We start from the raw sequence: 288358 nt of genomic DNA on the forward strand, positions 1-288358 counted from the left end.
TACACACAGTTCCATTTTTAAGTCTTTCTCCAAAGCAGAACTGAACCTGATAGAAAAGAACTACAGAAAAGGGAAGGGAAAGAGAAAGAGAAAAGGAGAGGGAAAGGGAAAGGGAGGAAGGAAGAGAAACATGTTGCTCAAAAAAGGAGAAAGATCGCATTTATATAGGCCGTGACATGGCTAGTGCTTATCAGTTGGGGCAGACAAGCTGCCAGGTTGCTCTATAGCTCCCGCTGCACCCCGAGGCCAGGGGGAGCTGGGAGATGCTGCAGGTTCTGACTTCTGGGAAGGGTCAAGAGCTTCTGCCTCCTGATGAGCCTTAAAATCAAGTGGAGAGAAGATGCTTCTGTGCTTGCTTGGGAGAGGAAAGCCCCAGCTCCAAAAAGACAGGAACTTGGCAGGGGACAGGGACCAGAAGCCCTCGCCATTTCTGTAGTGAGGATGTGGCTTCTGTGAACAGCAGGGTCTCCCCACTCCAAAGGGGCTCAGGAACGAGTGGAGAAATCATCAGCTGTGCTACCAGCACCCCGCCATTCCCAGGGTGACTGTCAGCTGAAGCCTAGAACAAAATTCAAAATATAAACTGGCAGCAGAACTTGGCGTGCTTGATCCGAGATGGTGTTTCACTCAACCACTTACAGACACACCTATGTACACATGTTCTCTTTCCAAAGACGCTGAGCATTCAGAGCTTGTAAATGGCATATATGGAGAATTTCTTAGAAAGAAGGATTATGGCTACCTTGAAACCAAACCAAGTGGTTGCCTCTTCCAATGGGAGGGATATTTAATCCAGTTATTTGCGATCACAGCTGTGAAAGCCTGACTCCCATAGCCAGTGTTATTCCAAAAGACTTTAAATCACTTTGGACCATATTATTTGGTATACTCTCACTTATTTACACTCATTTAATTATGCCAGTAGTGCAGTAGTGGCTTAACCTACCACCTGAGGATTTTTTCTGCATGAGGGAATCTGAGCGCTGAGATTTGCTTTGTGCCTTTGTTAAAGTTGGGAGGTTGTGCTGGCAGTTTGAGACATTAAATGAAACCTTTTTTGTGGATCTTTTTTGCTTTGATTTTTTGTTTTAATCAAGGTCAATGCAACTGAAATATTAAACTTTGCTTGATTTGAAGGGAGGCAGGAAGGAGAAATGTGATCTCATGAAATCACTTTATTTCTCCCTGAGAGCAACAGGCCTTTCCTTCCTGTGATTTAAAAGCTTGTCTGAGATTTACTGGAATCATTGGCAAATGCAGGATGTGCTTTGGTTTCATAATGAAATATACAACTCGGATCTTGCAAAGTTCAAAGCAGGCCCTCAGGAATGCCATTAAAGACGCTGCTATTGAGCACTCATGACTCTGCTGTCACTCTCTGTGCTTTCCCATGGAGTGTCCTAAATTTGAAATTAAACTGATTTTCTTTTATGTTGCCTATCTGTAGAAGTGAAAAACACCTCAGTGGTGGCAAAACCCCTGTTGAAGAATGTGGGAAAATAAAGACGTTGAATGGAAGGATAGTAGTGTGTCTTAGACATAAGGGTTGTTGGTTTGTTTTTTTTTTAAGATCTATTAAAGATCAGTTTCAGCTGCAAACTGATGGAGTTCATATGGTGTTAAACACTGCTGAACTCAGGTGAAACTCAGGTCTGAGTTTCTGTCTCTGAGTTTTAAATCTTGGGCCTTTTCAGAATAGCAGAGGAAAGTGGTATGATAAGGCACAGCATGATTCGCATGGACCTGGGGTCCAGAGAGGACATTTCCAGGAACCTGTGTTTGCCACTGGCTCTCTTGATATATTCCAGGTGTTGAGCTCCCCCAGCCTGTGGTCCTACCCTGATTGCCCTGTTCGCCTTTTTGAGAGAGATGCTGTTAACCACAAGAAGTGTCTTTTTCAAATTATTTATGAAGAGACTTTATTTATTAAGAGACTTGGAAAATCATGGGGCCAAACTAACCACCTTCCTCACTATAGCTAACTTAGGATTTATAACATCTTCAATGAATCAAGCACTTCTGATAGCCACTTATGCTAGGCACCCTACAAAAAAATTCAGCTTAGCCATGGTCCTTATCTGCAGGATGCACCTAGTGATAGAGTTCATCCGTGCCTTATCTCCCATTGTGGCTAAGGTTCCTTAATCCACTCTCAAAATAGGTGGATATGTTTGGGGAAGGGAGAAGAACCACTAGAGCAAAACCCTGAGGTCTCTGTCACCCTGCAGTATTTTTCCCTTAATGAACTGTGCTTGAGCAATGAATATCAGCAATTTCACCAGATGCAGTGTTTCAGCTAGAAACTCTGTTCTCAGGTAGCAGATGGGCACAAGGATTAATGTGGGAAAAAGTTATTTCATTTTATTAAATCACCGGCACTTGTAGACTCAGCCAACTTTCCTAGGCTCCCAGTATAGGCAGTGGAGATGAGGAGAGAGAGAGAAGACAGAGAGAGAAAATGATACAGATGGTGATTTCAAAGTGGAAATACTAGAAGCATTTTGAATAGCCTTGTAGACTATTATTTTTTTCTCACTGGCTATATATGGAGTTGAGGGTTGCTATGCAGCTGATTTAGTTAATCAGGTGTCTAAATTTGGAAGATGTGAATACCCGCGGATTCCTCAACACATGTATGAATAATTATATGCTTGATCTGCTCTGCTAGCCAATGTGAAAAGAAAAGTTCCTGTTAACTCTAGAGAGAATATCTATTGTAAGGCATCTGTTCTCCCTGCTGTAGATTGACATGGAAGCAGGAAAAAGAGGAAGTGGGGAGGAAGTAAAATACAAATTAAACTGGTTTACAGTCTTACTTGTGCACCCTTGACGAAACAGTTGCAGATTCAAAGTTTTGCATCTCCCTTCCACACCAAACACAGCCTCTAGTCTAGAAAGAGGGTAAGGCTGGCAGCGGGGCGGCAAACAATATTCCTTCAGTATTGCTGAAGCTGAGCACTGACTTGGAATGTGAAAGGTTCATTTGGAAGAAACAAGGAAAACCAAAGCATCCTATGACTGCAGCTTCCCAGAATCTTCTTTTTGAAATAGACAGGAAAGATGTAGTTTCAAAATCACCTCCACGATGGACTTCTCATCAGAAGGCCGAGTGCTGACAGGATGCTGGGGCCTCTAATGACACCCTTTGGTCACTGATTATTTGTAGGTTGGGGCTTAGTGGGTGGCATTGGAGCTCTCTGTGAACTTTTTCATCTTGTTGTTGCTTTTGGCTTCTTTTTTTTTTCCTGTTCCCTGGAGTGGCCGGGAAAGGGTGGTGGTGGGAGGACGCAGCATTCACAGCTAGCCTGAGACATCGGCCAGTTTATTTACTTAAACAACAAACATCCAGCATGCCATGAGTGCAGTGACAGAGGGCGGTTCCTGAATGGGATGAGACAGTATGTCTTCTAAAGCGCCCACCCACGTCGACTGAAAGGGTTTAGCAGTGCTGACTCCTTGTGAGGAAATGACAGCTTGTGTGTTCAGAAACGTCACAGGCTACCCAACAATGTGTGTGATGCGAGGATCTCACAAGCTGTTTGCAAATGGCCAGAGGCAAAACTCTGTTCATTTTCCCTTTATTTCCTTAGCCCCTCTGCTCCCCTGGCCCCCCTTTTGGGGGTCTGTCATTCTTCTCACCATCCTGCATACAGCTGGCACTAAGCAGCACAGCTCATTCTCTATCAGATGGAAGGAGAAGGAGGTTATACAAACAAACAGAACAACAAGAACATTTCTAGGAGCAACATCAAACCTGACCTTTTGTTTTATGGCAAAAAGTAACAAAGACATTCTTGGGAAAACAGCTTAACTGAGAGGGGAACAAACACGAACCCTTGAACTGTTGTGCCTGCGTGGAGCTGACCAAGCAGTGCTTTGCTTTCTTACCAGGGCTCTGAACTCTGCTGGACTATAAAAATGTACATTGTTGTTGTCATTCTGTAAAGGCTGGTAACCTCAGAACCCAGCTGAAATGAAGCAAAACAAACTTTTTAGTATCTGTTGTTTGTCTAGAAAGCCTTTACTTGGATTTCTGCTGACAGCTCCTCAGCATGGCAACGTGTGACACTAGTACTCTGTGATCTCTGCTGCTCGACTGCTGCTTTTCCAGATTGAAGAGAAGATGTTGGTTTTGACCTACACAGCTCTAAATAGCTTGGGACTTTCCTACTTGAAAGCTTTTCTCCTTCTGCTAGCTGTGACCAGCAGAGGTGCTCCAGATGCTAAGTTTAAAAGAAGAGGTGGTGGGAGCATTTTCTTGTTAAGGACCCCTAATGGGTGGCATAAGCTCCTCCAGATCCAGGCCAAAATATTCTTCCAACCCCTGAGCATGCTGTGAAAGAGCATGCCATTTTTTCTGGGTCCTATCATATGCCTGATGCAGAGATCAGGGAACCAAGGAGAAGTTTCAGGTAATTCCTGGTAACCTCCTGCAGAACGTTTTCTGTGAAACACAATCATAGGTTGACAGATAACACTGGGTCATGAGTCAGCCATTTCTCCAGTGAAAGCATCCCAAAGCATATGGGAACAGGTGGTAGAAAATCGATCCTTCTTGCCAGCAAGAGTTGACACAAGCCTTGGGTCCTCCTCCTTCCTGGGAGAAATTTTTGTGACTTGTCTAGACATCTGCAATAAGATAAGATGATCCATGCCCTAGAACTTCCTTTTTCTCTTCACTGACCAAAGAAAATGTCAGTCAATATTCAGATGCATCTGCAATGCAGTTATCTAAATAAATTTGAAAAGATGAATCTCAGTCAAGGGACCACATCAGAATGGTCTTTTTCACTTTTCCCTTTTAACTGAAATACCTTTTTCTGGTTCTTCTTCTGTCTCAAAATGTTTATGCTTGCTTGATAACACTGCTCTTTCCACCCTCAACTCTTAGGTTGAGATCAATAGCAATTGTTAGTTGGCTTATGTCCATGGGGCGGCTAGATAGCTCTGGGGATCTGAGCTCTACTACCTTACACACAGCCTGCCTAAGACACTCTTGCCTGGTTAGCCTTGGCATAATAGCAAACCATACGCAAAGATCCCCTTCTGTTCCTTATTCTTGTGAGAAGTAGAAAAACTATCATCTGTGCTACAGTTGACAACTGGTGCCTGGTTTTACCATCAACAAACTTTCCTATTCTGTAGTCTCCAGGCTGATCATATGCATAATCGAAGTGTCTGCCTGGAGAAATAACCCTGCATCCATCCCTGCAAATAGGGTTTAATGTTACGCACTGAGAGATGAAATCACTACTGATAGAGCATTTGGGGTATTGCACTGTTACTCCAATTTCTCTTTCTTCAGTTGCTATTTGCTGTGCTACAGATAAGAACTCACACTGCATCACAGAAGCACCAAGCTACTGCTAAATGCTCTCTCAAAAAAGGGCAAAGGGCATTTATAATCATTTCTGCCCATTTGGGCCCTGGAATACATTTGCTCTGAACATTACACCATTACACTTAAGTGGTCAGGTACTTGAACTACAGCAAATAAGCACTTCTAGGTTTCACTAATAAAATGTAGGTAATCATTCCCCAGCAAAATTTTAATCAGAGTATCAGATTACCCCTGAGGGATGGAGAAGGAGAAGCTAGTCCAGATTTTTAAAGACATTTCTACTGCGTTTCTACTGAGGAGACTGAGGGTCTCCTCAGGGAGAAGGCACTCATTATTTGACAGGTAATGACTGAATCTGAACAACTGCCGATTGACACATGTTTTAGTTGGTAAATTCTGGCCCATTTCAAAGTGATCATATGAAAAACAGCAGGAATCCTGTTGCTCACAAACCTCAAGTGAATAACAAACCTCAAAGTTAGCATAGCCAGTGGCACATATTTCACTTGTGCCTAGAGTCCTTTATCAACACCTCTCCTCAAGGAAGAAAGAGGTAGGCAACCAATGCTCAGAATTCATTTACATCCCAATAAACTATTGTCTTCTACCTACAACAAGCCCATATCGCTAGGAGTGACAGATCATAGAAAGGGTGATCTGGAGACAAGTGCTGGTCTCCAATGTATCACTGCACACTTCAGAGTGCAGATCCATCAGTGGACCTCTGTAGACAGTCTCCTGGTGTTTTGGCCACTGTGCTTCTCAGAAATGTCTTAGATAGCATGCTGGCCAAAGTATCTAACCCTGACAACTCATTCTGGAACTAGAGTGGAAAATCTGACTAAAAAACAGTAGAGCAGATACCGACAGAGATGATGAACAGCTCTCCCATGTAATAAGAAGATCCTTAATTCCCTAATCCTAAAATATTTAGAACAAAATGAAGCTACATCATGTTAATACACAAACTGCCACTCAAGCATGAGAATATGTGATTGTAAAAATGAGCTGTCAGCTCTCACTCTGAAGATTTTAACATGGTGGAGAGTCTGCTGAACTCTGTGTAGAATGCCGATAAATTCCAACTGTCCAAGTACCTCCAGGACAATCCAAGAGTCATAATTTCAAATAAAATTGAATTCCACGTGAGTTTTAAAACTGAAGGATGTGTCTGACATCTGGGTAATCTGAAATTTGGTTACATTAAATGTCAATCATCTGAGCTCACCAGTGTTATTCTACTGATGTCTCTATTATGGATTTACAGTATTAGCAAATGTGTACCATTTTTTCAGGCGCTTGCAGTCAGAGATACAGTTCACCCACCCTAGCTATCAGAAAGTAGCTTGTTGTTCACCAAGCCACGCACATCTATTTTGACATTCTAGATTTCAAATTTTTGGCAGAGACTGGTCATCATCAAATTCACCAAAATTCTCATAGCAATTCTATGTATATAAAAATTCTCCAGATAGGGAAACAGAGTATTGGAAGTGATGCAGGATTCCTTCCAGGGAATTATATGGCCTCAGATACATAGAAGGTCAAAATAAATGATAACAACAGTCCCCCTGGGCCTTAAAATCCATTAAACCTAAATAAATCTAGAAATAAATATAGTTAGAGAGGACAAACCACATTTTTAGTGAAGTTCTTTTTTGCTGATGTTTACTTTGTGACAAGTAAGCTGGAATTCATGATGTTTATCAAGCTGTTTTAGCCACACAGAGAAAAGCCAGAAGTCCCTTTATATGTTCTAAATTCCAGAACTTCATTTTGTCATTTTGAAGAGACATTCTATTTAGAAATTTACCCAGCTTTGATTTAATATATATATATATCTTTGCAATGAAAGATGTAAATCAAACTTTTTGGGGGGGATTAAACAAAATGCCTTGTCTTTCCTCCTCAACAACGCCTTTCCAGCTTCTCAGTTTGCCTGGGACTCAAAAACTCAATTGGTCCTACAGCTGGAATGCAGGAATATGCAGATTTTTCATGAAAGCTCTTGAAACGACAAGACCAAATCCTACCAGAACACATTAGTACTTTAGGAAAGAAAACTGCACACAGATGAATGTCCAGCTACACTCTTAGCAAGAGATACCAAGGATGTATGGTACTGAATGCACCATACATGTGCTTTCTATTCGAGAAAGCAAGGCTTGGACTGTATGAAGCGGGAATACATTTCATCTCCACTGTTTTTCTACTTCATTGAGCCTCTGATAAAGGAGAACAGGATTGAGACTGTGAGTCATTATATTCTTTTTCTTTTGTGTTGAAAGAAATTCAAGGACAGCACCTTCTGCAGAAAATCTTGGGCTACATTTTTGGAATTCATCATAGATATTCATTAGATAAATAAATAAAGCTGACCTAAATAGTCAAATGGGACTGCAAATCACTTGCTTGCTTCATGGAGCTCAGGTAGTCCTTTTTTAAATCACCACCCTACCGAAAGACCCTTTCCAGTCTTAGTAACTGGGGGTCCTGTTTATATCACAATGAAAAAGAGAGAGGTAGGTGATGCCCCCCTGCAAACTATTTTAAAAATTGATCTCTTCTGTGTCCCATCTAACAGCCACAATAACAAAAGTCTCTGAAAAACATGACAAAATTGCACACAGACAGACAGACCCACAACAGAGCACGCTGAACAGCTCCTAAACCTATAGAAGCCACAGTGTTTCCTGCACTGATTGTTTGAGGAGCTGAGCTTATTGAAGCCAGGGTGATTTGGAACAGCTTAGAAAGGAACTATTGACTGAAGAGCCCTTTTGTATGGAAAGCCATTGTTCAGTAAAATTTTATGACTTCACAGCTTTTTAACAAGAGGAATTTTAACAAGGAAAGTTTCCTTCGAGGTTTCTTTATGAAGTGGGTGAGCTGAGTTCCCCATTTCTCCCCAGATTAAGCTCTGTTCTAAGAAGCTTTCTCATCTTTCATCTACTGGAAAAACAAAAGGCATAGCCTGGGTTTAGCAGTGCAACCTCCTCATCACAAATCAATTCCCTCCCTCCCTCCCAAAAAAAAGGAAGAAGAATTTTTAGTTTAATTATTATTAATATCGTAATGGTTTTTAGAGGAGCTGCTGGTGATGACCAGGGTATCTCCTTTTCTGGCTAATAGTTACATTACCAGGAATCCCTTCTGTGATGGCCTGGACATCTGCCAGCAAGAAAGGCTTCAAGTTGCTCCTCACCCCTGTGCTGTTGCAATAGCAGTATCAACAGCAGTGGGGGACAGTAGGGACAATTAATGCTTTCACCAGCGTGTCACCTGGGGGCCTTATCCTGAAAGGCATTCAATGATCTGGAGGTAGGGGATCTCTCATCAGATGCAAAAAAGTGGGAAGACTTTGCTGACCAGAATACACTGTCAAATACACTCTGGGTATGTATGTTCCCTTTATCACTCATTCCCTTGCTGCGAGGAGACTATACTCTGTTTGGGGCAGGGCTGCCTTCAGTGGCTTTTAGCAGTGAGACATGAGTTCTGTGCTTGAGTTTAATTTTGGAATAGCAGCAAAAAAATTGTGCTTGAAGGAAGTTCTGTGATCACTACTGTGGGCTGTGAAAATACCCTTCCAGATGGACTGTCTGTAGCTAACTCATATTTAAAGGAAAGGACTAGGAAACCACTGTCTGTACGGTGCAAGCTGTTAATGACACTACAGAGTCTTTGTCAGAGAAAAGCAGTGCAAACCAGCAATCGTCTGTACCTTTGCTTTCATTTCTGTTCTTTTCCTAACCATTTTCAAAAAGAAATTCAATGTGGCAAAAGATGTCAGACAGCATCTGTGGAGACTGAGATCTCTATCTACCTGACAGAAACAGCACAAACAGAAAATCACCAATGTCTCCCCAAGGCAACAGTATCTTGTGCACTTCTGAATGAGCAACTGAAGTAGTGATTTCTCTGCCATGCATCCCTTAAAACATCTTTTCAATAGCTTGTCCTTAAGACGATGAGGGCCATCTGGTAAAACTGCATTTCTGTCCCCAAGGGACAATCTAGTAGTAACAACACTGGAGTAATGTATGCAAAGTCGCAGCCATTCAGCAATTCTTATGCTGCAGTGTGAGTCCTGGAACATGTGGAAGGAGGAGTAGATACCAAAATATACAGACATCAAAAGTACCCTCATTACATTCCAAAGTCTTATTAAAATCCACTGTAATCCTCCCTGCCAGGATCTTTTTGCCAGACCATCACTCACTGTCTTTATAAACCATGCTCGTAAATCTGCAGAATTATGTTTCATTTCACATTAGATTTTAAATGCCATTTCTAAAATGCTGATCTGTGTCAGGACCCGCAGGGGACACAGTCTAAGAAACAAAAGTGTAATGTTTTAATATACCTTTGAAATATATCTAAATAGAGACTAAAAGATTTTCCTGCTTCTACAAGCATAAAAATACTCTTAAGCTACCATGATCAAACAGGACATATTTTTCTTAATGCTGTCTGATTTCCTCTGGTACCAGAGACAGTATTTTCCTGATCATGTGTCCTTTATGCTTCACACTGTTGTTTTTTTTCCTCCTAAATAGAGGAAACTTCATGTTGATTAGCATAAGCCAAGGTCAAAGCAGAGGACATGAGTGAGCTTAACAAAGTGAAGACCCTTCTCAATATATCTTAATAACCGAAAGCTTCACGCTTTGTAAATTGCATCATTGTAGGATTTATTCTCTCCATTTTTTCCAGTGTTTGGACTTGATAGGAAAGGCTAATGGTCTCAAAAGAAAAAGAGCTGAGACTTGAAAGGCAACAATTGTTCCCCATGTGGTAGTGAACTCCCACAACTACAAATTGCTGTCACTGCACCACGCAGCCAGCTGTAGGGGGGAAGCAGTTAGAAACACACCTCAGGCAGAAATGGCATTTATCAGTAATTTTGTTGGTGAAGCACTGTGCAGAAAGCTATATTTACTGGGCAATGAAATAGCAGGTCTGCTGTTGTTCTCTTGTTTGCAAATCTCACACGTATTTGGAACTGCACCATGGAAAATATTTGCTGAAAACAACACGAGTTATTTCCCTTTCCCGGGCCAGCCAGCTAGCAGCATTTGAAGCTGTGCTTTACCAGCAGAGCTGAAACCTCAGACAAAACCACCTGTAATTCCCTGGCACTGTGCTGTGCGGGGAGGCTCCCTAATCTTGCTGCATGGGGAGCAGCGGCAGCTACAGCAGCTTCCCTGCACACTCGCACCAGAACTGCAGCTGCAGCCCCAGTCATTTTGAATTCTGGATTTGATAAGCGCTGCCGTGGTTACTGAGCTCTATGTGTGGTCTTAAAGGAAGAGGCTCCTCCTCGGGAGCCAGCAGCACAAGCGCCAGGCGCTTCAAACAAAACAACTCGGGGCTGCCACAGTGTCATGGTACTTTTGTGGAATCTACCTCATTTGGGTCACTTATGCCTTCATTTTTGCCAGAATTTTACTTTAAAACACTTTCTCCCTCCTAAATAGTCTGTGCTGTGACAGCCTTTCACAGCTTCTGTTGTCTCACTAGTAACGGGTATGGGTTTTACGACTTACGGAGTGCCAGGAATGTGAATGGTGCCACACAAACAGAGATATATGGTCCCTGCAGCTTATTATCAAATCAAAGGTATGATTACAGCAGCTACAGAAAAGAGCTGAGTTTCACAGATTAGCAGCCCAACTATTTCTGTAATATTGTTATCTCTGAGCTCAAGACATATTCGATAAGCATATATTTTATCTAGAAGTGTCTGTTCATTTTCTTCCATCAGAGGAAAAAAATTGTCACACTTGTGAAATCTTATGGATTGACATTGTACTTTTAAAGGAAATGACAGGAGGAAGGCAAATGGGAGGTATAAGAATTGCAGTCCATTTCGGCCAGGTGCATGAGAGTATTTATTACTTTATAACAGCTGAAAATAATTTGTGAATATGCAAGATGTATAGATGAATAATTTTGTGTCTGCTTAGTAATAAAAACCAAACAGCATTATAAATGACCTGACAGCCTCAGAGCATTCACATCATGCATGTGTGTGTGGGGGGAGATATGACATATGTTTCACACATACTTTACTCTTGTGAATGCTAAAAGGTCTAGTCCTCCAGCAACATGTGTGCCTATGTGTTTGTTCAGAAGAGGAAAAGGACTCACATGGCCCTGAAACTGCTCAGGGTTAGCCAGGTGTTACACTGACCTCCAAGCTGAGGCGCAGCTTTGGCCCTGCATCGATGCTGCATGTAGGGCTGCTGGACCCAATGACGGTGACGGTCACCGCGGGGTGAAAGCAAGTTACCCCTTGCATACCTGCCAGGGGGTGCAGAGTGTCTGGGGGGACTCAGCCTGCCTTCCAAATTATACCACCACAATCAGCAGAGAAAGTAGTTCCACTTTTACATACACAGACGGTCTCTCTCTGTCTCTCTGTCTCTGTCTCTGTCCCTCTCTCTCTCTCTCTCTCTCCCTCACCAGGCTCAGCCACCACAGTTCGCATAGTGCTGGAGCTCTTGTCCCCAGGGCACCCATCACCTTAACATGGAATTACACAGCTCAGTTTTACATAGCCCAGGGCCAGGGCCAGCAGCACAATTTCTGAGCACTGGGTCTTGAGAGCAGCTCTCACAAGAGAGGAGAGGAGCCCTGAGTGGATGCCGGCCCTGGGAGCAGCAGTGGGAATGCCAGGGTGCCCAGGCCCAGAGGGCAGCACCTCAAATCCTGCAAGGGGCCATACCTGCTCTCTGCATTGCTTCCCTGGAGAGGGAAGAGACATACTGTGACAGAAAGGAAGGTTGCAGAAGGATGGGGGGAGCAGGAAAAGAGAAAACGCAAAATCCACATGCAGGACCAGCTTTGGAGCAGGCATCAGTCTGCTTCAGTGTAGGCATGGATGCATCAGCTGGATGTCAAAAGTAATCAAAGGGTGTGAAAACACACTGACTAACAATTTATCCCTTGCTGCATTTGTGAACACCCCCATCCTATCAGAGAATGCTCGGCCTTTTGCCTTTCCCTGAGCAAAAAGGTAGTAAGTTACCTCATGTTTAACCTGGGTTAAGAATATGCCCACTGGAAGGACTCAGAGCACCCGGGAGAGCCAAAGGCTGTCTCTACAGAGGCCTTAAGAAGCAACTAAGAAAAGCAAACCTATTGCTGTGTTAATTAAGGTCTGCACTGCCACTGGAAAATATCCAGAAGCGTAGAAATAAAAAAAACTTAAAAATACATTGGTTTTAATTTTTACTGTAAAGCCGATAACATAGTGGGCGATCAAAATAATAAAAGTAAGAGATGGCTGAGGAAAACTTTTCATTGAGAATGTATCTTTAGAAAAACTGAAAGTAAAATCTGAGCTTTTCAACTAACAAATGGCTGTCTGTATCTCTTGGCTACAGGCATATGAATTCATTATACTAATGGTTGTGCTGATGTAGCTGTGATGATATAAGGATAAAAGCAGTCAAGGTCTGTCAGAAGAGGCAGTATGTCTTATTACATTAACACATGAAGAAGTGCATATGTGCCTGAAAGACTGCCTGTTTTTTTCCAAGTATAACAGTGAATCTAATAAAAGACTTCACCTCTCATGACAAACTTTGCTTCATTTTCATTACAGTACACAGTTTTCTTTCTTTCTGCTAGGCTCTCTTACACTAAAGAAACTACTGTTTGTGTACAACATCTATTTAAAATTGTTTTAATATTATCCTAAGGTGGGGGGAAAGGGAGGGGCTCCTCTACTATAACATCTTTCTCTCCCAGAAAACCATGACAAGTCATTTATTAGCAATGGATTTGTCTGGACCGAAACTGTGCTGGAAACAAATTAAAACAATAGATTCAGAGTACAACATGTTGTTCATGTGCTTGCCATACGCTCATGTTGCAAGAGCTGCCAGGTCTACACGCAGTTATTCAATATTAAAAGAATATTATTCAACTTTTACTGAAATCCTCTGTGATTTCATCAGCAAGATGGGTTTCTGTAATCCAGATGGGATCAGTGACATGGTTTAATAACAGAGGCAGCTCTGGAAATCAAGGTGATTATCAGTGTACAGGCCACTCACTCCGTGCCATTCATTCGGCTCTGCCAAACAGAAGAGGAAGAGAAACTGGCATCTACTGTGTACCAGCAGCAGAGATATTTTGTTACTTTATTTATTGACCTATTTATTGATTTATGATGGGGGGGGGGGCTTTAGGGGAAGAAAACTGTCTTTTAAAGCCTGGATCTATAAAATCAACATGTGAGGATAGTTAGACACTGTTCTGCGAACATTTGTCAGACAGCAAGAGCTTCTGCTGTTTCTTTGTCTGTAATACGTCTTTAAACATGGCCCTTTTCAAAACTGTCACTGCTCTGGAAATACAGCAGAATGTGCTTTGTTTACCCACTCTGAGCAACTCATATACTGTATTTGGGTGCAAGTGGTTAAGAGTGATATACATAAAATGTCTTCCGAATCAGAAGAGTCTGGAGAACTTTCTTACCAAGAAATTACAAGTTTTAATTAAAAACAAGGGCTGTGCTACATTGTCCTGGAGGAAAATAGCCCCAGAAAAGTGACAGAAAGAAATACATTTAGAAGCAAGGTGGGGTTAGCACAAACTATCAAAATTAGAAGACAGAATTAAACATGAAACTGCCCTAATGCTATCAGAGCTGTACATCCAAACAGCTCATTTCAATGGCTCAGATGAATAGACTTATTTTAAAAGGGAAAGGCTCTCAAAGCAGTAAGTATTTCTCAAAGTGCATCATCACAACAGTTGTCATGCCATGGAGGAACATGCTGAGTGGGACAAGCCACACAGCTTCTTGCAGAGAGCAACAGGGGCCACATGCTTCCAGTCCTTTTCCACCATGTGACTGAAGTCATGTTTGCGACATACACCAAAACTGCAGATAAAGAAGAAAGGGGACGGACCTGTGCTTTTGGCCACATGATGGACATACACTTCAAACCATGCAACAGGGAGGAGTTTCAGGACCCTAGGGAAAAAGAGAGCCCATGAGTGAGTTGCTATAAGAACTCAACCAGCCTGCAGCCTGCTCTGAACCATGGAGGCTTTGCAAAAGCATGACACTAAAAAATGCAGTAAGTGAACAAAACAAAGAGAGGCTACAGGACAGGCAGCAATAACTGAAATGTTTACAGATTTTGTTTGTTCTTAAAGCACAGGAGCCAGAAACAAATGTTCTTCCTTGCTGCTGCTTCTCCAATCTCTCCTCTAGGAGAAACTCCATCCCTTTGCCCTTGGGCATTAACATTGATGCAAATGAATGAAGCTATTTCCCATCTTTATGCCTATTTCTTTTCCTCTCTTTATCTCCTTGTTCTAGTCCCTCAGCTGTGATACATTCTCCATCCTTCTGTCCATAGCCCTCAACCTTAGGTTATCCCATCTTAGGCTGTGTCCACACCTCTCATCTTCCATGCATCTGTCCAAGCCTCTTTTGCACCCAGGTCCACTCCTTACCCTTCTCCTACTTTAAGTCTCTCATTCCTCTCCCCAACCACCTCTTGCCTCCAGATTCCCTCCCTCTCCATTGGACGCCTTCCTACCATGCACATCTTTCTTCAGCAGAAGGCCCCCTATCCAGACAACCAAGACACTTAGCTGTTGGAAAATACAGGAGAGAAGAGAGAAACTAACTAAACACGGGACCTCAATTAAAGGTAAGAAGTGTTGGGCTCTTGTTAGGAAAAGAAGATTTAATTTAACTTCCTCTCAAAGGGGCTTTCATTTTCCAAGATATTGGTCCCATCCAAGGAGCAAGACAAATTATGGAATTCAAGAAGCCATTTCCCAGAATGATCCACCTCAGTTCAAGGAAGCACAAGAGAAGAAGCAGGCATAGCCCCAGCTGCAGCAAACCTTCCCTGCCTCTAGGTCCATTGGGATGGGACCCTGTAGTTGGATAAGCTGACTTGGATGTTTTACACCAAAATACTAGGGAACCAGGTCCTACACATTTAAAACAGATATTACGTCTTCAAATGGCTTAAACCAACTCATGTTACAAGTTTTGCTTGTCTTGTAACTCTCACAGGGACTCAGAACTCCATTTACATTTTTAGAAAGTCAGCCCTGGGCTTTTCAGTTCAAGGTTATTTAGAATCAAGTGGTTTAAAACTGATGCTGAGAGGTTTGTTTGTGACTGTTCAGCTTTGCTGGTGAGGGCAGTGTGAAACCTTGCTCCAAGGCCTTTGTTGCCCTGCCTCTGCTTAGAAAAGCCTCCAGGCAACTTTGCAGTTTGCGGAGTACCTGGGGAACTCCACTCTCCCTCTGGCTGCTTCTGCAAAGTTCAATTCCTTTTTCAACCTATTTCTTGTCTCTGCTTCTCTTTCTCCCACTCGCACTTGGATTCCTTTGGTGCTGTCCCCCAGTGCAGGAGGATGAATGCCGTTCTGATAGCATCTAAGGGATTTCTATTCTGTTTCAAGTGAAATGTTTAATATGAAATCACCAGTGTTGCTCCACTGATATCCACAGGCTGGTGGGGAGGGAACGGAATGGATTAAAAAGGAGATGCAGGTGAAACCCCAGACTAGAATAAAAAAGGAGAGTAAACACTCAGTTACACTTTCACACTAAACGTTACTGGTCAAGGCAGAAGTTAAACCATAGCCAGAGAAAATAGGAAATCTGAGAGACAGATTAAAGCAGCCTTACATGCTGTAGGTATTAGATGAATACAATAACTCTGTATCTGTAACAAAAAGGGCAATATAACTACCTTTGATCAGCAAGATGGTATACAACATTCTTTCATGTTCTTCAAAGGCAAAAAGATATTTTATTTACCTAACATCACTTATACCATTGTTTGCTCTCCCAGAGCAAGATCTAGAAGCACTTCTGCTTGTGTGGAGCACAGTGAAAGATAAGAGCCCATAAAATAGTCAGATGATCTGTCTCCTAGCCATATGTTAGCCTGTAGATAGGAACAGAACAACAGAGGGGATTTAGACCAAAGTCTGCAAGCAGAGCAGACATAAACCAGAACCAGGTGTGCCCCTATGGGCTGATCTCCTGTAGTGTTGATCCTTCTTCAATACTGTGTTGACATCAGTGGGCTTTTTGTGTGAGCATGCCCAGTTGGCTCTTTTGGAAGTTATTAATGTGGACAGCACGCTGTTGAGAGGTGTATGAAAGACAGGACTTTCTGCTGGATTTTTGGACTTTTCAGCTCTGCATGGAGCTGAAATTTGCTGTGTTCTGTGTACAGCTGGATTCAGAACAAAGATCACAAACTCTGATGTCCTTACTTGGGCTTAACTCAGCTCTTGCCCATGCAAAACACTCAGGATTTGGTTTTGTGGGGTTTTTTTTAATAAAATGTATTTACTCTTGGAGAGATAAGTTAAATGAATGTATGAAGCTTACTATGACATACCAGGATGATAGCAAAAAAAAGGTAAAATAATAGGGAAATCTGTCAGGGATTTATTTTGAGAACATAGTGCCCCCCTGTGGTAGTGCGTGTGTTCAGATGTCTGCATGGCTCGCCATCACTTTTAAATGATTTTATTTATGCAGTAGTGCACATAAAACCTAAAGATCTAACTTGTCCTCCTAACCCTGACTTGTTCTGCTTTTTGTGGGATTAAGTCAGGTTTTCGGTGTACTCCTTAATAATTTTAGTTTCTGCAGATTTTAAAAACAATGCAATTTGTATTTTCTGTACACAAGCTGCAGTTATGTTGCCACATGTGTTTCAATTACATGCTCTTGTAGCACCCCTTAGTGGTGAAACCACCTCTTGATTTATGGCTGCACGAGATGGAATTTCAATCACCAGACAATGTTTCTATTTTTCAGTGTGACACAGCAAAAGGAACATGCCTTGAAACACCTGCACAACGACATCCCTGTAGCACTCATCAGCTTCACCTGCTCGATTCCCAGCAGAACACATCCCTGCCACGCTCAGGTCCGTCCCAAGGGGGAGGCCAATCTACACCTCGCTCTCATGGATCCCAAAAAGGATCAGCAGCTCTGGCCTACATTAGCATTTAAGATTTGATTTTGTTCTCTTAGTTTCAGTAACAGCAGTTCAATACACAGCAAGAAACATCAATTGGCCTGATTAAAGCTTTCATTCACTTCCCTACCAGAAATCTGTGCTATCTCAAATGCCCTATTAACACTGAGTAACTAAGTAACCTGCATTATCATGCTGTACTTATGGTTGAAATCCAACAAACAGATTTGGCAAAAGAGGTCTCTTTTTCTGCAAACAGTCATTCTGTTTCACTATGGATCCAGTCAAAGCCCACCGAAGTCAATGGGAATCTTTCCCCCATCTTGCTTTGCATGATGACAGTTCATTACTTTTTAGAACACACTAGCAGAAGTCAGATTAACTTCCTTAAGGAAACTGAAGCAGTTTTAATACTACTTTATGATGCATCTTTCTTTTTCAAGCAATTATATTAGCCTGTACATCCTTGAAGGCAAGAATTACATTTTCCAGCACTTGCAGTGTTACCATATTCTCAGTTACTCAGCAGTGATAATACTAACCAGCATTCTTTACACTTGTGTTAATAAGCCTTCCAAGAAAGAGGCTTCACATCTTACTATCTCTGATGTGGGGTGAATATTCTTATCTGTGCAGATGGACACAGATCCCCAGAGACCCACATGATCACCTCTGATCACATAATGAATCTGTGCAGCATCAGAACGCAGCCTAAATCACTTCACTCCTCATCGTCCAGCTCAGGCACAGTCACTCTCGCTCATCCTTAAGTAGTATTTTGTCTACCTCAGGCAATTCTGCCTTTGGACTTCTTCTTTTAACAAGCATTTTTGCATGAATATGCTTTCACCATTGTTTCTTTCCCCAGGCCACCTGTTTGTTTGAAGGTAGTGAACAGAGCACTGACATCTATTTATTTGGTTTTCATGTAGCTATTCACTAAGGACATTTCCCCAGCACAAGCTCATGCTGTGCTCACAATGTAGCAAGGTTTTGCATCAGGAAAATGGCTCCTTCTATGTCACAGCAGCATTTCAGCAAAGTCTCTGTTTGCACTGAAACAGGTCTGCCCTTATCATCTCTGACAATGGAAAGAGTCATTATTGGGCCCCACAGAACTTTGCCATCCTCAACATTGAGAAAGGCTCCCTGGGAAAGCCCAGCAGATCTTTAAGAAGTTCACAGGGAGTAACAACCCTGAAGGTCCCTTGGTACTTCAGGGAGGTACAAACTGCACTAGGTCTACCTCTGCTAGATTTTACACTCCCCTTGTGCTAGCAAGGCTATCCAGCTGGGACCTTGGTGTGTAAAGCCACATTTGACCTTGCCTCCCACGCCTTCTCTCTGTACCATTCACTTTCAAAGTGCACAGAGTGGCAGAGGGAAGAGAAGGAGCTAGAGGAATGTAATAGTCCTCCTGGGCCAGCTGCCTTTCCTGTGCTTTCCTTCACTGTGCGAGTAGGCAGTAACACTAGCCAAAAATGTTTTCATTCAGCATTCTTTCTTGGCAACCAAAAAATAACATTTTGGGGAAGTAGAACTATTTCACAGGTTGTTTCTTTTTTGGTCCATTTGCTATAGTTTTTCATGACAAATGTCCAAATTCCCTCAGATTTGAAACGTCAGAAGTTTAGACAGTTTTGGTTTGAAATACTATACATATATAAAAAATATATATGTTTATATATATACATTACAGTTACCCTTGTTTTTGTTAATTTCTGAAAGCTAAAGTGCACCCACATCAAAGCAGGAAATTTTGATTATTTGTTATCATTCTCCTTTCTCAAGTTGCTGAGTAAGCTGGCCAGTGATTTGACTGTAAATCACACATACTGCTCTAAAATGGGCACATAAGTGTGTAGGTGTGGATTTAGGTACTTAGCTTTAATATCCAAGACTGAAAATGGGGTTTAGAAAGCTCTCATTGTCTCACGGCTGTCCCAGGAGATGCAGGGGGATGTCAAGGGGCAGCTTATTCCAGATGTCTGCCATGCTTCTGCTGCAGCCACAGACAGTGACTGATGTCTGCCTCACTCTGGAAAAATCCTAGATGTAATACTGAACTCTGCCTTCACCCCCAGAAACCCAAATATATGAAGAAATATGCTATCATGGCTTAAGGACCATGCATAGGCTCTGCAAGAATGTTCATATCCAAGAAGGTTCCTTGCAAAAAACCAGCCAGTTGGCCCTTTGCACACAGATGATGATTCATCCATGATCCTTGAACTGGGAAGACACAAGGACACAGCAGAATATCCTGGGAGACCATCTGCAGTCTCGCTGCCCTTCTGCTGTGTTTTAGAGGACTGACATTTTCTGACGTGCGTACTGCAGTCTCTGTCAAGGCCAATCCCATCAGCTGCTCCCTCAGCAAAGCACTCCTCGCTCCTACAGCTCCTTCATGCTGTTACCACATACCAGCAATAAATTTTTCAGGCAAGCTGCCACATCAAATTCTTTCTCTTGTGGGTGGTCCTTGAGAACAGTAGGGCCCTGTCTGTATTACCAGTCTTGATAACAGACTGTTTACAACATTAGGATTCAATGGTTTAGATTTTTTTTCCATGCTGTAAATTGCTTGTCTAGACAGATTTGCAGCTCCAATCTTTTTAAAAGTAAGACTTTGACTCAATTACTGATGTAATCCACTGATGGAGTACATCATATTGTTAAAAGCAGCCTTGCACTGCATAGTTCCCATTTTCCTTAATCTAGTAGTCTTGCAAACAGACTAACTGCATTTTTTCCTAAAAGACTGTCTCCTTTGCCTGAACATGGGACTAGTTCAATAACTGAAATCTGTGTAAATCAAAAATGTGCTGTTTGCATTTCAAGACTGTAAATTGTTTTAGCTCAGAATCTGTTTATCCAATAAGCAGAAATATTAAAAAAAGTGAGGAGTCATAATAAAAAAATAACCCACAGCTGTGTCCTGGCCTACCTGTTCCAAAGCCCTTAGCAAGTGGTCATACTGACATACCTAAAAGAGGCCTGAAGAAATTTTCTGTAAGCTGGGGCCCTTTACTGAATCTCAAATTGTTCAGGCAGAATTTCCAGGCAGTCCAAATCACCTATCCCTTTAATTTAATGCCACATGTGAGTGACTGCACGCATGCAGAGTGGCAAAGCAAAAGAACAAAATGCAAGCGAGCGTGTGAAAAGAAGAAAATGAGACGGTTAAAATGCTTTGTGTACCATCCTGCGCTTACACCACTTGGAGCAGCCCACTCTGAGATCCCGCTTGCTTCTTGCCACCGACACGACCCCTGGTTAAGTGCTTTTCTTTCTGACGCCCGCTCCACACGCTGATCGCTCTGAAAAACAGGGGGCCGCTTGGTTCCCCGAAGCCTTGCAGGTGAAACCTCTCCCGAACGAGCCCTTCCTGAGGACAACTGCGGCACGAGGCGCGCCCCACCACCCGCCATGTCGCCGCTTCCTCTCGACGCCCCGGCGACGCGGCCGTTGGGCGGCGGCCCCGCACAAAATGGCCGCTGCTGGCCCTCCATGGCGGCCGGCCCCGCGGCGGCCTCGCTAGGGGGAGCGCTTCTGCCGGGAGAGGCCAGCGCGGGGCAGCGAAGTTTACCGGGGAGGACCTGCGCCGCGGGGACAGCTTTCTCTCCGTCTCTCCCGGTTGGAGCCGGGGCATGAACATAGAAACCCGACAGGATTGCTCTCTTGGTGCTTAGCAGTTATTCTGCTATTAATAAATTAATCGGGCGGTAGCACAGCCTCCCCGGCCTGGAGGCGCGCTGGTGGGTCAAGCGAGGGGCGGTGGGGGTTGCAGCACCCTGCGCGGTTTTGCCCTCAGCGAGCGGCTCAGGTCGGGCGCTTCACCTCAGCTTCCCCATCGGTGAAACAGGGCCAGCGCTGCATCCTTTTGCAAAGCCTTGGGAGCGTCCCCGTGCTGCGGGAAGAGCGGCATGTTTGCACTGCTGCCAGCAATGTTTCAGTGCTGTGAGGAAATGCATCCCGTCCCCATGCCGAACAAAATAACGAGCCCCAAGGTCAAAACATGGCTTCTCTAAGGGGGTGACCAGGCGAGAGCAGCGAGTAACAAGATCCTTCTGTGCTCCAAGGGAAGCAAATCTGCGCTGAGCCGATTGCTCAACTTCAGTAACAGCCTGCTTGGCTCACGCGGCATGCCCAAGCATAAACAAACGTGAGACAAGAAATATGGTAATGTCGCTTGTCGTAGATTATGAGACTTTTAAACCTTGGAAGGGGGGTCTCCTTTGCTCACTAACCTCTGCTCGTGCCAACACAGCGTCTGCGTGCCTGGGGTCCCTGCGTATCAGGTAAGCCGGTGTTCATCTCCAGTGGCAAACATTTAGATATTTTATCGTTGCAGGGAGGGTGAAAGGGTGCTCTTTAACCTGAGGTAGGTAACTCAGGTGAAAATCTAAGGGAAAGCAAGTAATGTGAGCCCGAGTTGCAGAGAGGAGAGGGCTCTGGGGGTGCTGCTGCTGCTTCGCCCAGCTGCAGCTACTCACATGTGTAAATCAAACATATAAAGAGCTGCTCACTGGCAAGGTCTCAGCACGTGTTTAGAGGGCAAAGGCAAGTGTGCTGCATTTCATGTCATAGCTGCAAAGGTACTGCTTGAAAATACACATCCACGGAGAAACGTGCAGTTACACCAATGGCCAAGGCAAACCCTGCCTTCCACACCTAGGCCTGGTATTGAATGAGTTTTTCCCCCATGGACTTCAGCTTTTGTAATATTTGTCATATATTATATCCCGAGTTATTTGTTGAACAGCTGCACAAATATCACATTTAAGAGAATATAATCACTCGAAAACACAGTCTTTACGAAATGATGAACGAACCATTCCTATTCCTTGTTTTCCAAATCAGCAGTGTTAAAATGTCCAGCAGAGATGTCTCATTTTCACTTGCAGATGTTTTCTACATTGGGTGGTAATAATCAGTAGTAGTTTTATTTTAAAGGTATTTTATATAAGGCTACGAAATACAAGCAATATGTAGAGGCCATTTAATTAAAAAGGCTATGAAATGCAATGAGCATATAGCACAACAGAGTTTTTCAGGTATTTTTACAAGCATGGAAAGAAATATTTTCCTGTTCCAAAGTGGACAATGCAATGGTTTTGTGACTAGACACAACCTAAGAGAAGTGAGTTAGACAACATTTTGAAAGGACTGAACTGATTTCATGCTCTAAGAGCCAATGAAACTTTTGCTCCTGAACCACAGAACTTTGCCCACTGCTTTTATTTCTAATGATGATTAAGAACACCCAAAAGAAACATCTTCCTTGGTTCTTCCTTAAAAGACGGCAGAATGATCTTGAAATACACATGCTTCCACATGCACAAAGTGGATGTTAAAAATTCCACTTACAGACAGTTAAAAATAAATTTCTTCTGGGTGCCAGAAGTGACATTTATTAAGCTTTATCTCCTGCAGATGTAATTGCAGGGGATAATCTCAGGGGAATTTTGGAGAAAGGTCCCGAACAGGGCTTGCCTCCCATGTGCTCGCTGCCAGTGCTGCACTACAGTGCTCCCACCTCTCAGTGCTTTTGCTACCACCCTTCAGGAGTCTGGCTCCGATATTATTTCTCTCCAAAGACAGTATTTCATTTTTTAGCAGTTAAAAGGCACAAATAAAATCCCATCTTGAGAGAGAAATGATAATGCTGCCAGTGACATAATTGTACCAAGATCCATATTTGTTTCTGTTTCCCTTAAAACACCAAATTCTAAAATCTTGTCATTATGTAAGAACTGGAGCTTATGCTGTTAAATATTTATAAAATAAATGCTAGATTTTTGTGCCTATAGAGAAAGCATTGAACATGCAAATTTCAAAGGTTCAGAAAACAAACAAAAAAGTACTTGCTATATATTAAAATCTCATGATTTTAGCAGTGAGGCAGGCCTTTTTAATGCTGGGGTTTAGCAATGCTTGCCTGCAAGTGACCTATTTCTCCCTTCCTCCCCAATTCTGACATGAATAAATATAAGTGTATGAGCAGCCTCACTGTATTTAATGGAAGGACTGGGTGGCCCATGTGATTAAGGTGATTGTCTGCAGACTTGGACCAAATCTGCTTGTATAATAGGAAAAGCAGATATTCTTTTACAATCATTTTCATGATTTTAGTTCGGAGATCTCAGCACAGTCCTTAATTGTTCCTTGTACGAATTACAATAACAAGTATAAGAGAGAGGTGGAGAAAGTTGGGACTTATGATCCTGTGTTATAAGTCTATGTGGTGTCACCTATATTTGTTACTAGATTCAGTACAGCACACAGGAATTTCTGGAGTCAGTAGACTATGTTTAGTGATTCACATCCATTACATGTAGCAAATATTACAGAGACTTTGCCAGGTCATATCTGGTCAACCAATATATACTTTTTTGAGTAAGGCCTTTGCTATCTTAATGCAGCTTTACAAAAAAGCTTTTTGGAATGCAGAAATAAAATAAGCCTGCAAAATGCTTACATTAAAATTAGATACATTAAACTTCCTAATTTGTAACAAACTGAAGTACAGCTGAATAGTTATCTACCGTTGTCTTCTGGTTTCATCCAGGAAAAGAGAATTACTGCCTACCTTTTGCTGATTCTCCTGCCTCCTCCAGCTCATATCAAATACTGTAGAGGAAGAAGGCAATCATAGGATCTTGACAGTAATGCATTTTTTATAGCTGCAGACTTCCAAAACCTCAGTGTGTACATTACCCTCCTCTTTGTCTCTTTGTCTTTTCAGAAGAAACCAAAGACAAAATACTTTCTGAAAACAAAAATACACTATGAACAAGTTTGGAAATAAAGCATATGGTTGTTTTATTTGTGAACATCAAATAAGTGCAGGTATCTGTAGCCTCCAAGCTTATGTTAGAATAGTAACAGCAGCAGCAGCAGCATTTCTTAAAACCTATCTAGAGCCCGTAGAAGTCACTGGAATATCTCTTGCAGATTTTATGGTCTTTGGAGAGGGATGCTAATAGATTCAGTAGATTCACTGGATCAAATTATCCTTGGTAAGTGATCTGGACAGAGTTATACCTCAAACTGATTTGGTTCCTTACACACACATGCACAGAGGCATTGCAAAATGCATTCCACTGGGGTTGTCAATTGCACGCCTTCCCAAAAAATGACTCTCTTAGGGGTTCCTCCACCTCTTCTTCAGATACCTGGTAAATGCATGCAGGACTGTTTCTTGAAGTCTGTCACTGTGGAATACCCATAAAGGGATGAGCTGCAGGATGCATGCCTTCAAAACAATCAAGCAAAAACAATACAAAGACAAAAGGTTACAGAAGCCTCTTGAAAGAAATTAACTCAGGGTCCACAAGGTCATAGAAAATAGTAAATGCAAAAGCTTCTACTTTATACTTTTAGTGTGAATGTTTCTCTTAGAAGAAAATGTTCATTTTTCTCAGTTTTCAGCAGATTTGTTCTCTTCCCAATACTTTTATTTAGTGCTCATCACAGCTGCCATATATAAATATTCTATTTTCTTAGCTTGGTTTCCTAAGAAAATGAAGTTCATGTGACAGCACAGTCCTTTTTTTACTTTGTGCTTTCTTTTCCCCACTAACTTTCCCTCACTAATAGCTTGAATCTGCTGGCCAATTTCTGTAAAGGAGTAGGGGTCTCAAATGTATTTCCTAACAGGGTCATGAAAACAGGCAGCTGGAGAAAGGAGAAAGACTAACCAGAGAACAGACTTGAGCTCAGCTCAAGATGCAAAAGCATAGTAAGCCACACTTCGCTGAGGGCCAGTGCATGTTACTTGCATCTTCATAGTTTCTTGGTGCCTTATTAGCCTTAACAATTTATTCAACATTTCTCATTTGAAGCCTAATCTTAAGGTCTTTGAAGTTAGTGAATAGACCCCTACTGCCAGTCAGCCTTGGTCCAGCCTTGGGGACCTATTTACAAACTATCAAATTCAATTACCAATATTTCATGGGCTAAGCATCCAAAAATCTCATCTCCAAAGGTGACATAATCCAGTGATTCACTAACAAACTCTTCTGCCGTCTTTGTGATAAGACTGGGTTTTTGGTACATTGTCATTGGAGTAGAAACACCATAAGGAGCCACTACCTAAAATAAGAAATCAAAAGAATAGTGTAATGGGATCAAACATTTTCATAAGGGCTTTCATTTCACTGTACAGAATACCCCAGCATCTGACAAATTATAATAGGCACTTGCAGTGAAATGGTACTGCAGTAGAATAAGAAAGAAAACCTATAGTTCCACACAGGGAGAAGAGAAAGCTTTGGCACGGGCACCCTTCACTAAGGGTGGCTACACACTACAGGTTTGAGCATCCCAGACCGTATTCAAGGATTCATTAAAATGAAAGCAAATATGGTAAGATATAGTATCACCTGTATGATAATTCCCTTTCTCTTATATTCTGCTTGTAGTGCTTTGGAAAAAGTGCATATAAAAGCCTAGAACAAAAAAAAAAAAAGGAATTTTGTTAGCACAGGAACCTGTAAGTACTTGTACATATAGTCACAAGTATGTGCATAGGTGGTCCTTACCAAAAATGACCAAGCATCAAAAAACCTAAGTCACAGTGCAGTGGTGAAAAATCTATAAATGATCTTTTCAAGACACATCTCTGCTGTTCTGCATTAGCAATGACAGGATTGACTCTATCTGCACTAGAAAAGACATAGCCCAACACTAGCTCAAGGCAGACTTGAAACAAGTACTATGCAGGTTGTACTGAAAACTTTGTCACATTTCATGAAAATCCAGAAATATAAATACCAGAGTCCTCTTTATACTAGATCTTGGCACTGTTGCATGTGGCTCTCTTCTTTGGCTGAAACATACCCTCCCAATCCAAGGTTTATGCTGCTGTTTTCTCTTGCAGTAAAAAGGAGCGAAACCCAACTCAAGCCTTAAGTGTATACCTATTAGCATAGCCTACAAATAAGATTTTTAAAGTAATGTATTTGAGGATTTTGGTACATTGTCATTGGAGTAGAAACACCATAAGGAGCTTGTTTGTTTTCTCCATCTTCAGCCTTTAAGGTTCATGTTTCCAAGTTTTTTCTCCATACCATGAAGAGCGACATATACTAATTCTTTTGTGTAAAAGTTGAGTTTCTGATATAATGAGTCATTTTAGAAGCTAGACCTTTGAGAAATATTCAGGAACTTGACAACCTTGAATCAAACCTCAGTAATCAGATGTACAAAAGCCATATTAAGGAGAAAACCTGATGGCATTTCATAGCCATCATTTGCGAGGTCTTACAATTTTAAACACCAATAGTCTCATGATATGACATGAAACAATAATATGCTGATAAGTTAAATAGCTTCCTTTCAGGGCATTGTAAAATGAAGTATGTTTTAAAAGTGCTCAGAAACAGATACCCAAGAAAAAGAAAAGTCAGAAGATGACAACCAATATAGCATATCATTTTGAAATTAAGAAACTAAAATTGCATGGTTTGAATGTAGTTTTGAGTACTATGAGAAACTTATTTTAAAAAGAGAAAAGGGAAATGGGAAACTAGGAATTTTATCTTTTTCTTTCCTTTTTTTTTTTTTTTTTTTTTTTAATTAACCAAGCTGAGTTCTAGCTATGTTCAAGCAAATATCATTCCTTAAGAGTTTTTCATTTGAAACAAATCTGAGCTGAGTGGAACATTCTAGGAGTTTCAGTGAAAGGCAGTAACTCCCTATTTTGATAAGCTCTCAGGTTTTAATTCAGAATAGTATCTCAAAATGAAATCTTAGGAGTCAGGCAACTCACCACCCACCAGACAGTGATTCTTCTCTTCATTCCATAACTAAAATCTATCAACAGTCTTGTGCATCTACAGTTTTGAGTAAGCCAGATAAGTCAGCCCAGTAAAAGTCATCATTGCCCTGAATCAAGACATATTATGAGCATTGGTATAATACTGTTAAATTACAGGCAAAAATCTTCTCATTATGAGCTATACCTTCAGCTGGATTTCAGTGGTATAGCTTCACTAATTCCTGGTCCTCAGCTAGTGCAAATTCACATTGCTCCATTATTTCAATGGAGCAACGTTGATTCATGCCATCTGAGAACCTGGCCATATGCTGCTGATATAAACATTTTAGTGAACATTTGACTGACATTTCTTTATAAAGCAATGTGAAAGCCTTACCTTAGAAGCTGAGTACATTGTGTATAATGGACAAGGGAAAGTACCCAGACCAGAGGACAGATTCAGAATAAGACCTTTCTGTCTGAAATTTAATTTAAATATGGTTACATTCAATTATACTTGATGGCATTGCAGTAAAAACCAATGCAAGTTGAAAACAACTTTTTCCCTCAGAAGACAGAGCTCTCTTATTATCTAGTAGACTACATTCTCAAAAAGCCTAATCTTTATAGTTTAGTTAAGTGCAATTAAGTCCAAAACAGCTTGGAGTAATGTCATAAGTGAAATTTAAATGCCTAGTGCAGCCAGAACCATGGGAACATTGTACATGCTATTGTACATCTAACAGAGCAAAATCTGCCATCAGAAGAAAGATTTTATGCTCCTATGTAATTGGTAGGTCTCCTTTGCTTTTTAACCAGCACATTCTTTTTCCTGCTTCTTGCATCTGTTGCTTCAGTTTCCCTATTCACAGCTCCCCGTACAAATCAGTAAAAACAATTCATTCAGCAACAACCAGGAAAAACAACCCAAACAAATAGTAAAAGCTTATTTTGTTGCCCAGACAAAAAGCACATACTGTCCTCTAACATGCAGTAGTAACAATGTTTTCTAGAAACTCCATACGAAGACCTTAACTTCTGGTTTAATAACCTCCATGTCTAAAATACACATTGTATTAAACAGAGAAAAGAAATCCACATTTACATAGCTGAACTAATCTCTCAGAGGAAGTACAGGTATCTCCAGTACTTGAATTTTATTACTCTGAGCATAGCTACCACAAAATATTACAATATTTTCAAATGCAATTACTTGCCTAACTAGGCCCATCCCATGCAATTTTATTTCTGCAACACACGCATGTTTTTCCTGGAAACAGGCTCCAGTATTTTATATTTTCTGTCTTGTTCTACAGTGACTGGTGGTTTGTAGCAGTTCCTATCATTCATTCACACAGCACTAACATCATCAGAAATAAATCTCACCAAGTAAGATAAAGTGGAGAAGTTAAACATGAAAAAGCATAGCTAGCACTGAACAAACTGAAGGTAGCAGCTAAAACCTATTGAAAGTTATAGGGGAAAAAAAATTGTTTTTAAAAGAGATTTTTACCGTGGTTCCATTTGTTTCAAAATTATTTGTGTCATCTGTAAGACAAGTAAGTTAAGAATTATATGTAATCTCACTGCTTCTGAATGTATTTTTTGACTCATCATGTTTTTCCACAAGATTTTCTATTTGCTCAAGCCCCAGCCATATGTATGCAATTCAAACAACTAAAATATGGCACCTTGAAACTTTTGGGAAAGACTTAGAAATATTCATGGCCTGCCAATTGGCTGAATTGTTGTCAAAAAATTCCAAAGGTTAATCTGCTAAGCAGTGAAAATCTAATGTTTATCCAAAAGCTTTTCAAGAGTATCTGAATTTCCTGAATCTTCAATATTTGATCAGAAACCTAATGAAAAAGTAGGTTTCACAGTGTTTTTGTGTTTTCACTTCTGGCTCTACCTGGATCAGAAACAGCAGAAAATCATGAAAAGACAACTTTTTTTTCTGCTAGCAAAATAGCTTTAGGATCATATTTATGCTAATTATTTAATCATCCATTCTTATTTTAACAATGGACTTAATCATGTTTATAATTTTTAGAGCATAATTAAATCCATTTTTAGGTATGAAGTCTGCTGCTGGTTGTTTTACTTGAGGGGTATTCTTGACATTAAGCCTAAGCCCTTTGGGAATTTATACTCAGACTATTGACTTGTTATAAACACACATAGTGTATAAATCTTCGCAGAATGAGAGTATGACCTAAATTGTAAAGGGCAGTAATGAAAAGCAGTGCAAATGAATGATGCTGCTTAATTCAACCCTTGTTAATTCCCTCTATTTTTTAGAAGTGCAATTGTGCACAAGGGATGAGTAGGAGCAGGGTTGGGTTCACAAGCTTCATTTTCAGAAAGGATGTTAAAAAAAGAGAGGATGGAGGTGGGTCATGCCAGCTTGGGTAGAGGGGAATTAACAAAATGGTGGAAAACATGGGAAAAGGTTCTATTCTGCCTCTGCTAACCAAAATGCTGTAAGTCCCACTGACTTGTGGGAGCCAAAAACACCTGGAGGTTGGGTATCTGAATGGAGCAGGGAGCAGTGGGCAGGATCCTTCCAGGAATCATGCCAGGAAGAGGAAGCCAACAGAAGATTTCAAGATAACTTGGAGCTAGCCATTAGAAATGCTGGCTAGGAGCATGATTTCATCTCAGTATTTTGGAGGAAAGTGAATATTGTAAAAGGCCAAAAATGAAGTGGTTGCAATAGCAAGGGAAAGGAAGCCCAGATCACAGTGAAGTGGAAGGGGCTGATTTTGTGGCATGTGTAAAGTATGAAATGACACAAAGGGAAAAACCCTTTTGTGTCCAGACTGTGTTGGTACAAAGTGTTTGTTACAGGCCTGTTTGTGTGGGATATGTATGTTTAGTACTTAAGTATTGCAGATGTTTCTGTTCTTTTGATATATAAATAGAATAAAACCTGGGATCAGAAAGTTCACCAAAAAACATTTTATAAAAAAAATGTGTTTTAATTGACAGATATTCCATGATTTATTATCTGAAGTCATTAAGCAGCAGTACAAATTTGGGAGGTAAAGTTTGCTAGACAAGGAAAGAGGAACATCTGCTGATAATTTTTATACCGTGTTTAGAAAGACATTAGCCAAGGTTATGATGAACTATAAAGTGTTCTGCTCTTGTTCATGTTAACATGCTGCTTGCAAACAGCACAGCAATACGAATCTTAATCAGAGGTGGAAAACATGAAACATTAACTGTTCTTGTAAGCAAGTAGTCAACCAACATGAACGCTGAGGGGTAACAATAGAGAATTGGGATTCAACTCCTTTAGCTTCTGGCCTGCATTGATGCAAAAACATTTTTGCAAAACAGAAACGTGTCAAAAAGTGTTCTTCCAGTACAAAACGCCAGACTGAGTATCTTCTATAGATTTTGATTCTGTAACAGATGTTCCTGTTTACTGAAATCAACATGTTTTCGAAAAATGTTTCAGCTGCAGTGTAACAATGTGTCTTGACAAAGCAACTGTGTCAAACAGTTTCCAGTCAGTGCTGATCGGAATGTTTCACAGGCGGTAGAACCAAACCTACTAAATAAGTACCTAAAATAATGCTGACGTCCCTGGCATAAATGACTATCTGGGAATAAATGAAATGAAAATACACAGGAAAGCTAACTGGTCACTCTTGCATGGAGATACATTTTTTTTCCAATAAAAATGTTATGGATTAGATGTGTGTGTGGCACATACCTTTGTAACAGAAATAATGTTGCAGTTGATGAGGTTCTGCGGGAAGAAAGAAAATAATAAGTACATAGTTAACTTAAGAGTGGGTAGCTTATCTAGATAATATACATAAAAATTCCAACTGAAAAACTGTATTTAGCAAAGCAGTTGCTTTTGCAGCTGCTAAGTTTGCCTTGGATTTTCACTAACTGTGCCTAAAATTTGAGTTACTCAAAGGTAGGTTAGCCCTGGATTCAATTTTCTATCCATGACATTCAACACCTCCCCCCAATTTTATATTCCTTTGACTCTGTGCACACAAGTTTGGCCCAGCCAAGTCTTTGCACGTGGCAAAACCTGGAAGCCTGGTGGCCAAGCAGTGCAGGCAGCAGAGAATGAAGCCAGATGGATACAGAGAACAAACTAAATGGTGCCTGGCAGACACTGGATGTCTCCCAGTGATGGACGCTGCAACATGTTTTATAGCCTGTCAATGCAGTATAAGCTGCTGTGTAGGGATACCCTCTTAAGACCAGCAAGTGAACCCAAGTCATAGCTTCCGCATAGCTGCCATCATATGGCACTGTATCCATGGCAATTAGTGTGAGGAGAGCCCCTCTCTCATATGATTATATTGCTTCTGGGGCTGCAGCTCTAAAGGAAGAAGCCTGCTTGAGGACCCCTAATTTGTACCAGATTAGGGTGTATAGATGGCATGAATCTGGTGGCAGGTGCCAGCAAGAAAGATGTTCAGAAAATTTGCTTTTTCCACAACTAATATTATATAGGTAAACAACAATAAGGCAAAGAGAATCTTGATCAGGTCCTTAATCCTCTAAAACTATTCTACATGTACAATCTACTTTCCAAAATAGTGAATTTCATTTAAACTGGTCTTATTTTTTCAGTTTTCGCATACTTAAGTAACAGTGTTTCAAATAAAGGAAGTTCTAATAATATTAATAAGAACACAACACTTCAGTTGTGGCTGTGACCAGGCTGGACCACAGTACATTATATATGATCAGTGAGCCAGAGAGGCTGCTGATCTCTGCTGCACCCTGGCCAACTGTGCTCTCTGATCTGTTGCTAAGTGTCTGCACCAATTTACCTGAAATCTACCATTCTTTTTCTTTTGCAAGCTCTTCTGAACATTAAAAATGAAACAAAACAAACTATGCTCCTTCAGGCCCAGTTCTTTTCCCACACAATTGAACAGTTAAACATGCACTGATTGTAGTAGAGGGCAGAATCTGTGCCTTGTTAAGTGGAATTACAGTTCCTAATTGTTATAGTGCAAGTAGAAAACTACAGAGTAATCCTACCTCATCTATGTCTGGTCCATTAAGGAAACGGCATGGAAGAGGATTATGAAGCATTCCAACATTGTTAACTAATCAAAGGAAACATAATGATAAGAACCACATCTAGACAAAGTACATAGTTCAGCTAGTTAAACAAACGGGTTCTCCGTAAGACTCAGAAGTTTTTAAGCTGTATGTGAAGAGAGATGCCATCTAGCATTGAGTCTTGTTCTTACTGAAGTCATCTGTACTGACTTCAGAGAATGGAAAAACAGTCTGTTTCTATAGTTTGGGTTTGGGGTTTTTGTTTGGCTGGGGTTTTTTGTTTGTTTCACTATTGAAAGGATGGTTTTCTTTACCAAAAACAAAAAAGTTTTCATTGTTCCTATGTGGTTCATACCAATTAGGGTTAGCCACAGGCTCATTTCAGACTGAATATAAAAATTGCACACAGCTGTAAAACAACCAATAGTAAAAATTAATTCCCTGAGGCTAGACAGGGGAAGAAGTCACCCCACAAGCTGGATGCTGCTTATAAAGTGGCAGAGAAGCTTTCATAGGAAAGAAGTCACTGTACAGGGCAGAGAAATGGGAAGCTCTTGGAGAATTTTAATTCACTTTTAGAATTTGTTCATAATAACTAATGCTCAAATGCACTAGGCATTCTTGGTTTTAGCAGTGTCTGCTAAGTATAACAAGTTGTTATGACATGCATCATTTTATACAGTTGTCCGTATAATACACTGCAGCCACAAAACACCCTTCAGTTAACAGGCTTTAATGACTCACCCAAAACACCAATTTCCAAGCCTTCAAGACTTTCTTCAATATTCTCATATACTGAATCTTTAGTGAAGTCAGCTTGTATAATCTTCACCTTTTGACCTGTGGCCTGCTCTGTAATTAAGAAAAAGGAGAAAATCCCTTTGCATCTACACAAAGGGAGGGAGAACTGCAACTGAGTAATGAGAGAAATAATCAGATGTCCCATGTAATAATGTCCACTGTAGAATAAGTAACTGTTTCAACTTTCTAGCTTTGAGAAGGATCACAACACAAGCAAAATATTCTCATTGTAACCAGTTGTTTTCAGGGAAATGGCCTGACAAATATAGGATCAATTTATGCCCTGAAATCAATGGAAATTCCCTCACGAAACCTGAACATTTGGTCCTCAAGTAAGAAAAAAACAGAAATAAACAGTACAGGATTTCTTCCCCCAGTTATCATAATATTTACAAAAGAGCACTGTCAGCATATGTTAGATAAGTGAATGTGTGTGCCAGATCTTCCGCCTAAGCTCAGTTTTGCAGAATTGTTTCAAAGTGTTTTCCTGTACAAGATGACCATTTTAATAAGCAGAGCTTATCTTTTCATGTAGGAGGAGAGGGAAACAGGCATTGTGATGCAGTATTTTCTGCCTCCTTTTCAAACTACTCCTCTGCCTTTGAGTCCTGCTTGGGAAACTGCCTGTGGTTGTTCAGAGCTTGATTTTATATCTAATTTCATACAGGCAGGAGAGCACATTGCACCAGGTGTGAATCAGACACACTGATTTCTACCCAGAAATCTTGCCTTGTATCTCCTGGTGTACATTCAGATTTAGGAAGAGGACAGTTATTCCTTGCGTCAGCTCCTGCATGATGGTGAGGCTGGCAGGAAGCCAACTGCAGTTTCAGGTCCAGTGGGCCAGTTTGCAGCAAAACAGGGCCCAAGAGTGGCAGATCTCCAAGCTGTTCCCTCCTTGTCTCACAATACACTGCAAGTCTCCACTGCCTCACGCTAGTCAAGTAACACAAGCAGCCTGAGGAACAGCAGACTCTCTGGCTCCAGGTCTGAAAAGTGGGCTGCATCTTATGTGCAATTTTAGAGGACATCTGTCTCCATGACAGGGGTGAGGGGGAAGAAGTGCCCTTTTTCTTGCCTCTTTCCAGGCTGTGGTTATGTGTATGAAAGGGACGAAACATACCCTTTGAACCTTCAACCTATAAAAGCAACTCTAGTGGCAAATGACCCCCTAGTGGTCCCAGACTGGGGGAATGGTATCACTACAAAGAATAAGGCCATTGTGAGCGTAAATGCAAGGAAGGAAAAGAACAGAGCAACAGCTGGAGCAGGCGCCTGTAATGACCTTCGGATTCGAAGAACTCTATAAACAAAATGAGATGGTCTTAAAAAGTGTAGTGATGTTGTGACCATCTTTCTTGCGGGCAATCAGAAGGGCAGCCAAAACTACAGTAACATAAAAATTAGGATCAAACAAACCATTTGGCCTTCCTCTGCATCCCCTCGTCTGCACAGAACTGTACTGCTGCAACCAGCTCTGCCAGCCAACAAACAAGTACTCCAGATGGCTTTACTCTGTCTCATTTAAGAATGAAACAATATATTAAAAAACAATAAAACTATCATGCTGATAAATGAATTATTCAGGGATAGCTCTTTAGAAAATGATAATAATTCCATAAAGGAGAGAGCCAAAAAAACCCTTTCCAATGTTTCCCTCTCTGTGACATAGATTTATGACAGTCTTTGAAGACACAAGCCATTCCAACCTTTTAAAAAAGTCCTAAGTGTGCCAGAAGCAAAGGGCCTAGGTTTTCAAACATGAGCACAGGTTATACACTTCTTTTTAATGAAGGAAAGATTAATCTAAAGAAAATTTAAAACTTGAATTGAGTTGTTTAATCTGATGTGTTATAAAATGCATCATTAAGAAGGATACATCTAACTCCTTCTGACCTCAGACCACTTGGGAATCCTGCTTGTCAGATAGGATAATATGCTGCCTTTTGAAATTTAACAAGAAGAGAGTAAATCAGGCTGAAGCATGAAGTTGGTTAGAACAGGCACTCTGCCAGAAACTCTTCCTTTAGGCTTAGAGAGTTACAAAGGTTATCCAAAAACTTGAGGTAGCAAAATATTGAAGGCTGGAGTGGCACGAGAACTGGTCTTTGTAGGAATAAGAGACCCTTCTGAAGTAACTATAGCAGAATTTGAATATGAAGAGAAGAGCATTCAGACTAAAATGGCATTCATATTCAGAGGAATTTCACAGAGAGCAGGGCAAAATAAGAAGCTGAGTAAGCTATTTTAACAACAGAAGGAGATAAAAACGAAATTTAAGACTGGGGATACATGTAAAAAGTTCTATAATATTATAAAGCACAAGTTCCAGCTCTAGCTTTTCAAGAAATATATCCTCTCAGAAATATAGAGTAAAAACACTTCAGAAATAACAGGAAAATAGGGAAGAACTAAAGAAAGATGGTAAAAACATAAAACAGAAGATGATAGAAAATACCAGATAACACAAACTCAGTGAGAAAAAAAAACATGGAAAATACTGTAACCACCAGAGCACTCGGAAACATTGGTCAAGGCCCTAAACCTCTTGGTTCTGTAGTTGTATTTATTGAAAAAACAACCCTGAGCAATAATGCCTCATCAATAGGCATCAGCAATAGGCAGTAGCTACAATTTAACAGTAGGTAACTTAACAACTTTGGAGGGAAAAGGAAGGATGTGTCAAGTGTTTTAAGTTATGCAGTCATCTCAGCTTGCTATCTGCTCAGCTCTGGGAGCTAGGTCTTCTGGGGGGATGAGGGATGGAAGAACAAGTAAAACAGATTGGAAACTGAACTTCTAGGAATAAGGGCAGCTAAATGAATTAGCACCTTTACAGGTCTTAGTGGAAATAAACCACATTTGGTTCTAGACCACTCTGTAGGGTGATTTTTGTAGGATGTAGGGTGATTCATTCTATCGTTTCATATTAATGGACATGATTTCAGCAGCAGAGGTTTATAAACTAGTTATTGTATTACCAAACCCAAATTCATGAGCCACACACTCAGCTGGTCTAAACCAAAGTATCTGCACTATTTCTACTACCTTCTGAGGATCAGACACCTTACCTTTCCTTAAATACAGATTTGTTTCTTCTTAGAAACAAAAAGCTTACTGTGAATAACTTCAGTGTCTTACAGAAGTGGCATTTTCTCATCTGTTTGGTGTAATAATGTAACAGCTAAACAGTACAGACCTTGATTACATCAACACATCCTAGCATGCAACTTTTCAATCAGGATCAACCCCCTCTGTATAGCTTGCTTAGGAGGTGTAGGCAGAAGAAATTAAGGGAGTGCAGTTAATAGCATAACTCCATTGCTAATCTCCTGTTTTTATGGCTTGATCAATGTTTCACCAGAATACAAAATGTGTTAAATGAGCAGTATACCAGATGCAACAGTTCTATTTGTCTGCTCGCCGCAGGACTTATTTTGTTACCTTTTGTCTCACATTCTGAAAAAGCCTTCCTGTCTGAATGGGTGGAAATCTTGCTTTCAATTCGAACACTTCTTTAGAGAAATGTTTTTCTTATTGTGGATTTCTGCCCACTCCAAATTCCAGTTCTGAAAGATGTTCTCTGGAACACCTATGATTCACAGGACTGTTTGAAAGCCAAATACTGAGATCTCTGGACTTATCCACAATTTAATCTCCTTTCATTTATATTCTTCAGTATCAAAATTGAATGTAACACTATGATTAGGCAAATAATATTGTCAGGTTGAAAAGAGAGGTGACTCTCTTAGTTATGATGTCCAACCCATTGAAAAAAGATACATGGTATAGCAGTTAAGGAAGAGGAAACGTGAATAACTGCCCAGTCCTACAACTTATTTATGTAGCCTAAAACAAACTTTTTGTCTAGATCTCCCTATGCCTTAATCTCCTTGCATGTCATTTAGGGATAATGATAACTGCTCAGGCTGAGACACTGCTTGTTTAAGCAGTTTAGAAAGAAAAAAATCAGTAAGAGTTAGAAAATTTAGAAAATAGTAAAATCATTCTGGTTAAATTTCTGCTTCAGCTTTGGTTTCCAGTGTATTTACTCACATAAAATCACAGTAAGTTTAACCTTTCTCCTTTTCTGATGACTGCTTAGCTTAACTACGATGAAGTTTGCAAGCTGAAATCAGGGGAACATTTCCAAAGCTTTAACATAAGCACACATTTAAAAGCCTGATCCAGAGCTCCCTGCTGATTTAATGGCCTCCAGATCATACACACTGTGCTTTTCTTCACTCTCTCTTCCTCTCCTTCCTTTTGTTTGTGCCATCTACTTGTTATGTACTCATTTCCAACCTGACACAATAAATAACACATGAGTCACTCTAGGCTTCAGCCAAAACCCGCGGAAGACAATGGAAAGATCTCGCTGGGATTTGCCACCAATTTCAGCAGACTTTGGGGAAAACTCTTTGCCCACAACCCAGCTGAATATAGTGCAGATACCTAATCAGCATAGACTGAGCTCCTAGGGTCAAACTGTCCGCCTCCCCACAACAGAGACTACATGAATAATGCTGCTGCAGTCAGCAAGGTTTCTTCACATGCAAAAAGTGATAGGCTGCTCTTGCAGGACATGCAGGAGTGTTTGCAGGACAGGCCATTTGAGCAATACCTTTCAGGACAGGACCAGGCTCCTGTTATGTGTTTCTACAGAACTCAGCACAGGAGGGCCTCAGTTAGGAAAGGGGCCACTGGATGGCCTTAAATAAATCATAGTACAGAGGAATTTACAGTATGTTATCTTTCCAGCCCTCCACCACTTCTTCTCTTTACTTAGCTATGTCAGTCTCATGAATCTTCTTGTTTTTATTCTTTGGTTCTGATTATAATTTACAACACAAAGAAACTATAAAAACTCCTTAGCCTTTTTTAAGGATTCTGTTATTTCAATTCTTTAATATTTAGCTGGAAAGAAATGCAACAATGACAGTGGAGCTGGCCTAATTCCCATGGAAGTTAATTTTTTATGACTGTTTACTTAAGAGGAGCTAATGTAGGCTATAGTCACATTGGCCTTATGGATATGGCTGCTTATAGAGACTGCTCACAGGGAGCTGGTGCTTTCCTCCACTGAAACTCCTTGCTTCTCAAGGGAAAACAGGTCTATCCCTAGCACTGAGGGAGGGAAATGGGCAGGAAATTTAGGAGCTCAGTCCTTGACTTCAGTAGCTTCAGGTTCAGAAGCTACAGATTTCTTTACCCACTTAAAGTCTGTCATATCCCTGAGAGATGCACTGCTCTCTCTGAAGATAAGTATCCTTGACCTGATACTCTGTTGGAGCCAGCTGCCAAGCCTATTTAAAGGCAAGTCTTTCTGACAGAGGTGTAATCTTGGAGTGACACACATTTAACACAGGAATCTGTAAATCAAACACTCTGTGTGGATAGAAGGAGAGACAGTGGGAAGAATAGCCTTGATTACAGCAATCTTTAAAGTCAGTGGAGGATATAAACTCCTTTGACTCCTATAGGAATCCCAACCTTGGATCTCAATGTATTTAAACAAGCCATTCCTTAAACTAATTTCCTTTGAAGAAAAGAAAGGCAACGTTAATTCTAAAGACACTCTATTTAACTGCTTTACCAAATGCTCAATATAACTTGTAAACCTTAGAGAGAAAAAGCTAGCAAATACATTCATTTGATTTTTACTCCTACTTTGCTGCATTCCATTTATGTTAATTTTCTTAGGTGAGTTACTTTTTTTAGATTAAAAGAACTAGCCTAAAGGTAACCTTTCTTTACCAGTCACAAACTGATTAGTAGATTCTTTAGACAAAGCTTGTATTACATCTCATTTGCCTATAGTTACAGTTTTTAAGGTCAGGTGAAGCCAGTAGAGAATCTGCATCCATTTTTGCATCTAACCCATTCCACTGTTTGAATTCCAACATGTATTTTCAAAGCTATCCATGACTCGTTTGGAAAGGTTCAAGTAAGGGAGTATTACCACAAATAATTTGTAGCATTGCAGTCATACCTGGGGCTATTTCTGTAGCTATATCTGGGGCCCCACTGTGCTAGATACTGTGCCAGATCCCTGTGAAGCCAGCCTGCTAACCTGAAGATAAGTTTGAGACAAACACTTACCAACTTCAGTGGCTACTCTCTGAAGTTTTTCAAGAGTTCTGCTTATCATAACTATATTTAGTCCGCGTTTTGCCAGCTGCAATAGAGGAACATAAAAGTTGTTAGAGAAGACAGTGAGGTGACAAAGATTCTTTATATGATAATGACAAACAAAGAATCTTTATAAATTTTCCCAGTTTTACAATAAAAACAATTATGGATTTTTTTGTAATTGCTTTCATTCACCCATCACCTGCCTATTGGGTAACCAACAAATATTAAAACCAGGCCAAACATTAATCAGAGTTCTTACAGTCTGCCTAAACATCTCCTTTACTACATAGTCTTGGACCTTTACAAGAAGAGTACACTGGACTGTTGTCCAAAACCCCCAAAATATGACCCAAAATAAATAATCTAAACACTTTTCAAATGAATGAATGTCTACAGGGAGTGAAGACAATCTGACATTTCCCAGAAAAAGGATTTTTGCTTGGAAAGGGAAAGCCAAATATGTTGATGACCTCCTAGTCATTTTACAAGACTGCTCTCCATCCTTACCTTTCTTCTTTTTTCTTTTTTTTCCTCTGAGGAGGAATCTCTGAGGAGATTAAATACATTGAACTGAAGTCTCAAAAGAGTTTGAAAGGATTTGGACTTTACTCATGTGTTTTATAGAAATAAAATCTCATGCAGATCAGATAGCTAAATTTCAAGTGCTTGTTTCATTAGATGCAAAGTGAAAAAATGAAGGAAAAAAGATGAAGAAGTCCATGCATAAAAATTCAAAATACAGTCACACAAAGATACATCCACAAAGATGTTGGCAAGAGTTGCAGTTTACAGCTGTGAACATTATTTAACACAGCACTCCATTTGTAGTCAGTTTCTTATTACCATGTGCAGAACAAATGCAGAACAAACAGAGAAGGGTATTCTCCCTTTTTCCTTGGGCCTTCCATTCCCATCAGTTTGAGTTTTAGGCAGGGCTTGAGAGAGAAATATGCCCCCAACTTGTGAAACTAGGTTATTAACAAGCAGCAGCCGAACTGAGTTGTGCACACAAAGAAAAGAAAGACAGAGCTGAAACTAGAAAAATGCCCATGGGAGCAAAGAGAAAGAGAGTTAAATTAGTTAGCACAAAGGATAAAGCCAACTTCATCTGAAAGTACCAAGTTTGCTTAGAACAAGAAACGAACTGGTGAAGCCCACACACTGAACACCCATTCATTGCTGTCGCTGACTCCCTGTAACGCTTTCTCCTTAAACCTATTTGAGGGAAACAGTTTGTCCTATTGAGCTCTTCTGAAACAATGAAAAGAATGTTAAGAAATAAGGACCTTTGTTTAAAAATTCGCTACATCGAGAGTATGAGGGGCAGACTGTCTATTAAATGTATTGGCCACAACCATTTGCATTTTCAGCACAAAGACCATACTCACAATTCTCGGCTTTTGGAGACCCTCTTACATAATTGTCCAGTGCTCCAAAGAGACATGCAAACACTTAGACACTCTGGAGTTTCAAAAGCTCATTTTAAGGGCTGCATTTGAAGTACTCAGGAAGAGAACTCTAATTGTCTACATACTGGCAAATTTCCCTTTGTCCACAATGAGCTTGACTCAAGCTGTTTCAAATCCATTTGGAAAGCAATGGAGACATGGTCTCTGTTTCCATGGTCACTTATTCCTACTTCTAACTTAGGGATGTTCAGATAGGGATTATTTTAATTTTTTAGCATGCAGACCCAAGACCAAATATCAGCCATGTTAAAAAACAAAACAAAAGCAGCAATCTATTTTTCCGGGCTTCTTAATATCATTTCAACTATATTTTTGTGTCATTTGGTAGAAAAATCACCTTCTAAAAAACTAAGTAAATTTCCTACTGCTAAGACCTAATGAGTTGTCTCTTAGTTAAAAGCAAATGTTTGTGGCAATTTTATAAAATTGTTAATTGTCAGGTGAGAGAAGCAGACTTTCCTTTGCTGCTGTATACCAGGCTAACCAGAACTATAAGGTTGTAGCAGCCATTTCTTAAGGCAAAAGAAGCTACACTTGTCTACTCTTTTGCTTGCTCACCCACATAGAAAACATGCATCCTTTTCAGAAACAGATTTCACAGGACATTTTAACTACCAGGAGATTCAAATGCATCTTCAAGGTAAGCAAAAAGCATTGTGATTTCCTGGCCATCCACACTAATGATTAAATCGGCTTTAACACTACTGCATTCCAGATAAAAGTAACTTTTAGTCTAGATGTCTTTAGCACAAAGCATTTTGCTACCAAACAAAAGCTTTGACATTAGGGGATGGAATTTCCCATCACAGATAAGAGTAAGCACTGCCTCCAAGCATTGTACAGTGTGAACCCGCATGTATTAGGAAATCCTGACTCCCAGCGGCAAAGGATTAAAATGCTTCTGAACTTCTGAGACTACTAAAATGTAAGATTATTACTGCCTCCAGTCATAACAAATAATAACTTAGCATTTAGAAGCTGGGTTAATAAAAAAAAGGTCAAGCAGGTCTACTTTCTAGAATCTTGCAAAGCCACTGTTTAAAAGCTTAAATCCACATTAAACTAATGAAAAAAAAAACACTGTGCAACTTCTAGTGCATTTTTGCAGCTCAGTCTGAGACAAATTTTCAAACAACAGAAGTTACACGCAAGACAAGACACACATTTTTGGATTAAAACCATGCATGTAACCACTGCAATTTCACTCACAAATTGGTGATACTCTACACAGACCATTAAGATTTAATAACTTAAAACCCCTAATAATGTTTTATGGAAGCTGTAGTTCTACATTTCTACCCATCGTGGGACTTTTCTGTCTTCTCCAGAATTGCGCTGATATCATCTCAGTGCTTCTTTCATTTTCTTTCCCTGAGGTTCAGACCTGCAGGGTCTCTGTGATTCAAACCTCTCACATCTTTCTGGTCCAGCAGACCAGGACTGGACCACAGAGCAGTAGGATTCTGCATACTTTGTGCTAGCCCTGCACCTGCGCAACAGTACTAGGATAGCAATATCTGCAGGAATAAATCCAGGATCAAGTGGATAAATTATAATATGGATGCAACTGGAGCAGGATAACCCAAATCACATTTAGCTTGCATTAGACTGCTGGTAATACTGTGTCTCATTTCCTGAAATTGTGCAAAGATTTGAGATTTGAGAAAATGTTGTATTAATAAATGAATGCAGTGCCTGTCTCAACAAGGTCTGCTGAAACATTGATTTTAACATAAGCAGTGGCTTGATTTGTAAGAAAGTTATGCACTATTACTAATAACAAAAATAGTGATCCAAATGTTCATTAAACCAGCCAGCTAGGTGAAGATGTGAGTGACCAATGTCCTGCTTGTGCCTCGACATCAAATGAGATGTCTGCAGGTGATAAACTGTAAATCTTGGAGTATGGTATGGCCTCTTCCATAAGACCACTAAGCTTGAGGTGCTAAGCCAGTGACAGTCAGTAAAGCAGATCTGTGGTTATTACCTCAGAAAAAAACAACTGTCGAGACTGCAGCAGTTCCGTGAAATGCTAACAGCTTAGTAGAGATGTCAAAGAGCTCTGAGATGTGACAGCCTAGCAGCACACTCACAGATGACATATTTTTGTGCCTTGTTAGAAGTCTGGAGAGTTTGAATCCCATCAGTCCAAGAACTAATGGACCAAATCTAACAGAAACCTGGCTTTTGAAATAGGTATAGCAAATCAGAGCCAACATCTCAGTACCCTGAGATCACAGCTGGTTTAAGGAAATGAGTCTATGTGCTCAAGAAGGCCAGACCTTTAAAATCACCCTGATGTGCTAGAAATACTGACACTGCCTTCATAGAAGCCTGGACTTTCATGTAGAAGAGAATAAGCTCAAGGTGTTTGTGTGCCTGCCTGTCAACAGAAGCTCAGGAAACTAAAGGGACAATAATTTGCTCTGAAAAATCTGTGTCCTGAAAGCAACAATGTAATGTGCATATATTGTCTGGAACACCTCACAGCTATCTGGCTCTTCATACAAGCTCAGACAGCTACTGAGCTCCATAAGCTTTGCAGAAAGCTTTATTAGCTATAAACCTTGGAAAGAAGGGTACTGAACCAGTAAATATTGTAATGTTCTTTGCCTGGACCTCTGCCAGCTGTACCTAATGAGCCACCAACTGGGATTTCCACATAAAACACTGAACAGAAAAAGCCACGTTGCACTGGCCTTCCAAAAGCCAAGAACTGTTCTCCTTAGTATGAAGTCCTATACACTACCAACAAGTGTGGAGCCCCTACATTAGTCTGTGAATTATCAGCCCTTTTCTGAGCTCAGGATATCACAGAAATCCATCGCTTAGTGTCAGAGCACAGACTCTAGAGGAACTGGCATTACCTGCAGCCTTATGGCCAACAAACAAAAGCTGTGGGGAAGACGCACATCACAAGGTCTGCCTTCACAGCAGCCCCTGACACCAGAGGGACCTACGCCAGAAGAACATCAGAGCATTTTGTGCCCTGACATCAGACCAGCAAGACAGCAGAGCTGAGCCAGAAACTCCAAAGGCATGCAGACATTAAAACAGCAGGGTCAGATTTATTTACCCATGAGCCACACACAAGTGTGTGCTTTGACCTCCACCAACAAGATGAAGGTGCCAAGCTATGATCTCATGTGATGTGGGCTTGGGATCTGCCCCCACAGTGCAGTAGCTGAGCAAAGCTTAAATCAAAGAGACCACCTGGGGAGGAAGGTGCGTCTCAGCATACATAAAGGATGGCTCTCCACCATCCCACAAAGCCAAAAATAATTAACAAATGTTCCACAAAAACTTGCCAGTTCCAGCCAAGTTTTTCAAGAAAACATAGTAGTTGTTTTATTCTTTCTCATGGTGTAAAGCAGCCATTCTGTAATAACTGGCTTTTAATGGGAGTTACTGTTGAACCACCCAAATAGCATGAAGGAAGCAGAACAATGACAGAGATTCTGATCCAGACATTCATAGGTGCCTGCAAACTTCACCTGGATGAAATATCACCAGGTGCTCACTTAAAAAGTTAGTTCAGCAGCCTGCATGTGCAGGTGGCTACACCCAGAGGTGTGGCTTTAAAGATACAATTAAGCACTTATACTAAATCCTCTCTCACCCATCCCATCTTTCCCCAACCTCTTCATTCCTCAAGTCCTTTCCATTTGCTGATCACTGGAGCAATTCAGTGAGAAAACAGAAGGCAATGTTTGTTTTCCCTTTTCTCCCACAGAAGAGCTTGTGATCTTTATCACAGCTATGACGAATGTTGAATGTTAAGCTATAATACTTGGCATTTGTCCTTGTGCTTTCTACATTCAACGCACTTCCACAAGTACTTATCATATTGCCACTCCCAGGAATCAAAATCATGAGGTAGGTGCTTAAAGTAAATAATGCATATGCTTAAAAAGATTGGCTTTAAAATTCCTGTCAATTAATTCAAAAGTAAACTCATTTTCCTTTCTTCTGAGATTTATTTTATATATAACTTATGATCAGAAGGGATCACATCTAATCTAAATGCTACCATATTAGAGGCTGCTAATTTTCACCTGGACATCTCAGCACTGAAGGCAATAACTCATGTTTCACTGATGTGCAGCTTCTAGAAAGAAAGCCACTTTTGAATGAAGACATCAAAGACAAAATCTACCACTCAGTTGCTATCACTACTAGCAAGGATGATCCAAGAGGGCACCCTGCCCTGGATGTTGATTAGGGGTATAGAAAGGGGCTGCCCTAGTGACTCTGCACAGCAGCAGCGACGGATCACCACAGAGCCAATGGCAGCTCTCAGCTTCACTGTTCCTCCCTTCACTTTCTTCCTGCTCTTAGAGATACTGATTCTTCCTTACGCTTTTAGCTTTTGTTATAATTTTCATAACTTGAAGTTGTTTTTCATTTACATAGATTTCTCTTTTATTTGTGGTTTCAGACACATCTATCGAGCTTTTCTCTGCAACTGTGAGGGCTACAAAATGACTCTACATTTTGTAGGCTTAATGCTAGACAACCGCACTGAAAGACACGCAGCAGAGCAGCAGCAAAACTAGGAAAAAAAGCCAACTCAGGAAACTTCCTGCTCTGGACAGACAACATAAAATCTTTTGGAGTACTCAGTGTTTCCATCTGATTTTCTTGGTCTGACGTGAGTGTTGGGGCCTGAATGATTTTCCTCTGAAAAGCAATACCGCGTTCCTTTCAGAAATTGATTACTGTTACTCTGCACATGCAGAGGAGAAGGATTAGTACCATGTTTTTCATATCTGCTCTTAATCCTAGAATAACCTTACTAACTTTCAGAGTTTGGTGGAGGGGCAGCAATTGCCATTTAGTTAAAATAAATCAAAGGGTAAGTAATCTATCTTACCTCAAAGGAATATGCTTTTCCAAGCCCATCTCCTGCTCCTGTGACCACTGGAGAAAGTAAAAAGGAAAAAAAAAAAGAGGGATTACATTTGTTGTTCTGCTTTAGCTCGTTTTTTCCTGGATTCGTTAATCGTCATCTTCTGAGTTTCTTGACCATTGCTACCTAAATGGTACTCCTAAAGCACAGAATCAACCTTTTCTTAAAATTTATTTCCTTGTGAATTTTTCATCTAACAATCTTTGTCATGTAATTTAGCATTTTCCTCTTCAAAGCATTTTACTAATATTAGCAAATTCCTCCCAACTGTAACCCAGCTAGTACAGCAGGTAATTATTTTTCTCATTTTCAGTAGGGAGAAACACAGCAACAAACCAATTGTCTACAGGGTGGTAGAAATTTCTTCCATATGCATATTTTTACAAGTTTTGCTTTGCAAGTTTTTTACTTATATTTTGGTGATAGAATGGCAGGAGATAAGGACTAATTGGTCCCTGAAGCAGATGTAACATCTTTCTTTCACAAGAAATCTGTCTGTAAGGAAACACCACAGCAAATTTACCACCATCTATGAAATGCTCTTCTTCCAGAGTTTTCCTACTCACAGTCTACTTCTGGATTTAGTATCACTGGGAAAGTAACCAAGTATTGGCATATGTAAAGCACCCCGAACTTTAGAAGTTATGCAAACAAATACCAAAGAGGAAATAGAGAAAGAAAGCATTATTTATCATGATAAGGAAGAAATACAGTAGGAAAACACTAAGACAATTCCAAGGTAAACCTGGTAAGTTTTCAGAGCAAAATGGATTATTAGTCAGTATCTGAAAAATGCTTCTGTGCTGCAGATGTTTTTTTTAATGTTCCTAGCAGACTAGCAGATACAAAGCAAATGTCTATTGGGAAACAAGTTTCCACCTGCCAACTTTAATTATCGTGAATCTCAGCATCTCATGTGCCATGTGATAGAGCAAATCATTCAAACCTATGAATTTCACTGCATCCAGAAGATGCTTTTTAAAAAGGGCAGAGCATAAAAGGTGAGTCCACTGAAAGAAGCAATAGTCTCTCAAACTTCAGTGGAAACAAGGTTTTTGTATAGAAACTTCTACTCAGTGACCCTCTCCTTATGCACAGATCTGAGGCCCATGCCTCACTTAAATCAAAATGGGGCCTACATGTTATTTCAGAAATACTTGATCATTAGGCACCTCTTCTGCAAAGGAGTGAATTTCACTCTTCATTATTCCACTGTGAAATGTGCTTATTAAATGCTTATTAAATCCAGTGAGTTCAATGCCCTAATGTGGAGGCAAGAAGGAAGTACAAGAGTATTGATAAAGGTCCCTTGTTAGCAAGATGCCACCATCGATGGTGGCAGAAAATGCAGTAACTTTTCATTCCTTCTTCATTCCAATAATCTAACAAGCCTAAGAAAAATATCGACATTCAGTAGGAAGAAGGTATTTTAATAAACATTTCTGTTATTTTTATGAGAACTTGTAATATCTCTAAAATAGAACTGCCAAGTGGCAGCCTTTGAAGTTTTTAGGCAAAAGTAGATTTGGTACATTAATGATACAATTAAGGATAGGCCACCAGTTCAGGAAAAACAGACAGGAGCAAAGTCAACAGGAACAAAGAAAAGCTGCTTTGAAGAGTGGAGGCCATATGCTAAACAAACTAGTCGCTTCACATATCAGGAAACTGAGGATATAGGCAATGTTATTAAAACTAAAGCATTTCCAGTAGAGAAAAAACATCAGAAGTAGGAATGGGGAAGGAATTCACATCTATTCACCAGGTGTGTGAGCTTTTATCAGTTTGGTTATTTTCCTTCTCTCTCTAAGTGTGCAGAACTTTCTGGTTCTTAAACCGAAGTTACTAGGAGAGACAAAAAAAGAAGAAAAAAAGAAAAAAAAAGAAAAAGAAATGAAGGAAACCACACTTACTGGAAGGTGTGTTTTGTTCTGAAAGGATGGGGTAAGAAAATGCAAGGAAAACCTCTCCCAATTAGTAACACAACAGTTCATCACTTGGTTACAAGAAGAAAAATGTGAGGAAATTTCCTTTACCTGCCCATTCTCCCAGCGACCGAAAGAAAGCCTGAGGCAAGGCATTCCAAGTATGTGGGAAAATATATTTCAGAAATCGGATGCATTTTACCAGAGTATAGAAACAGATCAGAGCCCCAAAAACAGTGAGTAGCTGATGCTGGAACTCCTCCATGGCGAAGGCAAAGCCAGGGAGCTGAGATGAAACAGTCCTTATCTCCCTGAGAAATGCCTCTTAGTGCACTGCTGGTCTCTGAGCGCTGGCCTAGAAGTGAGGCATCTAATCAAATCATGTGATTTTTTTTTTTCCCTTCTAGGAGTGTCCGGAATTTAGATTAGAATAACATCTGTACAATACACCCAAATTTGTAAACTACTGAAAAATCCAAACTAAACAATGATTTCTGGTGCTTGCTTTAGAGGCACGGTTTTGCTCCTTTTCTGGAAACTATCCAAGAAAAAAAAAGAAGAAAAATATTTTTATTGTAGTTGTTTAAGATTCATAGAGACTAGACAGGTCTAAACCAAAACCTCAGATAAGAATACTCCAAACCTTGGGGTTAATACACATCAGCGCTATGTCTTACAGTGCTGAGGACTTAAACTCCCTAGTCCGGATACTTCCAGGGCAATTTCACACTGAACTTGTGCTAAGGTCAAAAAAATGGATTTATCTTCAAATTTTAAGAGTAATGACAATACCTAATTCTTTCTATACAGAGAAAGCAATATCATATAACTTTTCAAAGAGCTTTTGGAAAAGAGATTAATACTATTATACCCATTTTACAAAGGGGGAAATTATGGCATGAGGAGGTACAGTAATATATTTAAGGAGGAATAGGACTTTCAACTCTTTTGAAAAAATCTGCTTGAACTAGTATCAAAGCCGAGGACAGGTACCAAAATCCTAAGCGGAAAAACCATTTACAAGAATGCCTACTGCAAGAAAAATAGTCTGAAATTAATGAAACTCAGAAAAAAAGTGAATTAAAAAGAAAAATCAAAAAAAGTTAACATATAGAAATTCTCAGGGAAGACACAGAAGCAACCTAAACTCTTCTTTGTAGTAATCTGAAAGAGTTTTCATTCTTCAAAGATCAGTTTAAACTGGAGCAAAAACATACTGATGCTTATATATGCACTTAATATAAAGCAAGATAAAAGTAGTGTGTATGCTTTAATGATATTCCTCTATCTTTAACACATGGGGCATCTTTAAAATTTAATCTCAACTTCTGACACCCAGTAACCTTCAACTGAGGAGAAGCAGCACATGTCACACGTCAGGCAGAAAACCACAATATGCAGATGCATTGCAGAGAAAATATCAGGACTGAGTCACAAGGAATGTAGCACTAAGTCTATCTGTAACAAGATATAAAAAACAATACTATTTAGCCTAACAAGAACTCAGTTTCTTCATACATAAGATTTCAGTATACTTATAAATTTCAACACCCTAGCAGCTCTTGTTTTACTCCATAAGTAAGGTCAGTCAGAAAATAAAAAAGGTCTGAGTATTAAATTTCCCAAAGTATTTACAAACAATCACAAATTCTCTAGAGAATCATTCACTATTCAAGGAATATTTTAAATTTGGATAAGATGCACTGTATTTTTCACATGCAACAAGGATGCTGAATACCTCCTTTAATTGAAAAAAATCCCTTCTGTTTGACTATGGAGCCACAACCCAAACTTCTGTAACTGTCAGCCTCCTCTGCTGCACTTCTAGCTCTGCCTGCGCTCCCAAGCCACCCTGGCCATCTTCTTTTCCAGAGACTTTGGTCTTTCAATACTTCCTGTGCCTAATATTCTTAAAACAGGCTGAGATACCAAGAGAAACAACCAATAAATTCTTATGAATGTGAAGTATTAGTTGTTGAGCCCAGTCCAAGTTTTCCCCTGAGGTATTGCTTCTCTAACTTTCACAGGAATCATTTCAAGAACTTTACACATTGCATGGCTAGAAAGCTGCTTGTGATAGTCTCTGTATTTTTTTTCACTTAATCCCCTCCCATTACTGCTAGTCAGCTGCTAAGCAATCCTTATAATATTACAGTTTGTACAGATTATTGTACAGATTAATATTCCTTTCCAAAACAATTACTGTTTAACTGGAACCCGTTTGCAGGTTTTTGTAAAGCTTCTTCTTATGTTCCCTTACATAAGATACCTGTTACCATCTGTAGGACTTTTCAAGTTTTAAAAACATTAGACTGACTTATGAAAATCAAGTTCTATGGCTAGCAACATGTATCTACATGACCTTTAAGTAAGGGAACATGATTTTCTGAAGTCAATCCAATATTTTTAGAAGTAGCCCACTTATTAATGCCTAAATATGCATTTTGAAGGCTAATGCTTCTTTGTAATGCTTTATTTTTTCCTCCATTCAAAAAGAAAAGAAAATAAGGCTTCACACAGCAACTAAGTCATGCAATTTTACAATTTAGCATATGATTAAGCTAACATGAAGTCTGTAGAAAACTAAAATCAGGACTATCTACAGATATTTCCTAAGACGAATCAGTTTTAAATTACTGTACTACTTTATTTGCTGAAAGACATAATTACTCTACAAGAGGTTCTGAATGGACATTTCAATCATTGCTTAAATTGTAACACAAGAATTATGTCTGAATGAGCCCGTATAATCAGAGTTTCAACCAGCTAATTCAGAAGAATGAATATTTTCTCTGTAGATAAGGAGGAAGAATACTAACAGATTGAAGTCGAGTTGCTCTTTGAAAGGATGGACAGGAAATTTTTTTTCTTCCTTGGCCCATTTTGACACTCAACATTAAGTTCACTTGAAAGCTCTTTTTATTAGTACCTATTTTGGGTTATTTCTAAATTATATTTTAAACCATTCTGAGTAATATTATCATAAAGACTATCATAATGAGGTCTGTATTTTAGCTAAGAAGTCCAGGCCAGAAGGACTTCAGAAACATGACATAAACAATGAATTCAATCAAATTACTTCCACTACAATACAGAATGAACAAAACTACTTCAACTATAGTAGAGAAGCTCATTGTACATAACACATTTATGCTATACAGGTGTGCTTGAAAGCATTTTTCCTTGTCCATACCCACAGAAATAAAAAGCAAGTTAAAAAAACATACTTTGCATCTATTTATTTATAAAAGGTACAGCAAAATAATAATCAATTAAAATGCATTTGGTAGCTGTTCCTTTGCAGGAACTACATCTTTTATTTAGTAGGTGCCATTAGGTTGTTCATAAGTATTGCAATCAAACCGCTCTGATAATCTTTTAGTAACTGATGAAAACTTTCCTATTGCCTTGTTCCACTACTGAGAGTTGAGGCTCAGTATTTAAGATTTTGGAGGTAGAGGTGACTGGGAGAAAGAGGAGTCTTACGAAAGAATACACTCAAAAATATTGGAGGCTTTTTGATTACAAAGGAAATAGTTTTAAACCAAAGATCTCTCCAAAATATTTACAGACCCTCACCCTCCCATCCCCCTAATAGTTAAAAAAAATGGAAGTCACATCTCTTATCCAGCTCTGGGCAGCTGGAAAATCCAGACTTTTGTTTCCATTTCTAGGATCTTCCACTTCCAATAATCTGCAGTCACTCCTCCTTTTGCCATTTAAATCCGTGGACAGCCCAGCAGTCCACCAGAACCCAGTCCTTTCTTTGAGGTTGGTCAGAGCTCTGACTTCTAGTGGCTGGAAGCAGAAGCAACCCCCAAATCTTCTTTTTTCTTAAGGAATGCAGCTTGTACAAATACTAAAGAGCCAGGATATGGTTACAGAGACATCAGGACATTGCTGTTACAGGGCCAGATCCATATCCATCAAAATCAGTGCAAGCATCCACTAACATTGACTAATGTCAATTCTACATAGAAACTGATGATCAGTGGCTTAAATGCACATCACAAGCAAGCAACCTGGTTTGAGGTTTTTAAAATTACGTTATATAATGTAGTGAGCAGATCTGAGCTTAAACAACACACCTAGTCTATAGAAGGGCTCTTGAAAGCCAAACCTGGATTGCAAACAGCTTCCACTGTTCTCCTGGGCTGAAACAGCCACATCATCTCCCAGAGTCTAAGATTTCAGCAGTCAGTTCCAAAAGAGGAATTGTTTCTAAAAGCATGAGACAAATGGGGTGTTTGAGCATCATAACGATGCAACTGTCCTATTTTTCCAAAGAGTTTTTAATGGTTTGTAGCAGGGAATAGATGGAAGCCACATACTGATTTCTGCATCAGGTCTTGGCAATACGAAGACATTCACCTCAGTAGATGTATGCCTATAAAATTATTCCAGTATAGCTAAGCTGTGAAGTATCCTGTTTAAAGAAGGTAGCTCCTAGTACTTTTCAAAACACAGTGGTTTCATTTTACAAGGTTTTACAAACTATGCAGATTTTAGAAAGGAGATGAATAGAAGGAGGCATGAAATAATGGTACACCTAAGTAGATCAGGAGCTTCTGTCCCTTCTCAGTAATAACAGAAGAAAGCAATACTGTAAGAATGTTAAAAAAAGAGAAGGAAATGCAGCATCACTACATGAAATCTTTTTGCATACATGACCATACTGTGAAATCATTACCACAGGAGGCCATGAAACCAAGAACTCAAGTCTGCTAGAAGCTGGTTATTCCACTGAAGCTTCTGGTATGAGCTACTCACATGCTTCTTAGATTTAATCCAGTCTGACCATTCACACGTTACACATAGAATAACACTTTTCAGGTTTTGCTGTATTTTAACCCAACTCAGACAAAACAAGTCATGACATACACCCAGTTCCATGTCAAAGTCTTCCAAAATCTCATTCTTCTTTTAATTTGATTATTTAGAAAAAATCTTGGCTCATGCCTGCCTGGAATTAAAAACTTCAGCAAGATGAATTACTCTGCTGTCCTCCAGCAATGCAATACTTCTAAGGTGCTTTCAAAGACTAATGCTTTATACTCAGGGATAATGTATCAATCAGCTGTACTTGCAGTGAAGGAAATAAAGATACAGTGCAGTGCCACTACTGTTGCCCAAAATAACCCAGCCCACCAGATCCCCATATCTTGTTTTTTAACCATGAGATTAGATTAGCCTTGCCCACTGTAGCAACCCCTTGGGCTTGTAATGACTCCTTGTTCTGAATTTAGCACATAAAATAGTACCAGATCAGCTTTCACTGCATATATTAAGACACAACAGGACACTGATCCTTTTTCCTCAACTAAACACAACAGTCAGTCTCCCACACATCAGTCACTTCCCCTCTTGTAATTTGTACATCATAGTGTCACTTCTGTGCAGTGTTAAGAAACTAATTATAGACAAAATGTCAGAGGAGGGGACTGATATCAAAAGGTGAATGTACCTGAACAGAAATAAATTTACCTTTGTTACCTCTCCTAACTACCCGTATGGTACTGGCTCAGGAAAAAAACAAAAAACAAAAACAAAAACTTTTTAAGCATTAAAATGCCTCTCTCAGTCTCTTTCTTCCTTTGATCCTGCAGCAAAGTTATAAGGATCCACTTATAACAACAGTGACAACTGCAGCAGAAGACCATGATGTTACTGAGGATAAGAAAAGGACTGAGAGAATGACTACCCAATGCATACAAAACACCCAAGGCCATATCCCGTGTTCTTCAGTCAAAACATACACAGGGAACGATCTCGGGGTACAGCTCCTCTTTGACCTGTGCATTCTACGGTCACTTATACACAGGCAAATGTGTATGTGAAATCCTTCTGAGTCACTAGTGTCTTTCATCTCTTCACTGATATCAAAGACCACATATGGTATAAGGCAGTGATAAACCAAGCTTCATGATCTTTATAGAGAGTTTTGCCTCAGAAACAGAACTATTTTGTTGAGTATAAATAGCTCCAAAGTCTAGAAGAATAAAGACATTCACAACTTGAGAATTGCTCATGGCATTTCTTCCTGTAAATTAGCTTGTGGTGTAAAAACAGCTAAAATGAAACTTGTTCACATGTGAAAAACCACAGTGTGCAAGAATATTTCTGAGCTGATGAGATGTGTTCACATCTATGGTAACTGAGGTAGATTTTTTTTTCTTGCTTCAAATATGTTCCAGCATACACTTGTTTAAGTTCTCAGCAGCGCTAAACAAACTTGCATCTTCAGTCTTTTTCAAGGCAGGCATTTTTGCTAACTCTTTGACTCAAGAAGTGCATTCTCTTCATCTCCAGGTTGCTTAGGCTTGCTGTTTCCTCTTAAGGTTAAAAATGAGTATCTCAGTCCTCCTGCCATACTAAAGAAAAAAGAATTAACACAGATGTCAGATACACCTGATATGGTATACCCGTCGTCATTTTATGGGTACATAACTTTCCTTCCAAAGGATCAAGGAATGCCAGCCGGCATAAATTAGAGCATCTTAGAGCTGTGTAGATGTAAGCCATCTGAGAAACTAGCCCTGAGTGCACAAGGGTCAATAATCAGTTGCTCCAATGGATTCATATGAGCAGGTGCAACAGTTCATCCAAACACAAAATATAACAGTTCAGAAAAAATAACTCATATAGAAGAGCATAATTCATTGAATCAGTGTTCTCACTTCCCACACCACTTGGCTTTTCCTTGGAAGCCTCTGAGTTCAGAACTAATCAGATCCAACACTGCTAATAAAAAAAAAAAAAAAGGATGAACTCACAACCCCCATTAGTAAATCCAAAGGCATATTTCCATAGTTAAGATCCTACCATGATAACACTCAATATACATAAACAGACATTACTAATGGTAATGAATTTTACATCCTGAGGCAGTACATAGTGTTTCCTCAGGCTAGTAGTTTCAAAACTGCATCAGCCAAATGGGCCAAATCAAACAAAAGATAAAACTATATCTCACTGAGAAATCTTCAGCTTTAACAAATAAAGGCCAAGTTCAAGTTGCACTCACCAAATATTAAGCCCTATAAAGTTTAACACGGAGAATATGTAATCTCCACCAACCAACATTCCAATGTAAGCAATGGATATATTCTGAAAAAGAAGTAAAAGTCATGCAGTTATTAAAGTCAGTTTTCATCTCCAAGAATATAAATGATACCAATTAATTCATTTTTCTAAGCAAATAGCTATACTCAGTTGTTGGCCTCTCTAAAATTAGTGTTTGAATTAGTTTCATGGCATGTCAACTTTATGGGTAACGCAACAGCAAAATAAAATCAACATGTTTTCTAAACATGAGCAATGCATTGAGAGTTACTTTTTGAAGAAACAAAGAAGAAAATTAGCTATTTGGCATTAGGCACAAATGGAACTAAGGCCACCTTCTGAAAATGCATTTCTTTTCAAGATTTTGGAAAACTCATTCCAAATCCCATTTCCTAAAAGCAGGCTTTGGTTTCTCCAAGCATAAAAGAGTATGTTGTAAAGTTACAATAAAAGCTCTTTATTATTGCTCTAAAAGGGTTACCTCCTTGTTTTGCCACCTAAAAGTGCAGTGAAAGCACTTGGCTCAAGTTCAATGCCGGCACAGTTTTGAGTCAAAAATTTTTTTTTTCCCCTGCCATCAAGTTTCAGAAAATGAAAATTGCTTCCTGTAGACAGACTGAAAGCTATAGAACTGCATGCTCATTCTACCAACACTTTGTTGACTTCATATGTTTTAGCAGCTAGCATGGTCAATGACATCATTTCTTTGGGGACTACTGAGTCATAAAGTGCTTCTCAACTTTAAAGTAATCCAAAACCTCTCAAAAGTAATTATTGTTCAGAAAAATAGAAATAGCATTGCTCTATCTTAATGGTTCAATGCAGACATACAAAATTTAAAAGAACACCTTCAGGGCCACAGAAGAAAGGCTACTACATCAATCTTGCCAGCTTGCAAAAAGACAACTGTGAAAAGAGAACTCCTATCTTACTTTTGCAGATTTTGCCATGTTGGAGGTACTGTTTTCCTGTCATCTATGCAAGGGAGCACCCTGAGGACTCTTACTTCTGTACCTGAACTAGTTTGGGTGACACAACTGTCAGCATCCACAGCAGCAAAAGATAAATCTTTTAGTAAAACGCCTCCAGCTTACAACTCTGTGCTCCTCCCCAGACTGGTCTACAAAAAAGTGCTTGTGCAGTCAGTGATCCTCCCAGCTTGGAAGCTCTGGCCTCATCAACACAAAGGAAGTTGCACTGGTTTTATTTTAAGTTGGGCTACAGAAAGAAAACAAACTGCAAGGGCAACAGCTTCAATTTTTAAGAGAGGCTTGTTTTAGTGATCATCAAATTGATCAGAATTCACATAAATGAAAATGAAATAGTCCATTCAGCTAGAATGCAAGTTCCCACACAGAGGCAGAAGCAAGTTACCACAAAGCAATAAACTTCCTACTACAGTTTAGCCATTATTTTGTATCGATGAATGCCCTCTTGATCAGCAGCAATGAAAATAAGTTTAGGCCACAGTGAAAGAGGGTTAATCTGCATCAGTTTGCCATGCATTTGCCTAGGCTAACTCAGCTAACTGGCAGTAACTTGTTAAAGAACAATAGCAGGTGACAGTACAATAGAGATAAATGTGGTTGAATGTACAAGTTTTATTTAAAACTGGTACAAGTGTCTCTTGTAGGAAAAAATCAAGTCCCATTTCTTTCTAGAGTACATCTGAGTTTCAATGAAAAGAAAACAAAATCCTTTTGTAGTGTAGATCTCCATAATGCAAAATGCAACTATGGCATGATCAGTGTCACAGGATCAGTCCTCATTTTGAGTTTCCAGCTCAAAACATAATCAGGATGCTTGCTGAGGCAATGCTTTTTCCTGCCCACTTCAGTGTTCCCTTCTCCTTCTTCTGCTCTGTAACTTACCTTGATGGCACCAACTACTGTTGTTGTAAGCGCAGAATTGTAATGACTGCATAGGACAGTAGAATACATCAGGAGAAACCTAAAGTAAAGCAACAAATTTTTGAAGTACCTCCCATAGGAACTAACAAGTTTATCAGCACTTTGAAATAAACAACATTTTTCAGGATCAATATTTTACTGGGATCTTCAATCCTACCTGTTCCAAACCCTAAAAAAGATATTGTGGACCGGAATTTAAGTCTATGATGTGCATGTACAGATTATTCAAAATTCAGCCTAAAAAGGAAGTCTTTCTGTATGTTGCTAGAGTTCTAGCAGAGAGTTATCTGTGTTCTCTGTGCTTCTTTAATCACTACTAGCAATAGAAACATCCATATTTGAAGTTAGTTTGACCCCTTGGTCGATGACGTGTGAAAGAGAATAGAATAGGAACCAACTCACTTTTCTATTCTTCTTTTGGCACTGCAGTGCCAACAGGAACAAAGCTTTGTTTCATTACTTATGTCCCCCATACTATTCCAGGTACTTCAAAGAACAAATACATTGAAACAGTTCCTACACTAACAGCCTTACACTCTTTGAACTGCAAAGAAAGTCAGATAATCAGAAGAGACAGCTAGCAGAGACAGACATACTGAGTACAGAAGGTGAAAAGCTAAATGTCATGTTGTTGACCACTGCACTTGTGAGGACAACAACACAGATAGTATTGGAAGAATTACTTATATTACTAGAAATCATTAAAAGATAAGACAGAAGCATGGGAGAGAAATTCTCACACAACTTGTCAGTAAGCCTTACATTTGAGATTTGAAATATGATCATCGAAACTTCTTACTTGAACATTCTGTGTCTTACCCCAAAAAACAGGAAAGAAGAAATTGAAAGATGAACAAAAAATTTGTCCAGTGCTGGAAATCTGTTGCCTATTAAAAAACAATAGAGAGAATTATATGCTATATAATCAACTGTAAACACAGCTAAAGTGAAAGCGTGCAAAATTACAAAAGAGACTAGAGTCCTATTAGAAAGGTTTATATTACTACTAGAAGCAGTTTGATGCATTTAGCTTCAGAAACAGCAGGATAACAACATCCATGATACCTAGACACATTTTTAAACTGTCTAAGGTATAGCAGGGTAGACATAAGACTGCACACTGCAAGCAATGAATACAAATATGTATTTTATACATGATTTGTACTTTTTATTTATTGATGGAGATATCAGCACTGCAATTAACATTATATTACAAATAGTCATGACATGAGAAGAGAGAAAAGCAAATAAAAAGACATTTGATATTAACCTGGTCCATTTAGGTCACCTATATCAACACAAAGCTCAGCAGAGGCTGAAAAATTACCTGAGAAACAGGGTAAGTGCTAAGGCTGCTGGTCCACACTGAGCGGCAGCTAGCTCAGCCTCCAGCACCTGAGCTATTAGATCTGAGGTACTCTGGGCACCTCTGACCTGCTCACCCTGCTGGAACCGCGCTGGTGTGCAGCAACAAACTGCAAAGTGTTACAGAGGGATATTGTGGGGTTCATTTCTGTTCCATTACCTCATGCTTTCCTGTCCTCCTAGCCAGCCAGCTGGCAAAGGACAAGTGAGTAACTGAGACGATCACAACCGCAGCCTTTACAAGACATAGTAGCTACTGCTCCAGAACTAGCTAAAGGAGCAGACACAATCTTCCCATCACATAGACAGGATACAAATATTTTTTGACAGGAACATGCTGTGCATTGTCTGTGATGGATTTAAGGCAAAAAGCTCTTCTAGGCTAGAAGCAAGCCAACTCCTATGGCCTGAAAATTTGCTAAATAGAGGTGTTATCTAAAATTATTTGTTTATTATTCAATAGCATTTTTCTGTTTTCTCCTTTTTTTTCTGTGATTGAATTGATATATGTCACATCGACACCAGTCATCCATATCATGTAATGGGACTTCCTAATATTAAGTGAGCAAGCCAATACATGTACGCAATAGGCACTACACATTTCTTTGATATTTATTTATTCTTTCTTTTCAGGTAATTGAGCATTAAATTCTTTGTGCCAAATCAACAGGTGGGCACAATGCAATCTTTATTTTTTCCCACAGAATAAACCTAGCAACAAAGTAAACTTCCTTGTCCAGTCTTCCCAAAATGCCTCCAATCCTGTTTGGTCGGAAAATAGTTGAAACCTTACAACCCTATAAATTTGGCCTATGCTGAGTCCCAACAAGGGCACCAGCTGCATTGTCCTGAGCTGGCACAAGGTCATACTGGACTGACGTCACAGGAAGGCATTTCCCATACATAAAAAACACATCATTTTTTCAGGGACTGACAGTTTTTCCATGTAAAATAGACTTTTAAGAACACAACAACAAAGCATCATGTGAATTAAGGACACAACAACATACAGTGAAGGACACTGGAATGATTTATGACACCTACCAGCTCTGCAGTGATTTTCAGCAGCAAATATCAAGTATTTCAAAGGAAGAATAAAAATCATTAGCCTCATTTTAGAGATAAGAAAAATGTGACTTAACAAGTCTGTGAGGGGGCAGCAAAAGAACACAAATCTCCTGGTCTGATACTTTATCTGCCAGAATATATTACTTACAGTATTATACTGTATTATGGTTACCTATGGAGGGTCATATGGTAGTTCTATGAGGACATGAAATGTAGGTTACTAAACTACTGAGACTAAATAGGAATCTCTTTTGTATATCAGAATGAGAGAAGGACTGCAAACTGCCTTTTTTTTGGTATTTGTAGCCTCACTTTGGAGCATGTGGCAAATCTCATGGTGCAGCTGGATTCTCAACCACTCTAGCTGAGAGTCCTCACTCATTTGTTAGTTCTACACAATGACTGATGTTATGGCTATCACATAGCTTCAGCTTCTCCTTAGAGAGAATAATTACAGGTTCTTTCCTTTGAAGGGAAAGTCCAAGTCACATAATTACAAATAGTAGCCTCTAACATGGAAGATTACCTCATAAAAAAAAAATCACAAAGAACAACAATAAAAAAAACCAAAACAACTCAACAAATACCACTACCAATCTGAGATACGGAATATTGCTTCTTACCTGTTGAAAGTCTCCAGTAGAAAAACTAATAATAACTGTTGGAACCACCATAAAACAAGCATTATAGAAAAGGACGCCGTATTTTCCCAACTCCTGTAAAAAATGGAAGAGTGTTTGGAAATATGAGCCATCTGAGAGCAACAAACTAAACACTGCTCTGGCAGTCCTTCTGACATCTTTGTCAATGAACAGGCAAAACATAATGCACTACAATTTAAAAGACAAGCTCGTGACAATTGGGTTCAGTGTTTAATACCGAGCTGAGCTTCTTTTTCAGTCACTGTCTGCATGCTCAGCAAATTATTACCGCTCTGCTATACTTTCAAAAATTTCTATAGAGCAGCAGCTAGTCAGAAAGTTCCCCAGACACAGGTCCAGAACTGCTTTGTGTTAGACTGCAGCAGAGCCTGGCCAAGGGATTACCTGTTCTAAATACCTCATATCCACCCCAAAAGCGTAGAGCAGGGGGGTGCTCCCTAGGGCCACTGTAGTAGGAAAATGAGTAAGGCCTGGCTCCTAAACAGAGCATCTGGAGTCATCAGTAACTGATGCCACTTTAAGCAGCTTGAAGGACCCTCTACACCCTGTTGGTTATCTTGCTTGATGCAAAGGCAGAGGGGGATTAGGAGAATGCAAAAGCAGCCTTTCCTTACTCCAGATTCAGCCGTGCTACTTAGCAAACCCCTGGGGCTTAGCTTTTCCTTTAAAATGAAAGCCTATACTTTCCAGAAACCTATGGAGCCATTAAGTATTGCTCATAAAGCAAAGTACAGAGTCTGGATTCAGTGTGATTCTGAGATTATTAGAAGATATATATTTTCACTGTACAGACTGACCCTCTAAAGTCAGTGACAAAACCTCAGTCAAAGACTGCTCTTTGCTACAGCTTGCTATGTTTTCTTGGCATTGTATTTGAAAAGCAGCCTGTTCAACATTTAAATTATAATGGATGAGGTATCATCTATTTCTTTGGCATATCAGTGTATAGTGTAGATTTGCTTTTAGATAGCCAACGAAGGTATCAGTTGTTGTGGCTGTGATGGTATTAATACTTGTTGACTCAAACTTGAGAGGTCACAATTCCTCACCTTAAGTTTATTTTACATAAACCTCACTTAAAGTGTATTTCTGGTCAAAAAGTTGCAATCTCAGTTATATATCATGCTTAGAGGCAAATAATTTGCTTTTGTTTGGGGGATATATATATATTTTTAAACAAAAGCAACAATTTAAAGCCACTATAATCCCTGCCTCAAAGACTTGGGAGAAAATAAAATACACTGTTAGCCAAGCCTAGCCTGAGATACTCATAAGAAGTTTTCCCCAGACTGTTCCATATTAATGATGCATATATCAAGTGAAATATGAAAGCAAATTAAACAATTCATTAGGTCACAGCAGTACATTCATAAAGTCATAAAATAAGTAACTGGTTACCATATTTTCATAATGCTAAATTCAACCCAATCACCCCACAGTTACCTTTGGATCAATTTTCTGCTTTGTGTAAACTCCATTTGCTGCTGTGAAGATATCATTTAGCAATACAAAGGTGTAGCCCTCCAGATTAAAAGCTAGATCAGACCTTGAAAATAAATAATATACTGTAAATAAACAAACAGTATACAGTACATTGCACTACCTTGTTTACCTACAAAAACAACATAGATGAGGAAAAGCAAATTCTAAGAACTCCAGCAAGTTACAGGCTTTGCCTGAAGTCTTTTTTGTATATCAAGATACTTCACATTTCTCCACTCACATCAAAATAACAAACAAGTCATCAGAGAGTTCCCAGAACGCAGTATGGTGAAAAGAAATGTTTGATTCTCATTTGGTGAAAATTTTCATGTCTCAATCCTGACAAGTTGTCCAATTATTACTGAATATATTTATCTATTTCTTTTAACACGAAAAGTAGGAAATAAAAATCTGACTACTTGTTTTTCATAGTCAGACCAGACATATTGTCATCTTTTCTGTTTTGACTTAGTTACCTCATGGACATAGGGTAATTTATTTAATAGGAAGTGGCTCTGTCCAAGTCACATCACATGGAAATTATTTACCTTCGTACATAGCAAAGCCAAAAATATAAAAATAACGTTACATTTTCATTTAAGTAAAGGAATTCTCAAATAGAAAAAGCAGAAGAAACAGATGAGTATTTTGTGAACTTATCTCATATTTGAACTTGTTCAAAGTGATAAAGAAGTAGACATTGCCTAACTCAAAACAGTATCTGACAACTAAAAGATCCCTCTTTCTACCCAGAACAAGAATATATTTTTCTAAGATCATTAAAATATACTGACACTGTAAAAGGAAAGCAGTAGTTCTCACATAGTTCTAACTTGCTTCATTTATATTTCTGCAAACATGGAATATCTAGGGAGAAAAAAAGAAGCTCCAAAATATTTCCAGCTGGTGTTTGATTTTTCCCTTTGTGTAACTGCATCTCCCAGTGATGTCAGTAGAGAGGTTTTCCAAATCAGCTTCACCCGGAGTAACTGAACTCAATTTAGGGCCACTTGGCCCTTAGCAAGCAAGAAAACCCTCCTGTCATTATACTTAGTATAAACAAATGAAAGCCTTACCCAGCTGCTATGAAGGCCCCGAGAATGATAGCTAATACGCTGACTATAATACTTAGTGGATATCTTTTCCTGTAGACGAAAATTGGACAGTTCACATTTTTGTTATTAAAAAAGGAGATTAAATGGTGGTCTGCTTGAAAAGTTTCAATGCAATCATTAATCACAGAACATTTAATGGAAGGACACAGCCTTGACAGCCTTACAGAAGCGACATTACTGACTAAGGGAAGTTCTGTCTCTTTTACACTGTCAGACTTTGGCCCTGAGAACAGAGACTGATAAAGCGCCACAAACATTCTGCTATGAAATAATTTTCAGAATAAAGATTAAGGTTTAAAATATGAGTGCTGGAACAAATTGCCATCTACCCTATATTAGTACTTATAACAGACATATTTCAGTGTCTTCCAGTAATTCACTAAAGGAAAATCACTACATATCTCTTGGGTGGTTTGTCATCTCATCCTTTCCTGGGGAAGATGCTACATAGCGCAGCATCTGGGGTATTTCTAAAATATATACTTATTTTGAAGTCAAATGGAAACCCTGCGCCTGGGGTGGAAAGCATTGACATTTATGATGCTCTTCAGTATGTCTACATTAGCCCTGCTGCAAAGTAGGGCAAAGCATATCTTTATACTGCTTCTTATACCTATGCTACTTTATTTAGAAATGTCATAAGCATTTTTATACCATACTGCAATGGTCCATACAGGCATTCTCCTAGTTCCTTAACAATAGCTCTGGTCTGGCCCGAGAGAAAAAAAATCCATCAAAAATGAGTGTTTACTGCTCTCGAAGAAATCCTGTGTGTCAAAGGAGGACAGCTGTGGACCACTGTCTCAACAACAAAGTTGTGGGCAACCTTCAGATATACCAGACTCTGATCATAATCAACCTTGAAGGTAACAACCCAAACCATGACTGCTTTTGAAATCCTGAGGTAAGCTGGTATAGACTCTCCAGTGTCCTCTTGTTTCCAGTCCTGAGAAAATACACTGTGGCATTTTGCACGAGCACAGCATCCTGCTCTTAAACCTCCCTTAGGTTAGGAATTTGCCTGCACTCATGCACCACACTGCTGCAGTCCACCTGAGAACTGAGGACAGCTTTGCTGAGAGACATTTTCCTCCCTTGCTAGGGCATCCTTGGGCCAAGAGGAGGAGATGGCAACTTCTGCTTTTCCTATGAAAACTTATACTCAGCAAAGAATCCAGGAGCATCCTGAAATAAGAATCAAATTGACCATTTGCTGCTTCAAGTGAAAGGAGATGGCAATCTAATGGGGGCTTTTCAGAAAGCTTTTCCTCTGACCATTGCTCTCATCTTGCTTGGGTTCAGCTTCAGCAAGCTGTTTTTCCCCTTGTGACCTGATTTTATCCAAGCACAAGCCACCTGGATAGAGCTATGCTGGTAACAGAAAGTGTTACATATTCATATATCTGTTCTTGCAAGCCATAGTACAACTGAAACTAATGATCCCAAGTTGCAATATTTTAAAAATCTTAATTTCTCATAAAAAATAAACTGATGTATTTATAATTAAAGATTTTTTGAAGGAACCTAAGCACACATTTTGTTTCATTAAACTGGCCTGTGTTAAGACCTTGACCCAGAAAGCTGCTCTGTATATGCAGACTGCCATACTATCATCATTGGTTTGAGATATAAGGATCTGGCTGCTTGAAGCAGTTTGCAGCACAGGGGCCTCCAAGACTAAAACCAGCAAACGGCAACCCCTAAAAGAAGACTATCTGAGTCACATTCTGCTTACCTTATTCCTGTGCAACAGTCAAGAGACTGATTTGTGTAAATGAGAGCAAGCAGAATTTTTTTCCTGTATTCACCAAAGTACATGCATCTGTGCCTTCAAAAAAAAGCTGTATAAAACCACTTTGCTTCTCTCTATCTGACAATAAAAGTCAGTCATCCAATAACCTGATGAGATGCCACAAGTACACAATTTGATATGATCTAAAATAAAGGTATTGTAAAAACGGAAAAAAAAAGATCACCCAAGTATGATGATTTCCAGCAGTAATGTAAGTGGAATGGTAAACTTCCTGAGCACTGTAAACATCGGCAAACTGTTAAAAAAAAAAAAAAAAAAAATCCAAGTGCAGGGTCAGGTTAATGGCATTCACACGTTCTAATTCTTATTTAATTTTACTAAGCAGAGGATGAAAATATTAGTCTAGCAATAAGCAATCAAAACAAATTCCCAGCCTCTTACCATACATAAAAATGTCAGTCTGACACTACAGGAAGATTAGTTAACCAAATCATTGAAAAGAATGAGATTTGCCAATTTTTAAAACAACCATAACTGGCTACCTCCTAAAAAGTCCCTTCATATCAGAAAAAGGGAACAAATGCTATTTTCTGCCTATCACAACCCAAGTGAAATAATTCTTTCTGCAGAAATCCTGGGCAAAGTAATGAAGATTTCTATTGTAAACTTAAAGGACAAGCAATAAACCTCTCTCTGAAAACATATACCAGAAATAAAATACAAAGCAAATACACTTAGCAAACAAGCTGTACTTTAGAAAACGTAAAATAAATCCACAAGAAGAAAATAAAGAATATACTAAATACATGAAAGGTGGGACCAACTGCAACTATGAAACAAATAGCTACATTTGTACAACATATTGTTGGTCTGCTCAAAGTTGGAAACCTTTTGGATCAATTTGAGAAAACGCTTGCATCTAATACTTTGGAAAACTGAAAGCATGGACAGCTGGAAAAATTAATCCTCCATTATAAGATAACTATTCGTAGTTGCATTAATATATGATACAAATCATAACATTGAGTTTAATTACAACAAATTGCCATTTTGAACTTACACAGAGATCATCTACACCTTGTAGATGCTTCAGACAAGGTGGAAAATTTCATAACGTAAACAATCATCATATAATGTAACAAAATGTTAATGATAGAAACACTGCAGCCATTCCTATTTTTTGTTATGAAAAATCAGTTATGAATAGTAAATCTAACAATTATATCAGCTGTAGAAGGAGGAGATTCAGCATTTATATTTAAAATAATCTAATATTGGCTAAAGTGCTATTTACAACAACACTGCTGAACACAAGCTTTTATCTGCTTAAAAAGTCATTTCAGTGCGGTGATTTGTGAATGTGTAAGTCAAAGATGTGCAGAACCAGGTGCCTCATGTCGCTAGTCAGAGAAAATTCATTTGTTAGATAAAAAGCAATGTATTTTCTCTTCCAGCCTCTCAAAGTTATGAAGTATTGAAAACCTACAAAATTCCCAATTTTGATTTAGTTTACTATCAAATCCTCAGGAGTCTGTAATAATGTACAAGAAATTGCCCCAACGGTCTCTGATACTGCTATAGTCATCATGCTTCTGCATTCCTCTTCCATGGAGAATTTGGTCATTTGATCAATTATAGCAGGTCCTCTACAAAATGCATACGTTTACAGCGCATTTACAGTGTGAGAGCAGCTTACAGGGAAGAGCCCACCAGCCCATCAGCAGTCTCTGCCCCTGGTAGGGCTACACCACTGCCACCACCCCACTGCACAGGACTTCTTCCATCACTCAGACTGTCCTCAATAACTTGTGCCAATATCACAGCATGAATCTTTTACATATTCTTCTTCCTTCAAAAAAAAGTCTTTCTTACAGCTTTAATCCCTCTGCTTAGGTCACCCAGGAAAAGCTGGGCACGCGGATAAGAGGGGAAAAGAAGTTGGAAAAAATGGAAAGCACTTCCATTGTAGCACAGTTTTGATTTTCTCTCGGTACAGGCCATGCTCAACCCCCCCAAGAGAAGCATGTAACTTGTAAACAGATCAAATGTCTAGGTAAGAGTTTCATAGTAGTATCAGGGGTTTGGACAGACATCATCCATTGAAATTATTATGTGTTTAAGTTCTTATGCAATGCTTCTTTTTAGTGTTTATTTTGTACTCCCCTTCCACCAAAAAAGGGTGAAAGCCAAAGAGTCTACTTATAACTTCTGTTTACTGTACCTGAGTCTGCCGGTACTTGATAATCCACTTATGTGGTTTCCAACATAAATCAGAGGCAGAGGAAATAACTGTGATAAAATTAAAAGCACAACTCAGATTAGATCTATGTTTTGAAGCACTGTTGAGAAGCTTTATTTGACAGAATTTGATATCTGTAATATTAGATATACTTTCAGCAAAAAGAGGGAGGTGTTAAAAGAAAAAAAACTGTGGTGCAAACTGATCTGCAGCCCTTGGTCATGGGCCATTTATGACCCTATCTTCACTGATTTCAGTGGAAAAACAGTGATTTACCTCTAATGAGACTTAGAGTCTATTTAGATTAAATTATATATTTTATTTTAATTACTTTAACCCTCAGATTAATACCCTAATGTTTGGATTTAGGTTTAAAAGTAATATTAATAACAGTAATAAAACAAGCAAGAGAACAGGAAGAGTAAAAGAATGAATAAGCTGCAAGTATGCTATGCTTCTCTGGATACTCCACATATGTTAGTATGCCTGGAAGAGATATCATTTTAAATCTATCTAATGAATTACGCTATCTGAGATAGTCAAAAGGACAGATAAGTATTTAGGGCTAGATAAAACTTTAGCATTCCCAGCTTCTAGCACAATGACACTGACTTTCACAGGAATATATGGGCCCTAACACAATACAGATAAACAATAATAGAACTTCACAGCCTTAAGAAAATGCCCAAGAAGACAGGGATCCCCCGCAAGAGTCAACTACAGTTCCGAGTCCATATTCTTCCACTACAGAAAAGCTACAGAAGATTAAAATCAACCAAGGTAAGTAACAGGGACAAAGGTGGCACGTGCATGTATTCCCATTCAATATCAGCCAGTGGAGCTGGCAGAAAGACAAAACACACCCTATACCCCAACGTGTGCAATAGCTGGGGTTGCTGTACCTGTATGTCCTCAGGAGACACCGTGCTTGTTAGAGGCTAGGTTCTTTCAAAGCTTTGTGTGCTGCAAAAGCATAATGAGGAGTGGGCTGCTTTTCACCTACCTGAAAAAATTATGCCACTCTTTCACAGCAAAGAGGAGAGAGGGGAGAAGGAACAGCAACAAATACGCAGCCTAAAAACATGAGCTTGCAACAATATAGTACACTGCCTCTTCCTTCTGCAGACTAAAATAGTGTTCATATATAGGATGAAAACAGAGCTGATACTATATTCTCTTTCCTTTAAAATTCATCTGTTGTGAAGGCAAAATTACAATCACCTGCCCTTCATCTAGCACAACCTCAGAGATCACTGAAATATTTACTTAAAATGGGTCAAAAACTCCAAAGCTTTTTCACTAAAATAAGCGTTTTAAAACTCTAGCTGAAAACATTGAGGCTGTAAAGCAGTCTGGGAATCAACAGGGATGATAACCCTAACGCCAGTGAAGGCAGGACATTGTGGTTATTTATTACAGTGAAAGAGTACTTTACAAAGTAAAGAAATCAAAGAGCAATGCAGCTGATTCATGTGACTAGCCAAATCCTGCACTACAAGCCATATGCAATTGCTGAATGCTGCAGTGCTGATTACTCCCAGTATAACCTGTAAAGTCTTTCAAAGGATAGATATTATTAGGAAAAAGAAAATGGGTGCCACATTTTTTAATGCCTTTGTATTTAGGTTAGGGTGAAGTCTCCAGTAGGAAGTGTAACAGGATTAGGGAGGATGTGGGGGCTTAGACAAGTTTTTTTTATGTGGAATTCAAAACTACCAACTGGGACAACCTCCTCATTCATATTAAGGAAAAAATAAGAATTGTCCATGTTTATAATTGACAATTAGATATTCCTACAAGACTACTACAAGCAGAGATCCCAGGAATTTCAACATGCATTAAAAAATACACAGCATTCACCAAATCAGGCACCTAGGTTGCAACTTGCTCATAGTAAAACTCACACTGATAGAAAAAAAAGATTCTGCAGTGAAGATTCTGGCCTGAAACGCTGGGAGACCTGAGCTCTGCAGCAGAGCTGGGAACTAACTGCCTCCATATCCTGGAGCAAAACACTGGCCAATATCCTGCAACAAGACATACACATGCAGGCTTATGCACCACAGCAAACCATCAGCAACGTTGCACATGGATGCAAAAATCTACTTACGTGCAGGGTCAGGGCTGCAGTGAATTCAGACCTGTCTCCAGTCTGAGATACAAAAAGACCCTCTCTTGTACTCTCTCAGTCCTGCCCAGTTACACTGTACATGCTTAGTGATGAGGGCTGTTTCTTCCTATATGCAATGTAAAGTATCTGACATACTAGAATCCTGATTTTGGTTTGGGTGTCCTTGCATACAGTAATATCCACATAGTATACATGTTTCTGTCTATAAAATTCAGCTAGCCCCTACCTAATGCCTTTCAGTAGGCATTATTTTAGCCCCTTCTATGGAGCTGAAATAGTACCTTTGGAGTGAAGTGCTGCTTGGGGTTTTAATCAATGATTTATTCTTTTTCTACTGGTTTTTCACAATGCCCATTCACATTTCCAAGCAGCACCTCTCTTCATCCTATGAATCTGACCAAAATTCTCTCTTAAACACAGATCTCACATCAACCCCACAGGGAGCTGTATAAATGCTGAAAAATACTTCAGCTATCTGAAAAAGTTCATCCTGCTATCTGAAAATACAGTGTCTAAAGCATCTTTTTCCATGTACTACATAACCAAGCAACACTAGATGTCTCTACAGACAGACAGCAAGAATATTACAGTGAAATTAAAATGATTCAATCCAATATGGAAATGAAACAAAGATACAGACAATAACATTGCTAAACAAATCAAAAGTTATATTCTGGTTTTCTTTTATATACTGTTTCCATTAGAAATTTTTTTTAAAAGCCCGCAGAAAGAACACCATCATAAGAGTTAACATTTTCTTATTAACATGAAGACCTAAGTAATCCTTACCTTCACAGGTATACTTTTGTCGAAATCAGGGAAATGAATAATTTTATTCAATTTTGACACATACAAGATAAGTATGGTGGCTGTCATCTAAACAAAAAGAAAAAGAACTCATGTAAGAGCAAAATCCTAATGTATATATGAAAAAACTGCTTCAGAGACAAAATCATTATATGTGTCTGACAAATGCTAGATATTACATGTTTCAAAGAATGATACAGCATGCAATGAATAAACTGGGATAATCTTTTTGTCTTACCAATTTTGCCTGTTATTTATTTAAAAGTGCAATATAAATATGATATTTTTTACTGCCTTGAGAAAATAAGTGGCACCTTGTGAAACAACACAGGCTCATTAAGTAGCTGAGAAAATGAAATGGGACTCAACCCCAGAATAATCTTGCTAGTTTCACGCGAAGTGTTATGTCATGTCTGTGGAATCACTCTTGCGGCTTTTTTGGTAATGTGAGAGGAGATCAGGCATGGATCAGTCTGTTGGCAAGTGGGCAAAAAACAATAAGCATACAATCAGAATGAAGGAGAGTATCTGAGCAAATATATGCCACCAGAGTTTAATGTTGGCCATGAGAAGGAAAAAATTATTACTTTTTCCTTATATAAAAATACAATAATTGTAAATCTGCAAGGAGTGGGTAAAACAGTGCTCTAGAGACTATATCTAGAGATTAAATCATCTCATATGTTCTTTTCAAAGTGTTTAGGGAAATCTGGGACAGGTCAGTGAAAAAGCATGGAAATGTCATTGAGTCTTAGGTTCTGCAAAGAAACAAGGCTGTATCATTGCCTGCAGTATGAATTATTATCATATTTTCCACTCTGCCTTCCACCGAAACATGAGCTCCCCAAAGATGTGTGGTTCCCTGAGTCATCCTAAAGTACACCCTGATATACCAACCCCTTTTTCTCTCCACCTTTCACAGCAAAGATATGACATTTTATTCCCTTCAACACCATACAGCAGAGATATCAGAATTGCAGTAGCCTGTTTTCTTCTCTTCCTCCCTGTTCATTATCATGTCACCTTGACAGAAAATAAATCCTTTCTTTTACATGTATTTGTCTAAACAATATTTGCTTCAAGGCTCCAGCTTTCCTAGCCATCCCTTTGCAGAGTTGCTCATTCTTTTTTTTTTATGGGCCATGTGCACAAATGTTTGAACCTTTGTTTTACAATGATATCTACCAACAAACATCTTACTTCTGTTGCAGCACTGTAAATTGCTTACAGGCAAATAAGGCAACAAAGAACCAAAACTGTGTGGCAGTCCTAACAGAAAACTGCAATGGAACGAAGAAGAAGATTTATTAGGAAATACATAGGCAGTTTGTCTACTGCCTCTACAGAGGCACCGCCTCTTCACATATTTCACAAATGCTCAAGGACTTTCCCAGGACCTGTGCACTTCCTGGGAAGCTTGATAGTTTTGAAGGCCAGATTTCTCAATTACTGAATTCTACAAGTGAAGATTAATAGCATTTCCAGTCCTTTATGTGACTTTTCCTAGGCAATAGTTTTGACTTGAAGTTTCCTCCATCTCATTAAAACAAATCACTCTTCCTTACAGTGTGACTAATTCAGAAGAGTAGCAGTGCATTATAACAGGGATCTATCCTTCTAAAATAGATCTCTATGCTAAAGGAATTTAATTTACAACATAATCAACAAACTTAGTATGCTTTATTTGGGAACATACCTGTCCAATTCCAAGAAATATTGGTGATGGGAAGCTGAAAAATATAAACAGACATTTAACACAGAGGGGAAAAAAAAAAAAAGACCAGTTCAAAATTAGCACTGAAGTGAGCAACCGGGCATATGGACGACTGGCCAGAATTTCAGAAAAGCTGAAGAACTGCAACACTTACTGGAGTCCTAGTATTTTACAGTTGCAGCAAGATACAAACCACATCAAAACAATACAGCATACACATTGTTGACCAATTTTAAAGAGTCAATTGTTTCTGGTATATTTATAAGTAAAGGTTTCATACTTGGAAAACTGTAAAAAAGCATAATTTTTGAGAGGCCTCACATACTCAAAACATCCTAAAACTGCACGATCAGTTAAATCTCTTGCACTTGTCTTCACTTGGAAGCTTATCTTCACAGCCGAACCAGGTTAACAGTATGTTTTCATAAAAGGAAAGCACCTATGGAAATGTTGTAGAAACACTTAATGGCTCCTAAAAAGGCTAAACACCTACCATACCCTTTCAGTTAGCTTTAGCTGTAAGCACAGATGCAGGAGCTTTAGCAGGATGCTGGAAGAATCTGAGAGCCTCCAGGATGGCTTTTTTTCCCTAAATCCACATCAAGTTAAAACAACGAGAATGCTGTGGCAGTAAGTGCTAATTCTCTGTGTGCCTACTGAGATACAAGCAAAGAAATTATTTAGTATGGATAACCAGTAGAGTTTAGAACCTCTCTGACCAAAAGCTTTAGGTGTCGAGGAGCTCCCTAAACATAACAGTTGCTACCTTCCAGGAATCAGGTAGCATTTTGCTGAACTGTGTTCTCATGGATGGTCACGCATGAACTTACAAGCAGGGAATCTGAAATAAAAAACTATTTTATTCTCCTCCCATGACTGTAAAAAGGAATACCTTAAGAAGTTCCTGCCTTCTTGACAAACTGTAATTTTCCATTACCACAAACTCCTTGAGGCTGTGGCTCTGTATTGCAGAGATCACCAAGAACTGCTGAAATGCTGCTTGGTGTGCTGAGAACTGTACTTGAAGAGTGACACTAGAATGGGAACATAGTATTAGCAAAAGAAAAAAACACTCCAAACCACGGCAGGAAGGTCATAAGGACACTGGAGCCATAACATAGACATGGGGTTAGGAAAGGCCAGCAGTAAAAAAGATCCCAGGAAATACAGATATTAGGAAAAAGAGGAGCAGAAGAAGCGGAGCTTCCATTTATTATCATGTTACACCTAACCTGTGTTTTAGCTTGTACTTATACTTACACAACATAAATATGGAGTTTTTATTCACCTATACTAGACAGTTGTTTCCACATTTTTTGATTTGCAGATCCCTAAAAATTCCCAACAGTGCTGCAGGCTCTTTATATAAAGTTTAGGCTTACTGATGGTCTGGCTTTCCTTGATTGTCTTTCATGGACATGGTAGAAGTATGACAGGGACTTATAGAGATCTGCAGACCATAAGATGAAAAACACTATAAAACAAAAACAAAACTTGCCTCATATATCATATTTAGGAGACAGGTGACAGAATACTTACTTGTTCAAATAGCATTGAATATTAGAAAAGAACAGCAAAGTTTGCTTTTGTTTGCATTCCCCCCCTCCTTTTGCTAAGTACTAGGAACTCATAATGAGCTAAAATGCAGCAAAACATAGGAAATCTTAACTCAAGAATATAGTTTAAAAAATCCTGAGATCACAGCTGCAGGGCTATGATTCCATACGGGACTCCACATCAAGTCAATGATGTAGCACCTTCAGTGTTTTTATGATTAGAGAGGTTTTCTCAATTTCACTTTTCAGCTACCTTGAACAGAAAGGTTCTTGCAAGAAGATATCAAGATTGTCAGCGTCAGCAGCAGGAGCTGATACAATCAGAAACTGCCAAGCTAAATGCAGGTCTACGCTCTTCAGTGGAGTATACAGTGAGCCTGAAGTTGCCATTGACTGACCTTGTGGAACTGGAAGCCACATACTGCGACTGGGCCCAGGTTAATTACTTTAGAGTGCAGCAGCATGCTTAAAATTTGAATTTACTCCTTGGAATTTTGCACATAGTTGTGACCCATGATTGAAGAAAATTCCTATTATGCAAGTGACTGCCCATCCAGCCTATCAGTAAGTAAACATTAACTAGCTTTTAACAAACATGTAGCTATTAGGAAAGAACTACTTTTACATCTGACTGAGCAGAGGTTTTGCCCGTGCGATCTGCAGGCTCTCTAAATCAAGGAGCTAATCCTTCCTTTCCATATATGAGGAAGAAGGTAACAGCTTCGATGATCTTCCTGTGTTATGACTGGCGACAAGATCACTGCACTAATAAATACACTAACTTCACAGCACTGCCGAGGTCGGGAGGCACCTCCGGAGGTTGCCCAGTCCAGCCACTCTGTTCAAAGCGGGGTCGGCTGCAGCAGGTCGCCTGGGGCCACACTCAGCCAAACTCACTCTGTATCAGATTATTTTACTCAAGTTAGACCTATTTACTTCCACATTTGACCTTGCTTTCCAAATAAATCGGTATGCCTGGGGTCCACGTTACTGAGCTTCTGCCTAGGAGTAGGAGCTCCAGCCTGGCCTGGAGTGATGGCACAGGGAGCCAGAGAGTCCTGCAGTCCAGGACATGGGCCAGAAGTTGGGGCATTAAGGGAGGTCGAGCTTCTCCACTGACAACAAATTCTCTCCTGAGACCTTAAGCACATTATTTCGTCAGGAATTGTTAGCGGTACCTTCGCTTCGCTAAAGGGATTTAAGCGTTTGGTCAGCAAAATATCGGTCTCAACATTCAAAATAATAAAAGAAGTTAAGAAAAGAGATTTACGTATTTCAAAAATATTGTGGCAAAGAACACTGCTATCAGCCTGTTTTTCAGAAGTAGTGTATATTAGACATAAACCAGATCTTAAATTGAAGAGCCTGACCCCACTCTCAACACATTTCTTTAAATTACCCATTTTAAGAAGTCTGTGCCAGTTTATCGGCTGATTACCCCACCACAGCTCTCTCCACAAGCGCTTTAGGCTGCTGACACCGCCAACGACAGCACTTCTCGGGCGCAGGGCACCCCGCTTTCCTTCGGGGACCCAGGAAACGCCCCGCGGCGCGGCAGCGCGGCTGCGCAGCGCCCTCGCCTCCGCGGGCCGGCGCCGCCGCTCCGGCGCCCGCAGCGCCGCGGCCCTCCCCGCCCGGCGGGGGGGGGAGGGGAGGGAAGGGAAGGGAAGGGGCGCGCGGCAGCGGCGGGCGCTCACCTGTAGGCGCTGAGCAGCGCCTTGTTGACGAGCACGATGAGGAAGGAGCACGTCCCGTAGAAGAGCGCGGAGAGCACCTTGGGCAGCGGCGGCGCCGCGGCCGCCGGCTCCCCCGCCGCCTGCCCGGCGCTCATGGCCACCGCCCGCGGGGCCACACCGCGGCCGGCACAAGTGCAGCCGGCGCGGCCCGGCCCCTCCTCCCCGGCGCGGCGCGGCGCGGCGCTGCCCGGGCGGCAGGAAGGCGCCCGCCCGCCCCCCCGCGGCGACGGCCCCTGGGCGCCCCCTGGCGGCACGGGGCGGCGCCGGTGGAACCTCGCGGGGTGCAAAAGCGGGTTCAAACGCTCTTACAGGCGGGGCGTTAGCCCGGCTGCCGCCCGCGGGACCGTGTGAAGCCTCGGAGCCACCGCGCCCCTTTCTCCGTCCCTCATCTCCCAGCTTCTAACTCGCTATTTTCGGGGCGCAGCCTCCCCTCCCGCCGCTGCTGCGCGGGGCTGGGCCCTGGTGCCGCTCTGCAGCCGCTCGGGGAAACGAGTGCCTCTAGGTGTGTATGCACACACACACATGCAAAACCTTCCTGAGTTTTATACATGGGATTATGGAAACGTGAGTGGTAGTGAACCCAAACTCAGTGGTTCACTTTTTTAACCACTTTCCCTTTTGTGGAGGCATAAAAGATTGCAAAATCTACAGTGAGAACTATTGAGATTTAATCCCTGCTGCCAAGCATTTCTCACAAACTCTGGCTCAGTTCTTTTGGGAAGGTTATGTGTGATAAAAATCTAGCATGACAAAATGCTGCCGATTCTGTAATTTTGAAGTGGGTAGTACATGATCTTATGGGGAAAATGAGTTAGCTGTCAAAATAGTGCCACACTTGTGTCCATTCTCAAACCAGTCTCACCAGAAAAAGCTCTCAATTATGAGTATGTGGGAGTTCCAGCATCTATAAGCACCTGCGTTCTTGAAAAGTAGAAAAAGAAAAAAAAAAACGACAGTTGGCAAAGTATTGCTGTCCATCTCTAGGTTAAAGGGCTTCAAGAACATCTAACCACTGCCTGCTTACCAGCTTCTGGTTGCTGCATCACATCAGGCCTGTTCTTTACTTCAAATGAATTTTCAAAATTTTGTCAAAGAACTCAAACAAATTTGCCTCTGAACATGCTTTAAAAGGTCAACTTGTAAATGTGTGAAATTTCAGCAAACAGGAAAAATGAATACCTTTCGTTCTGTTATGTGTCACATCAACAGGATTATAGAAATAAGGAAGAGAGAAGTATTAAGAATTACCAAATACCACACATACATGCTAAACTTGAAAATTAAACCAACCTTTTATTCAAAGCGCCTATTAAAATGACAGCATATTTACTCTTCTGTTGTTAAGTCATGCCAAACTACAGCTTAATCTTATGAAGCACAGAACACTTCAAGGTATGTTGTACATAATCACTTAAGCAGTCTTCCACACCTCAATTTTTTTACTTGGTATCTTACACTGTACATGTCACTTAGACAAAACTGCTTGAGCTGTCTGAATTTTGCCTACTGCTAGGTAGAATTCAGTGTACTTGTCATACTGGACGAATATTCTGCAATTTGTCCAAAGCATTACAGCTGATTAGGAAGATCAATTTATTGACATAAATTATGACTTCAACCTGCAACTGGCTAGTGATTACAGTCTCATGCCCTCTAAAATACTACTCAGAAGCAATTTTCAACATTCACAAGTACAAAAGATAACACTCAGGACTTATCTTAGGATCAGACTACTTGTATGCAGTCAACTGAATGGTCAAAAGGATTTGTTTTAAAAGTTCTAAACTGACACCCATCAATTGCCAGGCAGTTTTATGTAGGCTAAGAAGCCTAGAAGAATTACAAAGTGTTTTGTTTCCTTAAGCCCAAAAGACTTGAAAGAGAAACAAATAAGCCTGAGGTCAACTAAGTTTAGGAACTGAAAACAGAAATTAAACCGTATCATTGGTGCAAAAACTAATTACATTCAATGAAGGTGATTTTTTTTTTTTTAAATCTGATTATTTTCTAGTTAAGTGCATCAATACATGACTTTAAACAACGAGGTTAATAAAATTTTCTACCACAGCGGGTATCAATTATCAGAGAACATAATGCAACAGTTGCAGTTTCTGCTGTAAAATTACACTATATTTCTTAAACAGCTGTATGCATTTAGTCAGTCTATATCAAGTAATTGGGCAATTTTTTCCTCTTGATTAAGCAAGAGGGAAAGTGGCTTCCCTTCTCATCTGAATTTCCTGACCTTCAATGAGAGGGAGGAGTTAAGAACAAGCAGGTCAGTAAATATGAATTAACATCCCCAAAGCAGTACCTCAAATGAGAGAGAAAAAAGAGCGTGTCCAATTTGAAAACAAAATGCTGTTAGCATATTAGGAATCTCTGGTTGCCTGCCAAGCAAAATACACACACACACAAAAAATCATGTGAGACAATGGTATTTGAAAGTAGATAATATTCATAAGGTGACAAGATGTCCTGCTAAACATTTTCTATCTACATCTGAGAGTACTAGGCAGTGTTCTGCAACTTCATTTATTTGGGAAATATATGATATCACATAGTTAACACACCTGCAACTACCTTTGGAAGCCTATTTTCTAGTTGTATAGTGAATACTTTTCTGCAGTGTTTAATTGATAGCTGTGCTACAGTTAGTGAACACAAAATCGGCATGTTATCCTGAAGTAAAGCAATAAGGTGGCTTTATGCACAGGAAGTATGGAGGCTTCTATTTGCTAATAATCATATAAAAGCAATAGTTTAAAACTTAGTGTTTGCTACTAAGAGATCTAAAATAGTTTACTACAAATCAATACCACCCTGTAAATACCCCCTTTATTAACAAAAACAAGTGCCAAATCATTACAGGGTCCAAAAATATCTGAAAAAATATTACCAATTGTCTACCTCTCTCTAGACTTTGCAAGACTAATCATTTTCAGATAAACCCAACAATGTGCAAAGGTTCCTAACATCATATGTTAGGAATAACAAGTGCTACTCAAACCAAGAGATTCTGCTGAGATCAAATCAAAAAACAAAATAGCAAAGTCAATTCTCATACCTTGAGCAGTCACAGTGAAGATCCTGAACTATCTTACAATTTTCTGCATGAAGCAGTTTCTTCCCCTCTACAAGTTGAGATATCTAAGCTTTGCCTTCTGCCTTGGTGATACTAGGTAAAAATACACTAATATTAGAAAACATGGTTCCATTGCTGCTTACAGTATTTTCAGACCTACCACTTAATATAATTTTGCTTAAATAGTCAGATAAATACTTTTCCTTTTGTCAGCCTTCTTTGGCCACACGTACCATTCTGCTAGCCACAAACACTGTGTTCAGAAAGTGCTTCCTGTGAAAACTGCTTCAAATAAATGAGTTAACCTTGCAAAATCTAGCTTCCCACAAAATGTAATTTGTCCACCCTGCATTATGCAGTCCTGTATTTACAAAATACTTAAAAACTTTACATCTGTCTTTTACCTTACAAAAAGTGCAATTCTCTCACCCCACGTTATGAGGCAACAACATTCTTCATAAATTCTACAGAATAGCAGCCTATGATAAGCAAATAAGGTGCTTAGCTTATGCCCAGGATCTAACTGGTTAAGTACCACCAGGAAGTACATTTTGTATAGGCAAACTCTGTTCCTATACTACTGTCGCAGTGGTGCCACAGCTAGGTTTGCAAGCTCAATGAGAGCCAATGCGCCATGCATGCGTTCACGCTGTTCCTGGAGGCGGCGGCAAGCAGCTGAATGAGCGCTGTTTTTGTCTTCATCATCCTCTTCATCAGACTGGAGATATTCCATTGGGTCCTGCTGTTCCTGATCCGTTTTCTGGATTGCTTTACTTTTCAAAGTGGGAGCACGCTGTTCTCTAGTCTCCCAGTATCTAGAAATCAAAGGTGGAGAATGCTTTTAAATTATGTATAACTCATGCACCAACTACTATTCAAACCTGGCAAAAACCTCCCAAGTACTGAGACTGATCAATGTATTTGGTTTTTATCTTTCAACCCTTACATGGCGGCATTTAAGCTGTCAGAGGCCTCCTTTGCTCAGCATTTTTAACAGGTTCTCTTCAAACAAAGAGAAGTTAAGTGAAGAAGGAAAAACAGATGAGAAAAGGCCCCAGGAGAAACTTCATCTTAACCAGCAGTCAACACCTCTCAAAGAAAAGGCAAGACTGGGCCGAATCATGCTAAGGAATAGCCAGTTTTGGATTGTTAGGGTTTTTTGCCCCTAAGAATAAGCCACAGAGTGGCTTTCTCAGGCCACTCTGTTAGGACTTTAGAGAGATCACACCATAAAGGGAACTTACTTCGCTAGCCACTCAGCCACAGCTTTGTTATCAGCTGTCTGTTTTTTACTGAGTCTGTCTGTGAGTTCTTCCCTCTTCAGCCGGGCATAGGGATGCTTGGGGCAATGACGGTTTGCATGTGTGAATCTGCTTAAACAGCCTTAAAAAACAGAAGATACCAATGGACAACGTATTAAGGAAAGCAGTCAACCGACATGAAAGCCTAACATCTTTGGGATGAAGATGCTGCTGAATCTAACCTTCTGCACTCCACAAAAACCTGGATTCAGTTGAGAACAGCACGTTCAACTTGCATGCCCATACCACACCCAGTCATTTTTTACATCAGTATCAACTGATGCAATTACTGACAACCTGCTTATATAATATATGCAATTCCTACATATAAGTCTGCATGATTATGCACAGATTTTGCATGGCTCCTCCCTTCCTTAGACACTCCTCCAAAGTTAAGATCCAAAGGTTTTATACAGAGTGCTGCCACATGAGCGTGCATATATTCCCAGTACTAGACTGACCCTAGCTCTGAACACGCAAGTTACTCTCCGGTGGCTCACCATTCTCTGAGCAGACGAAAGGCTTTTCCCCTGTGTGAAGACGCTGGTGAGTTTTGAGTTGCCCACTCTGAACAAAGGCTTTCCCGCAATCTGGATAGTCACACAAATAAGGCCTTTCACCTTAAAAATAATGACAGAACAGATTTGTGACAGCTGAATATGAAAGAAGAGTCATCACAGTATTCCGTGGTGGTCCTTGGCTTGAGACTTACACGAACAAGCTCTCGTTTTACTCCCTCAGACACTCGCATCTACTCAAAAAGCCTTAGTATACCAGACACCAACTTTTACCCCAAACAGATATTTATGTCAAAGTGCATATTAAATGCTACTGCATTTTTCCAGTCACACTGAAAGTCAGCTTCAGGTGGGTTGAAGTGGAAGATAACCTCAGAAGGCATAAAAAGGATGGGCTGAGGGCAATGCAGACAATGGTAGGCCTCACTTTTTTCCCCTCTGAGAAGAGAATGGACTTTTTTCTATGTCACTGTCAAGATTTTTCTTTTTTTTGGACTGCAGTAGAAATTTGGGCGAGGCAGAAAAAGGACCATTGCACATCTCATTTGCAGTTGTTGCAGTGCTCTATCAAGGAGCCATCCTTACTTCTGTTCAATTTGAGTAGGTGCAGTGGCAAGTAATGCCGCTGTGCTCTACCTTTGAAAACTTCTAAGGAAGAAAACTTAATAGTGTACAGGTTTCCTGTAAGGCTGCAGAACTACAGTCATGGCAGCATCTCAGCCTTTTTGATATAAGGAATGGCAGTTTGAGAGAAGAGAAGAATTTGTTAATGTTTTCCCCCTCTGAGCATTGCAACCTACCCTTCAGAGTCTAAGCCCTCAGGCTTTCACGATAGTTAGGTTTGGGGGGGGGGGGGGGGGTTGTTTGTTTTAAGAACTTTTTTGACGCAAGTTTTTCCTAAAGCATTGGTAGAACTATAAATAATACAGTTATAAAACTTGTGTGGAATGAAACATACACAGTATATTGTAAACATAGCATCCTATAATAGAACAGGTTATAGGTAGAACAAAATTACAAGTAATGTAATTCAAGTTACAACCAGGTATATTTTATCATTAACAGAGGCTGAACTAGAGCAATAATGGAGGTCAATAATACAGGGATGTATAACATTGAAGAAGCATCTTCTTAGAGAATATTACTGGACTTTTTGAAAAAAGCTGTAATAGATAAACAGGGAGACAGCCTTATTCTAGACTTCAGCCAAGAAAGCTCTCTTAGGCCAACCATCAAGGAGGACTTCCATATGCCAACTGTAACAACAGGAATGGGAAGAACAGAGATAGCAGGTATCTCTTCCCTGTCTCTCAAGAAAGTATGATTGGGTACATGCTTGCAAAGGTGTCCCATGCCACTCTTCAGGAAGGACAACTAGAAGAGGGTGACGCAACCTTACTAAGTTAGCAGAGAAACATCGGGGTGAATTAGTCTCAATTAAGTAGTCCATGTTTAATTCCCAAGTTCAACACATAATTCAAGCACATGAAATAAAAACATCTTTTGATGAGAAAGCATGAAGAAACTAGCCTTTAATATTAGTATACACAGTCTTGTCTTCTTTCAGTCAGAAAAAAGACCACGGGAACCAAGGGCTTTTTGTTGTTGTTGTTTTTAAGTGTCTATGATAGTTCACACTTTGTTGCAAAATACAGAGTCTTGTTAGAATGTGAAGAAAAAAAATTATTTAGTGTAAAAAAAAAATAACATCTGCCTTTCAGTTCAAGCTCCAATGGGCACCCAGTGAGCTGATACTGTATTTTAACTGATCTGTAATTTACCTTCTAGAGATGTTTTATATTTACAGGTTAGTAAATTAAAGTGATCACCTCCAGCCCAGAAAAGAAATTCTAAATAAGGAGATGGTATGGGAAGACAACAGGACAGTGATTTTAAGCATCTGAAGTCTTTTCTCAAGATTTAAGCTATACAATTAAGGTATTACACTGTCCAAACTGCCAGTTTCTTTTTAAGATATGTTCTCCTCTAACAGATACTCTTCAATTACTATGTGAAAACTACACAAACATGAAGAAAACTGGCTCTCACTCACATGGAACAGGCAGTCAGAATGAAAAAATAGTCAAAAAATAGTCAAGTGCAGAACATCAAGCTTTGGAAAAATTTTTCCTCCTGCTAAATAAACCTCTGACAATAGCAGATAAAATATTTACGCTATTTGCCTTAGCCCAAATTTCTGCTACCATTACCCAGTTGACAAAAGAAGTTACACAAAGACTTATTTTTGCCCGATTGCACTAACATGCCTTGGGAGAAGAGTACAATTAATTTAACAGTTATGTTAAAATATTAACTGGTTGAAGGTTTTTTCCCCCCTTCCTAGGCTCTTTGTAAGTTGTTTATATCAGCTAGTCACATCTTCCTTTTAGTCTCTTCACCTACCAGTATGGGTTCGTTTGTGTGCCTGCAGTGATTTCTCTCGTGGAAACACCCTGTTGCAGATATTACAACGTATTCTGCTAGAGGAATGCTCTCCTTCATTTATTAGGTCACGAACTGTGTCTGCTCTTGGTCGGCCACGTCTTATCCCATCCTGTGTTAAAATAATTAAGAAATTGAAGTACCATGCTTTTCTACGTAAGCAATTTAGACACACACACACACACAAGCCATCCAAACCTCTTATAGGCAGCAATAACTTTCCCTGCAGGAACTTACAAGTAAGTTACCAATTCAACAGAAGAATGGTTTAAGACTCTTCCCTGTTTAGTTTTTAAACCAAGTTGACTGGAGACTCAAGCAATTACATACTTCTGAACTAGTCTACTACAGACAAGAAAAAGCAAAATTCAAAGTGGTACAACTTAAATGCAGTTTTTGAAAACATACAGCAATACGAGTACTCTTACACAATCTCAACGTAATTGAGGGACTTGCTAAAATAATACACGGGAGACCACAAGCTTTTTTCATGGAAGACCTCGCCACAGGAATAACACACTTAGCACTATCCCCAAAATACACTGCACAGCCGTAATGTAGACTTGCCCAAAGATCGGTAAAATAGCAGAGCTGCGCAAACTAAGCCTGGACTTCCTTAGCAATATAGCTTATGACTCAAAGGAGTCACCAGATGGCAGTATGCGTTTTTTTAAGTTCTCTCCCCCCAACGCGTGCCTTTGAAGGCAGCGCCGGCAGCGGTCACGCCGTTTGGCGTGCCTCCCAGAGCGACGACAGTAACTTCTAGAAGCAGCGCAAGAGCCCGGCGGTAGCCGGGCGGCGATGCGCGGCATGTCGGCACCGAGGACGAGCCCGCCCCGGCGCTGCCCACCTGCGTCTCCCGGACCGGCAAAAGCGGCACGACCCGGGCGGCAACAGGGCGGACGGTACCACCGCGAGGCTGCTTCTCGCCCTTCCCCCCCCTCCCCGCCCGGCCGTTGGCGGGTCACCCCCCCCCCCCCACGGCGCGCGCGGGCCGTTAGGGCCGTTCGCCCCCCTCCCCGCGCTGGCTCGCGGCACGGCCCCTCCCCCGCCGGCACGGCCCCGCCCCCGCACGTGACGCCAGCGGAGCGCGCGCCGCACCCGGAAGTGACTTCACTTTAAATCTCCGGGAGGAGCGGGGCGCGGAGGGGGGGGGAAGGGGGAGGGGTGGGCGCCGCGGGTCCCCCTTTAACTGCGCGGTTCCCCCCGCCGGCTGCCGCGCCCCGGCCCCCGCCGCGCTCACCTTCAGGTGACCGCCGCCGGCGCTGCCGCTGTCCGGGCTGGCCGCCTCCTCGTCCTCCCCGGCGGAGGCCCCAGCTGCGCCGCCCCGCGGCGGCGGGGCGGGCGAGGCGGCGAGGGCGGCGGCGGGGCCGCCGGGGCTGAGGGTCACGTTGTGCGCGTTCTCGCCCCAGCGCCAGGGGTACACCATGAAGTCGCTGAAGCCGGGGCTGGTGGGGATGGGCGGGGCGGGCGCCGGCTCCTCGCCGCCCGTCCCGGAGGACGGCTTGATCGGGGTGGTTTTGATAACGGACACCAGGACGCGCTTCGGGGAGTCCTGGCAAAAAATCACCGGGGGGCCCGGCGGCGGACGCTCCGCCATCGCCGCCCCTCGCAGGCACCGGCACGGGGAAGGGGGTGGGGAAGCTCCGCGGCGGCTCAGCCCCGCTCTCCGCGTCCCGGGGAGGCGAGGTGCGGCGCGGCGCGGGGATCCTGTCGCCGCCAGGCCGCTTCAGCCGCTCATCCCCAGGGACGGCGGCCCCGCGCGGGGTCTCGGTGCCTCCCGCCCTCCCCCGAGCCGATCCGCAGAGTCAGCGGCGGCCACCGGCCATAGCGACGGCCGGGGCGAAGCAGCCGCAGCCTCCCCGCACCTTTCCGAAGCGGCGCCGGCTCCCGCTCGCGGTCCCGGCGACGCCCGAGGAGCCGCCGCCGCCGCCGCGACCCCTCCGCACCCACAGCCCAGGCCGAGCCCCAGCTTTTCCCGCGTTACATTTCGCGCCTGGGCGGCACCAATCACCGAACCCGGCTCTGGCGTCACCGTGCGGCGGGTCCCGCCAGCCAACCGCGCGGGGAGAACGGAGAGGCCACGCCCTTTGGGGCGGGGCTCGCCCACCCTTCTACGGCCCTATTGGCCAGGCATCCGTACGATTGGCAGAATTCGAAAGTAACTGGGCTCGCGGGCTGCGGGCGGGCGCGCCTCCCGTCTCCCCCTCGCTTCCTCTTCGGAAGCGCTGCCTGGCCGCTGATTGGCCCGCCGCGGCGGGGGGTGGGGCCGGCCAGCCCGCTCGCGCTTGGCGCGCGCTGTTGTTGTTTCGCCTCCTGGGCCAATCGCGGCGGCCGCGGGCCCTGGCGCGCCCGGCTCGCGGCGCGGCGCGTCACGTGCGGAGTTTAAAGGGGCGGCGGCGGCGGGGAAGAGGCGATTCGTGCGGCGGCGCCCCGCCCGCGGCGCGGCTGGTGACGGGCAGGGCAGGGCAGGGCAGGGCAGGGCAGGGCAGGGCAGGGCAGGGCAGGGGGTTGAGCCTTCGCTGCCCGCGCGGGTCTGTGCTCTTCGCGAGGGGCAACCGTCCCTTGCCGCCGCTCCGTCCTCGGCGGGGGGAGGGCCGCGGCGGAGCGGCGCGCGGCACGGCCGTTATGGCCGTTGCGGCGCGCGGCGGCCGTTGCGAGGCGCAAGCGCCCGGCCGCGCCCTGCGAGGCCGCGCTGCGGCGCGGGAGGCGCGAGGCGCCGGCGGGTGCCGCCTCCTCGCCGAGCGGAGCCGGCGCGGGGGGAAACGCCCGTGTGGGGGTTAGGCCGCCACGCTGACCAGCTCAGCTGCTTCTTCCTCCTCCGTCGCCGTTAAAATAATTTGCACCAGCCCCGTCCAGTCGATGGGTCGTGCGCTGCTGGTGCAGTGAGTGATGCTGTTCCGTGGTGTTTGGTCGTGCACGGCTCATACGGGACTGTCACAAGCTTCCAGCTAGGCAGCCTGACCTATACCAACGTGTTACTGTTGACTGACTAAGGCACGATCCCCAAACACTTACGCAATCAGTAGGAGTTGGGTGCCAAATACCTGTGTGGATATAGCCCCGGATTTCCATCACTTCATATATTCTAATGAATCTTTGTGAATGAGGAAGTTTTTGAGATTTATCTAGTATGTTTAATCCAAAGTTTCTAAAAGTTATTAATTTTAGTATCATACTACTGTTTGTTTAATTTCAGTTTAATACAGCTGTCTAGTTATTTATACTGTAGTTACTAACATGGTATTTGTGAATTTAAATTTGTAGCTCACATCCTTTGAAACTAAGACCCAGTCAAACCCTCCCATCTGTTAGCACAAACTGCTACAGCCGGGACCAGAGATTGCAGTTCCATATGGATGCAAAGCTCCTACATGCACAGGATAATGAGCTCTATATCAGCTTTTACTTGATCCACGTGAGTAGAAGAAATGTGGCCAAAGAGTGAAAGATTTGGTGATAAGGAGGAATAATATGGTAATACAGTGGAATACATTGATTTAGCTTTATCTGGTAAAAATCTGAAAGACCGGTCATGTGTTTGGCTTTTAAATTTCAAGCTAGCTGTTGTGTCTCATTTACTAAATCTTTTTGCAAACTGATTACTTGAAATAAAAACATACACTGGCTTTATCAGATACAGCAGTACTTCATTTATTTTATGCAGTGTTTATGCATTTTGTTAAATGGTAGACCTCATTAATATAATGCAGGAGCACATTTCTTTTGGCATTTGGTTCAGGCCTTTTAACATAAGGATAACTAGTAATAGAAAACTAACATTCTACTTTTTGCCTCACCATCCTATCATCATAGTAAGTTGTACTGAGTAGTTACAAATTATGAAATAAGTAACTCATTGCTTACGTTGATAGCTAAATTCTGACTCTACTATCAAAGGCATAAGGAAGCCAAGTAAAACTAATGAAGGTTTCTTTCTCTGCTTGGATTTTTTTTCTCTGCAGTTTGTATGCTGTAGAATGTTGCCCTGTAAGAGTGTTAGCAACCACACTGTTGACAGGAACAAGAAAATGCAGGGGAAGCAAATTTACAGTGTGTGACTACTAACTAAACCTCCTCCAGATAAATAGGAAACCCCTATCAGATCTTCTTAAAATTTAGAGCATAGTACTGGGCTACAGTACTCAGTACCTATCCAGAGATAGGTAGCCTTTCATTATTAATGGTAGTTGTGTCAAACTGAACTGTCCTTTTCTTAAAAAAAAAACAAGCAACCCCCCCCCTCCAAAAAAACCCCTCCTAATTACTACTTAGATAAATTCTTGTTCATAGTAATGGTACCCCAGCTTCTGAAACTCAGTGTGGCTTGTCACAGTCCTACTACTACTATGATAATTAGCAGGTCAGAAAGAAAACAGGACAGCCTGTAACTTACATTACCAGAATGACTACACAGGTCTGCATACACTTGGCTCCGTCACACTTTAAGGCTTCAGGTCTAAAAATAACCTGTGGAAGAAACTTCCTGTAAGAAAATAATGTGGCAGTGGAGTGGTAGTACAGAAAGATATTTTAAAATGTGTTTGGGGGGAAAAAAGGCTGATTTATTAAAATAATTGCACCCCAAAAGCAAACCCAAACTGTGAAAGCCCATCATAATTTTCCAAAGCCATTGGTGCTTCAAGTAGCATGTGTTTGCTTAGAAATTCCTGTTACTGATGGAATTAACATTAGAGTTCAATATGTATAATAGTATACAGTGTCAATTGATATAAGGCAGTAAAGACAGTACTAATTAAATAGCTCCATAATTATTCTATGCTACCTCAATGTACATGTTAAATTTTGTAATGACATTCAAGGGCCAGGCTGCAGATTAACTTTTTTGCATGGATCTCCTTGTTTAAATATCTAATTAATGCCAAATAACAGATTTTTGTTAAAAGAATTAATAGTGACAACCAAAGAGAAGGAAGAGGTGATCTGATGCCACTTCTGATACTGTAACTACTCTGAGCAATGGTGTTTCATGGAACTGTAACAATTACCAAAGTGAGAGAAGTGGCTTCTTTGTCCATTCCTACTGCCAGTAATTAGGAAGTGGACAAAACAGAGAGAACATGCACACAAAATGTGCATGGCATAAAGAGCTTAAAATGCACTGCCTTTGAGTACATACAATCATTATATATTAAGCTTTAACAGATCATTTAACTTTATGTAAAAACAGTTTTCAAATAATTATCTGAGCTATGGTATTTAACATACTTAATATGTTTACTCTAGATGTTGTTTTGATGATATACTATTAGTTTAATGTATAAAAGCATTATTATTTTAGAGTTATAGTTAGTCTAGAAACAAGAAAGTTCTCTCTAAGTGGAGAAGCAAGGTAATGAAATATTATACAGACTGCCATCGGATCAAATCCTATTTAATGTTTCAACAAAGCATACCTTTTATTACCCATGAGGTAGTAGTCAGGGAAATAGTGAAAGGATAAGGAGCAAGAAGTCAAAAGAAAACAAGGAAAAGTATCTGTGTTCTATCAGGCTAATTAGACTCAAAAAGAGTATTATAATTCAGGACTTTAAGGACAATAAACTCTTTTAGAATAAAAATTAGGACAACAGGCTCTATCTTAGGTCATTAAAAGCTGTATTTATCAATTTAAGTGAAACAGAACAGATATATGTAATAAATGAAGAGAAAAGAAGGTACTTTGTCTCTCTTGGGCATGCTTCAAATATTTCTAGTGATATTTCTAAGTTCTAACCAGAAAGCTTTGAGATGGTGATGGCCTTTAGGTAGATAAAAACAAATACTTAACCATACTGCAAGTAACTTTAGTATATTTTGTAATATGAGTTATGCAATAATTTAGTAATAGTCATAATATCTATTTATGTGTTTATAACTACATTTTCCACATTCTGCTTTATATCAAATCAGCTATGCTTTTAAGACAATACAGTTGGTTATGTTATTAGTTCACTCAAGGCCAGCTACTAAATGCTCCAGAAGGGAGGAAACGGAATGAGATAAGCATGGGACCATAATGATGATGTATTGCCATCCCTTTTTGTGAAGGCAATGGAAGAACAGTAGTTACTGTAAGTAGGTCTGTCTTTAGTGGTGTCACTCTTTATTGCGTGGCCTAAAACTTCATGTGGTTAATTGAGTTCAGTATTAGTATATTGCTAGAAAAGTTATGAAATAGCTTGATGTCACTAAGTGACACAGTGTTACACTCTCTACCTGTTTAGGTGCCCAGCCCCAGAGTGGAACCTTGAGCCCTGAGGTAGATTTGGGAAGTTTCTTTGCAGGGCAGGGAACAGTTAGGCACTTGGGAATGAGACTCATGGGGTGGGGAGGAGAGTGGCCATAGGAAAGGTGAAGGACAGAATACCCCTCACTGGTGATTAAATGCTTTGCTGTAAAGGTCAGAACATCAGCCTCTATTTGGGATTCACTGCCTCCTGTAATTAGGCACCTTTGAACTTTTTAAAAAAAAAGCAGAAAGGGGTCCTTTGGTGAAAGCACCATATTCCAAATTTATACATACTTAAGAAGCTGGGTCTCCTCTACTTGTATGGGGCTGCTATTCTGTGCATGTGAAAAATCTACTTATGGAGAGAACCTGGATGGAGGAGGAATTTTGGCAGGCAGCCATGACTGAAATAAGATGAGTGATCTGCCATCAGAGAGGTTAGGCACCAGTGTAATCCCAGTAAATTTGTAATCATACCAAGCCTGTCACTGTTATTTATTCAAAGTGCAAATTCAGGCAAAATGTTCTATTTCATACCAAAAGTTAAATCCAGGTATTCTTTGTCCATCTCTTTTTACTGTTTTGTGAGTTGTTTCTGTAACTTAAGAAGCACACAGTGATGTTAAATATAGTGAAAAGGTGTAAATGGAAAGATTACAAGTTCACTTTAAGAATATCTGCCCATGCAAGACTTCTAATCAGTTTTGGGTTTGAAATCTATGTTGAAGTAGGGCCTGGAAAAGACTTGGCTGTTTTTTGTTAGTGTTGTGCTTTCTCCAGAATGGGACAGGACAAAGTAGCTTTCCAACTCCTTCTTTTCGCAAAAAAACTATTTTTTTACAACACAAGGCAGCTATTCAGAGGCAAGCACAGTTTATCTAGATAAATGTTTCCTGTACAGTATTTTAGTACTGCATCATATTTGTGGAAATATCTTTAGAAACCTCCATTTTATTGTTAATTACATTATAGCTAGCTATTTTTTACAACTTAAAAATTGTGCAGAACTAATGATGATATATTCTCTTTGCTGAGTTAGAAAAATTTCCTGCTCCAATTTGAAGTGTTTCTGAGTCTAAGAGCTCAGACTTGACTACCAGAATTCTAAAAAGCAGTTTGTGAGCAGATAATAGCCCTTACTTAGCTGCTGTCACTATTTCCATGGATGCAAAACTTCTTATGCTGTCTTGAATGAGGAAGAAGCTACAAAAGGCACACAGTATTTTAAGTTACTTAATTTTATTCTATAGCAAACAGTATAGGTAAGATGACGTGCCATGCATGAGTAGACCTGCATGAAAGCTAGGGGAGATGCAACAACTGCTTTGCAGGGCTTGGACTAATAAATGAATGCACCACAGACTGTTTCAGACTTTGTTTTACTGTGGTGTGCCCAGACCTACCTGCACTCTGAAAGAGAGGGAGGAAACGGTTATCTGCTCTGTTTCAGATCCTGTGTGTTGAAGAACTGGAGGAAGTCTAAGTTAGTTTCAAGGTCCTGCACCAAGAATAAGATTAGTTTCCAATCAAGGTGGGGTTGTAGAGTGAAGTTACCAACTAGTGTGCTTTCTAGTAATAGAGGAAGTGTCTTTGCCGCTAAGGATTACAATCAAAACATAATCCTGTGACAGGAATCACTACTCCAATTGGCACTTTTTTGGCAATTGAGTCTGAATGGCTGAGATTTTTACAGCATGTGTTTGAGTTATTACTGCTGATAAGACTGGGCAGGGATGTTTTGTCTGTGCAGTCATCCGTTCTCAGTGAATACGCAGTGTTGAGTCTCCAGGAATGTTTGCCTTGTTGACTGTATTTATAAAACTCAGAGATGAGATTGCTTGCATACGCACAGTTTCACATGACTGAATTTTAGTGACAATTGAGAAGCTTCATTCAGTATTTTTGCTGGACATAGCAGCTGTTAAAATTAAATTATAAAACATACATGTCTCACTATAGTGCTGCATTTTTAAGCTGTTCAGCTGTTTAAAGTATAATTATGCATGCTCTTTGAGATCCAGGGATTTTATTAACATTGCAGTTTTTGTAAGCAGAAAAGAGACAACCTACAAACTTTTTGGAAATGCCAGGCTAGCCTGTGCAAGTGTTTTAACTACCTGAAACTGAGCTGTTCTTAGAGTCCAAGATACTTGTATGCTTGTTCTTTCATTAAAGCCACTCATTAAGAGGTGGGTTGTATTCAAAGACTGCTGGTAAACAGTCATCTGATGATGACAAATTCTAAGCTCTGACTAAATAGCCTAGCTTGAATTGCATATATAAATATATAGACAATTTTGGGAAGCTAGAGCAGAAATGAAAAGAAGTTATTTGCCCACGTGCTTATTCTCAGAGCAAGCTCAGTCCCCATCAGCCAGGCCCTGGTGCTCTCGAGTGTCTGCATTGTGTCGTGTCTTCTGCAAACTGAAGCAAAAGGCACTGTGCCTCCACAGCCTTCTTTATAGAGATTTGACCCCTGGGAGGAGGTGGACAGAGTTCAAGAGGGGGCAGACTGAAAATTTAATTTTTATTCTTAGTCGCTGCGTGCACAACACTCCTGCCTACAAGAAGCCCTGCCTTTGCATGTTTCAACTCGGTCCACTTGAAATGGACTCTTTCCTGCAGCCTCCTGGTTCAGCACTGAACTTTCACTGCTGAGTTAAGGCTTCCAGATTTCCATTGATCAGATGCCTTTCTTAAATCTAAGGAATTTGAAGCACTCTCTTTTCCTCTGTGTCTTCCAACCATCCTTTAAACAAAAAAAATTTTTTTTTTTTGAGTAATGATAGCATGTCCTCATTCCCTGGCTCTGTACATTTGCCAGTCCTCAGGGATCGCTGTGTCAAGAAAAACTGATCAATTAATGCACTGCAGATGCTTGGGCTTTACCCCGCCACTGTATTCGCTGGCACCGTCGCCTTTAGCGAGTACAGCGGGGCGCGGGACCGCGGCGGCCAGCGATGCAGAGCGCCCGGAGCCCCGGGCCGAGGGCGGCGGGTGTGGCGGGCGTGGCGTGGCGGTGAATAATTCATACCTCATGAATAATTAATCATCGTGCCCTCAGGCGGCGCTAGCGGCAGCCCGCGTTGGTCGGCGGGTCATTATTGAATATGCAGAGTGCCGCGCGCTAATTGGCTACAGCCCCAGCTCAGGGGCGGGGCGGAGGCCAGCGCCGCGATTGGTTGTTTGCGCTTGCCATTGTTTAACATTGGCCGTCGTGTGTTGGTGGTGGGTGGGGCCGGTATCGTGGATAGGTGGCGGCTTCGGGCGGCTGGGAGCTGCCGCGCGCCCATTGGCTGCCGAGGGGAGCGGCGATGGCGCGGCGGCCTGGGCGGGGCTGAGGCGGGAGCGGCGCGGCGCGGCGCACCGCCCGTTCCCGTGCGCCCCCTCCCTTCCCCCCCACCCCCCGTCCTCTCCGCGGTGCGGGTTGGTTCAGCCCTGCGCAGTGGCAGCGCCGGGAGCCGCCGCAGCGCCGGGAGCCCGGGGGGCGGCCGCGGCGATGATGAAGGGGGTGGTGGGCAGCCCAGTGGCCGCCGTCATGCAGGAGAGCTTCGGCTGCGCCGTCGCCAACCGCTTCTACCAGCTGCTGGACGACGAGTCCGACCCCTTCGACATCCTCCGCGAGGCCGAGCGCCGCCAGCAGCAGCGCAAGAAGCGCGACGAGGCGGCGGCGGCGGCGGCGGCGGCGGCGGCGGCCGCCCGGAGAGCCGGCCCCAGCGGCAGGGCCGGCGCCCCCAAGAGGGAGTCCCAGAAGGAGCGCAAGCAGCCCGACAGCCCCCCCGCGCCGGGGGCGCCGCCGCAGCCCGGTACGGCGGCCCCGCGCCGGGGAGGGGACGGGCGGCGCCGGCCGGGCGGCCGTTGGGCGCCGCGAGACGGGGCTGGAGCCCGGGCGGCACCTCGGCGGGTGCTGGCCGCGGCTTTCGCTCCGCTGCGGGGTTTTTTTTTCCGAGGAGGGTATTTTTTAGAGGGGGGGGTGGGCTTTTTTGGGGGGCGGGGGGGTAGTGTCTCGTTCAGGCATTGACACAGCGGAGCGGGTGATGCCGCCGGTGATGGCCTCGGTGGTAAATTTAGCCTCTTGCTTTCGGGAATCAGATCGCCGTTTCTGTTACGGCGAAGGGCTGAGAGTGAGCCGGGGAAATGACTGAGCCCACTGAGCCGTAAGGAATGTGCTAAGTTTGCTCCTTTCTGAAAAAGGTAGCGCAGCTACAAATAATGCTTAGGAGCTACTTTTTATCCTCAAGTAAAAGCTCTTCCAGCTGCTTGGGAGCTGTGAATCCAGGGAGAGGTGTGTGGGTGTGCTCTCGTTATTTTCAGGTGAGCCTCTCGCTCTCCCTGTCCCCCCCCCCCCCCCGTTTTATTTTGTGGTGGAGCTCATTCTTCTAAGACCCTGATGCGATGAGGAACGAGAAATGTTCTTACAGTTTTCTGAAGACTGAAAGCCTTTATATTTGGACTTTTAAAGTACTGAAAAGCCCCAGGATTTTCTGTTGTAAATGCATACCTGAAAGTCCACTTGAGGAAACAAGTGATAATTAAATTGTTACTTTGGGTGACTGTACTTCAGCATGCTGTGCAGACTCACTCTTGTGGAGTTTTGATGGACCCAGAAGGCTTTAAAGGGAAAACAGGCCTTTGGATGTTGAAATTAAAAATTTAGAAATAATCATAAGAGATAAATGGAAAAAACACCTTGTTGCATTGGTACTAACTCTTCCACGGTGGCATCTTTGTTTAACTGCTATTTTAGCATCCCTTTTGGTACATTTCAACTTTTGGCACTTTGGCCATCTCACTTCAGTGGTTTGAACCTTCTAACATTGCCTTCTTGGTATCTTGGTGACTTTTATAGCACCTCAGGTTCTTCGAGGTTATAGTATGGACTGGGATTTCTGCTCAGTTTGTCTTAAGCTTGCATTGATATCTGAATTTTTTAATAAAAGCTCTTTCTTTCTTGGGTGAATTCTTTAGCATAATGTTCAGGAGTGGTCATATTTGCTTTTCAGCTGCTAGGTTTTGATGCTTGAAGCCAGTTTTGTTGTGGTAAGTCTGACCATTCTGCTTTTATATCAAAATGTCTAGAAGTGTCTTCTTTGCAGCTGAACGTTCTGCTGGGCTATATCTTGCATTTTTAGGGTTTGGATTCCACCCCCCCCTCCCTGGCTATTTCATTTCTTTTAAAAAACTAGTGTTGAGCTTCATGTTGCTGGATTTGAGACAAAATCTAAAGAAGTATATAAAAGCTGGCTGATGACTGCCTAATGCTGAGAAACTTTGCATAAAAGACTAGTTATCTCCCTCTTAAATACATGTAAATTCCCAGTCTCTTGCTACATAGAATTGCAATGAAACTAACAGCATTAGGTTTTCATTTCCTCCTATAGTATTAAGTATAGAATTGTTCAGTGCAGCAGCTCCTGTTAGGTTCACAGTAACAACTGAACCATGTTTTAATACTTTATACAAGTATCTGTACTTTATACATGACTACTCCATAGTCATATGCCCCTCGCTTCAGCATTATTGCTTCATTAAGGCATTTCCAGTGCTACCAAGTCAATTACTTAGACTTAAAATCTTGTACTAGCCAAAAACAATTATTTATCTTGTGGATCAGAGACTCCTCAATGCCAAATATGCAGTAATTAATGACAAACTTTGTAGAGAATGATCTTACAAGTAGTCATTTCCAAACAGTTGTCTAAAACTATCGTCTTCTGAGATTCCTATGTGACTTTAAGATCTCTGTCTAGAAGACCATTATTCACATTAGTAACTGGCTTATTTTAAGGATGCTTTCCTTTAGTTATCAACATAAGGCAAAGGAGCCTGTTCAGGGAACAGCAAATTTTAAGTTTTGATTTGAAAGCTCTAGAGCAAGTGGTGGCTGTTACTAGTAGCCTGCTGGACCATGGAAATAGATGAAGTACTACTTTTACCTCCTACTTGTCCATAGATGTCTTTAGCTTGTAGATTCTGGGCATAATTCTGTGTAAAACAGTCCACAGGGTTACGGAAGACACTGTCTTTGATTATTCTCTGTTACTTGATATCAAGAAACTCAGTTTCTCCATGCAGCAGCATCTAGTGTGTGCACCTTGTTCTCATTTCCTGCTAATTTAAGATGGGAAAAGGAATGCTGGCTTATAGGAGACTTTAGGAAAGTGAATGAACATCTAGTTTAAGAAGAGCTGACGTTTGCTCTGAAAAATACTGGACTTCCTTCTTCAAAGGCACTCTCCTGGATTTTGCATACTCCTGTGTACGTATCTTTGGCTTGTTGTGAAGTAAGGATTGTAACCGTACAGTGCTCAGGACGATAAACTAGGGTAGAGAGTTGAGACTGGTGCCTGCCTGTGTGCTCTTGCTCTTGATGTGCTCTCTCTGCAGGCCCAACTCCTCTTTTGGGACAGGCTTGCTGAGATAATGCCATCTGGCTTAGGGCATATTCAGTGATAGCATAGCTGACAAATATAAAGCAAGTGATGGGCAGAGGAGAAAAATCTAGGCTTTTGGAAGGGGGAAAATGGTATTTTATTTGGATCATACAGTGTTGAGAGACTTGGTATACAGGTTTCAATCTGAGAACTTTTGGATACAATAAAAGACTCAGGGAACTGTCAGGTTAATGGGTGAGAATGAGTAAATTCCTCTCACCAGTTGAACTTGGCCGTAAAGCTTCTAATGATGGCCATGTCACTGGAAGAGTGGCCCTTTATTTGAGGGATAAATAATATTCATTAAATCGACCAGACCTGAAAAACTAAATGGACTAAAAGATTTTTTGTTTCCTCTCTCATTAACTTTTTTTTTAAAGTTGTCAGATTTAGGGTGCAACTCCCTCTAATTTCATTTTGCTAATTAGGAATTAAATGCCATAAAGGAGCATCTTGACCCATCTGAACAGCTGAAGCAGATTCTGGTTTTATGATTGAGATGACAAAATTCAGTCTGCATTGTACTACTTTTATCCAGTTACTGGGATACGTTGCTTATCTGGGCTGCAAAAATGTTGGTAAAAGTTTATTTTACTTTTTTATTATTGTATTATTTCTTCAGCCTACTAAATCTGAACAAAATAGTCTTTACTTAAAGACTTGAAGCAAGCCTAGACCTTCTGTATGATTTCAAACTTCTAATAAATGTAAGGCTTTGAAGTACTGAGAGACCTTTTTTCTTTAGTGTTACATTTTGATGTTAAAATGGGAGATGTCCTTGCAAAACCTTGTAAGCCAATGTCTTATTTATTTGGTTCATGACTGTCATTTGCAGAAGAGTTTTTACTTAATTTCTGGAAATTGTTCCAATTTGAAAAAAGTCTCTGAAGTTGACTTTACCAGGTAATTCAGTACTTAAACCTTTAGAATCCAAACTGTTGTGAATTGATGCAATGGTAAGATTAGTTTAAAAAAAAAAAAAGTAAGATTTTTTTTAATCTTTCTTAAAAAAAAAAAAATTGTATTTCATAATCTACCAAACATATTAAACCTACTTTTTGACCATAATGATTTATATTTATTTCTTTCTTACTGACATTCTCATTTTGTCATTCTTAAACTGTGCATTGAGGATTAGGGTAAAGGCTGTTTGTAGGTATTACAGCTTTTTTAATTGCATCCCTTAATGTTAACTCAGTTCACTCTTAGCAAACTACACTTGCCAGCTCTTTATTCAAAAGACCCAGAGAATGCAGAACTTGCATTCTTTACCAGTCCAGGCAAATTAAATTTGTTGAGTATGCAGTAAAAAGCTCTGTTCAGTGGAAATCTCTAAACCTTTGTTGCTAATACCTCTAAAAGGTTTTCTTTCATGTATGTTTCAAATCATGTAACATTTACATGTATTTCCTGAATATTGACTGCATTTTTAGCTACTGTTTTAGGTCAATATGGCATGGAATGTTTCTGAGGAATTTTAAGTCATACTGACTGCAGTTCTCATGTTCTTTAAATAATTCGAGTATCATTGTTTCAGAAACAGTCATAAGGATTGTCCAGAAGAAAGCTGCTTAGGCAATTCTGTAACTGAGTACTGGCACACATAGAAACAAAATATCACGGAGTCTAGCTCCATTTAGCTGTCTTTGATGTGTAGCATGAACTAGATGAAGCCTGTTTTTTTGTATTTTGAGTGACAGTAGTATAATTTGCAAATCATTTAATTAGCCATGCCCATGTTATAGTTCACAAAATTAAGCACTTGAAGGTTAGAATTAAAATCAAGGAGGTTAGAATTAAAATCACATGGACTTACACATATACATAGGGGAAGAACTAAAGTTGTCCATGCAGTCTTAAATCTGTTATATTCTAATCCCCAAATAAAAAGTGCCTGCAGGTGAGAACCATTTTTTAATATTTACAAATATGCAATTTTTAAAGAAAGATATGTTAATCATATACATATTACTGTGTTACTGAGATGCTAGTGAAGTAGCATCCTTCCATGGAGCCTTAATTAATGACAGGGATCCTTGAATGATAGTGCCATTTCTCCACTTGCTATCATTCCAGACCAACCAGAGCAGTATTTCTGTTTCTGTTCTTACTTTCTCTTCAGAACTCCCATTAAATTCTTTCTTGAGGCACAGACTTCTTCATTAAAAATGAGCTGTTAAGCTTAAAGCTGAGGGATGACAGGTATGGGTCTCTTTGAATGAATGAAAAGAGAGATTTGATTTTAGGACCAATTAATGTGCTGCTGTTAGCTTTGTTTGGATATCCACAAGGCATTTGAAACTTGTATGGAAATGAAAAATTTTAAACCCAGTCTGAATTCTTTATTTTGTGTTTATATCTGTGGGAAATCTGCAAAAAGATCTGTAAAAGGGATAAATAATAAATGACCAGTGAGATTTGCTATTGCAAGATAATTTAGCTCAGTAAACTAAAATGGCCAAGAGCTGCAAAGTGATGTTGCAATATATGTTGTGAATGAGCTATAAAATGACAAATGAAATTTCGTAGCAGTAAATATAAAGTAATATGTGTGGGAGAATGTGTGTGGAGATGGGGGAGCAACACTGCTAGCTATATGTACCATGAAAGATTTTTCTAATCTCTCTTTCCTGGACTATGGTAGTTTGAATTAGAGTGCTTAGGACTGATAGTATTAGAAGAGCAGGTCTATTTCCAGTTGCAGTCTAAAAGTTAAACAGTGTTAGGAATTACTGAAACAGTAGCGAGGAAAACAGAAAAAGAATTCTTATGCCTTGGAGTGAATCTGGTGTTTCTGCATCTTGAAGAGTGTGTGCTCTTTTGTTTGCTTCAAAAAGATACTAAAACTAGAAAAGGTACATAAATGAGTGACAAGCGTGATCAAAGTTAAAGAATCATTTATCTATTGGTAGAAGTTAAATTGAGGCTTTTTTTCTGCAAAGAGTTTGTGTGAAGGTCCAATAGAAGTGTATCTAGAACTGCAGGTAGGACTTGGAGAAGACAGAATATTTATTTAATGTTTCTTATTATACAGAAATAAAGGGATATCAGTTCAGACAGATTTTGTAAATTAAGGAGAAGGAATACTTTTTCTATAGACAGTGTAACTAACCTGTGTCAGTTCTTGCTGTAGGACAATGATGATGACAAAAATATGTATCTGTTCGGAGAGAAATCCCAGTAAAGACGTGTCAGTCCTTCTGTGGATCTGTCCCTCCATAAACTAATGTTTACACCTTTGATTTAAAAAAAAAAAAAAAAAAAAAAAAAGTAAGTGTAGATTGCCAGAAGCTGGGAAGTGTTTTGCCATTGTTTTCTTTCCCTAATTTTATTTTGCTGTAAAAATATATATAAATCTTCAGTCTGGTCTGCTATGGTTGCTCTAATATTCTGCCTAAATGAGTCAAAACATGTGCCTTTGTTCTGTTCCAGTGTATGTTACTTAGGTCTAACATAAATAACTTAGTTTGGTACTACTTCATTTCTGGCTGCGTCTGTGGAAATGAAGTATTGATGCAATTTTCTAACTAGGTTTGAATATCAACTTTTTAGTGGGATGAGTTGGTCTCAGGCTTATGAGAATCCATAAAACACTCTGGTACAGCATTGTCAGCTGGATTTGGGGTCTGAATACAAGATTTTGGTGTTCTTTTCAGTAGTAATCTCCTTCAGCCCATGAGTTGCATGAAAACTGCCACCATCACCTGCATACTCCTTGGATAAGGGAATGGGGCAATTGGAACAAAGTTTCTGCTGTAGATTGTAGTGACTGATAGCAACTGCAAGTTGAGCTTTTTTGTGTTTGACTAATGGAAAACAGTGAACCTGCTACTGATTTACTCCCTTTTCCCTTAAGAAAAAAAAATTGGTGAGAGTGCTATGTCTCAGCAGGGAGCAGTGAGTAGCCCACAAAAACTAGAAAAATGTTTCTTCCCCGGGAAGAATTCTACTTTTTTGTCATGGATAGAGAAACTCTGGGTGAAAGCTAGATGAAAAGACTCAAAAGGCAGCTAGAATTTGCTGAGTTGTTTTAAATCCTTTTGTTAATACATAGATGTCTAGTGGCAAGGAACTAGACAGTGCAAGTTCTTAGAAATAGCATTTCTGCTTTCCCAGTTGAGTTTGGTGAAACAGACTTCTTAAACACTTTCTAGAAAGTCTTCCTACCTAAATGCTGCAATAAAAGCTAAAATAATACTGATAGTGAAGTATTACTGTGATGAAGTGAAAAATTTTGAAATGCTCTAGCTCTGTAGGATGTAGAGTTTTAGCAGTAGTTGGTAAAATGGGCTCTTTTTTTTTTTTGTCACTAACTGACAATGTCTGCTCCTAGTACCTGGTATTTTTACTATTTACGAGTGTGATTCTGTCTATGGCTCAGCTGTCTCTGCTGGAAAAAAGTTAAGTTTGTCGAAACAGTTTAAGCATGAGGATTTTTCTGATTCATCAGTTCAGAAAGTGAAGTGATGGGCAACTCAGCTGATAAACTAGACTGGTGCAGGAACTTCCCAGGAGAGTAGTGGTGAGGTGAGGAAGGGTGACCTCTTCAGCTTAATACTAATGCAACTGGAAGACATGTGAAAAACACCTTAAATAGGGGCTAAGCTTGGTAATTAGAGAAGAGCAACCTTCAAATTTCCAGCATGGTGTTAAGATGTCATGTAGGTGATCTGCAAAACTCTTGGGCTGCTTCAAAGTTTTGAAGGAAGCCTGTCTACTATTCTGTATATGTAAACAAATAGACAAAATTGGAGTACACTAAAAGTAATTAATGAAGGTTCAAGGCTTAGCCCAAATCTTTCGTTGTAAAAGAAAAACATCATGGCAGCACTATACAAGACTGCCTTTGTTTTTATCTTCCCCGCCCCCCCCCCCCCCCCACCGCTGCCAAGGATAGGTGGCCCTTCAGCTACTTAAAAATGGGTCATCGTTGTGACAGGCATATGGCAGAGGATTAAAAATGAATAGTTTATGCTGTCAGTACTGCCAAACCCTAGTTTGCTTTGCCCTTAAATGCTGAGCTGAAAATTGTGTTGTATTTGTACTGATTCACAAGAGGTCACAAGGTTCTGCCCTGCTGTTTGTTAGAGAGGTGTGCTTGCTACGATTGTACATTTTTAATCCACTGTTGCGCATCTGTCAAACCCATTTAAAAAATATTTTCATATGGGTTGTAAGTATCCCAGTTAATCTTTTTGGTATTTAAAATTCATCTTTGCTGTCTGCAACAATTAGTCATCTGTTAGAATCAAAGTGAAATAGCCTTACATTGAAATCAATAGAGCTGACTGCTTTGTCTAGCACAGTCAGTGCTAGTGAAATGTGCTACACTGGTGTGTATGGTAAGATGACTTTTTTTTTAAGCACTTCTAAGGGGTAGTTGCTAACAGAACCTGTGGTTGTCTTCTTTAAAATTACTTTTGCATCCTCATTATTTTGGCATTGCTTTACTACTACTAAGGAGTTCTCTGGATCTCTGGGTAAAATTGAGGTTAATGTTAAGTATGTAGGGAAGGTGATCTGTGACTACTGCATTCTTGTTAAGTTACTCTATTTGGAACAACTGATGTTTCTGATAGGCAGTGAGAGGTTCAAAAAATAAATAACAGTGCACCCTCGCATTGCGGTTCCCTGTTCAGATTCATAAGGTATCAAAAACGAGATCAAAAGGAATCTCTCTACTAGCTATACATAGCAAGATTCCTGATTTGGAAGTAACACTTGTATAATAGTTGGTACAGCTGGAATGTGCATACAGTGGACACGTTTTCCAAACAGCACTGAAGTATGTTTACATACGTTTGAATTACTTTGTTTTGTATTATTTATAATTTTGCTTTTGATTAAAGCATTCTAACTTGAAAAGCTTTATCTGAGGCTAATTTTAAAGTTGTTCTGTATTCAAATTTTACATCTTAATTTTTAGGAGGCAAATACAGTTGCTGTTGTGTAAGGAATGAGGAACTCAACCTCAAGAAAACAAAATTGCCAGAATATACTATATAAAGTGGTTTGCAATTTAAAGAACATCAAAATTAGGGTTGCTTGTGTAATACAAATTAAATTGTCTTGTACATACAAATATGGTTGTCCTTACTGCATAACAAAAAACTTACTTACCACCATTGAGTGGATAGTTCTCCAAAGCGTTCTTTTTAACAGTGAGGTCAGACCTTTATGCTTGCCACCTCTTTGAACAGAAGTCTTCCCCCCCCCACCCCCCTTACAGAGCTATGAATTCATTTGCATCTTAATATTGTCACACAGAGCAGGTTTTTTCCTTTCTATATACTAGAGACTGAGGCACAGTAGCCAGGACTGTCATGTACCCACTAACATGAATTCAGAAACTTCCTCAACATTGCACAGGTACTCCTTGTGGAAGGAAGAGCTCAGTTTCATTGAGCAGTTTCTCTTTCTGCAGTTCCTTTCCTGATTCACTTAAACCTAAAACTTCTGCAACGAGCAGTATAAGTATAGAGGGGTCTAGTAGATGAAAGGCTTGCTTCCTTCCAGAGAACTTTGTCCTAAAGAGAGCAGAGAATTTGCGAAAGTGGAGAAGTAAGCATATAATGAACTTTATTCTTATGCCAGATGTACATGGGTTGACCGGATAACATTAATTTATTCTGTTTTCTAACATGCAATTCCCCTTCCCCACACCCACAACCTCCTCTTCAACCACAACAATAGCCAAACAAAAGAAACAACAAAAATGATTAAATTTCATATTGGATTACTCTGATATTCTAGAATTAATTAGTAATGTTGGAGCCCTTGTACCTACTGTACGGGTTTCTGCTATTTAAACTCAGTGACTCATAGTGTTAGTAAATGGTTCCCTTCTCCATAGAGCAGTAAGAGGAGGAGGTGACCCCCATTTTGTTGTTGGATTTCATAAGCTGTGAGCTTAAAGTAGAGAAGTGTAGGCTCAGCTTCTAATTCAGTCCATCTAGCAGGAAGTGTGTTGTCTGATGATCAAGAACTAATGCCTGTCTGTAACTACCCTTATCTTTCCCTCTTCTCTTCATTGCTCCTGCAACAGTTTTGCAATTCATATCTTCCAGCCAAGTTTCTCTGTCTTGTTCTGTAGTATGCTAGCAAGCTCTTTGAGACACCATAGCAGAAACAGTTTTTGTTCTCCTTTTCTATGTCTGTGAGCAAAATGAGATTTTCCTCTAGCATGATTTTTTTTTGGAAGTGGCTGAACTGTGTCTATTCCAGCCAAATATCTGCCTGAGGCACACTTACCAATACAGAAGGGAAAGAAAGTAACTGTCTTTGAAACAGACAGTGTTTGTGGTAACATTAACTGTGTGCTTCTAATATTTTGGTGGACTCAGGATTGAAGAGGGTAAAGGAGAAGGCCATAAGGTATAGTCAACTCACTTCAGTCTGTAGTTCAACTGCAATTCAGTTGATTAATGTGGGTTATTTAAAACTGTTAGTAATTTGTGTGTGTGTGCAGGCCAGAAGCGAGCTCCTAAACGGGGAGAACAGCAAGGATGGAATGACAACAGGGGAGCAGAAATAAAACAGGACAAATCTGAATGGAGACCCTCTTTCAGGGAATACCGTTCCTATGAAACTGAAAGACAAGCGGAATTCACAGTAGAAAAGTATGTATCATCTAAGGAGGTCTGCACAGAGGTGGGAAGGGAAAGACTTTGAACTTCTTGAACACCTAGTAGCCAGAGGTGATTTGAAGGCATAGTTGCCTTATCAGTGTGTATATTTGGTGTGAGATTACTGAGGCAGTTCACATCTGTCAGAGCTGTAACTTCAGCTTCCCTGCAGATTGATTTGGAGCTGCTTTTAGTTTTGAGTTGTATTTTTCACACTTAGCGAAAGTGTTAACCTCTGGAAACTTAACCCTTAGTCTGCAGGACAAATATTCTATTTTTGAATTCTCATAACTCAAGTTCTGCAGAACATGTGCAAATTCAAATTAGAGCAGATTTTACGGTTCAGACTCAAAATATACATTTGTCATACGCCTACTATTGAATAATGAATGCATGTCCTTTTTGCTTTCTCTGTAGGTAACAGAATAATCCCATCTGAACTCTTAATACTTAAGAGCATGGCTGTTCTTACTTTCCATCACAATATTTGGTATTTTAAAATTCCAAAGACCTTGTTAGCAGCTGCATATAAGTATGGGTTTGAATAGTGGGCTTATTGCCTAATAAAGTCACATAAAGTCACCAAAGATATGACACTCTTTAAAGAGTGTCATATTTTTTTCCAATGTTTTCTGTTTTCAATAAACAGCTGAAGTTTCCTGTTATATATAATAATTTCATCTTTGTGTTCACTTTATGCCCATTTTTAATGACACAACTACAACAAAAATCTGACTAGCAAACTTCTTTTTAGACCAATTGAAAGATTTGACCGTGAAAGGCCAATAAGAGGACGCGGAGGAGGAAGAGGTGGAATGCGAGGCAGAGGAAGAGGTGGTGCAATAAATAGAAGTTTTGATGGCTTTGACCAAAGAGGAAAACGTGAATTTGAAAGACAAAGTGGGAATGATAAAACGTAAGTGTTCTCATGTGTTTGTTCTTATGTAGTGTACAAGTAAACAGTACGCTCAGCCCTTTGGGATCTCTAAGTGTTCTGTCTCTTTCTTCTATACCCAAGTCAGCTGTCAAAAAGTCAGTATTGGTTTTAGTTTGAGGCCCTAATGGAAGGAAAGCTCTTAAACTTAAAGAACGCTGTTTCTCTCTCTAGAGGAATGAGAGCAGACAACAAAAAGGGTGGAAGTGGAGCTCGCAACTGGGGAACAGTTAAAGATGAGATGAGGTACAATATAAACTTGTGCCCACCATAGATCATCATTTTCTGTGGAATGGGTATGGTTGTGGTTTCAAAGTTTCATGGGTATTTTAAGCTTTATTCCTCTTGCTTTTTATTAATTGTTGTGATGAGCACAGTTTTACAGTTTTCTGAACTCTTGTCCCTTCTTTGTGCTGGTGAGATGAAATGTAGCCAAAAGCATAGTGACATTCCTTGAATGAGGGCCAAAATCTGCTTGACTAGACCAAGAAATTTTTTAACTGGAATAAATTATGACTCTTTCCCCTCCCCCAAATATTTGTGTAAGTTGGACTCTGGTGTTTATTGACATTGCTCCAACGCCGATTAAGAACTGATACCTTGTCAGTGGGCATAAGATACAGTCCCATTTTCTCAAGTTTTATGTATTGTGTCTGAATTATAGATGGCAAAGCTGTAATGCAATTCAGTGTAGTTCTAGAGATAATATTTAACTGACCATGCTACTGAAATACATTATAAAGTATATGAAGATCAGTGACAGAATTTGGAACGCTATTAATAGTCAGCTAGACTTTTTTTTTTCATCTTTAAAAACCTCAATTCTGTATTTTTCTTACTGGCTTCTATCTGGGTTTGCAAAAACTCCCTAGAAATCACAGTTTTCTTCCATTCTTTGCACCTCAAAATATGCTTTCAAAAGTTACTTGAAAATTACTTGTTCCGATATGTGGCTAGACCAACTTTTCACAAGCCAGTTTTGATGAAGCTTCACTTTTTAAATGGAAGTTCTCTGTGGACAGAGAAAAGTCGGAGCTTCCAGCTTCCAGCAAAGATCTCTGTCCACATACACATTCATTCACAAAATCATGCTTAAAAATATGATTTCATGTTTATGACTTAGAAACATGACTTCAGGCAATCAAATATAGCAATATTTGTCAATGTATACTAGGTTTCTTAAGATTATCTGGCTAAAAGTTTTTTTTCTTCTTTCTTTTAAAAAAAAAACCTTCGTGGCTAATAGTTTCAGGTTTCGATGTTCCAAGTTCTTCTGAAAGGTTGCACCAACTTTGATCTCTTACTAAAAGATTGGTTAGGTACTTGTGCTTTTCAAAATGGGAATCAGCTATGCAAATACCATAACACAAAGTACCTGACCAAGAGTACAAAACTTGTGTAAGTATGCTTTTTAGGGTGTCATGGAAGATTGTGTAAACTTCATAAAGTTCAAGAAAGCTAAGATTACTTCTTTTGTCTCCCATCTAAAACTTTTAGTTCAGTAGCATCAGCTTCATGGCTTATGAGTATGAGACAGCAGTACCTTCTTGTGTAATGTGGTGAATCTAGTAGAAGTGACATTAATTGGGATTGTCTAAACAATTCTAAAAGCATCTCTGTTGTGCCTTAATTGTGCTTAATGATGCATTAAAGCTAGAAAATAATAACTTCATGAAGTGTATGCTTATCAGTGTAATGAAAATAAGTATGCCATTGCTCTTATTTGACAGTGAACTAATGTCAGTGTTAAAGGAAAATATATCAACTTCAGCATCAAGTATGAATTTTTCTGTTTTAATAGTTGAAAATAAAATACACAAAACCAAAACTCAGTGTATTGTAATCAAGCATTGCCATTAGTTTTCATCTTTGGAACAGACTGTCTTCATGCATGCTTTTCGCTTCTTTTGGTGGGGAATAAAAGTGCATAGAAATAGAGTTTTCCTAATACTTCTCATTTTTAGTCACTCATCTAGTTATTTAATAGATCAAATTCCTTCTTATAACCACGGAATTTTATTCACCTCCTCCCCTCTGCCAACCCCCCCAAGAAATGATGCCTGGAAAAAGTGATGTATTGATCTACAAGTTTTTTTTCCAACATGACCCATGAAGACTTCTTGTGTTTTTGTTTACTGTTTCAGTGAGATGGAACAGACTGCTCCAATGGAAGAGACTGCAGAAACAGCTGAGCAGCCAGGGGCACCTGAAGGAGAACCTCTGAACAAGTATAGTCTGACTAAGTATTTTCTTTATAAATGCAAAGAAAAAAAACCTGTTACTGATATTCTTGACCTGTATTGGAAGGTACACTTCTTGAAATCTGAACTGGGAAATTTTGCTAGTGCAAATATTTAAAAATAGAAAAGCTTTTTCTGAATTTCTGTATTACTCAACAAAATAAGTCCCTAATTCTAAAGCATTTAAATGCTGCCATAATAATATAGAAACTTTCAGAGTGTTGGACGTCTTTATGTACAGAAAGTCTAGCTTAATTTAAATAACTGCAAATTGCATTTGGTTGATCAGTGATGCTTATGCTCCTAAGGTTTAATGATGACTACTAGGGGGCCTGCATATTGTCAGTAACCTCTTTAATTTGGGTAACTTGTAAAAGCTGTCCTGTTTTTCTTAAGGTACCCTATAAGAAAAAGGTATTCAAGATACCTGTGCAACACATTTAAAATACACTAACATAAATTCTCAAGGCAGTAATTGATGAATTACTAATACCATACAAATATCTGTCATTCATGAAGGGCCTCTGTAGAGCTTAAAGATTTACTGGAAATGGTTTTGCAGTGAGCCTTAAAATTATGGAAAATGAGAGAGAAATCTGCCCTTCCTCTTCTGGCATTCATTGTTATCAGTGTTCAGATGAGATAATGTACTTCAGACCAAATAAACATTCTGCCTTCAGAAAAAGTAACTAGACAATTCTGTATAAGTAAGAGACTTTGAAGAACAAGTTAATTGCTTATAGTGAATGTCCCTGAAACAGTAAAAGGGGGTGAAATATGTGAGTTTTCTCTCTTGTTGTTCCAAAGACTTTTCCCCCAACCTGTAACGGTGCAGCTATATTTATTGGTTGCCTTGGTTCATTTTTTAACTCAACAGTTAACAGCACTGACTAGCACACACAACCTGTTTTATGTTCAAACTGTACAACTCCCTAAGTGATTAAGTTGATCTAACTTTGACTTTTTTTATTTAAGATTATTATTATTAACTTACAGCTAAAAGTTATTATACATGGGGGGAAAAAAATCTGTCTCTGGAATTGAATGAAGGCTATTGCATTTCCAGAAAACTGTTTCTAGTTTAGCTTAAATCATATGGGTAGTGTAGATAATCTGTCAAAATTGCACTGTACTGATTAACTTAGCTAAATAGTAAAATAGCTATTCAGCTTTTTTAAAAAATTTATGATATTGTTACTCATTTCAGAGGCTTGTATCAGTTTCCACTTCATGGTAGCTGAAATCATAGCCAGAAACTCAAGCTCTTTGTCAATGTGTCCTGACACCAGTTCCATGTGGAACATAGGCATGAAAAGTATACTTAGTAGCAAAAGCATCTAACAGAATCTGCCAGCTGGCTTTAATTCTTTTCACTTTCTCAAAGGTTACTAGGTGTTTGGTCAGACTGTGAGCTGTTCTGAATTGCTTTATTCCTTTTCCTGTTTTTTAAAGAAGCTTACTGTAGGAATAGTCCACTGAAATCTGTAGGATTCAAAAATGCAAGTAACCTACATGATACGAACTTCTGTGTAGTATTTCAGTGATGTAAATATCTTGAAGAATCTCAAATCTGTATACAAAATAAGTGCAAATTATATATACCTCATTGCAGTTACTCCTGAGGTTAATATCAGTTTGGTGACTCTGTATTTTAAAGAGAGAATACTGTGCTAAGTAGTGCCTATGTAATTAGGAATGGCTGTTATGGAATACTCCGTTAACAAGGTGGAACTATTTTTTTATTCTTAAAAGAAGATGTTGGAATACAGTTTTCAGGCATGATATGCTTAAAAATGAATTTTAAGGTCTTGTCCATTTAGGTTGCCCCTGCTCTCCAAAGTTGCAGTCTTCTGGCAGGTGGCGTACATGACCAAAAGTTTCTAGCTGGGCTACTTTCTGTTCCCTCTAGAGCCTCAAGATTTTGTGGGTTTTCCTTGTTTTGTTTTTAAGCTACTGCCAGGATTGTTCTCATTTCGAATCTTCTTAAATGCAGCAACTTCAAGGAATCTATTTCTCCTCTACTGCTTAGTTGCAGTTGTGTGCTTGTATTGAGATAAGAGGTGAAAAACTTGTGGGTTTTTTTGTTTTGTTGTTGTTGTTGTTTTCTTCTCCCTGGTATAACTGTTTCTGTTTCTAAAAAGGAAAGAAATACCTGGAAATTGGAAATAATCTCTCTGACTGTGTGGAGATACTGTACAACTTTCTGGTGTTGTACTGACTAGCTTCAGTGTAACTCTACAAAGACATCTACAAACTTACATAAACTACTGACTCTTGCCTTTAGTACTGTGTCCACCTTGCTGTTGTTCAGCTTCCATTTGTGAAGTGTTGCTGGACCACAGTTTCTTTTATACTTGCATAATATAAACAAAGTTATAATTTCTAAGATCTTCAGATTCTCTTGACTCTTTAGCAACATCTCTCTCTGCTATTCATAGCACCCCAAACTGCATGCCTTTTTTCTTTTTTCTGCAAATAATAAGTATAAAATAATACTAGTTCAGTTGTCCTCACAGCTGCTTGAGTTTCTGTTGGAATTGTCTTCACAGCCCAAACCATATAATAAATTTTTGTTGCCTGGTACTTCAAATTAATAGCTTCCCCCCCCCCCCACCCAGTATGACACAGTCTAATCAATTTCTTATCAAAGGTACTTGCTGAATTAGTATTTATTCTGTGGTGTTTTCTTTCTGTCTCTTGATGACACGGGAGCTTGCTTCTTTTTGGTGGATCTATGTATTCTTCAAATCATTTAATAGGAGGCTTTCAAAATCTGTCTTCAAGTTTGCAGGCCTATTTACCCATCTCTTGCCTTTTTAAAAGTGATATAAAGCTATCCTTAGATGGGACCAAATCTTTATAAGTTTTTGGCTCAGTGTTTTTCTTCTGTAGTTAACTCATACTGTTGTAGCTTGATCTTATCTTACCTGGTGTAACTTCAGAGTTTCTTAAACTGGTGATTGTAATGCAGTAAGAACCATGGCTTCTGTAAATGGTACTTACTGGGAATTCATGCAAATTCTTATGCAGTTTTCATCAAGAAAGCATTGTGCAGCTAAGTGGTGGAAACAAATGATCAGAAAGTCCCAGTATCAGTAATGTCATGAAAATTAGCTGAGCAGCTGAACTGAATGCCATTTTTTTAGTCCTCATTTCTGTGTGTGTGTATATGTGTGTGTACATATATATATATATGTATATATATACTGTGTTCATGTAGAGCAGTTCTTGGAAGAAAGATGTGCATAGTAAACAATGAATAGTTTAAGGATTATAGTCATCCATTAAAAACACTGAAGCAGTAGGAGCCATTACTAGAAGCTCCCTGTTTAGTATTTTGGTATATATTTGCATTGTGAATACAGTTTCCTCATGTTTAGAGGCCACGCTTAGGTATTTGGCACTATTTTGTAAACCTGATTGTTGGTGTACCAAATTTTATCAACTTGATTAATGAAAATGCACAACAAGCAGTTACTAAAAATGAATAAGGTTAGAGGATGGAAGGTAATGCACAGAGTGTACTTCTAGGCAGATTCTGTGCCCAAAATAACTAGGTACAATTGGGTCTCTGTCCAAAATATGATACATAGGTTCCCATTGCTGTCTCTCGCTAATGGTAGATGTTTCCACTTGGATTCTCGGTGTTTGAAAACAAATTTCTTCTGCTAATAACCTAGCAGTTGAAACCATCCTTTCAAGTAAAGATCAAATCATACTTTCAAGTTGAGAAACCAAAAGTTTGCTGTGTAGGCTCTTCAACACTTCCTTTGCAACAGGAATGGTTGTTTTTTGGTACGTGTATACTTGTTTAAACAGTACTTGTGATCTCTACAAGGCAGAATGTCCTCTGTTGTACTGTGATCATAGGCAATTAGGTCTGAAAGGGATCTTGCCAACCCAAGGCAGGACCAACTATAATTATACCACTCTTAATACCTGTCTGATTGCTCATTAAAGTCCTCTAGTGATGGTTTTCAGTATCCCTGCATGCTCTTTCAGTGTTTCTCTGTCCTTAGCATTAGAAGCTACTGTGGTGGTATTTTTTCGCCTCTCCCAAATATCTTGTCTTAATCACCATGGATATGCAAAAATATATATATTTTTGCTTTAATAAGTATTTGTTCCTCCTCAGCTCCTCTTCAAAGGCTTTCCTTATATGTCATGTATCTTCTTATTCTTGTCTGAACTCTCTAGCTGTTCCCACTTGGCACTGGCTGGAATATATTACTCAGCTGAGACATTGTGCCATAATCCTTCCACTCTACTAGACGATGATGTCTGTTCCAAACAAAACTCCTGTTGACATATGTCCTTATAATGTTATGCTGTTTCAAAAAGGGCAAATGCTATTGATTTTAAAGTTCAGCTTGACTAAGTTACTTGCAATAATGTTTTGGGGTGTGTGTAAGAGGGTTTCTTCAGGGCTTTTACCTTGCTTATGATTCTTCATTTTGTGTTTGGGCAGCTGATACTTTTGCCTGAGTATTTCTGCTTGTCCTTGGGACTTGCGTCCTGTTTTTATTATTTTTATTTATTTTAACAACTTATTTAGTCTCTTTAGGATCTCATAACACTCAGGCAGTGCCTCCCTGTTCTTCAACACATGCACTGTTGCCCTTTTCTTCCCTGAAGTTTGTGCCATAGAAAATATAGTGAACATTACTTTTTACACTGCAAATACTGAACAAAACTGGCCTTAAAGCTCCACTCAAATACACATTTTTGTTTCACAGTTTAAAAGATTGATAGCTACTTCCCACGTATGTGTTGCAGCCAGTTTTGTATCTTCCTACAGGTCTCATCAAGGTCTGAAACTGACTCTGTAACGTGTTGAGAATTTCATGGGAGGCAAGGTCAAGAGCCTTCCCTGAAGTTTGGATATCTGAATTACTGATTATTTCTTGTCAGAGTGGCTGTTGCTTTGTTTTTAGGAAGAAGTCAGCCTGATTTGATAAAACCCCTTTTTTTTGTTAGGGTGTGTGTTTTTTTATGGATGCTTGCAAATAGTTTTGTTTTTTCTAACACATATTCCCAGATTTGAAGCTTCAGATAGTTGGTCTAAAACTATCTGATTTCTTCCTCTTCAGGATGACAAATTGAAGTGTTTGGGGTGCAAGCAGTTCTTAATGCTTTTGCACATGGAACGGGATCTGTTGGTCTTTTTCTAGAAGTAGCTGCATCTTTCACCAGTATCCTTTTCATTTTTCTTGACAGTCCTTCTAATAATATAGGGTCAGATCTTCTTAGTCGGTTCAGAATTACAAAGTGTTTATCAGTCATCTTAGTTTTCAGTTTTTTACACCTGAAATTTTCTAAATAACAGGGTATGAAGGCATGCTAGAGGGTAGGCGTATAGTACAGGGCTTGCATATTTTGACTTGTGTCTTTTTTTTTGAAGTTTATTTAAAACTGTATTCTGAATTAAACCAAAACTAAAGCTCTCTTACTGTTCAGTTCAATTCTATGCTTCTACCTGTCATATGCTGGGTGCTTCAGGAAAATGACGTAATGTTGACTGGCAGGTAATAAGATAATTCTGTACAAGATCAAGTAGAGAATAAGTCTGCTCTTACAGAAGCTATTTCTAAATGTACAGAGCATTCCCAGCAAATGAATGTGTTCTGCTAGGGTACTTGTACAACTGCAAAGACAAAATGCACAGTTCACTGATTGTTACTTGTCTCTACATCTTTCCATGATGAAGACTAATTTCTAAACTTGCATCTAATCAGCTGTGTATTTACGCTGGAAAATTCTATTCTTAATCTTCAGAATTTGATAGAAGAAGACTTGAACTCTGATCCTGCCAGGGAAATAAAGTGGGGAAAAACAGTGTTAGTGAAATATTTAGTTGTCTTCAACTGTTGTTGCCATGCATAATAGTTTGGGGTGAGAGATGGAAGAAACTGTTTCTCAAGTATATGGGACTTATCACTGCAAGGCTTCCTCTAGTTCATGGTATCCGATTTTGTTCTGTAACAAGAAATAAATGTGTTGGTGAAATGAGTTGTGCTCTCTGTATCTGGCCCTGTTTGGTAGGGAATAGCTTTCTGCAAGTATCCTTAAAAGGTACACCTGCAGCTGCTGGTCCTGGGCGAGATAGTGATGGTCAGCATCAGAAAAATGGCAGGAACAAATAGACAGACGGTGGTGGGTGGAGGAGGAGAAAGATTTTTAGTCTCATCCCATGTATCTCTGAACACAGACATACAGCCTTGGACATGTAGCCTTTTTTTCTTTAGTTTAAAGATATACAAGGCAGACTCTGACATGCTCCTTATGTTTTCCTAGATCATGTCAGCATTATTGCACTGTGTGTGACGAATTTGAACTTGGACCAGGGTTAATCTGTCTATTTTTGGCAGGTGATAAATTCTGTCCCTTGCACTCTACTGCATTTGACCAAAGACGTGGAAAAAGTCTTGTGAAATTCACAAAGGACATACTAATAATGAACTAGAAGTTTCCAAATATGGTTGGCTCTTTTTAGAGGGCTGGAAGCTGTACTGAAACATGACTCCATCTCATGTTGTCATTCTGCAGTCAATAAAACCTTGCAATTGGAGTATTTTAACCTGCTTGGTATATATATGTATGTGTGGGTGTTTTTTATAACTATGGCTATATTTGCTAGGAGTAGATCCACTGATGAAATGGTAGGGTTGAGAATATGCCAGATCAAAAGACAGACTGTCTTTGTTAAGAATTCAGAGTGCTTGAACTTACAATATGATATCCTTTCTTTAGCGACTAGTGTTCTTGTTCATCTGGGCATGTTGCAAGCTAATGGTTTTTACTTTACAACTATAAACCTTTAGAGTTGCTGAAGGGGAGCCAATGGAAGAAGTAGTTCAAGAAATGACCTTAGATGAGTGGAAAAATCTTCAGCAACAGAGTCGACCAAAGCCTGAATTCAACATCCGGAAGCCAGAATCCACTGTTCCTTCCAAAGCAGTGGTGATTCACAAGTCAAAATATAGCGATGATGTAAGCATTGCCTCAGGACTTCTGTAAGCTCTGCTTTATGCCCAGGGTTAGGAAACTGTTTCCATTCTTTTTCTACTAGTTTTAGTATAATCTGAGCAGACTAGAAATTCATATTCAAGCTTTGTTACTGTAATCATATATGTGCCCTCAAACTTGCCTTAAACTTACTACCTATTCATTTTTCTTCTCTCAAATCATCGCCCCTATTTTATGTAATGCAAATATGTAACATATCAAATAATACTTATCTCAAATTTTTCTACCTTATAGTTCAGGTTTAGCAATACAAAATTTGTGTCCTTGCTGCCGCTACCTATGTAGATCTCTAGTAACATCACTAGAGAAACTTGGTTTACGAAGTACTTCTTGTATCCTAACTTTGAATCATGTTTAGAATACTTGCCAGTATACATTTGCATGTATATATTGAAAATTCTGTTTTTGGCATCTGTTAGTCTGGATGCTAAGTGTCCTATTTCTCATCTTTGTTGGATCCCAGCTTTCATTGTGCACTTGGAATATATGAAGAATTTTTTTTCAGTTTCAGGTCCTGCTTCTTAGAAGTAACTCTGGAGACCTTGTTCTGTAGTCATGTGCTTCCCCCCCCTCCGCCTTCCTTCCCAAACTCTTTTTCCACCATATTACTGGTACTGGCATTTCAGGGAGGAATTGTAGTTTATTGATATGATTGGGAGGTGTTGGGGAGAAGGGGGAGGATTCACTCGTAGATTATTGCTTACTTGGATTTTAAATTTTGGAGGTTGCAGAAGTATTTGCGTATAGTCATAGCCTAGCATGATGGAGTTTTGATCCGTGGTTAAAGTCTGTGTGCATGTGTGCAATATACATTTTATCCTTTGTGTAGTTCTAATATTAACATCCAAACTTACAGCTTTTTTTATAAGTCTTAATCACTTTTGATCACTGAGCACTTCTAGGGACAGACTCTAATACTGAAGTTGCCCATGTCCTTTTTAGCACAGTCACAATTACCATCATCCACACCTCCCTTTTCCCCCACCACGAAAAAAAAAATCATGACTAGCTTTCACAGGCTCTGAAGGGTGTATGCAAGTGTCTGAAGAATGCACGCAAGCTTATTCTTTTTGCTCCTAAACTTTCTTAACTGACAGTATCAAGGGACCTTACTGAAATGAGCTTAGAACAGGATGTACAGGAATTGCATAATATGGACAAGTCAGATCACTGTTTTAGACATTGTATAAAATAATAATAACTCATCATCAAATAATAACTTATCAATGCATGGGATGAGTTTACGTATATATTGGCATATTACCTCAATGCAATGATGAGAAATAGTCTTACATCCGCTGGCTCCTGTGGAGACACAGATTTAAAACAGCAATAATCTCATAGCTACAGACAAATAGAGTAATAGATAAATTAGTAGCTAAATGCAGCTGCTGTGCTTTAGTATGGCTTTCTAACCATTACTTCAAGACAGTTGTAGGAGTAAGAAGCTTAAGCCGGATTGTCTAGTCTCTTAGAAAACCTGTAGATTGTATTGCTGAAAACTTCTTCGTTATTATGGAGGTGGTATGGAAGATTTTGTCCTCAGGACTATTTGAGCCAACAAAGAAGTAGCCCAGGTATCTGGGAAACTGTGATTATCTTGCTTCTGTTCACACCCTGTGTAAGTTAAGGTCTGTCTCCTATTTGCGATGTCATCTTGACTAATCCGCTGCTTAGTTTGCAACACAAGTGTATGTGCGTTGGGGAGGAAGAAAGTTTGTATGTGTAAGTTCTAGGCTCTAACCAGATGTTCTTTTTAGTTGCAAAAAGAAGACTTTGAAGATGATTCTCACGTCTTTCGAAGAGCAGTGAATGATATAACATCTCAGCTGGATATTAATTTTGGGAATCTCCCTCGCCCTGGCCGTGGATCAAGAGGAGCACGAGGTGGTCGTGGTCGTGGCAGACGAGTTGAGGAGACGGGGCCTCGGCCAGAAGTAGTGGTAATGGAGGATTATTGTTTTTTTGCTGTTTTTACTTTGTACAAGATTTTAGATTTCATTAGTGACAGCAGAATTATTTCTAATTCCTACCTCACAGTATGTTAGCCTGGTTATTTTGAGTTCCTGACCCGTATTGAGTTACTTAAAATTAAATTCCAGTTCAGCTTAGATAACTAACACATAACTTTCAAAGGTCGGATTACTATTTGCTCTAGTGGTAACTAGAGGAAGGGATGCAATGAAGACTTGTTTCTGCAATGAGTTTTGGTATAAACGGGGAAGTAATTAAAATGACTAAAGGCTTGTATGTTGTACCAGAAATATCAGTTATACCCTGATGGTACTTTAACTGAGGGTGAAATCAGTAAATCTGGAACCCAATAGATGAAGACAGAGGAGGTTACAAGTGTTTACTAAGTAAGCCGACAACTGTATTAGACTGATTCCATGAAAATAGTTTAACTTAAAAAACAAACAAACAAACTTCCACTGGTTTTTTTCCTCTTAAAAAGAACAAGATCTGAATGTGTTTGGCCGTTTAAAAATGACGTCTGTATTCTTCACAATAATGTAAGGTTTCAGTTTACTTTTGTCTGAGTAAAATACTTGCTTTGATTAAAGTTTGGAACCTGAAGAATGGTATGGAAGTGATTTGATGCAGTTTGCTTCATCTGAATGAAAGAGGTTCTTTTAAGGTATCAGAGCACAGATTTTAAAGCTGCAGTCCAAATATGTGCAGCAGCCTTGGAATGTAAAAAGCTAATAATGCACACTACTAAAAAAACAGGGTTTTGGGTGAAATTGAAAGGCTGACTTGCTTTATTTTTTTTTCACTTCAGTGTTGCAGATCTTTTGGTCCTGCCCAGGCAGGATACCAGCATTATAAACATGTTCACACCATAACAATAATAGTAGTCATAACTTTGGAGATAAGTGTTTAGTATTTCTGTGAAAGTGAGTGATACAAATCTTTAGTCTGGATGACTAGAAGAATGGAACCTTTTCAGGGCCAAAAAAAAAAAGAAAAAATAGCTGCCAGATGCTTTTGAAATGCATGCAATTTTTAAAAACCTTCCTTTCTCACTTTATAGGTGCAGATTGTTGCTCCAAATCCTGATGACCCTGAGGATTTTCCTGCTTTAGCTTGAAGGAACTATCGTGAATGATGGTATTGCAAAGTAGCTTTGGTGTAGCTGTGAAGAGACCAATTTTATGTTGCTGTGGAAAAAGAAAGTCTGAGTCTACACGAAAAACTGATTTGTTTTTTCTTCTTTTTGGTGTGAAATGATTGCACCCCTTTGCTATTGGAAGGGGGTTCTGGAGATACCAGTGGACTGGGATTCTGTCACAGGTTCCTGTGTCTGCCTCTGCTTGTGGAAACTGTGTGAAGGCATATGGTACTTTACTACAAGGATTCAAGTGAACTTCAAGAGTACAGTGTTTAAAATGTGTATATAGCAATTATATCAAGTTTTCCAGGACAGCACAGTGAAATGTAAGCTATACAACATGGTCTGCAATTGGGACTCTAGCAAATCACTGTAGACATCTGAAAGCTCCTTTCCCTATTTCTTTGAGTGAAGTGTACCTTTGCATATCTTACGCAGTTACAAGCTGCAATTCTTTGGCGGCTGGCAAATAAAGGAAAGTGCTCATTGGTTTGGGTTTGAGGTGTTATTTTCACAAGTCAGAGTAACAGATTGAAGCTTTTGCTGTTTGACTGTAGTCCAAAAAACATAAACAGCAAATGTTACTCACCCAAAACAGTGATCATCTCTCTAGATAGGAGTGATCTTAGTTTTAAGACAGCACAGGCACTTTTAACTGATAGCTGACTATAACAAGCCTTGCTTCAGTAACAAGCTGTAATCTGCAACTGCTTTGAAGATGTTGAAGGTGAAGTAAAATAATAATTTTGATATAAAGACAGAACCGAACTGTTAAGGAAGCTTTCTATTTTTAGCAGGAGCAACTACATGCTAAAATGTCTCTTGCCTTATCAAGAAGTTTGTGTAACACTGAGGATGAAATGGGATGGTCCTTTCCTTGCAGCTTTAACATGATTTCTTAACCTGAGTCAGATACCCTAAGTCTTTCTCTGTCAAAAGGAGTATTCAGAGTCATTCTCAGGAATCTGAGAGAAACGAGCGAATTGTACCAGAAATGATGAGGGAAAGAAATGAGAGGAGAACTACACTGGACATACTGGAAATGGCTATCAGCCACAAAGGAGTCTTCAAATTCCTGCTCAACTTGGACTCTGTCAGTTTACTGGGAAAGCAGGATGAATATAGACTTTTCTCTTTTCCTCTTCTTTGCCTCACTTTGTTTTATACCATTTCTAAATAATCTCCTTTGAGAGCAAATGGCAGATGAGACTTGGGGTGGGGGGGAAACCTGTTACTTTGCTTTGGAGTAAGCTCTAATAAGAGTGACAAGTGTTTAGAAATTCAGAGTAACTCTTATCTCAGTGGTAAGGCTTCATGCATTTAGGATATAATCCTAGGAAAACCACTGTTTTTTCTTGTTTGTTTCTTTGTTTTTTTAATATGATCCATACAGTGTTTGCCCAGACTTTGTTTGCCCAAATGGCCCTTCTCGTATTGTTGAATTGCACTATATGACAGTTTGCTGTAACATGAGATTTTAAATTCCAAAAAGAGCTCATTCTAATGGCATAGTGATAATCTGAAAAACTACAGTAGAAAGAATGTGCAAAAGCAATTATGGGAACCAATGCTGCTGTTTCTTGAACTACTGAGCTGGATGAAATAATGTAAAGGACTGTTTTACCTTGTAGGAGCAAGTTACTACTTGAAATCATTGCAATTTACGATTTATCTGCTGTTGCTCTTCTAATAGGTGTCTGAGTGTTTCTTCCCAAAAGGGCAATTTTCATGATTATGAAATATAAGTGATCCTGCCTATGGAGCTCTTGGAATTTTTTGCTTGTTCTTCCCCTCCATGTCCCCCTATTCCCAAGAGATAGGGAAGAACAAGTCTGACTTTCTTCTTTTTTTTTTCTCCTTTTTTTCTTTTCCGTCCTCATTTGAGTGCCTGGAGAGCTTCTTTGGAGGACTCACTTTTACTTTCCATCAAGTTTTCAAGGTGTATCTTTTCTAGTTGCCTCTTATCTTACTAACTTTTCTTTTTGCCAAGGAAAGTAATGAAGTACTTAAAAGCAAACCCTCGTTTTTCTACTGAAAGTCTGAAGCTTGCAGTTGATCCAGTTCTGACCATTCTCTGCGAAGGTGTGAAAGGATCATCTGTATGTTCCAAATTTGTACCTGCTGCTGCAGAGTTGCTGTTTACTGCTCTAATGTTGATCTGTTTTTTAAAACAATGACAAGTGGGTTCTATGGGGAGTGCTTTAAAGCAGTTGTCAAAGTGTATTTGTAAAATAGGCAATTTAGTCAGCAGATTGTTTAAAAACTCCTGCTTAAGAAAAGAAAAAGTGGGCTGGTTTTAAGACTTTCTGTTTAATCTGGGGAGGTGAAAAAAAAAACTTGGTGGGAATGAGGTTTAGGATGGTTTGTTACTATTCATTAAATCAAGTGTGTCTTGGAACAGATAGGCATGACTTTTTTTTTCCCAGTCAGACTTGAGTATGCTTTGAGAGTTTCCCTAGTTGTTGTTATCTAAATATAGAGAAGAAATTAATTGTTAAGTGGTAGCAGTGAACTTATTACTTTGCCTAGCCCTGAGAAATGAAGACCTTATTAAACCTTGGATATGACAGAACATTGAGGTTTAGATACCAAAATAGCTGTATCTGTTCTGCACGTGTCTGCTACTGCCAGTGACTCCTCGTTTAGCTTTACCTTCCCTCATGTAAACCAAATGGTAGTGTGTGTAAATATATTTGCAAAAGCTAGTAAAATGTGGCATACCTCTTAAAGAATGAATAGTGCTGCAGATCTCAATCATGCTACTCTTTAAAGCACTACTGCAAGGTATTCTGCTGTTAGTTACTCTAGTCATCTTGGAAAAACTACTGCATTTCAGTTTCATGTTTTAGACTAATATAAGTTACTCTGAGCTTATACAGAAAGGATTGTTTCTTAGATATCATACCAACACTCTCAGCTATAAATGGCATTATGTGGTGTAGCTGAAACATACGTAGTATCATGGCATAGGACTTGGCAAGAGTAGATTCCTATGAGACTGCCTTTCAAGGAAAGTAGAGGAGGACTATCTGTGTTTAATGTATGAAGATAAAAAGACTCAGCAGCAAAATGCCCTGGGAGAAAAAATTAGGTGATAAATAGGGATATTAAGCTGTCAGAACCACTGAAGCAGCCCTTGGGAGGTGATCTTTCAGCTGTTACACTTTTATATGTGAATACGGTGCTAGGGGTTAGGCACAGCCTTTGGGCTTAAAAGAACAAAATCCTTAGCCCTCGAATGCTTATGTCATTAAGATGTAGTGCTGAAGCCATTCATACTTTTTTCCACTTGAATTTTCACAGGGACACGTGCACATATAGACACACTTGTATACATTTACACTCATATAAACTTTATATAGTGTTGAAAACAATATAACATTGACTCGCTGTCACTGGACCAACAATTGAATTTGAAACATAGTTATCTTTTTAGAAAAAGTACCTTTCAGTCACTGAATAACAAACATGAAATTAGAGCTTTTCTCTTTCAGTAATGTGTACTGGGCAAGTTACTGAATAAGCTAGTGGGGGGGTGGTTGTGTGTGGGGGGGGGGTTGTGTGTTTGGGGGAAAGTTTCAGTCTTCGGAAGAAGTAACAACTGCTATGTTTAGGCTCTATTATTTAAAATTTGATTTGAAATGTATTAAATCTTCAGCTGGGGTTTATTTGTCTGCAAGCAAATGCCTTTCTGAAGATGTGATGCAACAAATATTGCAGACGGTTGAGCCTTCAGAGCATCACACACTTGGCCGCACTATGTTTGAGGCAAACTAGCCCTGAATGGTTTAAATAATGTTTTTGCTCTCCCTGCTTGAGTAACCAGTGTAAATATCCATATTCTCCATTTTCTTGTCTCTGCAATGTTTTAGTTTTAGCTAGTAACAGGAAACAATAAGCTGCTGTCTGCTGTTGGCAAAGGTAGCTCCTCTGCCTAGATGTGTACAGTAGTTATCATCACTTAAATGAAAGATATTAAGAGTTTCAGAGCCTTGCTGAAAGATAAAAATAGCAGAAACAAGGTATAGATTTACTTTGGTCTCTTTTAGCAAGGAAAAAGGGATTTTTTTTTTAATGTAATCCAAGAGTTCTGAGCTTGTTAGTGCAAGTTTTTTTTTGTTTGTTTTTGTTTTTTTAATATTTATGGATTGAATGCTGTTTTCAGAGGTGTTGGTATTTCAGAGTATATGGCATTACTGTCAGGACCTTGGATTTTTCTTGGCTTTAGAGAAGGCTCGGGGACTTGGAAGCCCCAGCTATGGGAGGAAAGGTAAAAGCTAGCAGCCTTTTCAGTGAAGCTTCCCTTTGAGTGAAAAAGAGCTTTGGATGGAAAATGCCTCATCAGTGGGGGAGGGAATTCCTCTAATAAGGAAATAAAAAAAAAACAACCATTAAACAGTAATTTACTTACAAAAAAAAAAAAAGTTGGTGTGAAAGTGGAAGGGATGGGTAAAAAACTTGACTTTGAAGAAAAAGTGACTACTGATTTCCATTGCTATCTCAGTAACCCTTTCTTCACATGCAGCAAATGGAGGCTGGTGAAGAACTGTTACTAGTAACTGGTGTTACTGGTATTGAATGGGGTATGTGAAGGGTGTGTTCTGGCACTGGAAATGTTTCCAGCCATACAACACTGGGAAGCTTTCATTTTCTGCTCAGTTTGGGGGCACAAAAATGGGGCATGTTTGCTGCCACTTTGGTGTCACTTGATGGAGCAATTGTATCTGACAGAATAGGAGCTGGTGCAATTATGTGTGGACTGTGCGTTTCAAAAAAAAAAAGAAGTGTGGGGGTTGAGGAGCATGGCTGTTTGCTAGTAGTTAATGTAGACTCTTAACATACAAAATGCGAAAAATCCATTGTGGGGTTTTGGTGTTTCTTCAGGTGCGTGAGGCGCAGCCCTGCCAGAAGCAGCTCTGGCCACAGGCAGCGGTGGGAAGGAAGCGGCCAGCGCTGCCTGGCCGGTGCCTCTGTCCTGGCAGTGCTGTGCTTCTGCCCCCACCTGGAGTTTCTCGCTGGAACAGGCCTGCGCACAGCCAGCGGCCTGTGTTGAAAGCTGCTGCATGGGGACAGCAGAGCTGTTGGGATTTTCTGGCAGAGGGAACTGAGCAGGAGATTCTCCAGAAGTTTCTGGACCTGTGAAGGTAAAAGGAGAGAGTCCTCCTACCTGTGGTGGGTACTGAGTAAATATTTAGCCCTAGAAGCATGAAAGTTTGGGAAGAATAGTGAGAGATGAATCTGGTTATGGCAGAACCCAAACTTGGGCAGAAACTCAGGTGGGGCCAGTGGGAAGTTGCCTCTTTGTGGAGGGTGGGGTAAGGAGGAGGCTGAACTCTCCTACAGAGAAGGAAACCAGGGGGATGCCCACCCTCTTCTCGGAGGGTGGCATCCATGCACTGACAGAGGTAAGCGTAAGCCCACTGTGGTGAGAAGGGGTATGCTACAGCATCTGCCTAGTGGATATCTTCCTGCCATTGGCAATGTTCACTTTTAAAAGGCTACTTTGTGTTTTTTTTCCATGTTAATAATAGCCACTGCCAAGGGTAGTCTTCTAGCTGCAGGACCAGCTTCCTCTGTCCGGTTAGAGCACAAGGAGTCTGGGGCTGACCACAGGGCCTGCAGTAACTGGAAGAGCTGGGATGCAGAGGTGTTAACACAACATGTGTCTGTCTGTGTGTATATGGGCGCGTGTGTGTGTGTGTGTGTGTATGAAGATGGAGGGGTAGGGGGTGGGGATACCTGAACGACAAAAAGCTGGGACTATGTGGGCAGCACAGTTTTGACTCAGGTTTCAAGTGGTCTTAGGAGCCAGGAAGACCTCTGTCCTGCCAGTGTGGTCTGCACAGGTAATATGAGGGGGGTGGGGGGACTGAACCAGGCCACAAATTGTGTTTAAGGAAACAATTTCCTCTTTTTCCCCCTGCAAAAGCTGGAGGAAAAAAACAACTTCTCCATCAACAAACTCTCAATCACTTAGGCTTAAGAGAAACTACATTCTTTAAGCCCAGGTTTAAATGTTTCTAAAGGCATCACAACACTTCTGCTACAGTATTCTTTCTCTGCTCCTACATGGGCTATGTAGAAACTGTAACACTAAAGTGGCTAAATAAAGCCAAATAAAAGTTTAATCAATTCTGGAACTGACTGCAAACATTATCCTTGTAGTGCTATAATGTCAATGGTTTTGACCTGGGCCACTGTTCAGGTGTCTTCCTCAGTAGTGGTTTTTAGGTTGTGGGTTTATTTTGGTTTTTGTTCTGTGTTGGTTTTTTTTCTTCCTTGTTGCCAGTACTGCTGAAATCTCCGATCACAGTTTAACTGTGTTTTGTTCTAGATAGATGTGTGTGCTGATGTTTTCCCAGGCAAAGTCTTTCAGCAGGCAACTAGTTTGCCAGGAAAAGACAGTTTACACATTTGTGCAAGTCTAAAAAGGGTTATTGCATACCAGTGAAAGCATAAAGAGATTCTTCAAGCATAAATGAACATCTCTCACTTCCTGGAGCAAGTGCAGAGAAAGTTTACTTGTTTGTGAAACAGGCTCTGCTTGAGAGATGCACATTCTGCCTTTTTTAATGTGTGCAAGGTAAGGGTGACTATAAATGGTAAATATATTTTTCTGAAAGTATTAAAAAAAATTAATGGATTAAAATGGACCAACATCATTTCTTCTTATGCAAAAAGAGTGTTCCTAAAAGGAGATTCTCACTTCTGAGAATTTTTTTACTTTCATGGTAAGTATCAGTATGTAGCATTTAACAACTCACTAGTTTCCAAAAATGACTACTACACTATTGCAGAGGAAGAAGGCATTGTTCTAGCTGGACCTATGGTGTGCGAGTTTCTCTTGGTTTATTATTTTGTTTATTTTACTGGTTAATAGTATCCCCATAATTTTTGAAATTGGAAAAGGTGTATCTGTTAAGGATTTGTGCTTTAATTAAAGATTCTCAGGCAGGTGAGTTTTTTTTTTTTTTAAACAGAACGTATGTTATGAGTTGAAGTGTCAAAGAAGTTACTTATACAAATATTATGTCTTCTGTTCTGGGTTTTTTAGAATGCTGGAAATAAAAGTGAGAAAAAAAGTTTTTGATTATTATCTTTAATTTTACACAATTCATGTTTACAATTCTTACTATTCAATATTTGGTATAAAACCAGATACAATATGCAGTATTTTCAACTGAGACACAAATGCATATTGAACTACTTAATAATACAAGATAATACGAAGCTTTATCTTAAAAATACCTTCAGCAAAATAAACTCCCATTCTGTCACTCAATCCAAGTTAAAAAAATATGATTAGAAATATACAATTTAAAAATAATCAAGATGAACAGTACTGATCAGTCAAATTTTAGAACTTGATAGTCTGTACATGAGTTTATACAAGACAAACAGTCTGCAAACCATTAATATAAAAACTGCAGTGCAACAAACCACTGATATCACTCCTTTTTTTCCATTTAATGCATGAGTCTACAAATCTTAATTTTTGTTTTTAAAACAGCAGCACTTCCTCTATTATCTAACTGGGGCAAAAGGACAAGGTCTGGGCTTAACTTCTGTGCAAGTTACTGATGCTGTGATGGAATCCAGCAGTTATTTGACCCAAGATACTATACCATTTGAATATGTCACATACTTTAGAGTAAGAGAACAAGGGAGAATCTGTCTCTCCTACAAATTTGAACAGAGGAGGAGGAATTAAAAGGTTAACCAAAACTACTAACTGATGACAGCAGAAATAACTTACTTCCTTCAGCAACTCCATGCTATACCTCCAAAGCAGCTGCTAACACACATTCCCTTTGGCATACAGTATTTCACAACTCAAGACAGACCTAGAAGCAAAGGACTTCCTCACCCATGCCCACTCTTTATAATTGTACTAAGACAGCTTTGGTGCAGTGTAATAAAAATGCAAGGCAAAGTATTAACTCAAAAGTGCAAATTAGGCAATACCATTAGGTGGGACTATAAGGTAATGGGTTAGTTTTCCATATAAGGCTGTTTGGAGAATTCAAATGCAAAATGCCAGTTGATGTTCATGTGTTTCTGGTAAGACGGACAGTGGTGGAAATGGTAGCCTGGAACACATTCATGCAGTTTTGCAAACATGCAGTTTTGGTTTAGCTACAGTTGCTACTGTAGTTAGTGTTTCTTATGCATTTCTTAATGCAAATTTATTTCTGATGTTCTGATAAACCTGGAAGTGCTAATGGTTCTGCTGGTTACTTAAAATGTGCTGTTGGTTTTTCCTTTTTTCCTCCCAATGTTCACTTTTTGGATAGGTATGTGGAAGGGGTGTGGAATAACCTGATTATTTGCAGGTAAAAATACAGATACTCAGACTTAGTTTCAGAACAAGAAAAGCATACTTATTGGAGATACTATTTTTTAACTCATTTGATCCAAATATGATATTTGTTACTTCTGTATCCAATATTTGTAAGTATCACAGTATTATAAATCGCTTGCTCTCAGTTAGCAGAAATTCTACATATCAAAGCAGCAGCAGAGGAAGGGCAAGCCAAAGGCTATAAATCTTACTAAATCTTTCTTGTTTTGACTCTCATCCTCCCACCTTACTGGTTTTATCCTTTCCTTCTGCCTATTAAGACTTGTCAGCAAGTTCACTGACAATTTCCAAGATAAGAATTTTTAACAACAACTACATAGATTTACTTTTACACAACATACCTACTATTATGGTCACCTACAGATCAGCTTTTGGGACAAATGGCTCATTAAAAAAAAAAAAAAACACCAAGAAGCTTTAATCCAATAGCAGGGTGAATTCTGTCCCTTTCTTTTAGGTGCTTCTTGTAAATACTAAGAGGAAAACAGGAAGTATTTTGGTTCCAAGTCTCCCTGGTTCTTTATTTTTTCACATCATATAAGTAAGTCTTTTGTGTTTTCTTTGTATTCATATTTGCAAAATTAAAGAGAATCCAAATTCAAAGATCCTACCTGTAACCTTGCATGTATTCCACACCCTGTTCACCTTCCAACTCATGATGTTTTGCCTAATCAAAGAGGTGTATTAAAGCCAGTGTGTGGTTCTCATATTTTTTTAAGAAATTAAGATTCCTATTAGCAGGCTGGTGGTTTTTGAATGCCAATATATATGTATATTGGAACTAGTCACTGAACTTGCCTGCTTACATTCATAGAAAGAAAATCTCCCCCCTTGAAGAAGTTGTTTATATCTATCTTTAAAAACTAAGATAGTAGTCTATTGCTAAAACATTTCAGATCTCTCCATTTCTACTCCTCTCTAATATGACTATCACCAAATTATTACATAAGTGTATTCTACTTAAGGGTATGTGGTAACAGATCTAGTCTGAGGGATATGCAGATATAAACTTAAAGTTGGCAGACAAGGATTCATTGTTGAAGAGTAAGCCTGCAGCTTTCACAAGGTGAAAAAGGGTAGGGAAAAAATGCTGCCAGTGTTTGAAGGAGTCTCAGAGCAGGAGAAAATTTAAGTCTCAACAGATGATTGCTCTAAAAACTACATTGCTTTTTAACAGAGGTAAGCTGTAGTTTTTGAAGTGTTAATCAGATGTTAAAAACTTGTTTTGAAATAGTTAGTTCATTTTAACATGATGGACTATACCTGCCCCTGAGTTCCACTACCAGTTTCAGTGGTCCTGCAATCTTATTTTCCCTTTTTTGTGCATTGCACTCATTAGCGTCTCAAAGGAAGCTAACAGTGACATCCAATGTTATCAAATGTACCAATAAAACCTGGGAAAAATTCTTACCTTTTAGGTATAGTAAAGAGTTTCAGCAAAAACACTTGTAAATAGGAAAGGAAATAGTAATGACATTTCAATATGATAGCACTGCTTTAAACGGTAAACTGTCCCCCCCCCCTTTACAATCATACCAGATTTAAAGCAATTACAACTAGTTAAAACAGCCATTGGCTGTAAACAACTAAAACCCTATTACTACTAAAAACAAGTTAATTGCTTTTAGTTAAGTTTAAAAAAGAAAACAAACAACTCTTGAAAATAAAGCGCTCTTTGGTAGATGATAATTACTTTATATACTCAACATGACAGCTTCATAAAAAAGCTTCATACAAAATAAAATAGGACAGCCAATTAATACAGGAGAGTACCCACACTATAAGAATAAAAACTTTGCAGTTGAGTTTCACTCTCTATTGGAGACCTCCGTTCAAGCCCAATCTGAATGGACAACACAGATTTAAATATTTTAAAAGCTCCCACCTTCTTTTCACTTCTGGTGGTCAGCAACTAAGTGATTGCCATCACAATTTATAAACATGCATCATATGTATGAGCAAGCCCTCTTTATAATAGAGAGCTTAGGTACTTACACCTGAGTCTAAATTTACACAGTTAGATTTTGTTGGTTTTGTTTGAGGAAGTGTTTAGCACATTAGGAAGCTGTCTATTAAGCCTGTTGACAGTTCATTTTATTCTACAAATCAGACAAGATTTTCTGTTTAATCTTTGCTGAAAAATGGAGCATCTTCTTTTTTGAATTGCATTAAGTCCTTTCTAGTGATATCCCTTTCATTCCTGAATATTCTCTTCAACACTGGTTGCTTATTTGAAATTTAACGCAATACTGTTCTAGTCCTTGGGACGGATTGGCTGCTGAAATGATAAAACATATATTTGAGGAAAAAAGTTAAATATATTCTCAAAAGTCAGTATTTCAAGCAAACATTTCTGGCAATGTAAAATAAGCCAACAATACTTCAAAGAAAGAAACAGAATACAAACTTCACTGCATTCAAGAACAAAGCAGTTATCAGTTGTAAAGAAAGCACAGATTGGTCTGATTACAGACAATACGAGAAAAGGTTCAGTTTCATACAGAAAAGCAACAGAGGATTCAAAGTACCATAATTTCATTAAGCGCATTTGCTGTAAAGCATTCCTTTTCCTTCTCTCCCTCTGAGGTATCAGACTGTAGGAAAAGTAGAAAGAATAGTAAAGAAATATTAATTTTTTTAAAGCTGGATTTAGATTACACATAGACAAAGCTCTGAAATGCTGCAGGCACTTTTCAGTTAAACAAGGGAGCAGAAGGCTGCTTTACAATTCCCAGCAATGCAAAAGCATAGATTATCAAGGTGTATTCCTCTTTGTTAGTTTTTCTGATATACCTCTCTAGCTAAAAGAAGTAAAGGAAGCTACACAATACAGTTTTCATACATTTTTCCTCTTTCTCCCAGAGTAACAACCGATTCTTCTTTTTCTGTAAAAACCTAACCTCCATTCCACTGAGTACCACTACCTACCAAAATCCCATCACGGAAGTCCCATTTCTAATCAGTTACTTGTTACAGACACAATCCTAATTTTGTAGTGTGCAATAACAAAAGAAAGACTTTCATTTGTGTCGTATTGTGATTCAGTTGGTTTGGAGATTTGCTGGGTATCTATGGGAAAGGGAACACCCTGTTGTCTGGGACACACAGGTTTCCCTTTCCAGCACAGATGTGGGTTTGCTATGTCTCTCTCCTGATCCAGCTGTAGGAAGGAGGATGCTATACCAATCTTCCAAGTGTTTTGTGATTGAACTGGACAATGCTTGTTTATGCTAAGGGCGAAGATTTGGGGATTCTACTTCCATCCTATTCACTTTCCAGCTGAGATAACACATTGTTTTATCTACTACAAGTGGTTAAATAGCAAGAACATGAAGAGGAAAAAAAGGAGAGGAAGTAATACATTTGTTCTTAGAGTGATCTGGTACATGTATATTGTCAAATTACAAACTCTGACTTCTCAGTAAGTAGCGTATTTACAAGGCACACATCTTAACTGGAGAAACAAGATTTAGATAAAGGGCATCCACAGAAAAAGATTATGGAGAATGCTCTAGTAATGTGACTTTCTGCAGTTCAATGATAGTACTGTTTCAGTCGCAAGACATTATGTATTATGTTCACTGGTGCTATCCTTCTCAGATGGCAGCTGACATCTAGATATGTTCTGTAAAGGAAATGCAGTGAACATTATGAATGGGATTGAAACTCCCCAAGATCCCTTTGCAAAACCAGAAGAGTATTTTAGCTGTAAAAAGCTGTTTTGGCTGGAGATAAGATTCATTCTGGATACATTCTGTCTGGGGGATGAAATGGCAAATGAACTCTGGATTATATTGCACTAGGAAGGATCACAAATGTAATTTAGCTACAGTAAGACATGACTAAAAGGAGCTACAGCATCAACAAATGAGATGATTCATGTAAAAATACTGAAAGATGATTCCACTGGAACACATCAGACAAAAAGTAAAAGAATGAGGGTAGATGGTAATGTCAGAAGTTTGGAGAAGGCAATAGGGTCCTGAAGAGAGAGAGACATTGAGTTAGGGCAAGATCTCAACTTTCTAACAATAAATATAGGTATTCTCTTCTACCTTGCACTACATTTGAATGGGAATAAATCAGTTTGAACACTATAAGGTTACACAAAGTGAATACACATCAGGAAATTTGAATAAACCTCAGAGAAAAAGAGAGAGAAAAAGCTAGGCTTAAAAAAAAATGGAGTGAGGTTTTGTCAAATACCACAGGGAAAAAAAAAGAACACCAATAGGATAATAGGAAGGCACTGCATTATTAAGTCCATGAAACTGTACAGTCATGCTCAAACACTCTTAACAAGCACCTGCAACCAATTAGTCCTCTCAGATGAGAAGATATTAAAAACTCTAGGACTGTGACATAACTATTTAAGACAACCTTGCTGACAGGACCAAGCATAAATTGACTGAAATAATTGTTTTATCTCAAAAGTCGGAAAAAGAAACAGTATATGAAATGAAATTTGGGATAGAAGTTTTAGAAAATACATTAAAATATCACATACTTTATGAAGCTTGAGATCATTCAAAACACGATCCCTGGTCCTCAGTCATAAATGTGGCAATACACCTGAAGGATTTCTTTTAAAGTATTTGAAATCTTCCATGAAATTAATTACAGGGATGTTGTTTCCTCCTAAGAATAGGTATTCTCATCTTTCACAACACAAACATCCACTCCAAAATGCATTTTCCAGGAACTGACCATGTCTGTTCAATGACACATGTGCATGTATACAGCTACCAAGAGTTGCAAGGAGCTTAAAACTGGGAGAGGCATGAAGAAAAAGAAGAGCAGCCAGAATCACAGCAGTCAGTCTGGGCCAAAAATTGACATGGTAAAAACAATGCGAAAAGGAGACAGATCAAGAAAATGCTCATAAATACTCAAGGTTCTAGTAAAACATGTATTTCAGGAAAAAGAGGGGTTTTTTTACATATTGTTATATGAATCAAGAGGTAACTTATATAGCTGCTTTTGAAAATTCTTTGACTAGCATATCCCTACAGGCTGCTATTAAATACAGTGTTTCCACTGCCCAGTAGAGAGGACTTTTCCTAACTCCTGTTATCTTCAAAATAAGATAAGGACAGAGGAAAGAAAAGCTAGGGGGCGGGGGGGGGGGGGGGGAGCATATTTGCCACCTTTTAGCCTCCTCAGCAAAAAGAAGTTTCTCTTCAGCACCTGACAGACCTGTTTGAAATATTTTCACTATAAGCACAAGACAAATTCTTGTCATTTGTAACCACTGGAAATTGCTCAGAAATTGTTTTACACCATTTCATTTAAAGTAGGGCTTAAATCTGCTTAACTGGCATTTGCCAGTTTAGTATAGCTTTTCTGTAGCATACTGATGTCTGCACACATGAAAGCAAGACAACACCAGGAAGGAAATAATGGCGTTTTTATTCTTCTAATCTAGGACTGCAAACAAAGATTAAAGCTAGACCCTCAGGCTCTTCTTTGGTAATGCCTGGGAGATCTGACCTGCAGGGTAAGAGAGCTTTAGAGGCGCATGTGTGCGCACACACAGCCACCCACCAGCATCTGCAGAAGCAATACGCTTGCAGCATGGCTATATGCTTCCTGGCCAAAAAGCACTTTCAGTCATGCACAAATCCATCCAGTTTTAAATTTCCTTAAGCTTTACAACACAGGTTTAGTTTAGATTTCTAACTGCTCTTTCACTGCAAAATCTCATACCAATATATACATTCACATCTTATACACTTCACCTTTCCAATATCCACAGCCAGACTGTTCTATCTCCTGCATTTCAGTAGTCCATCTAATTCCTCTTGGTTTTGATTTAAAGTATTAATACTTTATTCAATACTGTGAGCCACTTTTCATCCTCTTATTCCAGGCAGGAATTTGGTAAAGTATAGCTTTGCATTATCTGAATTCCTCACCCTTCAGTAATTCTTACTAACATTAGAAATCACCATATAAAATTCTGAAAGTTGAAAGACTCAGCAACATAAAAAAATGACATGAGATTTAAAGCTCCAGATATTCCTAGTACATGACATAAAACAGATGAGTGTCACTTGCTTCTCCTTACTAGGAGAACGTGTTGAACTGGGGCAAAAGCCCCTTGCAGCAATGGATACACCCACTCAAAGTATTTATCTAGAGAATGGTGTCTGGATCTTTAAAGAGGGTAACTCTCACCTTTTTAAACTGTTTGTTCTTGCAGCAGACCTGGTAGTTCTTTTAGTAATGTCTGTACAGTCAGAAATGCTAGGTTCAGAGGTTTTAGTTTTCTGAACACTGGACTGTAGAATTACTCTGAAAAGAGTAGGAAAAAAGAAAGATTACAAAACCTGAAAACTTCTAGAAAACCAGTGAAAAGAGGATATCACAGTCGCAGCATAGCTAACAAGTATCATGTGGCTTTCCACTAATCATTCCAAAAAGCAAACTGTTCTGCCTGAAGCATGTAGCTTTCTCTTTATAATGCCCTTGTAAAAATTAAGTTAATGCAAGTTGTTTTATTATAATTTTTTTCCCCTTTCAAAAAACAGATTAAATAATAGTCTGGGATTTTCTTTTAGGTGTCTGGAAGACAAAAAAAACATATAAAACGCATATTTTAAGGATATTGTAACAAAAGGAAAAAAAGAGCAAATCTGAAGGATGCAACAAAAACAAATGTTATTTTCCAGACTGACCTAAAAAGGAATTTAAAAAACAAAATACAAAAAAAAAGTAATTCAGTTCCTGAGGACCAGGGTCTAAATGTCCCACTATCAACCATGAAAGATTCCCTTGAAATACAGTAAGCTGGGAAAAACATTGAATGCGCCAACATAGAGCATTTTGCTCTAACAGAGAATGATCACACCACACTTAAAACCCAGCTTCACACCCCGGCTGTGCTCAACAGCTTCTCTAGAGTGATGTATTGATTACTTCCTAAAAAGGTGGACAAACCGATCCTAGTGTCAGCATGACTAATGAAAGAACTAGAGATTGTGAAATGCAAATAAATCAATGTTTTTAGCCACTAGCCAACTGATTTGTATGGAGATAACATCTTTTGTATTCTTATATACTTGTAGTAAAATTATCAAACTAAGGAGATAAAAGTGATGACAGGTCAATGGTGTCCACAGATATCTATTTACTGCAACATCTTATAGGTCTATTCTCTAGTCATTCTATCAGTGTAAGCTTCCAACTATAAACATATTCATCATTTAAGACATTCATGTAATTTAGAAATTCATTCTTTTTCCTCATGCAGAGTTATTAGCACTCTAATTTTCAGCAGCTTCACTGAGTCCATCTGTGTCAGCAGATTGTATTAGATTGAAAATCAAAGCCTTCATTAAGTTATATGAACTTTAGTTTGGTTGCTTAATACTCTGAAAAAGACTGTTTTCAAAGAATTCTAGATATGAACATAATGTGGAATTTCAGAGCAAGGAGGTGGACTGGCATACAAGGAGGAAAAAAGAAAGTCAGTATTTTCAAAACAGATTCCCCTTTCAAAAGGCAATTACTGAAAGCAGAATCAAAAAAATCCCCCAAAACAAAAAACCCTAAGCTATCACTGTTTTATATGGGTCTGATACTAGAACTAGTGACAGAAAGAATCCTCAAATGTGTCTGATGTAACACAATTTCATTTAAAATCCATTCTGTACTGTATTCCTCCATTCTGCATCAGTAAAGCTGATCAGTAACCTTGCTTACCACCTACTTTTAGATTGTTCAGGAAACAGGTGACTACAGAACCACAAAGCTGAAGTATTTTAAACTTCTATTTGAACAAATCTCTTAATATTTCAGACTTGCAAAATCTTGCAACTTAATCTGTAAGAAGTCCAAACTAAACAATCTTCTCTTCCTCCAAGATCATATAAGACTGCTGTTGCAAGGACTACTATAAGGCAAGGTTAGTTTTACTGTAAACACAACACAGACAAAATTGGAGGAACATAAACGTATTTAACTTAGTCAGCTATTTGTGAAGCTGAAAACCAAATAACAGATACCTTCAAAATTGTAGAATGCTTCAATAGACAACATAGGTTCTTCTAACAAAAATCTATGGTAACCAGCAAAATAGTTGAAAACATTGAAGTTCACTTTATATCTTCTATTGCTGTTATGAAGCAATTCTAACAAGTTTTAATATTAACAATTCACTTTTCACTGGCATGATTGTCATACAACATGAACAGATTCCGGGCTCTTGCATTTTGAATTAAGCTTTGGAAATAATACCAACAGCGAAAGAGCCTGGTGTTGTATCTTTTATCTGTGCCACCAGCAACTTTGAGGACTGAATGTAAGGATACAAAGCCTGCTAACCCTGTCATATTTAGTCATTGAAATATGCATATAACCAAATCATGTCACATGCTGGTTTATTACTGCTTGTGGAAACAGAAATATGGAAGAAACATATTTTCTCCTTAAATTTAACACTAAATATGTGCTAAGAGGCACAAGCAATCTCTTTTCTTGTGACTCCCATTCCTCTAATACTGCTTCACTACAGAGAAAGCTGTAGAATTTTTGCAATATCTGACTCAATAAGGCAAGGTACAGGAAATTTGTCAAACTTTACAATCCTTCTATTTTACACTCACTACATGGAGAAATATACAGAAATTAAGCTACATATTTGTCCTGGAAATCAGCAGCATTTTCAAACATAGCAAACACCAGATCCAAATCAAAATAATTTGTCTTCATAAAGTCTTGATTCTTCTTGGCTTTTACACTTTCCAAGGTTACATGTTTTAAAAAATAAATAAAAATTTAGTGAATATTTATATATAAATTTAAATATATAAAATTGACTTCGAAAACTAAATGTATATATAAAATTATATACTAAATTTTATATATATATATATATATATATATATATATATATATAAAACAAAGCAAATATTATTGGAGCTTGATCTAATCGTTTCTCTTACAGGTGTGCATTCTTCCCATACACTAGAAGTGCAGAAAGGATGTCAAGTTCACAGGGCTTAATCCCCCATAGCCATCTAATATGAACTAAAATATTACAGAGTGTTTGATATCCTCTTGCAAAAACACTTGTTGACATAATACAGAGATTTAAATAAAGGTCCTTTTATTTTGTGTTCAGAGCAAATGAAGAAATTAAAAAAAGTTCTAAATGGGAAGGTGACTAATAAAAACAGTCACCATATACAATTCCACTGTTCCAGCCACAACATCCTCCTCTTAGCACTGCTGTATTAACCAAAGTGTAGGGAGAGAAGGAGCTGGTTTACAGGTCAGCTAAGAGTCAGCTTTGAGCACGGCAGAACCTTTAATGTCACTTGCTCTTTAGTTGTCCCGGCATTTTTACTTGTAAGTGATATAAAACACCACACAGCTACCCCAAGAGTAAAGACTAACTGAAATCCCTGTTAACAAAACATGACCACTTTGCTGAATGATCAAATAGGGACGTTTAAATCATACTAAAATTCCATCCTTGCAAGGCTTGTAGCACCTCAGGGAAGACAGACAAGTTCCCATTTATACCTGTGTCTGATGCAGCATCACAACTAAACACCCAGAGCTGCCCTCTGGCCTAACAATGTTAGCTTAGGAGCAGCTACAGTGCCACCAGAGCCTTTAAAGAATGTTATTCCACACATTTATAAGGTAAATTAAGCGAAGAAACAAGGCTTAATATATGGAATTTTCATCTAACACACAATTAGACTAGTAGCCTCACTTTATAGCAGTGGCTAGGTTCTGTGATGAACATAAGATGAGGCCACAGTAGAGGAAATTTTCCTAAAATCTTATCATTCTCCAAATCCCACATTATATTAGAGAAGGATGAGATCCTTAGGACACGTACCTTACTGCTTTGTAATTGTGCAAGTAAAATAACATGTCATGTTGTTCAACTGAACAACCAGAAATGCCAGTAGAAAGAAAACCTTTCTGCATATTGGATACCCTATCTTAATGAGATATGATTAAAACAAACAAAAAACAAACAAAAAAATGCAGAAAATCTCCTGAATGCATGCTACAAGATACCATAATATGTACACTACTAAAATAGGTAATCCAGTATCCCAAGAATTTTTCATTTCCAGTTAATCTGTAATAGAAGCATCACTTAGTAGTTCTGAACCTAACACATTCCCCAGACACCATACTGATTCATACACTCCTTTCTTATTCAATCCAATATACTGGTCTTCAAACACATCAAAACCTGCTTAACTGGAACAGTGTTCAGGTCAGAGGAACTACTAAACAGTTTCACAAGTTTGTTTCATCAATTAACTCGGGGAGGGGTGGGGGTGAATAAGAGGGACGTGACACAAAAATCCTAACACCACAACCCAAGACAAAACCCACAAACACTAAAAACCTGGAAAGCCAACAAGATAATATGCTCTGGAGGGAAATAAATGCATATAAAAAGTTTTTACACTGTATGATAATCAGTCCTGGATATAAGGCGGCAGCACCAGTATCTCAATTGCTTATATTACGATGAATTTAGCAACACCAAACAGTCTTTTTTTCTTTCCTTCTACCAAGGGAGTTTTTAGATAGAACACAGAAATGTTGAAAGGAAGGAAGACAGTTCAGTGAAATTCATCTTACAGTTCAGGAAAACAAACTGATTTTTAGAAAGGAAAGATTGTTTCATTTTTTGAACAGTGTTTTAAGTTTTGTTCTTTAGTCTGTGTTTAGAAATCTGATGTTTGAATTCTATAATATATTGAGACAAAAGCTACTGCTAAATTCAGTGTGAAACTTGGGAAACAAGCCTCTTGTCTAAATATGTTCTTTGTCAAAAAGCTAGGTACCTATGAGAAAAGAACCCAACCGATCTTTAAGTCTTTCTTTTTTCCTAAAAAAACACAAAACAAAAACAAACAAACAAACGAAGAAACCCCCAAAAGAACTAGATGATCTCAGCTAAAGTTAACAGGATAATTAAATTGCCCACAAGTTCCCCAATTCTCATTTTTGGTTATTACATCATTTACTTTAGAGGAATAGTTCTATACTTTTTAGAGGTGTGGACAATAAAAAGTTGCAAGGCCGAAGAGAAAGACAGGAATTCTTAGCTTTAAAGTTCTAGCAGGGAGAAGGCCTTTTCTTACTTATCACTCTGATGTAAAACACTTTCTGACCAATTTCTTTTTCCATCTGAGAGCACTGACATTTCAAGCATGCTCCCACAGTAATCATTTTGCTTGTTAGCAATCTAGAAGAAAGAGAAAACAAACAAACAAAAAACCCTAAAACACCACAGAGGTAGGGCAGCAAAGAGAAAGAGAAAGGAGAGTTTGGTTTGCCAGGCAGTTTTGTGTACTGCTGAAGTTTTATTTGGCCAAAAGATGAAAGTCACCATTTGATGAAAACATAACACTTCTTAAGTGGAGGCTAGGCACAGCAATCTGTGCAGCCACTGCCAAAAGCAAGGGGGAAGAAAAAGTGGAAATGGTACTCAAGGAACTAATACGTTTGTAATGATTTAATCAGCTCCTGAATCTAAGTAAAAGAAAGAAGGGATTAAACTAATCTCATAAACCCTATGAAAAACAATTAAGAACAAAAGAAGATGAAGCCAGATTGCCTAGGTGAAGAAGTATTATGTGTGCTTTGACCAACCTGCATTGTCTTCCATTACGATAGGGAAAAAAAAACCCAAACCAAAAAACACATTTGTCATGCTTTAATGCCTCTTATGGCATAATAATATAATATCTTAGCAAAAACCAAAGACCTACTGACATTTCTGAGAAGTTCTAATTCCTGGTTTATCACATGGGTAAAACCATCCTTTTGGAAACTAAGCACCTTTGCAAGTTAATGAATTTTGAAGTAAGACTGGATTTAACTTCTTCATTTGCAATATGCAAGGACAAGATCAATTTTAAAACACTATTCTTTCCTTTTTACAAATATAACTGATTATTTGCAAGAGCAAACAGAAAAGAAAGGCTTCAAAATTATGAAGTATCCTAATTATAAATGCTCTGCACCTTTTGTATTGCAAGCCAGCCATAAAAATCACTGTTATTCCAAATCATATATACAAAAAGCCAAAAGTGCGAGAGAGTGAAATTTACTCTTGCAACAAAGCCGGTCAGAAACATGATATGACAGCATGCATTTATGAGACATACTAGACAGAAAGCGTGAGCTATTGTAGAGAAATGGAATGGGACACTTACACAGTGGCTCTCTCTCAGGGGGTCCTGATGGTTACTATGTTCTTAAACCATCTAGACAGAATAGCAGGCTGGGAAGAAGGGAGCCACATACAATCCACCAGATGACAATGCTACACAGTGTAGACACCAGCATAGCTAGGAGCCATCTAAAAAAGGGGTTGGAGGGGGAGGAAAAGATGAACAAAAATTCAAAAGCAAAAGCTACTGGTGCATTTTAGCTTGTTTTAAGTTCTTTAAAAGCGTATTGCTCTATAATCTTTGCCAAGCATTTTCTCATTTCCTGTGGCTGTAACAGGTCCATGCAACCACAACTTGTCAAATATTCTATCTGTGTGTTACTGGAATCAACATAAAGCAACTTTTCTGACATCCTCACTGAAGTCTTCTAAAGTAAGTCTATACCGCTCCTTCGAAAATAAATGCACTCTAGAGCAGCGTATCTCTGACCACTTGTTGCCATCTCTTATTTAAGAATGCAGTTTGATCAGCCTGTGTTCACAGATTCTACTTCACTATCTTGTGTTTTAATACTAAAACATTAAATCAGAGCCAGATTGGTTTTTCTAAGAACAAACAAACAATTTATGCAAAACTTCCAGATGGCGAGGCTATATTACCTTCCTGTATTCAAAATAGCAAAAAATAATTCAGTAATCCCTTTGCCAAAGGTGCAGCATATTGCTAATTAGAACATATATATAGAAAGCATCCATTCATCAAGACAGAGAATTTATACAGCCAACTTCAGTAAACATTAACAAATGTTTAACACAAATCCCTTGTGACTTAAACAGAGTAATGCCTCTAGCTCTCACCAGCTTAGAAATCTGTTTCTGTTTTTCTGTTTCACTAGATAAAATTCATAATTTTCACAGCATGAGTCCTTTTTTTTTTTTTTTTTTTTTTTTTAAAGAGTCTGAACTAAAAGGAAAAGAGACTGACAGCTATTCAGGTAGGGAAGATTCCTAACTCAAGTAAGGCAGCTAATATATCTAGTGGTATTTTGTTTTAGGAATAATAACTCAAAGAGTGTGAAAAGTTATACATTTTTCACCAAATTATTTCAGTACAAGCTGCGAACTACACAAATATTTTGGGAGAAGAAGAGGAGGGCAGTTTAAACTCCCCGTGAAAATATAATCCAGAGAATTTTTCTTCTAGACACAATGCATACTCTGGAAGACTACTATAAGCTCTAGTTTATTTATTTTAATTCTACAGAAATACAAACTAGCTAGTTGCTTTAATTAAAGCAGTGATGCAGAATGTTTCATGAATTTTAACAGTTGATAGACTTTCTGCATATTAACACAATGGCTATGAATAGACCGTATCTTACAGTCAGTATTTTTCTGAGGAACATACAGTAAATTAAGTCGTTCACAAACTGCATTAAGTGACTTAAAGTACCATTTAGGAAAAAGAATTTTGAAGTAGAAACTAAGGCTATGTGCAAGTTGGCTGCTTTTCACTGTACTGTTGGAAGGAACTAAGGTGGTGTATTTTGTTTATTTCAGTTCAATATGGGCTTTGGTCCAAATATGTTCTTTGTCATACAACTGCCTGTGTAAATGATGAGAATGAACAAAAAAGACTTTTAAAAACAAACACAGAATTCATATGTCTTTAGAAACCTTCATACATTGCTCCATATCCCTGCACCCCATATCCCTGCACCTTCAGTGTATATGTACTACATACCTCTTGCTTTTCTAAAGGTCAGGCAATGCTGTATGTCTTCTGTAGAATCTGTCTTTTGTTGCTGGTGGTGGTGGGTTTTTTTTCCCCCTGTTGTAAGCATAGCTACTGCAATGTAATACTCAGTAAAAGAAAGGTTTGGTCTAAAAATAAAATAAAATAAAAAAGGCCAGCAGCTAGCTATGAGCTTTGGAGCCTCATCCACTATAGAAAGACAGCTTAATAAAACCCAGGTTGCCTTTGGTCTGTAATTCTGGAGTTGCGTTACTTGCTAAAATCTGACAGCGGGAGTCATTCATTACCCAGCAATCAAAAGAAATCCCAGATATATCTTGCAAGTCTTGTATTCTCTTGTAGCGTATGTAAGGCCAGCCAGAAAATTATTCTACCTGCAGTTGCTGCAAGCTACAACAGATGTGAAGGTGACTATGAACTTTCTTTTACAGGTGGTGTTGCATTACTTACCCAACAAAGAAAGAGACTGGCATACCAAGCTCCCTGATAGAACTGCACTCCTTTTGAATTTATTTAGTGAAATACTGCTATTCCCTGCCTTCCAGATCTACCAGTCATTCTCCTAAAGCCCACAGGATTTAGGGAAGATTCTTCTCCAAAGAAGAGGAAATCAAACAAAGCTAAAGATTTTCTTTCAATTCTTCTGAAGTAGCTGACCTTACTTCAAAAACAAGTACATAACTTATTCCAGCCAGTCAAACACTACCATACAGACTGATATTCTTCCATTTTTATACTACCATAGGAAGGACAAGGGAATGTTTGTAATTAAACTAAATCTACACCATTCAGAAATACTGTGGGAACTTGTACAGCACAGAGCAGTGGAATCAAAAAACAAAACAGAAAACTAGCAGTTGAGTAATACAGTTCTTTAACCAAACTCTCCTGCCTCCTAAACACTCATCAAGCCTTCAGAGAAGCAGTGAATCTCATGCTGATTTTAAATGAGTGAAAAATGCCTTGCCAACAAACTTGTAGGGATTAAAAGAAGTCCACAGGAAAAGGGTAAAAATATTTCTGGCATTTATACATGCAGAAACTGACTTACGTTAGCGGAGATGTGTTTGTAGCTTTTGCCTGCCTTCTACTTTTCAGAGCACGAAGTTTATCACCTTGTGTTACACAGTTTGTTTCATCTTCATCACTGTACTGGATAAAGTTAAAAAACAAACAATCACCCCACCCCAAACCCAACAATTAAAATATATACTTAAAGAGTTAACCTTATTTTAAATCTTAAAATCAGAATTATCTCAACAGGAGGAAAGTTTGCCATCATAAAATGAAAGCATTTCACCTGCATACATATAATTTCATTTCCCGTTAGCTGCTGCTTTTAAAGCTTAAACTATTAAGCGATGTCATGAATTACATGCATTGGAATATCATCTACCTTTAAAATAGTGGAAACACATCCCAAACCTTTGCTAGGTACAGCACAATCTTCACTCAACTACGGCATTTCTCTCCTCCTCCATTTGCTTTTTGAAAACAGCACTACCAGTGTTTTAAAAGCCAGCATAAAAAAGTATTACAGAACCTGCAATTACTTAGAAACTAAAAAGAGCGAAAAGCTCTTCATCCCTTCCCCAAAAGCACACATGGTAATGTAATAAAGAGAATCCAAAATTCAATCAAAGCATTTCTGACGGCAGGTCTTGAGTCCCTGCCTGTTCTAATATCAACTGAATTACAAGACTAAAGCACGACGAGGATGCTCTTACTTTATGTGTGTACTGCATTTCATCTTTCATACTTGCTGACCATACTTTTTTTGTCCCCAAATCTCTTGGTACAGAATGGGAACATACAAGAAGAATCCAGTAACATATTGTAACCACAGGTTTGTTCAGAAACTAAGAGATCCTCAACAGCAGTAACAACTCTTACAACAGCACTATGTTCAGACAGTTACCAGTTCAATGTCCTTTCGGCTGGCTCTCCTATTTTTTGCATCATTAATTGAAATATCATCTACTCCTGACAGGATTTTTGTTACAGCAATGTTATGGTTTTCCTTCAACTTTGCACGGAAAATATCTCCCTCGGTCCAAAGTTCTGCCTGTTTCCTATGATGATATGGAAAAAAAAAAGCAAACAAAGTAACAAATTAAAACCAAGGATGATAAAGAGTGCAATAAAAGACGAAAAAGACATTTAGATCTATTTTCAAAATTATTTATTCTAGACAATCTACTTACTCCATCAGGAAATGTTGCTGTAGTCCAATCACTGAACCAGGTCTATTTATTCTAATCCAGGCAATAGTTTCAGCAGCTGTCATCCGGTAATGCTTCATAATATAACAGGCTACAAGTGTGCCAGTTCGCCCAAGACCAGCTGTATAAGACAAAAGAATGGCTTCTTTTATATATCCATTTTTATCTGGAACCTACTGTAGCTACAGACATTGTTACTTGGACTTCCTAGCTTATTAAACCTGTTACTGGTCAAACTGGGTAAGCATAACTTACCTTTTGATTTTCCCCCCCGCCATTTACAGGGTTACTAACATATTGCTCACGTTTTTTGAGCGAGCATATATAAGCCAGCATATATAAATATATGTATATGTATACACACACAGATACATATATATGAGTCTTTTTTATGAGAATCTTTTTATGCATAGTATCAAACAGCTGTCTCTTCCCAATATTCTCAAAGCACTTTAATCGTAAATTACTCAAACTGTACTAACAACAGTTGCTCTTCCAATCCCTCCTCTAAACAATCTCTGTTTTTACTTCTCAGGGAAGAGCTAAATTTTGCAATAAAGAAGTCTGGGCACTAGCCAAGACAGGCAAAGAGTACTCCAAACTGTGAAGCCTTCTTTGAAAGAGCACCCGAAACAGTTCCATTTACACTGGCAAACATGAAAAAGAAAGGAAGATCACTCCAAGCTCAAGTGCTCCTCTCCTTGATCATTTGTTGTAAATGACAAGCTACACATCACCAGATCTCTCTTAAGAATTGACTGATAAACACCAGTGTTGAATCTTCAGTACGGTCCAATAACCAAGACAACTGCACAGCACCTTCCATGCATTGCCCAACTTAAAGAATAGGTGGCAGCATTCTCTGCTTTCTGAAGAGGTAGCATCAGGCAGAGGATCATAACGTAGTCTAGACATGTTAATCATGCTAAAGATCAGAGAACATGTTAACCTGAATGAAAACAAAGAACTTGCACCACTGCTACCCAACATTCAAGTGCTATCAATTAACCAATATGCCCAAATTTCACACCTCAGTGGAAAAAAAGAGTATTCACTTGCTTCCCAACAGTCAAGCAGTAGTTTTAATCAATTCTTTCACTTCATGCAAGTGGAATCTTGTTAAACATGCAGCCAGTGAGTGGCAGATTCAGGGACAAAAATTCAGTCTTCGCATGTCCCAGGCAAATGCTTTAGGAAAAGCTTTTCTCCTTCAATCACAGTGAAGGAAACTACTACATCAGGTACCCACCCTACTGAGGCAGAGCTCATGGAAAACAAATGGGGTGTGACAGACAGTTAAAGATGGTGTGGAATGGGACCTTTATTCACATTTCACAGGCAACTATTTCTAGTATTTTCCATTTTGAATGCTTGACATTTTAATGTTGTATTCTTTTAAAGATAGGTTTGTTTATATGGATTTACTCTTTTTTTAAAATAAAAACATGAAACATTTAAAAGGCAACAGCAGAGCTATTTTGGTCCCTCTATCGGACAAAAGGGCCTAAATGAGACATTTAGACGCATAAGCTCCTCTGCCACCTAAACTGAAAGGAGTAAAGAATACCTGTAGAAAGTTGTTCTAGAAGAGCAGATTACAAAGCTATTTGTAGAAGAGTGTTAAAATTATGGTTTGAATGACTTGTTCCTGGCTCTAAAATAATATGTGCAGATTACTGATCACAAACAGTACCACTAGGCTCACATCTAATATATTAATACTGAAATGCAATGAAGCCAAATGAAGGATACCCGAGTCTTGCAACAGCACAAACAATTCTATTGTTGACTCAATGAGAAACGATTTGAAGCAAACTCTGAAATAAAATAGGCAGAAATCATAAATTTCTGGCCTTGACTAGAAGTTTTAAAATGCTGCTCAGTAATGAGGTTTGTATAAACCCAAAAAGGGAAGTTTTATCTTGGCTTCCAATCCTGGTCAAGGAATGAGAGGAGGAAAACATCATTTCTGCTATGATGGAAACCCAGTCTGGCAGTCTAACTCTGAACTTTCCATATATGGAACAGATATTCAGAGCATGCCCAATGCAGCTAGTAAAAACGGTTTCTGAGGGCTAAAGATTTCTGCTGTTCTGGAGGAACACTCCAATACTTTATGAAGACTCTTCTCAAAAAGCTCCACTGGTATTTTCAAAAGTTTATAGTTTGGTATATTTGACTGTTTTTCTGAAAGACCTACTGCAAACCTTGCCACTACTTCAAGTCCCTGTTTGAACTATTAATGTTGGCAAGCTCATTTCCCACAACCTCATTCTTGGAAATTGCTGAAAAGATTTTGCTGGAACTTAAAGCAGTAAAAAAAAGAAATGCAGAACAAAAGCATGTAAAGAATTTGTTTGAAAAAGCTGCAGCTTGGCAGAGTTGTTAATAACTGGAAATAATGGAATTATAGTGCAAAACATCTCAGGAACTGTAACTATAAGGATCACCTGTAATATAAAGAGTTTGTACACTATACCTTTGCAATGAACGGCTATAACACCTTCAGCACTTTCACAAATATTTAGAAATGTTTTAACTATAGTATCAGTAGGTGTGCTTCCATCAGCAAAGAAGAGATCATAATGCTCAAATCCAGCATCCGTAAATCGTTTGGCATCATATAGTTTTTTGTTGAGGCGTATTATAGTGGTGACCTTATGTTTCTTGAAGTACGGGAAATAAGCCTCTGGAGCATGGTGGGGATAGCCTATTGGAAAAAGAAGAAAAATAGGATAAGCTTCAAACTGCAGAAATATGTGAAGACCCAAAATCAACAGATGAAAACACTTTCAAAATAAAACTCATGTTCAACATAAAGAAATTGACTAACCGAAAATGGAATTTTAACATAATCACCTAGTTCAGATACAATTAAACCAAGCATTAAAATTTTAATGTCAGGATTTTTATAAAAGAAAAAGAGCCAAGGAAAAAACACACTGTTTGAGGAACAATTTTTAAAGCTTGTTCTTACTGGTAAAAATCAACTAAAAGCAGTGGGCTTGTGTCCCCCACCTCCTTTTTTAAGCATACCATTTTCAATTTTACTTCTTGAATGAGGTCCACTGAAGGCAATGAATTTGTTTGGTATTATCCAGTTAAAATCTCCATTTTCTGCTCTCTGTCAAGAGAAAATGCTTGGTTTATCATTAACCCTGTATTTTCAGGCTTTTCCTTATTGTTTCACACTACATGCTAGATAGAAGTGATGTACAATTTTTGCCAAAGGAAGCATGTTAGTAGTCTGCTTTTTGTTTCATCAGGAGAATGTCAGATGCTCTCAGCCTCACTCTTCTTGCCTGTATTCTCCTCTTTCTAAATTATAGTCTTAAAGTAATGCAACTGATACCCTTCAGATTAAGGGCAACTTCAATTTTTTAAACTTTTTATAGGTTTATAAATTATTGCCTTGGCATTACCTCTGTCCACTAAGTAATTTTTTAGATTCTAAAAACACCTAATTTGCTTTTCATAGATAAATGACTGCTTTGCCTTTGTGAGAATATATATAGGGAAGTGCTGTAGCCCTTTACCTTCACATTAGTTTCCCATGCCCCAGAGTGAATTTTATAGACTCGGACTTTCCCAGCCCTGTTTTACTCTTTACCTCAAAGAGTATCAGACCTTTGTCAGCTGTTCATAGATATATACTTTAATTGCTTTCCAAAAGCCAATTTCACACAGACTTGTATGTCCTCAAGTTTCGTATCAAAATTGCTCAGGAATATGCATAACCGCTAAAAGGTGGCCAAGGAACAAATTCCCTTTTCCCCTCATTTTCCAGGGATTTAATAAAAACATGAAAAAATGTGATTTCCCTTTTAGTTTCTGCAACATACACCTTTTCCCCCCCACTTTTGAGCTTGACAGTGCTTAAATCTGAATTTTACTCTCCCTGACCACACATTTTATTTAACAATTGAAGCTTAAGGAGACAAAGCAGAACACAAATGGAACCTTACACTACAAAAGAAACAGCACAAATGATAAAACAGCCATTTTCACATTAATAACTGCAAACAAACCAGAAGATTGATACTGAACACTTACCTCATAATGCTCATATTCATTTACATCAAACACATTGAAATCCAGGAAACCATACCGCAAAGCCTAAAATTCAGAATACAGTTTTTAAACAAAGATAACGTTCTCTCAGTGAGGACAGTTCATCACCCCTTTTAGGTTACTGAAAACCCTAATACCTGTTCTACTGTTTCAGAGAGATTTTTCTATTTATCTGCAAAAATAAGAATCAACTCAGTCTTGGTTCAAAACAGATTTGTGAATTTTAATATAAGTGATGGTAAACAAGAAAGCCCACTCTTTTTCTGTTTTCACTTTATCATTAGAAAATTCTAGATTACATAAATATTCACTTTTTACTCCTGTTAGCAGTACGGAGTGCCAAAGAGAAAAATATTTGGCAAAAAAACCCTATTTAAATTAGGAGTATATTCTAAACTCTGCTTTCAAGGATTAAAAATATTTTTGGTGCATGAACACTATTCTCTGTCATTACAATTCTAATATCTTCATTGATTTTAAATTGGCTGCAGATGGAGTCTGTCTACGGTCCTAAGCAGACTTTAGCCCAGTCCCTAATGCTCAGTAATTATCCACAGGCATTATGTTTACATTTTTATACTGTATTAAATATTTGGGTAACTGGCTGTTTACCCATTTGTTAAGTTAGGAAGCACAAACACAAACAATCCCATATCCCCAGATATTTTAAATACCACATTCTAATCGCCTCTTTCACGGCACAACCTTCTGGGGTTTTCCTTGCTGCTCAGCGGCACTGACAAGAATAGCAATTCACCACTCCTGGCAGAAGAGCAGCCAGTGTTGGAACATCCAAAAAACCTGCAAATCACAAATCTGCAGGAGGCTGGCTTAATCAGTAGCAACACCAGTATTTGGCAGAGACACCATTAATAAAAAAGGCAGTAGCAGGATGGAGAGCTACAGAATTCCCTATTTTACTGCTTGTACAGACTAAAAAGCATGAAGAAGGTACAGAAAATTCCCCTGTCCTTAAATGCCACATTACTCACCACTGTGTTGCAATAAGACACCAGATGATGATGATTTGTAGTAAAAAAAAAAAAAAAAAAAAAAAAAAAAGCAAAAAAGCACCTGCCTACTACCATTTGTTCTATTTGTATCACTAAAGGAAAACTTGAAGTCATTAGCACATGCTGCAAATGCCTAAAAGACATCACTAAGCTATGCACAACTTCTTTCAAAGGGAATATTCAGCCTAAAAATGCAACACCAAAGGGCCATTTGATAAATCTGTCAGGCAACACCTAGTGTTTAGAAGTGCAAATGACTGTCTTGAAAAGATTACCTAAACAAAAATCAAAATTCCTTATTTAAAAACTTCTCTAGTTGATTATATATCAGCCAACTTCTACAAATGCCTTATCTGGTTTTGTTACAATGCATAATATATAAGCTAGGCAACAATCAGAAATCTGCTACTGAACTGCTTTAATTGGCTCCTAGCTTCCTAAGCCACCTTTTTTTGCAGGACCATATTTAGCTGACCTTTTACTGTAAGAAAAATATTGTTTTACTGACCTTGTTTATTGCATGAAAACAATCCAGCAATGTTAGATGAAAACTGCAAGTACCAAATGAAGCATCCCTGTAACACATGTGTTTTCATGACCAAAATTGTTCCCATTTGAATCCAAGTCAAAGCAATTAAAATTATTTCTCAAAAAACAACTTTAAAAGATGATTACTTCAAGATAATTACTATTACAGCAAAATAATTACATTGAGTGATTATTTCCCATCTTGCAGGTGATAATAACAAAACATAATATAGATTATGCTAACTGATGATCCAAAACTAAAATTACTCCAATTACACTTTTCAGTAAAACTAATATGTTCAACTTTTAATGTTAAAAAGGACAGGCATATTTGAAAAAAAAAATCACAAAAACTCCTCATGGCAAAAGCTAATGCCAAAATGAATATCATGTTCTGACATACACTCTTAAAACATTTTCCTTTGAAGCACACTCTCAAAATAAGTTTTCATCCTTCAAACTGTAATATACTGCAAGATTTTTCCTCAGACTCCATTTAAAATAAAAAAGTTGCTGTGCACATACATTTTAGATACATCTGTCAAGACGCACATTTGTGTAGCTACATTAAAAGACTTTCTTTGAGATGCATAAAATAGTAAATGTTTAAGCATGAGAAATTTTTTTTATTAAAGCTTTCAACTACTATTTTTTAAATCCTCTTGATTCTAGAATAGCATATTTGTAGTACCTGATCATTAGTGGATTCCATAAGCACTGTAGAATAAGCTTTCTACGGGAATACTATAGCCAAGTTAAAAAAAAAAAAAAAAAGAAACAAAATAAACTGTCACTCTACATCCAAGAATATTATGTTTTGGCTGAACACGTAGTTCTAAGACTAAACAGCTCTCATGTGCGAACACAGAGTCATTAATGTGATGTAAAGTAAAAAATAATTAAAAAAAAATTATACTATTATGTTCAAATTTAAACTAACACAAGGATGTACTTCTGAAGTACCTGAATGGCTACTTCTACACTTTCTTTGTATCCTTCTCCTCCCTAATGAATCAGAGTGAAGTGGAAAAAATCAGCAGCAGAAGGAAATAATAGAATCCCATTCAGGAAACTGATGAAAGAAATTCTTTGTATCCTGCTAATAAAAAATTTCCTGTTTATAATGACCAGAAGTAGCAACTACCCAATTAACCCTTTATTATTCTATGAGAAGGTATTGCTTTTAGCAGAGATGAATATGACCTGAAAGGAGCAGGGTCCAGAACAGCAACTCAGTTCACCATTCTTTTAATCAGATTTCCTCTTTTGCACAAAGGAATTTCTTCCTGTGTGCAAGATTTAAGTGCACTAGTAGATTCAAGAAAATGGTAAAGTTCCTAGACACTTGGGCAGGGATTTCATACTGTATTCTTTATCCTAGAGGCTGGACATATCTATGCTGTCTTCAAAAGTCAGCTCTCAGTAATTCCTATTATATAACATATCTTTGCATTTCTTTCAGTATGTCCCTGAAGTGATGATGGTCTGAGATTTCAGGCAGGGTTTACAAAGAGAGCTAAAAGCTACTACTTCCCCCTCCTATACAATCTTTGGAAACAAAATTTACAGGTCTCATTAAGGAGCATATATGTTCTTCTGTGAATATAAAAAATGGAATTAAAAAGAGAGAGAGAAAAATTGGATGATGAAAGTGTGCAAACAAAGAGAGATGCTTCTACACACTGGCACTGTGGGGGAGTGGGGGTAGAAGAAGGAAATTCAAAACACCAAAAGCTCAGCTCTTGGCAAGGCAGCTGGAAAACATAAACAAGCAAGGGCTGAATTAATCACCCCATAACAACATACATGGACGGGCAACTTGCCTTCTGAAAAGCTTTTTGGCCATTCCTTTCCTGCATATTGTGGCAGCCAATGAAATGCTAGTTTGGTCCAACTTTTAGAAACTCTTGTTAAAAAGCTGTTCCTCTGCAGGATGGATCAACCATATTTGCTACATAAAACAGCATAGTAGATACCATAATGAGAAGTCTGTGGTCTGCAACAGCTATGATTACATTCCCTCAGGGTCGAGCAACCATGAAGTAATGGTTGTACACTTTTCCTTGTTGGTAAAAAGAAATGCTTTAAAGTTGCACTAAATCATATGAGGTTAGCTAGCACTCTTTTTGCACAAAATAGTATTTTAGATTGCTTCATGCATTCAGCAAGTGGGGAAAAATGGAATATCAAAAGCGTTACAAGCCATTTGTGATGACTGGCAGATATTTTGATATATTTAACCATTACCTACTGGCACAAAAACAGGCTGCCAAGCAAGAAACAATGCAAATTAAAAAGCTCAACAAGAGCACATACTAAGCAGTGTAGCTTCTTCAGCTCCTCCGTGTCTGCCAGGACACTTCAGTACTAGCTGCCAACACCCCGTTCAGTGGTCTGTACTCAAAGCTCAGGCAGTGAATGTGTCATGTGTTAAAACTTTAGCAAAAAACCCCAAACTCAGGACTGTTAAATGCTACACTATTCCTCAAAAATCAAGCTACAGAAAGTTCTAATATCTTTATATTTACCTGAAGGGAAGATATGAAATGTTTCCAGCCAATAAAAGCCTGTACACATCTTCAGGGGATTCTCTCAGGTATATTATCTATTTTTGTGAGAAAAGACAAAGAAAACATTTTTATGGTTATATTAAGATTGATATGAATATTTTCAAGTCACTTGTTTACTACAGAAGGCATAACTAAATATCACAGACAGCTCAACAGAGTGGCATCAAACAAAAGAATACAAGTGTGCAACAATAAAACTAAAATAAAGCAAAACAATATAAAATACTGCTCAAGCTTTATGTGCATTTATTTTTATATTAAAATCTACAGATTTCCCCAGGCATTGTTCAGCTTTAGGCTACAGTGAAAAAGCTTCTGTCTGTCACTCTGGCCTCTTCTATATTTTTTCTGCAACCTGCCTGGACCAGTTTGTAGATTTTTTTAAATTAAGCTTTCAAGATGTAATTTAAAGTACAAAACCCCTCAAATATTCCAGCAAAGCTATGAATTAGCCTGCCTACAAAACAGCGTACGTACTCAGTAGACAAAGTTAAAACAGTAATTAGTATATGTTTTGATTTTCCTACAGCAAAAGAAGATTTGCCTTATTCCAAATCCTTTACTTCCTTCTTTGCACTGGTGAAGCAGTGTCCAGTAACTAAATCCAGATGCCATACAGGGAAAAAGAAATCTGTAACTTAAGAAGCAAAATCCTGAGAACATAATGAAGCAACCTACTGGAAACACTAAATACCAAGCTTTCTACTGTCAAAAACATTCAGGAAATAATGCCAGATTCACAACAGACCAACTCCCAACAAATATCTGTATGGTCTTCCCTCACCACATGCCTGATCCCTCTTTGATAGCCTCTAATCCTAAGCTCTCCTTAGGTACTCTCTTTATGCAGATCATGTCTTCCAAAATTTTCAGGTCCATACCATCAAACATTATCACCAGCATGGCCAGAAGAGAACAATTGTTAATAACAAGCCGTCAGCAATAGGTCAACATTCAGTAATTTAAAGTTTATCCTTTTTCCTTAAAATTGCATTAGCTAAACATTAAAACACTTCAGGAAGGTTTTTTTTTTTTTATTGAAGTTCTGTAAAAATTATTTACATTTCCTGTAACAATTACCTTTTTTCTCAGAGTTCACTTTTAAAGTAAGAATCCTAATGAGTATTCAATAAACACCCTCCAAAAATCTAAGTCTGACATATCTGGTTTTTTGTTGATTTTGCCTTTTTTTTAAAAAAAAAGCTGGCATTGCCTTCCAAATTTCTTTTAGGCTGCTGCAAAACTAGCCTTAACAAATGGTTTAACATACCTTTAACATTCTTTCTACACACACGCACATGCATTCTTGTGGGCTGAGAATGGGAGGTGGAACAGATGTTGCCAAAAAAAAAAAAAAAGCTTGAAACATATCCCAACAGAGGGCTAAACACCCATGGAAATGGGTGACTGTTTTTGTTTGTCCTCTAATTTGTTTACTGTGTTAAGTATTTTTTGAGTACTCTTCAAGTGCAATTAGCAAAACCAAAGAAAAATCCATCTGTTTTAAGTAGTTTAGTTAAGTAATGAAAACTGCATGCTTTTTGCATCTGTTTCCTTTCATCAGGGTGGGGTTGATGGATTTCGCATTTATAATCACAAGCATAAACCTAGAATAAAAAAAGAGACTAAAAAAGCCAAAATATCTTTCAAGAGTTACTGCCTCAGTTCACCTTCTAATTAGATTTTGCAGTCATACACTACACACAAGTCATTGCACGAGTTGGACATAAAGGTTATGTTCCAAGAAACTTCAGGTTGTGTGCTTTGATGCAGTGATACTTTGCAGCATGCAGCACAATGAACACAGATTGCCAACAACCGTATAAACACAGCACTGCTTGCCTATCAGAGTGCGGAGGAAGCCCTGCCCCAGAAAAATCTTACAAACCAGAGATGTAAAATGGCACTAGCAAATGGAAGAGACTGTAGTTAAACAGCAGAAATAGAGTTTGTATGCAGAAATGAGTCACACAGAAAAAAAGTTGGGATTCACTGCTGTAAGCTTGGGTACTACAGGCAGTACTACTTATACTAGAGGCAAACAGAAATGCAGCTAATAGTAGCTAACCCTGTATGCACATGGCTCAGAAAGGATAAGGACTCCTTCCACACCTCTGTTGAGCTCTCACCAGCTTCTTGAACAAAAGAAGCTCTAATAGCAAAAATGTTTGTCTCCGAGAATAACAGCAGCAAGAGCAGTTTTAGCCCTGAATGTTGTATTGAGATGTCTAAGCAACACTACACCATATTGAAACATGTTAGTTCTTAAGCATAGATCCAACTTAAGAAATGACGTAAGTAATGAAGTTGCTAGAAACACTGTTTGAACATACATGTGAATGAGCATAGATTTACTTAACACAGTTATATGAACACTCACCACAGATGAGGACACTTTAAGCTGACATGATTCCTGGCGCAAAGATCTCTAAGCACTGGAATGTTTAACATCATTTAGTCCGTACAGAAAACACTTCAGGGACATGGCATTTTTCAGTGTGGGCAAGCTTAAAGGAACCAGTATCAAGCAAAAATAGAAAGTACTTTCAGTACATCTGAAGCAACACACAGTACATTCACTGAAGAAGCAAGCTCTTCAATGGAGGTGGATTTCTCAGAACTTTTTGAAACAAGAGAGATCCCTTTGTACTTCAGCCATGTCACTATTACACACCTAAGATACGATGGGTGAACAGCTGCAGAGACAGGAGTAGATAAAACGGTCATATGGTGTTCTCAGTGAAAAGTGGCTAGCCAAAAACTGGCTAGTGTTGAGGTTATCTGGACAGCTGGGATGACGGTCTGCAATCCTTCAAAAGGGAAGAATGGCATTCAGTTTTTACACAAAATGGGAAAGACCATAAACTGATACTTAGTTCACAAAGAAAGTATCCTGGCAGTAACACAACACAGGAAATTGCAACAGTCCAGGTGAGGACATCAGCTCTGGCACTGTTTTAGACCACAAGAAAATGCCCAGTGGGAAATCATGGATGGGTGAGACCTGGGTGAGCAGGTCCAGTTGTCTCCAAACAGGTGACACTGAAGCAGTGACAGAAAGAGTAGCAAAGCCCAGGTGAGCAACAGAAGTGAAGGCAGCAGAGGCCACATCTACATTAGAAAATAGCATGCACCAACAGAAACAGATATGTAGACCAGGAGCTGGTACTGAAGATTTGACACCTTTCCATATGCTTTCAAGGATTTTAGCCACAGACCAGTTCTAGTCATTCCTGTGGAGTGCATGCCCGCTAGCTGCTGGAATGCTCCCAGACTGCTCAGTGAGGTGACCCAGTGTGCTGAGCAAGGCTAAGGAGAGATACACTTCAGAAAACATATTCCTGACCAAATTTAAACTATACTGTAGATGCACTGAGGAGTATCTCATAGCATGAGGTCAGAGTGGCAGCTAATGTTTCTGACCAGAAGGAGGTCACTAAAGCCTACAAGGAGAACAATTTCACTGGAGTGATGTGGGTGACCAAAGCAGGGGATTAAAGAAAGCCAATGAATGGGAGCTAGAAAGTAAAAAGGTTTAGAAAGACCCATAGTAGATGGAAGTGGAGGAAACAAGGACTTTCTAAGGGAGTAAGTAAAACTGAAGTTTCAGAACAGAACGGAAATATTGAGTCGATGAACAGCAAAACCAAGACATTTCATGATACACTTCTGAATTCATGAGATGCATGTGTGTGGGGGGGGCAAACCTTTAGAAATTAAAATATACAAGAGCTGAAATTACTTTGGTGAGATACATACACACATGCATGCGCATGGAGAGATCCTTTAAGATCCTCTTAAGATCCTTTACAAATCCTTTACTTAGGGACCTTCCAGAAAAATTGTTACAAGAGGGAACTGACATCTTTTAAGCAATATACTATATTGTTTTATCACCCTGTATAATCACTTGTGTACCAACTCTTTAGAAATTTGTTTTCTTTATGCACACAAAAAAAATCCTGCTGAGCTCAAAATACAGCCATAAATTTGCGATTAGCAGTTGAACCATTAACATTGCTCTAATCATCCTTTTCATTTAGGACATCTGTTTCTAATTAAGAGATTGCATGCAGCTCTGTGAATGGTCAAGAACCATCCAAGCATTGAGTACTGGGAAAGGTGCACTCAAGCACTGCTCCTGCCAACATAGCCATGTAGTCCAATAGCCATTATAACGTTCACTGAATTAAATAGAAGGGCTTGCAAGACTAGGCCACCCAGTCCTTATTTCTGAGCATTTAAAATCAATCATGGAATAAGAGTTCTTTCAGCAGGCTGCGCCACTGTCCAGTTCTTATTAGTGTTTTCAAACCAGCCTTGTTTTAAACGGAGGTTTCCTTGATTAGCATTAAAATCGTGAAAATAATATTCACAATGAGAGGAAAAAGTACTCCTGGCAGAAAAGGAAAGGAGGCTCCAGCTGAAAAAGGCACCTTAATCAATACATGGGATTACCAAGTGAAATAGCAGTACTGCAGGCAAGACAAAACACGTTTGATAATGTTCTTTGATAACTTGTTGCTTTTTCAGGAAAATTAAATCTGATATTTAAATATACTAAATTGTTAAAAACTATATCAATGCAAGCCTGTATATAACACTTTGAATTCACATCTATAAAGTGCTTGGTGTAATCAAGTTTTTTTCCTGCCCATCCTAACTGCAAAATCTAATTAAGGTTGCTAATGAAATCATACATTTTACCAACCATATTGACTTAAAATCAATACAAGCATATTTCATGCAATACAACTGTTTAAGAACATAACCCAAAATAATCTCAACAGCTGTAAACTGCAAATAAACACAAACCCATTCTGAACAAATACGGTAAGTCCTATATGGTAGTGACCAGGCTCAAACACAAGCTCACGCACATGCATAATTTTGCTGTAAGTTCACAGTATTAAATATTTTATTTCATTAAAGCCTCCATTGAATATACTAGTCAGCTAACAAATTGCAATTTCTAACAAAATTCCTTACAAGACAAGGTTAAAACCAGCAAAATTAAACTAGAAATACATTAAAATAAAAAAGCCTCCTGTATAAATTTGTGTGGTGACCTAACGAAACACACAAGTGGCCAAGGGTCCCTTTATTAACGGAAACAGTCATAAGTGGATAAAAGTGGCAGAGAGGGAACAACTGTCTCTGGCAACTCTCTTCATTCATCATAAGCAGAAGGAAGAAACCTCCAATTACTTTTCAAACAGCAGAGGGAAAGGAGGCATAAAAATCCCTATTAGCTGAGAACAGACCAGGCTGGGCACATTGGAAGTGCTTCATGACAGCTAAGAAAGGAAGCTAGTACTACAGCGAGGGAACCCCAGACAGCAATCTTTCTTTTACTCTGGAGGCAAGGAGTCTGGTAAGAACATGGTGATGAAGAACCTGGTAGAAACAGCAAGAAAAGCTGCCATCATGAAGTCTAATCACGATTTCCAAAACACAATTCAGAGGAGGTAGCTCTTTTAGAGAACATTAATACAGAGAAAGACAAAAGACTTGAAGCAACTTTTCTTAAATGAAAAGTGGTTACTTCTTTCTCCATCTCCTCTCTGCCACTCACTTTTCAAGCACTTTTTCAAGCCCTTTGCCAAAATGTAGCTGAGGGTAAACACAGTTTACCCACTTCTAATTTGAGCACTGTAGCATTTACCCATTTGCTGTTACTCTGCTTGGACCATGAAACAGGCAGGTTTACCTACTTTCCCACTGCTTAGCCAGAGAAAATTCTGCAAATGCCACTGTAAGAGCAGAGCAGTTCGATATTACACAGATTGGTACTAATTGCTTCTACAGCTTCCAACTTTCACCCAACAACAGGCCACACCTAGGAAGGACACTAACAAATTGAAAAGGCAAAAACAGTACTATGGATCAGAACAGATGAAGGAAACACTGCTTACCCTGAAGAAAGAAGATGAGAAAATAGACAAAGTACAGAGATGAGTCCTGGAGAAGGTGACCTGAATTACAGCAGTTCATGGGGCGGTACCCACGGAGGGTTGCCCTCCAAGTACATAATTAGTGCCAGGCCTGAGAAAACAAACACTGTTACTAAGTTAATGCAGTGAAGGGGAGAGGGGGAGCTTGGGAATTGGGTGGACAGGGCACAGAGGGTACATTTTCTTTCTTAATATAGGAGGAGCAACGGTGGAAGAAGCAGACTTTCCTCACCCACAGCCAAGTCCTGGCGAGAATCAAGAGAAGCCACTGTAGAGATCAACTCAGAAGATCACTGCTGCTTTGGTAGAGTGGCAAGGCCTGAACAGTGCAGATAGCTTCCAAGGAAAAGCAATTCTTCTTTAAAAGGTGAAGAACAAAAGTTTTCTTTCCCCTCCCTCCTTTCCCCGACACCTCCCAAATAAAGTGTAGACATTCACCCCCCACACTGAATTTTAGCTACCTTCTGTGTGGCTGAACATGCCAAATTTATCCTAATCTACACAGAAGAATATTATTCCCATTATGCATTATGTTGTTATCTGTAAAAATTAAACAAAATACAGTATTAAAATAGATGGAAGATGACCGATAAAGGGATTAATGTCTAAACTGTTAAGATTCACTCTAAAATTCATAATGTGTCATGAAACTACATATATAACAATGTACTTAAAACTTTGTTCTTCATCTTTAAGGCCATTTAATATTGAAGAACCCTGTAGCTTTAGTTAGGCTGTGCTGGCACAACAAAATACACCTGGAAAGAAGCAGTAGTTGCAGGAGAGGGAAGAAAGGAGTGTGTAGCCTGGATGGCTCCTTCAGAAACTATCTCCACTAAAGAGGAAGGAAAGACAAGTTAGATGAAGTGGTTGGGGGCAACATTAAAACACCAACTGTGAAAAAAAGACTGGGAACAGACTTTGCTTGTAAACCAGAACACTAACAGCTGCCTTTATACTTCACCACAGTTAATGAAGACTTTCATAATTGCTTTAGTAGTCAAAATTAGCATATCCCCACATGATATATATATGTATATATACATAATGTATATATACACACACATATAAACCAAAGGGGTCAAATGATAACTCTTGCCAACACATTCCAATTCAATTAAACAGAAGTTAAACAACATCTGTTTAAGACTGCACAGAACGCAACTTTAAGGTCAACCAGCCTTTAAAATGACAGACTTGCAAGTTGCTAGTATAACAACATTGAGTGCTTCTCTTAAGACACATGGGTTCCAGAGAAGAACTTGTTATATTCACTTCATTATAGATTAATGTAGCTATGTGTTAAAGTATGTTTGTGTTTAAAACAAAAAAACCAAGTGCGCGCATACTTATTGTGCTTGCGCCATTCCTGAAAGCTGGCAGTCTGTTATTTCTAACCAGCAACTTAACACATCTGCAGTGATGGTGTATCTTGCCTCCAAAATGAGGCTTAAATCATTGAAGGCCTTACAACACACACACAGACAAGCATTATATTATGAGTAACTCTGTGGACGCTACTTCCCATTTCTATTTTCTTGCTCTTCCCACCTGAGCTGTTCTTATCCAGCCTAATGCACTGTCACATGCTTCCTCAACCTAAGGTAACCTATAGAAGCGGGAACTCACTTAAAAAAAAAAAAATTCAACTCACAGAATACAAAATACATTGACAACCAACCGCTTAAACAGCAAGAGATCAGAAATTAGAAATTAAATCACGATCTTCAGTTCAAACAGCAAATAGTATTACCAACAGATCCATGGTGTGATAAACTAAAATTAAAGAAAAGCTTCCTAAAGTTTTGACCAATAGCTGAACAGATCATTCTTCATCAGAAAGCAAAGCTTTTATCATTGCTACTGAAGTAGTAACCGGATGTTTAAACCTACTTATATTTAAAACAGAAAAAGCCTCAGTACATTTCCTTTCAGTAAGAAAATATGACTGTTGACATACACTTATCATGCATCCTGAACAGATCTTAAGCCATTCCTCGCCACAGGAAGAACAACTAAAATCTCCCTACAAAAAGTGGAAACACTGGATGTATGTCTGAACACTTTAAAAGTGACTGCTGTAATTAAGCACAACTCTTCATGAAAGATCATCAAAGAGTGCAGGGAAAAAAAAGTATGCCTCAGGGGTAGAGTCTTTCTTCTGTGATCTTCCTTACCTCCCACATCAATCTGTGAAGAAATTATATCCTACTTTATAGGAAAAGCAATACCAAACCCAGAGTCTGTTGCACTGGAAACAAAAACAGGATCTAGTGAGAGCTACCCACCACCTGCAACTTGTGACTATGCAAGAGAATCTCTTTTCCCATTTCAGCCAGCTTCTGTGTTAGCATCCTCTCTGTACTCTGCATCACCTGTCTCCTTCAGAGCAGTTCTCTGAAGCAAAAACTGCTTATTACTCTGTTCAAAGGTCTCTATTTTTAATTACTCTCTTTTGCACCACCATAAGCCATATTAATCTAAGACCTTAGGTATTTATGCAAGTCCATTCAAGGATTCCCTCCATCTGCTTGTTGTTACTGCAGCATGGCAGGGCTACTGAATGATCACAAGTAAAGTTAGGGCTTTTGTTCATTTTTAGGAGAGTCAACCACAACATTTTCAAATCAGATTGTTTTGTCATTAGCTAGTAACTTCGGCATGTTGAATGCTGCTCCAAATGGCAGATGTTGTGCTACACAGCAATACTACCCATGTTCAGAATGAACGTTTGGGCAAGAACAAAAGTAACATCCCTCCAAATAATGATTGATAACTGAACTCAATCCACCCTTATTTTCTGGGTCTGTAATAAAATCAAGTCTCTTTGAAAATTCAGTTTTCCTAAAAGCTACAGCTGTTGAGTTAACCTAAAGCCTCAATTGCAAACAAGTTTAGTAACCAAGAACACAAGGGTCAACAGTAACATTCCTAAAGCTTTTGTGTGTTTCAAATACGAACAGTGACACATTTTAAGGTCAAGTTCTTTATTTATAAGTACTTTGGAAAATGGACAACAGAGAAAACTCTGTGGAGCAGGAAATGGAACTCCTGCCATAATGTAAACAAGCACCAAGGAGACTGCCAGCATCACAGTGAGTACATCATATAGCCTTGCAGCTAATAAAAAGGATTGACCTAAGGCTACACGGATTCTGACCCCTCAAATCTCCCACATGAGAAAAAGCACAGGTTCTGTCTTCACTTTCTCAGTGAGTGAACAAGAGAAAGATATGGTCACAATGAAGGTACAGTACAAGTCAAAGCAAAAAATGCATATTGGCCATCACATTTTTCCTTCTTAAGCACTAAGCGTTTTGTTCTGACATTCCCCTTTGGTGGCACCAAACACCAATTCTTTTAGAGGTGGTTATAATACAAAGCAAGTCATTTTTTCCCATCCATGATCAGGGCCCTGACCCAGTAAATTTTCAGCCACCTTGAACATTCCCAAGCTTTATACTGGCTCTATGCCTGCCACACATGATCTTGCTCCTCCTCCTAGGTTAACTGAAGAGATCACCTCGCATTGGAAAAGAAACTGGAGAAGAAAAGGTATATTTTAAAGTCCACACAACAGGAAATGATACACCATATTTTGTGCAAGATAACATTTCTCTATTTTGAAAAAGAAAAACAGAGAGTGTGTGCGGGGGGGGGGGGGGGGGGAGGGGAGGAAGGAAAAATATCAAGAAGCAGTCATTTTTTCTAAATGAAAACATTCAAAAAGATTTTTTTCCCCAGCAATACTCTTATTTCTCCAGAAGGATTTAAGTGGCTAAGGAGCACAGATTGCAAGGGAGGGAATAAAAACACAAACCAAAGCCCCATCTACACATATCTGCTAAACTTTAAAAATTGTCTTTGAATGTGGCACCTTATTAAAAAATATATTTGTAAGGAGATTAGTCAAGCAAAAAAATTGCTTCTATCTTGATATTATAAAATTGAATACCAAAGAATGAAAACATTTAGCACTCTGATGTAATGGTAAAAATTTAAATACTTACTGCGTAAGAGCCTATGAGGAATGCAGCATTTGCTTGTTTTTTCTGATCAAAGCCAGTATAATGAATTATTTTCTTCCTTATCAATGAAAATGACTGTATCGAGAAATGAACAACAATATTGTAATTTTGCAGTTTAGACTTTTTATGCCTTCTTTTATAAAACCAGAGAAAAGTTAGGCTGGGCACAATTCACCTACTCTCAACCACAGGTACACAGAGCACCAAATATATTGTAGGCTAATTCCTCAATAGCTTCAGAAGAGTCTGCTGGATCCCTCATTAAATTGTATCAGTATTTTTACTAGCATCCAGCCTGAATCATATTTGATGTAAATTACACTGATTTTGTTTTTCCTCTCTAGATGCAATCGACGTTTCTGACTTCTAGTCCTATGCAACAGATATGCATTTATGAGAAGTAAATACTACATGGCATTCTTAAAAACATCACAGATATGTTAAAGTCTTAACTAATTCTGAAAACAGAATTTAGACTTTTTTTTATTTCTAAAGAAATACTGACTCTCCATAAATTAGTTTTCTACTAACAGCTGTTTCTAAAATACTACTTGAGCAGAAACACTGGAAAATACAATATTAAACTAAACTACTTTGAAAATATTTCTAAACCTTCCAAGAAATAACTTTTAAAAATTTCACAACAGTGCTTGCCATACAGTTTCTCTAACTAACTTAGAAAGGGGGTGGAATGGCACTGTTGATAGAAAGAACAATGACATCTGCGATGGCAGCAAAACCTCTGCACTAACCTGCCCTTACAACAAATTTCAATGTGCTTGAAGCTGTACATTTCAAATGATCAACTGCAAATCTATCATAAAAGATCACTATTTGAATAACAATGTTGCTCGCTCAGTTATTCAAGGCACTCAAGACAAATAAACCCCAGATAACTAACAGTAGTAGGGTTTCATCAATCTTAACACACCTCCCTAATATCACAACCCAGCATATTCAAAAGGATTATAATATAGTTCTGTATTGCTGCAGAGTACCCTGTTAATAAAAATCAAATAATCTTTTCTCAGGCAAATCTGTTTGTAATGCCACAGGCACAAAATGAATGTGAATCATGCAAACTACAACCAGTAATATACACCAAGGAATGGAGAAGAAAAAAAAATTCCCTGTTAAGCTATAATGTTTTGCATACTTCCCAATTTTAACAGTTCAGCGGCAGTTTCAAGATCTAAGCACTTTGGAAGAGGCAAACTGTGATTCACATTAATGCTAATAAGCTTTTTATCTGCCTAACAGGTTTTGTACTCCAGCTTCTGTTAGGTCAACTAACTTGCAGTGGTTCATTTTAATTAATAGAGGAGCTCTCTGTTTTAAAGACACTATGCTCTACCAAGAGTCCAAATCTGAAGATTACTGAGCACCCCTCAGAGATAACAACCTTCAATTCCTGCAGTGGGAGTGTAACAGTCTGTTTCAGGACCATGCCATAAATTCTATCATTTGAAGATCAAATGTTGCTTCTTACAGATGTGATGTCAGGATCAGAAGAGAAACCCAAGTCAAACACAAGCCATCTCAAATAAAAATATGTTGCATTGTACCCTCAAGCTCACTCAATATTGGCAGATCGCCAAGGAGACTAAATTCCAGAGAAGAGAAGCTTTACATTGAAAGAAGTCTGTACCCACTTAGTAACTATCTTCCAGGAGTTTAATATCTGTTACCAACATGATGGTGCAACTTGCATCTTTAAAGTAAACAGTTTTTCTCTCCTGACCCTCTTCCTCCCTAAATGCATCTTGATAAAGTTTAACATGCACATTCAAAACTTAGCTTGATGAGGAACCCAGGGAAGCACTTGAACAAAAAACTTTGGGCCCATTTGCTTTTCTTCTTTGAAAAGGCAAGAATATTGAATAATAATAATAATAATAATAATAATAATAAAAGTGTTACCTTTAACTTCTTATTTAGCTTGCAGCAGTATCTGTAGACCATTGCCAGATTGAGTGGTCCAAAATCTGCATAGAAGCTTGTAGGAAAAAGGGGGAAAATTGTTTGTACATGAACTCTGTAAATGCCTTCTTTTTTTAAAGTGAATGGACTAAGCAAGAAGTAATAATATATACATGCAGGATTCTACACACAAGACTGCCTTCTTGCATTCATACTATTTTACTGGAGGAAACAGTTCTGTCATCTTTCAATAGAGACTAAAAGAGACACTTTTTTCTGTTTTCCACACAAAACTACTCAAAAACTAACAGAAAACTCAAGGCTTGAAAAGTTGTCAGTAAAATATCACTCTGCAGCACTGGTTTAGAAACTATCTTAAGAACCTGAAAGCCTGACTTTGGAAGCCAATTAACAGTACCTCACAAATAAGGAAATAAGTTTGTATACATACATACAGTGTTCCTGGTACACTCTGGTAAAACACCTCAATGAAATAAAGATACAATACCTAGTACTGCTACAGAAAAGTGAATATAGACAGCAAAGATTCATTCACAAATAAATTTCATTGTATTTCAACTCTGAAATGAATTTAAAAAACAGTATGTCCGCGGTCAAAAACGTTTCAAGTATTAGTAGCATTAAAGATTACATACAAAGGCATATGCTGCTCACTACAGGGGAAATATATCCATCCTTGGCTTATAAAGGCTTGTATTAAGTTTGCCATTTTTTTCTCTCATCCTAGAAAGTTTAGACACTCCACCTAACACTTGAACAGCTAAAGACATCCCCTTTAGCTCAATACCCCAACATGCCTTTCTGCATAGATATTGTTGCAACATGTCCCAGTATCTTCCAACAAGAATTGTTATAATGAGAGCTTCTGCTTTGAAAAGATTTTTAAGAAATTCTGATGGGAAGCCAAGAAAACATTCTAAGGGTTATAAAACATTATGGCAGATAAGTTTGAGAGGATAGAACTTGTATAATTAATTCTATAATGGGAAAGATGTGTTTCCCTCAGCTACATTCAAAAACAGAATGTCAAATAGAGTGGTTCCTCATTACTCTTGTTCTGACTAATAAAATGACTCTACTTACTTCTCATATACAAGTTCATCATCTATGCAGAAATAATGGGTATTTGCAGCTCCACTCTTTGGTTTTTGGCAGAGAATTGCAAAATGAAGGCGATCTGAAATGCAAGAGAATTTAAAGCTTTTATATACACCATATTTTTCTGCAGAAAGTCTGAAGTATTGCTCTCAATGGAACAACTTTATATGGTTTTAAATGAACCACATCTTCCTTTAAGTATTACTGAGCTAGACATTATTATTTCTTGGGTGCTAGGTAACGAGGCACACAAAGATTGAGACTTTTGTTTAGGAGTGGTTCCTGTAATCCATGGCTCTTTAGTATTCTTTGCCAAACAAAGAATTCCCAGGAAAGCTGCCTGTTTGAAGACTTTGAACCCAACTTGCATCCATGCACACAGGAGAGACCCACCTCCTCTTGGCAACAGCCTGCCACACAACAGACCCCAGCTGTTGCAATCCAAATACCAACCTCCCCCCCCTCCACCAAACACGAAATCCCCAAAACTTCCTAGCACCTACGTTAAACTAAACTGTAAGCAATATTCACAGTGAACTACAGACGCTTCCCATCTTCTGGTAAAGTGATGATTTTGACGATGGTGGTGTGAAATTAAAGTTCGCAGGGGACACACGCCTGAAGGATGAGGAGGGCGCGGAGGCGACTGCGCTGGTGCCTCTCGCCCCCGGCCGAGTTTCCCAGGCTTGGAGCAGGCTGCGCTTGGGCCCTGGCTGGCTATCACAAGCTGACCCCGGCAGCCTCTTCCAAGCACGCGTGCCAGCTGGCACCTTAGTTTTGCCCTGATTTGTTTTGTTAAGGTGAGAGAGAAAAAAAAAAAAGCAACTGGTACTCATAGATATAAATTATTTTTATGGCTGTGAGAGCTGTAGCCTCAGTGAACTTTAAACACTGACAGTACTGCTGCTGTAAATTGCAGTGCTTGTGGTAATTGGTCAATAAAAATTGAGGCCTTGCAGCGCATAGCAGTATTTTTTTTTCCTCATGCTGAAAAAAAAATAGCTTTATAAACTATATGGGGTTCAAACGTAAAAGGAAAGATTTTATTTTTTGCAGAATTAGTTGCCTGGAAGAGACATATTTACTTAAATACCAAAACAGATCACCTGCATATAAATGTAGAAGTACACTTTTTCATAAAGGAGGAGAATTGTAACTCCTTTCTCTAAGAGCAGAAAAAAAATATATCTCTTTACGTCTTAAACCAAAATCCTCCACAAGCTCACTAGCAGTTAGAAATTGTTCCTTCAAAATAGACTGTAAAATATAACACAAAAATATACACCAAAGCAGGCCCCAATTTCTATCTCAATGCTCACATGCTCAACGCTCACCTATGTAAAACAATGTTGGGGGGGGTACACAGCCGATGGCAACACCAGACAGCGTATATTCAGTAAACATACGTTTTTGCAGAACACCAGGGTGACACCAACAGTTAACTTCTGCATTTACAGGTCAGATGCAAACAGTGGGATGCACACTAACTCCTGAGCAAGTTAGGCACCTACTTCCCTCCCACTCTCGGTAGGAGCAAGGCACCAAACTTAGTTATTTAACTACTAAGAGTCCCATCATGCACGCACAGTAGCTGCAATATGTAGCTGCTTTACCTGCTGAGGAACTTATGTTATTTCCAGCATTTACCAGAGCATTTCCTGAAAATAAGCCAAAGGGTCAAGCTGACAGAGTAACCCTGTAACTTTCTAAGTGGCTAAACCGGTCCATGCAGGGCAGCAAGGGTGGAGGAGCAAGGGCAGCAACACCCCAAGTGGATGCAACGTGTGTTAAGGGGAGAACTACAGAGAGGCAGTCCCGGAAACATGTTTTGGCCAACACCGGGGGTGTGTGTGTGTGTGTGTGGGGAGGGGGACTCCAGTCTCCCACAGCTCCCCTGCATCTCTCCCTGCACTATTCCCTATGCTGTGCCAAGACACATTTGTGATTCGCCAGATCAGCATCTACAGCAGGTATCCTAGGACATTAAAAAAAATAAATAAATAAAATTAATCGCTGGTTGAATCCCCCCCATCCTGAGTATGAGCACTAACATGTGCGTGGGAGGGAGAACTGGGGGCAGAGGAGGAAGTAAAAATAAGAACTGAGAGGATACGATATCCAGGGATTGTATTTAAACTGGCATTGCCAGATTAAACACATTGCAGCCCTAAGCTGTAATTTCACACGACTTCTAAACTGATTTAATGGCTAGCTGCCACCAGGTTCCCAATATGGGAAAGTTGTCTTCTGGGTTAGCTCCCTGAACCAGCTCCATGTGGGTCAGCAGCGGGAATACACAGCTAGCAGCCCTCCCTCTGCGGCACCTGTCCTTCAGACCAGTCTCATCACTGCAGAAGACTGGGCTCTTGGCAAATACAATCAACATTCGTACCTACGAATGTGTCTGTGCACAACAGCTGTAGTAGTAATAAAATTCGCATGCTACCGTCCTGCATACTAACCTCTTCACACAAACCTTACATAACTGTTGAAAATATAAAAGCACTGTAGAAAGAGTAATCCAAAGCCTCAAATACAAGAGCAGGCGGGGAAAAAAATATAAAAAAAAACCACAAAGAAATATGTTTGCATATGTCAAAGGACTAAAAGATTTTAGTGCTTTGCTCCATAATGTAGTGTTGATTTTGGAGTAACAGAATCACTTGCTTATTTGGGGCTCCTCTGCAAAAATAAGAATTCATGTTTCGAGTGAATAGCACATCCACGGCCTTTTGAATTGCTGTTGGCATTATATTCTGCACTGGTATCTTTGAATCACATAAATTGTTGCTATTCTTAAGACACCTGAAAGAATTTAGCTTAGAAACTCAAGTTTAATGAATTTACACAGCTACCTCACAATAACAGCAGTGTGTGTCAAACGCCATTACCCTGACAAGCTGTCCATTTCAGTGCACTACTAACAATTGCTCCCTATTAAGTAAACAGCAAGCACCATCATTTTTAGGTGTTTCCTACCGGGAGATTTTAAAATGGACTACACAGAGAAGTCTTTTCCCCTAAATGTATTTACCTTTCTACTGACTTAGCAGTCTGATATCAGACAAAATGATAAATTACTTGCTATGTCTGTTTTCACCCAGTTTTTGCAAACACATTCCCAGTTCTGCTTACAGTAGCCAAGGATTAGTACGTTAATTTTTGAACAGGAGTAATATACACTGTGAAATGAGCGCTCCTGCCTTAAGTATCTGATTGCAGGATCAGGGCTTATTACCTATAATACACTGGAGCCCTGATGAATTGATTTCAACAGGACTCCACAAAGGTTTGGACTGAAGGAGCGAGCCTTCCATTTTAATATATTTTTGTTTCCTTGGTTTATTTTAGCTTTTTTGGTATTGCATTTACATTTAATGTACTTAAACACTTCCAAATTCTTTCAAATTTCTGATAAAAGGTCACCCTCACACTATCATAAACTAACAGGATTTTTCCAATCCTCTATCAGAAGAATGAGATCCAGTTTACAGGCTGCTTCTACACTGCAATTAGAAGATATGATTGCAGCAGGTTAGCTATACTTCAATTACACTTAATTTTGTTAGTCTCAAATAACAAAACAGTTAAAAATACAGAAACATGGACTTCACTGCAGGGTATTAACTTCAGTAAGCATTCCAGGTGCAAAATAAGCCTGTATAACCCTAACTGAAGACTATGCTACCACAGCTTCACTGCTGCTGGTATACGAACTGGTGAAATTAAAGCCAATACAAGCATGTCCACACAAGCTATAATCACGCATCTGACTGCAGCATGCATACAGAAAGAAAAGCATTTTGCTTGTTTTTCAGATCAACAGTGTTTTGTGGAAATATCTGTGTAGAATACTGAGAGCTACCACTTCATAATCAGGTTTATGTAATTTTAGAGATGACATAAAATAATCTCCTCTCCTTTGCTCTCAATAAGCCTGATATTTCTAGGGATCTGCTGTAAAGGCCTTTGAGAAAGAAATGTCAATGATTCAAGAAACAACTAAATACTGAGCAGGCACTTACTGCGGACAACAAGACTGTATTCAAACAGCAAAGATTATTTCATAAAAAGAGAAATTCGGTATTTGATTGTTAAACAGATGCCTCACATGAAAAGTGCAGAGGAGACTGACAGTAAAACTGAAAACAGCTTAATTCTGTTTTTAATTATCAGGAACGTAACCAGACAGGTTTTTTTTTTTTTTTGGTAGCAAAAATGCAGTGCATTTCTAAATTCAGAATTAGCACACAATATTTTGTTATAAGCTAGATTTAAGAGGCTCTAAAATATGAAGGAGACACAATAGAAAACATAAAAGACATAAATACTGTTGCAATGTCAAAATGTAAGTAAAAACGCAAGTTTTTTTTCTTTTTTAAGTCATTCTATCCTTGAAAGGGTTCAGTCACTCATCACTACAATATATTTCAAATTTAAGTAGCAATATTGTTGGTAATTATAGCAAGAGCCTGGCCTTCTGAAAAAGAAAATGAAGACACACTAAAAAGTTAAAGGAACTATTTATTTAAGAGACAACTGTGAAAAGTTATTTCAGGGTCATGTCATGACTGATCAACAACGTGTTATTTTACTTATCACATATATAGTCCTTGTGCTACTGCTCCTGTCAGATTTACAAGACTGCATCACACATGTCCATGCACCTTCAGTGCTGGATTAGATACCAAAATCCTTAAACTCACTTTTAAAATTTTCAGTTCAAGACTCACAAGTAAGTGAGATCATTTTGATAAACAAGTAAATACAACTTTTGCACTGATGCAGCTGTATAATGAAAACTAACTCAAAATATTGATAGTCAAAATCTTGAAAAGCTTAGTGACACTCAATAAAAGGGTTCTTATCATTCCCAGAAAACTTTGTTTTCTCCATAATGCACAAGCTTTATAGCAGCAAACTAGCAATACTGAAAGAAATTTTTTTTTCTGTCGAAACCAGTGAATTAGTCAATGAACATATTAAACCAAACGCTATTTCACAAAAACTCCAAATGGCTGTGCAAGTAAAATGACTCTCAATTAAAGAAAAATAAAAAGGCATATAAGATACAGGTTAGAGCACCTTTTAAGCTAGTTCCTCACTGTAAACAAAGTGGATATCCATTCAGCAGGAGGAAAAACAATCTTCAATAAATGCCCCACTGTGTTTTACCACTTAAAATAATTTAATTCCAGATATAGTTATTGCCAAATTCATTTTGGAATTAACTGCAGAAAAGAGGTGAGGCAGAAATACACACTTTTTGCCTGAAGTTTACGCGAAGTTTATCTTCTTTAAAATGCTACTTATACAATTAGAGCAAAGACAAACAGCCACAGAAAGAAATCAACAGCTTTCAAGCATCTCAAATAAAATAGCTAAGTTTTAAGTTATATAAATTACTGCTTTGAGAGATCACACTGATATGGGAATGTGCTTCTAATAAACTGCTTTCAGACCCAGCAAATTGAATTCATACCAGCAAGCCCATGAATTAGCTGACAAAGACAAAATGGTATGACTTTCCATGCAGCTTAGTAGACCATAACAAAGAATTTTTTAAAAAGAATAGTTTTCCTGAACTACTCTTAATAGCAAAGAAAAAATATTTAGAGTGCTTTTTAAAGATGATTCTGACACACAGCTGATAGACAAAACTCACTAGGAAATAAAGTAAAAAGTGAATAAATATTGTAGGTATTGAGTATTAAATTTATGCACATAATGGATTAGAAGATCTATTGTGTATGAATGTAACATCAGGCAAGAAAATATGTTACATCCAGGAGTCTTTACAGGTATTTGGGTTTGTTTACTATTGTTGTTAGCAAATACGAAAACGAGGGTAGCGTGCAGTGTTCATAATGAGTTTCGCACTGTTTCTGTAAGCAGACAAGCTAGTGCAGATCTTTTAGCCTATACAGAGTCTAGAATATTTACCAGTATGCCTATCTGCAAGAGTAGGGGCTTATGCCTTTATTTATCTCCAATACAGAACTATTAGTTCATTTCCAGAACTACATTACAAAAGGGCAGAACTGCCAGTTCAAGACTTGAAATAACTTTTAAAACAGCTGAATGAAAAGGTAAGCTAGTGGGCTTATTATTTTATGGTTTCTCTATTTAAAAATAAGTACGTCATATTGGTGAAATAAAGATTAGACTATAATTGGTCTGTTATTAGACATGCGTAAACAGCAGCCAATATATGTAGTTAAAAAAAAAATTAACAGAGAATCTTAGATTATTAAATCTAAGAATCTACTGCATTTTAATCAAGTTTGCTATACTATGTACTGCTGTGTATGATGACACCCCAGAGAAAAACACAAGTCAAATGCTAGATGCTCCACCGTATTATTTAAACAGGCAAACATTTCTTTGGAAGAGAAAATACAGTAACCTGAGGGCCCTATTTAGTGCCAGACTGTATGGTCAGACCCAAACAACTGCTGCCTAAGAATGGTTATGCAGACCTGTTTGCTGAAGAGCAGAGCTGGGTAAGGCTGCACAATACTAGTGTAACTACTAGCATTTTTTGATATCAAAAAGGTATCACCTGCCAAATTAGGGGTTTCTGCAGCAAACTTTAAAACAATACCATCATGATTTCCAGTAGAAATGACTGCAGTTAAAAAGGTATAGTAAGATACACACGTGGAGTTATACAGCGTTATGATTGTGCTTATATCATTAGTTCCCCCCTACGTAGATTAGGCCTAAAGTGCTGTTTTTTAGGCTGGAGAATTTGGGGGTTTTGTTCCCCGACAATATTAGCATTTTTCAAAACAGGAACCCGCAAGGGGTTTCACGTTCTCCCTGCACCCCCGTGTTCCATCCCCCAAACACGGCGGATCCCGGGGGTTTTCTGGAGACACCACCAGCCGCCCGAAGCGGCCGCGCCGCGCCGGCTGCAGGGGCAGGAGCGGCGCCCTCGCCCCTGTGCACGCTGCCGCCTCCTCGCCCCGCCGGCGCGCTTCCCCTTCGCGCCCGGCTTGCACAGAGAGCAGCGAAGCCAGGGTTGCTTCTGTTTTGTTTTTCCTTTTTTTTTTTTTTTAAGAGAGAGTAATTGTAAAGCGCATCACACTCAGAAGTTGTCAGAGTGGATTTAAAAGGAAAGGGAAAAAAAAAAGAAGGGCTTTTCGGCTTTGCGTATTCTCAAACAGGCTAAAACTCAGGCACGCCGGGCGGCGGCGGCGGCTCGCCCTCTGGCCCCGCGGATGCCCGGCGCTGCCCCCGCCAGGAGAGCAACTTTCCCCGGCGGCGGCGGCGCGGTCCCGCCTCCCGCCCCGCCCCGTCCCGTCCCGTCCCGTCCCGCCGGCCGGCACTGCGGCCCCCCCCCCGCGCCGCGTCCCGCCGGCAACAGCCAAGTTGCACGGGGACAACTCGCAGTCCCGGGGGGGGGGCCGCGCCGGCCTCGCCCCCAGCGCGCCCCGCCGCCGCCGCCCCCTCACCGGCGAGCTGCACACAGGTCTCTGGGGCGGCGGGGGGCGGCCGCCGCTGCTCCGCCTCGCCCCCCGCCGCCCTCGCCGCCGCGCTCCGAGTTCTCTTCAGAGCCGGCGGCGCCGGGGCCGCGCGGCGCCGCGCCTCGGCCCAGCTCTTCCGCTTCATGGCGGAGGCGGCCGCGCCGCTACGGTGGGTGCGAGGCGGCGCGGCTCATCCCCGCCGCGCCGCTCCCCGCGGGGCCCGGGCTGCCGGAGGGAGGGAGGGAGGGAGGGAGGGAGGAGGCACCGGCGGGGAGGGGAGGGGAGGGGAGGGACCCCGCGGCGGCGGCGGCGGCGGTGGCGGCGGCGGCAGCTGACGCGTCTCCGCGGACACCGCCCCCTCCCGCCGCCCCATGCACCTACCGCCCCCCGCCCCGAACCGGCGGCAGCGCGCCACCACCTCCCCGCGCCCCCCTCCCTCCCCCGCCGCCGCCACCACCGCTGCTGATTGGGTCAGGGCGGCGTGGCGTCACCAGCGCGGAGCGGCCGGGGCGGTGATGTCACAGTGGCCGGCCGTAACAGGTGGGACGGGGGGCGGGTGTGGAGACGGGGCGCGAGCGTGGCTGTTAGGGTCTGGCCGCTGCCCGCCGTGCTGAGGCGCCGCGCGCCCCCCCGCCGCCGCGGGGGGCTCCGCTCATGGCTGCCCCGCAGCAGCGCGTAGCCGGGGCTCCGCGGCGGCCCCCTGGCGCCTCCGCGGGGTCTCCGCGGGCGCGGTCAGCCAGGGCCTCGGAGAGGGCGCGAGTCTGCCAAGAGCAGACGCGTGACAGTTAATTAACGGTGGACTCCCACGCGCCCTTCGCCGGGCACCGTGCCGCCCTTTCCCCGTCGCTCGGAGTCGCGCCTGCTGCCCGTGTGGCATCTCGCGTGGGGACGGGGCTCGCAGAGGGCAACGCCGCGGGAATAGGGCTCCTTGGGGTGCGAAGGCACAAGCTGCGGGCACCTGTGAGGCAGTGTGAGGGGTTTGCTCCCGTGAAAGGGCCTGGAACGTGGGTTCTCACCTAAAACTCTGCCTTCTTGGGAAGGGCGTATTTTAAATCGCATTGGCGCGTATCAGTCTCTCGGATACCTATGGCAATATATACAAAGCAAGGATTACTGTGGGGAGGTTTTACCTTTCTTGTTAGACCAACTGATGTGGTTGGAAAGAAAACAATCCAGTACACACATCTTTCTTCTGCCCTGAAAATATAAATGATTTATTTGAAAGGTTACACTAGTTATTTTTGTATCTACTTCTCAAGCACCATGATACTTTAAAATACGCTAGTACTTTAAGTAGGTGTTCAAATAAACCAAGAGCATGGTTGAAACAACTTCTAAAAACTGCAGCCTCCCATCTCTGTCTAATTGGTCATGCCAAAAGCCCTCACTGAAAGTATTCTACCCTCAGCTGAGTATGAGGTCAGCGATTATGTCCCACTGTTTTCCGCCTTTCACTGCATCCCTTATTTTTAAAATTTTTTAAATAGCGGAAGAGACCTAAAATTGTGCTGATGTTTTGAAAATCTTTTCTCTTATGGAGAAACATGGCGATCATTCTTACAATTTATTATGCGTGAAGGGGGATTGCTGTCTCACAGAGCTCCAGTGAAGCTGTGGGCAGATGCAGTAGTCCATCTGCATGCAACAAATGTAGGGCTTATGCCTTAATTAGGATTGTTCTTCTACTGAATCCTCCTCTGTGTCTCCTTCTCTCTTTTTGTTTGTCTTTGCTTTCTGAAGAAGTGGTGATTTTGCTGGAATAACACAGAGGCCATGATATGGTTCCTGTCAGTATTGAAATGGGTGAGGACAGATGACTTCCATCTATAGAGCTGTCAAACTACAACCTAATGCCTTCCAATCCCTTTCAAAGGTATACATTTCTTTTAGGTATAGTTAATTTAATTTACTGTTATGTATGTAAAATTTATCAGTAAAAGTATTCCCATCATATTTTTTTTAATTCTACTGACAGCAAAACTAGCAGAAAAACAGACAGCCAAGCAATTCCTTTAAAATCAAAGCACTGCGGCACCAAGAACATGAAAATGAAATGGCTGCAAAACAAAAGTGGAGCTAAATTCAGTGACCTTGACAGTGGTGATCAGATAAATGAATTAGAGTGGAAACACTACAAAGATACTGGTTATTTATCATTCTTTCACTTTGAATATATTTTAAATTTTCTGCATTTCTAATAACACTTGTGTTTAACAAACACAGGAACAGTTTTCTAGCTTGCTTTTTGCTCTGGTGTCACTAACATACAGGCAGTTGGGATCCAGAGTTTCTGACTTACTCAGAAATGTTGTTAAAGTGCAAGAACCCTGGAAAGAGGGAAAGATAGTTTTTTATTTATGAATGTAGAGACAGTGGTTCATTAAAAGCAGACCTTACTCTTGTGAATCGTAGCTGCCAGAAGGGCTCTTGAGCTGGTCACAGTCTATTATGCTAAATACTGAGAAAGGCTCAGGCCAACTCTGACGTCATGAGAGTTCAAAGTCTGCACATGGTCACTTCCAGTCCTGTTTTGAGTGCTGTTTCGTCAAAGCAGGGAATTGAACACAATACTTTCACAGTAATAATATCCTTCTCTCAAATATCTGAATCATCAATAAAACATATGTATATAATTAATAAGTTGCTGTGGGATAGTACCTTCTGCTGGAATTACATTACTTAATATCTTTTTTTTTCAGCATGAGTTTTATTTTTGGTCAAAGAAACTGCATTTAATTTCACATGATCTTAATGGTATAGAGCTCTCAAGAGTTTACTCTGGGCCTGCCAGTGAGCTTAAAGGATGCAGGGACAAACCTCTTCATAGAAAACCATTTTACAATTGCATTATTGTTAAGGTTTAAAATAGGAGAGATTTGCAGTTGAGGTATGTATGAATAGTAGCAGTTTACAGTGAAGACCAAAAATCATGAGCTGCAGAGTAGGATGTGCTCCTCCATAAATCTTGGATAATCTCATTTTAAAATTGCTAAAATGCAGCTCATAGATTGCAGAGGGGAAGTTCTACTTTAATGAAAGCAATAGATTCTGAACATAAATATTGCCAGAAAAATAGGTAATGAGAAATCAGACAACCACAGACCAAAATGTTATTGTCCTCAGCTCTGCTGTCTATGACAGAAATAACTAAGGGTATTTTTTCAAAGACCTTTTGCTCTGAGAGAGCAAGGGAAACTTTACCTACAAGTGAAAAATTTTCTGTAAATATTCACAGGAAGACAGTTAACCAACTATGGCCTACTTTAAAACTGACAATCTGATCAGAAATACGTTGAAGACACACCTCTCCCTGTTTTATAAACCTACCTTTTGTGTGTACAGAAAAGAACTGCAGACAACAGATGATATATTTAAAATATTTATTTAAAATGATAAAAAGTATTTTATAGTGTCTCTGTCAGTGCCAGATACAAGAGTATGCATAAGCTTAAGTCTCAGTTGTGATTTTTCAAGGTAAATTTTAATATGTTTGTCACACAGTGCTGGAACCTTTAAAATATCACTGAAAAATATTTAATTGAAAAGGCAGTATGATCTGCTGAAAGACAAGAATCTCAAGTTCCTTCTGAGCAAAGCCAGGTTTAGAGGTTTTCCCACCATAGTTTAGTGCATCCTGAACAAAGATTTTTAAAATGTATTAACAAGATTGTTTGATTAGAAAATAATAAGCAAAAGGAATTTTTGCAATAAGAGTTATTTTTATATTATATACAATGGAAATAGCACTTTTGTGTCCATCTTCAATGCAAGGTAGTTTATTCAGATGTCCCATAAAGACACAACAGTACTCATGCTGGTGGGAATTCTCTGGAGTATTGTCCTTGTAGTTTACAAATAAAAAGTGATGTATTGTCTCAGTGTCATATGTCAATGATCTGGGATTTGTTTGTGAAATTTACTGTTTTAACTCCTGCCAGCTGCAAAACTGTGTTAATGGGAGCATGATCCAACCTGTGTTTATCAAGGTGCAAAAAATGAACTTCATTACCTGGAATGGAATGAGAAAAAAATGTAAATAGTCGAATAAAATATTCATTTATTTTAAGACATAAGTGAATCAAAGAGGCATTCTGATTTCGTACTAGTTCTTGTAAAACTGTGTATTAGCTCTGTAGATTTCACAATATATTGTATTTTAAACTATGGCATGGATTTTTTTAATTAAGATTTTTTAAGTTATAGAAAGAAGGGGCATTGAGGGATGTAACTGAATTAAATCTGCTGTAACAGGATGCTTCCCAATGATTCAAAGAGATGATTTTGTCACGCTATAGCTTCCCTTCATGCTTTATTCCTCTGCTAAAACACATTAAACGCCTAAGATCAAATGTAAAAACAGAGTGTAAGCAAACATGGAGTTGTCAAAAAAAAACCAAACAAAAAAACCCCTCCAAACTTCAAGCCAGTTGTTCCACTACACTGAAGGCAACACTCCTACTGATCAGGACGGTGATCAGCTTTGTGCCCTCTCTGTGGGAGGCGGAACAATGCAATGCCACTGCTGCAGGGTTCTTCTGGACAGCAGACTCACACAGCCAACACACGACTCCCCTTCCTCCTTAGGAAGCCTCAGGATAGCAGCCAAGATAGAAGCAGATAAGGCAAACAGCTGAAGGAGGGGACTGTAACTTCCAGACAGAACAAACAGGCTCACCTGGGCCTAAAATCAAAGTTCCTCCCTGCTGAGCTGGATCTCCTTGGAAATCAAAAGCTGGGCCAGTCATCGCTCTCCACATACTCCTAATACTTCCCAAGAGCATGTTTGATTTTACATGAGGGCTCTGCACTAAACAAAACAGCAAAATACTTGTTACCTAGAAATACAAAACTACATAAGGCAAAACCAAAATTAAGTTGTTTCTATGAATAGCCTACAATTTCCTGATTACTGAAGAAACACAAGTTTCTCAAAGTTTAGACAAAGTAAAGTACAGCCTACAAGAGATGGTCTGATGGGCAGCTCCCTTCCTATTTCTGTCATGATCATATTATTTTATCAGAGCATTCTTGTTTTATTCTGTGTAAGACAAATCAAGGTCAGAAAATTACTCTTACCTGATGTGCCTGGTGTGTTGTTACCTTCACCTCTTTTCATGCCAAGTGTTTTATAAATTTCCCTTTGTGGATCTACATATATTTCATGTGTATACCCAGTTAAACTGCAAAAGGGCTGCAAAATATGTGCATACAAAAAATATGTTTAAGGTTGAGATAGTAATTAATTAGGATCTACTGACAGTGGAAAAATACTCTGAAAAAATCCTGATATTAAAACCTCTGAATCCATCATGTTAAATGAAATTAAAGGCCAAAATTTTTAGCCCTGAAGCTTTTACTAAAACACAGCTTCCAGTGAAATCAAGCAAAGATTTTCCTGAACAATTCTGAAAAAACAAAATTTTTAGTTATTTGTTTTAGTCATGTACTACTATTAGGATTGTTTCATGGAAAATGAAAAGAGCTCATTTTTCTGTGGTTGTAAATGATCATCCTTTCCCTCAGAACAAAATCCTTCAGTGTAAATCGTTAAAACATAAAACAATAGAAAATACTCTTTACTTAATTACATTACTTAATGACTGCTTTACCTTGATGTGGTGATAAGATGACTGTCCAATAACTATAAGCCTCACATTTGCATCCTAGAACAGAACGTAGATATTGAAACTATAAAGAGGAACTCTGTTTCTGCATGGCTGCAAAACATTAGCAGAATCTAGTGTTCCAAGTTAGTCATCAGGGTATACTGAGTTAAAATTATTTGAAATTAAAGTCACTTACATACTTGGAGCACTTGCTTTTGTCTGTCCTCTACAGTAAGTGGATGTACTAATTTATTGAGGGATAAATTATTTTTTTAAAGGTATCTTTTAAGTTACAGGTATGTAAATTTTTATGTTCTCTTTAACATTAGTAGAGTCATATTTTCAACTGATTGCAAGCTGTTTATGATTTTGGAAATGTAAATTTTTACCTGCATCTAGAAAAGCAACATGCAAATGTTGGTGCATGTACAGGTACCTCTGTGATTTACATATACCAATGTCCATTAATATATATATATAACCTGCATCCACGTGTACTGATATCTTTTGCAGGTGCAACATTAGGGCTGAGCCTAAAATACAGGCCAAAACGTAAGTTAATTTAGATGCCAGTAATACAGTTAACGGAATTTAAGATTATTCAAATATTATGATACAATGCTTGCCCATCCCCAATAGAATCACTTTGACTTTGCTTTTTAGTGAAAGAAATCCTCCTAAAAATCAAATACTCATACTAAAAAAAGCAAGGACGAATTTGATTCTCTTTATATATTTATTTTAGTGGCCAAATTTAAAAAATGTCATACTGAGTAACGTTAACTGAACGGTTAAGAAAAATCTTGCCCTGAGAAGGGAAGCTGAAGCTTCTCTACTGAGAAGGGATCCTGAAGAAGTTGCTCCTCTACATCCCCAAGTTCCTATTACATCTAAGCCCTGCTGGGTCTCTGTCATCAGCTATGCTGCTGTTGGGAACAAAATGTGACAAAATTTAAATCAGCAGGCTAGAAGAGACAGATTGATCTTTCTAATTTAGCAGAGGATCATTGTCTTTCCCTGGTATCTCCTACTGCTCAACAAATACCAGTCCGTGGCAACCCCTGCCTACTCCATTTCTCCTTTCTGTCACTATGTCACTCCTGTTTGTGCAGCTGCCTGGTGAACAGGTTACAGAACTGATGCAGCTTACAAATAACCTACAGAAAAAGACTATTTTTAATCCAGATCAACTTTCTGATCTTGTTCCATGCACCACCATCAGTCAGCTGTACCAGCATAATAGAAACGGCAGTAGTTAGTGGTAGAGAATAGGCAGCTGCCCAGAGCAACACTAATTGAGAAAGAAATGCCTGTCAAATCTTGTCTAACTGTTCAGAACACAGTCAAAAAAACAGCATCAAGCTAATAGTGCAGGGAGAAATAATGCTGCTGCAAATGAGCATGTAGCGCAATAGATTCCTTCATGTGTCTCCTAGGCAGATACATTATGGTAATTGTAGCAAACAATGGAAGTATTAACTTTGTTTTGAGCTACTGTTTTATTCCTAGAAGGCTTAAACATCATGCAAACATGCAGCAGGAGGTAAGAGATCTGTGTGACTACAGCAACCCCCTGTACAAATACATATTAAGGACATTGTACTTACTTCTAAAAAACTCTTGGGGACTTTTGCCAGGTCTTCTACATACTCCTTGCAGGTGTAACATAAAAAATTCTGCAACATAGCCAGTTGGACATGTCAGAAAGACGTAATTGCATAGCAGTGAAGCATCGGAGTCTGACTTCAGGCACAAACCAGAAACTGGGAACAGGAGACACTAAACTTCATTGCAGCAGCCAAATTTGGATTAGGGTCTTGGTTTTATCCAAGGCTGAACAGGGACACTGGGTTTGAGGCCTTGCTATTATTTATCACCGGGAATGTGACAGCTGGCTTATTGGACAGGGAAATTGGGGAACATAATAGTTGTTTCCCTAAACACATGGTAGTAGATTTCTTTCCCTTCAGATAAAAGTTATATCTTTTACCAAAGAATGGGGGTTCGTGAAAACAACTGATCTGTTTTCTAATATTTTCTTTTCTCTCTGCTGCAGCCTAGCCTGTTTAAGGCCCTCTCCATTTATAGCCAAGCTAGAGCTCCCTGCATGTAACTTGTTTTCTAGTTTGCTTAAGTGCCTCTAAGCTCCAGACAGGCAAGCTAAATCTGCCTGGAAACTCCTTTCTTCTCACCCGCACAAACACCACAATCGCTTTCTGCTCCCCATACAGGGCCCTGAAGGGGACCTTTTTCCCGTCCGCATCTACCACCAGGCACTGGGCGGCCTCTTGCAGTTCCTCTGGCTCCGGGTGCTGCGAGACGTGCGTGCTGCAGATCTGCTGCGTGACGGGGGCTGCCGGAGGATAGGCCATGGCTGAGTGGCCTCACTCCAGCTCTCGCTGTCTTTGCCTGGCTTTCCTGGCCTGGAAGAACGGAGGAAAAGAAAGGCGGAGCCAGACAGAAAAGCTCAGGGGGGATGTGACCGTGATGAAGTATCGAGGCTTGGTGGGAGGGTATCATCTCTATTCCTGGAACGGATCCACCTCCAATAGCAGCAGGGTCAGCAGCTGAGTGCTCCACGTCTGCAGATGTTTCACTCACTTAAGGAGGAGTTGAAGAGTTTGGGGCCTTTGAGTAAATAAAGAGCGAAATCAGCTGCCAAAATCATTGCATATCAGGGGAGCCAGAATGCAGTTTGTTCCTGTAAAACATAACAAAACCATAACCAAACACACCAGAAATTATGTGTAATCAGAGCACTGATGTTACTGTAAGGTCTCAAGATCAGAGTTTGCTTTGCAGGATGCCGCAACAGTTCAGAGGATTGTGGGTGAACTGAAAACTTCTGTCTTCTAGGAAGTGTCAAGCTGCTGCATCAGAAAGGGCAGAGCCTATTTTCCTGTTTTGAAGTAAACATAAACTTTGGCAGGTGAACAGAGATATAGAGGATGCTGAGCAGTACAGATGTTCATATTGGTACAGAAACAACACATAGAAATGAATGAACTGAACAGAACTTCTTAAAATAAGAAAAACACCGGACAGATGAAAAATATTTCAATCTGTAAGGGTGTATTTTGTTAGCTGAAAGTTCATGAAGTGAGTTCAGCACCTTTTTCTTAACAGAGAGAGAAAAAGTAGTATGAGAGGGAATAGGACTGGATGGATCTCCAGAAGTTATTCTCCTTTCTGAGGCCCTCTGATGGTGTTAATTCTGGAGTGCCCCTTGGCAAACTGACCCTGTTTGGGGTCAAACACAAATCCCCTGTACTTTGGATTAAGCCCATTGCTTCTTACACTGTTGGAAGTGAGCACATGGAACAGGTTGATCCCTTTGCTGCATCAAGTTTTTGTCACTGAGCAGACTATTGCAAGGCTGCCCTCAATTTGTTTCCTAGACTAAACAGTCCCATTTTTTTCAATTCTTTCTTCTCATAGGTTGTGTTTTCTAGAACTCCTAGAACACATGGCTTGTATTTTCCTCTGGACTTTCCAGATGGTTTCCATTATTTGTGAAGTTCAGAGCTTAAAACCAGACACATTATTTTAGCTAAGTGGCAGGTTTACTTCACACATCTCGGGGGCTGTGCATCCATTTAAACACTGTGGTTATCTCTTTTGCAACAGCACATTATTGACTCGCATTCAGCCTGAGGTCCACTATAACCCCCAGCTGCTTTTCATCAGGCCTTCCCTGGCAGGGAGTGCATTACTACCGTTCCTCTGATAATGCTCAGTGAAAGAAATTCTCTCTAACTTCAGTATGTCTGAAAGGTCAAATTAGCTCTATATAAGACATTTACATGTGATGATACAATATAATTGAACACCACAGTTGAGGTAGTCCCTAACTTTTAAAATTCTTGCCAAAAAGGACATCAGGGCACTTATAATGCTTTATGCCAGATTAACAATGAAGAAAACTGAAGAAAACAGTTAGCACTGCAGTGTAAATCACAGTATGAGGGGAAGTGATCTCTGGCTGATATAGCCATGTACAAGTTTCTAGCACATATATACAGGCAAAACTATCCTGCCACTGGTTTAACCCTCTCGTTTCAGCCATGGACATTTATTTCATGGTATAGATCTAACCTGTGGCTTTACTAGGTTGATTGTGATCATAATAACACTTTTCTGATATAGTAAATCACACTTGGAATGATTGGAAAGCACTTTTTGTATATTTGCCTATGGCTGTGCACTTCAAGGACTAATCTTGTGGTCCAGTATGTCCTCACAGTGGTTTTTATTTAAAAGGCAATGACCTCAAATTGGTAAAGGATTTATGAATATTGTGAAAATTATGTTCTACTAGGTAAGAACTTGGGCAGTATTCCTTACGTGTTGTTGCTATCAGACTTCTTTGTTCGCTTAACAGTTACATACATTTTATCCTATCAAACAGATCTCAACTAGCAGCCCTGAGCCAAATCTGGTCTGTGCAGCAGCACTTTGTGGCCCCTCAACAATAATGGTGGGGAGCACCCTACATACCCTTTGCTACTGCACGATGTAGCAGAGCAAGGACAGCTGGTTGGACTTGATGTGCTTTGCGCTTCATCTTGAGGCTAAAGTGGGCAGGCCAGCCACATAACCTTGTTGTGTTATGGCTGCAGTGAAATCTCTGGGTAACACAGGCCTTGCTAGGCAGGAGCAGGTGGAGCAGCTCAGCACCGAGATGTCATTGCAGCCTGGAGCAGGGTCATTGTCTCTGCAGCTGGAAATTAGAGCCTGCGCAGGAGGTGATGCTGCTGCAGGGGATCTGCCATCATGGTCTCTGTGCGGGATTACAGAGAGGGATGAGTCTGCTCATGGAAAGACTCAGGCAGGGTGTCACATGATCACAGGACACAGTCCAGGCCTGGTATTGCAAGCAGTTGATCTTGTGCTTAGACTCCAGAAAGCTCATTCTCATTTGAATTGAAACAAAGTCTTTGAGGAGCCTAGTGTATCCACTGGAGCTGGTAAACATAAACCAATCAAGACTACCTCCAGACATCTCTCTTTTATGCTGTTTGACCATCTTAAACTAGTTTAAGAAGCCTATTCTTAACATCTGGTTTCAGCAATATGCTATTGATGACTAGCAGCTTTCTTCTAACGATGTTAAAGGGTTCTCCAAAGAAGAGAAAATAGCCCCTAAAACAATACAGTTGTAATTTTTGTTTGGGTTCTCAAGTATTACTAGAATACAAACATAAATTGCCATCATCCCCCATTTTACAGAGAAGGAAGAGAGACTAAGAAAGTTTAACAATGACATTTTCTCTGAAAGAGGAATCACTCTAAATTAGCCATCATTTTTGAAAGTTTAAGCTTAAAACTGTTCATTTAAGTATATACTTATTAAAAATACTGATATAAATTCCACTGGCTTAGATGGAAAGAAAGAACCCATATCTGCTGACTTCAGATATTCTGGACAGTACTGACTGTCTAAGAATATGGTCCACCAAAGCCATAAAGTCCTACACTGTGAGTTGTGATTAGGAAGACTTTCCCTTCTTTCCCCTTCTCATCTTTCCTTACAGATCTTTAAATACAGAAACATTTATATCATGAAAACATAGTACTCATCAGAGTGATGTCTTTTTTAATGTCTTAAGGAGAATCAGTTGGTACATTGTCATTGTTAATCATGATGTAGCATTCAAGATTCATGCCACTTTCTTCACAGCAATGTAATTTACAGTTTTAAAGAGAAACTTAGGTGAATACTTAACAGTTGAGTTGCTTTGTCTTGTGGATAAGAAATTCAGATTCCTACCATCTCAAGAGGAAGAAAAATAATTACACATAGATGTAGAATAATTTGTTCTGTATTGGCTAATGAAACAAAATACCAGCTGTAATTATGTAACCTGAATCCTTTTATTTGTAACAGCAGAACAAAATATCTGACAAGAGTAACTTGGCCTATATAAGTAGCATACCACCCTGTTTACGGTATGTAGTGTTTATTTATAAAGGAGCATATTATTATCAATTTACTACAAGATGTGCTATGTGTTTAGTGCTAGTATATTTACTGTTTTTTTTTGGCTAAGTATTATTTAGTTAGATATAACATGGTTATTAATTATCACTTAAAAGGCTTTTTATTCTAGAATTCTAAATACAAGTTTATTGTGCTATATGCTAGCTAAAATTAAATTGCTTTTAAACAGTAGTTTTAAAGAGAACTGCTTACAGCCTCAAAAAAGTCAATTTGCTGTTGTTGGTTTCATCTCTCTCTTTTTTTTTTTTTTTTTTTTCCTAGTAAGTTCTCTTAAACTCCTGATGTGGTTTCTTTTTGGTTTTCCTTTCTTCTTCTTACTAAGGGAGGAGAGTTTACAGTTTCAAAACTTGCTTAAGTATTTCCACGTGACCACTTTGATTTTCAGTCCCTTTTAGTTTTTCAAGGTTATTCACAAGACTAAGGGCTTTGTGAATCTGTTTGCAGTGTTGATGTATAGTGTATGCTGATTAACTGTTGCCTCATGACACAAAAATAGCTTAAAGATAATGAAAATATACTCTTACAGCTCAGTGATCATGCTTACACATGGAGAACACCCCTCCCAGCACACCCACGCAATATGTTGGACATATTTAGTTTAGTTATACAAACCTCACAGGGAGAGCAGTAACTACAAGTTTCACTACAAAATATAATGATATTAAGTGAAATGCGCACCACCTGGATATTGAAGTAGCCTCAAGGCATAAAAAGAGCCTTTAACACATTTAGTCAGAGCTCTCTGTATCTCGTCCATTTCTGTTTTGCAGCTACCTACCTTGTGTGCTGTAAATGAAAAACTAGGATGACCAGCTATGAGACATGGATAGTAAATTACATGTGGAGACACTGTTCTGTTGCTTTCTGTAAGTGCTGCTGATTTAAATCTTTCTTTGAAGAGCTAAGAGGAAGCAAGTTTCTCACCTGAAGAAATGACCTATTTAAATAGATAAAGCATAGGCAAAAAGCAAATAAAAGACATGCTATAATCCAAACTGGTCAAACAGTTTGCCATATATCTTGTAGATAGTAAGTCTCTTAGAAAGTAAGCTAATTATCTTTATCGTTTAAATTATAGTGTAAACGAGATCAGAGGATTATGAGATGAAGAAGGAGAATAGAAGTAGAGGTTTTCACAGACAGTCTTCTTGCCAGAGTAAGCCTTCTTACATAAGACTCTTCTAGTGTCTTAGTGGTAAACAAATACTTTTTTGAAAATCTTAGATACTATAGCTTTTCTTTACAGACACCATTTATTTCTAGCAGAACAATCCAAAGCTTTGTTTTCCAAAGTTTTCCATTTTTTGCCTATGCTGAAAAAACATACTGTAGGAAGATTTTTTCCAGCTGCTGTTTCTATTTTCTGTGTGCATAGAGAGCTGGTTGTGTACTTAACAGTGGATTCAGTTCAACTGGCTCTGTTACATATGGCAGCTTCGACATTTAGCTACAGTTAGGGATTCTCTTCTTGAGGCTAGTGAATGGTATAACATAGTTGCTAGAGGTTAATAACCTGAGCTACTTCTAGCAGAGATTTGGAAAAGATCTCATGTACTTCTTGGTGTATAGTCATGAGTAGCATCACTTTGACATCAGATACATCTCCTGCGCCTCTTTGCTAGAGGGTTCAGTTAGGAGGCAGGGCCAACTCCCATATACAAGTAGCTTGTATGTGTGCACATGCATGCAAGCATTTAAGCTTGATTGACTGCTTGTATCCTGAGGGCTGCAAGTCCATGGCCCATGCACAGTCTCCTTCCATTGAAAATGACTAAAATAGGTTGCCTCATTATCTCTGGTTGTTGCATGTCCGGTTGAGATGATGTATGTGCCAGACTTGGGCCAAGTAAGCCACAAGTTTCTTTTAAGTACTTCCTGAAGAAATGATTTAAAGAAAAGGAGTCTAAAGCTAAGATGTTTTCTAGTGGCTGTCATGTGAATTGGTCATCAGGAATGTTAAACTACAGGGTTCTTCAGTTGGGCCTTTTAAAATGTCTTTAGTGGAAACAATGTGTTTGTTTCCTTAATGATGAAACTTCCGCCATTGTCAGTAAGATTCATGCCACAGCTGGAACTGAAGGCCTGGTCCTTAAAGCTTTCTGAGCCTGGAATTTGCACTGATGTCAGTGTGAATTCTGTACTTGGTGCTTTGAGAACTGATCCTTGGCTTAAGGCTAAAGAAGCTGGCCCCTGCAGTATTTTAATAGTGTGCCAATGCTTAAACATGAAAGCTTTTTTTTTTTTTTTCTGGTGTTTGCATCATAATTGCATTATTTTCTTTAACAAAGATGTTAATCTGCTTCAGAAGATTTTCACTTCTTAATGAAGTTATTTATTGTCTTTCCCTATTTTTCAGTTACATTCATGTCTCTTTCCTCTTTACATGCACATTTCTGTTGCAGTTATTTGTTTATGTACAAAGCTAACAGAATAGGAAGGAATACAAATATGTCAAATATACTTTAGTTACAGGAAATCTTAAATTAAAATGTATTAACATATCAGCTAAAACATGCTCCTCCAACTGAATCATCTGTAAATGATCCAGTGTTATCTGCTTTTGCAGGTTGGTGAAAGGCCATTTAAATTAGTTTCAATTTATGTACTATTTTTCCCTTATATTGTTGCCTTTCATGTTATGAGTTAGCATGTGCAATAGCCTTCTGTCTGCATCCAAAGATTTCACACATAATAGCTGAAGAATAAAAACAAACAAAAAGAAAACAAGGGAAGAGAATAGCAAGGGAATGAAAAATGACTGGTTACATTCTGTTTCTCATCAGTTCCACCCCTCAATATCTTAACAGAATTTTGTTTGATTTTCCTTACTGTTCTCCTATAAAATGCCCACAACAACTTACGCTTAATTTTCTGGATGCTGATTATCGTGCATCAACAACTTGTAAAAAGCAGCTTCTGTCATTTTTGCACAGCAGTGCGTAATTCTGGGCTCAAATCACTTCTTCAGGCTGAATTGACTTACTCTCTTGGTTCAAAAACAATCAACAGCTGCTGTTCAAAAGTTTTCATTAGATACATTAACATTCAGGCTGTGGTCCTGCCACAGTCTCCTAGTTTTTGACACAGAACTCTAGTGACTTGTATTGATTTGACCATACAAATAAATTAGCCAGGTGTCATAACAGTCAAGCCACAAAACATATTTGTTTCTGTGCTGCTACTCTGAATTCTACAATGTGAAATTCTTTAAAGAACCAGTTTGCTGGGACGTATCAGATGATGAATGAAATCTGGATGACAGAGCAGATGGGATCAGCACAGGGTCTGAAACTGCCATACCCACAGGAGTCACTTCTTTAGTCACAGCTAATGTAACTTGTGCAGCCTTTCCTGAGTGGTTATAACCACTGTTGCTTTTGTAAAATGGAAAGTCCCCACAACTCAGGACTAAGTAAAGTAGAGTTGTCTTGATGATCTTTATGGATCCTGTTCTACCTCCCTCCTACTTCTTACTAGGCTGTTCATAGCCAAGGAGATGAGTTAGGGATGTCTTAAATTATATATTTTATTTTTAACAAGTGCATCAAATGGCTTTTGATCAGCTCAGTCTATGAAAGTATTTATCCTGCTCTAAAAATACCTTCTTCAGGAAGCACTTGGTCCACTTTGGAAATATATATATTTTAAACATAATCTATTTTCACATGAAGTATGTGTATAGATGACTGTTGTGGAATGCTTCTTCTTTGGCCTATACCTCTGTGTCTTTTGGCAATGACTTTTGAATTCCACACCTGTGGCTTTAATGAGATTCTTCTAAAATTCACATCTTTAATAATTTTTCTTTGTAATTCTGTGCAGCTCTGTCCTCACTAAATTATTATATTTTAACCTCTGTTTCCAACAAGGTAACAAAGAGCTTGTTAACACTCAAATGTTAATTCTGATTAAAGTAGATTTAAATTCAAGTTCTGTGGCTATTGCTGAGTAACTCCACTTGTGGGTGTGCTTATTTGAATTCTGCTTATCTGAAATAAATCTCAAATAATGAGGCTAAACTAGAACAAGGGATTATCACTCAGGAAAAGGCATGTCAAGACAAAGTTTTTCAGAATATCTATACCTCGTTGTGTAGACAAACTGTGAGAAGTCTTTTAGTGTTGTACTACTTTAGCTTTCTATAGGAATTTCACAGGACACATTTCTTTAAAGTGACATCAGATACAACAATGAGATAATAATAGCTTTTATTTTATTATAAATTGAACTGGACTGCTTTCTTTGAGGAAAATTGTCTGTAATCTTCCAGAGTAAGTTATTTACTGGATTCCAGTTCCGGAAGAAAAAACATAAAGAATAGGGAGTTAACAACTGGACTGCTGGGCTTGACAAGTTTGATAGATAAGTCTGTGCACAAAGAGGGTGATAGACTGTCTATCAGTCTGTCTGCAGTTTCCCCTACAAATCATAGTATTATAATAAAAAAAGAGGTCATGCCTTACTGAACCTCTAAAGAATTAGAGTCCCAGAAAGAATTTTCATACATTAAGGGGAAAAGCTGTAGCAGAAGTAAAAATTCTCTATTTTCCTGGGTGCAATATCTCCTGTGTATTAGTGCTTGCTGAGGCATTCATGACATCTAGGCAAGTGTTTGCTTTAAAGCATAGTTTTGCCACAAAATTTGGTCTTGCATTGTTACAGGGTACTAGAACTGCACAGAAAGGCTTCTAAAGGATGGAAGGAGTGGGAAAGTAGTTTGTCACGGGTGCAGAGGTCTCAATTCTCTTGACCGTTTGAGGGACAAGAGTCATTCTGAAATTCCAGGCTTTCACCAGAAAATTATTAGTTCTGTTTCCTTGATGAAGGAAAGCTTGAAAATGCAACCCATGTACCTAGAATTCAAATGCAGCTAGAAAGATCCCCAAATGTACCACCCTTAAAAGGTTCTAGGTCAAGAGTTTTTTGAACATTTGAAGTTGACAATACTGAAGTCACTGCTGGTCACCTTTTTCTGATGCTTCTTATTAATGCTGCAGTCTTTGGGATGTCTGCCTTCACATTAACAAAGTATAGCCTACACTTGAAGGGAGGAATGTAGTGATACCACTCTTAAGTCTTAGGACAAATAAAAGCAGTTTGAATTTTGAAGCTGCTACAAGACCTTGTGTTTTCCTCTCCAAGCACTTAGAAACATGTTGGCTTCTAGAAGTGTGCACAAGTACTTCACAACAGTTTAAGACAGGAGGCAAAGGAGTATGCAGTAGCTGAACAAAACTGCAGTGAAAATTTTGGCTGACAGAATGCAATTGCAAAAATGTAATTTAGTCAGAACTGCAGGGATAACCTTGTTTTACAGTGCCATAGAGATCTCTGATTGTAAATACTCCAGATCTAGACTTAATACTGTGTCTTAAAGACAGCGCTTCCAATAATTCAGCTCACCCTGACATCCTGCTGGGGTATTAGTGTAATACTAACTTAGGGGTAAGGATACTACAAACGGAGTCACCAGTGTTAATGCCCAATATCTGCCTAGAAACTGGTGCTGTGTGGCAACTATTTCTTACCTCAAAAGGAAGCAAGTATACAGCATGTGTTTTATATAACATACTTTTAATAGTCTTTGGAGGATAAGAGTGTAGAGTACAATTTCCTCAGAAGAAATAAGTCTGTGAAACTAAAGCAGGGACTGAAACAAGCCCAGCATCTCTGGGTGTGCCAGGAAAGCTGGTGGGGGATCCAATTCCTATTTACCCTGATGTGAACATGACTCAGCTGCACGTGCCGTACAGTGTCTTCCTTCACTGAACTTGCAGAAGCATCTTGACCCAGTCGGACTCCACTGGGGCCTGGCTGAGGTGGTGTCACGGACCAAATAGCCTCTTCTTGGGGAACTGGGTTGGGGTTGTGTGCATAATGGTTTCTTTCTGCCACTTCTTGCCTTCTACTTATTTTCCTGTGCTCCATCATGGCTTATCCATGTGCTGCAGTCCCTTTGGGGGTGTCCCTGCCCCAGGGTGGTCCTCCATGGGCCTCAGTACCTTCAGAGGTGTATCTCTTCTGGCGTGGAGCGTCTCCTTCTAAGAATGTGTCTCCAGCCATATCCTCAATGATGTCCTCTTCCATGTGTCTCCTGTTTCTCTTTACCCCCACAGTGGCTGCTGCTTTTTCTTAAATATGTCTGAACAGAAGTGCCACGTGCTCCTGCCACTGCTTAAAGTTTTAGTGCATGAGGGGGATGTTCACACTGGTTTCAAAGTCAGCTGGAAGTGACTGTGACTGACACAGGGTAGTTCATGGCTTTCTCCCACACAGGGCACCCCTGCAGGCCCCAGCTACCAAAACCCTGTCTTTTATGTCCTGTACAGGTGGATGCAGTCTCTTAAAACTGAAAAAAGAAATTAAGAGAATTGCACTTTGGATTTGGTAATAATGTCTCTCTTGAAACGGATTCATCCTCAAAGAAGTTAGTGTCCACTAGACATAACAGTTTGTAAAAAGTGTATCCAAAATGAACGTAGATGAGATTGAAAGTGAGGCTATTCAGAAACAAAATGTGTTAAGGATTGGTTGGAAAATGGATGCTCTTTTAAGGTATCTGTCTTCAGTTACCAAAGGCAAATCTTGTAAAGCCCTGAATAAGCATGAAGAGTGAGATGCTTTATTTCACAGCCAACTTGCTAGGCAAAAATTATTTTTCTTTACCATGAAAAGCTACTGATGACAATCCATCCCTGTGATTGTCACTTCAACATAAAACTACAGTAATGAATTGTATCTGAAGCTTGTGATAGGCACCAGCTTTACCTGGTGTGAATGTGGCAGTTAATTTCCCTAATGCTAACACCACCAGCAGGTTACTATAGTTCCCAGGATCCTCTACAGGCTCTTGTTTTACTTCTAGTATCCTTTCAAGAGCCCTTAATCTATTTTTCTTCACTTGTAGCTTGATGCCATAGCTGTGCTCTCAGAAACCACGTAGTTAAAAAGCTCAGGACAGATAAGGTTTTTGGTATGAGGTCACCTGACCATGGAGGGAGCTAATGGATGAATAAAACTGAATTTAAACTGTGTTTGCAATACCTACCTGCTAGGAAAATGTTTTCTGTGTTGCCTCGGATAGAATTATATTAACAATAAGGTCAGGAATGACAGGAATGAGCAAGTAAATGAAAATTTGAACATGTTTGGCTTAACTGTCCAACAGGAAGACAGAGAGCAAGTTTCAGTGTGAAGGGTTCATAGAATATTCTAATGACTTGAAAATGTATAGGAACTGTGGTGATGAACAGCCTTACAAGAAGCAGAAGTAAACATAATTGTACTCATTTTAACTGTTAACTAGACTATTGAAACTGTAAAGGAAAATGTGATTTTTTTTTTTTCTTTCTGAATGCTGATCGTAGTCAATAGGAGCAGATTTTTTACTGGTGAGAGGCTGAAGACATCTGGATACTAGGAATCATTATCTTTGAGGAACAATTGGTCTGAACAAAATGACAATCATTATGGTGCATTTGTTTTTTCCATTCTTCGTTCATGCGCTTTCTTTTCTGACTTGCTTCTGTACGGGAGGGAGATAAGTCAGCTTGGTGTCAGACTTCTTTTTAACTCCTGATGGGGCTCTTTTATTGTTTGTGAGTTTCTTTTGAAAAATATTGCATAGGTATTTACTAGTCTGTGTGGACTGTAGGTGTGATTTCTGTAAGATGGGATCTTTTTAATTGCTTGATCTGACTTCTGCATGCTATTTTGAATAAAAATAAATGAAAATTCCTTTGAAAGGTGAAAGGGATGGAGTGAAATATAAAAAATATAGTTGACATTATGTTGCATTCTTATGAAAGGCCATCTTTGGACCTGTAACATGAACGAGGGTGGGCTTAGGAGGAATGTCTATAAGCACCTTTAAGTACAATTTATTTTTAACATCCTCTAGAGTGTGGAGCATGTTCAAGGGATCAGTAGAATGCACCTTTACAAATTAACCACTTGGTGTCATGAAAACACAGCCCAGCGTTGCTCGGCTGTGGTGAGGTCAGTCTCATGCTGATTGTGGCTATCACTGCGCAGGTTTATTTTTAAGATGGGGCTTCAGCAAAAGGCTGGCTCTTCTCATTTTTTTTATTCTTATTTTTTCTTTCCTCCGTTCCACTCTTTCAGTGTTCATAATTAATTTTCATTTCCCCTCATCTTTATCTTGCTCATTTGCATATTTTGGCTTGCTAAAATGTTGGTAGAAATGCACCCTGTTGGAATGTATTTAGCAGGAGTTGTTTGAAAGAGACACAAGCCTTTCTGGAGATCTCTTCTATGCCCAGAATTTTTCCCCAGAGTTGCAGCTTGAAAGAATATACCTTTGAAAGGAGCTTTCAGACCTTAAAATGATTTATGCAGGGGAGTTTAGAAGTAAATTATGCATCTACTAAAAAATTAACATAACTCCCCCTGTTCTCATTAGGCAAAGGGATGCTATAAACTGAGTTAAGAACATCAAGGACAGCTAGATAACAACCTCATGTTCCTTTTAAGGATTTAAATGAGCTTATTTTTTTCCTGTGTTGGATTGTTTCTAACCTTTGCACAAGTGTTGTTTGCACAAGTGTTCACTGCTGAACAGTGGATCTCCATCCATCCTGCCTTGTGAACACTTTGCAAAGGCCACCACAGCAACAGTTGCTAGCTGTGTCCTGGGGAAAACATGGGAATACTTGTTTATGGTGCAGCCACAGTTTCCCTGCCACTGTACTGCTTTGACATGTACTGAGCATGAAGAAGAAGGTAAGGAACAGGCCTGATCGGCTGAGTGGAGAATAAAAGGTAGGTATGTAATACAGAAGTGTGGGGCAGTATACATATTTCTAGTCAAGAACTTGCTCTGGGGAGAAATAGTGTGCTACATATTCATATATTTCAAATTAAAGTGCAAAGCCATATTTGACACCATATTGTTAGGGCATTTTAGAGCATTCAAAATCAGTATCTATCTCCAAGTTCAATAGTTTGAGCCTATCTTTGAAACTATTACAGTGTCTTAGAGGTCTTGGCTTCTCTTTCTTACGGAGTAGAGCTTAATCTGACACCACGTAAGTTGATCTGGGTACCCAGTTGTTGTCTATATACTCAGTCACTTGTACTTCAGGTGCTGATATATATATATATATATATATATATATATATATATATATTTGTGCCCATATATATGTCAGAGAATCCATTGTTAATGTTTTGGTCCACTTCAGTTTGCATTTTGTACAAGTTCCCTCTGCAACAAAAATCAAATTTAAGTTGTGACTACCTATTCAAGGAAGTATTCCTCAGAAAATACATTTATATATTAATGGGTTACATTTAAGTTGGGACTTACTGAAGTGATTATTTGGGGAAGATACCCTTGAGAGGACATAGGCCCAGAAATGGAAGATAGAGTACATCATATTAATTTTAATTTACCGTAGCCTAAGATAGTTACTACCTGAATGCTAGTTCTTCCAAGCCATGGGTAGCCCTGTTAGATAAACAATTAAAAATGACAGTAACCCATTTTCAAGTTACTAAATGGAAGCTGTAGTGATCTCTAGAAAGTAAGGTCCTTTTATTATATTGCTGGCATGCATTAGCAGTGGTACTTTTCAGAAAATATAAGAAAAAGGTGAGATATACTAGTTAGGAAGTAACTTGTAGGATTGTATGTTGTTTTGTATACAGTGTTCCTAGTTATGTAAAAAATTAGCTTTTACGTCACCTGCTTGCTGTCCCCTGACTAAATATACTTTTAAGCTTCCTGCTACTTTAGTCCTGTAATTCTTTGAAGTCTAGTGTGAGTATACTTGCAACACAAGTATAAGGTTACAGAAGCCCTGTGGCTAACAGGGAAATTCCATATACCACGCTTTTTGTGAAGCTTCATATCCATTTCCTTTATGATTCAATTAGTCACCCCAGTCTTTAATCTGGTATTCTGGTACCTGGCAGCCTTTCCTTTTCCCTAAATCAAAATTGGCCTATGGGCATCTTAAGCATTTGGATGTGAAAATCACTTTTTCGTCCTCTGAGGCTATCAGAAATAGTCTAATTTGGATAAAATGCCTAGTCTGTTTGAAATAAAAGAAGAAAGAAAAGGAATACATAAAGCTGCAGAAGAATCTTTCACTTACTAAATACCATTTCCCTGTCGCTGCCCTGTCTCTTTACCTGTCTGCTCTGAATTAGTTTAAATAGTCATCAGCATTCGGAAGAGTGCTGCATGTAATAGGGATTGCGATGCTTATTCTAGGCAAGTGGCAACAGGAACTTTCAGGGGTTTGTTTAATATTCATTGTAGACATTTCAAAAAAGACAGAGCATGTTTTTCAAACTTCACTGCACATCTGTGCATCATTGCATGTGTATTGTAGGCCCTGGTGGCCAGTGAACAAGCTGGGCCAAATCTGCCCTCAGTTACACTGATGAAAATCTGGAGCAATTGCATCCTCTTACAAATGGCGGTACCTTGTTTACACCAGCGTGTAAAGGCAGAAGGCAGAAGGCAGATCAGGCCAGCTGTTTGTTTCTGGCTGCTGTGCTCGGCTGATGGTCTGTGCTTAATGATATTATAGGTCTGTAGGGGTATTTGTAGAACAGTCTCAATTCAATTTACTGATTTTAAATAACACACTGCACTAAGGCTCTGGTTAGGAAGAAATAAAGAAGGAGAAGGAAAGAGTGCCAGCCTTCTCTGATTTTAAAAGGGATATTTATGTGTAACCTTCTGCTCCTTAATCTTCACTATTTTTTTACACACCACCTTCCCTGAGAGCTTCTCTCCTTTTCTGAATCCATGTGCTACATCATCTTGGATCGTCTTGGCTCTAATGCTGAGGTTCTAGATAAAAGCATTGCGTGGTAGTTTATCTGTGTACTTAGAGTACTTCAGCTTAGAAAGAGAAAGATCTTTTCTTCCGGTTTATATTCTTCTAGATTTTCTTTCTGAGTGCTGGAATCAAGCCCAGTTCTCATGTTGCAGAACAAGATATTACTTACAGGGGAGATGTATGCCAGGTAGTTTGATAAATTAATTTTGATTTTTTTATTTATTTATCCTAAGTTATGTGATTGTTTACTCCTTTCAAATTTGCTCAGTTTTTCACATCCTATTAATGCAAGTCTTCCTGAAGCCAAAGAAGTTTCAAGGTTAACTTTATGTTGAGTTGTATTCTAAGGAAGCTGAGATGCACAAAAATGTTACATGGGAAGGTGATTTTTGTTTGTTTCTGTATGTCTGTTGCCAGAAGAAATGATGTTAATGAAGCATGTATGAGCCAAGGTTCTTTATTTCATAGTCCCTATTATTTAAAGAGACAGAACATTTCTAGATTGGCTGTAAATAAGGAGAAAACTTTTATGCCAGCTATCCTTGATGACTAGTTCACTGTATAAGTAAAATGTATGATGGTTATAAGAGGTGCTTTGTGAGTGTGGCAGAGATGTTTTATTTTTATATACAGCTTTTGGAGTTAGAGAAATATATCGAATATGCTTTATACAGTGCCTGGAAAAAATGATCTAAGATATTTTTCTAACCTCTGTCACCACAGTTTATAAGAATTGGCATGTATAACACTTCATTCAGAATCACTGACATTCTGTGATACTATATTTGTTCTTTCAGTGATGCTGGTAACAAATTTGTTCAGTTTATAATGTAAGTTTTTTTCTAGCTACCAACCTAGCCTGGGATCTGAAATCTGAGCATTTTTTCCTGACTTCATTGGCCACATCCTTCTTGGTAATGACACTAATCTTGTGGAAGGTACATGAGACAAGTTTATATAACCCCCGTCTTGGGGCAAAGAGTAAGAAAAAAGCAGCTCTGATAATTCAAATGAAAAATATTAAATTTATGAAAGTTTATGATTCAAGAAGTAACTGCTCAGTACAAAATTGCAATCAGTAGATGTAGTTTTGGCTATGAGTTTGGTGAAATTTAGGTACATTGATATATTTTCCATTTGTGGAGCTAGTTCTTCTTCCTTACAAGAAAGCAACCAAGCAAACACTCAGCAAACACTTATCTGACTGTCTCTGGTACTAAAAGCAACCCTCAAGCTCTTCTTCACAAGCACTGCAATTGCAGCTTCATGTCACCCTAAATCTGTGGTCCTGTTTCTGCTGACTGTACAGTGATACTGATGTCATTCCTACCCAGAGTACTGCTGTATGTACCTGTGACCCCATCTTGACTTCTCTGATGCTATTACCTTGCAGCAAAAATTCACTGTTTTTATTTTATTCACTGGTGGATGTGATCTTTTTTTTAGACTACCAAGAGGGGATCTGTTTGGTACTGCAGGTCAAGCAGTGCATAAATTCTGTGTTGCCTGATCAAAATGGATTAACTGTCTCTATCTCAAGTATAATGGCATCACTGAGTGACCCTGAAGCCATCTTTCAAGGTGCAACTGATCTGAGTTATCTTTGCTCCTTTCTCCTCATGCTGCAGCCATATTTATTTGCTCAGCCAAAAGACCATGCTATCTGCCTAGAAACCCATTTGCTTCATCTCTGTGTAGTGATGATTTTCACCCTGCCTCTCACATTTAGTCTTCTCAGCTACCCAGTGACTGCCCATCAACTTTATTCTCATTTGAGTTCAGCTTTAGCTGGCTTTCCAGCAAAGTCTTCATTTGGGTGAAGTGTTATGAAACTTGTGAAGATAGTGTTTTCCTTTTAAAGAACTTGCAAAAGAAGGTGTAATCTCTGGTATTGCTGCTGTCTGGTACTGCTCACCAGCTGTCCCAGCTGATCCATTTTGAGGGGTGATAATGCTAGACAGGGTACTGAACTTTGTTACTTCTTGGGGAAAAGGCTTTAGGGATAACACTAGCTGACTCAGTGGAAAAAAGGGCCAGGGGATTGAAGTCTGGAGGCTGGTTAATACTGTACCAGGAAGACAAATACCTCCATGATCTACGAATCAGCTCTATAGAAGAATATCATTACAGAAACTAAAATCGAAGTGCAATAGACTGAAATTAGTCTGAATGAAGAGAAAAAACAGAAAAAAAGCAAACAAAAAGCCATGAAAGGAGTAAGAACCAAGAATGCTGTATCTCTTGCTTCTTTGGTGTTATGGCGACATGACTCATCTTTGGCTTTCTTTATTCGGCATTCATTAATCACTCCCCAAATAACTCGCTGACTCATCTGAGCTTGGAGCTGAACAGCCCAGTTTTTAAAGTAAGTTTTATGTTTGGGAAAGTTGCCAAGCTGACAAAACTATAGGATGTCTGTGTCTAGTTTGCTAGATCTTAAGAGATTCAGATTTCTCCACATTGACCCAGCGTTCTTTGTTAAACCTGCCCTAAAGGCTACACCTCTGTGAGCAAGATAAAAGTTCAGTCTCCTTGTTCATTGAGTATCGTTCTTGTACGTGAAATGGAGCATTTCAGCTGCCAGATGTACTTCTCAGAGAATGGAACAGCATATTTGTTTTACTTATGATTCAGAATAGCCCTTTAAAGGTGAAAGGTTTTATAGCTTAGTTCCCAAGATATCCCGGCCAAGATTCAGCTAACTTAAATCATAGCATTTCTGTTGTGCAACCTGCATTTAAGGCACTCTTCTGCTTATGTATCCTGGAAAACTTATCAATACCAGCTCAGGCTGATCTGCTCCTGAATAAGTCTTGAGGTCTCTTCAACGGGCTCCTTAGGGAAGAGCTCCACTAGATGGCACTGTTTATCCAGATTCTATTTCTATCCGCTTTACTGGGCTGCCTTTAAAGTGCATCGGCAGATTTTGCTGGTGGAATAAAATATTAAAAAGTTCCATATGACAAAAACATTGTTTAATTAAACAATCTTGATTATTTTGTTTAAATTAAAACTATAATGTGCTGTTGTAATATTGCTAGATCACTGTGTATAAAGAATTGTTCTATAAAATTAATGTGCTTTTTCCCCTCCCCTACTCCTTATTAGAAAATACAGCTTTGTTCATACAGTATTATTTTATTGAGACAGATGAGTCTGCATTGCAAATACAAGTAATTATGCCCATTCATAATTCAAATAATACTCTTTTTTAGTGAAGGAAACATTGCAAGTCAATTGTCTGTCTTTGTATCAGTCTCTCTACTCTGCTCTAGCTTGGTTGAAGATTGCTTTTGAGAGCATCCTAACTCATACAAGCAAATTGTAAACTTCCAGTCAGTCCCCTAAAGATTAGGGAGGTCTTTGTGGGGCAGTGAGATGAGCAGGAGGGAAGTTCTCTTGTCAGAAGAGATAGGCAGGAAATATTTTCCCACTGATGAAAGGTAGGAATAACTCCCTTTCCAGTCAGCGTAGAAGATATTCCTCATTCCTTTATTACTGTTGGGCTTTGGTGCCTTCCTTCTTTACATGAAGTAATGGATAACTAGAGGCAGTGAGTCCAAGGGGTTGGATGAAGAAATACACAGGGAGCAGAAGGGCTCCATGCTCAAGAGACTACTTTTCACAGAAGCAAAGTGGAATAAGGATGTTGCTGAAGGCAACAATGTTGGCAAATTTTTAGTAGTCCATCACACAAAAAATGAAGCTCATTTGTGAGACAATGAAGAAAGGAGGACAGGGCTGTGGGAGAAAGGAAAAAAAAAAGTTGCTCCAGGAACCGCAGAACTAATAAAACCAGGTTCCCAGGGGTTGTCTGTGCCTTATGGGGTCCAATAAGGTATGAGCTTGAATCCAGTCTTTTCTGGAAATTGGAATATTCAGAGATTATTGAGAAACACCAAATTTCTCTTCCGTAGGTTATCTCAGGCGTCTGATAATGTAGAATGCGTGCCTTAGCCTCTCCATCTTTAGGGCACTAATGTGGTCTTTCTCCTTTCCCTGGCTGCCTATTTTCAAGCAAGTTCCTTTGAGACCCATGTGCTTATTTGGCCATAAGGCTCAAAAACTATTAAGGGGAAAGAGACTGGCAGAAATAGACTTAGGTATGGGCACACAGCAAGAGTACATAAAAGCAAGTTTTCATCCCCTGTGCTGGTGGCGGGGAGAGCAACAGAGTAAAAATTCAGTTTCTGTTCCTTAGCTTAAACTCTTGGGAGACACAAGGTCAGTACTGAGGAAATGAGGCTGAACTGTATCTCCTGCCACACATGAGACAACATGTATTTTAACAAAGATAAAAATATTTGGGGTGATTGATAGATATTCATTCGTATTGTACTTCTCAGGATGAATGGAAATGGACTTGATTTTATATTCAGGTGGGCTGCTTGTCTCTCCTTTTACCCTCCTTCAAGCCTCCTGAATTGACATGAGCTTGCTAATCTTCCCTGCCAGAGCATTTTAACAGTTCTTACCAGACACTGTCGGCAACTTTTCTGTAATAAAGACAGCTTTGAAAAAGTGCACACTAGTGAAGAAATTAGAAGTTTGCTTCCATATAGGTAAATCCTTGAGCTGTAAGCATGCATCTTTAAAGATTTCGTTTTGGTATGTTGTTGAGTTTATTCTAATCACTTCAGTGAAGTAAAACTATTCACATGATGCTGTTGCCCTGCCTAGTTGTATTTGGTGTTTAGACAAAAAGAACTTTTAAACGTATTGGAATATCTCAATTTTCAACTTGTTAACAGCAGTTAGGATTTTCATAAGACTGTTTCAAATATCTTTCTTTCAGTAACATAAATTTTTAAGGTAACGTGGTTGGGTTATCTGAGGCACCAGTGGAAAATGCCTGTTTATACATGCTTCTGTGTGACTGGTGCTGTATTGATATGAGACTGGCAGTATGATTCTCATTTTTTTGGCAATACCTAGCTGATCCAAGGCCAAAGTGACCCTCCTTGATCCTCACTGTATAAAAACAAGTGAAATTATGGCTTCAGTGAAGTTGCAACAAAATTCTCACCTCAGTGGTTCCAGTATTTCAGCCTTGTTACATGAGAAGTTCATTGCTCTAAAGGTCTTAAAATCAAGCAGACAAAAGGAGGCAGGAAAGAAAACTTTTTTTTTTTCAATCTGGAGATAGAAAACTGAGGTGTGAGGAAGCTATGGAGGTACTTTTTAATATTTAGCTGATGCAGAGGGGTACCTGAGAGGAATCAGAAATGCCTGTGTTTAATGCCAAGCCAAAATGAACAGGTCTCTCAGGAGCTCCTCTCTACTTCCTACATACCTCTAAATATGGTCCTGTGTGAATTGCCTGATGACATGTCGGTAAATGTAGGCATTGAACCCCTTCCAACGGCTGTGCCTTGACACAGCCCTGCTCTGTTACCATTGAGCTTTGTGCACTGAAGTATCTTATTCAAGTTAGATGCCTTATTCAGCATAAGGCTTTGCGGCCTTGGTTGTTGCATACTTGAAAAGTTCTGAGCAGCATCTCAGTTCTGCAAAGGTCCTGCAGGGAGGTAACTGCAACTGTTACAAAAAACAGTATGCAAATGAAAACCATGGCCTGAAATGACTTTGGGAGAAACAAAACCCAGCATAACCCAAGCAAACAAAAAAAAAATCCCCTTCAATCTGCCACCTGATGTTCTATGACTACTTCACCAGTTGAGTCACCAGTGCAAACCAGCCCCCATAAGCACATTGAACATTCCTGCCTTCCACAGTGCAAAACTACAAATGGGCACTTTGCCAAAATATCAACCAAAAACTGAAACACTTATTTAAAATTGGCGATGTGATAGACTACAGCATCAGCAACATATGTTGTGCAGCATATGAATAAATCAAGCCCCATCCATGGCTAATGAAAGGCTTTTTGATATGCTTAACACTAAATTACTTTTGATTAAAAAGCTTACTGAAGAGACAAATGTAAACTACAGCTAGGTGTGCTCACTTTAGACAGTTATGTGCTAAATCTAATTTGAAATGGATAAGAGCTAACACATTTCATTTCCTGCATACTCAGTGAGACAATGTCGCATTTTTTAAACAGTAATTTCAAGTGAGTCTTTCAAAGTGCTTGAGTCAGCAACACAGCAAGACTATTTAGAAAGATGATCATGCAAATGGAACTTCAAGTGATTTAATATGCTCACCATCGCAGGTAGGTAGCTTGATCTATGGCATACTTAGAATGATGGAACAAGCTGTGTACATCAGCGAAGTATTTCAAGCTGTTAATATTCTTAGCAAATAATGTTTAATATGGGTTTATCTTTAGCATGAAAAACTTACTGGGAAGCGTGATAAATAGCAGAATTATGGAAGCAACAAATACATCAGAGTGGATATCTGGATGTGATAGCAGAGATGATAGAGAAAACAAGTAGTATTATTACTATTATCAAGCTCTTTACACTAAATTGTGTAAGATCTGCAAATTCTTATGAGCATTACTGCAACTGGACTTTGGAATCCTAAAAGGAATAGCATTATTAGTACCAGTCATAACAGGAAAGAAAGTATATAACTATCTGGGAAAGAGTGCAACACTGACTTCAGAATCAAACAGGTGAAGCAAGTACCTGAGTAATATCTAATAAAAAGGTAATGAAGGTACTGGAAATTGGATAACTTTGTACTGTAAAAGGTATTTCCAAATAGAAGAAAGCCTTGTGTTGATAAAAGTTAAAAAAAAAAAAAGAAAAAAAAAAGGCAGCGATTTTCAAAAATATAGGCAATATTGTTTGTAATTGCTTTTACCCAAAGATATCATATTGCTTTCAAAACAAAGTAATAGGCACATAGTCCTGTCCTAGCATCATCCTTTTAAGAGAAAAGGATGATCTCTGAGAAAGAGATGAGTAAGCAGAGAAAGCAATGAGTATGTCTAGTCTTTCTCAGCAACACTCACAAGATAGTTATTACCCTATGCAGCAATCAGTATGAACAGTTTTTGACAAAAGAAAAAGGAGCCTTCTAGAAAAGAATGTAGTCTTTACAGCTTTGAAAGTATGAATAGGCAGACACTATTTTCTGTACTTTTAGTAGCACTTAAAATTGTTAGTAGCACTTAAAATTGTTTTGCAACATAATGATGTCACAATCTAAGTTTTAGAATGCAGAAATATCTTTTTGGGGCATAATTTATATTCTTATTTTTCTCTTCTGACCAAACTTTGGCCACAATTTCTATGATGGCAGCAGTCTGCCATCTGGTTGGATATCTGGCCCATAGAAGAAAAAGGAGCGACAAGGCCTCTGAACTACGGTGAGGGCAGAGCAGCAGCGGGTTGGGCACAGTTCTTTGCTGAACTGAGCTGGAATAATATCTGAACAGCTCCAAATCAATTTTTGTAAAATTTTTGCTTCAAAGTCATAAATATTTTTGTTAATATTTGTTTATTTGACCCGATTTGGCTACAACCAATTACAAAAAAAAAAAAAGAATTTCCAGCAGGATAGAAATTCACAGAATCACAGAAAAGTCTATATTGAAAGGGACCCTTGGACAGCATTTGTTCCAACATCCTGTTGAAATCAGGGCCTTAGATTAAATTATCCATTAGCTGAGTTTTCAATATTTCCAGCGAGGGAGTTCCAGGCTTTAGTTGTCCTTACCGTGAAGTATTTTTTTTCCCTATATCCAGATGGAATTTCGCTTGAATCAGCTTGTACCTGTTGCCTCTTGTCCAGTCACCATGCATCCTTGTGTAGAGAGTACCATCATCTCTTCTGTAACTACCGTTTAGGTATTGGGGGACTGTGATTAGATCTCCCCTGAGCCCTCTCTTCTCTAGGCTGAATGAACCCAATTCCTTCCACCTTTCTTCATGTGTCAAGTTCTTCAGCCCTCTAATCACCTTGGTGGCCCTCCGCTGGAACCTCTCCAGTTTTTCAATGTCTAGCTTGAACTGTGGGGACGAAAACAGGACACAGTACTCCAGGTGTGGCTAGAGAAGTGCCCAGAGGAATAATATCATCTCCAGGAATGATCTGATTCCTTGGGCTGCTGGCTGTCCTCTGGCTGACGCAGGCTGGGACACTGTTGGCTCCCTTTGCTGCCAGGGCTTGCTGCTGGCACCTGCTCAGCTTGCTGTCCACAAAGACCTTTCTAGCAGAGCTGCTCCCCAGGCCAGCCAGTTAGGTCTGTCTCTGGGATCATCCATTTGTCCAATCTGCTGACTCCTTTTACTAGAAATATCTTCCCTGTTTCCCCACCACCACCCCCTTTACTATCTGTGTGTATATTTATGATATGCTTTATTAGCCACTTCTCTCTGCAAAGTTCAGAGTTAGAATATATGTCTCCTTAATTTCCACTGTCTGAGTGGATATCATATGAGAAAATTCTGAAACATGACTTGAGCAGTTAAATTTTTCTAGTCCAAGGAAAGGGAAAATATAATGCCCTTGTTAAAGGTTCAAAAAAGGATAGGCATGTCATGTCATGATACAGTAAAGTTCCTGTCTAAGAAAAGATACTCCAAACCCAAATTGTGCTTGAGTCTGGCCATTAACGAGGAATCGGCTTGGATATTTAACCAGCCCATCTGTAAAGAAGGAATGACAGGCTGTTATTTTTCTGTTCAGTGATTTATTTAATTAGTGATGGATACGTACATTTTATCAACCACTTACCCAACTACTATGATTTTTTTTATATTTTTTTAAGTACAGAAGAGGGAAGTTAAGCATGTAAGAGGTACAATGGAGGGATATCTTTTCTGGCCAGCTCTCTAGCCAAGCATCAGTCCATGTATTGATTCGCTTTTACCTTATCCGATTCAAATATCCCAGCTCTCCATGCTGAAATCAATTACATGATATCTCTTCCTCAGCCAGACCAATTGTACTACTGAACAAAATACTACCAAACCATTATCTAGAACAATGTTTTCCACCAAATTTTAAAAACTGTTAACAATTTACCCGCATTAAGGATAGTACCCTTATGTTTTTAATTGGGCACTGTTTCTGATGTTCAGATAGACTACCCAGCCCAGTAAGACAATTGTCTTTTTCATGATTCATTACTGTTGGTAAATGGAAAAATGTATGTTCTTTTTTAAATAGTGCTAAACCTTACTTAGGTTAAACAATGTGATTTTTTTTTAAAACTCCAAATCAATCATGAACATATTGTTATTAATCTTCTAAAAAGTCTTAGGTTAATGCATATATGTACTCTTTAAACTGTCCTCTATGTTTTATGCAGCCCAAATGAAAACACCTTATTATCAGGACAAAGAAAACAGAAGGGGTAGACACCACTCATCTATAGTCCATGTTCAAAAAACTCTGTGAGTTTGAACTCCATGCCTAATAGAAATCCAAGGCAAAAATTAACATTTAAAAAAGAATAAAGAATTAAATAGATATTGTATGTCTGAACATATTTTAATAATCTAAACTATCTGAAAGCAAATATTCTAGAAGAAATGGCTTGAGTTTATAACAAATGCTAAGGTTTATCAGAGCAACCTCTGGTCTGTAGTCAGCTATAAACACTGAGATAGTTGGGAAGTGTTTAAGGAAGAAGTCAACATGATATGTCTCTGGGGACCTGGAGAAATAAGCAGTTGGATTTAGCTGAACGTTTTTCAGATAGGGCAATGTACTGCGGCTTTTGGGTATTACCCCATGTGGGTGCTTCCCTTTTCCACTCCTCAGAGCCTTGGTTTGAGCACATGAGCCCCCTCCATGGGATGCACCTCTCGCCAGTCATTTCTTCATCTTCTGCAGGTACTGCCTGCTCAGCTCATTGCTCGCATAGCAGCAGCCAGTGCTGTCCCTCGTATATGCCCTCATTTGAAATCTTCTCTCACAAAGTTATGCCGGGGTAGTACCCCCTCTTGGCATCTGTGCTACAGCTCCGTTTCTGAGGCTTAACAACCTAGGAGAGGTGCAAAAAAGAGGCTCTGGAAGACGGGGAGTGTGGAGCCTTGTACGTGAGCTGAGTCAAGTCTGACACAGGAGGAAGAGCTGAGATACAGATAATAGCCTAGTTACTATAGTGACACAGGGGAGTATAGATTGAATCTGACAGGATCCTTTTCAGCACTTGTTTGACATAATATGTATCTTTTCTAAAATAACGATATAATTTGCAATAGTATAAAAAGGGAAATGTGTAAATGGTGTATATTGCTTTTTGGTATATGCATATTTGGTACACAAAGCTGTGACAGGGAAAAACTCTGCAAAATATCAAGCCTAATAACACAAAAAACTCTGTGAAAATAGTATACATGGGTTGTTATATCAGTGAGAAAGTGATTCACTAACACTAATGCTTTCACATAAGCTCTTTGGTTACCTGGCAATATGTGGAATATAGTCTGATCAGGAAGAACAGTCCTGTTTTTAAAATCATCTCCCAGTTTCTGTTGTCTTTGTAAATACCTACTGTTAGCCTCCTCTGTGACGCAGCTCCCACAGACTGCATAAAGAACCGCATTATCAGTTAATTTGCTTACCTTCATTTCCCAACAGTACATCGGTGTCGCATTGCCTTTGGTAACAATACTATGCATTAAAATATCTGTCTCCATAAATTTTCCAGTAGGAATTAGAAACAAAATCTTACTTTTTGAAGCCTAACTGAGAACCAAGAATATAGACATATAATGTTTTCACTGCTGCAAAGGGAAAACTCTAATGTCATACTGATGCAAATCTCTCCTGTTGATAATCAAGAACAGACTCCCTGGTAATTTTTTTCTAAGAGGCTTTAAAATGTCTTTTTTTTTCTTAGGCCTTCGGTGTTCTCTAATGCAATGCACTAATGTGATAATATTGATATTATTAATTTAATTCTTTCTTATTCCCAGGATAGTATTTCAGGAAGAGTTAACTGCTTGCTATTCTATAGCATTTTCTTCCCTTACCCTTCCCATACCCTTCATAAAATGATTGCATGTTTTAACCTCTTCTCATCATGATGCTGTTTAATTCTGTATTCTGCTTTTTAAAAAGATACACTTCTCACAAGTCTGAACCTTCGCTTTAGAAAAGTTCTCATTACCCAAATAACTACTGTAGTGTGTGGAGCATTAGGGCAGGCATTAAACTTTGATGCCTCTAAAGGGTTAATATTGCATGAAGGAAGGGCTGGGAGGAGGTGGTGTAATGCATAATAGCTACAGGTGACCCAGCGTGGCTGGTGAGTGCCATGGGTTCCAATACAGGGTTTTGTCTCAAAAAATTGTCCTGCCTGTGAACACCTCTTATCCCTTGCTTGGGGGAGTGACTTCTCCAAAGTGAAAGCTCCGTACTAACTCTAGTTATTTAATCTTTAGCTGATTTGCTGATACTGTCAACACACGGGCCACTTTGAGCCATCTGTAATAATAGTTTTCTGGTGGGCAACTTTGCTGTAGGATCTGAACTGCGATGGCCAACTCATTTCACACAGATTACTCAACAGCCTTCAGATGGTAGCAATGTTGGCTGACCTGGGCCAGATTCAAACTGGCAGTGAAATCATGAAAGGTTCCATATGTCAGCATCTCCCCTGAGCCATTAGGTGACATATGGTTTCATTCTTAGTAAAATGATGCCAGGCTGATATGAAATTATGTATGCAAAGGTTAAAGGCATATTTTGCCATACCTCATGGGAGCTATTTACAGATATTTGTATCATAAGGGAGAAATCCATAAAGTGGAAACTATAAATTCCCTCATTCATTTGGTATACCTATTCAGGTTAACTCATATGATCAGTGGTATCCTAAAATGACTGAAGAAGCTTTCAGGCCTTAGGATTTTCTTCCCTCCCTCCCTTCCTTTTTTTTGTGGAAGGTGACAGAAAAGAGGGTTGCTTGCATATTTTTTTATCCAGCTACATTGTATATGAAAAATATGAATTTCCATCCACAGTTACTTACTATATCTCCTTCCCAGTGTTCTTGTATATCCTGGCCAACAGCACTGCTAAATCTGCCCTTCCTGCTTTTAGCTTACAGGTGCATCTAAACTCTCATTCTCATATATTCTATACTACTCTTCAAAATATCTTCAGGAAAGTTTTTGAGAAAAATTTTGGAGGTGATTGAAATAAGCTATCTACAATTGAAGATCACATTGAAATTGTAATTTCTTCCAGGCTATGGATAAAAATTAAAATATTCAATTTTTCTTTCCCATTTGAATAAGCACTGCTATCTAAACAACAACACAGAGATTAACTTTACCTAATTTACATTCCATCCAGTCCACCAGGAAAAGCATCAGCAAACTACATTCCCCTTCCCTGCCAATTTTAAAAAAAGCTACTAAAATCAACCTTTAAGCAAGTGAATGCTTAGAATAGCAAGGTGACCTAATAGCTAGGACAAGGGCCTAGCACTTGACGGCCACTCTGAGAGGCAGTGAATGAGGGAATGGGCCCAGGTTCCTTGTCTGCTGCTACTGGAGTTGCCAAGAAGCTGCTGCTGAAATGATAAAGACCAGGAGGAGCCCAGGCCTGGGACTCACAAAGTTCTCGTCACAAATACCTCTTGCAAGAGTTTTGTGAACACCAGAGAAGTTAACACTGTGCTCCTTAGCCGTACCAGTTCCCACCTGAAATGTTTATGGCATAAGTATTTATTTTAAGTTGGAAATATGGCGTGACACCTGGAGCAGAAAAAAATTTGTCCTGTTGACTTCACCGAGAATTTTGTCACAAGTGTTTTTATTCTCCTCATATTTTCTTCTTCTTAGTATGTAATGTAAGTGGAGATATTACAATGGGCATAGGAATCATGTCATTGTTCTCAGACATGAGTCCACAACTGTTGCACTGAAGAAATGCTGCTTCTGATTTCCCTGAACTTTTGTTGTAAATATGTCCATAAGATAAGAAAATATGCTTGTTAAGGCAGGGAAATTACATGTGAGAGTATGCCCCAAGAGGAGGCAGAGAATGACTGAAGTTTCAAGAGAAAGCCATAAGAGAAAAGGTCTTTTATAAACCACAGAGAAGCTTGGAGCATACTCTGTGGGATCTGGAGGAAGAGATAAAATTAAAGAATAAAAAAGTGTGCAATGGTACAATAATGTAACTTAACAGGAAAAAGAGGAAGTGACTGCGAAGAATGAAAATACGTACCAGATACTTGCTGGAAACAAAGGAGATGACAGACTAGGAACAGAACTAGATAGTTAGTGACAGAATCACTTTCTAAATCAGTTCATCATCAATATAAATAAAAAAGGTGACTGCAAATAAGAAAGACTAGCATCTATTTTAGGAATGCATACTCACATTCCATAGGTCATTTTTTGTAAACATCTTATAAAACATTACCAAGCAAAAGAAAACTGAATCAGGAATTTTAGTCCAGTGAGGATAACTGCACTGATCAGAATGGCTGACCTTGGGAACAGTCTGAGGATTAAATATGTTAAGTAATCATATTTAATATAATATAATTAATATGTCATATTAAAAATAAAATATACATTATATAATTATACATATATATTATTTTGTATTTTATCCTACACTCAGTATATTTTGCTTCACTTTGTTTCTGTGCTTTGTTAGTCTTCCTGTTTGCTTTTCTACAGCATACTAGCAGGTATAATCACCTGCAGGTTTATTTTTTAAAATAGATCCATCTGCAAAAGCACCTGCTCAATGTGTTTGTGTTGCTCTCCTTAGCAGCAGCATGCAAGAGCTGTCACGAGCTGGAAAGAGGTCAGTGCTAATTAACAGAAGGACTTGGAAGAGGAATAGTCTGATTCTGAGGTCAAGCCTGGGATGTTTGGGCAGAAAAGAGCTAGTGACCCAAAGTGTGTTTTGGTGTGGGAGCTTGTAAAACTGTGGAAGAAGAGTCTGCAATAGTGAAAGCAAGAGGAGATGAAGCAGATGTGTGGGGATTTCGGTAGTGATGCTCTTCAGGCCACGATGCTCCCAACCTACCAGTTGCTGGGCAGTAAGGAAGGAGAGAGGGCAAACAGCCCAGGCATGAAGTTCAAGGCTGAAGACTGGATCAAGTTTTACACTAGCTTAAACTCTTTGCAATCTAGTTTAATTTCAAGTGTAAACCAGCATATTTTGACTTCAAGGAGTCTGGAAGGCCTGATGGTATAGTTCTGGAGAGGGAACTAAGGAAAAAACATAGTTTTATATGTTCAGGAGGGACAGAGAGTGGAGAGAATTCACTCGTTGCATCACCCAGGTATCCTCTGAAGAGTAATGATGGTTAAGGAACATTGTTATAAAAATTGTTTGTACTTTCCCAAGACTGTGAACTGAAACCTCCTGACTTTTAAGTGTTCCATGAGAGGACAGAAGTTTTATCAAAAGGCATCTGCTTTCCTTGGGGAAAATTATCTGTTTATATTCAAATTGTAAGACATAACTAAAGGGAGAAAGCTAAATATCACATGTATCTCTGCAGAGTGCAAACCAGGATCTGATATAAAACTTACTCCAATAGTGGATATGGAGTTTAACAATGTGACTCAAATTTTAAGCAGATGGTTATCCTAGTGAATCTGCTCTGATTTTTGCTATGTGATACTCCAGGACTATAAATCTCTACCACTTCCCTGTGTTTTACTCCTTGGAGAGGCTCACTTTTAAAAGCTACACATTGATCTAAATTTTGACATAATTATGAACAGAGCATGAAGTGTATGCATTTTAAAGCCTTTTATCTTGATATAGTTAAAATCAACGCTTGGATAATAAATGCTTATTTTATGCAGGTTAACTATGGTCTTTTTTATTTGTACATCTATTTCCAATAGGTGGCACTCTAACAATTTCTGTAAATACTATGCTGTTATTTGAGTCTGAACTCTTGCAAAAGCAGAAGAGTCTGGCCAAATAATGAAAAATTGATTTGTAATTCTTTTATTTTAAACATCACACCAAAATTTTATGTGTTTATGAATTATATGTTGAAGGCTGTAAACTGGGGAAATAACAGGGGAGGAGAAGAAAGAAATTTGCGAAATTGTTGGTTTATAAAATGTTGCAAAATGTATGACAGTAATTTCATTTAATATTCTCCAATCATCTCCTGAGACTACTACAGTTCTCACCCAGGCAGCCTGGAGAGCCTACCACGTGGACACTGCTCTCTGGCATGGAATGCTCTCGTGCTTTATTCGATAGAGGAGAGGTTTTTCTGGCCCTCAGAAGAGCTGCTGCCAGTAAGAGAGAAAGTGAAAGAATGGAGGAGAAAGACCAGACTATGGGAGGATGAAAGAAGGAGCTATACAGCTGTATGTAGCTAAATTCACGGTAAGGGTAAGAGGTTCTGAGCAGATCAATGTGCTTGCTCTGGAAGCTGAGGTGGCTCCAACACCCTGTCATTCTGTGGCTGACGAATGAAGGCCCGGGTGAAACCCTGGCACCACTGAACACAGTGGCAAAACTAAATTAACTTGAATGGGGCTGAGGTTTCACCTCATGACACTTACGTCTTCATTTATCTGTGACCATCACCTGTGATGTGAAGAGCAGCCACGTTGTGGGAAATACCAGAACTTGTTCTGAATTCTCTATAAATCTAGTTTAGCAAAAAAAAAAAGTGTATGTGCTTCACTTTAAGTGAAGCTAATTTGATGACTCAGTGAGGTTAGTTTGTGTGCCAAGGGATAGAAGGGCATAAATTTTTCAAGACAGGGGCATCGCATTTCAAAAGAGCTTCATCTGCCAGCCAGTGGCATTATGGCTAAGACCTTGTTATGCTCCTGGTATTATATGTGTTTTCCATGGATCTTCAGTTTTATTCAGGGTAGTTGTGTTTCAGATAACGGTTGGTCTTGTGTAGTGAAACTTGGTAAAGTGAAAAAATAAAGCCCTAGTGGTTTCTTAGTTTGTGGGTGCTGTTTTAGACATTCAGCTTGTCATTCTGAGTAACAGTTTAGCCTTCCCTCTCCCTGAAAGAAGTAAATTTGAAAGTAAAATCTGTTTCTGAGTTATCATACAGAATATTATCCAAACTGCTTGTTCTATTTCCTAAGGGATATTTTGGCATGATTAATGGATGTTGGCAATCAAAATTCCTGAAGGGTAGAAATGTTTTTTAGTGAAACTTGTAATGTGGCAAGCCAAAACCAAAAGTAATATTAATTAACAAGTTTTGGCATGGTATATATGTAATTTCATTTTTATAGCAAAGGGCAAGGGATTTGCCTGCACTGCAGTGTGCTTGGATCACAGAGAGCTTTACCCTTTATTAAACATATTATTTTTAATTTTGAACGGATGAGTGAGCATCAGTATGTGAAAACAATACATCCCCTTGCATTCCCTCATTGTGAAGAGCTGTGTTATAGGCACATAATAGGGAACTTTTTGGAACATTAACCATATTGTAGAAAGTCTACCCTTTTGACAGCTGCTTAGATTGCTCCTTTGCCATGCCCTTCAAATCATCTGGTCAAAGCACTTCACCGTCTTTTTTGAGTTGTCTATATTTGTGTTGATCAATCTGTCACACCAAGTTAAACAACACTACAGCTGGACTGTGCAATATACTTTATTTTTAGGTTTCTGGAAAAGATGTGTGTTCTGTGTGAGAACTGTGGAGGAAAGGCATCATTATCAAGGAATCCTAACAGTAAATTGAACTGCATAATTTCCTCCATCCCCAAATTAGCAATATAAGGTAAGAGAGATTGGATTTCAAAAACTGTGGTACTCCTCCCTCTATTCCAGTTTACTTGTCCTTGATTCATCTGTAGGGAAAACAAGCATGTTAAAAGGCAGCATAAAGCAGATAACTTCCATATATGTCTCGGCCTTATTAAGGTTTAAAGAGCCTAACTAATTTTCATGTTAAATTCTTGCTCATCTCCTAGTTTCAGATATCAAAACAATGCCATCATATTTGTCAGGCAGAAGAGTTATTTTCTTACTGTGTCTTCCTGGTGAAGGGTTCAAAATTTAACTCCTCTTTTTCCACAGGTATTCATTCTTGTTGCTCATTCCCCATTCTAAAAAGACTAAAAATTGCCTCCTTGGCTAATTTACTTGTTTTAATAAATCCGAAGAGCAATTGTTTGGGCTGGATATACCAACCCTCATTTATCTTTGATGCTGACTAAGATGGTTTGCATAGGTTGACTCTCTGCGACAGCTTCAGCTGGGGCTTTAGGACTCTGACAGATGAGTTATGGCTGATTTAGCTTCAGGAGTTTAGGATGTTACTACTGCCTGCCCATTTCTGCTTATCAGCTACAGGTTACCACTTTTCATAGCAAGGATAACAGAATAGAAATTGCAGTTATAACTCAATTGTCCCAGCTCAAGGACAATTGATCTTAGTACAAAACCTTAATTCTTGGCTTAAGCTAGTACACGGGATTGCACTCGGGAGCTCCTCTGGGCTGGGAATGGGGGAAACAGAGGCAGACAGCTGGGACGGACAATTGTGTGTGGTAGTACCAGATCTGCCAACACATCTCTGCAGGAGCCCTAAGAAACACCAAAAATGAAACTTCTGCCTTGTGTTGCACTAGTAGATCAGTTTTCAAGTCACAGCACAAGCTGTTCAGAAAAGAATAAAAAATGAATTTACTACTTTATCAGATCTATCCAGGAATTGTGACTCTCTTCCTCTCTCATTATTGCTTTGAGTTGATCAAAAAATGTTTATATTTAGCTTCTAGCTTGGACACGAATGAAACTATGAATCCATAAGTAGGGAAAATCCTAGCTCTGTCCTGCATAATTGATAAAATATTTTGTATATACACACATATGCTGTATTAAATATTTATGCTGTATATTATATTATATATATAAAATATGCTAATAACTTTTAAATTAATTTTTGCTTGTTTTTCTTGGTAATTTACTTTGTTCAAATTTATTTATATTTTGTATTACAGTCTATGCCTGTAAAAAATTAATTTTTAACGAGGAGCTTATCTTGCATTTCCTGCATTGATTGTTTCTGTGCTATAGAAAGAAGTTTTTTTCTACAGATTTTTTTAAAATACATAATTCTCACAAATACAATTTCATATTAAATTCTAAGCTCTTTAGGCCTTTCTCAAAAAAGCAATATAAAATTCCAAGAGTATATGTGGTATTATGAGACAGCAAAACCTTTTTTCAGGCAGTAGGTAAATTAATGTTGGTGTATTATGTGGAAGTTGGGGGAAGAAGTGTTTAAAACTACTAATTAAAATATCAGTTCTGTTACCTGAGAGTATTAGCTAATGCCTGACTAAGAAAGGAAAAGTCTCCTGAGTTTTAGGAACTGAACTATATTGTGTAAAACTTTTTTCCCCTTTGAGAGCAGCTGAGCTACATCTTTTAATGATGCTTTCTCTGCTTGGAGACAAATGTTAAATGTAGTCAATACTCTCCTTCCCAGCTTCTCCTTTGTCCGAATAACTTTCTGCATTTACTTAGCCCCTTGATGCAAATTTTATTGAAATCTCAATTCCATGTAAATTGGATCTCAAACTATCTTTTGAATTTTATCTAGAGGAAACATAAAGCTGCTGAGAATGCCTATTCCTCTTTGTCTCTCTTCATGCACTCTTACCGGTTCCATGGACAGTGAATTAATACTTTACTAATTTCTGTGGCACCTTTGCTCTGCTAGCTGACTAAGATATTTCTGACTTGTAGTGTAACTTAAAGGTCATAGTACTGGACTCTGAGAGGCTGCTAGTGAAGAGAATTAAAAAAAAATTAGGACTCAACCAGTCCTGCTGTTTGATGAAGAAAGCACAATTGGTCAATTGAGATTCATTATGAATTTGCTGAATTTTCACTGTTAAATGTGGTCAGAATTACAGTATCAGTGTTGAATACCCCAAAAGCAGGGACTTCCCTGTCAACTTGCAAAGCCTTGTCAGAATTACAGAAGGAGAAGATTAGCCAAAAGATGACAGCTTATAACAGGTTACATGAATCATTGGAAGTCTTCACCTTGAAACAAGCAGAGAGCAATATACAATTGCTGTATGTTCACATTTATTGCCATCAAGCTGGAAACACAAAGCTATATTCTGCAATAATTTGATCTCCCAGGGGTGTTTCCAGAGTATTTGTAAATAGCCTACATAGTGCTCAAGGCTAAAGGCAGCAAAGGTGTACGTGAACCTACTAGATGTAGCTGTAGATATTGAAAATCACTGAATCCACGTTTTGTGTGCATGCATTTATTACATGTGGAATGTAGTTGTATGGTGTGAGTGCTGTGTATTTAATCCTCCACCCTGGTGAGGTGTGACATTATGCAAGGTAATTCATTCCCACTGCAGCTCCACTCCTAATTTCACCCATGCATCACTTCTGTGTGCCTGCCCCAGTGTTCGTCAGACCTCTTGGTGAGCCACTTCTGCCTAACCCAGCGGAAAACTCACCCAGGAATATCTGGTTAGATTTCTGCTAAGCTAGAGAATTGCATTAGTGAAGTGCTGGACACTGCAGCCACATGAAGGCAGAGACAGATGCGAGAGGCACAAGCAGGGCAGGAAGGCCCTTTTTGGTGGCAGTGAATAATGTTACATTAGCTCAACTGTTTTGTGTAACTTTGTGCTAAAAGTGAGCTCAGGAGGATGGAACTAACACAAGCCTCTCTTCAATAAAAATAGTCCTGCAGAGCAATTTGCCTCTGAGCCAGGATAGATATAGTCTTTTCTCATAATTTGTTTGTAATGTAACCATTAACATGACTATTTTAACTTATAACCAGCATTGACATCTCTAAGATTGTATCTCTGTATCAGGATGTTTGGTACTCTTTAAATAAAAGCCCCTAGAGCTTGAGAATAAAAGACTAAAAGTTAAATTTTTAAGGGTATTTAGGGACTTAAAATGCAGAAAAATGCTTGTAGCCTGCAGAGTTGTAGGAAAAGGCCAGAAAGCTTGAAACTCAAGAATAATAGGAACTCAGCATTTTTAATGAATAACCTCTTGATTTTTTAAACAGTATTATGAGTTTCTGGGAGGTTAGTCCATGGTGTTTGAATACTAGGGATTGACAGTACCACATAATGGGGTGTGGATGTTTTTTTTGTACCAGTCTGGTTAAAAATTTGCATGACTGTAAAGAGAACTCTACAGGAAATTCTGAGAAATGTTAGCATAGGAAAAATGGCATCTGAGAAAGCAGACTTCAAAGAATACACGCAAATTTTTCTTCTGAACAGTCTTTTATTTGCATAGAGAAATGTACAAAAACAGTTTAAAGCTTTTCTGGGGGATTTTCTATTTGGCTCCAGAACATTCATAGTTCTCCTTAGTGCTGTACCCTGGCACTATTGCTATGATCCTCATTTCTCTTCTCCATTTCTCTCTTGCTTACACATTGCTCCTCTTGTGATACAGCTACATGGGAACATCAAAGAGAAGGCTGGCCCGATGCCCACTGCCTAAGGTGCAGTGACTACTCCACTGCTGCAGCTGGTTGCCTCAGGGCCTGATATGAGAGCAGCAGGCAGTTTTCAAGTAGCCCCTGTCAGCCCAGTAAAGGCAAACATGTGATCTAAGGGTGATGGGGAAGAGAAAGTCAGAGAGTATCTTGATACCTGTCCTTGGAGTCCCTTCCACCTTGTCTCCCATAAACCTCACAGGCTGTCATTGCTGCAACAGCTAATAACTAGCAGTCAGCTTTAAGCAGCTGGAAGAGGCTGTGAAAAGTGAGATGAAAGAGGGAGAGGCTGTAGCTTTGGCTCCTAGCCCTGGTAGCAGGATGGCGGCTGTGGAGGCAGCTGCCTGCGGTGACTGTCCCTCTGGCGTGATCTGTTACACAGATCTGCATGTCTCTTTGGCACTTTGAGAAGGTGGTGGAGACCCACTTCAGTGACACAGATACAGAAGTGTAAAACATGTCGTGTAGGAAAAGGCAGAGCTTGGTTCCAGACTGAGGGACCAGAGGCTCCATTTGCCAACACTGTCATGGGGGCTTGAATGTCCCTTCTTGGACCCTACTGCTCTGAAGAAAAGAAAAAAATGATTTTTGCTTTGGAAGCAGCTTTATTTTGTGCTGAGAGCCTCCTAGAACCCATGTTCCGCTGCTGCTGGGGAGATGTGTCGAATCAGTGTTTTACTTTCACTAGCAGGGTTTTCTGGTGTGATCTATTCCTCCTCTGGCTGGCAAACAGCCAGGTGAAATTGTACAGAACACCAGATATGAAGAAACTGGGAGAAAAAGCACTGTGTCTGTGTTGTGTCCAGACTGGAGTCAAGGAATTATGAATTGATATTTTCTTAAACTTGAGAATGGAATTACTGAAGCATTTATGATATTGTCTGCATGTGCTTTTCAGTGGAACAGAAAAACTTGTCTTTAACTGTAATTCCAGGCCTCCGCGTGGAAGGCTTTCATTGTTTCAATTGCAACTGATTAAATTTAACAAGTGTTTGCTAGAAAAGCTATATCTCACCTAGGTAAAATTACTTTGTGTGTGTTTAGCTTGGTTTATTTTTTTATTGATATGTTAATCTGGAGTAATTTTCTAGTGTTTCAAGGCATAATTGCTTTTATTTCTGTTTGTTTTCAATGATTAAAAATTAATTTTCTGAGACATGTCTTTCAAGTACTAGTTTCTTCTTAAAAAATGTATGTGTGCAAGTCAGGAATTGCTCTGAACCTATGAGATACAGCTTCCTGATCAGAGATACACAGTAATTATGTGCCACATATAGAGCAAAACACAAGAAGCCCTGTCATGTAGACTAGAATTCATGCTAGTAGGCCATGGTTTTTTTTGACTCATATTTAATTGTTGTCTCTTGCCAGTTTAAATAAAGTTCCTCCATTCAAAAATTCTGCAACCTCACTGCAAATTCTTACTTCTTACTTGCCAACAGAAATACCAGACTTTACTAATGTGCACTGAGGCAGCCAGGAGAATTTGCACTTGAATGAGAGCCCTTACAAGTGACTGCCAGAAATTCCAAGTTTGACTTATAGGTTTTTTGGGTTTATTTGTTTTTTTAGGAGAAAGGATTGTTTGGTAACTGTATCTTGAATATAGATGATTTTACACGTGACTGTGATTTTGCTGTCAAGACACAAACCTTCCAAAAGAGAAAAGAAATGTTGAATGGTAGAGGGTACCTGAATGAATGGTAAGATGGCACTAACAGAACCAGGCAGTGTTCATGCTCAATTTTGCTGGCTTTTGTTGAAAACAGTTGCTCAAATCTAGCAGGATTTGGACTAATCAGTGTTATACTTTTCAAAATTAGCTCGCTGGGAGAGTTGCTAGTCTGTCATCAGATCTTACTGTCTTTGCTGGAGATTCTGGGATGTGTAGCTGCAGTGTCCAAGTTAAACTATAGATACAGCAGTTAATGCAGTTAAAGCTATACTTATTTTCTTTATCCTTAATATTTGTAGTGATAAATTAACTGAGTGCAGTCAAAATCCCTGCAATGAAGCTGTAAGATACACCAGAACCTAGTGTGAAATCTTCTTCAGAGGTGTCTTGGAAGAAAAACATGTTTGCATTTTGAGATAAAGATGATATCCTTTAGTGCATCCACCAATTAAAGCAGTAAAACATCCCACGAGACACTAATATTTTGTTAGAACACAGTGAAGTGTTACATATTAATTACTTTCATGTTTTGCTTCTAATTATCTGTAACAGCCAAAGGTAACCAAACTGAAAATAAACAAAGCATATGCAGAAACTCTCTTGACCAAACACATGCTAGAGAATTTTGATATGGCTCCAGAGGGGCTTATTATGGGCTGGAATTGCTGAAATTTGCCTGTGGTTTAGGCATAAAACTTTTCAAACATGGCTGCACTCTGTTAGTTTGTTGACAGACTCATTCTATACAATTGTCAGCCCCCTAGTACATATTATAGAGGGGTCATTAGTTCTGGGAAAATGGAGTGTTTGTCATCACTGCAATAGAAGTGTGTACATATCATAAATGGTGCCTGAAGGGATTTAGTTCCAGGTTATTAAGTGTTCATTTGAGATGGCGGATAATAACTGCTGTTTCTGATATTTTACATTAGGCTGCCCTTACTGCTTGTAGGGCTTATTTTCAGTAACTGTTAGTCTTGTTATTATAAATACATATTTAATGATTAAGGCAGTATCAGCAAAATCAGTAAACTTATATACTGTCCAAAAGCTGCAAAGTATCAATTCATTAGTTAGCACTTTATCATTAAGCTCTAATAAGAACTCTGCTGCAACAGCATCCAGTAGTTAATGAGAAAGCATTGTTATTTGGAATTTTGTACATGTAAAAATGAACAATTGTTTAGGTTTTCGCTTATTAGAATACATACAAAAGTGCTAACACACATCTTATAGAATAAATTTCCTTTGAGAAGTTGTGGTGGAATCAACATCACACTGAAAACATTAAAATTAAGATATCAGGGGAAATGCAGGTCCTTTTTCAAAAGGTTTATCTTAAATACACTGTTGGCCACTCCAGTAATACTGTGTTTTCCTTGCCTAATTACACGTGTAACACATACCGCAAACTCAAACTCTATTTCTGGTTAACAACTGCATTACTATTATAGAAGTTTAGAGGAGTGAAAATAAGATAAATGATAGCAAAGACATGCTTCTCTGCTGCTTACTTGCAAATAAGCAATACAGTTTGAGCTTTTTGTATCATTATTTTGCAGATATGATTCCTTTGTGTTAGATACTAAAGCTAATAGAATTGAGAACTTTTCACTTTTACATCTATTTTTTTCCCTTTGTATACAGTTGAACAGTCAAAATATACAGGGAAGTTACAGTTCTGATCAAGTAGTGCCAATGCTCAGGCTGGGTGCGCAGCATCGTTACACTGGAAAACAAATGAAGTGTCCAGTTTTTTTAAGAATTGACCAATTTGTGAAAACACCCAATCTAAAAGTTGTCTTTCAGATTTCCTACTGCATCTTTGTTTCCCCTTTGATTATTGTCAAGCAATTGTTTTATTGCTACAGTTGTTTGAAATTTTAACTCTCACTGATGCTGATGCTGTTTACTATGGAAAAAAATGGTGATCCTGATTATGAACCTCTGAAGTCATACTATTGTGAGTAGACTCATGGAGGCTGACAACTGGCATTGAGTACCAGGTAAAGATTAAGCCAGTAGATGCTTTCATTTCGATAATCACGAGTAGGAAATGTTGCTTCATTTAATGAATGGCATTTCACACAAGTACACTTAATTACTGAGGTAGTGCAAGCAACCTATTATCCAGTTTGTCTTCCCTGGTAACTTAAATGTTTTCAGGCTGCTTGCCAGATTGCCACTGTTTGGGCTGGAACGTTCCCTGCTTTGTGTTCATCTTAGCTTGAACTATGTTTAAAAGTCTAAAAGTCTGCTGCCTGAATAGTAACAAATGCTTCTGAGAACACACAAATTTTAGCATGGATTTTGAAGCACTTTGCAAAAAGTACCATACTATAAACACACTCAGATGAAATAGATGAGAAGTAGGAGAAATAGGGAGATTTTTGTATTGGCAGTCCTGACTACTGAATTTTTGTGTGGGATTTTGGCCCAAATGTAACATGAATAACTGCTGCCTTCTCTGTTAGAAATAAATAGTATAGCAATGCTTAGTTTATGAACAGAAGCATCCCCAGGAAGTAAAAGATTTTCTAAAATTATTCTTCATTTCATCCTCATTTATCTACAGATGCCCTTTTCAATCCACAAGTATTTTTTTTTTTTACATGATTTACTATTCCTTATTCACACTGTGGCAGTGAAGCCCCAATGAAGTGATGTTTAATAGCTAAGACAGTGAAGACCAGCCCTCAGGACACAGCCAATTTGTAATTAGGAAGAACATTTGGGCTGGGAAATCAGTAATTAATAATCCTAATATTTAATTGTAGAACTGAATCAAGTGTAGCTGTTTTGTGGTTTCAAAAACAAATCTATACCAAGTGTTATATTAGCGTGGGTAAACTCTGTTTCAACACATCCAGCTCCGGTAGGTCAGCTGAACAAGCCATGTAGTTATGCAGGCTGGCACATATGCATGACTATATAATTAAATTATTGATCCTGTGCTCAGTTGCATTAGATCTGCTAAGGTACTACCTTTGGATCTTCCTGCAATGTACTAACATGCACTGAGCCCCTCTGTATTGTTTCATAGACTTGTGTACATTAGCAAGTGATTCAGCGCATTATAAGCAGCTCAGTAGATCAAAGTGGCTGGTGCTGAGGTCTCTGTATTGGAGTGTATGTGGTTCAGGGCTTTACTTCAGAAAGGATCTAATTTTCCTTCTTGAACATCCCTGATCTACAGGCTCGAAGCTGTCTGAAGAACTAGTACTTGTCTTAGAACCAAAGAGGCTGGGGAGCCTTTGGTGTGCACTTGGAGCAGGACTTCTGGTTTAGTTTCATTTCCCCTGAACAAAATCTGGTTTGCATGCTCTAGATCTGCTCTGTGAGCCAAATCAATGTGTGGTAAGTGGAGGCAGTTGGGGGATTCGCTTAAAAAAGTCTCTCCTGCTCTTAATTAAAATACTAACTCCAGTGTAGCAGCTGGCAGGTGGTGAGTCACTGTTGCTTTTAACACCTTGTATCTGTGAGTGCTTCTGAACAGTCACTGCATAAAGCTGGATTACAGCTGAACATGGTTTAAATTTACCGCTTTGACTGCCTTGGTTTGGGCATGCAGGACTTCAACAGCTAGACACTGCTCAGAAAGAGCTTAAGAAAGCATTTCTTGCTGTCTCTCAAGCATTAGTTCCTGGTTTCGGGATCAGAAGCAGTACTTAATAGCAACCATGTGAATGAGTGTAGTATGTGCTTACATCATCTGCCATGCACATAAATTTGGACACGCTAGTGGATGTTCTGCAGCTGACACCAGTATGCCAAATAAGTTGCATTGCTTCACAGATATGATCCACATCTGTTGCATCATATATCATAAGGTTTAAGTCCCATGACCAAAATTTTAGTCCCTGCCTCGTACTACAATTTTACTTGTTCTTTACTGGCTTAGGCAAGTACCGGGCTGGCTTATATGCAGATATAAGGCATGGTAATATCTTGCTAGTGCAGGCTTGAGGTGGTACTGATCTGTCCATGCAGACTAACTGATGTTCAATTCCAATTCTGTTGGAAAGAAAAGCTGGTAAATTAATTTTTCCTCTCAAGTAGCTAGTCTGATGCTTTTAACATAGCTAGTGCAGTGGAGATGATAGCCTAAATTCTCATTTGAATCTTCCTTTTTCATGGGAAAGTGGGAAGAACCAGGGACAGAGGAGGGAAAAATACTGTGCTCAAAGTATCCCAGAAGCTTATGCTCAGTGGATGTTTTGTTTTATCAGTGGGGACTGTGCATGTGGATGAGACAGATGTTTTCTAATGTAACACTCCAACTTGAGTGTTTTGTTTGCTTGCTTTTTTAATGAAAGCCAGGTTTCACATTTTCAGGCATGTTTGAAATGCCTAAATTCAGACATGAATTTCACCAACTCAGTAACCAAGACAAAAGGAAAAAATTGCTATATATCACCTTACTATCTGCTTTCAGCTTTGCAATTTGCAAGCAGCATATCTGGCTACATCTGCCTGCTACGCTTTATTATTTCTAGTACTTGATTCTTTTCTCAGTCTGGTTGTGTGAGCAGTAGCAGTGAAAATAGAGGAACACATGCATTTGGGAATAAAAAGCAGCTGATATCCAATACCATGGGGGTGCCAGGATACTGCTGTCCTGTAAAATATGGGTTAGAATCGGTAAGCGTGACTAATGCATATGCACTCGAACATCTCCCAAAGAGCTGTTTTTTGCTAAGAGTGGGAGGATTTTTGTCTTTCACACTTGTTATGTATAAACTTGGCTCTGCAGTGAATGTATCAGGGATGCATTCACAACTGAAATAGCTTCCATGTACTTGCTGTGATAAACAATGCCTGTGACACTCCTCTGGTGTGTAGTCAATCCGCTGCTGCCTGCTTGCAGTGGAAGTGATTTCACACGTCCTTCAGCTTCCTTAGAGCTCCAAATGGAAAAGCTGGTGCTCAGGAACCTAATGTGGTTCTTGGGTACTCTCTGGGGAATGCTGAAAATAACTGGTTGGATTTCATCTACTTCTGTGCTCTTTTTCCTGTTCCTTTTATAACATCAACAATAACTTAATAAGCAATCAGATATACTGTCATAAAAGTGTTCCTAGTAATTAAAAATATTGACATTAAACTTAAAAGAACAACAAATGCTTATGGGCCATTTTTCTGATACCTTTTTCTCTTGTCCCCCCCAGCATTAAGTGGGGATTACCTGCGCTGTTTTAGGTGAAATTACAACGCTATAAAACAGTGGTTAAATTAGTAGATTATCAGGCCTCTGGTTTTCAGAAGGAGGGAATGGGACACTTCTCCATTTCAGTAGTCCCTGCTTATGGCCTTTAGCAACAGCTGTGAAATAGTGGAGTATTTTGTTTTGTATGTAACTAGCAGCAGGTTCAAACCCTATTTGACCTGTTTCACAAGAGATTAATGCTTAACTAGTATGGCAACATAAGAACTTTTTACAAAATTATGGGAAATAAATGAACATAGAAGTAGGAGACCAGTACAGCAAAGGCAAAAGCAGCTACAACTTTATTATTGTTCAGTTTGCTTTTCTAAGAGAACACTGGAAAAAAATGATTGCTTTATGGGTTGGATTGTATGAAAAGAGTCTGATTCTACGTTCCCTTAAGCTTTCATTAACCAAAGAGCTTTGCAGAAATTTTTAATCCTTTACGGATCAGCAACATTTTTGTGATAAAATGTTTTTTTTCTATGGGAGAATACCACTTTGTAAAAGTGGGGACCTCCTGTAGAACTGTGTATTTCAATGAAATGTGGTTTTAAAGGGATAAAAAAGCATTTCTGTGAGGTCAAAATGGTTTACTTTGATTGTTGTTTTGTTTTGAAATTTATCAAATGTATTCCTGTGTACTTGCTCAGTATAAATAAAGATGCAAGGTAAAAGTGAATCTGTCTCAATGTCACTAGAAAGAAATAACTGTTTAGACTTATGACTGTTCTCTTGAGTATCAAGGTAATGAATTGAAGAGATAAGTAAATGTTTGCATCCAGAATACATGATATTTAGCTATACAGAGGTGTAGGTAAACAGAAGTCACACACTGTTACCCTGTGCTTAGCTATTTCTTCTTGTATTTCATCTGACCTAGAAGAAGATGAAATACAAAAAATGTCTGGATTAGTGCAAACCAGGTCTGGCGAGTGATACCTTGCAGAGTATTCCTGTGCTGTTATGAAGAACTGATTTGCTGCCTTGTCTTTCAAACTCTCATACTCGCTTCCTCTGACATTTCTCAGACTAGTTCATAGTAACCTCAGTAACCTTTTTCTTACCTACTCCAGAAAAGCCAGAATCCTTTCCTCTCTTCTTTTAATGATTAAGATCTGGAGAATCACCTATATGTTGACCAGAAAATCTCATTCCTTTTTTCTTCCTGATTCTGTTAAAGAATATCTTTTTCCTTCCAGCCAGCTGATCACACTAATCCTTAACTACCTTCACTAGTGGCTCATCAAGACAGGCAGGACAGGTTATATCTGCATTAAGCCAGACTGTGTGTCAGCTCTGTAAATGGAAATGTGCAAATTTGCATGCAGCCACCTGAAAGTATTATACCTATTAAACAAATGATCATCTGTCCTAGGAATATGTTATTGTCACTTGAAAATGCAGAGTTACATAACAAAGCCCTGCTGCATCAGACCAATCATATATCATGCAAAATTAAAGGTGCCTGCTGCTCATCTCTCCCTCAAGAGTTTTTAAGAGATTATATACTGTGGCTATTCTTGCACTGAAATTCATCAAGGCTTTATTGGTATATCTTGCAGCTGATCTGGGAAAGGGCCTGATTCTGACCTCTTGCTTGTCCAGCTGTGTAACTGTTCGTTCACAGGTGCACGCAGAAGGTCAGGGTCAGGCCTGATGCTTTCTCTGTTTTCCCAGTATCTTTAGGCAGCAGTTTTATCTGTTGAGGGAAGAGTCTCAATAGACAGCAGCCTCATCTGTTCTTTCTGCCTTTTCACATGTGCCTGGACCTGTTTTGCTCGGCCTTCCAGCCTCTGAGTCCATTCATGGCGAAGTCTGCAAAGAGAGAACAAATGCTTAGCGAGCATGGAGCCAAATCTTTCAAATGTATCCAGGGCTTTTCAGCGGTGTGGAAGCTTACCTCTCTTTCATCACCATAGCACTTGCCCTGTATTTATTTACCATCTACACATCTCTCTAGCTTGCTAGATTGGGAATGCAGGGGAGAAAGGGATAGGGCTGATGGTATCAGTGGATGACGTTGCTGGATTCCTAATGAGTCAAACAACTGCTGAAATACTGTCATTAGTGTGAAGTGCTCTTTTTTCCCTCTGGGGTATTCTCAAAGCCGCACAGAAGGACTGTCTTCCTGGTAAGGTCATGCAATGTATAAATTAAAAGTTACAGTTAAAACTCCCTAAACTTTAGTGTAAGGTACTCTGGAGAAGAGAAAGCAGGATTTTAATTATGTCCATTTGGTTTTACTTTGAAGCAAGAAGTGAAAAAGAAAGTGTAACCATTTAGAACCCAAAATCGCTGCAGACCTTATATGTGTTTAATGAAAGGAATTGATGTCACATGCAAGAGGATCCACATAGCTTTAAGATACAAGTATAGTACAAACAGAGAAGAAAATCACTAGGGACCACCATAAGATCTCTGTTGGCAGAGTCATTTTCCAAAGAAAAACATGTTATGAAACACCTGACCCAGCAATGCTATAGGATTAGATGTCACATGTTAATGCCAAATGCATCAGGGAATACATGGTTTTTTTTATGTTACATTTGATGTACTAATAAGAATAACAGCTAAAAATTTCATCTGAGAATAACTTAACTGTAGGTGTTTTACATAGACACTTGTGTTAGTTTGACTTCTGACTTCTGAGTTTGTTTGCAAATTGTGTATTAAACTTTTCCCATCTGGGGACATGCCCTGCCTTGACTTCACTATTCTTTTGTGAGCATAGTCAAGCCTCAAAAAATCAGTGCATTTAGTTAGGAAATATTTGCCATTCAAAGCACTGCCTTTTCCCTGCTGTTCCTTGTTAGCTAGCATCCTAGGGGTCACAGAGGGAGCACTTGCTTATGCTTAGAGCCATCTAATTCTCCCAAGTGCCAGTTATACGAGATAGTGGCCCTGTAGATTTTATAATGACAATGTCAGTAACCTTGCAAAAGTACCTCTTTTCGAATTATAGAACACTTTGTGAACAACTTGGGCTTCGGTCAGGTGACCTTGAATGAACTTGCTTGCATCTGTTTCAGTTGTGACCTGAACTAATTATGACTTATTCAAAGTTCTTTTGGTGCATTTTTTCTATTTGGAAAAGACCATATAAAAACACATTTGTGAAGTTAAAAATATTGTTAATATTGGCTGAACACTGTGAACACTGTGTCTTCTTTCCAGCAACTTGGTGATCTAGAATTGGGAATGTCATTGACTAGCTGGAGTAGGGTCCTGAGAACAGGGCTCTCTACACTTGGTTCTGCTGGGACACGAGGCCTGCAGAGATCTTAGTTTCCGTATCTTTAAAATGACTATCCTAGCTTCTCCTTGGGCACCTGGAACAGGGTCCCTGGAATTTTGCTTAAAGAAACAATCCTTTACCAGCACATTCCAGTTTGTTGAAATCAAATTAATTTATATGAATATTCCAGTTTTAAGAAAACTTTAAGCAGAAAAACACCTTTGTCAACTTCAGGTGGAAACCCCATCAGACAAAAGAAAAGATATACACCTTTCCCATCCTCTTGTCCCTTCAGTTATTGGTCAGGGGACTCCCTTGGTGTGTGTGGGATCCTGGTTCAAACTCCTGAGGTACAACATGTAGAACAAGTATCTGAAGCAGTATCCCACATTACAGTGGAGTATCTCTACCAAGACCAGAGTTCTTTTTAGGTGGTGCCTGTTATTCTATATTTTTTTGCCCCCCAAAGTTCAAATAGCCTTGTTTTTTATTTGTTATAAAACAGGAATGTTTTTGAAATGTGTTCCATTGAGTAGGAAAACCAGGTTGTACCATATCTAGCTGTAAGCTTAAATGATATAAAGGGCTGTTAAATGTGATAAAGGCACTGTGGATTTCCTTGTATTCCACATTAACGGGTGGTGTTCCTGTCCCCTTAATATAACATGTTTATTTGCTGTACCAGTTCCAGGTAAAAATCCTGATATTTTCTGGCTGTCACAAGTCATAGTGTCAAGGTGCTTTATTTTAATGTGGCTATGCTCCGAGGCCTTTGAAGAATGCTCATGAGGTTCAGGGGTGAGGGCTGTCTGAGTTTCCATACAGAAGAGCCATGGAAATATGAGACAAACAGCTGTGAGAGGAAAAGCGCCAAAGATCCAGAACACAATCTGTGCTATGAATAAAGCAGTACAATAACAGGTTACCTTATTTTAAAGCATGTGATAGCATGCCTGCTTTCTTGTGCAAAAGGAAAAATGACACTTACTTGTTCAAGGCACTTTTACTCAATCTAGACTCTTCACCTTCTCGTTGCTTAGTTTGTTCTTGAATGATCTTTTCCCAGAAGTTCTTCAGCCCTTCTGCATCGTGACCAGCCATCTTGTGGTGTTTAAAGTTGGTATGCTTGCTCATTTTCTGAAAAGCGATTTGGAGGTCAGAGCAGTCAGGAGCCTAACCTGAGGCAGACACTGCGTTGCTGAGCCCTTTGCAATTTCTTTCTCATAAAGTACTATTAATAAAGTATGCCACCTGAGAAGAATAGGTAACTGATGCTTATTCTGCCTTGCAGCAAATATCAGGCATTGAAACAGGCCTGGGGTGATAGTTAAATAATATACCTCTATTTTTGGTACAGAGTAATGACTAGGCATGGCATAGTTCTCTGAAATGTTGTGGAGGTCTCAGTATGAGAGAGATTTTAAACAGTATTGCAAGAACTTGAGAAAAATACTTTCATGTATAGCATTATCCTCACTGGAGTTTAGATAAGATGTTCTGAAGGGTTTTCCCTTTTCCTACCTCTTGTGGTTTCAAAGGAGATCATAGACAGTTGTTATCCAAAGGAAGTATGTTGCCCTTGAATGATTCCTGTTACTACTGCAAATGATATCAAGCACAAACTATTCAGGGGAATTATGAATCTAAAGTAGAAGCACACAGAGTACAAAGCACTGGGGAGCATGTTATGGCCTTGTTCTTTCATTTATCAAAAATTCTGGCTTAAATACTGTTAAAAATAGAGCTTGTTAAAATATAGAGATGAGATCCAATAAATGAGAAAAAGGACAGAAATGAGAGGAACTTCTCCTTGCTAAATGCATAATGTTCAAATGTGGAGGGCATTAAAATTCTCAGCATGTCTAAGGTGATTGCTGATACCACCAAATATGCATTGGTTATCAGACCTTAATGGTACCTTGAAAAGTTAAGATCTGTTTTTTATTCCCAAAGGAAATTAACAGAAAAATTGCATCATATGCTATATTTGTTGCCGGTCAAACATTGCTTTGATATGAAATTAAATAAGGTACCAACAACCCCGCACACCTCTCAACAACCCCAAGCTTGAAGCAGGATTTCCTATATCAGTCTCCTGCAATAACTCGCTCCTGCAGGTAGGAGAATGGGATGATAGAAGGAAGAAACAAAACATACTCCTGAGCTTTTTACAACTGGATGAATATGTACTTTGGGTCTCTTGTGAAATCCCTTTGCTTTCTTGTGTTTGTCCATAGTCTGGCCGTCACTAGATGTTTTTGCCAACTGTCTACTCCGGAATTGCTGATGAGATTAGTGCCTCATAGACCCTAATATGTTTTTGTGGGTCTGCTTTGAAGACAGGGTCATGCTTTATGAGCTATCCTTAAGAAATACTAAGAAGGCTATGCCAATGTAGACCAATCTGAGTAAACTGTTGTTTCATGCAATGCTGATAGCAGAAGACCAGAAAAATAGAAAGGGAGAGTCAGATGTGACAGGAAGGCAGACTTGCATAAGGTCTTCCTATTCAATTCTGTATTTTAAACTCCAGAGGTTTTAAAAGGGCACATGGAAAAGCTCTTGGGAGTGATTTATCTTCCTAGCCAAAATATTTTGGATTTGCCATAATATTCACAAAATGGTTTTTGAGAAAGCCCCCAAATAACAATTAATTTTGTCAAAATCTCTGCTAAGTCTGATCAAACTAAAAAACTTGTTTAAGAGAACGAACAGTCTCTACCACCTCCAGATGCAGTATTTTTCCACAGAGAAGTCCAGATGCTTAAAGACCAGCACAGTTCAACTGGAGTAGTAAGTGTGTGAACTGGTACACATACATGTAATATAATCTCCTACTGGATGGAGTGTCAAACGCGTCTGAGCAGTTAGTATTCTGGTCCTCTTTACAGTAAGGTTAGCAAGAGCTGTAACACCACCAAAACAATCAGACATTTTCTCTGAGGCAAATAGCAGGTGTCTAATGTTTCCTTCACTGTGGTCTTGGGATAGCACAGATGTAGCACAGCAGGGTGGAGGGGAAGTTGCTACACAGTTATGGACATGACAGTTTGACTGCTATCTTTTCCTAAATGTGCTTTGCATGTCGGTGATGTGGTCTAAATGAGAATAAAGGCAATCTTTTAATAATCTTTTGTCTCACTGTGAGGCACTGAAATAACTGAAATAACAAGGCTTCATCTTACAAAAAAAGATATGCATGTCACAGACACATTGGAATATGCCCTGTCTGTATCTTAATTCTATAGGCTTCAAACAGTGTTAGAAAAAGTCTCTGGTAATAACTTGTTACAGTGAGTGATGGAATACGATTATATCATCTTTCCTAGACCAGCAGGTCACTTGGGTCGTTGCACCATTTAAAGACTCTTCTATCAGTAGCTGCTGCCCACTTGACACTCTTCAGATAATTATCCTGTTGCCTTAGAAGCCAAGTGCAACCTGCTGACAAACTGTCCAAGTAGGTTGCCCTCCAAACCCTATTATCCTTTGCCTCGCGTAGGAGCCTGCCATAACACATTAACCTTTCATACCAGCTTTTATGCTTATGCTTAAGCTTTTATGATTACGATTAAGCTTTTATGATTATTAAACTTCTAGAAGCTCTTCAAGTGGTACAAAAGAGGACTTTCAGTCTTTATCTGAGTTGTAAATTGGTTAGATTTTTTGGGAGTGCTTGAGGGTTTTGGGTGTCTCTGTCCTTGGCTGCTCTACTCAGAGGCATAAGCTATGGTCAGCTTGGGTACCCCAAAGAGGGAGGTACTTCTGCAAATGTTAGTCCAGCTTGATTCTGGGACTCTTTGGAAACCAAGAGGATTTGACTTGATAATAGTTCCCAGGCATGTCAGAGATAGGTAATGTTTCATATGGCATCACCCTGGTGTCCTTGCTAAGCAGATTCTTGATACAGGACTTTTGCATATGATGGTGCCTGGCACGACTAGTCAGCATTTCTCATGTTGTGATATGTGAAAGTATCCTTTCTGTGTGCCTGGCATTAAAACATCTATGTGTAGAAAGATTAGAGTTCACATATACTGTATAATACCTTCTTTTTTTCTAATCAAAGAATTCTGTTTAGGAGTTTGGTCTGGATTTTTGAGTAATTATCTGAGTTTGTTTTACTTGTAACAAACAATTTTTTTATTATTCCTCTAGAAAACTTTTTGTTGGGTGAGTTTCTGCTTCCTTTTAAGATATCTCAATATTAAAAATTGAAGTTACAGTGACAATTTAAGTTAATTCTGGCAAACTTGTTTGTTCATGACTCCTTTACCTAATGGCCTATAGATACCTCAGGGTTCAGATACTGCCTGGATAGTTAAGTCACCTCTGTAAGTAATAAATATTTCCTTGGATCACTCTACCAGTTTTTCCTGAGCAGAAAGTGATCAAGGAATACAGGAAGGTTCTTTATCATCTTTGTTTTTATTTCTGGTAGTGAGGTATTGTCCCAGAGAAATTAAAGGAAAGTTGAGAAGGCATCTTTCTGACTGCTAATGGCAGATTATTTTAACATGTTTTTCCACTAATATAAAAATAAAATATGCAGATAACAAATAGGCAACAATAACGCTACTATGGACCCATAATGATTCGTTCAGAGGACTTGGATGGGTGTGAATATTGTTTACAGACTGAAAGTTTATGTTATGAAAATTTCTACAATACATTTCCTGTGAAGGACCACTAATGTGTGCATAATGCTGGTGCAAGGCAGAGTCCCTTACTTCTTCAGGTAAGATGGCTGAGGAGAGGATATTTTTGTACGAACTGTGCACTCTTACCTGTCCATTTGAAGTACAATTGGACAATTTTGCTGTAAGTGAAGATGATAAAACAACATTTAAATAAAGGTAAAACTAGATTTTTGCTGAAGCAGCTTATCTATTAGGTATTTCTGAAACTCAGCTGTCAGAAATATGATCATATGTGTATGAGAGGATTTTTACAGTATTGGTTATTTATAAGAATTAATTTATGTGTTCATGAATTGTTAATTCATAGATAACATCTGTAAAAAAGCTGATAGCAAATAAAATTGCAGTTGCTACAAAATAAAAGTGTCTTACATTTATAATCAAATTATAAGTCATGTGGCCATGCAATAATCTGGAAGACAGCCTATCACTCGTGATACACAGATAGCATCTACGCATAAATACATTGGTTTAAATTCTTTGAGCTGCTGCCCCAGACCATGTTTAAAGGAAATTCAAGTGTGAGTGATTAGTAGATTTTCTCCAGCAGGTCTCTTCTGTGCAAGGGAGAAGAAATTTTGCTTCTAGCTGGAGGCTAGCATGTGCACAGCCTTTTTTCACACCCACAAAATTAATATAGAAACAGACAGTGGTACAACCTCCTGTCTTTTAAACAGATCTGCAGGCCAAATGTGCTTTGGAAAGATGTTAATTAGGTGTTTCCAAATACGCTGGTCTTAGCCCTTTTCCAGACTGCACGTACTGGTTTATAATAATTTCATACAACCTCCACTGAGATACCAAAAGGAGGTTCAACAAATATCTAATTTCTCTTCTCCAGCCTTCATAACTGCATTTGTCCTTTGGAAACTATGCCAGAAGAAATTTCAGAATGAGAAATGACTTTCTTGTGATTTTTAACAAAAAATACTATTTTAGTAACTTCTGGGTAAAATAGGCAAAAGGAAAAAATTCAGGATTTTTTAACCCAATTTCAGTCTTTCTGGGAAAAATATGTCTTAATCTAGCACTCTTTGAGAGACAATACTTAAGCATACAATGATAAACACTGAAAATCTTTTTACTCTTTACAGAGAGATATTTTACTGTATCCAGTAAAGCTGTTGATAACTAAATATATTTTGAGAAAACCTCAAAGTCACTTTTAATCTAAATGATTCATAATAAAAAAATTCAATCAATTGGTTTGGCTAACAGAACAAAACAAGCCAACCATATGTATTTTTTCCCATTGGAAAATATTTTAACCATGAAGATGAAACAACATTTAAACACTTCTAAACTTTATTTCCAAAATGCTTGTTTTGAAATAACAGAATCTTTGACAAGAATGATTTTGTTTATATTTAAAATGATATTTCTATTGTAAAAACTGGAGGTATGGCTAAATTTAACACTTTCAAAGAGTTTGAGCATTCAGCCATTTTGAATGTTGAACATGAGCATTTATGTTTGCAAAGAAATTCCCTAGTCATTTAGTGGTTTTTTGGAGCCCATTGTAAACAGTGAAAAGATTGTCTTTGATTTCAACTGGGATCAGCCCCTAAGGTCATATCATGGCCTGAGCTATTTTATCTTTCTCAGGCCACTAATTAGTGTCCTGTTCCTTTTGCCCTTCACTGGGATTTGTTTGCCTAAACATAGAACATTTTTCAGCATTGCAGAATTGCTATTACAGTATAGTGCATGTGCTCAAAACATGTTTTTTTGAAAAAAGCTTTATGTTCTAAAATGTTTTAAATTATGCTTGTAGGTTGAATGTCCTCTTGCACATTAATTTAATTAATGCCTTTCTTTCACCTGAAGTATATTTAACCAACTACACAAGTTCTAATAACAGTACACAAAACTGACACAGAAACAAACAGGTTAATAATGGAAGTTAAGATTAGAATGAAACAAAACAGAGGCAGGATACCTCTGAGATTTTATAAATCAGACAGGATCAGATTATTTTCCAGTAAAATATACAGTAATATAGAGAATTCAAGGTCATGAAAGGAAAAGAAGAAAGCATTATTCAAATTCACAGGTTCTAATAAAAATAAAATAAATGTATGTGCCTGTATATCTAGGTGAGTTTAATAATCAAGATAGGAAGAGAAAATCTTATTTTGGCCAAAATACAAAAATATAAATGCTTACTTTGATGGTATAGTAGCTTCCTCTTCTGTCAAAGTATGGATTTCTTGGGTGATTACTGAATAGTGTCAGTTTTACCTCTGGGTTCCCCTTTTCCAGAGGACTCCAACTGCCAAAAGTAACTGATGAAATCTTTTCATCCGTCACCCATTTTTATTTAGAAGTGGTGACATCTGCTATTTTGAATTAGTTTTACGGCAGGGGAAAAGAAAGCCCAAACCCACAGTCTTGTTTTGTGAAGTGGAATGGTCAGGCAGTGGAATGACCAGACAGTTGTAGGGCACAAACTCTGAATGCCACATTTGATCTGTGCTATAATTTTTGGCAGGTGCTGCTGATGTCATACGTTGGCTCTGGAGAAACAGTTATTCTTTGACAAATGCAGATCCCTGGAACATAACTTCCATATGACTTGCAAGAATTTGGTACTGTCCCCTCCAAGAAAATGGATAGATCTGAACAGAACATGTTGAATAACACAGCTTGTTTCAGGCTTGTGTCACTGCGTGACTGACAGATAAATATATATTTTTTTCTCCTTCTGAAGTGTTGCTCTGTAAGAGCACCTGGTAGGCTACATGACAGGATTCCAGCTAAGCTGTTAATACCCTGAATAGCACAGGAATTTGAACTCAGCTGGTTGCTAGCTGGGATCATAGCATATATAATTTGTTATAGAATTTAGCACTTCCACTTTCTTGGGTGGATTCTTCCCCCCTCCACCGGTACCACTGAGATGAACAGAAAAACACAGGGGAGTAAGGTACTACTTACTCTGACAAAGGGAGAAAAGATTGGGAGGTATCTCCTTTTCTCAGCTGTTATTGGCAACCTAACTACATAACCCCTCTGTTCCATTTTGAAATGAGTTACGTTTCTGCCTCCAGATACTTCCGGTGAAAGATTGCTCCAGAAATTTCCTTCTCATTTTACATTTCTTTTAATTTCCACCCTAAACTTATTCAAGAGAGAATTTCCGCTCCCCTTTGCTCTAGGATGTATATAGAAGAAATCATCTCCCCTCTCATTCTTTGTTTTGCTAAGATAAATCAATCAAGGCCTTTGAACTCTTCCCATATCCATTCTCTTGATAAGTCTCATGGCCTTTCTCTGCACCTGCTCTGGTTTTAATTCAGTCTCATTGAACATGGGTGATCAGAACTGTATGTAATATCCCAGCTGAGTACTAGTACCTTAAACACGGTGTGACTGCTTCCTTATTTTGATTGGAAATAAATATCTGATATGTCCTAGAATCACATTTATCTTTTTCAGAGATGTATCATGCTCATAAACACTCTCTAATCAGCTAACACACCCACCTAGTTCTCCTCATTTATTTTTTCCAGCTGATAAGCTCCTGCGTATAAAAGAAATGTTAAGTAGATCCTAAGTTCATGACCTGTCTTTTGTGCTCTTTCCTCTATTTCAGTCCTTCAAGTAACCTGTTTCTTTTGTATCTGATATTCAGTCCTCTGTGCTGATGACAACCTCCCAACTTTGTGTTATCTGGAAAATTTCTTTAACACATGCCTTCATTTTGTGCCAAGTGTCACCACTCAGAACTGTAGCAGCACCGCTCAAAAACTAGTAAGACAGCTCCCAAGGAATTCCACTTGAAACCTTCTTGCAGACAAGTAGCTTCTGCTGAAAAAAGAGATGTTATCTGATTTTAGCCAGTTCTTATCCACTTATACGTTTTGTATCAGATTGCATTTTTTTACAGCCTATCGGGTAATTTTCTGTGTGGCACTGTATTAAATATGTTACTGAGTTTGACAGTTTATCTGGCCCACATTTATCTGCCCATGATTATCTGGTCCAAAAGAAGCAGTGAGTTAATGTGCCGTGATTGACCTTTGGCAAACCAATTTTGCATTATCCCATTTGCCTTCAGATCTTTAACTATTAAATCTGCCAAAGTTTATCTGAAAGCCTTGTGGGGTACAAGGTCAAACCAATGGCTCTATTTGAAATGCGAAAGAATATGGCTATAACACAGTAGATTTTATTCCAGTTCTCTGTCAATGCCTAACATTTGGATGAGATTCATAGGTAGAAGTAATATCTTTCCTTAGATCAGCTGGTCGAGATGGGAAAAATGCACAAGGTCTGAAACAGAAGCAGCAAACTTCAGGGCTAAATACCAGCTTAGTATGTGCTCTCAGTTTAAGTAGATAAACCTCAATGAGTCCATCAGAGAGAAAAGTTGGTTTCTCTGGAGGAAAGAGAAGAAGATAGTAGAGGAAAAGTGATAAGGGTCACCTTAACTCTTACAGTAAAGAGAAACAGGTTATTTATTGCTTGGTGAATGTGGGAGAAGTTAGCAAATGGAGAGAAAGGAAGAGAGAGGAAGATTAAGATGTGCCATTAAATATCCCTATTGAGGCCATAGTTTAGATGAACTGCAAAATTAATTTTTCCACTATCTGACCATTCAATAAGCAACCCTATTGTGAGTGGAACATAGCCATGAAATGTAACATGAAGCTTGCGATTCATTGCTCTAGGTCAGACAGAGCAGATTTCTGATCCTGGATGCTAGGCAAATGCCCAAGTCACTGGTGATGGAGTCAGACTCTTACAGTTTCTCCTCTTGGAGCTGCTCCACTTCACATAAATAATGAAATACTCTTTGGGCTCGAGAGACAGAGTCAATAACATTCCTGTTTACTCCCCTGTATGACTCAGAGGGGGTATTTGCACTTTCTTACAATATTGGGTAGATCGCTTACTAGCTATTCTAAGACATGTTTTTTCATACCTAGGGAGTTGCATGGAATTTCTTTTGAAAATTCTTGATTTCACTGCAGCCTTGACATAAAACAGATCTCAAAACCATGCTGGTATTGTGGGTAGCCCTAAGTTTGAAACTGTCCAAATTCTTCCTGTCAGAGAATTCACCAATAGTTCTGCTGTGTAGTTTCCGTCATGTGTATTGACAAAAATGAACAAGAAACCATAGGCAGAGGACTAGGCCACTATGAAACACACAGAGAGCTATTCGGAGCTCTTTGGTTTTCGTAATAAAAATGTGTTTCAGGCTGAGACTTGGCATGCAAGATAGTTTGATACTTAATGTTAATCATTGATATAGTCTGTACCGGCCCTTAGGTGGCCCAGAGTTAATTGTATGAATATTATATGACTTCAAAAGTTGTACAGATTTATTTTGTAGTCATGTCCTACAAATCAATATTTTGAGTAAATTATTTCCACTTTAAAAAACATGTAGATACCACTGTGCCTTTGGAGGCTTATAGCCTAACCTGACAGTTTCACTTAAGTAACTGAAAAGTCTTCAGTGCACCTCTCTAAATATGGCTCTTATAGTTGCAGTTGCCCATTTCTAATGATTTAGAACTGCTAATAGGTCTCATGTAGTGTTTTCTTGCACTGAACTAAGCTTTAGTATAAGTGACCTGGTTTTGAACGTTGTATGGTAGCAAGCTTCTTTGTTACTCTAACATCAATTGGCTGAATTAGTAAAGTTCAGTGCTGAGAGATTCCCACAGTCATAGATCATCAATGGAGCCAAATGCCATGGAATTAACTTAAATAACAGAGGATTTTTGCCATATGTCTTTACCCTTTGTTTTTTTCTTAACACACAAAATACAATTGGAATTACATTTTCAATCCTTTCTCCAGAATCATGGGTGTTACAAATGTGTCTTAAATAAATAAAGGCTTGGTTTCCCACATTATTCATTTGACTGCAGATATATGTTTTATGTATAGTCAAAAAGACTGGATTACCTGTAATACTTTCATTATCTACTCTGGATAGAGTGCTTTCCTTTCTGATCTTGTTCCTGAAATAAGTACATAATAGTATCACTGAATCAAGGACTGAGAATGGTCTTTGCTACTTATCTGAGGCAGAAAACAGGAAACTGAATCTATCTTTTAAGTGATACCTAGACATGGAATTAGGAGCTAATTTACAGTTCTGGTAAGGTTCAAATCTCATGGCCTCTCTTCAAGCACAGACAGTTTTTTTCTGATAAAATGATTGAACCGTGTATTTTTTTGCTAGTTGTTGCAGAAATCACTATTTGTTTGGGGGGTTTTGCTTTGTGTTAATAGTTGCAGGGAGTGGCTGTAAACTATGGTATTTATAACAGAGTACTTTGGAGCGTTTCCTACTGCCTTGCTGTCAGGGCCCTGAGGGCACCCACAGGCCCAACAGCCATGTCCAGCCTCCCTGTTCCCCCCACCCTGCTGGGTCCCATGGCAGCTCTGGACAGGAACCCCGTCCCCGCCTTGGCCCTGTCACAGGAGTGCCCTGCTCTGGCGCTGCCTCGGGCCCTGCCTCCTGCATGGACCTCAGATCTTTGCTGTAGGTAGCTCATCTCCGGACCTGCCTCCTGGAGGTACCCTGCCCTGCCTTGTCCCCTTGCCATGCCTGGAGCTGTCGACGAACCCTAGTGTCCAGGTGCTGAGGGCACACCCAATACTGGTGTTGGCAGTGTCTCATGTGGACTATGTTCCACCTTCTCAGTGTGGAGTCTGAGCTACTAATAGTTACAGACAGTCATTAACCCATCTGTAAACATATGGGTCTCATCTCAGTATCTGAGATGCACTTACGTAAGTGGCTGAGAAGAATTTTCTATCATCCGAATGGGTGAAGGTATAGCTTACTACTGTCAGCCATGTTAAAAAGGTAGAAGACAACTGGACATCTAACACTAGCTAACAGTTAGTAGACTCTGATATGGCATGTGGTCGGTTGTGTGGAGTCCTTTATCAAACCTAGGAACCTAAAACTAGATTCCTAAATCCAAGTAAATTTCCCTGCAGTATCTGGGTACATGACAAGAACAATGAATGGCTCATGGCAGTGGGCTGGATTCCAAATGTGAGAGCAAAACTAGGAAATGGTATAATTCTCTCTTGATCTGCAGCTTAAGGCAAGACTTGACCAATGCCAAACAAAAGTCTAAATAGTGAAAATGTCCAGAATGAAAGACAACACACTGGGCCTGCAAGCCCAATGTGAGAGAGGATTCAGTGCTCAGAGAGGAAATAAAGGATGTACTATCACAAAAAGAAATATTTGTGAAAAGTCTAATCAAAGTTTAAAATTAGCAAACAATAGTGGGACGAATATAAAATCTGCCACTATAAAATTAACCTGTCAAAATGTTTTGAACAAATCTGATTTGGCAATCTGATTTTATTGTTGGTCAGTGCTTTGCACTGTGGAGTTGTATTACTGGAACTCAAAAGCTGGCTTTGCTATTGCAGGGAAAAGTGGCTTATGACTGCCTGCATAGGAAGTTGTATTGAGCTACCTCATTCATTCAAAATACACTCCTAATAACCTAAGAACTCTCCAAAGTAGATAAGCAGTAGCTAGATTATTATACCTGTAAACCTGGGAAAATAGCCGGTGTAGATGAACCTACACTTTAGCTGACAGTGAGAAAGAAATTGTATAAGAATCTTTGATTCACAGATTATTATTTTATTCATATTAACTTTCAGTTCTAATAAGCATTCTGTATCTCAACAAAGGAGTGCAATATTTGTCTTATTCCTTAATTAGTTAGTTCATCTACAAAAAGGAACCAAGTTTCTGTTAGTACTCCTTTGAATTTTGAGCCAACTGCCCTTCATGGTACTTGCAATCTTTTTTGTGTTCTGATAATATTTCAGAAAATTAATTTATGGACAAGAACATTTTAAATATGTAATACATGAGTAAGCCGTTTTCAACTCCATATTCCTTATTGTACTTACACACGTTCCGTATTGTGCATTCCTTGGAACTGCTCCTTTATTGATTTATCTTATCCTGTCTCATAAGGACTGCAAGCTTTTGAGGATGCAAACCACCTTTTACATCCCACAGCATTTACCATAATCAGACCTTAGTCCTAATGGGCTCCTAGGTCCTTCATGTTCTACTGTAATATAAATAAATAATAGTTCTATTATTAATTTCATTTCTTTTTCTCAGTGCTTAAATATTAGCTTAATTTTAAATATTTGGCTTGTCTAGAAATATCTGAGAATTTAAGTACATAGACAAATCACCCACAATCTCTGGTAACTTTTTCTGCAAGTTATTTTAGGCTGTGGCAAATGTTAAGTGCCTTGAGTTTGCTTAACATACAAAGACCAGTCTAAGGCAATCTTTACATTAGCAAGTAGTGCAGCACAATAAAAAATAAAAAATAAAGAAGGATCTTGTAAAGCACAACATTTGGTGGTGAGGTCCTGAAGTCTGTAGTATATAAATTTCAGGCTATTTAACTAGCTTGCATCTCTACTTCAGACTAGCTCTGCTTTAGTCTGAAGTTCTATTAGCAGATGGTGTGTATCGTGTCGGGTGTGTTCTCAGAGCATATCTTTTGGTTTAACCTTATCCAAAAAGCTACTTTTTGTGGTCTGAGATGTGAATCAAAGCCTAGTAAGTGAGGACAGTTGGGAAATCTTCCAAAGTGCCCTTCAGATCCAAACAGCAGTACTAAAGTATAAGCAACCTAAGCATATTTGAGTTAGTTTGTTGTGGACTGAGAACGTGGATCCACAGAGTTAACATGGATCAGGTGATATGCAATAACTTCTTACCCATGGCAATACATTTATTTATCTAAGCTCTTGAGACCCTGTCTTTTTTTTATAATAAGCTGAACTAATTCAAATAATGGAAGTATATAAAAACACAAACTATGCAAGAATATTGTCTTCTGACTTATGATTAATACTTCTTTTTGCAAGGGAAACCTATGACATTCTAATTTAGACTGGGCAGAGCACTACCAAGTACTCTTAGGAGTAGAAGTAAAATAGCAGGGAACTGGGTTAAATGACCTTTAGGTCTTTTCCATTTATGATTTTTATGGTTCTATATCCCTATATATTTGCTTGCTTTTTCTTCTTTTGTGACAAACAGGATGAAATGAGGGAGATAAAATTAATTTTGTAAGGCACAAAATTCAATATGGGAAGCATCAGCAGGTTTTTTTTCCCCTGTGTCCAGCATTTCACAGCTGGGCAGGTGTAATATGCATTTTTTATTATTTTTTGTTGTTCTGGAAGCTGAGTATAAGATATAATGAATTAAAGGTCTGATCTGGATTGTTGAGTCTGGCACCACTAAGACCTATCATGAGCAAAGTCAGACTTTCAAATGTTTGGGTCCAGGGAAAATTTGCCAGTGTCAAAAAGCAGTCCTCCTGGGCAAACCTCTTGTGTTTGTCTATAATAATATTGCACAGCATTACAGTTACTCTACCAGTTCCCCATGATTTGCATAGCTTCTTTATGGAACCCAGCGAATACTCTGTCTTGAAATGAGACCCAGCTTAGCTGGCATTGTCTGGGTATCTTGATCTTCTAGATACTGTAAACACAGATTGGCTATGTTAAAATTTTTGCTGGTAACAAAGTTTGTTTTACTGCCAGCTGTAAGCTACAGAAATCTCTTCTTCCTCTATGGCAGGACCAAAGGGAGATGTATCACAGTAGGAAGTCTTACTTTTAGCGGCCATGCAAGCATCATATCCTGTCTGAAGTGGTTCAGCCTCTCTTGCTTAGTTTCTGCTCCTTTCAAAATAAGCAATAGATGTCTCAAGCTAAACAATAGTTTGGTGCCAGCAGATGATTTGCTGACTTTTTTGCAGCCCATTGGTTTTGTATCTTCTTTTAAAATCTTCAAAAGTCTTTCATTCTGGAACTCACTCCCTTCTTCCTAAAGTCTTCAGAAGCCCTTAGACTTCTGTTTTTCCCTGCGTCATTCCTCCTTTCTGATTTTATTTAATGTTACCTATCAGTGTCAGACTTAAAATAAGAATTACTGACACCCCATTATGCATGTTCAACATGCCTGCTAATTTATAGTGTAGATACATGACCCACCCTGGCTCTGGCTGCACAGGCTAACACGATGACCACCACCATCCTGCCCCAGCTACTCATCACCTTTCTCACACCACTGCCGGCTGAGATGCTGAAAGCCAGCTGAAGTGTTCAGTCGATGCAGCCCAGAGGTATAAAGAGTTTGAAGAGTAGTCTGTGCTCACACAAGTGTATTGATGGGAATGGTTTAGGAAGAGATCTCACGAGAAGCTCAGCTGGCTGACTCCATAAGGCCTGTAGGGAGGAGAGGGGGTGGCCTCCTCAGCCAGCCTAATGCAGCTAAAAAACACTTGTACCAGCCCATGTTATCTCAGACATAGATCGTAGGTCTTTGTCTTTCTAGTGCTCTCATTTGCTTTCTCTGGTTTCATTAATGAACTGTACATCATGTTTCTCTATACAGATGTAGTTTGGGTTTTGTCCCACTTATCATCTACTTTAGTATAATGCCTAACTCCAGGAATTTAGGAGGAAATTGTTAAAGCACCAAATATTTTTAAATAAGCAAAACATCACCTGAGAATGGCAGGGATAAAAGCATCCACAAATACTTAAAGGAACAAAATGCCCATTATTAAGTCAGATGTTTCTAGGTGGGGAAAAGACTATAGCTAAGAGCATTTGTTACACTGGGTGTTGTGCAAATATGGATAAGGCAGCATCCTTTTGCAAGAGTGTCTTTAATTTAAATAAAGTGATAGCCTAAAAGCTGAGATGAAATCAGTTATATCGCAGTTTCACCTGCATTCCAAGAGGTACAGATAATGTCTAGCAAAGTATTTAAGCATTATCATTAACTGGTTCTTTTTTCAAGGCAGAGATTGCTATTAAGAAGTTGTGCTGGGGTTTATGAGTATAGGACAGATCATTCAGAAAAGTAAGGTTTACTGGAGAAATAAAAGTATTTTGGTAACTATAGAAATAAAAGTCAATGCTGGCCTCAGAGCCTGGGAGCTCTGGGGTCCCAAGGCTTGGACAGTCAGCCTGGTGCACTTGCCTCATTCTGACAGTCTGATAGCTGATGAGAGAAAATGGCTTCAACTTGTGCCAGTCTTATTCATCTGTTCCTGCATGCTAGAAAGAATGTTTTATTTAGGATACGCTATGGCATTTTGAAGCATTTGGTCTCTTCAGCTTCTGTTGCAGAAGAAATTTTGGAGCAAAAGCGAAGAAAAAAATTTCAGAATAAGGAAGAAGACAAACATCAAGAAGTTGAAGCTTCTGATGGAGGCAAAATTCTAAATTTTGGTCATTTCTGCTTTCATCTCACTTTTAATCCATTTTCACTTCTTTGGAGTATGCTATGAAGGCCAAAGTTTAGGCAGGGATGTGAACTTAACATCTTCTATTTCACAAAATAAGAGCTCCTCAGGTGACAACAAATGTCATTTTTTCACATACACTGGAAAGGAAATAATAGTACCAAACCCTTAGAGAGCTTTGAAGATCAGCTCTAGCATTTCAAATTATATGGAGGGAAAAAAAGGTTAGTTGAAGATTGCTTTGCAATACTTTGGCAGAGGGAGACATTGCTAGCTATGTAGGCTTGCTCGTTCTGATAAATCTAACATTTTCAAGGAGATTTAAGCACACTGCAGTAATTTCCTTAGCAGTGGTCAAGCTATCTGTGAGCTGTCCCAGAAGTGAGTGGTTGCAACCATGTTGGGAAACAGACAGAAAAAATGCAGAAATACCAATGAACTTGTATGAATGCATGTACGGAAAAAAAAAAAAAAGATTTCTCCAATAATTTAGTGTGGTTTGGCTTTGTCAAGAAATATATTTCTGCTGATAATTTACATCCAGGTTAGTTTAAAATTAGAACTGAATCTAGTTATGTTATGCCCGGCCTACTTTAAATGCAGTAATTGTCCTTTATAATCAAGCTATTAGAATGACATTAAAATGTAATCCTGAGGAACAACATAGTCATTTATCAAATGTTGCGTTAGCCTGCTTGACATTTTAATTTACAAGCTTTTTATTATTAGTTTGGTCTCCTGATTAGTAATTACTTGAAAGACATGTCATTTTTCATGTCTTACATAAACAAATACAAGAAAAAGGGTCAAATTTTAATCTTAGTGAAACCAGTATAAATCAAAGATAACTGCACTGTCAGTGAAGTGTTACCCCAGTATAAGAAAGAGGGGCATCTCCTTTTATATCTAATGAGACACAAATGCATGTTTGCTTTAAGCATTATGTAGGAAAGATGCCATTTCTTTTGAGCTGTCTATCATATGAATTGTTTAGGAATTAAAAAATCTGTAATTTTTTACAGAATTAAAAAGTTTTAAAAAGCTTGATTAAGCTTTTTTACTTAATTGGATTAAAATTAAAAAAAGGTCAGATTTCAACAGTAAAAGATTCTTTTTTTCTCTTTTCTTTCTTCAATAGTAAAACCAGATAAGGCATAATTTATTATGCGTTTCACATTATTGTGTTTCCAGTTTCTCAACTGTTATGTTTCTGCCAGTCAAGCTATGTCTTGAAATGTCTCATGAAAGGACTTGGATGTTGGTTTCTGAAGGCTATAAATAAGGGCTTCTTGAGGTGAAAAAATACGAAATCACCTTCTACTCCCATTTGAAAAGCACTGGAATCAATGGAATTGTGCTTTTTTATGAACTGGTATGTATGGAATGTACATTTTATTGAAAAATAGCAATTATGAGTCTTAGGTGAGAAAACTTGGTACTGATGTTATACTTATTACTTAGGTAGTATACCTATTATTTGTTGTAATACTGTTTTATTCCACTATTGAGACTGTGATTACTAGACTGGTGAATAATTTGCAAGTTGTACATGAATAAATTCACCAAAATCCTCCTGTTATATTGTAAGTGTTGAAAGAAGAATATTGAACACATATAACCAGCTGACCTGAAGGCACAGTGCTGTACATCAAATCAGAACTTGCCCTTTACATTCATATCTTAAACTATAAACCTAAAAAAGCGATAAACAAACACAGAGGTGGTAATATCATAGATGTAACTTTTTTCAGAAACTTGGAGAAAGCAAGGGCAGCAAAGCTATCAGCAACTGAAGAATGAAGAACGCTTACTTTAAGTACAGAGCTTTTAACTTGTATGCCTTGAAAAACTTTATATGGAAAGAAGTGTTAATGTTTCCATTTTATAGATGGGAAGAATGAGGCTTTGACAGCTAAAGTGTGTCGCGGTCCGCGGGAGTGACGGGAATGAATCATACGCATTCACAAAATGCAGGTTCAATTCCATCTTTATTCAGCAATTTGCCTATTTTATAAGTACAAGTATTCGGCGCTCTGGCCCTTGATTTGTGGTTCATACAGATTATGTCACAGGTAGCCAATCATTGCACCGATCACGCACACAGCGGTCATGCCTCGTACCTTGCTACTTGTTTGGCAAAGCTGTCTAGCCCTTAACCTTGGTTCCCACTGGCTTCTGCTAGTTTATCTGTACTTTCTCAGGATGTATCATTCCCAGCTGCACCAGTGTCCTTGGTAAACTACTTCAAAGCACATAGCAGCAGCTACAGTCTGAGGCCTAAGGCTTCAGCAAATTTAGCTACTTATGCTAAGCAAGTTGTGCTAAGCAACTAATCCTAAACAGTGTAGTTCCATACTCTATATTTCATATAGATTATTGTTCTGAAGTACCGCAAGGGCCCCAACACCTCCCCCTCTTCTTTCAAATAATAGATCAACCATTTTCTGTACCCGAGCTAGGATACATTGTAGTATACAAGGCCCACAAATCAATAGGAACATACCCACGATACCTATGGTAATCAGTTGTTTTAATCCTGCTGCCAACCAGGGCCCGATCCCCAGCCCCCGAAGCCACCCGTCAATGCCAAGGCCATTCTCCTGCTTCAGCTTATATAGCCCATTCTGAATGTTTCGTATACGCGCGTGGATTGATTGTGAATGGTCGGTAAGATTGAGACAACACATCCCCTCAAACTCGTCACACCCATGTCCATGAGCTAAGAGCAAGAAATCTATAGCGGCCCTATTTTGTAACACAGCGTGGTTTATGCTCAGTGCATCCTGAGACATCTCATCTAGTACTCGTGATGTAATAGTTAACTCATTTTTGGTCCAACAAGCCAATTGCTCCGCCAATTTCATCGCCTTAAGCCCAGCGGCTCCCGGCAGTAGCGTAGCAGTCGCCAGCTGCCGGAAGCCTGACCAAAATACGGGATCGCCAATGTCCTTGCACTCTAGCTCATGCACACTCCTTCTGCCCCGCCCGCGCTTCATCAAGACCAAGTTCTGCAGTTGGGTGAGATTGGGGTGGAACAGACTCAATCTCCCCAGGTAGCACGGGCCTCCACGCAGGATGCGTGGCACGCCGTTCCAGGCCCTATCCCCGCATATCAGAAATATACCAGGCGGCAGTGCTTTCGCTGTTATGTGGCTTGTTGCGTTGCAGTTCGTATACACCTGGCCATGCACGTCACCGCTGCTTAAGGCGGAATTCAAGGTTACCCATTTTGATGACCGCTCAGTGAGCATCCCCACAGGGGGAAGGAAGTTGACATACCCGCCCGTATCTTTTTCTGAGGCGCTGGCGGCCATACAGCCGAAGAGATCCAACTCCTCAGGGTCTGAATTTAGGGTTTTGTTTAAGGCCAGGATAATACGACACTGCCACCTTCCATTACGTTGCCACTTATTTAACTCTGGGGCCATTCTGGTCTTATCGACGGCCGTGAAATTCAAGGTTGTCTTATTACCAACATATGCCTTGAATTCCTCTGCCCTCCAGGTGGGGACACCGATTAAACATGTCCTAAAAGGGTCACCCACCTTGCCCATAGACAGACAGAACGATGTCTGGCCGGTCCTGTTTGCGATCGTAAGCCACACATTCTTCCTTGGAGTATGAAATGGGGGTAATACCGCACTCATGCTACTCAAACTAATTATGCTGCCTATAAGTGTGACTAGGACCGCTCTTCCACCAACCCCCCCAACACTCTTTTGTTCGTGCCCAGTCATTGCAGCACGCTCACAATCACAATCCCGTTCGTTCCGGGTGAGGCTGGTGCTTTGTTTTCGTCCTCTGTCAAGAGCTTCCAGTTCCTGCCGCTGGTCTTCAAGCGCAGGTAGTAGCTGACTCACGGGCTGTTTCCAGTGGGCAGTCGTCCGCAGGTCCAACGTTACTCTTCTTCAACCACGGTCGAACCCACTTCGCGGGTATCCACTCCGTACCAGTACCTGCAATGACACAAGCATACCCTCGGCCCCAAGTGAGTAATTCCACAGGCCCCTGCCATGAATGTGTTTGTGGTACCCATCGGGACACGAGCGTCTTAATAGGTCTCGTAATCTGTGCATGGCGTGCCCCTGGGCTGATCAACTCCCCTTGGTCTATTTCAATGAGGTTGCGCCAATTTAACACATAACAGCTTTTTGCTACGATGTCATGGACGGGGAGAGATACCTCCCCCTCCTTTTTCAAAATAGCAAAAAGGCGTTTTAAATCCTGATGACGGCGCTCCACTATGGCCTGGCCAGTGGAATTATAGGGGACCCCCGTGGAATGTGTAATGTCCCAAGCTCTCATAAACTCAGCGCACGCGGCGCTCGTATAGGCAGGTCCATTGTCGGTTTTTATCTGAGCCGGCTTCCCCAGCGCGGCAAAGGCTTGCAGCCAATGCAGGCGGCAGGCAGTAAAGCGTGTGGAGGTTGCGGCAGTGGCCCAGGTCATTTTACTGAATGTATCGACTGATACATGGACAAAGCGCAGTCGCCCAAAGGCAGGGACTTCTGTGACATTGGTCTGCCATAACTGGCGAGGTTCTAACCCGCGTGGGTTTGTCCCTGTATCCTGCAGCGGGGGAATGTGTGCACAATCAGGGCACGCGGCCACTATGGCCCTGCTTTCTGCCCGGGATAAGTTGAACTCCTTTTGCAAAGATCTAGCTGACTGGTGAAAAAACGCATGAGATCGTTGTGCCAGCTGTAACCTAGTTTTTTCTTCACCGGCGGCTGAGACTTGGGCATCTATGCGCTGGTTGCCCTCCGCCAATATTCCCGGCAGCCCCGAATGACTACGGACGTGTGTGCACCAGAATGGCTGAACGCGAGAATTTAAATGGCCGCTTGCTTGTATCAACAACGCCTGAATCTTGGGGTTAGCGGTCTGCCCAATAAGAGCAGAGTGTAGTCGTTGTAACACACCCGCCACATATAGTGAATCAACTATAAGATTAAGAGGTTCTTCTGCAAAGTCCTTCAACGCGAGTACAGCTGCCATGAGTTCTAAAATTTGCACGGAGTGCTCGGGGGCACCTTGCATGATCTTTCGAGCCCATTCTCCTCGTACATTCACGTATTCGTATCCGTACTTCTTTGTTTTGCCGCTAGCGTCCGTAAAGACGGACTTCGCGTTGTGGATGGGGCCATCTGCCATTACCTTCCTTTCTTCAAGCATCAATTGCGTGTGCAGTAGTGGGTGCTTTGGATAATGATTGTCGAGGGGAACCCCACACGTCGCCAGGGCGAATGAAATGCTCTGTTGGGTCCATTCGGATACGAGATCCAAAGAAACCAGGGGCAGAATGATGCGTGAGGGCTCCTTCCCTGATATGATGCGGACGCGCTGTCTTGTTTTTAGTAACAGTTCTCCCACAGCATCTTTCCTGGGCATAATCACTGTGCGTGGCTGGACTGGCGAAAACACCCACTCCAGGATCGTGAGCTGATTTGTCTCGTTTGTTTGACCAATTATGCCAACCACCTCCTGTTGTTTATTGTAGCACACTATGTCAATGGGTTTCATGGGGTCATAGCGATAGGCTTGTACATTTCCAAGCTTCCTCTCTATGTTAGCCATGACTTCCTGCACTGGAGGAGACAACGTTCTTGCTTCTCTGGGGTTCTTGCTATTCTTAAGTAAATTCACCAGCGGTTGAATTTCCTCATTGGTAATGCCGCAGTAAGTACGGATCCATTGAATGTCCCCAAGAAGTTTCTGTACATCGTTCACTGTTGCGATCTTCCGCGTGATCGAGGTTTTCATTGGGTAGACTCGGGTCTCGGTTATGACCATACCAAGATAGTTCCACGGTGCGTGTTGCTGGATCTTCTCAGGGGCGATGGTAAGACCCCAGGCCTGGAGTTGTTGACTCAATTCCCGTTGACTCTCTTCTAGCAGCGGGGTTTCTGTTGCGACTAATATGTCGTCCATGTAGTGGTATACTATAGCCTCGGGATGTCTCTGCCTCCAGGGTTCTAAGGCTCGGTCTACATACCATTGACATATCGTGGGGGAGTTTTTCATACCTTGGGGTAGAACGACCCACTGATAGCGTCTCGAAGGACCAGATCGATTTATCGTTGGCACTGAGAATGCAAAGCGTTTGGAGTCCTCCAGATGTAAGGGGATACTAAAGAAACAGTCTTTCAGATCAATTACTAGCAGACTCCATTCCCGCGGGAGCATGGTAGGTGATGGCAGTCCTGGTTGTAACGCTCCCATATCTTCCATTGTTGCGTTCACAGCTCGCAGATCGTGTAGCAGTCTCCATTTTCCTGACCTTTTCTGTATGGTAAAGATAGGTGTGTTCCATGGGCTGGTTGAAGGTTGAATATGTCCCAATTGTAGCTGTTCTTCTACCAATTTGTTAAGTTCCCTTAGCTTCTCCTTTTGCAGCGGCCACTGCTCGACCCACACTGGTTCGTCAGTCTTCCATGTAATTTTCAGCGTGGGCGGAGAAGTGTCAGCAGCGGCCATTACTAAAAAGGGCACGAGAGAACTAGGCCCCACTGAGACAGAAGGTCCCGGCCTAAGATCCAGAGAGGGGTATTCATTACGTATGGTGTTACCACGCCCAAATGACCTTCTTCGTCGCAGATCTTCACGGGTCTCGCACTTCTCCAGGTGGGGGCTGAACCACCAATCCCCTGTACTGCAGTGGTGCTATCCACTAGCGCCCAAGCGGCAGGCCAGGAGTCGCGAGGTACTATGGTGACGTCGGAACCGGTATCCATCATCATCTCGGCTTTTAGGTGATTCATTCCGTCTGGAGAGGTAATGATGACCCTTCGAATGGGTCTAGTCGAGGACACAGCAGTCGAGAACAAGGCCAGGGGCGTCCCCGTAGAGCCGAAACCTCCTCTTCTATCATCTCCGCTGGCCAGGGGGACCGCAGACTTGAAAGGGATCAATTGGGCAATTTTGCTTTTTGCTGGTATTGTAACTGGGGGACAGAAGACCTTCAGCATGATTTTTATAGGTCCACGGTAGTCGGCGTCGATGCATCCAGGGAGAACAAAAATTCCCTGTCTAGAGGCAGATGATCGTCCTATCAGTAAGGCCGACAGCCCCCCCCCCAAGGGGCCACAAACGTCTGAATTTACCAAGTGGACCTGCTCAGTGGTAATGCTTACTGATTCTGCCAGGGCCAGATCGATTCCGGCGCTCCCTCTTGTGGCTGCATGGTGTTCGAAGAGGCAACCATGGGATATTTCTTCGCCGCGTCCCAGGCGCGGCTGTTCCAGTTTCCCGACAACGGGGTGCCGCTTTTCTTGCATTTTGAACGGCACTCACTTGTCCGATGCCCAAACTTGTCACAACGCTGGCAGATACGGTTGTCTTTAGCCAGTCGTCTGAGGGGGCAATGTTTCTTCCAGTGCCCAGGTTGTCCGCAGATGTAGCAGTTCTCTGTTTTGCGGCCGCCCCCTCCTTGTGTAGGGCCCTGTTTCATAGCTACAGCTAATGCAGTAGCATGGATCTTCGCTTTTTGTTTTTCTAGCTCCATGGGTGCTCGGGAGCAAATTTCCACCATTTGGAGCAAAGTTGCTCCTGAAGGCAAGGTGGCGAGCAGTTTTGTGCAGGTTGGATTGGCGTTCTGCGTAGCGATCTCCTTAACCATGATTGTTTTCATATCCTGTGGCACGTTCGGGGCCGCATCAACGGCTTCCTTAAGTTTATCCACGAACTGCAGGAACGGTTGGTCTTCCGCCTGCCTTATTGACAGGTAAGGCGGATTAGCTTTCCCTATTTGGGGCAGTGCAGCGAATGCCTCTAAGGCAGCGTTTTTTGACTGCATCAGGACTCGGGGATGCAGTGCCGCCTGTCGAGCGGGGTCTCTAAAAGCTCCGTTGCCCATCAGCATGTCCAAAGATGTCATACGTAACGGGTCATCTGCCGGTAAGTCCAAATTAGATAATTGGCATAGACCAAGCAGTTCCTGCCACTTATTCAGAAACACCAGCAAAGAGGTGGGCCCCAAAATCAGTTCGGCAAGGGCGCGGATGTCGCTCGGCACCAGGTTCTGATATTTTACCAGTGCTCTCAGCTGCGCTTGCACTTGATGGTTATTTATCCCGTACTGCATTACCAGCTGTTGCAGCTTTGTTACCACTTGCCAATCCAGAGGCTCCCACCTCGTCTGTCCCTGACCCGTGGTCACCACCGGGGCTACTATAGGGAAAAACTGCATGTCCCCAACCAGTTCAGCATTCTGAATGATCCCGCGCCACCTTTTTGCCATGTCAAAGTCAGGGTCCCTAGGTGGTAGGGCTTTCTCCGGTGCTCTCGGTAAACGGTCCAAAATCATTCGATACTCTTTCTGTGTTAAAGGGGTTTTTTTCCAGGCTTGCAGATGTTGCTCCGCCTCCTCAAGGGACCACGTCCCTTTGAGTACGTTGGTAATCACCCAGTCTCTGGGGGCGATCTCTTGGTTCTCCTGGGATCCACCGGCAGGATCCCCGGAGAACCGTTCCTCAACCGCCTTCAGGCCGTCCACAATGGCCTGATGCGCCTTCTTATACGCCTCCCTCACATGCGCCTTTTTCGACCCCCTATCCAACCTCCTCATTTCCTCCAACAGTTCCTCCATTTTTTTTGAATATTCAGTCAGATCAACGCTTTTCTCCTCAGGTAAAGGCACAGTGGCCGGATCCACTTCCATAGGGGGAGCGGACGGCTGCGGGGGGGCGGCAAAGGCATCAGCAACGTCCCCTTTCTTGTACGGTGGCAAGTCCTCATATCCTGTGCCAGTCCCCCAAGCCTCCCGCTCTAGCTTAGAGAGAGGTGCCGCACACGGCAGGGAGGGCTCATCTGTCACCGAGGGCCCCCCCGCGGATGGTGTATCAAAGACAGGCACCGCACACTCCGCTCCGGGCACCGCGCACTCCGCTCCGGGCACCGCGCACTCCGCTCCGGGCACCGCGCACTCCGCTCCTTCCGTGCACTCACTCCCCGGCGAAAGTGCCGCCGCAGAGGGCTCCGCCTGCAGCGCCCTCCGTATGGCAGCAGTCGCCTGTGCCTCCCCGTGCAGCTGTTCGATCATGAGCCGCACGTCTCGATATATTTTGGCCAGACGCCTGGCCTCTTTTTCTCCGTTCTGGATGGATTCCCACAGTTCTTTTCCGACCTTCTTCCAGGTTACCGCGCTAAAGACCTGGCTGGACTCCCGTAACAAACCGCGCCGCCTTCCCCACAACAGCAAGTCCACCAGCGCCTGGCGCTCCACCTGGCGCTCTGTTTGTGCTGCCACTTGTAACAATTTTTCTAACGTGGCCTTTTCTACTGCTGATACAGCGTTTCCCATACCGCCCGCCGCCTCACAAGGGCGCCTGACTCACCGGTCAGAAGAGTTGCGTAGCTACGACTTTTCTTTTCCCGTCTTCTTTCAGACGGCCAGGCTCGTTTTCCCCGGGCACGAGCCTCCCGGGCGGTATCCACTCCCGTTACTCGAACTCTTAGCAAAGCCAGCTTCTCCTCCGCAGTATCACGTCGGGGTCGCCAGATGTCGCGGTCCGCGGGAGTGACGGGAATGAATCATACGCATTCACAAAATGCAGGTTCAATTCCATCTTTATTCAGCAATTTGCCTATTTTATAAGTACAAGTATTCGGCGCTCTGGCCCTTGATTTGTGGTTCATACAGATTATGTCACAGGTAGTCAATCATTGCACCGATCACGCACACAGCGGTCATGCCTCGTACCTTGCTACTTGTTTGGCAAAGCTGTCTAGCCCTTAACCTTGGTTCCCACTGGCTTCTGCTAGTTTATCTGTACTTTCTCAGGATGTATCATTCCCAGCTGCACCAGTGTCCTTGGTAAACTACTTCAAAGCACATAGCAGCAGCTACAGTCTGAGGCCTAAGGCTTCAGCAAATTTAGCTACTTATGCTAAGCAAGTTGTGCTAAGCAACTAATCCTAAACAGTGTAGTTCCATACTCTATATTTCATATAGATTATTGTTCTGAAGTACCGCAAGGGCCCCAACAAAAGTGGTTCATTCATAGCAACTCTATAGCTGATCCAGGAATCCATTTGTTATGAAACCACGGTGAATGTACCCTACGTACCCATACTTACACTGTAGATGGAGACTGAAACTTTTGCTGAGTTATTTGCTGCCTCCACATCTCTTTTCTCATCTTATTGTGCTTTCTTTGGGCCGCTCTTAGGCATGAAGAAATGCTGTGATAAAATCTGGTTTTGTGATGTGTCTAACACAGGTAAAATCAGGAAGCATTGGGAATCTTTCAGAGTCTGCTTTTCCTGTAGAAGCTCAGTAGGTCTGTAAATAAGTCTAATGTGACTACGTCACCAGTGAGCAATACTTTTTCTGTTTGTTTCTTCCTCTGCCTTTTTATCTCATTCATACAACTATTCTCTGAATTGCCATAATTAGACATTGATAGCCTGTCTATTTTAAAGAGAGAGAAAAAAAAAAAAAAACCCAAACTTTCATCATAATATCTGACCACCTTCACAGTCTTTAATGGGTTTTTTAGAGAACACTCTTGTGTGTTATGAAAGCAACACTACTTCTGCTCTACCGTGGGGAGTCAGGGTGTAAAGAACTGACAGATTATTACCTCTCTATTTCTTCTGCAGACATATCATAAGAAGTTACATGCTTGCTCTGTACTCTTCTCGTAGCATGTCCTCATGTTCTCACTCGAGCCTTTCTCTTGCTATCATCTTTTATTTTCAGATAGTATTCAAAAGGTCTTAATCTAAATATCACAATGAAAGACATTCACTTAATCTGTTAAAATTCCTGACAAGACATAACTTGATACCAGGCAGGATCTGCACATTTTAGCATTTGTTTAGTGTCAGTTTATTTATTCACCTGATGTCCACAAGTCCACAGTTCATCTTGTCTATGAGAATTTTTTGTTTTGCTTGGTTTTCTTTGGAAATAGATCTCTGCCAGACCTCTCCCAAGCAAACAAAGGCTTGTTCAAGTCTCTAAATCCTTAGGACTAGCTGGACCGTAACATAATGTTTTATTATGATTAAAATTGCTTGTTCAGTCCAGATTCAATGGTTAGTACTGTTTGGATGTGTTAATGAATTTGGTCTGAATGTTATACAAAGCAGGAAACTAGCTTTTGTGACTCTTCTCACCAGGGAAAGGAGGAACATCCTCATGTGGAAGACAACTATCTAGGATATAGAAGAGCAGAGCTCTTGTTCTTGTATCTGAGCTGTGGAAAGAGCAGAGAAAGGGAACAAAGGGAAGAAGGAAAACAGAACTATGAATGTGGAAAAAATGAAGTGAGTGTTTTATTTATACACCCTGGGTAGTCCATGCACTACTTGGAAAGGCTACATTCCTTGCTCCTCTGTTTTGAGCTGGGTTTTCAGCCTTACTATAAATGACTGAACAGCCAGTTTTAATTATAGTAAAACACGACAACAGAAATGAATCCTCCTGGCTAATAGGTCATAAGACCGCATCACAGACCTTAGCAGCCAAGATGGAGAAGACTCAAATGATTGTAAATAGTGCAGGTGCTGAAAACCAATATGAGGATATATAATTTCTTGATAGAGAAATGCCAACACATGTCTTGCAGCATTGTAGTGTGTGGCAGTAGCTTTTCTGGTGGCAATTTTCAGGCAGGGAAAAAGATCTTTGATCTCACTGCATTTGGCAACCTTCACATTTCATATTCACTCTTCATCTCGGGATGTGCTAGTTTTCAGATAGGTATAATAAGGCTAAGAAAACAACAATGGTACTGACTGTGCTGCTATTTTTTTAAGCAGAAATCCACCCAGTTTATGTGAATAAATTTCAGCCCATTATATGTGAAATATTACCGTTGTTAGTGTCTATTTGCTAATTATTCTTGTGTGACTGGCCATCTAAGTTTGATAATTGTGTATCTGTTGTTTAACTGAGTGACCAAAGCTTGACAGGAGACCAGAAAAAAATGATGCATAGTTAATAATAAACACTATCAGTCAAAGATAATTGGTAGAAAAATGGTGGCATTTCCATGATTCAAAAATAATCAGTAGTCATAGGTCGATGAGGACCGATGACAGGTGTCACAGAGTTGAGTATCAGTGAAGTAGGTTAATAACATTTCTCTCAGTAGACTTTTATACTACATTTTGTAATTTTTGTTCACTGCTGATGACCATGTTTAATGCCAAATTTTTTCTCCCTTGTCTGCTCAAACTTATTGTAATATGTAAGGAGATTCTCTGAACTCGATTCAAGCATAAAAAATAGAGATTTTATGAGTATTTGAAAATGAATGCAATACTTTCAGGACAGGGTTTTCAGGGACATTCATCTGTTGTTTTGTTTTGGTTTTACTCTTCTGAAAGAACTTGTGTGTCTGTGGTGTTACAGCAATACTTCTATAATTGTTCATTCAAGCCTTTGAAATGTTGCAATAATGTAATTTCAGACAAACGATAAGATATTCCATTTAAAATGTACTGTTGCTATGAGCTGTACTCAGGTTCCTCTGTAATCCAGATTCATTGCCCTCTTTATTCTTAGCAAGCATGAGCAAACATGAAATAGTTTTCTGTAATTATATAAAAAGAAATATAAGCACTGTTTCAAAACCTTCTACGAGATGGCAAGGTCAGCTGTATGCCACTAAATAATTTCCTGAGCATCTGTTCATACTGGCTTTAACAGGGTACAGCGGTGCAGACATAGTATGGACAATAGCAACACTGTACGATTTGCTGGGGTCTAAGCCTGCAACTGTACCCTTTGTGAAAGTCCTGCTGAAGGACATTGGTGTTTTGAACATGGAAACTCTGTGCAGCTAGGCTGTCATTTTAGGCTGAACGTATAAATCAGTGTCCTGCTTGACCTGCGCTACAGCAGTGTGCAAATATGTTCTGAAATCAGAAGTATAGCTACACAAAGAAAAACATGAAGTATGTCCCAGCACAGGAATTAGCTGCCTTCTTCATAGCTGGACTTTGCGGAAGACGGGGGTTTGAAATGTGAAGGGCTGTAGCACTTGGCGGCTGTTGACAGACGTACAATAAAAATCTGATAGGAGACCTCACTTCTAAGTGTGGCTTCTCAAATGACCTTCCCAGATTGCTTTTAATGTTAAGTTCATAAAGGACACCAAGAAACCAAAGAACTGTTAGTTCACAACCCCTTCTCACAGTATAAAGTGTTACAGATTTTATCTCACAGTGGCACTATTTTTGGCCAAAATTTCTGCTGTTTCATGGTATGTCAGCTGGGACAGGCACTATCTGGATAGCTTGTTTGGTCATAGCTTCAGTGTATTTTCTGATATGTATTCATATGTTTATAATGTTATGAGAAGGGTTTGACCCAGCCAGAAATACTCTGTCCCTATTCAGGTGATTCACGACATCCTCAGACTTCTTGGCAGCTGATCCTATTCCCTTCCGGGAAGGGGAAACTCTCCATACATGACGGCAACACACAGACCTTGTGTACAGTTGCCAGCACCATCTCCATAACCAGACAGCATCTGTGATGCTTTCTCACCAGATAGCACTCCGACTCTTGAGCAGGGCAATTTAATTTCTCCTGAAGGATGCAGAATAATTTTACCAAGACCAGTTTGGCAGTGTGTCTGCGCCAGGTCCACTGAGCAAGCCAGGTGCTTCCAGATACCTTTGTGCCTGAAAATTATGGCAACATGCTGCAACAGCTCCCCTAGAGAATGCAGGAGATGGCACATATCTGGGGCCTTGGCAAGGCATGAGCAGATGTATTTGTGGTCCATATCCAGATTTGTGTCTGCCATTTGTCTAGCCCTGTGCAGGAGCATGACAAGCTACGGAAGGAAAATGTCCTCAGTGCTTCCCTGAGAAAGAAGGAAAATGGGGTCAGTTATTTCTGGCTGAGGAGAAAAGTCTTTAAGTATGACTACTTTAGTGAAATTTGCCTTTTCTCACAGTTCCATAAGGGTGAGCAGAGGGAAAAAATTAAGAATGGGAGAAGATGAAAAGTCTGCTGTATTTCAATAACGTTAATACTTAAAGTAAGCTAATGAATAAAAAAATATATGTTTCGAAAGAATGGAAGAAGTCACTCAAGTAATTGAAATGTTAATGAGGAGCAGTAGTAATGAACAGATTTCATCAGAAAAGCAGAAGTACAAATATTTGCTGCCTTCTGACTAACACTTCCCAATCTGTGCCCTCCTGTCCCATCTCCCCTTGTGCTACCTGATGAAAACTAATGATCACTTCTGCAATGGGATAATGTGTTTAATCTAATTTAATTATGACTGATATAGGTAGCACTTTTCCTCTCTATCTATTTGATAGCTCTGATTCTCTTTGTGTGAAGAGAGAGATATCAGAATTAAACTGGAATCTACGGGTTGCTTTCCCCAGATCTATGTATAATGAACACTGAGTGGAGAATTAGTGTTCTGGTGGTTTTCTCAGTTTATTTGTAGATGGATGAGAAAAAATGTACGTGAAATGTATCCCTTTAAGTGCTGGAGCCTTGCTATAAGACATTGGGGGTTAAAAGGGACCGATTGGCTTATTGACAGATTAACACAATTTTCTGCCATCATCAGAACTGCATCTCAGTTTATTATCCTAACTCTACAACACAGTAAGACAAGGATGACCAACTGAGGGGTTATGGGCTGGCTTATGGGGTGGTTTATTTAGGCTAGAGGAGAGCTAATCAGTTATCAAGTCAATCAGATTGGGGATATTGCTATGCATTTGTGTAGGCGGGAAAGGAAGTGCAGAGCCAGATACTGTCAGCAGAGTTAAAGTGCAGTCTTATACATTGTTTCTGAAAAGTTGACTCAAAAAAAAAGTTATCCCATGCTTAGATAGAATTTATCCATCACAAATCTACCTGGGTGGAAAAAAAGTGCACTTCTGAACTCCTGGTGATTTAGTTCTGTGGCTTTTCTTGAGAGACTGGAGAAATATTAATTAGACTGCCCTCATGGAAGGAAGGATATAAGTGTTAGGCCATACAGGAAACCAGACATTCTTTGAAAAAAATTGTTGGCTGAGATATTTTTGGTTTCTTCACATTAACACATGTTAAATCAGCTTCATCACTATTAGTTAACATGTTTTTAAGCAAGATTGTCCCAGGCTTCATTAGGAGTAAAATGTTGTCTCCAGTTGTGCAGGCAGAGCTGTATGTCAATCCATTTTCCCTGCTGTGGGCAATGGCTGAGTTACCAGTGGTCTGTACAAAAGCAGTTACGTTGACTAAAATTGCCAGCACAGGCAAATGAAAGAGAAACAATTGTTTGTGCAACACATCCCTGCTGGCCACGAACATATGCTGTTTTTCATAGGCCTATTTCACTAATTGTGTACAAACCAGTAAACCAGGAGCTCTTCTGTGTGTAGAAGTGTATTGTGAGATACATCCCATTAAGGGAGACCTCAAACTTCCTGTGTTTAGGATGGTCAAGCAGCCCTTATTATTCCCTTGATTCCACTCTTGCATGTGGAAAACTGTTCTTGGGGGTAAAGAAATCAGAATCTGCAACATTTGGATTCTCAAACATTCACTGAATGTGTTAAGAATTAATAAAACAACCAGAACCCCAGGATGTTCTATAAACTCTAGATACCTATCATTATTATGAATTCTACCACAGTGCATCATAAGCAGGTTCCTAGGATTGATAAAAAGATCAGTTTTTCATTTGGTTGGTGTTGTTTTTAAGGCGTCTGGCTTAATAAATGACAATAAGTCATCGTTGAATGTGTATTTTAGCCTTTGGTTTCAACAATGTGATAGCTCTGTTATGATGGGCATGGTTATAAATCTACTCTGCAACAGTTTCAGACTCTTCCCTAGAGAATCAACCATATGAAATGTAGCAAAGATGAGACTGAATTTTGTGCATCTTCTTGGCACAGCTCTAGTTACACATGCAACTCTTTAAACTGGAAAGTAAACAATTTGATTAGTTAATTATTTATCACAGTAAGCTCTGAGTGCGCATACTGAAAATGAAGACAGCTTTGTTTTAAAGCGTTAATACTCTACACATGGGTGATGCACTTTCAGAAGAATTCTGCCAGCCAATAATAATCCCTATAAATATGCTTATCATTTGTAAGAAATGGTAAATGCTAAAAGTTGGAATTAGTTTTGAAATATAAATTTATTTGCAAATGGCTATAGTAACTATAAAGGTGAAATAGTTGCATACCTGAAAAAACAGAAAATATTGAAGATGCAAACTTAAAAACCACAGTTCAAGAGAAAGTTAGTTGGAAAAAAAAAATCAACCCACTTTACACATAACACTGAAAACAGTTTTAATTTTATCTTTTCAGTAGCTGAAATAGATAAACAATTAACAATAAGTTATAAAGATAGATACCATATTTACAAAAAAGTTTTTTTCCTCCACTGGAAGAACTGATCTTTCAATACTAAACAATAGGTCGATCGTTGAAAGTAGCAGGGCCATTTCAAGATGCAGGAGCATTTTTTTTGCTCTTTCCTTCGGTTCTCAGGAAAAGTGATATTCCACTAATGTGTGCTCCTTGCAGTCATGCAGCTCTGACCAGGCAGGCAAGGCAGCATCCTGCAGTCCTCCAGTCTCTGCAGATGGTCACTTCTGGAGCTGCCACCCAGCTGAAGCTCCCAAGCCAAACCCTTGTGCCGGTAAGGACATCACTGCTTTGCTCCTTTCTGGTGCGTATTAGAGGAGCCGCCAAAGCAGGGTGAGCAGGGATGGAGCAGTAAGAAGGTAGGCTTCATGCTGAAGGCTCAGTCCTTCAGACCTGGCTCCAGCCTGCATCTGATCAGGCAGATTTTCTTTTGTGGGACCTGAACAAACAGAAAACTTACATTTAAATAGCTGTAAATTAAGCAGAAACAAGAATGATTTGCCCAGGTTGTTTCAAGTCCTTTATTGCTCTAAACTGCTTCCTTTAAGGCTTCCCAGAAGCTACTTCAGCTGAACAGGCAGTGATGGAGGGTCTTTAAAGACAGCGTTAGCAGGTCTGAAAGAGCGGCAAATAGCAGCACTCAGGATGTTTAAGAAATGACTGATGAGATTTTATGGTGCTTAGGAAAGAAAATATCTGAGTATTCATATGTAAATCTCAGATACTCACCAGAATGTTGCTTTTTAAGTACTGCCATATTTTTCTTTGCAAGTGCATACTGAGTAAGTAGCTGGAGGTAATGTTCCCTCTAGAGACTCAGAAATTTGTTTTAATGTGAAACAAAAATGTCAGAGTACTAAAGCTCTCAGGCTTTTTCTTCCTTTTGCAAGTAAAGTCCTCAAGGGAACCTGACTAGAAAAATTCATTCTAAAGAGATTAACAAAATCCAATTAGCCTGGTAAAACCATTAAGTAAATTAGCAAATTTGGTAATCAGAATGTTGTCCCTTTCTATTTACTTAATTCTAACATTTACAGCTTAATGTGGTAAATGTTTAACAAAGAAAAGCCTTCTTTTTTGTCACACACAAACATAGATAAGTTTATACCTTTAGGAGACTTTTGTTTAAATTGAAAGGAACCTGAAAGAACTGTTCCATAGTTGCTCGTGAATCAAATACCATCAAAATGGCTTTGCGTGGATATAGAAAGCCAGTGGTTTTTATATTTTAACATATGGCATGTATGTATACTATATATATAAATATAAATATCACTGTGCATTTGTGTGTGTATGTATAAATACAAATATATATGTGTATGCACACACACACGTATACTTATTAGATCTCTTTTTAAACTTCTGGTAGATCTGATAAATTAGAATCACTCACTACTGAACGTAGCAAAATTGAAGTGTTCTTCTCCATTTACTTTCCCATGGAGGGTAAGTTTCACACTTTGGATAAATCCACAACTCCAGATATTATTTATTCAAACCTTTCAAGCTTCACATTGAATTTAATGTGAAAAAAACTCAACTTTTTTCTGAAGCTGACATGGTAAATAGAAGCTATATAACCTATGCCCTGCATATACCTCATGCCTGCATCTAAAGGAGTAACCTGTAGGTTGGAAAGGCTACACTTATTTTTGAAGAGTCTCTCCACTACTACAATGGGTGAAATGTCACAGTTTCTAAGGCAGAAGAGGCCTGCCAGCTGGTAACGCCTATGGTAACTAGTGACAGGCTGGCCTCTGGTGGGACCAGTGCTGACCAGCAGAGTCTGTCCTTGCACCTCTTTTCTGTGGGGAGACATAAGTGCCAGTTTTGAAGCAACCTGACTTTGGATTGCAGGGTTGGGGGAAGTTTCACTACATGCCCCAACATGTTTAACCCTTCGCTGCAGCTGAAAGGGATCTCTGTGAATAGTTCATCATTGTTTTGGGCAGGTGAAGTGGCTCAGGGATGGTCAGAGGCACGAATAACAAGACCAGAGAGCTGGGCACTGTCTTTAAGGGCTTCTGTCATGCAGCGTACCCTGATGTCTCTTACCACAGCCGTCTTGCAGGCCATGAGGGAAGCAGTGAAGAACACCCTGGACGCACTGGCAGAACAGACAGCCATCCTTGGTCCACTCCCCGTGCCTCACTGTGCCACAGAGTCTGCATTATAAGGAAACAACTACAATAATATCAATCTATGAAGTGGAGTTATGTGACTTAAAGTTAAGCTTTTACTATTTTGGGGGAAAGGAATCCATTCCATATTTTGCTCACCCGATCCGTTTATCATGTTCGCAGTGTCTACCAGTAAAATGTTTTGGACATATGGAGAAAGTCCCCAGGAAGCAGGTCCCTCCATTCTGACAGCAGTTCCTGTTCAGCTCATGGGCTGGAGTCAGAAACAGAAAGTTATTTCAGAAACCAGACTACTGAGCAAATAAGGCAACTGCTTTAGCTGTACCCAGCTGGGCCACCACTCTAAATCTGATGCTTTTTAGGTCTGATTTGTTTGCTTTTTGCAAAGAATCTACCCAGCTATCCTGACTTGTTAGTAGCTTCAAAAAGGTCAAGGACTGAATTAAGCAGTATCCTCTTAATTTAAGTTTTAATTACTCTTTCAGTAACAGATACCATTGCCTGAAGGCTTTTGTTTTTGCTCTGCGCTTAACTGGAGATTAAAATTTGTAGGGGCACTCAGCCAGGTACCTTTCATATATTCTTTAAACACACAGCAAGAGTTACAAAAGAGTCTACTCTGCTCTGCTCTGCTCTGCTCTTCTGGATATCAAGTCTGAAAAAGACAAGCAAATTCTGGTTGGCCGTCAGGTGACTATGATCTCCATTAGAATTTTCCTGGGGAAGGTTGATCTGGATTCTCAGTAAAAGAGAACAGGTAGGAAGATTGCACAGAAAAGAAAAGAAAATACTGTACTAGCCTGTATTTTTAGAAATGCTTGAGAAGATGCTTCTAGACAGTGAAGAGCGACAAGTATCATATATATCTAGTGAGAAGGCACTGCACGTATAGCAGCAGTTGAAGCAAGTATCACACATCTTACATCAAGTATAAAAGTACCAGTTCTTTTTACTATCCATGGCAGCTGAGGGAAATGTTAGTAAACGTAAAAGGAAATAGCACTCTCTGAATCATGGCAATAGCTTTCAGCCCAAATCCCTTGATATTCCTGTGGCAAGTGAAGTTCTCGGACTTTGGTAATAGCACTGAGAGCAGGCTGAGAGAGACATCTCTACTACTGCCATTCTTTTTTTGTTTCCTTTAGAAACAAAAATGAACATCTTTGGTGAAGAAGAGAATTCCTAGGCATCAATAACCAGTGCTCAGACAGTACATTTCCCAAGGCACGGACTGGTGGGTCTGAGCTTGGCCTTTTGGGCCCTGTGTATGAAATACAGGGAGTTGTTCTGTAAACATGGGCCTCTTCATCTTGAAACTGCCCTCACATTGAAAGATCATGAACATGAGGCGAAAGGTCTTTTTCTGATCATGTATCATTCAGTGTTTGACTGGCAACACACTGAAGTTGTCACATTACCTCTGAAGGGGGGAGGATTTAACAAAAGCTTCTGAGCTCAGACCTACATCTTTTTTTTTTTTAAATCATCAATCACTTTTGGCTTTCTGCACCAGTTCAAACGTTAAGTAATGAAATGAAGGCATAGCGCTTCCCATTTCTCCACAGGACCAACATTTTTCAAGTACTTTGCAGGGTATTTTAGCAGGCATTTCTGTGACGTCTTTAGGAGTGCATAAGTGTGCATCTGGCTCATGAAATGGTCTCGCTGTGTTGCCAAGGGCTGCATGCATACTCATCAGGTTTCACAATTTCAAGGACTCCCTGGTATTTGCTAACAAAACTGCACTCTGGTGTGAAACCTCTTGACATGGGACTTGCATGTTTTCCTGAGCAGGTAGGGGTTTTGTGTGTGTGTGCGTGCGTGTGTGTGTGTTTAAAATACAGACATCAGTGTGTAACAGTGCAGAGTACTGTGCATATAATAAATTGGAACAGAAATCATCTTCTAGAAAACAAGTTATTATGTAACCCGGGTGCCCTTTTTCTTCTGTTGACACTTCTTCATAGTGGACATGCGAATCAGTTGTTTCCTCCCATGATGAATGACTTACCATGTGTTAACCCAATGAAAGGTAAGACGTCTGAAGGGATTCTCTGTTTCCTCTTGGAACTGAGATTATTCATTTCCTTAAAAGTGTTTAAAGATATGCTCCAATTTTCCTGGTTTGGGGAATTGTTTCCCCCTTCACACCCTTTAAACATATCAATTAGAAAAGGATTGTAACATGTTCTTGGGAACAGCTAAAGTGCAGAATTAGCATATGACAGTAGCTAGAGTAATTGACAGCATAAAATTATTTCTCATGAAAGTAAGAAGTGTCAAAGTTGTTATTTTAGAAAGTGATAGAGATGCTGAAGTGTGTTTTATAGCTTGGGTTACCTATTTCTCTTTCTGCTTCATTGTTCAATCCAGTTGTTATTACATGGGTTCAGAAGGCAGTGCAATGGTAAAATAAAAAACACTGAAATGCTTGTAATGTGAATTTTGTTAATTATGTGAAAAGTAACCAGCAGAGATCAGGGCCTATGCTGTGGATCATGAACATGGAGCAGATGGGCCCCATAACTGTGTCTCCTTTCCTCTGAACCTCCATGTGGATTTCCTGCATCCTTCATTGTGCAATAGTCTGGCTCCACAAGAGAAGCCAAAGTGAGCAATGATGTTACAGAAAATCCTAACCCTGCAAGCATAAGAGTAATGCCAGGCATAAGAGTAACCCCATTCATGCATGAAGGTGCCTGAAAGCTGAGAGTACAAATGTAGTTGTTTTCACACTAGTTATTTACAGGAGGGGGAAGGGAGAGTTGTTAGTATTTTCTTTACTTGAAAGAACCACCACCCATAAAAACCAAAACAAGGAATAAAGGTTATGTCTTACCACTCTCACACTGAAGTGCTTGTAAAGGTAGTGCCAAACTTAAAAGAAATCTGCAGTACAACGATTAAGATATATGAATAACGACTACACAAAAAGCTTAACAAATTATAGCATGAAGTCAGTGAAACTTAATTATAACTACAAATTTTTTTGTAACATGTAAGGGAAGGGAAAGAAAACAGTGCCTATGTGCAACACAAGCATTATGGGAGAACAGAACCCCCACTTTTAAATAACTACTGGACAAAAAAAGTGTAAAAGAAAGGTGTAAAATACAAGAATATAACAAAATTGATAAATTTCATTTTCCATATGCAGTAGCAAATATTTTCAAGACTAGGATTTTTATTATATATAAAAAAAGTATTTGCTTACCTAATAAGCTTCATTTTTTCCCATCTGGTCTGCCTATATTTCATGTCTTTCTTTGTATGTGAAATTCCTTTGCTATAACTTTTACACTACAACGTACGTAAAGAAGAATTAGTTTGACGGGAGTTTTTGGTGAAATACAGAACTGAAAGTAAAGCAAATCCTTTGCTCGTCAACCAAGAAAAATTTGGTGTACTTCACTCTCGGTTCTTTAACACTGCACTCTCTGCAGCAAGTCATTTACAGACGATCAACACCTTTCTACTCTCTACTCTCGCCTCTCATTTCCCTACTTGACCTCTCTTCATTAACCCATCATTTTGCCGTGGCATTGGGTGGTAGATTTATCACAGCCCCTGCTATGAAGTGGTCTCTGGGGCAAGAATTAAAGTGAATTTCTCACTCAAGGCTTCTCTTCTCTTCTCTTCTCTTCTCTTCTCTTCTCTTCTCATCTTAAAATATTCTTGCGGTGTCATCAGTGAGGATTGGTTAGTGACACAAATTCAGAGCTATATGGTCAACAAAATACTGTCCCTAGAATAAATGAGGAACTGATATAAAAGGTAATATTTTTAACTTGATTTAATTTTAATCACTTCTGTTTTCTATATGCCCCTTTGTTTTGGGTATATTTTTAATATTACATGTAATATTTTCCAGATTGGTTGGTTTATCTCAACAATACCACTAGTGTCTTGTGAGATGAGTCTAGGAATTCAGCTATACAATAATGTATTTATTTTTCATTTAGAAAATTAATAATTCATAAAAATGAGTAATTACCCAGAATTTTGAATATAGATTTCATGTCTGTTTTTAAACCAAGTTTAATGAACTAAGACCTTATTTAGGTTTGAAGCAAGTTTATTGTGATCTAATTTAAAATAAAAAGCTCTGCTCTAGAATTCACTTTGCTCTAACTAAATAAATGTCACTAAACTGGTGCAAGTTTGTGGGGGAAAAGTCAGACGGAGACCTATTACACTCATGCTCAAAGAATACTCATATATCATTTGCAGTATTGTGAAATACCAGCCTTTTTGAAATAACTGGTTGATCCCCCTACATGCTTTTGTTCAAAGGTCTCAGTTAGGTATTCTGTTGGTTTGCAATCTATTTCTTGGCTTTGTTTTAAAAATAATTTTAAGTGTCACTTTTTCAAAAACTCTGCTCTCAACAAAGACTCACAAAGAATTTTTACTAAATGAAGGCTGGGATTGTCATGTATTGGTGTGATTCCAGTTTAGGTTTACAATAGATTGACATATGAGGAAGAAGGCATATATACTTTACATACAGTGAATACTTTTCAGATTTATTTGCTGGACTCTGGAATTTCTTTCAGGGCAGGAGTTTAACAATCCTGTCCGCTTGTTTGAATTTGTCCTTGGAGTTCAGTCAGGAAAGAGTGCCTCTTTGAAAGGCATAATGAGTGAGGAGTAGCTTGCACTAATCTCCCAGAGCAATTCATTCCTCTAATGATTTACTCCCCAAGGCTGATCCTATCTCTTTCCACCATACCTTCCACATACAAACATACAAACAACTTCAAAACAATTATCATCCTCAGCATCCTGGGACAATTTAGGGAGAATAAGACGTGCAAATTGAAGTGGTGCTCATTTCTGTCAACTTTGATTCAGGTTAATGATTCTAAATAATAATTAGTAGTTGATATTTGAACACCTTTTCATTGAAAGCTCTCCAAAGATTACAGCAAATCCAGGTCATTTAGATGAACAATTCCACTCATTGCAAAGCAAATGAACAAGATCTGTGGCTGAAATCTAGGGCCTTAAGCATGGGTTAAATTTTTGCGTGCTGTGAGTAATCCCATTGGAAGCGGTTCAGTGCACTCTCTCACATTTGTATCATGTGAATTATTGTTTTACCATTCCACATCTCACAATAAAAATTCTGGCAACACAGATGATAGATGAATGACTTTTAGATGCTAACATTTCCTTTTTGGTCATTTACAACATATGATATCTATATTTTTTATTAATTAAAAAAATAGGATAAATGTGCAGTTGCTGTAGTAAGCCTTCAGGAGTCCAGGGTTACCAAAGGAATACTAAGTGTGAAATGAGCTTGCATAGTTCCCGCTCATTCCTTGGGTGTTCAAAGTCCTTGCTATGCTATTTGAAGCAAAGCCTATTTGTTTTCTCTAATATTTTATCCCTTCTTTAAAGTTTGATTTGGAGAAGGTATATCGATAGGGAATTTATTTTGACCATTTTCTTATAAATATCTTGATATAAAATCACTTACTGCAGATTGTTTTGAAATGATGATCACTGTCTTAAAGCTTAATCTTTTTAAAAAAATTGAACAAAAATTAGCAGTAAACCTCAGAGATTACCTTGTTTTGTGAATCTTGTTAAAATAAAAATTGCAGCTTCCTGCTTTCCCTTTAGGTTTCTGTTTGATTTTTCTGTAAGGCAAGAGGTTGAAAGCCAGTACTTTGGGGAAGGTGCAATAAAAATTAGCAGCTCTTTAAAACCTAATGGTTGTGGAGGAGGGCCATGGAAACAGCAAGACATTTAACATAAAGAGTGCTTAAGTTTGTCAATGTTGGGTCTTATCATCATGTTGCCATTTGCCTGGCCAAATAAAAACAGTGTGATTTCTCAGAAGCATAGATTAAATCTCAGGAACATTAGATCACAATAGTAAGTTCGTTCATTATTTTTTCAGTTCTATCAATATCAATTACAATTACCTTAATTCACTTCTTAAATGAGTTCTGCAGTTTCTCTCCTTTTAGTGTGCATTTATGCTGAGAGTCCTATTAAATCCAAGTATTCCCGTCGCACAATAGTGACCGAAACCCTTTTGCTGCATTCTAACCACAACTTAGCATGCTATAACCAGTTATCTACTTGAAAATATGGTACATAAGCCTGGCAAATTACAATTCTTCTAAGCATATCATCCAAAAAGTGCTAACGTTCTCTTTCCTGCATGTTGTTTCATATCTCTGTTGTTCAGTTCCCCATTTATAAAACCCAGATGAAAGTATTCCCTTGCATGAGGAGAATATTACGAGCCTGTATTCATTCATATATGTGAAGTGATGAGTAACATAAAGATGTTCATAAATATATTGCTGAGAAAGTAGTGATATAAAAGGCTTCAGGAAAGTGAGTCTGCCCTTCTAATGGTTAAAACTATTTTCAAAACAATTAAGATTATGGTTTTCATCTTTTTGATATACATATTATAGGAAGAAAATACAGCTGCCTGAATCTTGTAAAGTTGATGTATACCTCTCTTCTCCATAAACTCAGGGAATTCTTACCCTGGGTCAGTGTTGTCAAATGTCAGTCTCATATTCTGCATTTGGCTAGTGGTAATTCATGGACTCATCTCCATATGTTGAGCAGCCCAGTGGCACAACTGTGTAGGCTTTTCTGCATGTGCTTTTTGGGAGGAAATGAAGGCTTTTAGAATGCTTGAGGCACTTGCAGGGTTAAACAGCAGCAGAGGAAGAGATTTTAAGAGGTTAGGGTTGTCTAAATGTAGGTCCTGCATGCAAAGTAAGTTCATGGTCAAGGTAATCAGAAGAAAACAAACAAAAAATCAGATGTTAAAATTAAAAACAGGCAAAATTATATTATAGATAATTATGTTAATACTTTAAACACTTCCTTATGACTCTTTATGTTGTCAGAACAACTTCTGGGGGAACTGGACAAATCTGCACTCTTCAGTGGGGTTAATTACAGATATATTGCTGTGTGCTTGCTTTGTAATCTCACTGTTTGGCAGGTTTCACTCACATTGTGCAAACGTCTACACTGCTCAGACATTGTGATTCCTTGAACTAACCAGATTTTCTTTGTAATGACAGCAAACATGTCAGCAAACAAATCAGCCAATGAAAAGTACAGGTATGTTCAATCTGTAAAAGGCATGACTTTTTAAATCTGAGTATTGGGTGTTTGTTAGTGTGTTTTCTACTTGGAGTATGTCTGTTTCAAAATCAGCGAAACCCCAAATGTTTCCTCAAGATGTATCCCACGAGCATAGTCGATGTGTCTTGATCTTTTATTGGTAGTGTCCAGTCAGACAAGTATAAACGGAAACTTACTAATTGGTGTTTAGAAAAATCCATTTCCCATTCAAGTTCAAGATGAGAATATAATGTCTTGTTTTTCAAGAGCTGTCTCTTCAAGGAGAGGTCATGCGTGGTACTGACATAAATAAAGTGAGAGTTAATTTCCTGTTAATGAGTTAAAGATGTCAAAAGGACAATAGCTTTAAGGCTCAATTAAGTCTCTGCAGAAGCAGATGAAAGTGGAGAAGACACATCAGTTTAGTTTTTTTTTTTTCTTCTACCCAGTCATATTTTACCAGAGAAATGTCAATGAATGCCTCTTTTTAAAGTCCTTTGGGCTCACACACATTTTGTTTTTAAAATAAATCACTTGGGGTTTGAAAGCGTAGATATAAAGACTTTTTTGAGTTATTTTTAACACAAGTTATTTCTGTGATCTGCATTGCGGTTTGACCCCCAAATATTTGCACTGGTAATCTGAAGGTGCATTGAACTGTGACACATGGTTAGGAGTGAACTGCTGGAGGCAGGAAAATTTCTTAGTTCAACCTCACTGCTGAAGACAAAGTATACTGTTAACTTCATCCTGGCGTTGCATTCATCCTCTTCAGGAAAGCAATATTTGACAAAGGAGTTTATTTTTTGAAGGATGCTTTTGGAGGATTCACAGAAGGTCCAGGTACGGTCCCATGCTGCGTAAGCTCCACACTTGGAGTGACCCCTCCTGGTACCTCTGTGCATAGCTTTTGTCTCTCTAAACAGAGTTTCTGCTTAGAAATTAAGCAGGCAGCAGAAAGCACTGGTTTTCAGCAAAAGACAGAAGAGCCTTCACGGGTCTATTGTAACAGCCACTGCCTTCTCCCCCTCTGTGTGTGGGGCTGACTAGGGGGAAATGTGTAAGAGCATCTCTCCAAGCCTGTGAGAAGTGCCATACTGGCCATCCACAAGAACCTTCTAGTAGCCTGAATAAAGACAGCGTGGAGAAGAGCTTGCTAACAGCCAGTGTGAAAATGTTACAGAGGGACCTTTTCTCTTCAAATGCTTCGTGCAATATTACAGTACAAATTTAATGGGGGCTTTCCTCCATTTCCTTCAAGAATTCATTACACAGTGCTGTAAGGGACAGAGGTAAGAGTCTATGTCTGAATACTCATTGTTTAAATCTCCCCTCAATGATGAACATATCTCCACAATCAGCTTAAAGATTTAAACCTATTTCCCTGGTGTATCAACCTCCAATTGACTTATGGCCTTCACCTACCCTTTCTTGTCTTGCCTGCTCTTGCAACCCATGCACTATTACCCTGCCCACATTTGTTCAAAAAACGGATATCGTTGGGTCTAACAATGAAATATGTCTCTTGACATCATGTTTAATGCATGAGCAGGCACAGAAGTGGATTTGCAAATAAATTTTAAAGTTTATTGGTATAAAATATCACTAAAGTACAGAACTTTTACAGCAAACAAGATCTCATGAAGAACATTTCTTCAATCAATATCCCTATAGAGCTTTTCAACTTGGAACAGTAACCAAGGAGCTCTATTTATTAATGCTGGACTACTGGTCTCATAAAGAAGAACTGAAAGTACAGATAATGCTCTATATTTTCACAGCTTTGCAAGGAAAAACATTTTCTTTGGAACTGCTCATACAGCTACTTTTCTTTTTGCTCCTTTTACAGATCTTGAGGGCATATGAACCTCTTCTATACCAGTCTTATCTATCATCAGAATTTTTCAATGGTTTGACAAGTCACCACCAGATTTGGCTCCTTCCACCTGAAAATCTTCCAACATTCTCCCAAAAGAATTTGTACCTTTAGTTATTCCCACACAACTCTTATGATTCACCCAGGGCATGAAAGGACACCATCTCTGCCAAGCAAAGAAAACTTCCCTCCAGTTGGCTGCAAAACAGCCCTTGCATTGTCAGGAACTCGGTTACTCCCACCCCAAAATAACTATTATGTCTTAAGGCCACCAGGACACCACAAGGGGCTAAGCTCGTTCTCATGCACCTGCAGCCAGTTTGTACAACTTCAGCTTACAGCCAGAAAGTTACCTTGTCCCTGTTTCATTTAAGGAGAGATTTCATGATGGTATTCTGCTGCTGTTGCCTGTCCAATCTGAGCTTGGTGCAGATTTCCACTTGGCCTTTGTAACCCAGAAGTTCTTCTGTTTCTGCAGGTCTCTCAGTTCTGCATCACTACCCTTTCCTGTAAATCAATTCTAGATTACATCATCCTGAAGTGGCACTTCATCAAGTCAGACTGGTTCAGACATATAGTTTGCCAAAATAACATTAAATTTTAATCTCCTGCTCCTCCTTTTCTTCTATTAGTTGAATCAAAGTAGCATCTGCATCCCTGTGAAATAGCAGAGTCAAATCCAGCCACCTGCATCACTGCAAATACATGTGCTGTCTGTTTCTTATTAAGGGCTGTCAAAATCACATCATTCAGAACTGGGTCTTTTTTGCTGCCAGAGAAGCCATTCAGAAGTGGCACTGGAAAAATAATGAATGCCAAGAAGATAATCATGGTAATGTGTTAGTTTTACTTCTCATATAATTTTTATAGTTTCTGGTAGATATTCTACAATGCATGAGGAGAAAAATAGCAGGAGAGGACTTTTGTCTCATGAGATGCCTGCTCATAGTTCAAACCAATCAATATAAATAAAGATAGAACTGTGAAGAGGCAAAGGATTGACAGGAAAATTATGTATGGTAGTATAACAAGGTGTGGTGGATGCTCTTCATATTAACATAGTTATGTTCCTTCCTGGAGAGTGAGGAAGGTAGATGATTAATACAATCCTGCCATGGTGACATGGCCTTAGTGGCACTGTCTTGTTATCAAACTGATTTGTAAATCAGTATCTCCTGTGAGAAACGAGGACATGCGAGACATGAAAACTTCAGCAAGGGGAAGAAGGTCCCCACACAGTAGAAACGTTCAGAAGTGTAAAGGAGAGCAGACCCTGATTCCCACCAGAAGACAGGGGTAGGGTGAGCTTGACCTTGATTAGGAACTCAGCTCAGTTAACACTGCCTGATTTTCTTCCTAGATCTATGGGTATGAATAGACCCTACTGGGAAATGGGAATGTGCCTGCGATCCCTGATGAAGAAGAAGGATTGTGATTTGTGGGAAGGAAGGTTTGTGTAGTTGCCTGCTAAAGAAGAATCAGGGAAATGCATCAAAGTCCGGCAGGGAGAATGTCTGTGCAGAGACTTGAGGAAAGAGGAGCGCTCGTTGCCTTCCACAGACATGGTGTAATGGGCTAAGTGACTAAAATGCATGAATGATCTACAATTACTCTTTTCTGTCTTGCTCTTGTACTAATCAGGCCCATGTTCAGTTTAGCCAGGTCCACTTCAGTGTATGTCACAAAACAGATAGAGATGTAGTAGCAGGTCCTCTCTCACAGTCTGACAGCTGGGGGAGGTGTAATTTGGGCTGTAGTATCAGGAAGCTTCTAGTCATTCACCGTGGTGTGCTTTATTAATTACCTCTTTGAGTTCTGAGCAATGCTTAACAAGGCAATTAATGGGGATTAGAGTTTTCTATGGAGGCAGATTATGTCAGAACATTATACTGTGTCACCACCTTTATTACTAAACTATCATAGGGAGTAGTATATTAATTATTTGATTAAAAGTTGCTGTGTATCTGTTAGTTAAAATCAGCTGCCAAAGGTGAGCTGACAACTTCTGTGAGAAGGGGAAAAATGAATGTGAGGAAAACAGCCTCTGAAAGTTGAAATATTATGGTCCTGGATTGTTAATACTAATATTCTGTGGTGTCAGCCTGGACCTCTTGAACAGTTTAAGTACCTGTTTTGGGTTTTTGTCATGTCACCATCAGTAGAGATGAGCTTGCAAGGGAACATGGGTAATGTGGCTCCTTGGCAATAAGACTGTGGCTCCTTGCTGAAGCCCTGCTTCCAAGTAGGGCTGTGAGACTTCTGGGAGACCCTGGAGGGCCTCTTCTCTTCAGCACCCTGAAGTATGTATTATATGATCATGTGAAGATTTTGTGTGCAGCTAATAAGTTTAGCAAAACCGGTTTCCTTTTATATATTGTTTATATATATGTGTGTTCAGCTTCCCGTCGTTTAATTTGTTTCTTCACAACTGAGTTCAAATAATGTGAAACAGCTGAAGTATTCTCACTGGGATACAGCCAGAAATTTTGGGGGGCCGAGGAGAATCTGGCTCTCTCCCCTTCTAGAGAATATGCTCTAACCACCAGGCAAGTACCTCAACTAATGAAATAGAGAGAACTTTTTGTCTCTTTTTTCTGTACCAGTCTCTGTTCTGTCCCTACTGTATTCTGCAGGAGCGCTGATCTTCTTAGTGTGTGTGAGCAATGTGCTGGCTGCACTGGCCCTGTCAGAGGATTTATTTGCTGCCTTGTCTGTGGTGGTACTTGAGGGAGGCGCCAGTAAAGAGCCCAGTGGTTCAGGCTGGGCCAGCTCTGGGCAGTGCAGAAGCAGAGCTGTGGGAAATAGCCAGGCTAAAATGACAAAGGCTTTGGAAAGTTTAAGGTGAATAGCTCCTCTAGAGTTGTGAGGTTGCTGTCTTTTGAACTTATCTGCCAAAACCTGGCTTTTCTTATTCAGCATGCTGGGTCTCCTGAGTCTTTTTTTTGGAGTAACAGATTGAACTGAGCAAGAAGCTACTCCAAGATGATTTTGAGCTTTTGACTCACTGGAAGACAAAGTAGTAGCTCCTTAGCTAATCACTCCTCCTTCCAGGTCAGCTGTGTGTTGTGTAATTCCTTTCAGGGTATGAAAGCAGAGAAATATTAAACCAGGAGGCCATCCTTTACTCCTGAAAGCCACTTTGTTCAGATAGAGCCAAGTCTGTTTCAGGTCACTTGTGCTGTGGCACTGAAGAGCTCTGTCTACATTTCCTTGAACAACGTTGCTCTTGAACTTAATGAAGTTGTAAAAGAAGAGATCAAGGTCATCATAATCATAAAAATATTTAGTGGTGTCCCTAGGTTATGCATAAAAGAGGATTATTTGGTTGAATGGAATAGTCTCTGACCCAAGATGGCCACTGTCTTGAATAACACATTTTAATGTAAACATGTTGGATGAATGACTCCTTTGTACAGAAGGCACCCAAAATTAAGAGTTTCCTTAGACATAGTCCCGTAGACAATCTTGACAAAATTGAGCCTGGAGCAGTTTTCATAAAGCACTGTTAAACTCCCCATTGTGTAAATACTGGATTTTCCCTTTTTAGTTGCTTTGCACAAGATATTCTTGAGGGGACAGACTGAAAAACAACGATTGGAAAAGGTTGTTATCATTTCCCCCCTCCCCCCCTCAAGGCATAACAACAAAACATGGCTTTAATTAATATTTGTCCAGGATGGATTTACTCTTTGTGATTAGCTCAGAGTGTCAGTTTCCGGAAAAGGATGAATTGAGTAAACGATAGAGCTGAGGCATACAATATGATTTATGAATGAGGCAAAGCCCATAAGCACTAAATGGTCACAATATTTTGGCCTGTTTGGGTGCATTTTGATTGTGCCTGGCAAGCAGGTGGTGTTTCCTGGCAGACGGGGAACTGGATTGGTGCACAGTACTGGGAGCAGGACCAAGCTCTGATACTGGCCAAGAATGTGCCCAAGACAAGCTGCACAAGTTTCCTGCTTTAGTTTCTCCATCAGGGAAAGAATGGGGTAATAAGTCTCATCTTTAAATGCTTTGAGGCCTATTAATAAAACTAACTATGAGTTTTAGGTATATGTTATTGTTTGGTGCTTTGGACTTTTTTTTTTTTAACTAGTTTGAGCAGTTTTTAATGAAATGCTTTTGCACTCAGACTGTGGAGGTAGCATGTTAAATAGCTTGGACATGGTCAAATGAAGTCTGCTTGAAGTTTAGGCTTAAATAAGCAGGATGAATTGTGTGCTGCGCAGCTCTGCTCTCCATCAGCTGCTCCACTGGCACTCCTCTGTCTCTTCAACAAGTATGTGAGCAGTGAGAGAAGCAGATTGGGGAGCTGATCTAGCTGAAAACTACCCAATCAAAAATGTGTGTATATCTATTTATTTCAGCTGGATGAGTTCTCTGACCTGCTTTGCTGCACAGTCTCCCCAGCAGCTCTGCTGGCACAAGGAAGGAGATAGAGGGGGGAGGCAGAGAGAAGGGCACAGCCTGTGGCTGGGAGTGAGGAAGGTTTAGGAGCAACTACCAGTGTCTGCTGCCTAAACTTGTTTGTTAAAGTGCAGGCCAAGACTCAAGCTTGTGTTGAGGAAGCTTCAGGAAAAGGCTTATCTTCTGGTCTTCAAAAGTCTCCAGTTCAGCAGAGTGAAACCTAGAGATCAGAGCAAAGTTCTCCTTGATGGTTGGGCAGTACATGAAAGATGTCAGGGTGGAGAGATGGGCTAGGAGCAAGTAGGCTGGCTCATACAAGGGCCAGGGTTTGCTGCAGGGCTTGGCTTGAGCTCAGTGCTCCTGTTTGCACCTGCACCAGTGGGCTGAAGGGTCTCTGAGGTCCCACAGAGCTGTAGGTCCCAGGGGCTTGAAAAAGACCCTTGGTATCTCTCACTGGCTGCTGCTTGTTAATGAGACTGCTTTTAGGCTGTTGTGTTACATTGTGAAGGATTGATAAGGGTGCCTAGGGCTTCAGGTAGCATTTTATTACTTAAATTTATGCAAATATGCTTCTGGTATCCACTGAGGGTCCATTTGCATCTCTCCTTTTTGCGGGAAGGCTGATACTGTTCATGGGAGCAATCAGTGTCCCACCGCTTTTATAGCTGATCCTCAGCTTTGAAGCTGCTCTCTGAGAGTAAAAAGGCTATTCCAGGATTTGGCCTTCAGTGTAACATTGCCTATTAATAACCTGCAAACAATACATGGATTATATGAGATGATTTCTGTTTGCTTTTCTTTATGAATGGGCTACCTGATAATCTCTCACACCTTCCCTTAAAAACATGGCCTAAATCATAAAACGCTGCTTAGGTATTCTGAAAACAGCATTTAATTTGGGTAAATCAAGTCAAACAGAGCATATTTGTCTTTCCAATTGGTTTCTGCTCTAACCTTTCTAATTACAATAATCTTAAATGACATGTTAAGTTTCATTCATATTGCTTGGACATTAAATGAACAATTAGGTAGTGTGGGATTAGAGCAATATCAAAGCTCTGATAGTTTTTCAGCATTATGCAAAGCCTCTCATTTTCCTTTTGACTTGGAGCACTATGACGATTATAGGTTGTATTCAGTAATTATACTAGCATTGTTCTTTCCTGTCCACAGATAAGGCTGTGTCAGCATTTCTGTTATAAGCCGCTAGTTTCAAAGGACTTTTACTTGTCCATAAAAATTTGCTCTGGGATAACATTGGTATTAAAATCTCATCTCAGGGTAAGGAGAAAAAAACCTGTTGATGACTGTGTCCTGGTTTTGGAGATAGCAGGAGAGTTTTAAAGCAGTCAGAGTCAGTTCCTGAAAACTCTCTACCAGTTTTACAGTTCAAAACCAGCTTTATTTTCTACAGTGAATTTTGGCAGGTTGCTATTAGGCGACCCAGTGGATTTGTTCTTTTCCTTTCGGAGGCAGGGAAGGGCAAAGGGTCAGAAATACAAAGCACTCAGATCTCAGAGTAAACTTCACCAGTGACCCCTGGCACTGGAGCAACCTCCACTCAATCCTCTGGGACAGGAGAGCGGCAAGATAAGAAAAGGAATATGTGCAAGAAGGGAGGTAGGAATAAGAGCAAATTTCTGGGAAAGGTTCAAGGCTTTTAAGGCAACTGCAGCCAAGATCTTGCACACTGTGCTCACTAATAAGAAAATGGTTGCAGAGGAGGATGAAGAGATGAGGGGGTTTCTTGCTTTTTGAGGAGCACTTTGGAGGTGCTTGTATTAGTAATACATATCCTAAAAGGTAGGATGAATTTTAGATGTGTAGGCAGGCTGAGAATATTATATCTAATCATTAGCAAATAGCAGATTGTATTAATAGAGGAGTAAATCAAAAGAGACATAAGTCTCCCTGTCTAAGTTTCTGTGAGAGTATTCTATAAACTGTCCCTGTATTGGGCTAACTCTCCAAATGGCTGTCAGCAGACGCAGATAACGCTCCTTGTAGTGTCACTCTGAGCAGGATTATCATTTTACAGGGGTTAAATCCAGACTTATAAATTCATAGCCCATTCAGAAAGATTTCTTTATATTAATATACTTCATTATGTTCCTCATAAGATATGAGGATCCCTCATCAGCCTTGAAACTTCACTACTCTCTTACCAGTCCTGCTTGTAAGATCCAAGCTGAGTCCCCTTTATGCAAGAAAAGGGTTGACGCATCTTTCAGTGTGTGGAAATGCCTTTTATGACGCTAGAAAGCCCCACAAAACACCGTGACTTAGGGTCCAAACCTCACCCAAATGTAGCTTCTGCTAAGCAGCTGTTGCAGTTCATGTGTATACGTGTACATCGCTGAGCTAACACGAGTAGTGATGTCTGGGAAAAGCTCCACGTCTCATACAGAAAGATAAGAGGATGAACTCAAAGTAGGAGAACCTGTAATGAATCATAGGCCTTCAGTTGCATCCCTTCCAAACCCTCTTAGTTTAAGACACTACTTCTTCACACGCTTTAACTCCCCCCACCCCTGCAAAAGATATCTATCCTGTTTTTCCAGATTAAATTATCTCCCTGTTCTTTTAATGAGTCTGGCACCCCACTGGCATCTGACTCTTCATCTGACTCCTCACACTTTTATGGTGAGAGTCCAGTTATATGAGCAGTGTGACTTCTTTGCCACCCAGTGTGTTTGCTTTGGCATGTCTCATGGATTGGGTTCAAGATGCTTTTATTTTCAGTCCTGTTTTTTAGGGGAAACTGTGGATTTCAGTTCTAGCTGGAGTGCTGATTATTTTGTACATGGGTCATGTTATCTAATGCATGGAGCAATTGGCCAGGACCTGGTACCATGGCTTTTTTGCTGACCTTTGAATCTGGCCCATCTTTCTACTCCTCCTTCCCCTCTGTTTACATGGAGAGCTCTGTGGGGCAGGTATTATCTGACGTTCTTTGTGTAGCATGGTATCCAAACCTTGCATGAAGCCTGTACCCTTTTCTAGAATGGAAATAATGCCTTTTTAGTTAATGCTACACTTAATACTGGAATATAGTAGGTGAACCTGGTGTCATATAGTGGGTTTCCTTAAGCATTGAGAACTTTAAACACCTCAAAACTGTGGTATGGATCAGTCTCCTTTTCCCTGAATGTTCCCCAAAGTCCAAACAAGTGTTGTTGCATGGACAAGGAGGGGTGGCACTGTGAGGAACATATGGCCATGGGGTGTTACATTGAAGGTGAGCTGCTGAGTGATCATTCAAATTCACAGCGCAGCCACGGTGGCCGAGTTATGCTTGTTTGCTCATTAATTAGAGAACTCCAGAGAATAGTCCCTTGGTTAGGGAAGGACATCGGTCAGGAAGGACTGCGGAGTAAAGAACTATATTTAAGCTCTCTCAGTTTGGGCTAAACTGCCAAGAGGTCTGTTAAGTTACTGACAGAATCATTCTTCGCAGCTGTCAGCCCTTATCCATACACTAGAAAGACCATTAATACAGCTAAAATGGAGTATCTGTCACTCTTGTTCTAGCACAGAGGGTACTTCTCATAAATAGCATTTAAAAGAATTTGGGTCTGGATTACTTAGTGTTTGTTTAAGAGGGTGATAAAACTTTACGACTTTTTTTTAATGTTGTGAGCTTTTTTTAAGCAGTTCTGTACCATGCATTTGTAATGAGGAAGTGTCATGCATTTTGCTACACCATGTCAGCATGAAGACAAGAATGGTAAGATAATGAAAGCTAGGAAGATAAGCAAGTATCTATCACATTTTAATTACAAAGTTAATAAGAAGAGATTGGCATGACTCAATCTCTTGCTGTAACACTCAAAAGCAATGTGAAAATGTGGCTAGAAAAAAAGTCAAGGGAAATGAAATGTTTCTTCAAGGAGCTGTTTATAAATATTTGAGTTATTATGTTTAAACCAATTAACTGAATATTATGCTCCTCTGAAACTGCATGTTACTTTTATGGAAAATAGTCTGAAGAGTATCTAAGTGTCCTTTCTAACCATGTTGTTTCTGCACAGCCCTGACGATTTTATCAATTTTTTAGCTTGTCACTTTTCCAGTCCTGCGGTCAGGTTCCTTTGCTTCTTTTTTGTGGCTCATTTCTGAGTCCCATAGAAATTGCAGTTTACTTTTTTGCCTCCCTTTCATTTCTGTTATGACCTTCAAGGTAAATTAAAAATTTATATTTTTGTGTTTTCAAATTGCCAGAACCATTTTCATGTCAATCTGCTCCAGTTTCTGATTAAGTTTGTTTCTTGACATTTAGACTTGAATTTTAATATTATCACACTTTTATTTTCGCTGATTGACCCTAGATAATATTTATTGCTCTGGATTCTTTTGTTGGTGGTAATTTATAAAACTCCTAGGCAGATTACCCCTGCAAAAGTGATGGAGATTGTAATCAAAATGTGTTGCTAGCACCTGGATAAATAAAGATTACATGGCCCAAAGTCCTGAATCTAACACGGTAGAACTTGAGCCTGAAATAATTCATCTAGACACTAAAGGTGAAATTGCTAAATTCAGAAATGTGACTTAATTCCAGAAATATGTTCTCAGAACTCCTGTGGCCTTGGGCTGGAAAAGATACAGTCTGTACAGAATAAGGTCCTTTTTATCATTTTAAAGAGATGGTTTTGGCATGTCCTAGCTTGATAAGAACATACTCCAAAGTATTATTCTGTGACATAATTATACAAAATGTGCAATGAGTGACTTAGGTGGGGGTAAATGCCACAGTTTAAAGTAGTCACTTCCTAGCATTGCTCCTCCTGGCTCCCAATGGATTTTCCTCCTTTTGGCTCACTTCATGGGAAGGGAATAAAAAGGATCTAAATTATGCGAAATGCAAGGAAAAGCTCATTCTGGAGTGCCTCTCTCATTTCTAAGATATGCCAGATCTGTTTTGCACTTTGTGCAGTCACTCATGCAATGGAAGAGAGGATGCAAAATGCTGCCTTTATTGCAGTTCAAGCTCTAATTTCAATCAAAATGGTATAAAAATCAATGCTGTTTCAGATTGGAGTTCTGGTAGAGCTTCAGTAGGCATGAAACACAGACAGATGGTGGGAGAATTGAACTGTGTGAACTGGCATTTTCAAAGAAATCTAATTTTTAGTTAAAACCTGATATTAAGTTGGGTGTTTACCTTGGGATTTTTTTTATTAAAGCACAGCTATATTGTAATTATGCTGTTATCCTCTAGACTGGAAAAGAACGCGTATTTCTGGTTGATGTTGCTTAAACTTTCTCAAGAAAAGACCAGACTGATGAACATGAGTTTAACAGTTTTTTCAGCCAGCAGGCAAGCTCTGCTCAAGTTTGACATACCTGCTGATGTCTTGATTTCTGAGCACATGTTCCAAGGTCATCTTTTTTAAGGGATTTTAATGGATTTTTCAGGCTCCCCAAACATTATTTGCATGTTTAAACTCCCATAATAGATTTGATTTGACCTTGGGATACACAAAAGAAAATTCAAAAGGTGGTGTATAAAGATAGAACAAACAGCATTTCCAACCCTTATTTTGCTTTAAAAAGAACAGTTGTTCTAAATAATTTAAACCTTCAAACTCTTCCTCTATTTTTCTTTTTTCTTTCTCCCCGCCATTGGCAATTCAACTCTTTTCTACTCTGAAACAATATGGATTATCAGAGAACTAGTGACATGGTCATATAACAAGGGACTGAAAGCTTAAGCAAGTGAGGGAAGAGATTTTTAGTGTGTTCATAACAAAACCCATTTTGCGGTACATTACCTCAAGTGTTCTGGTGGCAACAAAGCAGTCACCCTAAAAAGGAAGCAACTTTCTCAAATCAGCCTACGGAAATGCTTTGATGCTATTACAGAGAATGTCACCTCTGTATGAAGCATTAGAAAGGGAACAAGAAATATTTCTGACTAATGGCAAATGTATGGCATTTGGTACCTTTAGAAACAGGGCAAACCTGCCATGTTTCTAAGGGTACTAGCTGTGAAGGAATACATACGGGGTAGTGCCCAGGTTAGAGGAAAAAGTGTTTTGGGGGTATGTGTGGTTGTGTGTTTTTGTTTGTTTGTTTGTTTTTTTTAGCTCCTGATGACAGAAGGCTGCAAAGATGCAGCCCTGTGAAACAGCTGAGGCCAGCTCTGGGCAAGCTGGTTGGGGTACCAGAAGCAGCTTATTCATGGCACTATGGATGAGCTCTGTGCAGGATGACTTGTGCTGCTGAGAAACAGGATTGTAGCATTTGGTTTACCTCAAAAAAATCCAGGTGGTTTTGTCTCTGTTGATGTAGTGAAAAGTTATGTTAGCCAAAGTGGGTTAACCATTAATTAAGCAGCTTTTGTTCTCAATGCTTTGTGGGTGTATCAGAGTCTATTTCTCAGGATATGTATTAATGGCTTTGCAGACATTTAGTATGGTGGCTAAGAAAATCTGTAACTCCCACCAAATCTGGCACCACTAGTGATCTGGGATGTGTGGCATGTCTGTGCAATGTTCTCTCTTCCTTAGTCTAAGCTGGGATCTGCCATGGTTTAAAGAAAAAAAAAAACTCAGTTATTCATTAAACAACTTTGAAAGAAAGCTACTTCTTTAAATTACCATCAGTTTATACAGAAACCCTAAATGTCCAGGAACTGCTTCTGCTGAACACTTACTATGTCGCTAAACTCTTTTTCCAGGCATCTACAGCTCAAGGAACCATGATTTATTAATCTTGAACACTTTGGAGTGCTTCAATCTCTTTTCATCAAGTGAGGGGATAAATAAATAATTTTAAAAGCTGCAATAGACATTTCACATATGAAACTTCTAACAATGACAGCTAATTAATTATAACTCATTTAAGCCATGAAGTAAAACTAGCTTAAGCTTTTGCATTACACCATCATTTTCTCCTACAAAACAATTTTTCTTTTTTTTCCCTCCAACATGTAATGAATGTGGGATCTTCAGCTAGATGGGTCTTCAGGTTGGGTCTTCAGCATTTTTATCCGTTTTTCCAGCCTCTCCATCCATTCACTTCTGAGCCTAGGAACAGAAACATCAGTCAGGTGTTAGTCTAGCTTGTCCCCAGTTTTTTATAGGGACCAGATTTCTAATCTTCGCACTTCCCACTTTAGCACATCTTCCCAGTTGCCACAGAGGCTGGCAAGTTCCGTGACCTTGGAGCACTTTGCTCTAAGGCAAATCGGGAATCGCTTTTAAACCCTGGCGCAGGCTCGCCCGAGCGTCACGGTCCACCTTCGTCTCCAGTCTTCCCTCTCAAGCACCTCTGTGTGCCCAGGCTCCTGGTCACCTCCACCGGAGACTGCCTGCTGCCACCTAGTGTCACCCAGCATGTCCCTGCTCCCCTTTCTCCCCTTCCTCCCCAGAAACTCACTTTAACAAAAGTGTCGCGTGGAGGGATTGTAGGTTCCCGAACACTTTTGGGCTTGGAAATGCTGTGTGTAATGAAACTGCTGTTAGACCTATAATAGATGGTTTTAGGTAACAACTGGCACTTTTTCTTTATTGTAGTGCCTAGGTACTATAGAAAGACAGTCCCTGCCTCAAATAGAAAAGACAGGAATCTCTCGGCTGAGGAGCTACAACATGTTGGAATTAGGTTCTTATAAATGGGTAAAATATGCTAGAGACTGACTCTTTAATCCAGGGTTATTACTGAAAGGCCATTCTTCCTCCTATTTTGTTAAAAATTAATCTGAAGATAGGCATGAAGGGATTTTGTGCAAATGCTTCTCGTCTTCTGGAGACTTTGTTTGAAGTAAAGCTGTACTGACTTTGCAGCAGACTATTTTTTCTTCTTTTTGGCTGCTCGAGGTAAATATGGCTATGGATTATGGTTGCCTTGGTCAGTTAGTACAGTCAGTACTCTCCTTTGTTAAAGATTTGCCTTGTGCAAATTAACTCATCTGAATTAATTCAAACTAATTCCTTTTTTGTAAAGACAAGGCCACAGAGTGAAGGTGGGCCAGGTACGCTTCTGTGCTAGCTCTGCTGTGGACACAAACCTTCTTGTTCAAGACAAGCTTATACCGCTAGAGGTTGTCCTAATAACTTCAGGAAGTACCAAATGTTGGGCCCATCTAGTGAACAGTGAACCTTAAGGTTTAAGTGAACCTTATCCTGTGAAGCCATAGGTTAGACACATTAGTATGCCAGTTTGGGAAGCTTTATTGTTTTTTAAAAATCCCAGAAAAATAAAGACTACTTTCAGCTTTCATTGCCTGACTTTAAGCAAGAGTGCTACCTATATTTAAAGAATGGCGGTACAAACTCAAATAACCTTTCCAAATGCAAACTGCATACTTTGTCAGAGCACTTCTTTGCTGACGTTCTTTCTCAGTTTGCAGATAGCGAGTTTGTTGTTCAATAGTCTTTTCCCAGAAGTTTCTCAGGTCACTGGTTTCGCATCCCCGTACTTCATGACGTATGTATTGACTATTCATTTTCTGTAAAGCAGAAAATCAAAACAACCATATAACAAGATATTGGCCCTGCACCTGTTTGATGGCTAAAATACAGTGGTTTTCTTTCAATTTTTTTGCAACATTAGGTTCACACAAAGTCTCTTTTTTGCAGGATCAGGATACAACGGACATGACTCATGCTTTAACCTTCTCATCCCTAATGATGACACTTGGGGATCTGTTGTTTGTAGTGATTCAGATTCCTAGCTGTTCAACTCAAATGTCTCTTGCCTCCATCTGTGGCTGTGACCTTTAAGCTCACGATGTAATGCAGTGTTGTTGCGTTCTCCAGCTTAATGATCAAGATACTTTTTGCTGTACTTATAAATGAAAGGAAATATAAAAATAGCCAGAACTAATGGGATTTTTTCAGTTTTCCTGACTATATAATGATAAAGTGACTATTGTGGATTAGGGCCAAAGCAATAAAGAAGAGGAGCTCTGGTGATCTGCTGTTAATCATTATGATGTTTACCTTAATTTTATTTGGGAATGGTGGAAGTTTAAATAAATAAATAACTTATATATATAAACTTAATTGTATAGACAACTTTATAAGATGCTAACCTGCAAAAGCCACTTTGCTTGTTAAATGCTTCTCACTCTCCTGTAGCTTTCAGAACAGAACAATTTTACTGAATATATTTGTCTATCTGATTACGTGTATTTTTGATGCCCGTTGTGTGCTTTCTCCCTTTCATTTGATGATTTAATGTCATCTTAAAAATAAGTTTAGGAGTAAATCTTATCAGAGGAGAAGAATATCTGTCTCAGGATGACTCTTCATTGGCTAACGGTCAAGCCCTGTATCCCACATTACAGCCGGAAAATCATATCATTACTTTCAAAACTTCAATAAATAGGAAATGAGTATATACATTGTGCCTTCCAAATTGCTGTGTGGTTTTGCCTGAACATGCCATTACAACTTTTTTCCAGAACATTTAATTTTTTTAACAAGTATTTAGGGCTCTCTCATGCCTTGTTTGAATTCATGGCAATTATTTGTAACTTATTTTAATCAGAGCCACAGAGAGCTAGTAAACAAGTCCCTCCAGGCTAGCTTGGAAAAGCTTGAAGAAACTGCTTCCATTCCCCTGCCAGGCATGGTAAGAAAAGCAAAACTGGGAACTGGTAATATTTGTGTAATTCCATTTGGAGATTTAGCTGTTTTATGAGAAACTGTAAGACATGTTATAAAGAGACTATGAGCGCAGAACAAAAGCAGCTTTTTTAAAGAGGCTTCTTTGAGATTTCCCTTCAACTCCCTTATGGTTCCCTGTAACCCCTCCCTTCCTTGTATACCAACTCCTGGCCACCAGATGATAAAAGCACTGTATTTTAGCTGAAGATTTGCAGAAGAAAAATTACTGATTTTTTTTTTTCTACCTGGTTCTGAGCAAATTATAGCTGGATGTAAGTGTTGGCATCTGTCTCTAATGTGAATTGCAGGTACAGCTGAACAGCTCCATTTGTGCTGGGGGACAACCAGTTCTGGGTGAAAAGTTCTCTTAATGTGAGTGTATGTTCATAAGATACATATTTTATAAATCTTTACAGGTATAGCAATGTCAAAACAAATCTCTCTTCCCAGATAACCGTTACTACTCTCTATACTTTCTGTGTACCCAAGAGCAATCTAGAAACTTATGAAAAAGAATACAACAATAATTATCTGGGTCAGGTTAATGGACCTTCCAGTCCAGGATTTAATCTCTGAGAATAACAATATCTCTGCACAGCAACAAGCAAAGCTTCCAGAAATCCCCGAAGCTCAAAATAAACATTATGGGAGTGACATGCCAGGAAGTAATCTCTCCTTGTTTCGTTAATCACAGGTGATTCAGAGGCATAATAACTTTGTCCTTCTAAATTCCTGTGTAATATACTGTGGGTGCTTCTTTTCTTGATATATGAGAGTAAATACCTCTTCTGAATGATATTAAGTTCTGAATTTGTGGACCTAATTGCCAGAAAACATAATTGAGCCCAAGTACATACTTTCAGAATATACAATCTTATCTGTTTTAAATCTTATCTGTTTTAAATGTTCAGCTTTCTGGGTTGATTTCATATATTCTTGGTGATGGCTCAAACATATTTTTATTTTTGCTTCTTTCCATCACCCCTCTCCCCTCCCCCAATAAAAAATCCCAAGGTAAAATGTTTAAACCCAGTAAAAGAGAAGTTCAGAATTAGTTTTCATTGCTGTCATTTTATTGCTGTACCTTATGTACAGTACAGTGATATTTAGAAGAACATTGAACACAGAAACTACAAAGTGTGTATACTACTATACACTACAGGTTTGGGGGTTTTTTTGGAATCTAATGCTTCTGTGAGTGCATTATCCGTGAAATTTTGTGTGTGTGCTGGCTCAGATACGCTAAGAGATTTGTCCAAACCTGTTCTTCTTTGCTAACCTTTTATTTTGTGTTCTCATCCAAATACCTTGATGTTGAATTTTCTCTTAACTCTCCCTCCACTTATCTCCCCTTAATCTTACTCTTTATTTTCTTTCCTCCTATTACCTGATAACACTTGAATATATATCAAAGCAACTGGACTTTGAATTTCTACATTGTCATTTTACTGAGCCCCCTACATTAAGGCTTTGAGAAACACCAGTGTGCCATTAGTTTTCTCTGAATTGTGAAATCATCCTACCCTGTATTACATTTATTTCACACCCATTATTTGAGCCCATTCACACAGTGAATGTAGGAATGACACCACAAACCTACCAAAATAACCAGTGTGATTCCTTTTGCCTTGATGCATCCCATGCATAGGTGCTTGAATTTACCGGTGTCCTGCTGTTCATTTCAAAACTGTTGCCATAAACCCTCAAGGTTGTGTGGGTGATCGGGGTATCCAACATTATCTATCAAGATCTCACTCTCAGTATCCCAAAGATGCAGTCTCTGTGCTAATGTCTTCTGCTGGTGACAGAAGGTCTCTATTTTTTCCCTCCCATTTCAATTTTATTCAGAGGAAAGGATCAGGACATAAGCCTGTACTGTGGCTTTGCACCAGCAGCTGTCAATGGGATACAGTTTATTTTCATGCATCAGAGATTTATTTAAAATAGAAAGCAAGAGGAACCTCCTTAATACATAAAGAGAAGAATGAATAAGGTAGTTTGAAAGCAGCCCCAAAAGCAGCCTGAACAAATAATGTCGTTGTATGATATAACACATAGGCAAGAATACATTGTTAAAGCATGTAGAATATATTGTTAAAGCATGTAAAGTTGTAAGTAGCCTTTTTATAGATATTGGCATTAGCTATTCCAGTTTCAGTCAGATCTAGGACTAAATGAAGCTTTATTTAAGTCTCTAGTGACAATCCTTCCAAAGGACAATAATGAGAGTTTCTTTCTGGTAATCATCTTTGACAGACCCCTGCTGCAAAGTGGCTGAACAAACGTAGCTGCTCACAAATGAAAGGAGTAGCTGGATAAACTCTAGGAAGGGTTTAGGTTACACAAGATGAACATGATTGTTTACTTTTTAGATGTAATCATTTTAGAGCAGGTTGATAATATTTAGATATAACTTGCTAAAGGAGGCCTTCTATGGGTAGGGAAGCTATGGTACTGCAAATGTTATCTGGAACTGAAAAATAATGTTGTTAGAACAAGAGAGAGGAATGTAAGATCAATTAGATGTGACATCTTGACTTTTCTGTAACTAGAAAAATCAATAGCCAGTAGCTGGAACTCACTGATTCTATGAGAAGCCATTACCACCAAGAGAAACACACTGTTTCATGAGGAGAATTGAAGTCACAAGTTGCTTAGCTAGAAAATGGTATGTAAAAAAAGGTCTTTTTTTCCATGCAGAAGAACACTTTTTCACTTTTTTTTCCCCAAGTATCTATACCAGAAAGCATTTTTTTGCTTGTTTGCTCATTTGTTTTTTCCTTCTTGTCTGTTGCATGGTACAATTAGCCAGGGAAACGAGAGTGTGTTGTGTGCAGTGTTTCTCCTCTTCAACTTCCCCCTCCCTTAGGCACCAGCTCCTGAATACCAGTTAAAAGTAGTTATATCTGGATACCTCTAAGCTAAAGCACCTCAAGTTATTTCCTGTGGGAACAGAAAGTAGTTTGGGGCTTGCATTAAGCATTAGCAAGATTGAAGGGATATTTCTGCATGGCCCTTGTACTTCTGAATCTGCTGGGCCCAATGGACTTATAGGGTCTGACTGCTCATTACAGGTGACATCTTCTGTCTTCTGGAAAGATACTACCTAGGTTTCATTATAGCAAAAAGACCTAATGTGTATTCAGGGAGACAAATGCTGACTGTTGGTTCTGATGAACATCTTGGAATGTTAATACTTCAGAAACTGGCAGAGGGCAGTAAAAGAAAGAATGATGCTGGTGTTCACTGTGATACTGTATTTAGATTTCCTAGTTCACACACAGCACAGAATGTACCCAAAGGGTTTACAGCCATCAGCTATACTGCATGCTCTTTTCTTGTTTCTCTTTGGTGTAACAAATCTTCCTGCATTTGTCATCTTGAAATCGCTGCTGCCTATTATGTACTGGTTTTCGGGATATTTTGCATCCTCCTAGAAATAATCTAATTTTTTTTTCATCTACCTCTGCATGGAATTTGCTTAGTGATTACACTTTATTTTATAGATGTACTGTATAAAAATTGCATGAGATATGGGAGAGTAAAATCTGTCTATGTTAATGCTAACATTTGACTTTAATGAGGAATCTCATTCAAATTTAGAAAATAGGACTACTAATTGCAGTCATGACTTCCTTCTTTTGCTTTGATACTGACTTGGATCTTGGGTATGTCATTTATCTTTATCTTCTGCTTTTATAGCTGGTAGCATTGCATATCTGAAAGGGCTGATTGAGGTTTACTTCAAGATCCTATGTGATGAAGCCTCTTGGTTTCAAATTTAACTTAGGTCTTCAGATCCGGAGTAAAACTCTTAAGGGGGAGAAGAAAGGACTTCAGTTTAATCCCCTCCATCCTTCTGATGCTGCCCCATAAGGGAATGGGCAAGAGTGGGCACAACTGCCTGAGCCGAAACGCATCTGACAAGCAACAGGAGAGGTTTCTTGCTGCTCTTTCTCACACCTTGGCTGACCCCAGAGGTGCCCAACGGCACCTCTCAGAGCTGACCTTGCACACAGGCAGCCAAATCCCTGAGTGGGGGGAAGAAGTTGTGGGGCCCCTTGGTGCACTCTGGGCCCTGGCAGTGTGCTCACCTTTCAAAATTCATATTGCTAGAGTTTGATATTGGGGTTTAAATACACCTGTGTCTATGTTGCAGTGCATCTCACCAGCAAAAAATGTGTCCCTCGGCATGTATATGCTGCTTCCTTTACACTTGTACTTGAGCATTATAGATTACCAAAATATGCTTTTCTAGTTAAAAACACAGTTTCCAACAAAGTAAGGGAATTCTAGGCAACCAGCTTACTCCACTAACAATTGTTTCTGGTCTGGCAGAATTTGAAGTGAAAGCTGGACATGTGCTTAGTGTTGGGGTCATTCTCTGAGTATAAACTATTAAGTTAATAGGACTTCTGCATGCAGTGGAAGTTTTCGATCTGTGAGAATGACAACCATATTGATGTGTGACTGATTAATGTTAATATGAGTTACTTGTGTGCATGAGTTACCTGTGTGCATCTAGCGAAACCATTCTGGAGTGTGCAAATTAAAACATGAGCATGCTGACATGCAGGCACTGTGCAGCAGTTTCATGTTCAACCATTCTCCTTGTTCTTAGTTCCCACAGTTCATTATTGCTTTTCTGTGAAATGCTGATAGGTCTGACCCTATTTCTCAGATCCAGGAACAAGTATTCTTAAAATGCATTGAACTGTTACAAAATGCAGACCTTTTCTCATATAATACCTTTATGTGAAAGAAACACCGTATGACAAGGCTCCTGGCAGCTATATGCTATTATCCATATCTATTATACCTATCTTTTTTTTTATATGTATGTGTATATATATTCTCTATATAAAATTTATATATAAATTTATATATAAAATTGTTACCTTCTGTTGCAGAGCTGTTTTTGCCAACTCTTCTGCTCCAGCCCATAATGGAGGGCTGCCATGAGCGGGCTCCTTCACTACACCTTTCTCCAGACCCTCTCATCTGTCTGCTTTTTCCTGTTGAGCTTCTCTCCCTGTCCCAATGCCTCCAGTGGCAGCCCCCTGGCTCAGGGGTCCCAGTCTAGCCTGGCTGACTCGCTCCTCCTCTTTGAGATGTCTTCCCAGCTGATTTCCCCAGCTTAGCTGCTGCCTATGGAAAAGCTCCCTCTGCTTCCTGCTGAAGCTGCCTTTCTCTGTGACCGCTCGTGCCAATCTTGCTGAATTTTCCCTAGATCATCTCTTTAGCTCCCCTCTGCTCCCCAGCTCTGTTTGCTCTCTGCATGTAGCCCTCTGGGCACTTGAACAGGGCTTGGGTGCTAATTCGGAGCTCCTCACCCTGTGGCAGCAGTTGCACAGAGGCAAGCATTGGATGAACGGGTGCTCATAAGCACCATGCAATACAGCATATCCAAACACCTTTCTTGAGCTTTCCAAATGTCTGTCCAATTATTACCAACTTCTCTTAATTTTCAACATTCAAGGCATATTTAAAGTAGCTGTAGCTTTTTTGATCAATTATTGTTTCTAATCGCTGCATTTTTCTCCCTTCTCCCCTGCATTTGAAGCCTATCCTATGAATTGCTGAATAGAGGGCCCTAAGTAAATAGCATAAATTAATATCTATGAGCAGTAGACCAAGGATCTTGAACTTTCTTGAGGGGGAGAGTACAGGAGGACTTAAAACTCTAGGATCAAAGAAGAAGAAAAATCCTGCCTAGGGCTCATGTTCTTCATTAGGTGATGCAGTTCTGAGAAACCATGCTGGAGAAACCGGTCCTGTTTCATGCGAAGGCTTCTATTTTTAAATTAAAAAGCATCTCTGTAGCAGATCACTGTTAAAATTTTTGCAAGATGAAAGCTTGTGTAACTCTGGCTATTATTTAGCCCATCAGTTAACAATGTACAGCCATATCTCCTGGTGTTTTGTCCAGGGTTGTGACATGGAAAATGCCCTGAAATATTTTTTCTCTATCAGTGCTACTCAGCTTCCTTAGAATGCTGCTAAACTGGGCACTCTTCCCTGGCATTTTTCTCACATTCTCATCTTTCCTAGAACATAATTTTGTGGAAATTAAAGTTAGAGGACAAATGCATTTCTTGTTACGTTATTATGATAAACCTGCTATAGAAAAACAAATTCTGACTTACCTTTGGAGGTAGACTCTTCCTACAAATAAATCTTCTGTGTGTCACAAACAAATGAGGAATATTACAACCACAGCCCTGGCTTCTCCAGTGTCACAGGGCAGTAATGAAATGCATCCCTTGGTACTTTTTATTTGAAGTGGGGGGTAACATAAATCCTTCATCATATCAAGGCTATTTTGAACAGAACCAGAGCGAGATAAGATCATTTAATGAACTTTGCAGCCCCCTGCCTGAGATGGCCATGAAACACAGGCCCCCTTGAGCACACATCCCTCCCACGCTGGCAGATACCTCTGAGAGCATGACTTGGCAGGTGCTGGGAATTATTCTTCAAAATGCGTGCTAGTATTATCTGTTTTAATATTCCTCCTGTGAAGCCTGAAAAATTCCATGCTACTATCTTAGCTGTAGTGGAGGCTGAAATGGTGTGACAAATCACACTTGGTTTTGCATTACGGGGAGACTTAGAGAAGTATGCAGTACTTTGGAGCTGTTAATCTAAGGTTGCGTGCTTGATTATGACCTATCGCACAATCTGTTCTCTTCAAAGCAATAGTCATAGGAATTGTCTGTTGGGTTAACATTAACTGACAAAATGCATTAAACCAGCACTAGTTTTACCATTTGGAGTTGTTATAACTCTATTACAGATGAGCACTTATATCATTACATTTCATTTTCTGAGGAAAATATTTTGTAGATTTGGCTGATGACAGATGTACGCCCTGATCTCAGTTTTCATTAAATCCATCTACATTGCTAATGTACCATATGTGACTGTTGTCTTAAGTAATATTTATAACATTGCTGATTATTTTAACCTTCCTTGTCATTTTTCAGACCTCAAGTAGCAGAAGCAGCAGCCATTAGATCAATGTTTTCTGCAGTTCTCGTGTGTGTGTGTGTGTGTGTGTGTGTGTGTGGTTTTTTTTTCCCCCTCCTTTCTCCTGCAATCTGCTTTACAGCAGAAAAACCTGAACAAACCTAACAACTGCAGCCATTCTTCATAAAGGAAAAAATTTGGCTCATTCCATATTGGTCACCTTTATACATTAATGTTTTTAAAGTGTTAACTTTCTTTAATGTACTATCATATGAAACCATGGAAATCAATTCTCCCCTCTGCATGCATGATGATAACAAAGGTAATGCAGGCTCTGAGCTCTTGATCCTGGATATATGCATGGTGTTCACGACAAACATGTCATAGGTAAAGTTGATTGCAAAATCTTATTTTTGGAAAACAAGATCAAACTCTGGCTTTGGAAGTCACAAGCAAATACTATCTGCTAGGTGAATTTGAAAATAATATAGAATTATAAGGACATGCAAGACAATTTAGGTTTCTTTTATCCTGTCATTGCCCTTAATGACATCTACACAAAGAAGACATTGCATTGGTTGGATGAATTTGTTTTAAACTTGCAGAGAAGAATGGTGTAGCTGAGACAGGTTGGCACCCAGGCTTGATACAGCAATGCTGATAATAACTGCAGTGCTGCAGAACAGCCTAACTGCTTCTTTGCTGTTTGACTCTGAGCTTGTAACTTCCCCTTCTCTCATCTCCCTCCTTCCCCACATAAATCTAGCTGGATTTCCAATAAATTAGGGTTTTGTTTTTAATGCTGTAGTATAGGTAAGGCCTTTCCTCAATATTTGCAAGCATGTAAATTCAGGAAGGGACTTCAGTGTCCAGGCTCCACCAGACCAAACCATGTGTATGAGTCTGATGTGCTCTAGATGGGCTGATGTTTCTGCACTGGTAAAGATCAGGCACTTTCAGTATAGCATGGCCAGGGTGTGATAGACATTGTGCTTGCTCAGGTCACCTGCGGTGGGTTAAATACAGTCAGCGTGAATCATGCAGGGTGTACTTGCAATGTGGAGTTAATCTGCGTATTCACAGTACCCCTTGCATAGGATTTCTCAATACCCAGCATCCAGTAATCCTGCACAGAAGTAATGCTCTGCAGGGCTGCCCAGTATCTGGAAATGTGTAGAAAGATTGAAGAAACGATCAGGTGCCAGGTGACTGGGAAAGCAGTCATTCACCCTCAAAAGCAGTAGAGCTGTCAAGGAGGCTTTTATGTAGTGAAAATTATTTAGGCTGTTTGTGCACCCCCGTCTTTGTTTACTTCATAAGCAAGTCTCCTCAAAGCAGCTTACCATAAACTGCTGGTATGATGGCACTCTTCTCTAGTTTGTGAAAGTGCTTGTAAACACCTGCTTAATGTCATTGGCAGGGACCTCAGAAGAATCTGTAAAATGAGTAACAAAGTGCAAACCTTTGGAGGGGCTGAGGTGTTACTTATCAGTAGCGATCAAATTCTGCCTGTTGTGACTGTGTGCTGCTGCTGCGTGGGAGAGGCGGAAAATAAAAGTAGCGATCATCTCCTACCCTTTCAAGTATTCCTACCAAGTTTTGGCTGTATAAGGCTCTATTTTTTTCAGCCTGGCCCCTTTGTGAATGTGTTCTTAAGATTTAACACTAAAGAAGAGGAGGCAAAAGGAGACAACATTATGCAAAATTTGGAAGAACTCGCTAATTAAGCATCCCATGCTCTTTCCTCTTTGATGCTGGAAGAAATGAATTCCAGAGAGGAAAGATATTTCAGACATGTATTGTACCATGTTGTTGGGTGTCTTCTCTTTTTTTTTTTTTCCCCTTAATTCACCATATAATATTAATATCCTTCTTCTCATTCTTGATTGATGCAATGACAGAAAGTTGTGAGGAGAGATTTCAGTCATTACTGGGCCTTGTTGTCCTTACTCAAGGAGCAGCACAGGCCACAGTAGTGCATCTGCAGGAAACAAGCCCAGTTAGAAGTTTCTAGTTGTGGCTGCTGGATGCAGGGCTAAATCTTGGATCAAAGTATATGGAAAAAATTGTCATGACTGAGCAACTGAACAGGTCAATTAATTTCACTCAGATTTTCAAAACTGTTGTTCCTCTCTTGGACAGAGCTCTGGAGTGGGCAGGGAGGAAGCAGCAGGGACTTGTTTAAATAACAGAAAAATGAGGGTTAGGTAGAAGCTGGCATTCCGTCTTGCACACAAGAATACCTTTTATCTACATAGGATTTTTTCCTCTGAGCACTGTTGGGATGGAGCATATATCACATCATCCATGCCTATGACACAACTGTTTTCTTTATAATACCTCTTATAGGACAATCTCAAGGTCAGTAAAGCAGCAGACTGAAGAGCTGACATGTTTTATCAGCTGCATGGAACTTCTTATTGACAGTGCTTACCTGACATCTGAAACACTTACAGAAGTCATTTAGTGCTTGTTGCAACCATGATATTACCTTTGTGACACAGACCAGAAAAATTAGATATGTAAGATTTGCTGGTACCTTTTAGCAATTCTCTTGTTAGTTGCCTGCCAGCAGCTTTTTCATAATTAATTCTATTTTTCCAGGAATGTAAAGTTTTCAAGCAGTTTGAATTGCATCAGGCTAAAATTTGCCTGCTGGAGCTGCTGGATGCACAGATGCTTTTGTGTGGAAGTGTAATTAGCCTGGCTCCTTGCACTACCAGGGGTAAGGCTGCTGCAAAGGAAAGAAAGGGCTGCTGGTGTCATGGGCTCTCTCTCAGCATCTCCATGTGTTTGAAACTACCTTAAAGTCCATGTCAAATGAACTTCTATAGGATTCTGTCCAGAAAGGCTTCTATGATGAGTTGAATTTGTCTGCAAATTTGGC

General features: G+C 39.4%; 7 protein-coding genes across 16 annotated transcripts; 1 reads left to right on the forward strand and 6 right to left on the reverse strand.

The window, feature by feature from the left end:
* Window positions 1–24138: 24138 nt before the first annotated feature.
* On the reverse strand, window positions 24139–47646 carry HSD17B3 (hydroxysteroid 17-beta dehydrogenase 3). Of its 2 annotated transcripts, XM_067315704.1 has the most exons (10): window positions 47493–47646; window positions 45421–45467; window positions 39046–39121; window positions 32887–32994; window positions 32119–32186; window positions 30818–30853; window positions 28607–28641; window positions 27491–27572; window positions 25718–25783; window positions 24623–25427 (listed from the first exon to the last, which is right to left on the reverse strand). In XM_067315704.1, the coding sequence occupies exons 1-10, from the start codon at window positions 47644–47646 to the stop codon at window positions 25254–25256; spliced, it is 846 nt and encodes a 281-aa protein (XP_067171805.1). In that variant the 3' UTR covers window positions 24623–25253. The 2 variants fall into 2 exon arrangements, with proteins under 2 accessions (XP_067171806.1, XP_067171805.1); XM_067315705.1 differs by lacking the exons at window positions 45421–45467; window positions 47493–47646 and adding an exon at window positions 24139–24588 and having other exon boundaries at window positions 25278–25427; window positions 39046–39117.
* Window positions 47647–50605: 2959 nt separating this feature from the next.
* Window positions 50606–74076, reverse strand: SLC35D2 (solute carrier family 35 member D2). 3 transcript variants are annotated; one of them, XM_067315579.1, is made up of 12 exons: window positions 73943–74076; window positions 70672–70705; window positions 68958–69044; window positions 66020–66087; window positions 64022–64093; window positions 62007–62075; window positions 60892–60994; window positions 59410–59502; window positions 57173–57240; window positions 56315–56393; window positions 54406–54488; window positions 50606–53752 (listed from the first exon to the last, which is right to left on the reverse strand). In XM_067315579.1, exons 1-12 carry the CDS (start codon window positions 74074–74076, stop codon window positions 53650–53652), a joined length of 993 nt encoding a protein of 330 aa, XP_067171680.1. In that variant the 3' UTR covers window positions 50606–53649. The 3 variants fall into 3 exon arrangements, with proteins under 3 accessions (XP_067171680.1, XP_067171679.1, XP_067171678.1); XM_067315578.1 differs by lacking the exon at window positions 73943–74076 and adding an exon at window positions 71582–72131; XM_067315577.1 differs by lacking the exon at window positions 73943–74076 and adding an exon at window positions 71188–71566.
* Window positions 74077–75254: 1178 nt separating this feature from the next.
* Window positions 75255–83257, reverse strand: ZNF367 (zinc finger protein 367). The gene is made up of 5 exons (XM_067316011.1): window positions 82571–83257; window positions 81289–81439; window positions 78868–78987; window positions 78311–78449; window positions 75255–77881 (listed from the first exon to the last, which is right to left on the reverse strand). Exons 1-5 carry the CDS (start codon window positions 82925–82927, stop codon window positions 77644–77646), a joined length of 1005 nt encoding a protein of 334 aa, XP_067172112.1. The 5' UTR covers window positions 82928–83257; the 3' UTR covers window positions 75255–77643.
* A 7713-nt stretch (window positions 83258–90970) lies between these two features.
* On the forward strand, window positions 90971–116068 carry HABP4 (hyaluronan binding protein 4). Its single transcript, XM_067315950.1, has 7 exons — window positions 90971–91365; window positions 101462–101612; window positions 102373–102534; window positions 104697–104780; window positions 111614–111782; window positions 113579–113761; window positions 114853–116068. The coding sequence occupies exons 1-7, from the start codon at window positions 91059–91061 to the stop codon at window positions 114907–114909; spliced, it is 1113 nt and encodes a 370-aa protein (XP_067172051.1). The 5' UTR covers window positions 90971–91058; the 3' UTR covers window positions 114910–116068.
* Window positions 116069–122049: 5981 nt separating this feature from the next.
* CDC14B (cell division cycle 14B) lies at window positions 122050–168277 on the reverse strand. The gene is made up of 14 exons (XM_067315948.1): window positions 168088–168277; window positions 160616–160709; window positions 159512–159587; window positions 157574–157666; window positions 147568–147644; window positions 145020–145086; window positions 143481–143543; window positions 142464–142551; window positions 141907–142137; window positions 139410–139548; window positions 139124–139277; window positions 138257–138357; window positions 129470–129586; window positions 122050–125570 (listed from the first exon to the last, which is right to left on the reverse strand). Exons 1-14 carry the CDS (start codon window positions 168242–168244, stop codon window positions 125531–125533), a joined length of 1497 nt encoding a protein of 498 aa, XP_067172049.1. The 5' UTR covers window positions 168245–168277; the 3' UTR covers window positions 122050–125530.
* Window positions 168278–171465: 3188 nt separating this feature from the next.
* Window positions 171466–176164, reverse strand: PRXL2C (peroxiredoxin like 2C). 7 transcript variants are annotated; one of them, XM_013953165.1, is made up of 6 exons: window positions 175976–176164; window positions 175313–175381; window positions 173709–173762; window positions 173176–173290; window positions 172775–172906; window positions 171466–172108 (listed from the first exon to the last, which is right to left on the reverse strand). In XM_013953165.1, exons 1-6 carry the CDS (start codon window positions 176075–176077, stop codon window positions 171981–171983), a joined length of 600 nt encoding a protein of 199 aa, XP_013808619.1. In that variant the 5' UTR covers window positions 176078–176164; the 3' UTR covers window positions 171466–171980. The 7 variants fall into 7 exon arrangements, with proteins under 7 accessions (XP_013808619.1, XP_067171702.1, XP_013808616.1 ...); XM_067315601.1 differs by having other exon boundaries at window positions 175973–176164; XM_013953162.1 differs by having other exon boundaries at window positions 175952–176164.
* Window positions 176165–219442: 43278 nt separating this feature from the next.
* Window positions 219443–222129, reverse strand: LOC136995417 (protein FAM240B-like). Its single transcript, XM_067316414.1, has 2 exons — window positions 221984–222129; window positions 219443–219575 (listed from the first exon to the last, which is right to left on the reverse strand). Exons 1-2 carry the CDS (start codon window positions 222127–222129, stop codon window positions 219443–219445), a joined length of 279 nt encoding a protein of 92 aa, XP_067172515.1.
* Window positions 222130–288358: the final 66229 nt, after the last annotated feature.

This window comes from Apteryx mantelli, chromosome Z, assembly GCF_036417845.1.
Source record: "Apteryx mantelli isolate bAptMan1 chromosome Z, bAptMan1.hap1, whole genome shotgun sequence".
Taxonomy (NCBI): domain Eukaryota; kingdom Metazoa; phylum Chordata; class Aves; order Apterygiformes; family Apterygidae; genus Apteryx; species Apteryx mantelli.

What these genes read in the sequence shown, in the direction of transcription:
- SLC35D2 (XM_067315579.1), bottom strand. Translation starts at nt 74,076, where the DNA reads ATGAGCGCCGGGCAGGCGGCGGGGGAGCCGGCGGCCGCGGCGCCGCCG. An exon ending in CTGGAAATCATCATACTTGG is followed by an intron (nt 62,076 to 64,021) that starts GTGATCTTTTTT and finishes TTTCGTCTACAG; the next exon opens with GAAAAGATATCCACTAAGTA. An exon ending in TTTATAGGGCTTAATATTTG is followed by an intron (nt 53,753 to 54,405) that starts GTGAGTGCAACT and finishes TTTTTTCTTTAG; the next exon opens with TATGGCAGGAGGACTGAGAT.
- HSD17B3 (XM_067315704.1), bottom strand. Translation starts at nt 47,646, where the DNA reads ATGGAGGAGTTCCAGCATCAGCTACTCACTGTTTTTGGGGCTCTGATC. An exon ending in GAGAGTAGCCACTGAAGTTG is followed by an intron (nt 32,995 to 39,045) that starts GTAAGTGTTTGT and finishes TCTTAATTACAG; the next exon opens with AGCAGGCCACAGGTCAAAAG. An exon ending in CTTGGAAATTGGTGTTTTGG is followed by an intron (nt 32,187 to 32,886) that starts GTGAGTCATTAA and finishes TCCTTTGATTAG; the next exon opens with TTAACAATGTTGGAATGCTT.
- ZNF367 (XM_067316011.1), bottom strand. Translation starts at nt 82,927, where the DNA reads ATGGCGGAGCGTCCGCCGCCGGGCCCCCCGGTGATTTTTTGCCAGGAC. An exon ending in CCGGCGGCGGTCACCTGAAG is followed by an intron (nt 81,440 to 82,570) that starts GTGAGCGCGGCG and finishes ATTTTAACACAG; the next exon opens with GATGGGATAAGACGTGGCCG. An exon ending in GTGGCTGAGTGGCTAGCGAA is followed by an intron (nt 77,882 to 78,310) that starts GTAAGTTCCCTT and finishes TTTGATTTCTAG; the next exon opens with ATACTGGGAGACTAGAGAAC.
- CDC14B (XM_067315948.1), bottom strand. Translation starts at nt 168,244, where the DNA reads ATGAAGCGGAAGAGCTGGGCCGAGGCGCGGCGCCGCGCGGCCCCGGCG. An exon ending in CAGCAACATTTCCTGATGGA is followed by an intron (nt 139,278 to 139,409) that starts GTAAGTAGATTG and finishes ATATCATCATAG; the next exon opens with GAAACAGGCAGAACTTTGGA. An exon ending in ACAAACACATCTCCGCTAAC is followed by an intron (nt 129,587 to 138,256) that starts GTAAGTCAGTTT and finishes TACTCTTTTCAG; the next exon opens with AGTAATTCTACAGTCCAGTG.
- PRXL2C (XM_013953160.1), bottom strand. Translation starts at nt 176,077, where the DNA reads ATGGCCTATCCTCCGGCAGCCCCCGTCACGCAGCAGATCTGCAGCACG. An exon ending in TCCCCAAGAGTTTTTTAGAA is followed by an intron (nt 173,763 to 175,312) that starts GTAAGTACAATG and finishes GTTCTGTTCTAG; the next exon opens with GATGCAAATGTGAGGCTTAT. An exon ending in AACTTTGATTTTAGGCCCAG is followed by an intron (nt 172,109 to 172,774) that starts GTGAGCCTGTTT and finishes ATTCCATTCCAG; the next exon opens with GTAATGAAGTTCATTTTTTG.
- HABP4 (XM_067315950.1), top strand. Translation starts at nt 91,059, where the DNA reads ATGATGAAGGGGGTGGTGGGCAGCCCAGTGGCCGCCGTCATGCAGGAG. An exon ending in CAAAGTGGGAATGATAAAAC is followed by an intron (nt 102,535 to 104,696) that starts GTAAGTGTTCTC and finishes TTACTGTTTCAG; the next exon opens with TGAGATGGAACAGACTGCTC. An exon ending in GAAGGAGAACCTCTGAACAA is followed by an intron (nt 104,781 to 111,613) that starts GTATAGTCTGAC and finishes ATAAACCTTTAG; the next exon opens with AGTTGCTGAAGGGGAGCCAA.
- LOC136995417 (XM_067316414.1), bottom strand. Translation starts at nt 222,129, where the DNA reads ATGAGCAAGCATACCAACTTTAAACACCACAAGATGGCTGGTCACGAT. An exon ending in AGTAAAAGTGCCTTGAACAA is followed by an intron (nt 219,576 to 221,983) that starts GTAAGTGTCATT and finishes CTCTCTTTGCAG; the next exon opens with ACTTCGCCATGAATGGACTC.